The 288,358-nt window shown below is 35.4% G+C and overlaps 2 protein-coding genes, 1 long non-coding RNA gene and 2 pseudogenes across 4 annotated transcripts; 2 read left to right on the forward strand and 3 right to left on the reverse strand.

The window, feature by feature from the left end:
* Window positions 1-20,675: 20,675 nt before the first annotated feature.
* Smim30 (small integral membrane protein 30) lies at window positions 20,676-22,484 on the reverse strand. The gene is made up of 3 exons (XM_027926391.2): window positions 22,436-22,484; window positions 21,994-22,090; window positions 20,676-21,563 (listed from the first exon to the last, which is right to left on the reverse strand). The coding sequence occupies exon 3, from the start codon at window positions 21,531-21,533 to the stop codon at window positions 21,354-21,356; it is 180 nt and encodes a 59-aa protein (XP_027782192.1). The 5' UTR covers window positions 21,534-21,563; window positions 21,994-22,090; window positions 22,436-22,484; the 3' UTR covers window positions 20,676-21,353.
* A 65-nt stretch (window positions 22,485-22,549) lies between these two features.
* LOC139704667 (uncharacterized) lies at window positions 22,550-215,640 on the forward strand. Of its 2 annotated transcripts, none has more exons than XR_011706549.1 (5): window positions 22,550-22,643; window positions 57,920-58,110; window positions 122,003-122,086; window positions 161,682-161,820; window positions 215,478-215,640. It is a non-coding gene; the product is annotated as an uncharacterized lncRNA (long non-coding RNA). The 2 variants fall into 2 exon arrangements; XR_011706548.1 differs by lacking the exon at window positions 215,478-215,640 and adding an exon at window positions 180,343-180,537.
* Window positions 74,224-74,852, reverse strand: LOC114085219 (mediator of RNA polymerase II transcription subunit 28 pseudogene; annotated as a pseudogene).
* LOC139705801 (prothymosin alpha-like) lies at window positions 152,484-153,617 on the forward strand. The gene has a single exon (XM_071612703.1). It carries the CDS (start codon window positions 152,593-152,595, stop codon window positions 152,923-152,925), a length of 333 nt encoding a protein of 110 aa, XP_071468804.1. The 5' UTR covers window positions 152,484-152,592; the 3' UTR covers window positions 152,926-153,617.
* Window positions 215,641-226,804: 11,164 nt separating the features above from the next.
* On the reverse strand, window positions 226,805-230,985 carry LOC114085218 (serine/threonine-protein phosphatase PP1-beta catalytic subunit pseudogene; annotated as a pseudogene).
* Between the last annotated feature and the right edge of the window lie 57,373 nt (window positions 230,986-288,358).

Genomic DNA, 288,358 nt, shown 5'->3' on the forward strand with positions numbered 1-288,358 from the left:
TGTCCTGTGCTAGTTCTTGCAAGAAACAAAAAATCAAAAGGTGGAACAAGCAGTTTCATCAATGTAGTGAAGACTTGAGCTGGTAAAAGTGGTGGGTATAGAATGAACAGAAAAAAAGGGATGAATCTCATTGGTACAAGGAGCCATATTTTTATGAAGTGATTAAAGGGGGAAGCAAAGGAGATTGAAAAGTTAAGGATGGATTCTTGGGTTGTGCCTCAGTCTGGCTGGGCACAAAATCACGAGCCACTCAAACAGGAACAAAATTTATTTTTAAACTCCCGCCAATGCCCTGTATGCTCTCGGGAAAAATGCCGACCCACACACGAGGCCTTTCCTGGACCCACTCCAGTAGCAGGCCGAGGTGGACAGCAGGGGTTTAATATCCATATGAATGCAGATCTTAACATAATCATATCATCTCAATGGCTTGCTGGCATCACCTTTCAACCAAAAATGCCATGTATCATACTACTTGGCTATGGCTCTTAGCAGAGTTGAAAAAAAGAGAAGGCAGAAGACATCATTAACCAGAAATGGCAAAAGTTAAAAAATAGGAGTTGGTTTGGTAAGGAAAATGACGTGTTCATTTTAAATGTATTGAATGTGACATGCTGGTAGGATGTTCAAACGTTCAGTTGGAAATGAAGAGACACAATTCAGAAATGCCTGTAGGTGATAGGCAATCTGGAAATAGGCTGATGGTATTGCCAAGGGAGTGACTGTTCAGAGAAGAGGCTAAAGTTAGACAACAAACATGCCCATTCCACTCCATTAGGACAAACCACAAAACTAAGGGAATGTCTACATTTAAAAAGAAGGAGTGGTCATGAAAGAACCAGAAAGAAGGAGGAAGGGAGGAAGTTCAATATCATAGGCCCTATGGAAAAGAGAATTCAAAGGAGCAGACCATCTGTGCAAATTTTGACTAGGAAGTTTATTTTTTATCAATGCATTATATTTATACACACTGTTGGGATTCATTTTGACATAATTATAAAAGCACAGACTATAATTCGTTCCAATTCAGTCCCCAGTTCTTTCCCATTTCACTGCCTTTGTCCCTGCCCATTATTCCCTTTTGTCTACTCTACTAGTCTTCCATCTATTTATTTAGAATTTTTTAAAATTAATGCTTTATAGATAGACATAAAGGTGAACAACACTGTGATATCATACATGTGCATAGGATAGTTTGGTCAATTTCATTCTACTGTTTCTTGATTTTCCCATCCATCTTCCCTTCCCCTTAATCTTCTTCCTCTACATACTGATCTCTTCTAATTTCATGGGATTCCTTCACACCCTTTCCCCTGCTTAATTTGGTCTAGCTCCCACATACAAGAGGAAAACAACTCTTGACTTTCTGGTCTGGCTTATTTCATTTAACATGACATTCTTCAGTTCCATCCATTTACCAGCAAATGCCATAATTTCAATCTTCTTTATGGCTGTATAACTCCATTGTGTATGTATATATACCGCATTTTATTTATCCATTCTTCTGTTGATAGTCATCTGCTCTTGTTCTATAACTTGACTATTGTGAAATGCACTGCGTAAACTTTGATGTAGCTGCTATAGAATGCTGATTTTAGATCTTTTGGATAAATACTAGGGATTGGGATGCTGGGTTACATGCAGTTCTATGACTAGGAAGTTTAGAAATGTGATGAATGAGAAGATATCCTGGAGTTGGTGATCAGATTAGAAACCTTTGAAAGGGCAGTTTCAGAAAAGCAAGTCAAACTAGAAGGGATTAAAAAGTGAGGGGCACAGGCTTAAAAGCCTGTAACATCAGCCCAAGAAACACTTTGCTGTTAATGACAGTGCTGTTTCAGTGATAAAGGTCTTAATGAATTCTCTTGATGTTTTATGAACAAAATTATAGTTATTTGAGTAAATAAACCATGTCTTCTTCCAGAAATCTTTAAAATTCTTCTTATGTTACACATTATTTAAATGTGATACTGTAAATGAGGAGAAGAGCAGATTCAAGTTTCTCTACTAATGCCTTGTAAAACTTTAGTTTAGAAAAAAAAGCCCTTGGTCTGTTAAAATATTCTAAATGTGCTCATTCACCTCTGCACTGATTTTTTAGATTCATTTATGTTCAGCCAGAAGAAAAACAGAATGACTCTGTGTGTGAGTGAGTGTGTGTGTGTTGGGAGAGAAGGTAGGAAGGAGAAGAGGAGAAGCAAGTGTTGGTAAAATGATTAAGGAATGAGAAGTTAATTTAATATTTAGGTTAATGGAGAGTCACACATATCTTACATGGACTGTAAATTTTCAGGAAATAAAAATGCATTGTAATTTTTAAAACTCTAGAACTGTAAGGTTTTTTTTTTTCTTTGATTATTCAGAGGTTATTTCAATCTTGCAGTGCATTAAGGCCATTATTATCAGTACCTGTTATTCAATAATATAAGCAGATTGGGGTTATTTAAGCTTTTGTAGTGTTTAGTTTCTTGACAAATGCACATAATTAAAATATGACTTAAGAAGGTTATCTTAGACTTTAAGAGTTCCCATGTTGACTATCCAAAACTACAATGTGATTTTCATTTCTTTTATTTTTTAAGCTTTATTATTTTTTTCTTTACAAAAGCATAGCTTTATAAAACAAAAACCAAGACACAAATCAAATATCACACCCCTCATAAATATGGTTACTACTTTAATGTGGTTAACATTTGGTTAAAATGGAAATGTGTTCTTTTCTGCCTGACTATGCCTTAGAAAGAACTTTACTACATCCTTGAGATAGCATTATTTCACTCATTCAACAGATGTCTTAGTCTCCATTAGAATACCAGAAGACCTATAATTTATCATTGTTCTTTCTTGGTGATCCAAAGAAACCTGCCACATAGAAGAAGCCCCTGTATACTTTGGTTGAAAGGGTGATTATGAACCTACCACATAAAGGCTTCTGTACTAGGTGCTGTGAGGAGGATATGAAAGGAAAAAGATAGTGACACAGGCTCCAGTGAACTCTATGTTTTCCTTACTGGAATAAGGTTGGGGTGATTATTTGTATTATGGGTAGAAAAATTTTCTTGGCCAAGGATTTTCTCTGGATTTGGGGGAGCTTTATTTTTTTTTAGTCTTATTACATTAGCATTTACACAATTCTTATTGGCCTTACTACTCAATAATTTCAAACTATTTTCTAATAATGACGACTCACATGCAGATATGAGCCTAGAGCAGATATCGTAATGCTTTGAGCTCCTAACTTGGTGCTAAAATACAGTACAAAGTATCTCTAGCCTTTATCTGGCTTTGGACTTATTGTCTTTAATATTTTAATAACAAAAGAGTGGCATATACTTAAATAAACAAGCAAAAACCAATCCAATCTAATATATTAGCACAGAGGTAAAAAGCTCAATAATACAAAAAAAAAAAAAAACAACGCGTTTCAATGATGAATACTGTTGAATTATATTTGGTATAAAGCTGCCTCTGTAACAAGGTGAACTTCATTCTGACTTAATATATAAATAAACCTAATTTAAGATTATATTCTTGCAATGAATACCTGAATTTCAACCGGTGACAGTGGCTGAGCCTCAGCCAATCACAATCTGCCAATTGAACAGAGGACATCCATATTAGGTAAATGCCTGAGATATGACCAATCAAACTGTTTCTACAGGGCACTTGTTTTTCCCTGTTTATAAATATGGCCTAGATAAGTTGCTGGGTGGAGCTCTCCAAACATCTCCTGGTTCTGAGTACTGCCCAATTCATGAATCATTCCTTGTTCAAATAAACTGCTAAATTTAATTTTTGTGAGATTTTCCTTTTAATAATATTCTCTGTTCTGAATTTGCCTGTGGATTATTTGTAATTTTCTATAGGACAAATAAAAAAAGGGATTGAAACAGAAGCCGATCATTTAGCTAGAAAAAGACTTTCTAAGGATCATTTATTCTTGGTAAAAATCAGCATTTTCAAGGGGGAATGATGGCCAGCGTCTCTTTGCAGGGGTTCTCTCTGTCCAGGGGAATCCAAGCCACCATAAAACTTACAATCTCAGATAATTAATAAATAACAAAACACAGATACTCAGAAATATATTTACATAATGCGAAGCCCTGGAACTAGACAAAGGGAAAATGGCTCTGGTGGTTTATTTAAGGGGGTACATCAAAGGCAGGGATAAGGTTTCAAGGGCAGAGTCTTGCTTTTTGAAATCTTGCGCTCAGCCGGTTGATTGACATCTTGGCAGGTCACACCCATCTCAGGTGCTGTGTGGGTCACGGCAGAGCAGGAAAGAGATTCACATTGTCCCTGGGCAACTGACCAGAGGAAACATCCACTGGCCATTCCCAGAAACCTGAAGTCTCTATCCACGAAGCTTCCATGTGCTGCGACCCACTTGCAACCCACGTGATCTGTTTTTGCATTTTCTTTGCATTTCTTCTTTTAGAAGTTATGGCATTTTTCTTCTTTACCAGGCATAAACTAGAGTTGAATTAAGAAGTTATTATAAAAATTGCTGATTCATCTTATTAATGAAATACAATAACAAAAAAAGACCTCTTGGTTTGAACAAAGGCCAGAGATGATGATAGTTTGTCTGTAATAGGGAAGTATAGAGCAATACTTCCAAAAACTGAAAATACAGTAGCTGCTCACTTTGAAAGGAAAAAAATAATGACTACGTCTGGGTATATAAAATTTTTCTGAATAGAATTTGGATGGGATCGCCTTTTTCCTTTATCTGATCTAAAATCACAGCATCCTGTATTGGCAGTTGGTTTGTGATTTATAGCAGTTGTTTTCTGGCATGGCTATAGTTAATAGATCATTAATCATTTCCATGAAGTATAAAGAATACTCTTGCATACATGCATAAGAAAAAGGTCCCTTGCTTATAGAGATTGAAAATACCAAATATCTTATATCCATAATCTCTAAAATCTGTACTTCTGTTGGTTATCCTCTCTTTAAATGTCACTGTGCTACCTATAGGTGTCAGGTGAACAGGCTTAAGGGGTATAAGTGGGAATGGACCTATGCCTAGAGTCCAATACTTGAAGTTTTTTTTTTATCTATAGATTGTATATCCTTTAATAACAATCAAGAATGCAGAAGAGAGCTATGATTCTAACATTTTCAGAACTGGTTAGTACTTGTCTGAGCAAACAGCTGTCTAGGAAAGCTGAAGGACTACAAATCAATTTAGGCATCTAAGTAAATGATTTGTCCTCGTGTGAAAATTCTCAATGTGGAAATTTCTGGCATTTTCAGTTAATGGATTGTTTCTTTCAGTCCCTATGAGGTTGTGGCATGTAATTCCAAGACTGCCATTTTGTTTTACTTGTGTCTAGCCACAGGTCTTTGTAAGTTCCAGTTCTTTTCTGGCAGATTAGTTCTAAGGGCATCCTGGGTATCTTGCAATTCTTTCTTAGTAGATCTGATCAATTAAAGTAATTTCATCATAGAAAATTAAAAATTTCCTCTCAATCGGGCATTCACTAGTTCAAGTACATTCTGTATGCAGTTACAAGTATACATATAGTTTAGCTTTATATAGAACACTTTCACATATACTGACTCTTTAATACTCAAAATATTTATAAGTGCCAGAGTAAGGGATTAAAACCTTGTTGGCCTAGAGATGAGCCCAGGGAGTCTTTTCCACTATACTATGCAGCCTCTTCAATATTCAGCCTCCATTAAACCAAGTCGGTGCATTGACCAATCTGCTTCCTTCCTACAACTTAGTACTAAAATTTGATTTTAAAATACCCTTATGAAAAATATATGTAAAATCACACTATTATCTTGGGGCTTTTCAAGTCTTCACTTTCCAGTTAAGGATTTGTTTTTTCCCATTCATGTACTGTTAGTTCCTGTGAATTCTAATGGGAATTAAGCACATAAATCCTTGAAACACAATTTATATACTATGAATCCTGCAGAGATGGCAATTTGGTACGTAGTCTATTTGTAATCCACTCTATAAATGGTTTGTTTTTTGTGCTATATGGCATTAAATAGGTGAGATTCTTTCTGGGGTTCCATAATGAGTCTTAATACTGTTCTATAGAACATACACAAATTGACATTTGGTGAAGAAATGAAGTGAACTTTTTATCTTACAGCTAAATGATGTTTTAGCAAAAAAAGTCAAGAAAGTGGGATTTATATATGGCAATGTCACCCTAAAACTGCTTGATATTAGCCTGCTTTCTGTATAATTTTGTTATTTCATAGCTCTATGAAGACAAAATCTCAGTTTATGTTGATTCTTCTTGTGTCCCTGGTGCCCAGAATAATGACTGGCACATGATAGGCACTCAGAAATTCTTAGAGATAAATAAATCAACATTTCTATTTTAAAAATCAGCAAAATTAAGAATTAAATCACTTTCTTTTACATCTATTTGTCCTAATAAATCTTTGAGCACACATGGTACTTTGAAAATAAAGAATAACATCTTCCTTCTACTCTGGAGCTGTACAATATACTATGGCTGAAATATTTCTCTTACAATATGTACAAATATTTTAAAAATACAATATGTTGTAGAAAGTCCCAAGTCAACAGAAAAACTTGCAGTATCAAAATTATTGAAAGATCACGTAAAATGCATAGTATATGTGCATATACACAAATTTGAGGGTGAGGTATGTATCAATCCTGAGTAAAAGGATAAAAACTTATTCACAGTAGACAACCCACTTGATCAATACCCTATGGTGAGGAATTGTCAAAGCCAAAATCACATCTTGAATTTTTATCTTTTCCTGGCTGGTGATACATAAATACACACATACATACATACATTCTTCTTTAAAAAATATTTGTTTAGTTGTAAATGAACACAATACCTTTATTTTATTTATTTATTTTTATGTAGTGATGAGGGTTGAACCCAGTGCCTCACATATAGTAGGAGAGCACTCTACCACTGAGCTACAATCCTAGACCTGGAAGATACAGTCTTGAGACACTGGGCAGCACCAGTGAGCTGCAGCTCCCAGCCAGCAATGCCATCACCAGAATAAACTAAATAACCAGAACTCTTTAATGTGCATTTATTAACTTACTTAGTTTTCACAAAACCTTATAGGATGGGTTCCATAATTCCATTTTATTGGTGAGGAAATCCATTTTATTTGAGGCATAGAGACATGTAACAATTTGCCAAGGTTAATGGAAAATTTGGTATTTGTGCTACGTGACTTAACTAAAGAAGTGGTAAAATCTGAAATTGAATTAAAATTTTTGACACTAAATTTTACATACTTTCATATACCATAGTATTTCTAGAGTCTGAGCCAGATCTATCCATAGATACTTAGTGTGAATCAAATAATTTTAAATATTCTAACCAAAATAAAAAGTTGAAATAGATAAAGTTAATTTTAATAATATATTTTACTTAGACCAATATATCCAAAATTGAATTATGACAACATGCAATCAATACAAAAATATTAAAGAAATATTTTACTTGTTTTTTTTCCTCACTAGGTTTTCAAAATTCAGTATGTATTTTACAACATTCACAACACATCTTGATTCAGATTAGCCACATTGCAGTGTTCAAGCCAGCTCTTCACCACCAGGTTTAAAGTCTTTGGGTATAAATAAAAATAATGAGGCCTGGAGAAGTAAATTTCCATAGTCTCAGAGTTAATCAGGTGCATGAAAGTTGTTAGTGAGTAGACTTGAAGAGAGAATCAATTACCAAGACTGTGCTAAAGTTTCAGCAGGTCTACAGTGTCGACACTATTCCTCCCTGATGCCTCTCAGCAGCCTGTCACATCTAGACCTAAATAATCACAGCTTATGGTACTGGGTTGAATCTTTCACCATGAAGGTCAGACCAGCTAGTTTTATTCTCCAGTGAAATACTTGTTAAATACAATGTATTTGTTTAGTTTTGCAAAGTTGTATGAAATGTAAAGAAAGCAAAAATTTCAAATCCCCACCAAGCATTGGAACACAGAAATTTCTACCATTCATATATTTTCTCTGTTTAAATACAGATGGGCTGTGGAAAGTGTATTATCACAATGTACTTCAGTTTGAGAAGAAGTTTGAGATCCCATAACCTTAAGAAAATGTCTCTAAGGGACATTTTTTGATTTCATTACATTCTAATCTGGTCACTTACAAGTTTATTATTCTATCCTCCAGTTGATAGCTAGAAAATCCAGAGTGTTTTTTATCCTAAATTTATTCAAACCATTCAAGTTACCAAAGCCAGAACTGATCTAAGATAAATATTAAGTAGGAGCCCAAAGCAAGAGTTTCTATCTCTATTATTATTTTCATAATTGTATTGCTAGAGTCCATAGGATTTGAATTTTAGAGCTATGATAGGCCTTACAAAGTCAACAAATAGTGATATTTGAACTTTTTTTTATTAAGGTAGTTATAATGGTTTAGATGTGATGTTTTCCAAAAGTTCACTTGTGAGACAATGAAAGAAGGTTCAGAGGAGAAATGATTGGGTTATGAGAGTCTTAACCCAATCAGTGAATTAATCCCCTGATAGGGATTAACTGAGTGGTAACTGAAGTGGTAGGGTGTGGCAGGAGGATATAGGAACTGGGGGCTTGGCTTTGGGGTATATATTTGTATCTGGCAAGTAGAGACCTTTCTCTCTGCTTTTTGATTAATATGTGAGCTGCTTCCCTCTGCCACACTCTTCAGCCATGATGTTCTGTCTCACCTCAAGCCCTGAGGAATAGAGATGGGCTTCTAATACCATGAGCCCTCAAATAAACTTTTCTTCCTCTACGGTTGTGCCAGTTGGTTCTTTTAGTCACAGCCATGAAAAATCTGACTAAAACAGTAGTGGTACAATTTTTTTTCATATTGGTTTCTTGGAACCCAGTACCATGAGCTGTGATTATTTAGGTCTAGATGTGACAGGCTGCTGAGAGGCATCAGGGAGGAAGAGTGTCTCAGGACCAAACCCTACATTGTAGACCTGCTGAGACTTTACCACAGTGGAGCTGTTGTGAGTGAAGTAGGACTGGAATTGGGGACTGGAGCCATCATCTGCTACTTTTTTATTGTTTGATTTGGTGGCTCCCAAGGCATCTCTGTAGAACCTAGGCATATGATTAACACAGTTGTAAAACACTGATTTAGTACCTGCATTTTTTTTTCCTTGCTAGGTTAATGATAGCCCGAGACTTTTAGTTTTAAAATATTTAATCTTTTCAAAAGTTGTGCAGGCACGAATACTAGAGTGAGAAGAATAGTGGAAAGAATTACAAACAAAATAAACCAAGGTAGGTAAGAATTATAGCCTGAGGACAGGGGTAGAACAAGCTCATTGTTAGCTGGTTTGATCAATGTTCATACACTCACACAATGAAATCAGACAAGGCATCCAGTTTTGACGGAGATGAGTTTAATTTTAGCAAATAAACATGAGTTAGCATAACATCATCTAGAGCACTAACTAGTCTTAAATTTGAATCTGGAGAGACACAGCTGGCTATATAGAAGTTGTGTATTAATAGTGAAAGACCTAGGGCCATACACCAGAGTCAAGAGACAGACAAATTCCCCAAGATAGGCAGTATGGAGAGAAGAGAAGATCAAGGTCCAAGACTTTAACCAATGAACATTAAAGATTCTGAAAAGCAAAAGAAAACAGTTAACAAGACAGCAGAAGAGTAGTAGAGAGATAAGAGGGAAAGAGTCCAAACATTCACAGCCTCTCCTTTTGGCTCCTTTGACAAAACCACTATCTTCTCTTCCTAAATCCATTACCTCTGAATTGGTCTCTCTGTAATACCCTTGCCAACCTGTAGTTTATCCTCCAAAGCACAGAGTGATTCATTAAAAACATTAAATTAGAGCATACCTCTTTATGCCAGAAACCCTCCACGGCTTCTCATCACATTCAGAATAGAAGCCAAAGTCCTCATCATGGCCTATGCAGTTTTTGGTCCTCTGGTAACACTGTGACCTCATCTACAGTCTGTACCTTTCTCACTGGTTGCCGTTCTTTGAACACACTGAGCACATATCCACTCAGGACTTGCTGTTCTCTGTGTGTGCACACTTTCTTCAGCCAGCCATGTGACTTAGTCCATTACTTTCTTCAGATCTCTGCTCATGTATCACCTAAGAGAGATATTCTTCCTGACCATGCTCTGTAAAGCAGCACCCCTCCACAATCCTCCCTTCCTATTTTCTATGGTGCTTTATTTTTCTTGGTATCCTATAATCAATTCATATATATTTGTTCCTTTGTTTAATGTCTGTCTCACTAACACGTGTAGGAGTCTGACAATGAATAGATAATCATTGTATAAAATGTAATACTATAAAAGACAAAAGAGCAGATGGTCCCAAGAAGGAATCAATGGGGTCAAGTACATTAGAGAAGCCACAAAGGAAATTAATGAGAAAGAGGGTATTTGAGTGACTTTCAGTTACCAGTGTTCCTGATGATGGAGAAAATCAGAAAGTATTTCATCTTTATTCAAAGTTAAACATCTGCTTTCATAAGTGTGTTCATGTACATTTTATGACATGTAATTTGCCAGCTTTATAATATTGAAAAACATCTTTCTCTTCTCTTAATGCAGTGATTACCTTAAAACTGTACTGTGGCTTTTCATCTTTGCATTCTCAGCATTTGGTACATTAACACAGCTAAATAAATGAATGAATTAAACAAAGAGAGAAGGGACAAGAAGTATATGTTTAAAAAATGGGTTTAGACTGTTTAAAGGAAAACAGCATTGGAAAATGGCTTAACTGGATGGTAAGATTTCCTTCATCAAGCTTAGGCATATGGAAAGAGAAGATCACCAAGCTATGGAGATAGCCTTGCTTCAAATCTATCTCCATCCCTTACTAGCTATGTGATACTGGGGGAAATTACATCCTCTTTGCGCCCGAGTTTTCTGTGGGTACTATGGAGATGAAGTAGAACCTAACTCATAGATTTATAGTGAGGGTTAAAGGAGAAAATTATGTTTGTAAAATATTCAGTACAATATTTACACATAATAAATGCTCAATAAATGTCAGCACTGTTGTGTTTATAAAATATCCAGCACAATAAATGTTAGGCAATTTTATTATTATCACATAACCAGAAAAAATATTTAAGTGTGTGTGTGTGTGTGTGTGTGTGTGTGTATTGGGACAATGAGTGAGATCAGGGGAGCTGGGTAGAACCAAGTCTTACTGATATAACATAGAGAGTTGTCTATTTTACAGATAGTGAGCTGTAATCAGTTTGGGCTACTATAACAGAACACTACAGACTGGAAGACATAAAGAACAGAAATTTATTTCTGTAGTCTAGAAAGCCCAAGATGGAGGAGCTGGCAGATGCAGTGTCTGTTGAAAGCCTTCTTCCTGGTTTGTAGAGGTCTTATCCTTGGATCCTTACATGGCAGGGAGGAGAGAGGGAAAAGGGAATAAGGGAGGAAGGGAGAGAGAAGAGAGGAGAGAGAAAGAGCACATTCACAGAAGAGATGCCTAGTCTTTTATTTTTATAAGGGCACTAATCCCACTCACTGGGGCTGCACCCTCATGATACAATCACTTCCCATAATGGAAAGCAAAGTATAGGTCAGAGTAAGGATCAGTGATGTGGAAGGGAATAGACTGGAAACAGTGGTACCACTGGAGGATAGAGGTGCAGAGGTAGAGGGCAGCAAAGTTCAGTTAGCATTTATCTTTTTAAGTAAATAGGGGATAGGATATCCTTTTCTCTCACTGTTTCGACTCTACCTCCCTTCTCTTCCTTCCTTCCATCCGTCATTTGTGAATACTGAGGCCTAAAGGGGGAGAACCTCTTCTTTGGAGTAGAAGTGCTGACATTTACTTTAGAAACAAAACAAAACAAAACTACACCAACCGTCTTATGCCATCATTATATGCAAAAATAAAACACAAGCTGGACACAGAGATCTTAGTATAAAATCATGAGTGCTCATCCCTTACTTCTATTTTATATTTTTTGGTAATACTAATTTGAATTTTATTTTTATTTTACTTGTTTTATTTTTCTGGCTTCCAATGTATATTATATTATATTTTCTCAAATCGAATCCTTTATTTTGACATTTGAATTATTTGGACTTTTTATACAGACAGAGGTCTTAAATCAGCCAACAAATGTTTACTGAGTGCCTCTTGGTGTCAAATGCTTTACCTTGGATATTCAAGAATAATGCCAAACAAACAAACAAACAAACAAAAAAACCCAAGTATTTTGCTTCTAAGACTATTGCTATTATGTTGACATGATTAATTTAATGGACTGTAAAGCAAATCTTTAACCTTGTTTTAAGGAGGATCAACCTTCAGTCACATATTGTACATTTAATGGTGTATTTTTGCTGCACTGTCTATCCTAGACTCCTCTCTCCCTGTTTCTGGTATTTATCCTTCATCCTCTACCCTAGTCCCAATTAGTAGTTCTAAATGAATGTTCTTGTTTATGGTATAGACTCCAAAGTCACAGTAGCATTAAAAAGAGGGAGCCAGAAAACTTCTAGGTCCTCCAGATCCAGAAGAGTCATCATTGTCAATTTCAGGTATCATAAAAGTCCTAAAGAGTGAGCAATACATATCCATTCTGATTTTTGTGTTTTCTGCTGGCTTTCTTTAACTCATGTCATCTATCAAGGAACTGTTTCTGCATTTTTTTCCAAGCCTGGCCCCACTTCTGAGTGATGTGTTTGGCAAAGACTTTCCTCATATTTCACATATTCCAACAAACAGGAATTCTTGTAAGACCCTGGCAGTAGACTACATATTTTGGGTAGACAATTTCTATTCATTTATAGTTTCCTTTAAGAAATGAGGTCCAGGGTGCTTTGCAAGTGATTTTTCCAGTGCCCTAGAACCTCTTGGCAGCATTGTTAGAACAGGGATCCTTATCTTCTTAACTCCATTGGGTGCTCTTTTCATTATATCACACAGCCTTTCCTAGCCATAAACTTCTGTTGCTTAGCAACATAACTGAGGAAAGAAATTCTTCAATGTGTGGCTTAGTGCTTATTATTGTAATAATGATCAAATTAATAATATTTATAGATAGCTATCATTACTACTGACCACCCACAATAAAAAGTGTAGGGATCATCAGACAGATGGTACTTGATTGCAATTATGAAAATAATAATCATCATCTTGAAAATGACAATTCAAGAAAATGTGACATTTCTTTCACTTCATATGTTGTGTCCTTTTTTTGACCTTCTTACACACTGCCCACTATAAAAGTACATAATGACTCTGGGCCTTTTCTGTGATAGCAGATTTGTTTATATTCTCTCCCTGGACAAAGCCTTTCTTTCCACACCTAGAATTCACTGTCTTATAAACCTAGACCTCTAGCATTTCTGGTTCAGTAATATATAGTCATCTCAATTATTTTCCACTTTAGAAAGGATATTTTCTGGAAGAAGGGAGGAACAGACACTTTAGAAATATATTTATGTACATATTTGCATCTACCAAATTATAATTTAAAAATTAATATTTACAAGTCAATTTCTAGGCTAGAACCAGTTTGAAAGCATATGAAAATCTTTTGGGTACTTGGTAGGAACTGCTAATTTTGCTTATTATAGTGCTGTCAATAGTGTCAACATAGTAGAAACCACCACCATGTCCAGCATTGTCAAAGGAATGGTTCTGGAATATGTGATGGTAAATGTATGGAATGGAATATTATTTGGTGTTAAAATATCCATGAAACACTTATATGTTAAGCAGAAAAACCTATAAAACAAAGTAATATGTATGATCTAATGCAATCTTATTAAATTTATGTATGTGGGAGGTGATATACAAAAGTGAAAATAGTTTTTCTAAGGGCATATGAGTAATTTTGTTATTATATCACATTATTATATAATATTGTTGGTATAATTTTCCTAGTTATTAAAGACACACATTACATAGTGTAATAACCAGTTACTATGGTTCTGAGTTACAGAAAAACACTGTTTTCATTGCTTTGAAATTGTCATTTTATCAGACTGTAAGCTTAACATTCCAAGTAACTTAACTTCTTTATGTATTAGTATCTTCACTTGTAGGTGAGGATAATGTGAGCTCTGTGTTCTCATTCATCTGGAGAATTAGCTTACCCAGTGCTTGTTCTTCCTATTTATGCTCACCCACCTCATTCACACAGAGGGTGCAGCTCTGTATTACTTCTGGCTCTTTCCAAAACCAAATGCTCAAAGATGAAGACTTCCCTTCATGGTGGGGGTGAGGTGGGGCAGAATTATTCAAAGGAGCATGTCACAACCTAAATTTATCTTGAACAATGACAACATCAATAAAGTTCATATTTCACTGAGGGCTTATTTTACAGTGGCCAAAACATTTGGATGAACATGATTAATAAATTTTAATGTTTGTTATACCTCTAGTAATACCTGGGCCCTGAACTGACTTATTTTGTAGGAAGTCTTGGGTGAAAGATTCAACAGCAAGATGAAATCGTGGAATGGCTCCTTGATATTCCATTTGCCATGAGGGGTGGTGAGAAGCAGAATCGTATTTGAGACTCTTTTTTTTTTTTTAATTGGTTGTTCAAAACATTACAAAGCTCATGACATATCATCTTTCATACATTTGATTCAAGTGGGTTATGAACTCCCATTTTTACCCCAAATATAAATTGCAGAATCAAATTTGAGACTCTTTATGTGAAAGTGTCATCTCTGGAAACGTAGATAGACTTTGGGTCGCAGGTCTCTCTCTCCCCCCTTTTTTCCTATTGTCTGATAAGGTATTCTCACTTGAATGAAATGTGATTTTTGACATCCTCCATGATAGTAGGAGCTAAGAACTACCATGTGTTGACAACTGTATGGTGATTACTTCACAGAGGAATCACTCTTACAGTAAATAGGAATTGACAACTGTTCGTTCATATTTTATATATAAATGTTTGACTGCCCAACCTGCAGTGTTATTAAAAAGTAATAACATTATCTTTAACATCATACCTCTGTCAACATTTTGACTTGTTTATTCAATGCTACTATATAAATTTGTTCTTTACATGAGCCAGGTGTGATGGCGCATGCCTGTGATACCAGTGGCTGGGGAGGCTGAGGCAGGAGAATTGTAAGTTCAAAGCCAGCCTCAGCTACATAGCAAGGCCCTAAGTAACTCAGCAAGACCCTGCCTCTGAATAAAATATAAAAAAGGGCTGGGGATGTGGCTCAGTGGTTAAGGCCCTGGGTTCAATCCCTGGTACAAAACAAAAAGAAATTTAATACATGAATAAACAAATATGAATTGAAACTTCTCCAGACCAGACTAGGTGTACTAATATTTGTAATGATAAGAAGACGTAATCTTAAGATATTTAAGATATAGGTGATACGTACAGTCCTAGATGGGAAGAAGAAACCATAAAAACAAGGTTGAATGAAATATATTTAAATAATACAATAAAGAAATACTTCTCTCAACATGTAATATTGAATAATATTAGCAATCAAACTCAGACATAAGAGCAGAGCTACAGGTAAAAAACAAAGCACTACAGACTCTGGAAGATGGATAATATTAATTCATTTTTGGAAGGCTTCATGGAGGAGATGAAATTGGTCAAGCATACAAAAGCTGAGCCTGGAGGCCTGGCAAGGCACTTGACTCTTATATCTCTGGCAGCCTGTTTCGATGCTAGAATATAGTATGAATAGGAGAATGGGAAGGAAGAGAACAGAGGAGAAAGTCATCCTGTGCGTCATCATTCACAATGGTACTTCATTTCTCAATGAAATACTACACAGAACATTAAATAATATAATAATGCAATGCAATTTTTAATAGTATGTAATCATTCAAATCAACTGTGTCCTAATACTTATGAAAGTTCTCTCAAGAAAATAAAATCTCACAATGAATCTCAGAACTGTCCTTTATGTAAGATCTGAAACTTTAATAGTGCTATACTGAAGAGTGAGACTTAATGAGAAGTTGCCATGATGCACTGTGTCTCCTGTGCTATATTAACTTTGTATCATCTATTCACATATGTCAGTCATTATGCTAGAAGCTGGAAATATGATTAATCAGAGATTCAGTTCCAGCTCTCATGGAACTTAGAATCCTGAGATGGGGTGATCAGAGTGTTTGAAATAAAGATAAATTGACACAGATTGCAATACAGTGTGATTTGTGCCTGATAGTAGTAGTAAATAGTGCTATGTGAGCATACAGAGATATATGCAACCCAGGCTGGAAGATTGAGGACAATTGTTTTAAAGAAAGGATATTCAAGCCTAAGGAGTTGGAACTAAACCAAGTGAACTGGGGAAAATTAACCAAGGCACAGAAGCAACCCAGAGAAGAGAGGAAGTGGGGAGATTATGGAAGGAGGAGGGGGAGGGGAAGGAAAAGGGAGAAAGACACACGATGCTTCTTCCACAGTGCTTCCTAGGAAGTGAAAAAGATTTAATACAAGGTAGGTTAGAGGTTGTGGATGTACATGAGACTGGGAAATAAGAGGAGAAAATAAGGGTGGATCAAACAGTGCTTTATGCTTGACTTGTTAAGGAATTCACAACAGGAAATCCGATAATGGAGTTTTGAAAAGGGAAGAAACAGGATCAGATTTGTGTTTGAACAAGTTTTCAATGGCTGGGGTGGTGTAGTCCTAGTTATTCAGGAGGCAGAGGCAGAAGGACTGATTGTGACCAGGAGGTCAAGGCCAGCTTGAAACACTGATTCTTTTTTAAAAAATAAATTAATTAAAAAATAATAAATAAATAAATAATTTGGAGAAGCTTTCCATAGGATTTGGAGATGAACTGCATATGGAGTGTGAGGGGAAAGTGCCACACATCTCTCAAGTTATCTATCGTGGCCGCTGAGAAAATGGTGTCTGTTAACCGAGTCTCATCTGCAAGTATTATAATAAAAGAACATGAACTGCAAAGGTTACTCATTCCTGGATATTGCCAGGTTGACATCAGTGCTTCCAGTGGGAATGGCAAGGCTACGGTTTGGCTTTATTCTTTCTTCTTGAGACAATCCCTGATCATATTCATTCAGTAGAGAAATGAACTGCCCCCACGTTACTGAAATTAAAAAATGTACCAAGTAACTGTTTTTCAGTGAGAAGTTCAAAGAGAAAATCAACTATTCATTGCTTCTATCTGAAAATGGATAATTGCAATAATTTTAACAAATTAGACCTTGTTATTTTTGAAATTAGGAAAATCTTTTTAAGGAGCTACAAAACTACACTAGGAAGCCTTTTAGAGACCACCGACATAACTTTAATGATGAAAAAATTGTGAAGGTTGAATTACTGGTTCAATTATTGCTTCATAGTTCACGATTTTTTTTTTTTTAATATTGGCAATGTCTTGCAAAGTGTTGATTAAACAAGTGAAAGTTAGCACGTTATCCTAGAACTCATAAAACTGTTTCATGTTGGTATCAAAATGTCCTGGTAATTTTTGTGGCAAAAAGGGTTGTTCTGATGAATAATATGAAATAAAATGTGGAATAGTTTCTTAGTGATCTTGCTTGCTTTTAAATTCTTTTGTTAAGTGATTTATGCACATTTATCCAGATCATAATTATCTTGATTAATATTAAGAAACATAGTATTTATAATCCCAATGTTTAACAAAGTGCTTCATGATTAGCCCTTTATAAATAATTAACCCTCTTGTATACAAAATTTTATAATTTCATTTTGGATTATGAAGTGCCAGCTAATATTTTCAAAATTTTAATCATACATATATAATAGATTCATCGGAAATATAACTAGTATTATAGCTCTGACACTACAAAACAATGAGAAATCAAACTACATTTGTATGTTTTTGCAGTAATCACATATTTTTCTGGTCTTTGGCTTTTTTTTTTTTTTTTTGTACCAGGGATTGAACCCAGGTGTGCTTAACCACTGAGCCATATCCTAGCCCTTTTTATTTTTTATTTAGAGACAGGGTCTTGATAAGTTGCTCAGGGCCTTACTAAATTGTTAAGGCAATTTGAACTTGGGATCCTTCTGCTTCAGCCTCCAGAGCTGCTGGGATCACAGACATGTACCAGTATGCTTGGCTGGTCTTTTTGACTTTTTACATTTAGATGTTAGATGTATATTATTTAATCACAAAAAAACTGCTAAAATTTAGAAAAAAAATTAAATATGCTATTTTGCAAACATGTATTGATTTGTTGCTGTTTTCATTTACATGTGAAAAAAATGTCTAGAATTAGGTAATCCAAATAGGAACTTCTTTTCCATTACTACCATAGGAAACAATTAAGTTTTATGTTGCTTATATTTTTGTGACAGGGAAGTGTATTTGGACCATATCTGCTCTTCCTGGATAGGCAAAACCAAATTGCTGCAACTCCTTAAATGATCTGAGCACTTAATGCTAAGCTTTTTTATGTTATTTAAGAAAAAATGCTTAATACAAATCAAATAATACAAAGTCTCAGCAAAGAAATTGAAGATACTAAGAAAAATCAAACAATAAATTCTGAACTAAAAACATAACAGCAGAATCAGTGAATTTGAGGATAGAAGACTAGAAATTACCCAATTTAAACAAATCAAAAAGGCTGAAAAAATAAAAATAGTCTTAGGGACGCATGGGTTGATTAAGTTCTACCATTGTATCACTTTAGTCCTAGAAGGAAAGGGGAAAAGAGGCTGAGGAAAGTATTTGAAAAAACAAAGAAAATTTCCTAAATTTGGGAAAAGATCAAAACCTAAAGATTCAAGAAATGGAGTGAACCCCAACCAGGATAAACCCAAAGACACACATGCCAAGATACACAAACTGAAAACTAAGGACAAAGAAAAGAGTCTTGAAAGCAGAGAAATTTTGGGCATTAAGGAAATAGATTGGTTACCATAAAAATGACAGAAAATAGAAATACAAGGATCTTGACTTATTCACTTTTTGATATCAATTCTTGTCTTCTGCCTTTGAAGCTGAATTCAACTGAGCTAACACTTACACATCTTTTACTTGACAATAGGCATTAACAAATTGTGCTGGGTACCTTAGGGACATTTATCAATCCCATATTGCTGCAATGGCTCCACAGTAGGTTAATATCTGTCAAAGTAAATTTTAAAAACTTTAGAATTATAAAAAATCTAAAAAAAAAAAAAGAATGCAAGAATAAAAATTTGAAATTTGGGATTACTGAATGAGTTTCAGCTCTGTGAACTCCCTGAAATCAATCTAATAATTCTAGTATGCATGGGTATTTTTCTAGGGCAAAGGACAATACCTTTCACTGCATTCTCTAAGATGTTGGTGGCCTATAAAGATTAAGAGCCATCATAAGGGGTTCTGTTCTTTTCAGGCAAAATCATATGATCTAACTTAGGTTAGAAATAATGTTATTTTTAGAAGATATGTAGCCTATCTTATCCACTAGAAATTCTCGCATGCTACCTCAAGAGAATTATCTACTTTACAGGGGAAAATAGAAAAGTGAGTTTTCTAATTCATCCTAGGCACATCTAGACATACACATTCAATAAAAAATGAATTCATCCTACGCACATCTAGACATACACATTCAATAAAAAATGTTTGCCCGTAGTTTTATTTTGAACATTGTAAAAATCAAGCTGATTTAAAATGTACCTAAGCTCTGATTTATTTCATTCCACTGAAAAAGTTCAGACCTGCAAGGAAAAAGCAGCAGCCTCCCTAAACTGGTATCACTGGGCTATATGGGAGAAGGATGATGGTTCTACAACCGGTATTATTCCTTTTTTTTCTTCCTTAAAAAAAAAAAAAAAAGAAAGTAGCATGTACAATCAAGCTGCTAATTACATAACGTATAACCACCAATTTATCTGATTAAAGAATGTTAGTTTTCTGATGGGAAAAAGAAAAGTTAGGACAATCATAAATCCAGAGTCTATGTCTTTATAACACAGGCTTCCCATACTCTTAACATCTCCCATGAAAGTCATGTCCATTTATATTTGGAGAAATTTCCTGTTGATGGAATTTTAGCAATTGTTGCCCATTTTCTGATGTCATCATTTCTGGAGAACTAGAGATTTGACAATGCATTTTAGGAAGACACTTGATTACCTAATAGTGAAACTATACATTAATTTGATTTACAATTTTATGTTGGCTGCATGTTCCAAATCTAATGAATCAGTGAGAACCTTTGTTCAACATGCAATTCCAGGATCTATCCTGCTGCTATCCAATCAGGTAAGGAACCTTAGAATCTAAAAGTTTTGTCAAGTGCCTGGAATGATTCTTGGATTCTAGCAAGTTAGAGAAGTCTTGGACTTATAATGGCATATATATTATCTTTTGTTGAAGCAAATATAGATTTTAATCTAATTTTCTGGGTGAGGCAAAAGGTCTGCATTTCCTAGAGAAAAACAAACCCAGTAATGTTGGTATGAAGACCCTTTAAATAGCTAGGCCACAAAAGGATGATTCATTTGACTGGTGTGCATATCAGTATGGGCCATTACATTTTTCCTTCTGTATCTGTGAATTTTCTACGTGGAGTCTTTTCTTCCTCATTGCTGCCCATTTCTTATTGAGTGTGTGTGTCTTCAAACTAGTGTTGTAGTCAAGATAAGGAAAACTGCCCTTCTCCATTTGGTTATATAAAAGTACACACACAAATTAAAAATAAATAAATAAACAGAAATGAATAGCACACATTAACTTACAACATAATGAGCTTGTATTTAATATAGTAATTCTCACCATGGAGATCTTAATTAATACAAAGGCTGTTTTGCTTACATTGAATCTCTTCCAATGTCAATATAACAGTGGCTTTTTTTAACATTAATTTTTTTCTCCATTTCAATATTAGATGCATTGAGTACATTTTTTTTCAAAACTTTGTTTTCCCCCTAAAGATAAACATTTCAATTTTGGTTATTTGATATCTAAGTGCAATATTAACTTGGGAGATAAAACAAACATGTAATAAAAACATGGAGAAAAAGACTCCTTAAGGACTCAGGAGGCAGTGATAACTCAACAGTGGAGATTTGTTAAGAGTCTGGGCAAGAGATTCCTCCTTCCTATTTCATATACTTTGAGAATTCTTAAAACTACTACTTCTGTAAATTTACACTATCCCACATCTTTGACCTTTTTTCTAAGCAGCAAATACAATTTATAGGCTGCAGTTTTCAGTGCATTATTTGTTATAAAGAAAACATTTTTTTCTTCCATTTAACAAACATCCATTTGTTCCCATTTCATGGGAAACAACTAAGAATATGAAACCATTACTGTTCACTGGGAAATTCACAGAGTAAAGCTCAGGTTTAATCTGAAGAAAACAAGTTTTCAGGGCGAAGTTTGAATCAGGAGGCCCTTGAAAGTTACATCTGTCCATTCCGCTTTCGTGCATACACACCAAGACAAGCACAAATGCCTGTAATGCTGAGAACCACACCTAACAAGAGAGCGATTGCATCTCCGGCTTCTACTGCTTCAACAACTGGCAGAACCAAAAGCAATGAAATGAGGACTAAGAGCAATTGTGTTGAAACTGAGGTCATGATGCTGGGATCTTGAAGACTTAAAGGTTCCTAGAAATTAAACATGGAAACAAAAAGGAACCATTACAAATTTCTACCTTTTCAAATTACAATATACACACACAAGTAACAACCCACCCAATCCCTTAGAGAGTTTATGAATTATTTTGGTCCATCTCACTTTACAATGAAAAAAAACAGGGAAGTAAAAGACAGAAATCTGAGGCTTATCTCATGACAACACCTTATTCCCAGAAATTCTACAATAATGCCATCACTATGTTCACAAACCAAAGAAACGGAACAGCTGCAGACAGTTAAGAACAAACAAAAGAAATGCACAAGACACCGGGAAACTTAAAATATCCTGGTGACTAAGTATTACATTTTCTCAAGGTCTCTCTAACCTAGGAAATGAAGGCAATTCTGGCTAAATTACACAACATATAACTCGGTGAAGTTGTGAGAAATTAAGACTTACCAACAACGAAATGGCATATATAAAAATCTATCTGACTTGAAATATTCCCTTTTTGGAGCTCCGGAAGCTGAGGCTAAGAGAGTACACGTGACACCGCCTATTAGAGTCAGGAGAGGGATTTAAAAAATAATTATTATTTTTATAATTATTTTAAAGAGGAAGCTAGAGTCAGGGCAGAGCGGGGAGGCTGTATGGAAGGGAAAGAAACAGTTAATAAATAAAGAAAACAGTTTATCTAAGAAGGGATAACTAGATTTAAAGTTAGTTCTCCCACACAGAAAAAGCTAAAATAAACCGAACCAAGAAGCAAGTTCATTGTAAGACTTGATGTAAATATCCGAAAAAGAATCCCTCCTTGGACCCAGCAAGGTTCAAACTGTTCCGTTTTGCAAATACAAACTGGGGCAATCCACGTATCCCCTGGAGCTGGCTCTTACATTACCTTCCGGGAAGCAGCCATTACAGGAATGGTGAGGAGGGCGGAGTCTCCGGACTACATTTCCCAGAAGCCCTCTGCGGCTGACTCCCGTGATGCCCTGGCGCGTTACCAGGTGACGGGCTGAGGGCAGTGGGGCCAGCTCCAGCGAGACGCGGGGAAGCTGCTTCACGGGGCTTTTACGCAGTGTCCGCATTTTAGTGCTAAATGCAAGGTTAGTGTAATGGCCAAAAGCTCACCTAGAAATTAAAAAAAAAAAAAAAAAAAGAGAGAGAGAGAGAAAGAAATGATAATGTTTTCTGCCCCGTTCAGGGTTTTTAGACGCACAAGCAATTGTGTCTTTTGCTTAGGCTGCAATAAAGCAGAGTGAGGGAAGTCCAGGAGAACTGTGTGTTTGGGACGCTTTTAAGCCAGTGAATTCCAACATTTCTGAAGCAGGGACATCTCTAACCACATTACAATTGTGCCCTCACATAATTTGGAGTGAACATACTTTATATACAGTATGTGTGTGTGTGTATTATATATATTACTATCATAATTATCCATTCACAACACCATATGGTTTTGTGAATGGATAATTATGATAGTAATGCATTCCAATTGTCATGTATGTAAGAAAAAAGTTTTTAAAAAAACAATTGTGCCCTCATTTGTTGTTATTATTTTTTTAACCAATGGGGAAAATAAGCGAGTTAAACAAGACATTTGAAGAAATGTTAAAACCATTTGTGGTGTTAAACGGACCAAGTTTAGGAACTACAGTTTGAACCCAGTGAACATCTCTTATGCTTCAAGTTACAGAGTTTTGAGCTTGTGTTTTCAAGAGTGCACTACCCTCATTGCTTCCTAATCATGCTTTTGTGAGACCTCCGTCCCAAATATTCCCCAAATGTTTGTATGATGTCAAATTATTACTTTTAAACCATGCTGAACTTTTTGCATATGTAAGCCTTAACCCATTTTGTAAGTTTCTCTTGAAGTTATTTTAGTCAGCTTTTTCGCTGCTGAGGCTAAAAGTTGACTAGAACAATTGTAGAGGAGGAAATGTTTATTTAGGGGCTCAGAGTTTCAGAGGTTTCAGTCCGTTGACAGATGACTTCATTACTTGAACAGGATATCATGTGGGAAGAGTGTGGCATAGGGAAGCAGCTCACGATGATCTGAATTTCCAGTATAAATCGAGCAAAGATTTATAATCCTGTCTCCCAGTAGACACCCAGCAGATGCTTAGTAACACTGGCTAATGATTATTATTTGATTAGATAAATGTACCAAGACAATTTTAGAAGAACAAGAGGTGACAAATAAACCAAAGCAAGGTGTCTGGCAAATAGGAAGTCTGAGGATAACTGCATGAGAATGTTAGCATTGCTTCTCTAAACTTGGATTATTTTAACAAGTTCTTGCTAATTGCCTCATTTATATCTTCTTAACATTCTGATATGAACATTCAGATTTTTTCCCCCTATATGTTATTTCAGTTAGCTAAAGTCTCCAGACTAAAGTAATTCAGACTCATTTGTACACATTGAACATAATGGTTTGGTTTTAAGTCTGAAGAATCTATAGATGGTGAGATGTTTTTTCTTTAAATTATTGCAGTGAGAAATCAATTAATGATTTAGCCTATCTGCAAAAGGATTGCAGAAGTTTGTACAATAATATTTTGGGCCCAAATAGTTTCAAAGTATAACTTTTTAAATTTTCGTAATCAGCACCCACCCCAATTAGCTGCTTTAGCAAGAGTAGTGCCATATATGCTTTTTTTGGTGTCTTAGTGTAGTCCTCATTTTCTAGTTATATGCTATTTTAGTTCTGTTTTCTCCTCTCACTACCCTAACTCGTCATTGTTTTTTAAAAAAAATTACTAATTTGTTCAAATTCTTCTACTTTCCTTGCATAAGGCAGAAATCCAAGCTACTTATCAAGATCCACAAATCCCTACACATTTTGGCCTCTGCCTGATGCCTTATGATCACTCACTCACGCATTTCATTCCAACCACACTCAACTTTTGGCTTTTTATCTTAACCAGCTGATTTTGGTTTTCCCTATTGACTTTTCTCTTTCTGTTTTCTCTACCATTAGTACTTTCCTCACAGATGTTCGCATGTTGTTTTTCTCAGCCTCATTCAGGTTTCTGTTCCAACTTCACCTCCTTCTCTGAGCACCTCAATAAACAACAAAACAAAACAAAACAAAACCTCTGCCATATGTCTGTGTTCTCTTTCCTTTTGTTTCTACATAGTGCTTATCACAAACTAAAATTGTATTATACATGTATTATTTTATGTGTTTCATAGGTTAATAAATATAGTAAAGTGAAAATTCATTTATATTTTATTTACCATTAAGTTCTTAACTATTGAAACAGTGCCTAGTATAGATACTTAGTAGGTTTTTTATGAATGAGTTGGTGGATGAGGTTAGTATAAGACCAAAATTTGATGATTGTTAGTCACTGTTACATTGTTTATAGTATAAACTACCTTATATGTAGGAAGCCTGCTTTTGGACTAAAGTATGAAAATAATTAGATGAAGGTTATTTTGAATCTTAATATTTAAAAGTTAATTAATTTATTTTAATTAGGTATATATGCAAGCAGAACACATTTTGATTTATTGTACATAATTGCAGCACAACTTTTCATTTCTCTGGTTGTACATGATGTAGCGTTGCACCATATGTGCAGTCATACATGTACCTAGGGTAGTAATGTCCATCACATTCCACCATCTTTCCTGCCCCCATATCCCCTCTTTTCCCCTCCCCCCATTTTGCCCAAAGTTTCTCCATTTTCCCCTCCCCCCTCCCCATATGGATCAGCATCCATTTATCAGAGAGAACATTTGGGCTTTGTTTTTGTGGGATTGGCTTACTTCGCTTAGCATGATATTTTCCAGTTCCATCCATTTACCTGCAAATGCCATAATTTTATTCTCTTTTAATGCTGAGTAATATTCGATTGTGTGTATATACCACAGTTTTCTTTATCTATTCATCTATTGAAGGGCATAACCTCTTTAATAATACTTTACATCTATGTAAATATAAGGTGCAGTAGCATTTAAAACAGGAATGTAGTTTCTTTAAGAACCTATGTATAATACTCGCTACTTACTTCCTTTGCCCACTTAAGGGAAAACATTGATTGAGAACACATTAAACATTTAGGGTGCTCAAATCCAGAACTCAGTTTTTCAAGAGGAGAGCAAGCTAGCACCATTTCACTAAAATAGAGGTCACTGTTAGCCAAAGATACTCAGAGATGAAGAATACTACTTAGTCACATATCTGAGCAGTGGAAGGCAAAATTTCCCAATCATCTGTTCCAAGAAACAGTTTAGAGAAGAAAGGAGAAGTTGCTTCTGCTTATTTTATAACTGTTAAAAGTGAGTCATTGGTAGGCCCTGAAGGAAGGCATTTCAAGGATCCATCAGAGGAGGCAGGATAAGCTGATATCAGCATTTTGCAGGGACTGGTCAGTGTCAGGGAATTCGTAAAACCCAGACTTCCTCATTACCAATAGGGCCAAGACAAGTGAGTGGAAACATTTTATTGGAGCTTCACTATTTAAAAAGGCAAACACAGAGCTAGTTAGTTTTTCCCATCAATAATAGGATATTTATCACTGAGAACATTATGTTAGGCTAACTAATCATTAAACTCACAGGACTGGATTAGCTGCATTTTCCAGAGCTATTTAGTTTCTGGTAGAGGAAAAACAAAAAAGAAACAAAACACCCACTGAGGATAAATACATCTTGTGCTAGTATTTTTACAGAGGTGTATGGAGAAGCCACAAAATGTCAATTTTGGTATGATTCCAGGCACCATCTAGGACACATGGAGGATGTGGTTTTGAATCATGACAGTGAACCTCAGTTATGTGGAAACCATGCACACATAAACTCATATTGTCCAATGAGTTAGAGGAACTCCACTCATAAGCTTGATGGATTCAACTTTTACTTGTATTGCTGGTCTTCTGGGAGTCAGTTAAGAGTGTTTGTGTGGGACAAAGTTATAATTTCGAAAAGTTGCAAGATTAACTCTTTATATAACCCTTGGTAACAGACTAAGAACATAGACTTTGAAGATGATAAGTGTTTTGCCCTAAAATGAACTTATTAACTTATTATTTATTAACTCTGTGAACTCCTACAGATTATATAATTTCTTATTGTATTTTTTATTGAAACAATATTTGTACATTTTTTGTGGGATACATAATAATAATTGGGTACATGTATACAGTATAAATGATCAAATCAGGGAAATTAGCATTTTCATCTCCTCAAATATGTATCATTTCTATGAATTTATAATTCCTATGAACAAAACCTAGACTTCCTCATTGGCAATTGAGCCAAGGCAAGTGAGTGGAAACATGTTATTGGAGTTTCACAATTAAAAAAGACCAATGCAGAGCTAGTTAGTATTTCCCAACAATAACAAGACATCTGTCATTCAGAATATTGTTATGTTTGAATTCTTTGTTATTTTGAAATATATCGTAATAAATAAATTGGAGACTGTAGTTACCCTGTTGTGTTATAGAACATCAGAACTAATTCCTGAATCTAATTGTATTTTAGTACCCTTTATCCAACCTCTCTTTCAGCAAGCATCCATAGCTTATAGTGACCACTATTCTATTCTTTAATGAGATCAACTATTTTAGTTTCCATAAATGAGTGAGAACATATGGTATTTATCTTTCTGTGTCTGCCTTATTTCACTTAATATGATGTCTTTCAAATATATCCTTGTTGCCACAATGTCCAGATTTCCTTCTTATTTTACAGCTAGATGATATACAATTATGTACAGCTACCTTCTTTTCTTTATGCAGTCAGATGTCAATGGGCACCTTGGTTGATTCCTTAGCTTGTCTATTGTACATAGTGCTGCAGTATACATGGGAATGCAGATATATTTCTAATATAATGATTTCATTTCTTTTGGATATGTATGCCAGTAGTGGGATTGCTGGATTATACAATTGTTCTAATTTCAGTTTTTTGAGGAACCTTCATATTGTTTTCCATAATAGCTACTAACTTATATTCTCACCACAAGGTATAAGAGTACCTCTTTATCTACAGCCTCATCAGGATTTTTAATTTTTTGTCTTCTTAATAGTAGCCATTCTGACTGAAGTGAGATGAAATTATCTAACTTCTTGAAATTTGAGTATTCTTATCTGAAATGAAGAAATAACCAAACAAGGAAATTTAAGTTCAGTGTTAGCTTATTTTATGGGAGCATGAATAAATATTTATTGTGGAAAAGATTTTCTTAGTAAATATGTTTTAATGTTTCATAGGGTGTGTTAGTTATATTTTAGTCATATAATGAAATACTTGAGGCATATATCTATATAAAGAAAAAAAGTTTACTTCACTCAAAGTTTGGGACATTCAAAGATGTAGATCTGACATCATTCGTTCTTGTGAGGGTCTCTCTCTTGGCAATGTCACATCATGGTGAAAGAGTGAATATGTAGAACTTATATCACCAAATAGGAAGTCAGAGAGAAAAAAGAGACTAAGGTTCTGTAATCCTTTCCAAGAAAACATGGCCAGTGACTTAAGGACATCCCACTAGAGACCACTTCCCATCAACTCCCAGCAGTGGTAACTGGGGGATCAAACCTTTAACCATAATGGACCCTCTGGAGATACAAACCATATTCACACCATAAGGAAACAACACTGACCAATGACATTTGTATTTAACAAACTCTTAAAATGGTCACTAATAGGCAACAGGAACTGTTCCACACATTAACAAATATAACAAATATTTTACTCCTTAAAATAATCCTATGAGGTAGTTTTTGTTATTATCTTCTGTTACAGAAGAGAAAAGTGAAGCAAAGTCAAGTAATTTATCCAAGGTCACATAACTAGTGAGTGATAAAGGCATATAAAATCTAGGAAATCTGATAAAATCTATCCATACCTTAATCATTTCCCACATGTGAGAAATGTCCACAAAATCAAACACCATTTTAATTTTCTTTGTAATAAGTATTACTTAGGAAGACTATTCCCAATGACCTATTAAGGGGTCATTGGTGCCCATAGGCCCCCATTCAGTGGGTGAGTGAATGCCACTATTCATCTAATTTATTAATTGGTTTTGAATTAGGTTTAATAAGTATGTACAAAAAAGGGATTTTTTTAAATGAAAATTTATCTAATCCAGACTTAGATGCACACTTACTGAGGAGAATTGTTGTTACATATCAAAATACATAGAATTTGTTTGGCAAATCTCAATTACCATGAAATCCTTGAAGTACATATAGTATACAAAATTCAAAATTAAAGTCACAGGATCCTTTGAAAATCTTTGCTACAGGTTGAGAGTTTAAACTGGTTGCTGGAAAAATATAGGGAGGTTATTAACAATTTAGAACATGCAGTTCACAAGGATATATTAATTCCTCTGTATAGACCAGGTGCTCATTATGATTAAGAACTGGTAACCATGGAGACAGACAGCATGAAATTTATAAAATTAAAAACATAGCAGATAGAAAATGCAAATAGCATAGGAGAGTGAATCATGCCCCAACTGGTCTTAGCTTGGTTTCTGTTAAACCTAAAGACTTATGAAATTTCTGTCTGTCATTTTCTGAGTAAAGCCACTCATTTTCAAGACTATGAATTTTCACATTAGATGTCTTATGTCATTCATTTGATAATGCTTTTTATATAGAATTAGTTTAGACTTGTTGGAATGCATATAGGGCTAGAGTTTTGATAGGTAAATAATGTCTGGGAAGAGGTGACTTAAAAATGATCTTGGAAACTTGATTGAGTACTTGAACTTCTTTTGTGAACATTCTTTGTGAATTTTCAATTGGTCACTTTTATTTCTTAAATTTATTTCTTTTGCTAAATCTTATTGAAGATTCAGGTAGAGAACTGTGCGGTATAATCATCAGTCTGTCGTGGAATGATTTATTCATCTATAAAATGGAGAGCTGAAAAGCAACAATAAATTTAATCTCTAGCCTATAATATTTGATTGTTTATAAATCTGTTCCCTGTTTACATTAGGACAAATGAGTTGTCTGTAGATCATGAAAAGTAGTGCTGTTCGGGTTAAAAATGTTCATAAGTAATAAAAAAATCTTACATTATGAAAAATAGTTTTATTCTATTTAAAAAGAAAAAAACTTAAAAAAATAAAGTAATTTTCCTGTGATAGGAAAATTCCAGATTCTTTTTAAAACATTTCCCTTTATCAAATAAAACTTTCTCATTATAAGAGAAAAAAAAAAGAAAAATAGTTTTACTCAAGAAAGTCATCAGTTTTTCCATTAAAAGTAAAATTCTTTATATTAAAGGTGGAACAGGTCATGTTTAAGAAATTGATTGCAACCAGTTCAATTGAGGAAAAAATCCTGTACAATGGAATTCACAGTTTCATTGGATTATGATTTGGATCCATTTAAAACCCTCATTTCTAAGGAGGAGTCAAAGTAAGTAGTTTCCCTCAATCTGAGAGTGAGAGTGAGGCACAGCTTTTGTAAGCTGCCTATTAACACTAGTGAATGAATTGAAGTGAATGTGGTATACTATGTAAAAGCACACTGAGACCTTAATAGAATACTCTACCTACCTTTGGTTACTATGTTTTAAAAGGGATCTATAGAGATAGTAGAGGACCCAGGGAAGAGTGATGGAGTTGATTCAAGTTACTGAGAATTTGTCCAGGAAGAGCATTCTCCAAGTGTGTTCTTCAGTTCATTTGCCTCCCAAGTTACATGAAGAATTTATTTTAAAATGCAGTGCTTTAAAATAAATTCTCCAAGTTGTTCTTAGATTTGTATGAACTTAGAATCTTTCCCTCACTCTCAGATTGAGGGAAACTACTTACTTTGACTCCTTAGATTTGTATGAACTTAGAATCTGTCTCTTTGGAAAATCAATTATTGGGGTAGGTTATTTGAGAGGAGAAGGGCCAGGGGCAATTGAATGATGTTCTTTAACATAATTAACTATAAATATTTAATAAGACCCAATTAGAATTATCAATATGACTATTATGGACCCCTTTCCAGTTATTGATGAAGTGAGAAATACATATATTTCATGGTATTTGTATACATATCAAACGGATTTTTTATCATTATTTCTTATAGTTTTTTTGTCATGGAAACATAATTTTTTAAATGAGTAAGACCATTCTAATGCTTGCCATCTTTAGAAATGTGAAAATATCTGATTCTTTGGGTAAAATACCACCTTAGTGCTGAAGAGGACTTTGAATAACAGAAAGGACAATATCCTCTCTTATCTGAAACAACAATATTGTCATGAATTTTATATGTTTTTTTTTATAACAACCTTCATTAAAGATTGGGACACAGCATTCAATGCAGTTGGATAGAGGTGATCAGGAGAGTTGTTCTGTGATTTTCCAATATATACTTTTCTGGTGACAATATTAACTAAGGATTGAATTTATGAGGCCTTGGACCTATCTTCCCTAAACATTTCTTCTCTCAGTGGGTATTTGGAAGGGGTTGGATAACCTGGAGTGCTGGTATTCTAAATTGCTGGCTGAGGGCCCATCCATATGCTTCAGAACTGAGACCAGCAAGTAGCAAGATAGTTATCCTATTGTGGAAATTGAGTTGTTCTAAAAAGTGTTTTTTAATCACACTATTAGTAGCTGAATAAAGTGAGACATAGTCCTGGAGCCCAGTCTTTTTTTTTTTTTTGTCTAGTTACAATGGTATTTCATATAATACCTAGAATTTTAATACCTGCATAACAGCATTCCATAAATACTTGTTGAGTACATTAAAAGTTAAGACTTTAAGGTTTAAGTCAACATAAATCTCAATCAGAATCAACATGTGATACAGCCACCAGCTCAGTGGGCGTGATCTTGGACTGCAGGAATAGAAATATGATATCTAGAACATGGAGGGAAAGTTTTGCTTTACTCTTCCAGTTTGGGCCATGTCTAGCAGCATGGCATTCTTTGACGGGTCTCCCATTTTAAGACAAACATTCAAAAAACTAAATATTGTGATGAGACTAGAATCCTCAGTGATAGGACACAGTTGAAAGACAATGGGATTTAAATGAGACTACTCATTGAAACCATCTGCTATTTTTCAGTGGCTCATCCCATAGGATAGGCCCTAGAGGAAAGCAATTGGATGTGGTTGAGATTACTTTTATCCACTCGTGAAAGCAATAGGCATGTTTTAACCTAAAACAAGGAAAAACTTTCTAGTATTTTAAGAAGGAATTGACTGCCTTGATGAGCTATGAGCTCTTGATCAAACAGAATATTGGCCTAATGAATACTTGACTGAGATGTTGTAGAAAGAATTTAGACTTCAAAACGATGGTTACAATACATGTCCTTGAAAGTTGCTTCTGAAACTGACATTCTTTGATTCTCATACTTCTTTCTGATTCTCCTCCCGTCCATCTTCAAGTCCTAAGCTAGTTATTTGGTCTCATTACAAAGGCTTCATTCAAGGGTTTCCAAGACACCACTATTTATCTTTCTAAAGGCTTTATTCTTAGTATTTCAGAATTTCTATCTTTATTTCAGACTGTGAGGGAAAAATGACTTCTTGTTCTATTTCTGAAAGGAAAACTTATTTTGTTACATTTATAAGTACATAAATGTATATTGCTAATATTATTATTCATGTTTTACCATCAGCCTGTGTAATTAACATTATTTCATAAATTATCATGTAGACTAAAGTGAATATATGAAAAAAATTGATTCTGTGTATTTTATTTAGCTCAGCAAAGGTTTATAAACTGAAGCTCAAAATATAAACTTGATAAGATTTTCAATGTGATATGTCCTGAAAATGGATTTCTTATGAATTATCTGCAAAATGTTCTCTGCCCTGAGTCAGAACAATTTTAACAGACTTGCAAATATCATGTCATTGTACCATACATGCATTTTTTATTTTGGATGGTTAAATCTTAGATCAAGGTACATTTTCATGTGTGTGTGTGTGTGTGTGTGTGTGTGTGTGTGTGTATTCGTATTGGTGCTTTACCACTGAGCTTTGCCACTGAGCTACATTCCCAGCCCTTTTTATGTTTTTGAGACAGGGTCTCATTCCATTTCTTAGGTCCTCACTAAGTTGCTGAGGCTGACCTTGAATTTGTGATCCTGTGTCAATCTCCCAAGCTGCTGGGATTACAGGTGTGCGCTGCCACACAGACTATGAAATTAGTTCTTTAGATTTAATTTCTGAGTAAGTGTATCCTTTTAACATTGGACATTGAGATATAATTGACTTGAGTATATAGGTACCAAAATATGTATCAAGATTGGGAAGCATGTTGACATTGCTTATAATATTATCTAAGTGCTTAGCTACTGAGGGAAGCAAAACCTGAAAACAGATAAAATCAAAGATTAATTATGTGATTAATGTTGAATTTTATGAAGTGTTTTTCATTTTTTTTAAAGGAAACACTCATAGAAAAGATTGTAATGAGCACAAAATTAAGAAAGGAGTGGACAAAGTACACTTATGAAACTAAGGAAACAATGTCTGGTGACTTTTCTATGGCTGGGAGCATGTCCATTGCTAATTTAACACAGCAAGTTCAGATCCAGCTAGAGTTCAAGGTTCCACCTGCCTGGAAAGCTCAGCACTAGAGCTCAGGCTCCCAGGAAACACAAAGAAATGGGTCTCCTTCCCATTTGCATCTGTCCCTTTCCCCAACAAGAATAGGACCCTGCCTTTCAGTTTTGAAATCACAGTGATTTTCAGTTTTGAAATCACAGTGATTTATCTGTATTTGATAAAATTTTTCATTTCAATGAAACATTCATTTTGTGGGCAAATGATCTTCTTTGTTATGGCAACTTCGATGTATAAAAATTATATTTTCTTACATCCTTTTTTAAAATTGTTGTACCTTCATTTATTCAGGGGTCTATGTGTGTTTTCTTGTATATTTTAGAAAAGAAGCTTAGATTCGCATCAATGGATACAAATGTGACCTTGATTGGGTAGACCAATTCATTTAACTTCTTTTCATAATGGTGCCACACAAACAACAATCATCACAAACAACCACAGAATACAAGACAAAACACCACAAATTTAGAATCCTTTTATACTCTGTGGCTTGAAAAGTGGATTGGATATATAATTGGATGATTCTATGGCAACCTTTCATTAATTTCCAAAGAAGAATTTAACATGAAAAAAAGATTGAGAACATGAAAAATGGAAGCTATTGCATTTATTCTTTTTATTTTGATCACAAAAGTCTTCACTGGATCTTTAAAATCCAACAAAATACATTTCTAAAATCTTTGAGTCATAGTAATCTATTGTTGTCAAATAATTTTTCTTTTTCTTCTATTCTTTTTGATAGCAAAGATTGAATCCAGGAGTGCTTAACAACTGAGTTACATCCCCAGCTCTTTTGTTATTATTTATTTTGAAACAGGGTCTAAGTTGCTTAGGGCCTCACTAAGTTTCTGACACTGGCCTTGAACTTGCAATCCTTCTGCTTCACCTCCCAAGCCTCTGGGATTATTGGTGTGCACCACTGCTCAGCTTCTCCTTTTCATTTTGTGTACTTTCAGTTAGAACTTCATCTAGAAATTCTAATAACCCTTCGTATAATTAGGTGATATAAAGTTACCTAATATTTTTTTTTGCCAAGCAAAATTGTTCAGGATAAATGGTGGAAGTTAGATACATTTTAATTCCAATGTGTTGGCTCATAAATTTTTTATTTCAATAAGTGGAACTGGATCCAGGTAGTGATGGATTATAGTCTATATCTTGTCTTTGTCGAAATGAATAGTTTCACATCTCTAATAAAAGACCAGGACTTATCAGTTACTGAAGAAGTCAGCAAAACTGCTCTATGCTACTATATTTGCCTTACACAATTATTGAGTTGGGTTTTAGATTAGGTTATCTCAAAATAGAGTTTAGATTTGCAGAGTTTTATAAAAAGTTTATTTATTTTATTTATTTATTTTAAATGAGAGCTCTCCATGGATGTTCCTGTAAGGAAATGAGCAAAGGAAGAGATTGGACAGAGGGAGAAGCTGAATCACAATGCCACAAGGCAACTAAGGCCTCAGAAGACCCTATAGGGAGCACTGGAACTGGGATGCCCCTTCAAAGTTGTTACCAATAGAAGCAAGGGGAATCTTGGTTGCCCCCATGAGCTGGTCATTGATTGTATTTCTCTCCTGGGAAGGGCTTAATCTTAAGCGATGTAGTTCCATAGCCAATATATTTATCTAAGATAAAACCAAAACTTAGATATCATGTTTGAAAGTTAAACCTTAGATTCCTTATTCAAGAGATCTTTTTAGACTGAATATGTATTGGTCATCAGTTTTTTTTAAAATATTTTTTTAGTTGTAGTTGGACACAATACCTTTATTTTATTTATTTTTATGTGGTGCTAAGGATCAGGGCCTCACACATGCTAGGTGAACGCTTTACTGTTGAACCACAACCCAGCCCCTGTATTGGTCATCTTGATGCCAACTGGCTTATAACAGAACTAAGCTTGAATATTATGAACTACTAAGTCTTGAATCAACTTAAAAGTTTCTAAAAATATACTTTTTGTCATGTAACTGATTTAAAATTAACTATTGAGAAAAGGTTAATGCTTTCTTTGATTGAATTTGCTTTCACATTTGTTTTGATTCAGATAACATTAAGCATGTTAGAGATGTGTGATGCTCCACCCTCTGTTAATCATATGGTTACTAATCACTGTGAGAAGAAAGCAATCAACCAGCTTTTACACAATTACATGACACTGGGGCAAGTCTGCAACAATAGAGGTGGATTTTTATATAAATAAAACTAGAGAGGTCTCAGTAAATTTGGAATGTATAAACCAATTTTTCTATTTATAAGACTTTGATGATATCAAGACTCTTATAAACTCTTAAAAATTATTTATTTTTTTCTAATTAGTTATACATGACAGCAGAATGCTCTTTGATTCATTGTACACAAATGGACAAGAATTTTTCACTTCTCTGGTTGCACACAAAGTAGGGTCATAACATTCCTATAATCATACATGTACCTAGGGTAATGATTTCCATCTCATTCCACCATCTTCTCTATCTCCATGCTCCCTCCCTTCACTCCCCTTTGGCCAATTCAAAGTTTCCCCACTCACCCCCCACCACCACATTATGAATTAGCATCCATTATCAGAAAACATTTGGCCTTTTGGTTTTTTGGGATTTGCTTACTTTGCTTAACATGATATTCTCTAACTCCATACATTTACCTGCAAATGCCATGATTTTATTCTCTTTTATTGCTGAGTAATATTCCCTTATGTATATATACCACAGTTGCTTTATCCATTCATCTATTGAAGTGCATCTAGGTTGGTTCCACAGTTTGGTTATTGTGATTGAGCTGTTATAAATATTGATGTGGCTGCATTAGGATAGTATGCTGTTTTTAAGTCCTTTGGGTATAGACCAAGGAGTGGGATAGCTAGGTCAAATGGTGGTTTCATTCCCAGTTTTTTAAGGAATCTCCTTACTTCTTTCCAGAGTGGTTGCACCAATCTGCAGTCCCCCCCAGCAATGTAAGAGTATGCCTTTTCCCCCACATCCTCACCAACACTTATTGTTGATTGTATTCTTGATAACTGCCATTCTGACTGGAATGAGATGAAATCTTAGAGTAGTTTTGATTTGCATTTCTCTGATTACTAGAGATATTGAACATTTTTTCATATATTTGTTGATTGAATGTATATCTTCTTCTGAGAATGCTCCTTAGCCTATTTATTGATTGGGTTGTTTGTTTGTTTTGTTTTTTTTGGTGTTAAGTCTTTTGAGTTCTTTATATATCCTAGAGATTAGTGCTCTATCTGATATTTGTGTGGTAAAGATTTTCTCCCATTCTGTAGGCTCTTTCCACATTATTGATTATTTCCTTTGCTGCAAAGAAGCTTTTTAGTTTGAATCTATCCTATTTATTGATTCTTGATTTTATTTCTTCTGCTTTAGGAGTCGTGTTAAGGAAGTCAGGCCTAATCCAACATGATGAATATTTGGGCCTACTTTTTCTTCTATTAGGTGTAGAGTCTCTGGTCTAATTCCTAGATTCTTCATCCATTTTGTGTTGAGTTTTGTGCATGGTGAGAGATAGGTATTTAGTTTCATTTTGTTGTATATGGATTTCCAGTTCTCTCAGCACCATTTGTTGAAGAGGCTATCTTTTCTCCAATGTGTTTTTGATGCCTATATCTAGTATGAGATAACTGTATTTATGTGGGTTTGTCTCTGTGTCTTCTATTCTAGTATACACTTAAAATGATATGGATATATGTGTACTCAAACATTTAAATGTGGGATGAAAAGCTTAGTGGCTTGATTTATTGTTTGTCTTGGGTCTTTATACACAAGTACAATAGCCAAACCAGTTATGCAATAAAATAATTTTGATTGTCACAAATTCTTATTGATTTATGGGAAAAATAAAAGTGAACATTATGTTGATGACAACTGATTCCTGTGTGAACATTGAGGCAGGCAGGGTAGAAGTCATACTGGAGGAGTTACTATCTGAGATGAATCCTTTAAGATAAATAAGAATTAACCCGATTAAGGCAGGAATATAGCAGGGAGGGTTTTCTGGAAGAGAGGACAATAGGTACAAAGGACTTAGAGAGAAAGCCTATCTGTAGTTCATGATGATTTAAATGCAGCCTATTTTCATAAAAGTCATTAAGGAGAAGGGAGATTAAGGAGTAAGCAGGAGTCTGATTACAAAAATATTATTTGGTGTGCATATAAGACTCCATCCTCAGAATATGGGAACCATTGAAGTGTTTTCAGAAGATGAGTACTTTGACCTGATTTACTTTTGAAGAGCATTGTGGGGCATTGAACCCAGGGAGGAGACAAGGAAAAGATTGTCAGAGCTCAGATTAAGGTGGAGATGGTGAAGATGGTAGAAAGTGAGCAGATTTGAGAGGACTTTATCAAGAATGTGAGGGCAATGTTATTCTTGGTAGCTCATTTTATGTAGGATGATGACAAGCAAAGGTGACACTCCCTATGCTTTTGATGTAGGCACTAGGTAGAGAGGTGCATGTTTACTTGGTATGAGTCCATTGGTCTTTCAATGCACACTGAGGTAGAGTCGAGTTATATATTGACTGTCTAATTGCTAGCATCCATTTTTTACTATTGGAAAAAAGAGAAAATAAGGTTGAAAGACGGAGAAAGGGAAAAAGTGAAGGTGAAAAGAACAAAGGAAGGATACTGACTTGATTAGAATTTACAAGAAAAATGTAATTTTGTCAGACTTAGTTGTAGGTACTTTTAACTTTAAATGAATGCAGACAGTAGTATCTTTTTACCAGCAGCAATTAGCTTGCATCTTCTGTAGATTATGCTTTGAGAACCTACAGATGCAACCTTGACATTTATTTCTTTTGAATTATGTCTCTTACAAAAACACTTTAATAAAAATCTTATAAAAACACAGAGAACATTATGGAGAACAGTAGACTGGTAGAATGTGCTGATATATTAAAAAACTTTAGTAATGAAAATAATATTGCTTTTATGGGGGTATAATCTATGATAAGGCAATGGTTTCTTTGTGTTTGCTTCAGGAAATCTCTAAGACAATTAACAATACATTTTTAAGAGCAATAGAAATAACACCATCACCAAAATATTATCTGGTTGAATTCAATGACCCAAATTGTTCTTTCCTAGGTCAGGAAAGCACAGTATTTTTGCTCTTGTGGCATTTTGATATTCATTAATTTTCCTTCAAATTTGTTTTTCATTAATTTGTGATTTTTCCAAGGTTGAAATTAGTCAATTTTTAGTAAACATATTTTCTTTTGCATTGGCATCACTTGAAATATGTAGACCATATGCTCAATGTACAGGTTTATCGTGTATACATTGTTGTTTTAATAAGTGACTCCTTAGAACAACTTATTTTCCATTTTATCAAATTCTTTGTCTCATTTGATTCTGATTTGTGTCCAACATGTAAAATATAAGTAGTAATCCACAGGCTTTTTCAATCTTCACAATGTGCTCATAAAGTTTCAGGGCGGGTCAACTTTTTTAGTTGAAAATTTAGACAATTTATTTTCCTTCTGGAAAACTGAAGGAAAATAAATTTAAACAATTTATTCTTATCCTTCATTTTCAACAGGATCAATAAATACATTATTTATTATGTGTGAAAAAGAAGGATTCACCTTAGCCCTTAGCCTTCTGATTTCTGCTCTGTAACACCCATTTATTTCCTTTCAGGTATTGATTGTGTGAAAGCTCTATAACCATATATGTTCAGTTTGGCCTGTGATTGGAGATCTTGATGCTTTTGGATGTGGAGATTGCATTGGGGATGGCTCATAGCCAGAGTTTTTGGTTCTCAATTCAAAGTTAAGTCACCATATAGTGAGAACAAAATAATCAGCTTTATGGAGTATAAAATAACCAATTTTATTCTGATAAACTCAGTCTTTACTAAAACTTGCTACAATTGGCCCCAAATAGCACTGACCTGCATATTTTTCCAGTCTGTTATCTGTTCTAACCATTCTTTACTACAAGTTTAATTGAGATAAATGGAGAAGTCATAGTACTTATTCTGTACAATTTTAATGGTTAGGAGACATCTAATTAAAATAACTTTATTAAAAGTTTTTTTTCATGCTAGTTTTATTTTTCCTAAGAAAAATAATTTTAAGTCTCCCCATAAAGAATATTGAGATTATTAAAAATCAAATAACTTTTCCTAGGTTGAAATTTGTAGCTGGTGCTGCTCTGTTGAGGATAGTACATTTAACAATCCAACCATCTAGTGAGTTTGTGATCAATCTCATTAACTGGTTTTCCTTTTTCTTAATTGATTATTAGGAACAGCAGTAGAAATGTGAGTTAAGAAACAAGTGAATTCAGACACTTCCAGGAAGATGCCTGAGATTTAGAAATTGTTTTCATAAATGACATATATTAAACAGGTTAAACAGAGTTGTTCTTAAAAAAAGTCTGATACTTTATATTAAAAAATAATACTTTTATTTTAGCAAAGGGCATTGCATTCAGAAAAAAAGTCTGTGTAAACACATTTATCAAAAAAAGGCACTTTTGCTCACAAAGATCAATATTTGTGACTAAAGCAGTGAGAATTCCAAACATAAGTTATTATGGGGTAATTTAAAATCCTTTAGAAAAGCAGTAGGAACTGCCTAATGTACAGACCCCTAACTGTGAGTCTCAAGATGACATCTTACAATTATAAGACAAGCTAGATCTTAGGGTAGAATTAATAACCTTGCACACTTCTCCAACTCCAGGCATACTGAGCACTAATCCTGAGCTCCAAGGTGGGGCTGGATGGAATACAATGGCGGGACCACACAGTGCTATCAAAGCAAGGCTTGTCTTGTGGTTTTATTGCAGATCAGTATCTTGTCTCCCACCTTTATGCCCCTGTGACCTCAATTTCCCTCTTCTGCAAGGTATTTTAATAGAGGAACTAGCTGCAACAAATTCCTGCTCTTTTTAGATGCTTTCAGGGGTCCTAACATTCATTCTCTTACCTCCGCTGCATAAGTCATCAAAACTATTTGTTTTGCTGTGTTTTTGCCACTCTGAAGTAGAGCAATATCCAACCCAAGTAATACGTGATCCACTGGAAAGTACCTGATTATTTCTTCACATTTAATTTGTATCATTTCCTTCCTAAACTTCTCTGATCTCACCTGGTTAAGGATAAGCACTCCTGACTTGAAACTCCAGTGGTTGTATATCACATAAATATTTGGTGCACTTGTCTTTTTTCTCCACCCCCACTCTATACTGTATATCCTTCCAGGATAAGAATTGAGTCATATTCGTTCTTAATGCCTCTCTTCCTGGAACCATGCTTGGTTATTTCCAAGATGACATATACATATATTTATGCTTTCTCTTTTTCTGAGCAAATTATTTGACACAGGAAATTCTGATGAGCAGGGAGGTGGAATATCCAATTTATCACCATGTTTTGTCATCTAGACATGCCTACTTTTCAAGTTCTCCATGGTGTCCTTTTAACCAAAATCCTCCAGATAAGTGGCATACTCAGTTGTTAATATGCCAATCAAGAGGTTCCTCCATAGTTTGTGGGATAAATTCTAACATCCTGAGCATGGCACAAAGCTTTCATGATCTGTACTTTATCTGTCCCATTTTATCTCTTATTATATTTCCTGCTTCAGTCATACTGGACTTCTCATGTGGTCTCACACAATGTACTTCCTTGTCTTATGCCTTGCTCTCAATATTCATATCGGAAAAAATATATAGTCTTCAGTTCATTTTTTTCCTTTTGGTCACACTTCTGCTTAGAAGTTATGCAGCATCCTGCACAGACTAGGGAGAGTGTGATCTACAACTTGGCTCGGATAGGTTGCTCATCTCTCTCTGCCTAGTTTTTTCATCTAAAAAGCAGGGCCCATATAGTATTTGCCCAGTAAGTACACATATGTAAGACATTGTTGCTAATTTCATTCCTTAAGACTTGCTAGAGAATTTTACTCCCCCAACTAACCTTTCAGAATTTCCTAGAATAAATTAGGTTTCCTTTCCTGTGCTCCCTAATTTCTATTGCAGGTCTTGATTTTTGGATTAATCAAATTTTGTTGAAAATGTCTTTTTTTTTTTATGAAACTGTCTCCTCACCAGAATGAAAGCCACCTGGAGGAAGAGATTATGTTTTATATTTTCAGAACAATACTTGCTTATGGTCAGTGTTCAACAAATATTTGCTGAATTAATACCTTGTATAGGTGGGAAGAACCCATTCTTTGGAATCTGACAGATATGTTTAAACTGAATATTCACTTGCTCTACATTTGTGACTCATAACTTAATTTCTCTGAGACTGTTTATTTATAAATAGGGATAATTCCTTCATTTTTTAGGGTTAGTGATAATATGTTCAATCTGTTGCAATACCTCAATCATTTATTATTATTAGTTATTACAATAACCTGATCTTAAAATTATAGTGGGTAGATATATTTTTCCTCCTGAAGAATCAATTACTCTAGAACTTGTATTTTTCCAAAGCTAATCTTTTGTTAATTTCCCCTAAAGTACTCATAGCTTTCTGAACTCCTGTCTTGTCTGTAACACTCAAGAAACACTAGTATTTTTTTCTTGTAATTTTATCAACCTCTTTATATTTTTTTTTTCATTTGTGAAAATATATTGTATGCATTTTGAGGAGAAGAATCATGTTTTATATATCTTTTTATTTTTGTCCTGCTTTACCATTCGTTGCCACTCTCCTTAATAGAAATCTTTGCATCAACTAACAGATCGTAAGTGTTGATTGATGGTGATGGAAAGGGCCCAAGAGCACACAATGGCAACTGGGATGCCTTAGATTTGAAAGGATTAATCGCATGGTCTTAAAATCCCAGCCAAGAGTTAAGCAAAGAGTGTACTGAGCACAAAGGGGAACATGAAAGAAATGCAAGATATGGTCCCTTCTCTACATAAGCTGACAAGTTATTTGGCAATATAAAGCATGCCAATACAGAACTGTTACAGAACAGAAAAGAACAGAATGTGATTAAGTCCCTACAGTGTTTGGAGAAGAGAAATTAGAAAATCATGCAGGTGAGTCTGAAGTTAGGAGCTTGTTGGGAAGTTCAGATGTGAAGAGACAGAACCCCATAGGTTTTGAAGCTTATGAAGTACCAGGCATTGTGATAAGTGATGAACATATTCTCTTTGCTTGTGTGTGTGTATCTGCATTCTGGTTACTTTTTATTCCTTCATTCATGCAATAATTTTTTTTTTTAAATTGGAATAGGAAAAAAATCTTAAAATTTACTATCTTAATTATTTTTAAATGTACAGTTCCATAGTGATGAGTATATTCACATTGTTGTGTAACAGGGCCCTGCAACTTTTTCATCTTGCAAAACTGAAACTCTACACCCATTCACACATGCATTTGACAACAACTCTCCATTTCCCCCTCCCTATGAAAATGTGTTTTTTTTTTTTTTTTTTTTTTTAATGTAGTCCCTATAACCAACCTGTGGGATAGTGTTAGGAATGCTATTTTTCAAAGAATTAAGTAGGCTTAGAGGTTAAGAAAATTTCTCAAGGTCTTATAATATAGAACCAATGAGACATGGATCAAGAAGGGAACTAGTAGGAAGCCATAATTTCATTTGAGATGGCAGAAGGAGTACATTGTACTTTTTTGTGGGAGTTTATTTTTAGGGGTCATTCCTGGACATGGTAGCTGTTGTCTCTAAAATGTGCCATAGAGTACCTGATACTTCTCTACTTTCAATAATTCTTTTTCCTAGGACTAGGATCTCTGCTCTCTGGAATTATGCAGAAAGTAAATACCTACTGATCTGAGAACATCAGAAAATGGGATAGGGATTCTCCATCTCCTTTTTTGGGCATGCTACCATTTAAGGCCACAAAATATTATTGAATATTTAGGATAAGGGATGTTGGATCAAGTTTGAAATCTTACTATCTTACTAGGACTGTTCATGGAGAGGAAAGAATAAGACTGTGTCTTCATGGACCAGGGGAGTGGGTCTATTGAGTTCATTTGCAAGGGCAAATAAATCTAACTGATTTTTTTTTACCACATTTTTAGAATGACAGGGAGGAATGGAAGTTAAAATACAAGATCCAAATATGATCCCCAACCTAGAAGAGCTCCCTGTTGGCTGAGGCCTTATAAATAGCTTTTCCCTGCTGAGATATATTCTGGCAATAGATTAAATCACACATGGAGGTCTACAATGTAGCTGTTTAAAGAAGGCCCTGGGAATGGTAGATATACTTGGAAGAATGGAGGAAAGCATTAATTGTTATGAAATAATGAATTTTATTTATCAAGCATTGTGTGAGGTGCTTTATATATATTTTGTCTAATTCTCAAAACATTTCTTTGTTATAGGCCCTATTGTCCTGATTTTACAGTCTCAGAAAGGTAATGTGTATGTCATAAGGTTGATTATTAAATTAGCATCTCTCCACTTTAATCCATCCTGTCTACATATTACTTGTAGATCTGAGACTGGGCATCGGCAAATTGCATTTCTGTTTTCTTGGTTAAATCTGTTAGTCAGGAGTGCTAGGAGAGACTGTGAGCAGGATGAGGTGGATGGAATGTGCTCCTTCTTTTCCACCTTTGTTTCTGCTTTTCTTCCTGTTTACTTTCTGCTAGCTTTTTTTTCCCATGAGTATCACCCAGTGATGCTTCTTTGCCCCTGCAGCAGCATTTTGCTCCATAGCAGCAGTGGAGTCCAGTTTGTCATTTTTTCAACATTGGCAGAGTTAGCACCAGTTGCTGGCTTCCCTTGTTCAGAGGTCTAGGTCCCAGCCCCAAGGGCTGTATCCCCTGAGTTCAGGGACCAAGCACTTTCTGAGAATGGGCTTCTCCTTGGGAGTCTGATCTTCAGCTCTGTGAAAGATGTGCTCTGGGCTTCTTGTAGTAATTTCAGCTCTTCCCTTTCTCCCTCCAACCCTAGGAACCTTAGCTGTGTCTTAGTATGTTGCTACCTCTGTAATTCTTTAGCATTCTCAATTTGTCTTTTCAGTAATTAATTAGCAACTTTTACTAAATTAACAGGTTTATAGTAATGTTTTTGTTTAATCTGTGTGAGTTTTATCTCTGGCTGGATTCTGAAACAATTACATAAAAATTACTACTTGTAATCATCATGGTTATCATCATCATGGCCTCTATGTACACTATGTTCTTTTCTTGCTACCAATTGACTGCATGTGGGCTTTGTTGGAATTTTGACAGGAAGCTCAATCTTGCTAACACTGGCAGTCTCTATAAGCTGTGTCTCAATGCAGTTTTTTAACCTGTATATTCAGTACTGATCAAGTCCCAAATAAATTTCAGCAAAGCTCTTCATAAGGGTGAGAGCCATGTTTACTTTTTTCTCATTGAATCTACAGGGCCAGGAACAGCTTCCAGCAGTGCCAAGTAGATTACTGTGCAGTTGTTGAACAAAGGCTTGGATGAATAAATGCATGAATGAATGAGTAAGGCTCAGGAGTATTAGCACTTCATTTTTCTAGTAGATAGATTCTGAAAACTGAATTCTCACACTTCTGTTCTTATTTCTTATTTGTGCTTCTATTCCCAGCTGATACTAAACCTTTGATCTGAAATCCAGGGTGTTTGATTGAGGACTGACAGACATTCCAGAACATGACAATCTCCCACTTCTCATCCCTTTCACTATCTGTATTCTTTGATCTCTTGGCTGAGGATGTTCTTCCAAACTGATGAGCCTTCCTTGAGCCATGGCATTACCAATGCCTGTGCCTGATGCTGGGCTCTTTCCTCTCCAATTCAGCTCTATGAAAGCAGACTCACCTCGAATATCAGTCTAGGTCTTTCTGTCATTATGATTTGCATAACAACTAAATTCTCATGTTCCATAATTTCAGTTGGTGTTTTTACTTTGTCTCTGCTCCAAACCTAACCCCCTAGACTCTGTCTAGGATCCTGGATCATGCTGTTCCTTGCCTATCTTTGGAGTTCCTACATTTCTCATGATTAAGGCTGCACAATTTGAGATGTTTATAATTTAGGCATGTTTCATGGGTATTGATTAAATGTAGCTCAAGTCAAGCAAGGACTTTCTTCTTGTCCTCACCTCACTAAGTTATTTTTAGGTACAAACTTTCCAGGAGTATATGACAATTCAAAGAAGAATATATTAGGACACATACTTCTATCTGCAACTAAACATGAGTTAGTATTATTGCACCTCAAATTGAAGTCAAGCACAGTTTTGTACAAGATTTAAAATTAATCTTATATTTAGTTTCAACTTGATATTATTTCTTTTCTTTCCTCTTACATACTTTTTCTCCACCCTCCCTCCTCCTCCTTCTTTTTCCCTGCAGCAATAAATCATTCATGGGTCACATCACCTATATATGGTTAACAACTTTAATATTTTCTAGTTTTGCTCTCCCTACTTAAATATCAGAGAACAGTAGGATTTTTTTCATGACTTAGAATGCCAGAAATCCTTATCTTATAGTAGCATAACATAACAGCATATCTTGTGAAGATATTCCTTTTCATAATTAGAGTTCTAGTTGTCGGATTATACTAGCAAGCTTTTTAAGGTGATATGCCTTTGAAGTAACCACTTGGATGTCTTTTCTTTATGATTACTGTTCCTTCCAAATGAATAAGTAAATGATTGAATTTAGGGCCAGAACCCAACAATGAGACCCCATAGAACAGAGATAATTGAAACACAGAGAGGACACAAGGGCAAATGAGGAATGATGTCCAGGAAATGAGCCAATGAAGTCTCAAGGAAGTAAAGTATGGTCCTTTGGGAAGTAGTGTAGCAGGTAGTAGGGACCCAGCTGTGAATCTGGAAAATAGATAGTGCTAAGAAAACTCTCTAATGAGGTCAGGGAGGGTTTAGGTAAGGTAGGACTAAAAAGAGACCTGGGTTCTGGAACAACAGTTTGAGGTCAGGGACTTAAGAGCTCAAGCTCATGCAGGCTGCTTCAGTATTAGGCCATTGAGCTACACTGATTTAGGCTTAAGGCTCTGTGGATATTTTTTTTTCAGTAGCTGGGGAAAGCAATAATGAACAACAATTTAGGAGTTAAGTGGAATTCATAGTTTGCATCCCTATTGTAAAATTTAGAAATCATTACATTACCATTATTAGGAATTGCATAAGACAAAGGAATAAGAGCAATTTTCTTTCTTCAAATAATAATCCCTCCACTTTTTCCTTTCATTGTTGTTGGAGGGACTAGTTGGAAATAGTTGGAAGGCACTTGGGAAGTCATTGTAATGAAATATTTGTGGATATAGGGTTTGGTCTAGAATATGACTACCCCTGAGGCATAGGTAATGATTTATGACCAGTTAAATATCTTAAGTTTCTATAATTCACAGGTTCTCTTCTAGGTGTGATTTTCCCTCCCTTCCCCTTATCCAGGATGTAAGGAAACATTTGTTGGTCATGACAGAGGGAGGGGGATGGGGAGTTAGTGTTTTTCCATCTAGTGGATGGAGGCCAATAATATTGCTAAATGGTCTGCAATGCACAAGAGCTCCTCACATCAAAGCATTATCCAGCCCAGATGTTAATGGTGCTGAGATTGAAAAACCCTGCTAAAAACTGAATAGACTTATCATTCTGTTTATTCTCTTGAGATTCTTTGTCACCATGGACATGTTTCTTGGGCAGTTGGAAAGCTCCTATAAACATCTTAAATTGCTTTTGAATATGACCAAATCACCTTTTAGCACCATTTATCTACTAGTTATCCAAAGATTAGCATACTCTAGCAGTGACCCCTCCATGTGTTTTTATGTGTGCAGTTCATAGCAGTAGAACATAATGAAACTGCAAACCTTTACACATCTTTGCAAAGGATTAACACATGATCTTCACTTGGGGCTCTCTGCATCTGAGCTACTCAATGAAATAGGTGCTCTACACAGAGAGGCAAAATGTTTCTCCTTCCTTTCCAAGCTTGTGACTCAATATGTTGTTTTCAACACAGATTAGTTCCATCAGTGCCCTCATGATTTTATCATTCTTGTAGGCTGATGTGCATATTCTTCCCTTATTAAGAAACAATTTGGAGACTTGGCTTGTATGTATGCAAGAAGCCACTAGAAAAAGTGTGCCCAGGTGACCAGTGATCATTTTACTCTATTACCAGTTTGGTATATGTAGGTGTTATTTTGAGGGTCCTCAGAGAAATTACACTGGAATGGGGAATTTCTGTGTCCCTTTAACTATAGGTAACTGAGGAACTTGACAGGTTCATTTCCCCTTATTGTCTTCAGGTGCTTCATTTTTTCTTTTTAATTTTCTAAATTCTAATTTGTTATATATGGCAGGAGAATGCATTGCAATTCATATTATACAGATAGAGCACATTTTTCATATCTCTTGTTGTATACAAAGTATATTCACACCATTCATGTCTTCATACAAGAACTTAGGGTAATGACATCCATCTCATTCCACCATCTTTTTTGCACCCCTTGCCCCCTCCATTCCCCTTCATCACCTTTGCCCTATCTAGAGTTCATCTAATCTTCCTATGCTTTCCCTCCCAACCCCACTATGAATCTACCTCCTTAATCAGAGAAAATATTCAACATTTGGTTTTTGGAGATTGACTAACTGCACTTAGCATTATATTCTCCAACTTCATCCATTTACCTGCAAATGCCATGATTTTATTTTCTCTTATTGCCAAGTAATATTCCATTGTGTATACACCCCACAGTTTCTTTATTCATTCATCTACTGAAGGGTATCTAGGTTGGTTCCACAGTTTAGCTATTGTGAATTGTGCTGCTATAAATATTGATGTAGCTTCTTCTCTGTAGTGTGCTGTTTTTATGTCCTTTAGGTATAGACCGAGGAGTGGGATAGCTGGGCCAAATGGTGGTTCTATTCCAACCTTTCTAAGGAATCTCCGTACTGCTTTCCAGATTGGCTGCACCAACTTGCAGTCCCACCAGCAATGTATGAGTGTGCCTTTTCCCCCACATCCTTGCCAACACTTATTGTTTTTTGTATTCTTAATAGCTGCCATTCTGATGGAGTGAGATGAAATCTTAGAGTAGTTTGAATTTGCATTTCTCTAATAGCTAGAGATGTTGAACATTTTTTCATATATTTGTTGATTAGGTATTTTGTTATTTTGGTGTTTAGCTTTTTGGGTTCTTTATATACCCTAGAGATTAGTCCTCTATCTGATGTGCAAGTGATAAAAATTTGCTCCCAAGCTGTAGGCTCTCTGTTTACTTCATTGATTGATTGATTGATTTTTGCTGAGAAAAAGCTTATTAGTTTGAATCCATCCCATTTATTAATTCTTAATTTTAATTCTTGTGCTATAGGAGTCTTATTAAGGACGTTGAGGCCTAATCTGATATGATGGAGATTTGGCCTACTTTTCTTCTATTAGATGAAAGTCTCTGGTTTAATTCCTAGGCCCTTCATCCACTTTGAGTTGAGTTTTGTGCATGGTGAGAGATAGGAGTTTAATTTCATTTTGTTGGATATGGATTTCCAGTTCTCCCAACATCATTTGTTGAAGAGTCTAGCTTTTCTCCATTGTATGTTTTTGGCGCCTTTGTGTAATATAAAATAACTGCAATTATGTGGGTTAGTCTCTGTGTCCTCTATTATGTACATTGGTCTATCAATCTATTTTTGTTCCAATACCATGCTGTTTTTGTTACTTTTGCTCTATAGTATAGTTCTTAAACTATAGACTGGTATAGTGATGACACCTGCTTCCCTCTTCTTGCTAAGGATTGCTTTAGCTAATCTTGGTCTTTTAACTAATACCAATACTCTTTAATTTATTTTAGGAAATAGAAAAAGAGGGAGTACTTCCAAACTCATTCCATGAGGCCAATGTCACCCTTATTCCAAAACCAGGCAAAGACACATCAAAGAAAGAAAACATCAGACCAACATCTCTAATTTATATAGATGTAAAAATTTTCAATAAAATTCTGGCAAATCAAATACAAAAACATATCAAAAAGATAGTACACCATGATCAAGTGGGGTTCATCCTAGGGATGCAAGTTTGGTTCAACATATGGAAATCAATAGATGTAATTCATCATATCAATAGACTTAAAGATAAGAACCATATGATCATCTCAATAGATGCAGAAAAAGCATTTGACAAAATATAGCACACATTCATGTTCAAAACATGAGAAAAACTAGGGACAACAGGATCATATCTCAACATTGTAAAGGCTGTCTATGCTGAGCCCCAGGCCAACATCATTCTAAATGGAGAAAAATTGAAAATATTCCCCTAAAAACTGGAACAAGACAGGAATGCCCTCTTTCACCACTTCTATTTAACATAGTTCTTGAAACACTGGCCAAAGCAATTAGACAGATGAAAGAAATTAAATGGATAGATATGAAAAGAAGAATTCAAATTAGCACTATTTGCTGACAATATGATTCTATAGTTAGGAGACCCCCAAAATTCCACCAGAAAACTTCTAGAACTGATAAATGAATTCAGCAAAGTAGCAGGATATAAAATCAATACCCATAAATCAAAGGCATTTCTGTATATCAGTGACAAGTCCTCTGAAAGGGAAATGAGGAAAACTACCTCATTTACAATAGCCTCAAAAAATAAAATAAAATACTTGGGAATCAACTTAACAAAAGAGGTAAAAGATCTATATAATGAAAATTACAGAATCCTAAAGAAAGAAGTCAAAAAAGACCTTAGAAGATGGAAAGATCTCTGTTGTTCTTGGATAGGCAGAATTAATATTGTGAAAATGACCATATTACCAAAAGCATTATACAGATTTAATGCAATTCCAATCAAAATCCCAATGTCATTCCTCATAGAAATAAAAAAAAAGCAGTCATGAAATTCATCTGGAAAAATAAGAGACTCAGAATAGCTAAAGCAATCATTAGCAAGAAGAGTGAAGCAGGTGGTATCACTCTTACACTAGACTACAGAGCAATAGTAATAAAAACAGGTGCTTCTTAAATATCTCAAAGAATCACAGATTTGCAAAGACTTCAGAGAGGTTAGTAAGATACTGCACACAGCCAAATATGTTTTGCCACCTACCTGTATTTGTAATAATGTTTCATTGACACACAGAAATTCTCATTCATTTATATAACATCTAGAGCTGCTTTTGCATTAAAATAGAAGAATTGAATAGTCGGGACAGACAGCATATGTTAAACAAAACCTAAAACATTCATTTGTCCTTTTACAGAAGAAATGTGTTGACTCCAGCCTGATCTCATCTCCTCATTTTGTTGATGAAACAACTAGAAAGATTAAGTGACTAGACCAAGATCACACCACTAACAGAATTGGGGTTGAATCATACATATTTTGAGGAAGGAGGATGATAAATATCAGAACGTTGACAAATGTGTTTTAACAGAAGAATAAGGGTGAAAATAAATGTGCTATGATTTGATTTACCCAAAGACAAAAAACTAGCTCAACTGATTTACTTCTCTTAGTGAATAGATGAGTTGTCTTTATGTCATACAAATGGAGCAGATGCGAGACTTCAGTCAAGTGATATCACAATTTAATGCAGTTAGGTTTCTGTTTTCCAAAGAAGAACAGACTATTTATTGGTTGCCCTCCTGTGTTTCAGAATTATATTCCTCAAAAGTTGAATAATTGATGGTAAGTCAAGGAAGACATTTTTGTAATTGCTGAAATCTTGAATGTATTAACACTGACTAACTGTCCCTGGGTTGTGCTGTGGCACCAGCTGACAGTGATGAAATCTATAGAAGTAGGGCACATTTCCATAACATGAATATTCAGGGTTGGTGATGCAAGAATTATTATTAAACCACTGAGAAGGAACACGTTCTCCTTATTATTTGATTGAATACTAAATACTGCCTTTTAAAAATAATTCAGTATGAATACTTTGATAATGAGGAAAGAGTGATGCTTGGGGAAAAACGCATACATTTTCTTATGATACATAAGCAGGAAATTAAATTAAGTTAAACTATATAACACATCTAGAGGAACTGTTTTGGAATCATTAGCTGTATTTCATCTAAATCTGTCTTACATATGCTGAATTATAATGTAATAGAAGCCCAGCTAGAACTTGATTTATGATTTATATAAAAATAGAATATGTAAAGAAGCATACTTATGCATAAATAAAGACCCCTGAAAATAAATAGAATGCCTATCACAAATAACAGTGATATTTAGACACTGAATATGTTTGCCACAGGTCTGAGTAGAGATATTTGCATTTATGTAAATGATAGTATGTAACTCTCAAAGATCTCTAAGGATCCCTGGTACACAGTTGAAGGGCCATCATGTATGAAGTAATTTTATTCCTCATAGCAGTGATTTTATGTATAGATAATAGAAAAGAAAGGGAACTGATTTCACTTATTATCATTCATATATGAATTAAGCCTCTGCAACATTCCAGACAATGGATTAGACTCTGGTTCTACACAAGTAAAATAGATAACAGAATCCCTGTCCTCTGAAATACATGATCTAAAGGAAGGTACAGGCAGGGAAAGAGGAAATTCCAACAAAGAATGATGTATGGTCTATAATACAGAGAATATGTCTATAATACAGGATGCTATGGAGAGTAACTTCTCCCTTTTGTCAGCTTTTCATTGTTTGTTTGTAGCTCTTCTCCATCAATCAGTTTAGGAGACATTGTCCCTAAGGCCAAGATTCGGCTAGATATCATTCTGCTATTCTTTTCCTACCTCCTCCTGCCTTGTAGGTGTCAGATGTCTAGTCTTGACTTACCAGTAAAGTTGTCCTTCTCAGACGCTCTGCTTAGGTGTTTGTCGCTTGTTAGTTCTTTGGACTTTAGAATTTTCCTTTAGAATTTTTCTCCTCTTCCTCTTCCCTCTCAGCCAAACTAAGTGATCTAATGTCTTATCAAAGTTCACTCTGTCAGCTAGTAAATCAAATATGTTAATTTATCTATTAGGCTTTCTAGTTAGCTATCACCAACCAAAATCCAGGTATCATGTAGTAATTTTATTTTAAATGGGAAGTAGTAAGGACTACAAATCTATTCTTCTAAGGATGGAAGGTCAAAGACTTCGTCATCAGAAAGTGGGAGAGACCTTTTTGGTTCATCAGATCACACTCTATCAATGAAAGGCAAATAAACAAGAGGCTTGGTGATGCAAGGTCAGTAAGAGCCTGGGGCAGTCAAAGAGAGTCACAGGTGGCTCTTTGTGGCCCAATGGCCTCTCATTTCATCCTTTTTTCCCCTTATTTTTAAAATATCTTTTTAGTTGTAGGTGGACACGACATCTTTATTTTATTTATTTTTATGTGGTGCTGAGGATGGAACCTAGTGCCTCATGCATGTGAGGTAAGTGTTCTACCACTGAGCCACAACCCCAGACCTTCCCTTTATTTCTTAAAAGTATACCAGCTATGTGTAGTGCATGGCACCATGATGTATTGAGAAGAACCTGGATTTTGGAATCACACAGTGCTCAAATCACATACTCAATTTTAGCAAAAGTAAAAGTACACTTAATGTACTGTTTGGTTTCAGATTTGCAATCAATCCTTTTTTTTTATTTCTTTACTAAGACTGGTAATAAGCAGTAGTTTTTTGCACATGTCTAAGAAAAGAAGCTTTGCAGAGAGAGCAAAATTCACCCCCATGGAGTGAATTCAGAATCTGGCAGATCTACGTTTTTATTCAAAAAGAGTCCTGTATCATAATCATACTCTGAGATGCTAGGGGTGAATGAGTAACATCTGAAAACCTCAGTCCATCTAAAATGGCAACCTGAAGCCAGGGCCTCCCAGGGAAGGGGCAGAGATCCCCTTCAGGGTTGTGCAAAACCTGGTAGCAGGCAGCATTGCATGGGAGGCCATTGCTGCGAGAGTTGGCAGCCGAGAGAGAAGCTATTATGGGACGACTCTCCTGAGGTAGGTGACAGTGTATACATGCTTACAGATATCAGATTCTGTCCAAAGAGTCCCTCTGGAAACTGTTTTTGTCTTTACCTTTTAGGATTGAAAAAATAAAAAGCAACAACCTCAATCTATTTTGTTTGTTTTGTATTATAAAATAAGTTTAAGTCCAAGAGAGTTTATAAAGTCTTATAGAAATGGACAGTAACTGATAAAAACAAGTTTGAAAGGACTTAGGATTGATGTGGCCAAGCATTTCAGTAGAAGGGGTAGACAGCTTCTAGAAGATGTTGTAGGGTCTTGCCTGAAGCAGTGGGGGTAGACTGTGAACCAGGAATCTTGTCCTTACTAGAAAGAAGGGAAAATGTCTAAAACCTTTCACTCACTGGGCAGAGTGCCAGAAATAGAAACCAAAGAAGCAATTAGAGTGAACTGTAACAAAGCATTCTCTTTCTTCTCTCTACTACCCAGTGGAAGATTGGTTATGGGCACAGGTCATGGGGATGAATGACTGCTGCCCAAGACACCATGGTCAGGAGTTGGTAGAAATATGGCATTGGCAATGACTTTAGAGCCAAGTAGATTCTTTGTGAATGGTTAGGTGGTGCCTGAGCCAGTCGTGAGAAGATGAGTGTTGAAGAAGACACTGGACAACGTCTTGGGAACAGAAAGTTCATAAAAGTGCTAGGAAATGGGCTGGAGAATGGAACACTCAGTGATGTGGACATGTAAATAAAATGCGAAAGCAAATAAAAAGCAGAAGGAATGAGGGAGGCAGCAGCCACAGGGATTGAAGGCAAGTCTAGGATCATTTCCAAAAGGATGGAGATGTGCTGATAATAGCTTGATGATAAATTTTGTGTTTTATCAGGGAAACTTGGTGCTTCCCCTGGTAACCCACCCCCAGAGCTTCTGTTCATCAAAAACTGTAGATTCTTTGGTTTAGGAGTTTCCTGAGGCAAAAATATCTTCTGGATTGACTGGAGACTTCATCAGGGTCAGATCGGAGCTGCTCTAAAGTCTCCATGATACCTGCTATTGGTCACCTTTCTTATGTTTGAGTTTCATGTACATAGGACTTAGACTGGGACTCTTTTATATAACTGAGGAATAAAAATCATTATTGCAGATTTCATTTTTTGCTATTATGAATTATAATGAACTCATTGCCAATCTACCATAGGATATAAAAAGTTATCTGTTAGAACATTAGTGTCTTGTTGTTTTATGTAGAGTTATTCCACTTAATAACATAATTAGAATCATTTCTGCCTTATATTAAAATATTACAAAATGCAAAGTTATCATATTTTTGGTACAAGTGCAATGACAGAAGATATAGTACCTTGTGATAACTTATTGCTTTTCAAATGACAGAATTAAGTTTGGTCCTGAATTGAGTTGTAATTTAATGAGTCTTTTATAGAAAAAGTAAGTCATTAATGCAGACCTGGAAAATGTGAGTGAGGCAGGTAGGCACCTCTCCCTAGGTTACACTCCTGCAGTTAGTCTCAGTGCTGTGCTGGAGCAGCAAGGGGAAGTGTGAAGAAGGTGGACAAGGAAAGGGACGAAATGGGCTGACATTAATGGCCAAACACTACTGTTGTCTCTGTTTCTGAGGACACACAGTTTTTGAAACTCTTCTCAAGGAGAATGTCTGGTTCCTCCATGGTTAGCAATTGCTTTAAGCTCTGTTCATGCCCTACTGCCAGGTCCTGTTTCCCTTCTGCTCAATTACTCAGTCAGCCACATTCAACAGTCCACCCAGGAAAAGGCTGGTCACTCTCAGGAGGAGTGATTGTTTGGCAGGACTTGGGTCCCATCTGGACAGTGAAATCACCTACCATGGCTTTCAGCACACAGTTGCCACTGGCAGTGGGTGAAAAATGATCCTTTGATTGGTTCAAGGAACTTCCCAGTAGAGAGGTAACAACCTGGATAAATAGAATGATTGGCACCAGTAACTTAATTTTTACATGTTTTATTTGTTTGCAAGGGCTGTCATCATAAAATATTGTGACTGGGTGGCTTAAACAGCAGCAATTTACTTTCTGGTGGCTGGAAGTCCAAGATCAAAGGGCCCGTGGTTTTCATTTTCCCTGAGGCATTTCTCATTCGTTTTCATGTGGCTATCTCTAGCTGCTTCCTCACATATCTTTTTCTGTGTACGAAGTACTCCTTGTATATCACCTCTTTTTATAGGGACACTGGTCCTCTTGGATTAGGGCCTCATCCTTATGACTTCATTTAATCTTAATCACCACTTCAAAGGCTTTTCCTCTCTATATAGTCACTCTGGAATTTAGTCCTTCAACATACAAACTTTTTTATTTTTATGTACTGGGGATTGAAACCAATGGCTCGTTACCACTGAACTACATCCTCAGCTCTTTTTATTTTTTATCACAGGGTTTCACTAAACTTAAGGCCTTGGTAAATTGTTGAGACTGGCCTCAAATTTGTAATCCTCTGCCTCAGACTCCTTAGTCCCTGGGATTATAGTCATGCGCCACTATGCCTGGCAGCATATAGATTTTAGAGAGCACAATTTAGTTCATACATAACACATAACATACAGTTTCTTGTATTTTGGTGAAGAACATCACTAGAAATGTAACATAAACAAAAAATAAACGTGAATTTTTTAAGGCACTGATATTTTAGAATTGCTTATTAATTGAGCTCAACACAGGCATTTGGATTAATAATTGTGGGTTATATTTTGTCTAGGTGGAGCAACAACTTATTGTCATGCATAAAGAGACAGGATATCCTGAGTAGATCCTGCACTTCTGTGTACCTGCATATAATCAGTTATGACAGATCCCCAGAAAGAATGGTGACACTTAGGTAAAAGGTACTAGGTAGAATTCCAGCAATATTTAACAACTATTTATTGAGAACCCATTGTGCCATGCTATAGAGATACAATAGTAAATAAGATGGCATTCCCCTCTCCCACCCAAAGCTCAAAGGAATAAAGATATTAAATAAATTAATATATAGATTCGTGTTTATTTTATTAAAACTTAAGTGTTAATAAAAGATTACATTTTATTTTTTTTTCTTTTCAATTTTGGCTTTGAAGAGGACTGTTTTTCCTCCCTCTGAAGTTTGTGTATCTGGAAATTAGTTGACAGTTACTGCATGGGCCCAGGCAAGGACTGACAGGATAGTATCTGAAGTCATATCAGCTCTTTGCAGTCAGCATTGGGAATCATCAGCATATAGACAAAACTTGAAGTTACAGAATGGATTAGACTGTCCATGTTCAGTGAGACAAATATTGGTTCAGAAGAAAAGAGGGACTAGAGCAGGGGCCTGAGAATACCACCATTGAAAGATGAGGTAAAGATTTGGGTTCATGCAAAATGACTGAGACAGAACCCTTTGGAGAGGCAGGAAGAAAGTAGCGCTACAGAAGACAAGTGAAAGAGAACATTTTCTGGAATAAGAGAATGGAAAATCCCTCCAAAGTTAAGGACAGGAGAATGAAAATGTGCACATGGGATTTAGCAACAAAGAGGTCATTGATGACTAATGAAAGTGGAAAAGACAAAACAAAATCCAGTGGGTTGAAGCATGAAGCATGTGAGCAATTTGAAAAGAAACATCTTATTCTAATTAATTTGGAAATATCTTTTATAGCTACAATGATTATGGAATATGACGATGGATTTCAGTAAAGAATGGAAGTGCCAGGGTGTCCTGCTTGGGTTTAAGTGAGGCTGATGGTACTGGTCTATCCAGTTTTTATCAGGTTAATGTCCAAAGTCTTGAAAAATAGAAATAAAACAAATCACAAAAAGTAAATCAGCAAGCAATTAAAAAAACAGCTCAAATTCTCTTAAATAATACTGAAAGTTTTGGATTCCTGTATCAATAAGTCTAGAGTTATAGTGAGCTTCATTGTGGCTTTGACCCATATTCTCTTCATTTTCCTTTTTTTCCCCCATGGGTTTGATTTATTATCTGGCTACAAATAAGATGGCAGCTGCATTCCTAAAGGAATAAGAGGAAATGCATGTACACCTTTCCCATGTGATAATTTGAAACAATAATAGATGCTAGTAAAATGGAGAGCTCTATTTGGTTTAAGTCAGTTTAGAGCCTCTTAGGAAATGAGTCATATATACTGTTTGTGGAAGGATTCTCTGACATAGGAAGGAATGAAGGAAGTTTGGTAGAAGTTAGGCAATAACAATACCTATAACATTGAATTGTATGAATAACAGCCTTTATTAACTTTCTCTGTGCATTGAAATTTTTCCTGTAGAGAATTTAAGGTGTTATTTTAGCAGCTGAACCCTGATAGAGTCAAGTCAGTGATATAATTGAGGTTCCTTAGAGACACTAATGTATATAAATGTACTTAATTTTATTGCTAAGGAACACATTCTCTCATCCTTTCCTCTTTTCTGAAAAAAGATTACAAAGTGCTCAAAGTTATTTGCTGCAAAGGGAACTTTCATAAGTAGTTAATGAAGCTTCAGAGCCTGCACTGCAGGGTATTTGATTATTGGAAGATCTTCACATTAATCCCAAACTCCTTCTCAGCTCTCCAAGTCTATCATTAAAGGCATCTTCTCATTGTTCAATTTATCTCCACTGATAATGATCTTGATCCATCCATTTATGAGCCTACCAGTGTCTCACTGTGGGTTGGGAAGCCCATGGAGCATGCAGCATGACCCTCACTCCTCCATAACCATCCCCTACACAAAATGCTTTCTTCTTATGGCAATCAATAAATTAAAATATCACAAGACCAAGTGGGCTACATTTTATTTGAGACATAATTACACTATCATTTTTTCTTTCCTTCCACTACAACTACACTTTTCATACCTAACAGGACTTGAGATTTATACCTGGAGTACAATGTTCCTGGCATGTGTGAAAAGTTCACGGACACATTCTAATCATTGCTTCATATCCTCCTAGGTTACCCCTGTCCGGCCACAGTCTTGGTGAGCAGTTCTGAGTGAGCTTTCAACTTTATGCTGCCAAGTTCTTGTCTCAAGCTTAAGCTGCACATCTTTTGCCTTCTGCCCTGGGGCTTCTCTGAAGTCACAGTGTGGACACCCGGGGAGACACTTTGCATTCCCATGCCAACAGAAGAATTAATACCAAAGGTAAGCAGTTTTGAGATTCACTCTAAATAATTCCCTAAAGGTCCTGACAACATTGTGTATCGGTTTCCTATAGTGTTCACCAATTTAATAAAACATTTCTCAAATAAAAGATAATAACATTGAGGCAGAGCTTTCAGAAAATTTTATTGAACTTAAATGGAAGTCTTTATGAAATTTTATACACGTGTGCATCTATATAATCACCACCAAGATCAAAATACAGAATATTTTGAGCACCTCAGAAGGGTATTTTGTGCCCATCCAGGTTCTGAACTTCCTATAAAGAGATTCATACCATATATCCTGTTCAAGGGCTGATTTCTTGCACTATTATGCTGGAGGGTTTTCCTGTGTTGCTGAAGGTATTACTGAAAGGGTCTTTTTAAATGTTGTATAGTCTTTCATATTTAACCATTTAGAAAGTATTCCTATATTGGCTTTCCCTTATTTATTTTACTCTCCATGATTTCTCATTCCTTTTCCTTGGGATCTCATTCCAAGTAAACTACCTTCAGCCATTTCTCCTTTTCTCCCTACATCCCTTGTCCAGAATCCTAGTGCCCCAGGGTTATTACTGTGAATTAGGAGATAAGAATTTTCTTATTTAACACTGTTCCTTACTTGATATTGGACCCCAGAAAACTACTTCCTCACTGAAGTGTTCAAGTTTCCTCATCTATACAATTTAAGGATTCCTGAGATGTGTTCTTGATTCAAATTCTTCAGTTCTTCAGTATAAAAGTGATTTCTGGGGCAGATGATACCCAATAAACAGAAATAAATGGTAGAATTTTATGCAAAAGAGACCATAGGCAAGAGGTAATCTTTTATAGAGAGACTTTCTTGGTATTCTAAAATTTCACCACTTGAGTGGCGTCTGTCTACCTGGTGGCTTCTCTTGAGCTGAGATAAACTCATATGGTATAAAGGAGTCACTAGGTAGAGAAATTAGGACTCAGCATAGGGGTGGCTGGAAGGAAACAAGGATTTTGGATGAAAAAGCAATGCACAGACTATGGATTTCTGCATTTTACTTCCTCTCTTTTCTCAGGAAAGCTGAAACTATAGACCATTTTAAAGTTATTTCTGTGGCAAAATGTATCAAAAATAAGACATAAATTTTAGGAAGTTGGTTGATGATAGAACTCACCTGAAATTTGGGGAGGAAAAAAATATCTGAGAGATGATAACACCTTCCCCTTCATTCTATGATATTTATTCACATCAGATCAGTAAAACCCTTTCTAAGTAACTAGTATAAATTGCAAAACCATTATAGTAATTGATTTTATATTTCACTGGTGGATGTCACCAAAATTTGCCCTCAGTTGATGACTTTGCTTCCATAGTAACTAGTGCAATTTAAATGATAACAAACATAAAGAATAGGAAAAAATCAATTAGTAATATATAACTCCAATTAATGTATAAATGAGGTTATACATGTGAAGCAAAAATTTTTGAAAATGAATATAACAGTTCAACAGTTGTGTTTGGACAGTGGGGAATGGTGTACATACTTGTTTTAAATAAATCTGAACTCTGTTGCACATATTCAAACATACCAAACTTTAGGCTTTTATGTAAATAAGCAAATGTAAAAGAGCTAATTGTGAAATCAGTCCTTACTTAATTATGTATTGTCTAGATTCTGTCTGCCCCTTTCTCTTATTTTCAGTCACTTCATTCTTTATTGGCATTTCTATCATAAGGGACAGAACAGAAGGTAAAATTAAAATGATTTTATTTTGCATCTCAAGAGCTCTGTCTATGAGGACACATTAATTGCTTCATTCATTTATCAAGGATGTATTGAATACATTCCCAAAACTAATGCTCTTTGCTGTTCCTCAATTAGGCAAAGCATTTTCCTGCCTTGGTGTCATGTGCTCCATGTTCCTTTTGTCTGAATAGCTCTCACCTGACACCTACATGGATCAATCACCATTGCTTTATGCCTTTGCTCAAATATCATCTTCTTAGAGAGACCTTTCCTGCTAATGTTTATAGAATAGCAAACTTCACTCCTACTCTGTGCGCCCTCTGCCCTAGCTGTTTTATACACCATGTTTGTTATAATATCTGACACAGTCTATGTTCATTCATTTGTTCATTCAAAATAATTCTTCTCAATAAAATAAGATCAAGGGGCCTAAGTAAAGATATTCTCTGTTTTCTTCTTACTTCTACATCCCCAAGTTCTAAAATAATAATTAATACTTAGTATTTAATAGGAGTACAATAAATATTCTTTGAATGACTGAATAACCATAAGGTGAAAGAGATGGACTCTTCTTGTCTCTGAGGAATTATTTTGAAGAGCTTAATAGTTTTAAAAAATGAATAAATAAAATTATAATAGAAAAATTATGTTAAGCAAATGAAATTTATAAAAATAATTATAATGGGGCTGGGGTGTGGCTCAGTGGTATCATGCTCTCCTAGCATGCATGGGGCTCTGGGTTCGATCCTCAGCACCACATAAATGCAAAATAAAGATGTTGTGTCTACCTGAAACTAAAAAATAAATATTAAAAAATAATTATAATGGATAGTACATCATATCATAGACATCTAATCCAATTTACTGGGTGTCAGGGAAAATTTGTGGAGAGGTTGGTGTTAAGTTGAGGACATGGGGAGAGTAGGGACATGAAAGAGTGGTCCCAAAAGTGGAATAAACTGGCCTGACTGGACTGGCTAAGGAGCATATTTCTATGCTATTCTTTTTGGGTAGAGCATATTTTATGTGACTAGCATAGTGTTTAAATAATTGAACTTGCATGTTCATAGGTGGAATGTATCCTGTTCAGTTAACTCCAGGTTTCCTCACTACTAATTTCCTCATATTATACTCATAGGATTTATATATTAGGCAGACATCAATGGACTTTATAAGCATGAGAATCAGCAAACTCTGTTTTAGAACCTTCCAAGGTATCAAAGATTGTCTGAAATCTTGGGAAGGGGGCACAGTGAGCCTTTGTACGAATCAGAATAATCAATGTGAAACACTGCTCTTATTTTACAGTTTCAAAATACATCAGATAAAATTTCATATCTTGGAATTTTATAAAACTTTAAGTAATTTTCTTTTTCAGTGAACGCATGTATGACTACTACTATGTTTTTAGGAGGGAGAAATGTGTATATACTATCCAGAAAATGTAAGTTTTGTAGTGGGCATATTTCACATGAGTTTTATTTCCACACACTTTTTGTTTATGGGTATCTAGGCAACATGGCCTGGAAGTTAGTAGTGCATATGCTGAACCAGACTTTTGAGGGTTGAATCCTAGCTTCTGAAGATACCATCTGTATGTATAATTGTGGGAGGTTACTAAACCTTTCTGGACCTCATTTCTTTCCTCTGTTAAACAGGACTGTAACAGTGCCTGCTTAGTAGACTTGTTATGAGGATTAAATAATTTATGTAAATCCCTTAGGATGGTTTTGGCATTCAATAATCTCACAATAAATATTAAGACTATAACCATTTTCATTATAATTACTATAACACATCCAAGAAAATACTGGAAGATATTTAACTTTTCTTTACAAGAGATATATCGATTATTCATGCTGCTCTCAAGAAGAGGGTGAATGTAGAACAATAGTCTCATAATTGACAAATAATGGTTTTTAAGGATGATGTCATTTAATTTAACAAAACTTGGCCAAATATGCATGTGACTTTTTGAAAATATGCTAAAGGAAGAATTTTTGCAGTTTTCCTATCTTTGCCTTCATAAGTAACTAATTTTAGGCAAAAATATCTAACAACCTAAGGAGTACTTCATAGAAGGAATTAAGTTATAGTGTTTTAGTTTTTAATTTTTTATTAGTTGCTCAAGACAATACTGACATATCATGCATTTGATTCAAATAGGGAAAATCCCTAAGTTAAAAATGCATTTGTGTGCAAAGCTCTCAAATCTGGTAAGGATTAAAAGTAGGGATCTTTGATTTTCTACTCACTGCATTTCTGGTAGCATTGAATGGATGATGGAGCTCTTTGGCTGTGGCCTCCCTTTCTGAGAGTATAGCAATTACACCATGCTCATGAAGAATGGAACAGTCTATCTTGGTGAACATCACTGGGCTTGTTGCTGAAGGGAAACTCCCATTTATTACTAGGTTTTGGAGAAGAAAATAAGCTCTGTCCTATGATTTGGTTTACATATGACTGTTTTGTTTTGTTTCTTCATAATCTGGATCCACTGAGAATATGGTTGGGGACTTTGTGGGGAGGGAGTGAGAATATCAAAACCTGGTTCATGTAAATCAGTCAGAATGAATGGGGATATTGTATTGTTTATGAGATCTGGCTATTCATCATTTTGTCTCCTGCCAACATGTAAGCTTTTAGAGGCTAGCATCCAGGCTTATTTATTTATTTAGAAATTTGAAGCATTTAGACAATCAGCTAATTTGAAGGTTTTTTTTTTTTTCAAACAACTCTCACTTAGTGTAATAGTAATATGTTCTTATTCAAGATCAAGAGTAACTAATATACAATATGCTGTGTGAGCTAATGCACAATTACACTTTGTGGTTGAAGGAGTTGTTATAGCTCCTTATTATACATTTACTATATACCAGGTCTGCATTCTCTCAAGGACTATTCAGAGCTGGATAAAGGAGGAACTATTATTAGCTTTGTAACAGACAAGGAAACTGAGATTTTTACAGAGGTTCTAATAGGGGAGAAAGGAGTGGTTAAAACATTTTTTAAAATTAAAGTAATAAGTATTTTTAAAAATTTAAACAGTGCAGGCATATGGTATTACTCCATTCACTTCACACTCTCTTTCTACAGAGGGAGCACATATTGGTTGGTCAGAATCATCCAAAACATTTTATAAGCATAAACAAGCACTTGCACACATAGGCTTGTTGGTTTCTTTTTACAACAAAGATAGAATATACTGCACATTTGCAATTTGCTTCCCATTTACATTTGACTATAAATGGGTATCATTTCATGTCAGTACACATAATTTAACCTCATTCATTTTAACACTACATAGTATCTTATGGTATGTGCAATAATTTACTTATACATCCCCCTTTTATTATAATTCAAACTATTTCCAGTTTTTCTTTTAAAAACAAAGCCTAAATGAACATCTTTCTTCTCTGAGAGCTGGTGTAAATATTTGTGTAGGGTTGTTTTCTAAAAGTCGAATGATTGGGTAAAAGGTATGTGGGCTTATCATTTTGATAAATAATGTCAAAATGTATTCCTAAAACATTATTTTATTGGTTTCTACAATAGTGTATATGAGATCTTGTTCCTGCTGTACCATCTAGACATTAATCTTGAAAAGTGTCAGAGCAACAAGTGAGCCACGACATGATACTGTTTAAGATTATATCTGTTTTACTACTCATGAGGCTGAACATCTTTTCTTTTAAAAATATTTTTAGTCATAGATGAACACAATACCTTTATTTAATTTATTTTATTTTAATGTGGTGCTGAGGATCAAACCCAGTGCCTTACACATGCTAGGCAAGCACTCTACCACTGAGCCACAACCACAGACTTGAACATCTTTTCTTCTGTGAATTGTTGATTTACATTTTTCTTTTTATTTCTTTTAGGTTGTTACTTTTTGTTGTAGATACACAAAAGCATTTTGTACATTTATATTTATCAGTAAAATATGCAAGTCTCTTTTCTAAATCTATCAGTTGAAGAATCATTTATCTAACCTCTTCTGGTTTTCCAGTCCATTTTCTCATAAGTATGTTACTATAAAAAAGCAACAAACTTGAGAAGCAGGACTGAAATAGAGGAGAAAGAAACTATATAAATAATTCATAAGTTGTATAACAAATTTTTGAATAAGTAAATTGGTTGTGTTTATCACCAAACTAGCTGGTTATCTTGATAATTTAGTAAAATACAAGATAAAAATTGCATTGTATCATAATATTTTCTATTTAACCTGGATGAGTACTCTTCAGATTAGGAGTAGTGTCTTTCTCCTTTTTGTATTATTAGCCCTTAGCCAAATAATTGTTACTGGTTGTCTCTCAATAGTGATTGATGGATAAGGCAGAGTAAAAAGAAAATCAGACCAGTTGTCTTTTGTTTAAAAGCATGACAACTCATTCTTTTAATGACTTTTAATCATAAGTGGCTAGTGTAAAATATGAAATTTAAGACCTACAGTAATTCTTAGGTAGATGCATTTTCCTTTGCTATTTTTGTCCTGTTTAGGGAAGATATTTATCCTCATGATTTGTGACATAAATTTACAAATCACCCTAAGTACATTTGTCTACTTTTCTACAAGGAACTCACATTAATCCTTAAAATTATTATTTTTAAACCATTACACTTTAAATACAAATACCTATATGAAATTCTACTTATGTATTACTAAGTGGGTAAAACTCTGTTATTGACCTTTTTTACTCACTTTGAGAAATCCTGGGCATAGAGAAATATTGTTCAAGTACCTGAGGAATATCCCAAAGGCATTACTACCCTAAAGAAAGCCTCTGTTTCACTGGGAAGAAAGTAATTTTGTTATTCAGTGCCCACTTTTATTTAGTTCCTTTTGCCTCCTGACTCATGACCCATCCTTAGAAGATGTTAGTTACTAGTCGTGAACCTCTAAATCATAGATTGGCTACTCTTGCCTATCTTTTTAGAAAGGTCACTAGCAAAATCCTATAGTAAATCATCTTGATAGATAAAAATTTGGAAATATTGTTGTCTTAACATTAACTACTTCAAAAGTAAAGTCAGCTAATGAGAGCTATACTATGAACTCCATGGTATTCAGTTTCGTTTATAAATGCCTGAACATGTCATTCATTTATTCTGTTAAAACAACATTTCCTGAATAGCTACTATTTTCCAGGTGGTAGGCTATGCACTAGGGGTTAAAGACAATTAAGACATAACACACGGAAGATGGAAGGAGAACCTTATTGTTATACAGAATACATATATGATGTTGTGATGAGAAAAAGAAAAAAAAGTGTGTCACATTAGATTGGATAGAGAGAAAGGATGGGAGAGGAGGGGAGGAGTAGGGGGGATAGGAAGGACAGCAGAATAGAATAGACAATATGATTGATGTATGTACATTCCATGTATGTATTATATGTCAAAATACATTCTGCTGTCATGTAGGACTAAAAAAAATAAAAATAAATCGTATGGTAAAAAAAGACATAACTCAGTTTTCCATAATTTCATATTCTAAAGTCTAATTTCTTTACATTTTCATTTAAGATAAATAACATTTTCAAATCAATTTCAAGAAAAGACCTAGATTCAGCTTATAATATGGCCAACTTTTGTCCATCCAGTGTAGTAGGACACCACTATGTAGAGGAAGAAAAGAAATATGAAATTAGATTAAACAATTTAGAAATCTGAAATTATATTGGAGAGTGTGCTGGGAGGAAATCCCGCCAAGGATGGAAAATTGATATCCAGAATCTTTGTAAATTAGTAAGCAAACAGTCCTTTCTGGAGAGCCTAATAGTAATAAGTGAGAATGTGCAACAAGAGATAATTTAATGTCAATAAACTCAAATTTCTAGGGAGGTAGATAGTTGGCATCCAGTAAATCTTAAGGTGAGCAAGCCATGGCATCATAGCTCCACTATAAGGGAGAGTTTAATCTAAGATTGTTAGAAGGGGAAAAGAGTGGAAAGAGTGTGGCAGGCTTCTAGATCTAAGAATATTATTAAAGTAGATCCTTAGTTCCTGAACAAGGTAGAAACCTGGTTAAGCCAAAGGCATACAGATTATTTCTTGGGGAGAGCCCATGGCTCTTTTTCTCTTCTTGCATTCTTCCAGCTGCCCCCAATCTCCTACACTCCACACTCAAAACCCACTTTCAATTTTGTCCTTAAGGAAGAATGCTGTCAGGGATGGACTTATGTCCTAGTGTTAGAAGAAGGAACATTCTAAAGGGTTGAAAACAGAACACAGGTGGATATGGATACTCATGTGTCTTCCTTCCAGAATGACAAAACATAGGCTTTTTCAAGGTACCTGTGACATTTTTTTTCCCCTCTTCTGATGCTTTTCTTCTGTCACAGGCTTGGAACAAACTTCCTTTTGAGAATTGGATTCCCTGTTCCCCTTTATCAGTGCTGCCCCAGTCAGCCATCGGGAGGCACAAGGGAGACTCTTTCCTGTCTCTCCCCTGCTCCTTTACATCTCTATCTGGAGTGTATATTGGAATTCTTTCTCTTTGGACAAACACAGGGACCATCAATGGTCCCATGCTTTATTCACTGCCCTTCAGGTCAGTGTGGCCTAAGAGATAGAGCTTACTCACAGGGGCATCTAAATCACTGTGCTCCTCTTTTTGGTTTGAGTTCAGAACTGCATCTCATAAGATGCTTTTTGATGTCTTTCTCAGGATCCTAGCCAATGACGATATTTGGATATTTCTGAGTTTTTAATCTTATACCATCATATTTTCACTCCTACTAGCTGGGTGCTTATGGTGCATATCTGCATTTCTAGCTGCTCAGGAGGCTGAGGCAGGAGCTTTGCACATTTGAGGAGAGTCTGGACAACTTAGTGTAACCCAGTCTTAAAATAAAAATTTACAAGAGGGCTGGGGTTGTGCTCAGTGGTAAAGTGCTTGCCTCACATGTGTAAGATACTGAGTTTATTCCCTAGCACTGGAATGAACAGGCACCCTTACTAGTTAAGATGAGAATTGGGCCTTGGAAATAAGCAGAAGCTCTCTTACTAAGGCTGATGCAAAAAGGCTAAGATCAGGGTATGACATTGTGTTTATACACATCATCCTAATCATCCAACTATGTAAAAGGAATATTTTATACTCACTTTACAAATAACAAGTTAAGGAACTTGTCAAAGGTACATGAAGTTTAAAGTCTATCCTGGTTCCACATTTCAATGAAACTATCCTTCAAGGTCACCAATGACCTCCTTGTTGCCAAATTTAGTGAACCTGACTCTGTCCACATTTTTCTTTTGCTTCTCAGCTGCATTGAATATTTTGCCATGTCCTTAAAATAGTCTCTGCACTTCGCTTTTCTGACATAAAACTCTTCTGGTATTCTCTTTCTTGCTACCTGTTTCCTCTAAGTCTTCTTTGCAGCTTTCTCTTCCTTTATCTGATTTCTAAATGATAAATGTGTCAGAATTATGATTTCTTTTTCAAAATACTCTCCATATACCATCTTATCCAATCAGATGCCTCTAAATTATATCTACACTTCTCTGATCACTCAGTATTTTGATTAATATTTTGCCTTCACCCTATTATTTCCCTATCTTATTCTACTCCAGCCACCCTGACTTCCTTGCTAATATTTAAACATGTCCTACATACTTCTGCTCCAGGGTCTTTGAATATACTATTCTGTCTGTGACACTTTTGCTATCAGACACACAGCTTGCACCTTAATTTCCTTCTGCTCAAATGCCACATTCTTATAGAGACCAACCCTGGTTATTTTATGTATGTAGAATAATATTCACTGAAACTTCAGGCCCTCCTACTTTCCTCACATTCTTAGTTTTCTTCATAACATTTATTACATGCAACACACTGTGAAGTTTCTGAAGGCACAGAGTGGATGCTCCATAAAAATATTTTTATACAAGGTTTATATATTATCAAATACCTCAAAACTGTAAATTTACCACTGAGTCTGCTTTCCTGTACCCCAGGGTCCTGGAAGCCATGGAGAGTCGCAGTTAAGATGTTGGGCTCTGGAGCCTGAGCATCAGACTAGAAACTTAGCTCTCAGCTCTAAACTAGCAGTTGTGTGACGTAAATACTTACTCTCTCTATGCCTAAGTTCCCTCTTTGGTAAAATAAGGTAATACAATACTTTATAAGTTGTTTTAAGGGGTAAATTATTTAGTAGATGCAAAGCACTTAGTATAGTACCTCCTCTGTAAAACAAACGCTCAATAGTTCTTAGATGTTTTGTTGTTGTTATTATTATAATATCTACCACCTACTGGATACACAGCATTGTTATACAAGTTTATCAAGCTTATCCAAAACAGAATCCTTGGGTTTTCCCCCCAGACTTTTCTCTCCTCTAATCTTCACTGTATCAGTAAATGGCACCACCTGTTGCTTACAAAATTAGGGGCATTATCTCAAATTTCTCTCTTTCCCTTACCTACCACATCCAATCTCCTGGCAAAGGTATGAAGATTATACCATCAAACCATGTCTATATTTTTGCAATTCCATTGCTATTACCCTGATCCTGACCATTGCTATTACCCTGATCCTGACTCCACGACCTCTGTTCTTTACTTTACTAATACATGCCTTTAAACTTGTTTTATTTTCTTTGCTTGTTCCCTTACATTATCATGCAGAATCCATCATCATGTTTAACAGTTATTTTACAAGACTTCCCAGTCACATTCTTCAGCGACTTCATCATGTGTAGAATAAAATCCAAATTCTTCATGAACTACAAGGCCCTGCAAGATTGCAAACTTGTCCCTTTCTTCCACATCATCTTGTCCAACTGCCCTTTTAATTCACCATACTTGAGTCATCCTTTTTGCCTTTTTCTTCCTTGAAATTATTTCTTTATCCTTTACTGATTCAAAGCTTGTGCACTGATTTTTTCTTCTACCTGGATGCTGCTCCTTCAGGTCTTTTAATAGTTGGTTTGTTTTCTTTCTCTAGGTATCAGCTCAGAAATCATCTGTCCCCTGCACCCTTGTAAAATTTAGATATTTTACGTGCATAATTATATGATATTTGAGTAGGATAGTTTGAATTGTTCACTGAACCAAATTGCTAGTGAAATAATTATTCTTATCAGTGACTTTCAAGCTTCATTCTTTTTCTCTGGACAACATTTTCTATCAATAAACTCTTAATTTGAATTACATTGTATAAATATGATAAAATCAGGACTCTTGTGCCTGCATTGGGATAGGTGAAAAGGAAGGAACCAGACTCCAAGCTGTTATTCCTTTCCACTGTTCCCTAGAGACATACTGACTCTTAGAAGCCGGATTTTAAAACCAACTGTCTGCACAAACTACACATAAATAAAGCAGTTTTGAATTAGAAAGATGACCATGTCTACACCCACATAATATAAAGTATCTAATCAATTTAATGAAAAGAGATTTTTATTGCATTTTCTTATTTTATCTTCAAAATTTTCTTCCTATAACTACATTTTCACCTTGAGGTTAGTCTGGAAAATGTGTTCCTAGCATCCAGCCTTGCACAAAGTAAATGATTTTTGACTAAATTAAAGACAGACAAATTCTATCTTTAGTTTTATGTTCCTTTCTGAACTTTACCAAAGTTTCATGTTTTATCTGGATAACATTTAATATTTTGTGCCAATAATATATTCAAGCATGATATCTATATGGCCTGCTTACTGAGTACCAGGAAATGCTAGGTGCTGTCCTGCATTAGGAACGTTTTTTTCCCCCCTCATTGGTGCATTGTAAGTGTACATAATACTGGGATTCATTTTGCCATATTTATACATAAACATAGTATAATTTGATCAATCTTGTTCCCCAATATGAGTGTTTTACTTAATGGTCATAAAAATCTTTGAAGGTAGGTATTATCCCTAGTTTTACTTATGAAGCATGTATAGTTTAATTAATTAGTACCTTATTTAATGGATAGCATAGGATCAAAAATATGGTCATTCTGACTTGAAGTTGTATTTTCTTTTACATTACAAAAACCCCAAATTTAATTCTCTGATCAATAGAGAGGAACTGTAAAAGAATCATGTTAGTTTTGAAAGTCCAAAGTCACAATTCATTAAAAAATGAATGTTAAAGGGGAAGTCTCATCATATTGGACTGGTCTGGAGGCAGAGGCCACAGGAGCATATGTTGAGCCTTTATTGTGGTTTCCATGGAAAGGAAAGGACAAGGCAGAGTAAGTGGATTAGATTTGGCTATTTTGGGTAAATACAATAGGTTCTGGGTAGAAGGGCTGACCATTCCTCATCTTATTTATCTGGTACCTGGTCCTTGGGGATTATTACAAGTGGAGAGAAGCCTGGAGGCAGTCATGGGCATGTTATATCAAAGGCACACTTTAGGAGAAACCTTTATTATCTCCAGAATTGGCAGCCTTGGAAAGTGCAATTTTACCAGGTAAGCAAGGCCCTAAAATGTCAAAGCATCAGAAATACATAGTTATTACAATGATAGGTGTCTGAAAGCCTTTTCCTAGAGCCTCTACAAATGCTTTGGAAGAACTCTCCTGTCTTTCCCTTTTGAGCTGGGAGACCTGGAACTGCAATGCTGCAAATCTCACTACCACCCCTAGGCTGAGGTTGAGGCACAGAGTTGGGTGGGCATAGAGAATTGTAAAAGCATTAGAGTCATTAGGTTTACTCTGAATCTTGTGGATCTTTGGCTTTCAATTATGTGAACCACATGTTTTCTTATTCTTTAAGTCTGTTTATTGTTGCTCATTTGTTTTTGTTGTTCTTAGACATCCTATTGTTGTTGTTTTCAGCCATGCTGTTCTAACATTTACAAAACCACAGTGTGAAACCTACAGGGTCTATTTGGAAGGGATTAATTTTCCATAGAAATGGAGAAATATTGCAAGTTTGCATTGAATGATTGTCAGATGTGTTACAAAGGCTTACTAAATGTTTGTCCTCACAGAATAAAGGGAGAAAGCAAGACTTTTAGTTGCATTTGCATTTAATAGGTGACTCCGGTTGCTGACCTAAGTGTAATATCTTTCTTAAATATCTAATCACTGCTGGATAGGAGAAAGTCATGTAGAATTTCTATAATAGTCTCCCATTTTCAATATTTCATGCTAGGGTAATGGAAATTCATATGGAGACTTAAAAAAAAGCTTACAGGTTTTCAGAATAGGAAAGCACTATTATTTTCTTGTGAAAAGATGGTTAATGGGAAAACCTCAATCAAATTCATTTGTTCAGTTTATGCTATGTGTATGGCGGGCATAATAGTACTACCCCATCTAGGTGCACCCATTACACTGATAGCCTAATTAACGTACATATCTTGAGTGTGCATGTGTGGTTTGTAGGTGTGTAAATATATTTTTATGAATTTGTATGTGTATGAACATGAAATATTTTTAACACAAGAAACATATTTCAAATCATATCCTAGTTTAATAAATCTGAGAAGTGTGATTTCTTAAAAACTACTTAAAATATAATTTATAAGTTTTATTTAATTAAGATGCATGGTTTTAAATAAATTAAATAATACCCAAAAGTGATTATAACAAAAATCAGTGCGTTCCTTTGACTGTCCATCTAATTTTAGATTTCAATGTTGATAGCTTTTAGCTCTTTGTTTGTTCCCATGATTTCCATATTTTATAAAAATATAAAGGGTTTCTACTGCTGTATAGTTTTGTTTGTTACATGTTGATTACTTTTTGATTTATTTATTTAATTCCTTTGTACTTTTACCCCCTTTCTTATTCTTTGTCAATTTAAAAAACAAAACTATGATGTTTTGTTTTTTAAATTTACAAATAAAATTATATGTAATTTTGATGTGGACATAATGTTTTGAAATACATACACATGTAGAATGGCTAAGTCAAACTAACATATGCATTACCTCACATATTTTTCCTGGAACAAGTTAATAGATTACTGTACAACATGGTGCCTGAAACTATCACAATGTATTATATATTTGAAAATTGCTAAGAGAATAGGTACTAAGTTTTCTTATCTCATCTGCTTAATGCAGTTCTAGCACTAATTTAAGTGGGTAATCATTATGATAGTGTAAACAGTGTATGTTAAGAAGTATAATATTATTGCAGTAATAATAGTCATGCTCTTGTTTGCCTAATTTGTTTCACATTGATTTTTGTACACATCCCACAATATTGCTTATCATAACATTGATTGATCAAGTTTATATGTTCCAGCAAATTTGACCTTCCTCTTGTTTGAGTTTGGCTTCCTTGCTTTCTGCCTACTACACTGCTGTTAAATTGTAGGTCTTCTTTACCTCTCTTATGGTTCAATTATCATTTTCTGAATTGTGTGTCTCCTACTTTATAGCTTTGATGTCTTGTGCTGCTCAAGTATATTCTACAGCTGCTTCCCAAGAGAAGTGGCAAGAGAGTTCTAACATCTTGTATTCTGTTTTCAGGTTGTGTTGATATTAGTTTGAAAAAAACAATCCTCCAGAATTCTGAAGTCATTTTTTCATTTTCTTCTAGAATCCAGTGCTATAGAGAAATCTAATGCCATTATGATTCTCTGATGTTTTCTCTTCCATCAAGTGTTACTAGTCCTTAAATTACCCCTTAATTCTCATTAAGTATTTTTAGAATTTTATCCAGCTCTCCTTTTGATCTTATCTTGCTGTGTGATCCAAACCACTCTCAGTAGCTAATCTCTCTTCTTCAGTCACTGATTGTTTTCTTTCTTTCTTTTTTAAAAAATTTTTTATAACTTCTGAATTAATATAAAGAAATTACAATAACTTTGTATAAACACTAATTCAAAACATTTTTGCTAAGCACCAATAGAACAGTTTCTGATCTTTTCACTGAAAATAACTTAATCATTGAAAGACTGCCTCAAACTGAGTTTATTTAGAATTTTACTTAAGAAACATAAAGCTGCCAATCAGACCTTCTAATTAGCATTAGATGACCAGGTTAAATTCTTATGAGTAAAAAATAACTTTTAAGTTTTAACCTGTACAATCTAACGGAGGGGATCTGCTGGTCTCAAGCTGGTCATCACAGGTCATGCGTCCACAAGTCACGTAACATCCTCACAGAACATACAAAAAATGAGTAATAAGTATATATACAAAGTATCATATACATGTTCCTTTATATTTAAGTGGAGTAATGCCTAATTCCCATGGGTATACAATGCAGCAAGGAGCACAGAAACAGATACCATTACTAACCTGCAAGGACAGTGGAAGGAATAAAAAGTCCTGTGCCCTGGAATGGAGCAGAGGCTTTGTGGACCAGGTGGCATCCAGGACAGATCAGTAACACGAGTGATATCAAGGCAAGTGGGGAGGGACCTCAAGGATGGGAGAGGACAGAATAAACCAAGACATAGCCACAGACCTACTGACTATTTAGAAAACAGTGGAATGTTTGTACTGATTGAAGGGATGTAATCTAAGAGATGTATAAAACAGAGAAACTAAAACCTCCTCTGACAAGAGGGCAAAATACCTCCGCCATAAAGGATCCACATGCTCTCTGTGGAGTTAAAATAGCTGAGGATCACTCAGCAGTTCACTGTTTACCCCAAGGTCCTAGTCCCTTGAAATCAAAATCCATGCATAAGAATTTTCCTTCATGTAAACTACCTTTTCTCCAAAAAGTAAAACAGAAATACAAGCAAACAAAACAAAATTCAAAAGATAAGGAATCAGACCAAGTTTTGACCCCTTATACTTTACTTGTATCCCAGCTTTTACAATAGAGAGACAGGTTCTGCTTTGTGATTTATACTGGTTCATTACTGCAAGGCTTCTAGCACATCATGCTCCTAATACAGCTCCTCTCAAAACAGTAGCACCACACAAAACATAAATTTACCCAAATAAAAGGCAGCAGCAACTTGAGGATCTACTGTACTATTACTACACTAACCTATTATATTTTAACCCTTTTTCCAATCCATTTACAAAATATCTGCACTCTGTACTGCTCTGGAAGCATTACAAATATTTCATAGATTCCTCTTCTTGAAGTAGTTTAGAGTTGAGACGGCAAATTTACATATTTTTCTCCACTACTATGGATGGGTAGCTATCATAATAAGCCTAAAACCAAACTCCTTCTCCCTTTATTCTGAATATTGTAATTTCCCCCCTCAGATCATAACAAACTAACAACTGGAAAAAAAATATACAAAGTCATACAAAAATTTCAAAATTTTAAATACAAGCCAAAACACAAGAAAGAATCTGTGTCATCAAACTAACAGTCTAAACTTTGCTACCAAGAAAAAAACAAACAAAAACAAAACAAAACCTCACTTCATTTACCAAGCTATAGGCATTTTATAAAATACTCAAGTAATTAACACCTCATTAAAAACTGGGGGAAATTTTTAGGTGGAAGCGAAATTAATACCAACTCATTCTTCAGCAAAGAGCTCTACTAAAATGCCATGACCACACAGACAGGTTTGGCAAAACTGTCTGCTGGGGGCTCCTTGTATGCCAGACCCCTCCTGGATCTCCTTCAGAGGCATAGAGATATTGGTAGAGGCCTGCTCCTGGTAGGCCAATGAACCCTGAGGGACTCTGGCCAGCTTTTGGGGCCATTGATGTCCTCCAGCACCTGCTGCCTATACTCAGCTTTGTCAAGTACTTCTGCACCAACACATCTTTCCACTGCAATTCATTACTTAGTTCTGAGATGTCCTCTTCGATAACTTGCTCTGGTTTCTGGACAGACAACTGCAATCTTTTTTGTAGAATAAAACATTCTGTCTGTCTTGCTATATCCAGAAACTTCTGGAAACAATGATCAACACTAGTTCAAATTTCTTCCTGATCTGTTTCATTGACATAATCCTGACTCATGAGAGAAGCAAAGCAAGCCTCAAATGATAACTCCAACTCGTCTACCAGGGTGCTGCTAGAAGTTCTTGGTGCAGAAGGTGATGCTTGAAGAAGCGAGGCCTGGCCTGGAAGTCCTGGAGCAGGTGGCAGGGGCCCACAGCAGCTGCTTGGAGAACATACAGCCCAGTGGAGCCTCCATGTCTGGAGTCCCACTGATGGTTTTCAATCCAGTATCCAGCCAAGCAGATAATTGTAGAGCTCAAGTCTTATCTTTTACTTCTCTATTCAACCCTGCACTTTAGAAGACCTCATGTGAGCTGTCCTTCCTTATCTCTCGCTACTCCTTCTCCCTCTCTCCACTCTTGCCACACTAGCCTTTTCCCACTATCACATTTAACTTGACCACTATATTTAAACTTTGTTCAATTTTTGCATGTTTAAGCCTCTTGTCCTGCTTTTATATTTCCCCATAGTAATTACTACCACCTCATATATTATATAGCTTACATAATTATTTTCCATCCTCTCCTACCAGAAGGTAAAGTCCATAGTGGCAGGAATTTGGGTCTATTTTTGCTTCCCCACTCTATACTTAACAACCAAAAGAATGCTTGGCTTATAGTAGATTTTCTGTAAATATTTTTGATTAAATGAGTAAGAAGTTAACATTAGTAACTATGAAATAAAGGAAGAGCAGGATACACAAATAGCATAACTGGTGGGCAACACCAGTCTAACTTAAAAATGAATGCAGAACAGGGCCAACAGAGTAAACAGGGTTTCAGAGCTCTCATGGTGTTGTGGTAATGAGCAAAAATGTCATTGAAAGAAATAACCAATATTCCTCAAAATTCTGTGAAAAATTTATCCAGAGAAATTTTATGTGAGGGTCATGGAATCAATTTAATTATTTCCTTATGTGATTATTTTTATTTAAAAATCAGCCTATTAAGAACATTTACTTCAAGAGACCAGAGTATGATAGCTACTGTAGTTTATGGAGAATGGCTGGAGAATATTGAAGAATAAATATTTGTCTATCCTTCAGAATGTCTTGGTCAAATATTAGCTATTTCAGAAAAGTTTTGGGAGATAGTATATTAGCTATGGCAGAGGTATCCAGTGAGAACAAAATGCAGGCAATTCCTGTTGTAGTTAACAGGAGATCTGTACCCTCTGAATATGAGTGTGTAAGTAGACAAGATATTTTTTGGAGGAAAAGCCATCATAAAACTGTGTAGGAATGATTTTTTAGAAGGAGGGGCTATGGATTTTTGATAGAAGCAATATTTTATCTGAAAATGAACCTACTTTGAGACTTGTTTGAACACCCAATGTTCTACCCCATGAGGGCCAAACCAGAGGCATGAATTTGAGAGGCATTCATTTAGAGGAAGTAAGTGTTGATTCATAAAGGCACGTGAGATTATGAAAGAGGACATTTTTGAGATTTAAAAGATGGCCAAAATTAGCTGCCAAATACACATATTTAAGATGTAATAAGAGAAATGTGAAGCACTTGGTCACTTTTCACTTATTAAATTTTGAAATCACTTCTTGTGCTTGGGTAATCTACTCTTTTATGTAGCCAAGCTTGGGGCCACTGATGAGTTGGTGCTGAAAGCAACTGCTGTACCCCTGTCCAAGGGGCGTCAGGGGACTTTGTTTTGTGATGAATATCCAGACAGAGGAATTCCCAGTGGTGGCACTGGGTGTTCTGGCATCTGTACCCAGGGCAGTGACAAAGGTGTCTTCACAAGATGAGCTTTTCAGCATGATTTTAGCCATCATTTCTGCTTCATAGCCTCCAAATTGGGCTTTTGTCCCACCAGAAAATTATCTGATATATATATATAATCTTAGATTGGTTGGTTGTATTTGTAATATATACATATAGTCAAATTGTATTGGTTCTTATTGTATTTGTAATATATACATATAGTCAAATTTGACAATAATATATATATTCAAATATATATATATATATATATATATATATATATATAACAGTCATATATATATATATATATATATATAACAGTTGTAAATTTGCACTAATAGTAAGATATTAAAGGAATAGCATATAGAGAATGTAAGCGCTCATAAGAGGGAATTTTGACTTACTACTCTAGCCTAAATAATGTCATCTCTATTCTTGGTCCTTTTTTTGTTTTGGTACCAGGGATTGAATTCAGGGGGGCACTTAACCACTGAACTACATACCCAGCCCTAATTTGTAGTTAATTTAGAGACAGGGTCTCACTGAATTGCTTAGTGCCTCACTGATACTGAGGCTGGCTTTGAACCTGAAATCCTCTTGTCTCAGCCTCCAGAGCTGCTGGGATTACAGGTGTGTGCCACTGTGCCTGGCTATTGCTCCTTCTCTTCTACTACACATTCTTCTAGGAAACACAGTTTATTCATTTTCATTTCTTGAGTCTACCTGTAGGTGAATCACAGCCAGGACCCACAGGGTGAACTCCATCTCTGAGCTTAGTGTCATTTCCAAAACTCGGACACACTTTCTGCCTCCTGGCACTGCTCCTGTGTAACATCTCAGACACTAAAATTCAGTATGGTCGTCTCTTTGCAATAAAACTGTTTTCCTTTTCTTCCCATGTTCTGTTAAGGATATTACCACCAAAACTAGGTCCAAGCTATAAATCTGGCATTACCTTGAATTCCTTGCCCTTCCTCACCCCACTTTAATCAATTGGCCACATTGGTGAATATGTACCACCTAGAGTTTAAAAAAGAAAGTCATTGCATACCAGAAAGGTCAATCACAGTGTAGTTTCTGCCTGATGTTCTTATTGGTCATCTACTTTTGTTCTGGAAAATATTGTAGTTTTTTTTTAACCTTTTGCAGTTTCCCAAATGTTACCTTTTTTTTTGCCCCCAATATCCTGTGTTTCCCTCTCCCACAACAGGTTTCATCTAAAATATCATTGACAGTGCAGTAGTTAAGAAAGCACACTTCTGAGTCAGAAAACCCTTGATTCAAGTCTCAATCTGCAATTTATTAACAAGGAGCTCCTAGATCCATTAACTAGTAAGAGTATACATCAATATTTAACTTGTAAGGCTGGGATAATAACAATGTATAGCACAAAGTGTTAAGATTAAATGAAATAAGCCAGAGGGTGTAATATACTTAACCTACCATTGATGATGTTATTGCTACTACATAGAACTTGATTAAAGTGTTTTTGTCTTTATAAATGTATTTCTAATATTTTTCTTAAGAAATATTTTTTCCTCTTGTACATTTCCATGCAGATACTTATATGTATAATATTCAATTGCATTTATTTATTTACATGTATCTAACTACACTGAGATATAATCAATGTAGTTAGGGCATTTTAAAAAAGTGCACATTCTATGGGCCAAGAACATTTACTGTGCTAAGAACCTAGTAAGAATGAAATATATATTTATTCAAAGAAAAAGAATAGTAGAAGAAATACTATATTCTGAAATCAGTACATATTGGTTCCTGTACCCAGGGTTCTCTGATTTAGCTGAGAGATTGACTGAAAATTTTGATATTTTGAGTGCTCAGATTCAACATATCTTGACACTCTGAACTTCAGATTTGTAGGCAGCTCTCCAGAATTTCCGTGTGCTGTCCTTGAAGGCAGTGAAAGGTATATTTTATTTAAGGTGACATTGAAAATAACATTGACTACTTTGAATGATGTGGAATTATAAATTATATTACTACATGTAGACTGATAAGAAAGTTTTAATCAGCCAGAAGTAAAGAAATATAGCTTTTTATAGAAAATGCAGTTTTTGTAAAAAAATAGCTATCTTCTTTGATCAGTGACAGATGATTTTTGCCTTCTATCCTTAGTGACTAGCACCTATCCTTGCAACTTTATAGAACATAAATTAAAGTTTCCTTTTTTCCTTTTGGTTCAACATTATCATCAATTACTTTGATGCAGACATTTATGACATGCCCATCAAATTTGCGGATTACATAAAACTGGGACAAGCAGTGAATATGTCAAAATACAGAAAGACCAGGAGCTTGACAGGATCAAATATAATAACATTCTAATATTTGCTAGTTTAACATGAAGTTTTAACTAGATATACAAAACAAGTTGTGCAAATACATGTATAACTCCAAACACACACACACACACACACACACACACACACACACACACACACAATCTCCAAGATTTGTTGATCTATGACTGTTGGGTTCATTGAAAACTAAATTTTTGATCAGAGTAATGACCTGGAAATGAATCAGGGTACTGTAGGGGAATCTAATGTATAACATGGTAACTAAAGCTAATAATAGGATTTTATGTACCTAATTTTAATAGGAAAGCAGATTCTAAGTGTCTTCACCAACCCCACCCCAACACACAAATGTTAACTGCTAATTTTGAGTGGTAGTAGATGTGTTAATTGATTTGATTATGGTAATCAGTATACAATATATAGGTATATCAAAGAATCCCAGTGTTGACTTTGAATATGTACAACTTTATTTTCATTAGTTGTTTTTTAAAGAGACTGTGTTAATAGTTGAAAATGACTGATTTATCAAGTGGTGGTGGTAGAGGTGGGCTAGTTGTTCACCTGGCATTGTGAGAGGTAGGTGTTATACTGTGGAATGAGGTAGGATGATCTGGAAGGTCTGTTTGCTCCTAGGAACAAATATTTGAATAAGTTCTTTTGCTCCCTTCTGTGCTAAGAAGGCTTGTCTGTGCCTGTGTTGGGTAGGGAAATGGATGGATCAAAAAAAATCAGGTTGATAGATATAGTCATTTATTCATTTTCTTATCACCTAAGAGTTTAAGATGTGCTAAATGACTATAGACCAGGGTACAAAATAGAGCATTTTGGCTTCCATAGAGGAATTCATGTTTACATAACCATACAACAGATAGAAATAGGAAAGAAACAATTAGATCATGAATTTGATAGGAAAAATTGAACTAGTACAGCAACTAATCTAACCATGGATTTGATCTTAATAGATATAAAAACTGCATTAAGTCATAAGTTAAAATTGTAAGTCCTGAAATCTAACTTTGCTATTAGTAGTATAAACTGTGACTCAGTCTTTCTGTATTTCTTAAATGAGGGTTATTTTTTCATATCCCTCATTTCTAGAACATTCAATTACTCTATTAAAAATTTAAGTCTGTCAGAGACAGTTGATTGCCAAACAATCATTTGCTCAAATAGCTGGTCTAATTTAGAACTAACCAAAAATTTCAGAAATTTAATTTTCTGCTATTAAGCCTGGCTCAATTAGGCAATTTTAGGCATGAACAATAAGAGTTGAACAACCACTCCAATCCAGATGATGGTTTCAGTCACCTGAAACTCATTGTTATTGCTTATCATAATATTAAATGGCTTCTTATCAAATCTTTACACTTAAAAGTACAGAAAAATTTGAAAGAACATGGGAGAACTAAGATAATATGATGAAATAATATGCAAGAAATCATATAGTCCACTTATGTAACTGAATAAAGGAGAAGGAGCAGTTTACAAACTAAGCATGTAGGTAGAAAATCTGTATTTTGATAGATTCAAATAGACATTATGAAATGTGAAAGACTTGTTTATGAATCAAAAATATCCTTATAGAGTGCCACATATGGTTGACAAGGCATAGAACTTACAGTCTAGTGGAAATATGCACAAACAAATAATTGGCTTTGGCAGGCAAGGGGAAGCACAAGCCCAGAGACAGGTGTCCTAACCCAGTCATGGGGTCCAGGATAGGAGAGAGGACATAGTGTCCAAAATGAGAAGGTGTTGGCTATGGAGACAAATGGGAGAGACAGGAAAGGAGAATGCTGTCATTGTCTGCTACTGCACTTGATTCACTGCTGTCTTACTACATATGACAAGGCTTTTCAAAATGTGCCTTGATGAGCAAGCACATTCTGCTTAGATATAAAATGACCTAGAAATGGAAATTTACTGTGGGTGAATGGTAATGTTACTTTTATTCATTCTGTAGTCAGAAAATGTTTTGCTAGAGGAAGAAAGGTGAAGGGATAACTTGATGATTTCAACTCCCCAAACTGTTAACTAAAAACATAACTAAAAAGAGTGATATGTATTTCTTCCCCATTAGACCTTTTTTATTTCAAACCATCAGTTTCAGAGAGGTTGAGCATGACTGACAGACAAGCAAATCTTTCTAGGGCAGCAATTGAGCAGGGATTTTTTTCACTTGGGTAAGAATAGTCACAAAATTCTTCCAGTAAGCTATTTTTTGTTCCTTGTCTTCATAGTGTCATCATGTATGTGTTTAGACTTATGAAATATTTTATTTTTCTCTAAATATTTTATTTGCTTTTAAATTATACTGAAATAGGTGTTCAAAATGAAATCTTTTAAGAAAACATTTGCATTCTTGACCTTTACATATGTATATGAGTCTTTTTAAATAGCTAAACATATCTATTGTGACTCAAGTGCAATACAGTGGACATATACATGGGATTTTTAAAATTTTTTCATTATACTTATTTGTACACTCAGAACAAAGCACCCTCTATAATCTCTTAAAATGGAAACTGTACACATTATATTGTAGCATAGATCATAAGAGAGCTAAACTTAAAATCTAAGCCTTAGAGATAGTAATTTATTTTAAATGCCTAAATTTATATTAAAAATTGTTACATCTCTCCATCTAAGAAAGATTGTAACAGCAATCATATTATATGGGTTAGACATTACCAAATTTATTACCTTCTGGATATTAATTTTCAGCCTTCCTCACCATTATCCATCCTGATTTCTTTACCAGCTTTTTCCCTTTCTTGACTTTTTATTCATAATGAGAAATGTTAGCAATAATGGCTTTAATAATGGCAAAACTGTCTTGAATTTTTATAGCACATTTCCCTCTGAGAGGTTTAAAGTGATTCAGATGAATTTCCTCATTTCCACTGGCAACTTTCCAATGAGTGTCAGAAAGAATGCAACCTCAGCTTTACAACCATCTTTTTCATCCCCTTTATGCAACCGATTGTTTACTTCCATCATATGTGAACATGCTCTCTTCCTCACCCTATTCCTTGAGTCATTGGAGTTAATTATTCCCCTTTAAAGTGTGTGCAGTGTGTGTGTGTGTATGTGTGTGTTTTTCATTCCTTCCAACTCTTCTCTCCTCCTACTATGTGTACATCTGGGAGCTTAGCAATGCTTGAGACTGAAGAACATAAAATAGAAATGCAAGTAGCTTGCTGGAAGCACCACTTAACAGAAGTGCCAATTTTGTTTATCAGAAATCTGACTACTTAACTTTAGCTCATGGAAAATGGCAATTTTCGCATATAGGAAAGAATAGGTTTCACTAAAATCCATCTTATAAAATATTCAATTTTGGATGAGTTGGATAAGAACACCAAAGCAAGCAGGAAAGGCTGGGAAATATTGGATGACACACCTTGTGCGCTAAGAGTATTTGATTAAGTGGCATCTCTCTGTGGAGTTCTTGTCATTAGCTACTCACTGGTGTCAGACCTGCCTATGCAATTGTGAGGTGTTTGGATTGTATTGAAGTAATACAGACTGGAAAAACTAAAGAGCAGTTCATGGATACAGACATTATTTTTCCTTGTAATCTTTATTATACTGATAGCTTTTTATTATTGTTGTTTTTAGCACTTAAAAGCATGCTAAAAGTAAAAGAAAATATCAAGTCAATCACATTTTTACATCTCAAAAATCTTAAAAGAAAAGATGATACTCAAAAGTAAAATATAAAATCATGCAAATGGTTACATTTAAGCCAAATTCTCATGAAAAAATTTAATATGATTGAGAAATGATATTAAGGTGATTTACTTTTATGGGAGAATAAATATTTAAACATATATATTTGTATTGTTCAGCAGTTATAATTGCTGTTCTAAAGTAAAAGGTGGATATCATTTTTCCTGGGATGCTATAGCAGCTATTCATTTTTTCATTTATATAATAAGTTTTGATTCAAATTCCATACTAATAATCAAATATATATATAAAAATTTTAAAATTGTATATATACACATATCATATATGGACATATATAAACATTTTTTATATATATATAACCTTTATATATATATATATATATATATATATATATATATATATATATATATAAACATTTTAAAATTCTTAACATTTAGGTTATTCTGTAGAATTTCACAATTAAAAGCATATTTAAAATGATAATATTTAATATTATTAAGAATATATTAAAAATTGCATATTATATTATATTGGTGTATGTGTATATATTTTTGAAGGAATAAAGCCCTGGAATAAAAAAATTGGCATTCATGTCCTCAAATGGTAAAATTAATGATTAAAATACTCTAATTTTCTACATATGTATACTAATTGGGCTCTTTAGATGATCTGCTTTGTTTTGACTGGGGTTGATTTTTCCTTTGTTGCATCTCCCTAGTAATGCCTAAATTTGACTTATGTCATGGTCAGTTTATAATGTATCAACTGAGCTAGGCTGTGCTTTTCAGTTGCTTAGTCAAACACATAGGTGTTGCCATGAAGGTATTTTGTAGATGTGATTAACACCCCTAATCAACAGCTTTTAAGGAGAATATTCCAGAAGATCTGGGTGGGCGATTCCTTAAGCTGATGGGTATTCATAGTAGAACTATGATGTTTGCAGGAAAAAAGAAATTCTTCCTGTGTATGGCAGTTTATGTCTTGGAGGTGCTAGCCTGCCCTTCCTGGCAGTCTGCCCTATAGATTTCATATTTGCCTAGTCAGCTCCTATAATCCTTTAAAACAACTCCTTGTAATAAATAATCAAATAAATCCTTATAATAAATCTCTCTCTCTCTCTCTCTCTTTGTGTGTGTGTGTGTTTGTGTGTGTGTGTGTGTGTCTCCTACTTGTTCTAGTTCTCTGGTTGAACCCAACTAATACAACCTATAATGACCAAGTCTGACCTCCGACTTCCCTTCTTCCAATAGCTCACCTGAACCATCTTTCAGAAATCACTATAAAAAATCACTAGTGGTATAACTCTGAGGTAGAAAATTTCATAGCATTCTTCAAAGCCCTGTGCTTGATCTTAAAGGAATTTAAGATTTAAATTACTGAGTGGTTCTTAAAGGAATTTCTACATGACCCTGTCGGGTTTTTTTAAATTTATATATGATAACGGAATGTATTATAATTCTTATTACATACATAGAACTAAATGGATAGAGAAGATAATGCTAAGTGACCCTGCCATTTTGATGTGAAGTGTCTGTATATTATTCTTGCATTTTGCAAATATTTACTTCATGTGTTATCATAACTTAAAGATTCTTTTACCACATTCCTCTGTCTACTGACTAAGATGGACTTTTACATTCCCCTCAGCTTAACTAACTTTAGACAGCTTTCTTCCTGACCATAGGTTCTTGACTTCCCCTAGAGCATTTTCTTTAGAAAACTTTTAATTGTAAATTCTTTATCTGTAAACATTCCCCCAGCCTCTTGCCAGTTTTAGAACCTAGGAGTATCTTTCTCAGGAAGTCATCCCTCTGAAATGTCATCATCAAGGAAGATAGAACTCCTATCTCCAGGTCTCTGTAGGAGGGGAAGAATCTAATTTCCATAATCGCCAATTAGCAGACACAGATGCCCTAGTCACATTGACATCCTTTGCACCTCATGTCCTTCAGTACTTTTCCACCAGCTTATCCTGGTGTTTAAAAATTCTCCAGACCTTTGTTTTTGAGGAGTAGAGTTCAGTCTCATTCATTGCAACAGTCTTGACCCTATGTCAACAGTTTTGAACAAGGTCTTTCTTGCTGTTTAGTCCTCTCCAGTGCAAAAGATCTCTGACCCACAAAAGATTATAAGAATAGAATATGTGTTTTTCATGTATTCAGTAATCTGGGAAGTGTGAATTAATTTACATAAGATTTTGTATTATGATCACATAAGATTTGGCATAACTGTATTTTGATAGCATAACCATTTATCAAAATGTTAGTAATTTTACACAGTTTTTTTGCATATATAGGAACTATAGATATTATTATGACTATTCTGAGTTAATCAGAACCAGAAGTAGTTTACATCATGGTGTTACCACTATGATAATTTAGAGGTATCACTTTGTTAACTGTCACCATTGATTTCCTATGGGCTTTTTCACCTGTCCTCTTTTTGTTTTATTTTTTCCCTCTTCCATTTTAAATCCCATCCTGAACACTAGGAATACAAGAAAATAGTGGTCATTTGTGAGAAGAGAAGGTATTAAAATATAGGTAGAAATAAGATGTAAAAGAAGGACAAGGAAAAAATATTTTAATTCAGAAGTTTGGTATACTTTTTCAGGCCTGTCCTTCTCCAAGCTAGTCTTTTTCCTAAATCTGCTAATCCTAAATTCCTGGGAAATCTGAAAATCAGCCTGTGCATCATTAATTAATTTATTGAGGAATTAATTAATGATTAAATAATTAATGATTAATTAATTCTTCAATAAATTAATTAATGATAGAAAGACAATCTCTTTTTAAATGTTTTTATTAGTGCATTATAGATATACATAATAGTGGGGTTCATTTTTACATAATCATACATGCATGGGATATAATTTGCTCCACTTCAATCCCGAGTACTTCCTCTTTTCTTCTCTTCCTCCCTCTTCCTGTTTTCCTTCCTTTTCCATTTATTTATCTCTTTAGTTAGTGCTTTATAGGTACATAATCATGGAATTCACTGTGGTATATTCATTTATGTACATATTTCATCAATTTCATTCAGCAATTCCTGCCTTTTACCATTGCTTTTCCCTCTCCTTCAATACCATTTCCCCACTGCAATGATCTCCCTCTATTTTGATGAAATGCCCTTTTTCCTCTTACTTTGCTCTAGCTTCCACATATGAGAGAAAATATTCAACCCTTGACTTCCTGCATTTGGCTTATTTCACTCAGCATGATGGTCTCCAGTTCCATCCGTTTACCAGCAAATGTCATAAATTCATTCTTACTTATAACTCCATTGTGTATATATACTATATTTTCTTTATTCATTCATCTGTTGATAAGCACCTGGGCTGGTTCCATAACTTGGTGATTAAGAGTTGTGCTACTATAAACACTGATGTGACTGAAGATATAATGTCTTGTGGAACCTATCATTTAGGGGATTTTCCAATGCTATTTGTTGGTCAAATTATAAAGATCATGTCAGTCTGAGGAATCTAAGATTCTCCAGACCCCCAGAAACCACCTTGAGACCAGTGGACTGATGTCATTCCCACATACCTTTATACCCATCCCTTACCAAGTTTTCTTTAAAAGAAGAGCCAGGAAGTCCTAAAACATATCTTTCACTGTCAAGATGGCTTGCATTCTCTCTTGAATGCATATTCCTTGCTTTACATCTAAAAGCATCTCTTTTGAGATTGCCCCCATTCTCCCTTGAATATATACCTGCTTTATTAAATTAACCTCTGTCATTGCCTATATGTCTTTTCTACCAAGTATGCTAAAAACCCTGCTAGTCCTGAGTTGAGGGCCCCCTTCTTTCTTAGGGATCCCTTGAGCCCTTCTTTTTTAATATATATTTTTTAGTTGCCAATGGACCTTTATTTTATTTATTTATTTTTATGTGGTGCTGAGAATTGAACCTAGTGCCAAACACATGCTAGGCAAATGCTCTACCACTGAGCTACAATCCCAGCACCCTTGGACCCCTTTTAAAAGATACCTTTTCTCTGGTGGCATTTGTATTTTTGTGCCTCTCCACAGAGCTTGTGTTGCTATCTCAAACAGAAATCATTTGATTGCAATATCCTAACCAGAGTACAGATGGTTCATTTCTTGAAGAAAGTTTAGGAAGTTGTGAAAAGTCCTAGAGAGAGGTTCTGTTTGGATTTCTCATGTTTCAGAAACTGCTCAATTACCCCGCCATTTCTCTGAAATCACAAGTCTTTCTAGTTTGTAGCCATTATTGTTTTTTTTTATTTGTTTGTTTGCTTTTGTCAGTATTGGGGATTAAACACAGTGGCACTTTACCACTTTTTTATCTTAATTTTTGGAGACAGGATCTAGCTAAATTGCCCAGGCTGGCCTCGAACTTGAGATCCTGCTGGTTTGGCATCCCAACTCACTGGGTAATGGGCATGTACTGCTGTGCCATTACTTATTATTGAGTTAACAAAACTAGGGTAGCTGCTGATCAGTATAATCAGAGTTCCAGAGAATACATTGTGACAAAACAAAGAAAGTGTTACTGAGGAAATCTGGATATTTAACCATATACAACTAGGAAAATTATAGAGGAACTCTGGTAAAAACCTGCAAATTTCACAGACAAAGCTTACCAAACATAAAAGTAGCTTCTATTGGGGCTGGGGTTGTGGCTCAGTGGTAGAGTTCTCACCTCCCACGTGCAGGGCTCTGGGTTCAATCCTCAGCACCACATAAAAAATAAATAAATGAAATAGAAGTATTGTGTCCAACTACAACTAAATATTTTTTTAAAAAGTAACTTCTATTAACTGCTCACCTTTCAATCAGCTTTGCATAACTGTGACCAAAGTATTCAATAAGAAAAACTTCAAGGAGAAAAAGTTTACTGTGGCTCACATTTTCAGCTAACTCCATTCTTCTGTGCTGAAAGTGAGGCAGAACTTAATGATGAAAGGGCATAGTGGAGGAAATCTGCTCATTTCAAGACAGCTAGGAAGAAGAGAGAGAGGAAGAGAGGGGGTGAGAGAGAGAGAGAGAGAGGGATAGAGGGATAGAGGGAGAGAGGGAGAGAGCGAGAGAGCGAGAGAGCGCTCTGCTCACCAGAAATAAAATATAAATTCCAAAGACACATTCCTGGTGATCTGCTTCCTTGCCTACAGTTAATACTCACTAATCCATTCAAATTATTAATCCATAAAATGGATTAATTGATCCATCAGTTATATTATACCTCTTCTAATTATTTCACCTGTGAAAATTTCTACATTTTATTTTGGGTGAACTGACCTTTTGGGGGATACCTCATATCCAATCTATAGCAGTTCATATTAAACTTTTAAGACTATAGTCATCTTGAAGGAAAAGATTATTTTTTATTGACTTCATTTTTAATTTTAAAATCAGGTAACACTTCATTCCATAAAACAGAATCAGTTTTCCTATGAGCCAAACACTCATCAAAAATAATTTGATGAGTTAACATCAGAGTATTTATTTTGCTTACACAAAATAAGGACAAGGAAACTTCACTATTTCGCCAGTTGAGAATGGCTGTTCTCCCTCCAATTCAGATTTCTCTTGGAGGACCAAATATGTCAGCTTGGTTTGATTGACTCCATGTTGTTGTTGTTGTTGCTGTTTTTCCCCTGGAATATTGTCTCTGTTGAAAAACTGGCTTCACAAAGAAGGTGGCAGCAGGAAAATTTCTGAATCCAAAGTTTAAAAATAAGTCTTGGGCAATGTGGGATTATTTTCTGTCTCTGGGAGGGATCATTGGGTGTCTGAGGCCTGGGGACAGAGGCAAAGTCCACAGCCACTCATCCAGGAGATGTCACTCTCAGTAGTGTCTGGTGTCCTGACCTGTGCTCGCCCAGGATGACAGTGGGTAAGGAGCAGCAGGTCACAGGGGCCCCCTTACCCTCTGGGAGACAGCGTTTTCCCTGGGCAGACCCCGGGGCTGAAGGTCAGCGGCCAGGGGAGAATCATGTCAACAACTGTCCCCGCTTGTGGTTCCTGAGGTCCTGAGGCAGGGATGCAGGAGGCAGCCAGTGTCACAAGACGTCCCTGTCCCCAGCCAGGCCGGGAAGTGAGGCCACCGTCACATTCAAGTTCAGGGTGTGACAGCTCAGTCTGCCTCCCAACAGGCCCCATACTCAGCTCTGCTCCATGTTCGTTCTGAGAGTCACACCCTGCCCTTTATAGGCACAAGGACCCAGAAGTTCCAGGGATATGTCCATGTTTAGGCCACCGGATCTGGAAGTTCCTCAGACATCCAAGTTTAGGCCCCTGGATCCAGATCTGGAAATTCCAAAGGTGCACGTCCATGTTTAGGCTCTAGGATCCGGAAGTTCCTCAGGTGTCCATGTTTAGGCCCCCAGATCCGGAAGTTTCTCGGGTGCACGTCCATCTTTGGGCCCTTGGATCCAGAAGTTCCTCAGTCCTCCATGTGTAGACTGTAGCATCCAGAAGTTCCTCAGGTGCACATCCATGTTTAGGCCCCCGGATCAGGAAGTTCTTTTTTTTGCACGTCCATGTTGAGACTCTAGGATATGGAAGTTCCTCAGGCATTCATGTTTAGGCCCCCAGATCCGGAAGCTCCTCAGGTGCATGTCCATCTTTTGGCCCTCGGATCCGGAAGTGCCTCAGGCGTCCATGTTTAGGCCCCCGGATCTGGAAGTTCCTGAGACATCCATGTTTAGGCTCTAGGATCTGGAAGTTCCTCAGGCGCACAGCCCCAGGATCTGGAAGTTCGACAGGTGCACGTCCATGTTTAAGCCCCCGGGGCCAGAAGTTCCTCTGGCATCCATGTTTACGCTCTAGGATCCAGAAATGCCTCATGCGTCCATGTTTAGGCCCCAGCATCCGGAATGCCTTAGTCATCTATGTTTATGCCCTTGGATCCAGGAAAAGACTATTAATGTTATTATATTATTGATAATATTTGTTCTAGAATTTAGCAATTAATATTGAGAATGATCTATGTTTAAGATTTGGTACTCTATTTTCATATAAAAAGAAATTCTCACCAATTTCTTTTTAGGGAAAATATCTTTTGAACCATTTTTTTTTTCTTTTTTGCAAGAAGCACTACAACCTTATTCAACTATGATTCAAAGAAAGTAAATTACAGAATAGTCCATTTGTGTTCCCTCCAAAAGTTTTATTATAAGTATTATAAATATTTCCAAATAAATAAAAATAAATCCTTAAAGTAAATTAAAAATAGCATGCAATTAGCATGCTAGTTTACACTTGACATTCAGGTGTTCAGATTGAAGTTGTTCTGAAAGCAGAAATCCTACTTTTGTTTTGAGTTAAAATAGATCACAGTGTTTATTATGAGGATCTCCACTTTTCATTAGAGTTTGATCTGTAATTATATCGAAAAGAAAAGACACATCAAACTCAAAATAGCAGTAGTGTTTGTAGGAGGGATATATGCAAGTGAGTATGACACAATTTTAATTATTCACCTAAAGTTAGACTAAGAAAATATCTTTTTATCCATCTAGGTATCAATGTAAAACCTGAAAGGAAGTAGAAAATGTAACAAGAGAAAAAAAAGGGGAACCTTAATTTAGTGTAAGCAGCAAACACTTATCAAACCAAGATAATACTGTGAAAAATTCAATTATTGCCTCATTAGCTCAACTGACAGTTAATTAATTTACCCATTTAACAATGATTTTCCCACCTGTTCTTTGTGCCAAACATTGGGCTAGGCATTCATCAGTAATAAATAAAAATATGATTCCTGCCCTCATTTAGTAGAAGTTTGCTGGAAGAGGTAGAATTTAAATAAATGATGGCAGATATATGATGATTATTGAATTAAATAACATGAGAGAAAAGTAAAAAAAGCTCTTATTTCTTTTTTCTTAATAATATTCTGGTAGGATGGTTCTTCCTGTCTCTTTTGGCTAGCTCCTAGCAGTTAGACAGCAAAATGTGTGTCTGGACTACAAGTGCCCAAAGGTGAGGGAATCTGGAAACAGCTCCTTTAACTGGACAAGTGATTGATTGGGTGAGAGACATGGCAAGATCCTACTTCAGAGGCAGCCTGAGTGGCTTGCTCAGGGTCACTAGGTAGATGGGAGATGCTCTAGCTTCTCCTGACCTGGCTTCCAGAGTTGTAATTCATGCAGCCTAGAATACTGAACGCTTTTATAAAAGCAAATAAAGACTGATAAACCTATATCACAATTAAAGGTTAAGATGAACTTAAATATTAAAACTAAGAAGAAAATTAGAAACTATTTCATGTTTCAAAGAAGGCAAACTAAAAGCTCTGGTAAAAGTACAGAAGTAAAGAAAATAAACTAGATGAGGCTGACAGTGAGATATGTAAGTGCTAAAATTAGTAGAAAACTGCAAGATAAAATTTAAAAGTTGAAGAAATGTACTTTTAAAGTATTTTAATCAAACAAGGACAATATTAAAATACATGATGATATTTTAATGTAAAAAGCTTCAATTAATATAAAAATTTAAAACAATAAACCACAAAGTAAAGCTAAGATCCATAAAATTAAAAGCTAAAAGAATAATAGAGAAAATGAGAAATGGCTACATAGACATATATAAATATAGGTAAAATATGTTTGTGGTGGAGAGAGGATATTGTCAAAGAGGGAAGCTAAGCCATACATGGGACTTTTGACATGACTGTGGGCAATGGCTGTATCCCAGAGCATTTTTGTTGTTGTTGTTGTTGTTTCTCCTGGGCAAAGATAGGGGTCTCAAATAGCCCTTGGTCTCTCTGCCTCCCAGAATACTCCCATAGGATCCTGCCTCCTGTGGTCTATCTGGGGAAAAGGCTGTAATGCTGCAATCTTTTGGTGCTGAGCTGAGAGGGTCCTGCAATAGCTGGAAGACACAGCCAAATTATTTCCATCTGTATGTAAATTTAATGCATCCATAATGAGAACTAAACCCCAAATGTCTAGCATTTTACCTAATGTTATAGACTGTATGCCATATAATAAAAGGAGATTTATAAACAGCACAGAAAATAAAAGAGCACATTTACACTATAGGAAGAATCTCTAAAGTATTTAGGCAGTTGTCTTCCTATAATTCCCAAGTTTAATGAACACTATCATCAGCAAGTTTACGTACAATCTCCTGAGTTTGCTATTGCTCTGCATTTATTAGTTGCTTCAAAGACACTCTCCAAAGTTTTTCCAAAGTTGCTTAATTTCGAAATGTTAAAAATCCCTGACATGAAGACAGCAATGTCAATACTAATGAAATGTTTTTATTGGTTTTGGCCAAAAAGCTTAGGTAACTCTTAATATCTGCCTAACACTTGCCAGAAAATGTAGTTTTTCCAGTCTTGTCAGGTTACCACAAGGTAGATGGGTTGTTTCTAGAGTGACAGAATGATCTCTATTACCAATGGGAACATGTGGGTTGTTTGACGTTGAAGAGTATTTTCCCAGCTGTAGACTTAGAAATGGAGAACTATTTGCAGTCTTCTGGGATGAGCCCTGGGAATTATACCATCATGGACAGAGGGAAGCAAGATGGGCAGAGAGGGTAGGCAAGATTGTGATACAGATGGAACTGATGCAGTGGTGTCAGCTTTTCCTGAGGGATCTGAGGGGCCCTGCTGAACTCCCTAGGGGGAGCAGTTTCTCCTTACCTCAAAAAGGCAGTCTTGACCAGTATGTGGAAGCACTGCTGTCAGCTTCACCCTTTGCAGTCACAAAAGATACCCGAAGGAACAATTTTTTTAAATAATTGTTTAATTTTAAATGACCTCATTTTTTTTTTCTCTTAAAAAGACAAATGTTATGGCCAATGTGGTGCTAGGAGCTAGAAAATCTGTGTTATGGCATTTTAGTCTCCATTTTGATCTAATTCAATTCTGGTGAAACACATTTTCACCTAAAAAGCATTGATTTCTCTATCTAGTCATATCGTTGAAACTGGGTTGATATATCAACAGGAAGATTCTATTTCTTCTAACTTCCTTGGCATCTTTGTCTGTAGGCAGCTGAGAGAACAGCAAGGGTATCTTTGAATTCTCTGTGTTTCTCTATCTAGTTTTGTTTTAGATGCTTTTTATGAAAAAAATTTTCAAGGAAAAGTGTGGAAAAGAAAACTTTCTTGAAGTACTTGAAAGAAAGTCTTTTTTCTTTAAATATATTCTCCAGTAAGTACCTTTTCCTGATTTTATGTTTAAGCATATATAATACAAACAATGCAAGTATTAGATAAATAACTTGATTTCCTGTCAGTTCAAGATTCTGATTATAAACTGTGTGCAGTGGCACATGTCTGTAATTGCAGTGGCTTAGGAGGATGAGGCAGGAGGATTGCAAGCTCAAAGCCAACCTTAAGTCCCTCAACAACTTAACAAGAATCTCTCTTAATAAAAAGTAAAAATAAAATGGTCTGAGATGTGCTCAGTGGTTGAGTGCCCCTGGGTTCAATCCCCAGTGTGTGTGTGTGTGTGTGTGTGTGTGTGTGTGTATACATATATATTATATATGTTATAATATAAAATATATATTATATATATAAAAAATCCATTTCAGACTTCCAAATATTTAAATGACACTTTATAGTTTAGAAACCATTTTCCCCTATTGCACTTTAAATTCATTTGTTGAATAATTATTAAGTGAGGTATGCTACTAGGCCTAGATTAAGATTCTTTTTTCAAAGATCTCATAGATTAATGGGGACAATTTAAGAGAGATATTTAGAATATGGTAAGATAAATAAGTATCTGAGTACATGTATTTTCCAAATTTACTCATATTATGGATAACAAAAATGTGATAAGCAGCCAGGCACCGTGGTGCTTGCCAGTGGCTCAGGAAGCTGAGGCAGGAGGATCTCTAGTCCAAAGCCAGACTTTGCAAAAGCCAGGTGCTAAGCAACTCAGTGAGACCCTGTCTCTAAATAAAATACAAATAGGGCTGAGGATCTGGCTTAGTGGTTGAGTGCTCCTTACTTCAGTCCCTGGTACAAAAAAAAATGTGATAAGCAAATAAATGTGGCTTTAGGAAAAAGACTGGATATTTTTGTCTGGTTCTGATCTTGGTTCTCCTGCCAATTATTAAAATAACATTGATAAATTTGTGCATGGTTAGGGTGAAGAGAACAACAATCAAATTGTATACAACACATTTTAAACTATAAATCTTGATATGGGTAAGTTGATATTAATATCTTAGGTGAAATCTTTGAAAAATGTTAGGCAATTAAACAATTTATAGTCCACTAAAAACAAACACAATATAAATTGGATATATGTTTATACAAATCAATTACTAAAATGGTGTGGTACAACAATTTCTGAACAGTAACTTATAATTAATTGCAGTTTAAAGTACTCAACAAAATCTTGAAATCCATCAACAATCCTCAGGCCTGCTGAGTGCTTCTGAAGTCTCCAGCAGTTTTGCACAAATGAAATAGAAAATTAAACATGAAAAGTGTCTATTTCCAAGTTGGGGTTAGCTTATAAGGTAACCTTAGCTAAGCCCATTCTAGGTCACACAAATTTGCATGATTATTCTCTGTATGATTAAAAAGTCCAAGGTATTTTCTAATCTTTCAGTAATGGCAGAAGGGATGGCATGGGGTGTATGTTCACTTTCGGGCTGTGATTATATAAGCTGACTATATGCTTCTGCTTTGGCTTAACAGACTTCTTTAACATCTCATGGCTATACCCTTCTTGGCTTTTCATTTTGGCCTGTTCCGTAGTTAAGCCTGAGTTTGGGACTGAGTTTGCAACCTTGTAAAAATATCTTGGGTTTTTGGCTCCAGAGGAGAGGTTCCCAAATACCACTCACAAAGTGCTACTTTGCACACTCAAACCAGGATCTTAAAGTCACAATGTGTTGGTAGATACATACTCATACTTCACTGGAGAGGAGGGTCAGAATGGAAGAAACTAGTTCAATAAGTAGTAACTAACTAATCAGTATTAATTGTAATAATACAGATTACAGACAGCTAATAAGCCTTTTTCATACTTTATTTTATTAAACATTTAATGACATCTTTGGGAGAGAGGTGCAATTATAGATGGTACATTACTATAAAATTCCCATTTTATATATAATAAAACTAAGATATGTTCAGGTTAAAATTCACCAGTAAAATAAACTGGTGGCTTAAACTATCACTAATAATTTTAGAAGAATGGTTGTACATTTTTATGTAAAGAATTTAAGCAATGTACATTTAAAGTCTTGTCAGTATATGAGAGTAGAAGATATAATGAAATACTTGATTAAAACAAGGAATAGAACAGTGACTTATAATTTTACTAATCCTTTACAAATTTGTGTTTTATATCAAGACTGAAGAATAAGTTCAGAGTATCCCACTTTAGGTAGGAAAAAGAATAGAAAAAAGGAAACTTTGTAGTTGTAATCTATAATCAATGTGAAAACTATAAAGGGGGAAGCAGGAAATGAGCCAGCCTTCTCAGAGAAGCTTGTGGAAACTCTTAGGCATAGAACTTGGTGCTGATGAGAGCCTGGTTGCCATATGAATGTTTGTGGAAAATCAATGCCATAGTTTACAAACCCTGTTAGTAAATCCCTATGGTGCAGCAAAGACCCTGTAAAAATGCCAGCTGGGATGGATGTCATTCTTCACTTTGTTTTCTCAGACAGGGAAATGCTTGAGGATTTAAAATGGGGACATAATCATCATGCAAGCAACCACAAATTGCAGGAATCAGGGATTCTGAGAGAATACCTAGAAAAATCCTGAAAACTAAAGAAAATGAGTGTTCCAAAAGCTGATTTTGGAAAACATGTGAAATTATAGGGCATTTTTTAAACATCCTGCAAAACTATAGTCACAGATGCTCATCATCCCAGACCCAGACATGACCCTGAATAAATTCCACTAGGGAAAGGAGTATATGATAAGCCTGAGATGCTTGATTGGAATTTGGATAGATCTATCTGTGGCATCTAGTGTGACCTGGGTGTAGCCCTGTGCCTAGCAGACCTCACTGTCTCCTTTGATGGCTGCCACCTTCATTGGGGCACCTGCCTCATCTTCCATTGACTGAACCCTTCGTTTTTAGCTACAGTCTCAAAAACTTCTTGAAGCTTGCTAGGGAAATGAATCATGTTCATTTCACTTTCTGCACCTGGCCTAGGTCTTCCTCAGAAGGAACTTATGTTTCATAATTGAGATAATTACATTCACTTTATATTGAATGCTGTTTACTGGTTTGTATTTGTTTTAGTCAGCTTTTTTGCTTCTGCAATTAAATAACCAAACCAAAACAATTGTAGAGGAGGAAAAGTTTATTTGGAGGCTTGTGGTTTCAGAGGTCTCAGTCCCTGGACAGCTGGCTCCATTCCTCGGGGCTAAAGGTGAGGCAGAACGTCATGTCTGGAAGATTGTGGTGGAGGGAAGCAGCTCACATGATGATGGGAAAGCAGATTAAGACTCCATTCACTAGATACAAAATATATATATACCACAAAGCCACATCCCCAATGCCCACCTCCTTCAGCCACATCCTATCTGGCTTCAGTTTCAACTCAGTTAATCCCTATCAAGAGATTAATTCACTGATTGGGTTAAGACTCTCACAACCCCATGATTTCTCCTCTGAACCTTCTTGCATTGTTTCAGATGTGAACTTTGGGGGGATACCTCACATCCAAACCATAACAGTATCTCTAGTCTCACTTCCAGATAATGTCCTGTGAATGTTGCCAGAAGTAAGCTGGATTTTGTTGTGACTTTTTGAATACCTAGACTACTTGCTAACCAGTTATTCTCAGAACAACCAGTTAGTCCTTTCAGCTTATCAGAGTTCCCAGCAAATCTCCTCAATGTGTCCATATTATCTTGTGGTTCTCATGAGAAGGAGTTATACTAGGTCAAAAATTCTAAGAAAATAAGGAAAATAATATTAAGGACTTAGAAAAATCTAATGGTATTCTCATATTGTAGAAAGACTGACCAAAACATATCAGTAGAGATTCAAGTACAGTTGGAAAAGGTATATGTAGTAGGAGCTCTGTGTTCAGTGAAGAATACAAAGTGAAAAGTTGTGAAACACAAATACATGACTGAGAAAAGAATTTCAACCTATGGAGAGAAAAACAGGAGTTTTTGAATTTTCAGAAGCAAGAGATAGATAATAGAATCATACAACAAATGGGATCTTAATGGTCATTAAATAAAATTTATTATTTAATACAGTAATACCTTCTCTAACATTGTTCAAACTGATGATCCACCAATGACTTGAACTTTTGCAGCTCCAGGAAATGTTTTGCTTGTAAGTAGGCCACTCCATAAAGAAAAATAATAAAGGAATATATTTTCTCCTTAATAAGTGGAAAAGAGCCAATAACATGGCAATAAATATGTTTAATGCTTAAAAAGACTTCATATTTTTAGCAGAAAGAGCTCAATCTACAATCTGAACTAGATGGAACATGGCTATAAACCTGAGGGCAAGAATACTATGATGAGGAAGAATGAATATATATTTCTTTTTTTTAATACGTATATTTTAGTTATAGGTAGACACATGTCTTTATTTTACTTTATCTGGTGCTGAGGATTGAACCCAGGGCCTCATGCATGCTAGGCAAGTGCTCTACCTCTGAGCCACAACCCCAATCCTACATATTTCTTAATTACATCAACTTCTTTCAAAGTCACAGATCCAGATGCCCCACATCTACTTTAGGGACACCATTATCCATTTATTTGTTTGTTTGTTTGTTTAATTAAAAGTTCTTCCATATACTTTATTCTACTCATTTTTTTTCTCACATCACAGAGAGGGAGATCCAGGGTAATTTCCTCCATTTTACAGATGATGAGATGAAGTCCAAAAGACATTGATGACTTGAACAAACTGAAATTAAGCAGTAGATCCAGCCTACTGACTGCTAATCTAAGTACTTTCCAGCACTACCCTCCAGCTAGCCCTATTCCAGTCATGTATCGCCTCTTTGAGACTAATGCTGAAAGCCTAGAAAGTAAAAATGTCAGAATGGAACTCATATTTCTTTCATCATAATAGATTAATATTTTGTGTTACTATCTAGATAATTACCAATTGGACTCTCTAGTCTTTAGTTTTGTGGATATTTGGGTGTAGAGGAAACCCCACCCTGGGGAGAGGGCTGACAATATTGCTTATTATTGCCTTGAATTAGAGCTTGCTAATATGTAAAGACTTTATTTTCTTTTTTTTTTTTTGGCCAGAAAATAAATCTTAAAAGCTTTAACTTTGTAATTCTTATCTTCATAAGTTTCTGACCATTGGAGTCTTAAAATAACAAAGTATGATTAAGCAAATTGAAGTAAGTTCAATTTCTAAAGAAAGTTGTAAAAGAGACAGGATTTATATTTCTAATAAATTATAATAAATATTCCTTGAATGAATTCATATTCATGGGTAGTAAGGTAGAATGTAGAACTGATTTACATGTAAGAGTTCATAAGAGTTTAAATGGGTATGCATTTAATGGAAGGAATTGGGTGAAAAAGGAAGGGGTGAAATTAAATACTACAAGGTATTCTACAAAAAAGCTGAGGTATTCACAAAAATCAAACATACCTAACAATGGTTCTACAGTGACCAACTAATGATATTTGCAAGGAAAGATTCTTAAGTAATGATGTCTAATGAGTTTTATGGATTTTCTATGAAAGGCTGCATATACTTAATAAAAACATTTCTTGGGGGCATTTCACTGACCATTCTGTATTAAATTCACGTGGGAAAGAGAGGTGGGGGTTAGAGGTGTGGGTATCTGAGTGAGATAGTGATTAGTTGCATCTTTTGAAAATTTGTATTCCATATCTACTAGAGTATTTTGTTCCATAATATTTATAAAAATAAAATTATCTCTTTAATTCATTATTTCATAATAATACATTCAGAAAATACCTTTTCTCTTCCCTCTTTTTCAATATCCTCTCCCAAATTGCTGACCCTGCCTTAAGTTTAATGCTTATGATCAGTACTTGGAATTGCAAAAGCTTACTCATAATTGGTTTTCTAGCCCTTCTCCTCCCAGGCCATCTTTCACATTGCCTCTGAGTTATCTTCTGAAAAGGAGGCTTTGATTCAATTGTTCCCATTAAAAACAGACAGACAACTTGGATGCCTATGGCTGGCAGAATGAAGATGAGCCTTCCCTTTTTCAACTATAAATTATCTAGGATGTGTTCCTTGATTTCATTTAGTAATAATGTTCTATGCTCTTAAAGACTTTGGTCTTTTCCCTCTAATAAAATCTAACCAAAATATGTTAGAAATCCTAATTTTTATTTTTTATTTATTTTTTTGGTACCAGGGATTGAACCTAGGGGCACTTGACCACTGAATCACATCCCCAGCCCTTGTTATGTTTTATTATTTATTTATTTTGGGGGGTGCTGGGGATTGAACTCAGGGACACTTGGGCACTAAGCCACATTTCCAACCCTATTTTGTATTTTATTTAGAGACAGGGTCTCACTGAGTTGCTCAGTGCCTCGCTTTTGCTGAAGCTGGCATTGAACTTGCCATTCTCCTGCCTCAGCCTCTCGAGCTGCTGGGATTGCAGGCATGCACCACCGCGCCTGACTTTATGTTTTATTTTGAGACAGGGTCTTGCTAAATTGCTTAGGGCCTCACTAAGTTGCTGAGGCTGGTTTTGAACTTGTGATCCTCCTGCCTTAACCTCCTGACATGCTAGGATTACAGGCATGTGCTACCATACCCAGCTAGAAATCCTAATTTGAAGATTGACCAATTACCAAGACTTAAATTATTAGTCTTGTTTCCAATTGTATTGCTATTCCCAACAGTCACTGCTAGATCATAGATGTTCATTAAATATGAAAATTAAGGGCTTGAACAATTTGGTTTAACTCAGCTTTCCTTTCCACTTTGTGCCTTTTTGGGCATTTGTTCTGCAACATTTCCCAACACTTCTGAGTTTTCCTCCCTTGTCACCTTCCTGTCCCCTACTAAGTAAAATCTTACCTGTGCTTGAAGTCAGACCTCTAATTCCACACTTCTTTTGAAGCCTTCTCTCATCTCACTAAACTTACTTCTTTCCTTCTTTGGAATCTAATTGCCAGCTCTTTTAGACCTACCTCTACTATAGCCCTGAACTCTTTGTGCTTGGGAATACAGTTAGCTTTTTATCTCCCTTTTCCTCTACTTTGAAAGTTTCTTGAGGACACAGGTGATGCCTAACTTATTTTTATTCTATTCCAGCATGATACAGATAAAAGCACTAACTTCATGAAGAAGATGCTTACTAAGTACTTATTGAGTGGCAGTTTTGGTGGATCAATATTTCCCTATGTGTATTCTGCAGAACTCTATTTCTATAGGATGTCAGCAGGTTTTATGTGAAATAGATTTCTCTGGTCAAAGAAGTTTGGGAAATTCTAGGTTAAATAGTTAGCATTTTTTTTCATTGAAATAGTTATCAGAGTCTAAAATGCAAAAGTTCATTGTTCTCTGAGAGTGAAATGTACCTAGCATTTCAAAACATGTGGCTACAGACATGTTATTCACAGATGTTATGCTACCTGTAATCCAGTAAGATGATCTGACTGGCTTCTGTTTTAAAAGTGCAGCAGGTCCAAACTAAAAAAAAAACCTTGGAAGGAATTAGGGCAGGGCCTAAATGTTTAACAGAATTTGGTACCTGAAGATACTCTGAGTTTATGCAAATACAGCCATTGATTTTTGAGGTGCAGGAGGTGTGTCAGGAATCCCTAGCAGGACAAGCACAGAGTTTTGTTTTGTTTTTTAACATTCAGAATGTCTAAATTACAGTTACATTACAGAATATCTCAGTATTATGCAACTTGTTCTAGGATATAGGCTATCCTAAGAAATTTTCCACAATTTTTACTATGTGTTTTCTCTGTACTTACTCAATTTGATTCCATTTTGTATATTTCCTGGAACACATGAGAATCTTGAAGAACATTTTTATAAATGAACAATTCTGTTAGATGTATATATGAAGGAAGGGCAGCTCACTGTTCAGTGTCAGATGGAATAGGGTTTGAGAAATGGTTTTTTTAAAAAAGGAGTTAGTCCTGCTCTAATTCAACACTATGTCAGTAATACACATATGTCCAATCCTGACAGGTCATACATGATACTGCTTAATTCTTAACATTTAATGTATACTCAGTTTTCATATGGAATCTGTACTTGGGAATAGTGAAAGAAGTTGTCTTAGAAAAATATGATTAAGAGTCTGTCTATCATTTTCTTCATCTCTAATACAATCATACAATAGTATAAAGACTAGAGCTAAATCCTTTGTTTCTTTTGCAGTCTAGTGTAACTTGAATGCTGTGCTGTGAACACAGCAGGTACTCTAAAGACATTGTTAGGCTGACTCCCAAAGAGGGAAGCGCCTTCATTAACTTTTACTGGAAAGAACATCTTGATGATAAGGTAGGGTGGAGCGTGGGGGTGGGGGTGGGTAGAAGCACCAGCCCCCTGGAAACTGGAAGCAGAATTCAAAAGACCTTGATGAGCAAGAAACAAATATAAGGACATTCACTGGTACACTTGAAGAACAAAACTCACATTGTACAAGTGTAAAATGAGTAATGAGGAGCTAGACCCAAGTACCTTAGGAAAAAAAAATAACAGTGAAAAGCCAAAATGAATTACAAAAGCTCCCATGACTCAGCAACATGGTGCTTTTTAAAAACTGAACATTTTCCCCAGGAAGTGTTAAAAAGGCATATAGTAGGCAATATTTGTGCTTGGAGTCCATTTCATGTTAAATTATATAATTAGGTGAGATAACTTAAAATAATTTTGTGAGCTAAAGTAATACAACTCAATTGATACTTTAATTTTGTGAACTTTTTCTGCAAGATTCCTGGAAATACTGTGCCATTAAGTCTCTCTGAAAACTGGCAGCATCTATAAACTGAAATCCTAAGTTCCTAGGTATGATATTAGTTAAAATGCAGATGAAGTATCCTTTGTTTTTAACCCTAATAAAATGACAATCACCATTCTTGGAAGACATTCCCATGTGAAGAAGAGCTACTGTATTCCTGCCTTTGTAATACCTCTAGTAGTGTTAAGGGCAATAATCCCCATTTTGCCAACCTGTATACACTTCTGTTGCCGAATAGTCATTGATTTCACATGTATGGAATTTCAAAGATTTGTAACAATTTAACAACCCCACATATCTATTTTGAAAAGCTTTTGTTGAATATTAAATGGTAAATGAAATAAGAATATTCTTTCTCTTGTAATGCCATCCATTTCCCTGCAACTTCCATGATCTTATTATTTTTTATCACTGAGTAATGTTCCATTGTGTATAAATGCCACATTTTTTTTATCCATTCATCCATTGAAGGGCATCTAGGTTGTCTCCACAGTCTAGCTATTGTGAATTGTGCTGCTATAAGCATTAATGTGGCTGTGTCACTGTATTAACACTATTGAATATGCAACTGGGAAAAACTAAAGCAAACAGATTTTTATAATGCCTTTATAGTAGTATGCAGTAGTCGGTCACAAAAAGTATATAGAGGGATATACACAGCAAAAAAAAAAAATTCTAAAACTGGAAAGTATAAATAACCCTGTTTTATATAAGGCAGTCAAGAAACGTAAGGAAATAGAGATTTTGGACAATATAATCAAGATGTGAGAAAATTTCTATTTTGTACTTTATAAAAAAAGAGTAAACATTTTCAAATTATGCCTTTATAAAAACTAGCCATCTTGTCATGAGAAAGCCCAAGCATCCTGTAAAGATAGCCACATCAAGAAAAATTGGATCTGGGTGCAGTGGTGCATACCTAGAATCCCACAACACTGGAGGTTGGGGCAGAAGGATCAAAGGTTCAACGCCAGCTTGGCAAATTTAGTGAGACCCTGTCTCAAAATAACACATAAAAATGGCTGGATATATAGTGCAGGAGTCAAGTGCTCTTGGGTTTAATCTCCAGTATTGAGAGAGAGAGAGAGAGAGAGAGAGAGAGAGAGAGAGAGAGAATATCTACCACCCTGGCTCCACAGTACCAGTGGAGCCCTTGGCTGCCAGTCACTCCTTTTTGCCAACCACAGGACCAAGCCACCTTGAATAAGAAACTTCCATCTTGAATAAGAAATTTCCCTCTTGAGCTACCGGCTTCAGGATAGGTCTTCAGGAAGTGAACTCTGAGAAGGAGTTTGTGATGCCAGTGGGTAGGAGCATCCTATGAAAAAGAAAGGAAAAGGAATACTGGGACAAGAAAGGATCTACATTATAATGAAGGTCCGACAAAGCATTTGCCAACCAGGTATGAAGTTCTATGGGGAGTTTGCCCATCAAGTTTGTTCAGTAAAGTTAAAATGGCCAGTTCTTGTATTCCTGCCTTGCCCAGTCATCAGATGTGAGCTTCCCTGTAAAGGACATGACCTCAGATGAAGCAGCTCTCTGTATCTGAGGCTGATGCCAAAGGAGCTGACAGCTTGAATGTCTGCTGACCACACCCCCCACAGCCAAGCAGCCAGTCTTTCCTTGCAAGGTGCCCTTCTTGGTGCATCTCTTTTTCTGTCCTGCCATCCCGGTTGATGTTACCTGGAACAGAAATGAGTTGCCCTGGGGTATTTTGTAATACAGCAATATTTACTGTAATGTGCCAAAAAAATTTCCAGAGAGATTGCTGTAAAATGAAAAAAAAGAGCCTCTAATTTTATTCAGGTATTAATTTATTTGATCTCTGTGTGGGCAAGGTAAGAATTATTTGGGAATGTAATAGAAAGAATCCAAAAGAAAATATTAAGAGATAAACAAGTCTTTAATGTTCAAACTACCATCAAATAAAAGTTTGAATAAATGGGGAATTTTGAATAAAATGTAGGTAAAAAAATTTATCTCTTAATATATGATATCCTTACATGAATCAATAAGAGATTCTTCATACAGAAACAGACATGACAGAAAAGAGGTACACATAGATAATGAACATATGAAAAATGTCCACTCTCATGAATACATGAAGAAATAAAAATAAAAGTATAATAAATACCATTTTAACTTATCAAATAAGCAATATTTTTTTTAAAAAATGGTACTTAATGCTTATGTTGATGTGGAGATAAGTTCATCCACATAAGCCTTTTTGTGGAAAAAATTCCTAAGACCCTTTTAGAAAGCATCTTGGGGAAATGCATTACAAATCATAAAAGTGTACATTCTTTCACATCTAGTAATTAAATTCTCTAAAATTCCTTTTTTGAGTGAACATTCTGAAAACAGGAACCAATGTTTATCTATTAAAATATTTCTTCCAGCTTTTAATAGCCAAATGTAGAGATAGTTGTAATAACAGATAGAATACAACATTATATGGTCACTAAGCATGTTATTTTCATTTTAAGGATTTTAATGTTGAAGAAAAATATTTTTTATGTTCAACAAAGTACACAAAACTTATATGCAATATAAATTCAACCATGAAATATATATATGGCTTTTATGTATATATACATATATATATGTATATATACATATATGTATGTATATACACATATATATGTATATATTGCTACATTGAAAATGTAGCATGTGTCTATAGTTTCCTCTAGGCAGATTCTCAAATAGTATTAATGTCTACTCACTGAACAGGGGAAAAGTTTCTCTTCAAATTGCCACCTTAATACAAGACATTCATGTTTTCACTGTCAGTTTAGGGTATTTACAAAGTTCTAGGACTGTTGATGTGGAATGGTTGGTTCCAGGGCAATTATTCGCAAAGGGTTGGCTCTTAAGCACCTCTGTGTGCTGAACTTTTTCCATTTACACTTTGGTTCCTGTGACTGAGGTCTCAATAGGTAGCAATATTCTTCTAATGGACACCTGTCCTCTCCCCAGCTCAGATCCAGTTGCCCCTCTGCTTTCTCTTAATTATTTATTTCAATCATAATTTTCTCTCCCAAACTGGATACAACCAAGATTAGAATGATGTTTACATTTTTGCTTTTGCCCCAGTATGGTCTTCACTTGCTATGGAGTGGTAATAGAGTATGGGAAATATACATATCTCATGATTGACATATCTATATAATTATAGTAAAACTTGTGCTGATTAAAGACTAGAGAGATTAAAAATCTCTTCTACTTGAAATATTAGAGTTCTAAGAACTCCTGGAAGGGAAAGTACAATATTTTAGGTCTATGATAGCATTCATATTCAGGGAATTGACAGACATCTAGAAATATGTTGAAGCCACATTGAAGATTGGTCATCCTTGATGTAGAGAAAAGATTCAATTAGTTCATGAGACCTCTGTGCTCTGTTTTTCTCTATTCTGTTTCATGGCAGAAACAGGTAATGCCTTGGTCTCTTACACTATTGAAAAGTGGCAAGATTCTTTTACACAGAAATTTCTCTTAAGACTTTCTTTGGAGAGAAAAGAGATACTAATGTATATACGGGTTTCTGTTTTTGTCAGCTTCAATGGCTAAACTAATCTCTTGTACAACCTCCCTGTTTTGATTCTCCTTCAATAGAGGAGAGCATCAACAGATGCAAAGTTGACACATTTCTTCCTGTGACAATGTGTTTAGTGACACAAGGTATTGAAGCACTGGACCATTCATTTATCAATGGCTTCATCAATGGATTCTTTTAATATCAGGGCCATTTCTTTCTGGTATGCAACCTTATTGCTCATTCTTCCTCTCACTTTCTTGTCTATCTTCATTACTCATCAACAGGAAGCTCTAAACCTTCACTTCTATGGAAAGTGCCTCAGTCTCACAAAAGGGAAGAAATTAGGAAAAAGCTGAGAACAAAAGAATCTATCAAGCCATTATTCATATGTGAGCTCTACTGAAATACACCCTCTGACTTACACATGTTCAGAATACTTACTACATAAATATCTTTCCTGAAGGCATGATTAAAGGACATTTTTCTAGAATTCCAGAATAAAAATGACAATGAGGTGGGTAATTGGGTATGTGCAGAAGGGAAAAGAGAACTTTTGATTAGGATGACTGATGGAAAATAGACTTAAAATGCAAAAGAAAAATAAAATTTATTTTAGAGATAGTGCAATAATAAAATTGTGTGTGTGTTTGAGGGCGGGGGGGGGGGGGGGTACCACACACATGTGCATGATGGGCAGATATTTACCACATGACCATAATACACAAAGGGGATTATTTCTAATTTACTTAACTGTCCAAAGCATAATATAAGAAGTAAAATTTTAATCTGGAAATATGAAGTCTCTGTACAAAATAATAAACTTGGAGGAAGGAAATGAGATTCAAAAGGAGAAAAAGTCTCCAATTGAAATTTTAAATTTAAATAGAAGAAACAGAAAGAAATTTGTGGTTGTGAAGTAATTATAGAATGAGCAATGTCTGTTTAATTTACATTAATCTTAATGATATTAAACTATTTCAATGCATCCTAAACCAGAAAAAGAAAGAAAAAAAACTAAATTTCAATTATATTAGGAAATGAGCAACATTTTTGAAAAGAAAAACTTGAAGGAAAATAATACACCATGGGAAAATTAAAATTATTAAGATCACATAGAAATATTGAATATCAGTAATGCTGAGTAGAATATAATACATAAAATGTGTGATTAAGTAAATACATATTTGGGTAGAAGAATACATGAAAGCACTTTAGAATATTGGTATCAGTATTATTGTCATTGATATTGAATTATTTTATTATTTTAAAATCTCCAATTCTTTACCAGAAAACTCAATTTATTATAGAAATTGATCTACTTTAAATATATCTTTTAATTAAATACTGGGCTCTTCAAAAATTTTGCAAAATTTTGATTTTCGTTTTGTTAACAATATTAATAATGTTACTTTATTTGGATATCTAACGAATAAATTGTATTTTTATATAAATTGTTCAATTTATACAAAACATCACCTTTAAAATTACTTTAATGAAACTGTATTCTAGTTCATTATGAAATTAAATTATGGTTTGGATAATTATCAAAAACTTGAAGCAATTATTTTTCTGACTCTTTAAGAAGACCATCCTTAGTTAACCTTATGTATTTTCTTTATTTGAACTCATTGCAACATCTCTGAAAATTACCTGCCTCATATTTAAATTGTTTCAATATAAGTTATGTTTCCCAGGACTTAGTATGCTTAACATTTGTTTACAGAGCAGAAATGGGAAGTATCATTAAACATAGGCTTATTTTCATTGACATCTGCCTGAGGACAAGGACCACTCATCCTATTTAAAATTGTTCATGCCATCATTGATATAGCCATAATAAGCCAAGGGTTATTAAAAGAAACTTCCTGACAAAGGATGGTAAGGGGATAAAGCAGAATTAATCAGTGATATGATACACCCATCCTTTTGGGCAGAATTGGGAAGGGTGGTACCAATTTTGTGAACTATGGTTCTGATCAGCAATTATGCCACTTCTAGACTTAGTTTTGTGTGGAGTATTTTTTCCTTATAGAGGAGCTGTTTTCCCAGTGATATGATTGTTTTAAAATGATTAAGTTTTAGATTATGAAGAAATGAGGGCACTAATATTGACATTGTTAAGTAGTGTCATGTCATCAGTATTACCAAAGCTACTTTTAGGACATAATAATCACTAGGGACACTTGGGACTTTGCTGATGACTTGCAGAATTTAGAGTAATCCATATTAGACCCTCAATAAATTTTCAAATCCCAAAATGATATGTAAATGGAATATATGTAAAGTTTATAATAATACCATTAACTTGTATTACCTTTTCGATAACTTTGCAATGTAGAACAAAGCCAGAGCCAGTACACTATCTGATCACAAAAAAATTTACAGTAATCAAAACAGTATGTTAAAACAGACATACAGACCAAAGGGATAAAATGAAGAGCCTAGAAATAAATCCACGAATTTAAAGTAAATTGATCTTTGACAAAGCTGCTAAGAACACAGAGGGGAGAAAGGACTGCCTCTTCAATGGAAGGTGATGGAAAAGCTGGATATCCATGTGCAGAGAAATGTACAAAAATAAACTCAAGGTGTATTAAGGCCTTAAACATAAAATTGGAAGTTATAAAATAAGCAGAAAAAACATAGAGAAAAAGCTTTTTGACATTTTTCAGGGCAGTGATTCTTTCACTATGTATGTAAAAAAATAGCCATCAAAAGCAAAATAGACAAATGAGTTGCATCAAACAAACAAGTTTCTCTACAGGAGAACAAAATAGAACAAACAAAATATCAATTAACAGAGTTAAGAGATAACTCATGGAATAGGCAAAAATATTTGAAAGTCATACATGTGATAACAAGTTAATATCTAAGATATGTAAATAACTTAAACAACTCAATAGCAAGAATATAAATAATCTGATTAAAATGGACAAAGAAACTGAATAGACATTTTTCAAAAGAAGACATACAGATGGCCAACATATATATGAAAAAAATATTCCATGTCTCTAATCCAATGCAGGTGTATTCGTCTGTTTTTGTTACTATAATGAAATACTTGAATCTGAATACTTTATAAAGAAAAGAAGTTTATTTAGATCACTGTTCTAGGGGTTTAAAAGCATGGTGCCTTCATCACCTTGGCTTCTATGAGGACCTCATGGCAGATGGTGTCACAAAGGTGGGAATTAATGCAAGAAGTACAGAACACATCAGCAGGAAGGAAATCAGAGTGAGGGAAGGATCCAGGCTTGCCCTTTTAATAACAATCCTTTTGAAAGAATTAACTCAGGGGTCCTATGAGAAATACATGAATTCCTTCCAAGGGCTCTACTGCCAGTGATCTAAGGACTTTATATTTGGCCTCACATTTTAAAGGACCCACTATCTCAACACCACCACCCTTGGAACCAAGCTTTCAACACATGAACCCTTGGGGGGAAAAACCACATCCAAACCATGACAACAAGTGAAAAGCACAATGAGGTATAATCTCACAGCTTTTAGAATGATTATTATCAAAAGGATGAAAGATAGTAAGTATTGGTGAATATGTGGAAAAAAGGGAAGATTTATACACTGTTTGTTGGAACATAATTAATATAGCCACTATATGATTCAGCAGACCGACTTCTAGGTATATATCCAAAGAAAATGAAATCAGCATATTTAAGAAATATTCATTTCAGCATTATTCACAATGGCCAAGACATGGAATTCATCTATGTGTCCATCAATGGATGAATGGATAAATTAAATATGATATGTATACACAATAAAATACTATTTCACTTTTAAAAAGAAGAATATTGCTTCATTTGTGACAATATTTATGAGCCAGAGAGACATTATATTAAATAAAATGAATCAGGCAACAACAACAACAAAAGACAAACACTAATGATCTAATTTCTATATGGAATCTAAAAAGATCAAATTCATAGAAGCAGAGAGTAGGATGGTAGTTGCCAGGGACTGGAGGTGGGAGAGGAATGCAGAGATTTTGATCAATAGATACAAAGTTTCATTTTTACAGAATGAATAAATTCTGTTGACCTATGAATAGTGAGGATAGTGAGTAATGTATTACATACTTGAAAATTAGTAAGACAGTAGTTCTTTAATGTTATCACCACAATAAATATGAGAGCTGATGCATATGTTAACTAATTTCATTGAATCATGTTACAATGTATGAACATCATGTCATACATCATAAATATGTGCAATTTTTATTTGTCAATTATACCTTATAAAGCTAGGATAAAGGAAGTGTGGCGTGGGTTATAGAAATTAAAGATCCTTTCATCCACCTTCCAAAACAGATTCCATGAGTGCTGCCTGAGCTAAGAAATTTACGTGTAAAAAGCAGGAGAATCTATATTCAGTTTCTAAAATGGAACACAATGGAATACATTCTGAGCAAGTATCCTCTTTTATAACAAACAATAATAAATACTATAAATGACACAATTAGTTTTAGACACTCAGGCAAATTCAACAATGTAAAAAATCAGGTCAACTATTTAGTCAAATTTAAAGTAAAAGTGAATTAATAGACAAAATAGGTGGAAGCCAGACATATTACTTCTAAAATCCTTCTATGAAAAGGGCCAGCATGAAGCTTTGAGACTGCATTTGGGGTTGGATGAAAAACGATTCCCCAAGGCTGTCCACATTATCTTCTTCAAAACTTGGGAATTGTACCCTAGTATGGAAAAAGGAAGTTTTCAGAAGTTAATATCCTGAATATATATAAATAAATATATATATATATATATATATATATATATATATGACTTTTACAACTCAACAACAACAAAAATCTATGAAAAAAGAGACAAAGGACTGTAATAGACATCTCTCAATGATATCCAAAGGTGAAGAATCATATGAAAATATTCTCCACATTGCTAATCATTAGAGAAACAAATCAAAACCATAGCGAGATATCAACTCATACCCATTAGCTACTACAAGAAAAAAAATTAAACAAAATTAACAGGTGCTAGAGAATGTGTGGAGACATTAGAACATTTAAGTGCTAATACTTGGAAGGTAAAACGACGTAACTGTATGGAAAATAATATGCAGATGCTTCAAAAAATTAAAAATAGAACTATCATATATGAGCCAGAAATCCCACTTGTAAGTATATATCCAGAAAAATCAAAGGCGGAGTCTGGATAAAATACTTTCAACCGATGTTCATAGCAGTATTATTCTCAATGTATCCAAGACACAGAATCAATTTAAGCATTTATTGATGAATGGATAAATAAAGAAAATGTGATATATATATATATATTGTATGTGTGTGTACACACACACACACACACACACACACACACACTGGAATATTATTCATCCTTAAAAAGAAAGTAAATCCAGTCTCATGGTACAATATGAATGAACCTTGAGGCTTATCTAAGTACAATAAACCCATAACAAAAGATAACTAGTGTATGATTTTACTTACAAAACATATCTAAAGTAGTTAAATTCTTTGCAGGAGTAAGTAGGATGGTGGTTTTCAGGGACTGTCAGAAGGTAGGGCTAAACTCTGTTTATTGGTTACAGAGTTTTAAATTGGCAAGATGAAAAAGTTCATGAGATTCATGTCACAGCAATGTGAACATACTTGACACTACTGAACTTTACACTTAAAATGGTTAAGATGGTAAATTTTATGATATGCATTTTTAACAATAATTCTTTAAAAGGAACACTGCAGCTATGATTAAGTTAAGGATCTTGAAATAGGAGAGCATCCTGGATTTTCTGAGTGCACTCAACTTGAATCACAACAATTCTAACTACAGAGGCACAGGAGACCATAATTAGTAGTAGGAGATGTGACAACAGAAGCAAAATATTGGAATAAAATGGACATAGCTAAAGAATGCATATGGCTTCTAGAAGCCAGAAGAAGGGATTATTTCCTGAAATCTCCAGAATAAACTAACTCTGTTGATACTTTAACTTAAGCCCCTTAAGTCTCATTTAGAACATTTCACTTCCAGGAGTCAGAATTTCATAATAAAGAGGTAAATGTATCTTGCTTTCAGCAGTATGTTTGTGATAATTTGTTAGCAACAGAAAACCAATGTGGTGTTTAAAAGTTATGTGGAAAAGTAGTGATGGGCCTTTGTGGTGAATACTTGGTGGCTCTAGTTTAGAGAAGGTAGACCAAATATTCTTTGATGTATAATGGAAAAGAGCCAGTTGAAAGTAAGTTATTAATGACTTCCTCTTTGTTGCCCAGAGGAATAAAGGTTGGGTTAGAAAATGGTGGATTACTCCACTCCTTGTTACCTACAGACCTCTGCAACATATTAGGATTTCCAAATATCATAACAAACATCTAAAACCACCATGCTCTTATAGAAAGACATAAAACTCCTCCCTTTCCATAAATATAATCACCTAGACTGCTTGAAATATGATTTAATTGTGCTAAATCAAGCAGAATTATTTTATGTGACTATCATGTGACCATATTTATACTAATAGTCTGAAAGTTATGACAACTGTGCACTGCCTTCCATCAATTGATAAATAAACCCAGAGGGGAAAAATATGTTAACTCAAATAGTTTGTTATTAGTCTGTGTTAAATTTCAATAGGAACAATTCAACTGTCTATTTACATATAAATCTTCAATCTGAGAAACATTATAGGGACCTAGATATAGTTTGATTTGTAATGCTACCATTAACTCTGAATCATATATACTAATATAATTAGTAAATAGATTTTTTATACCTGTCCAGTTGTTGCCTTAACAACCATGTGTTGAGATTCTTTTAATTTTTAAATATGATGCTTTATTTTATGGTGGTAATTAATATTCATAGTTTTGGTAATGAAAATAGTAGACAAGAAAGGGCAACGGGTAAATAAATTTGTTGCATAGATCCCTATGCTTATAAAATAAAGATCCATTTCAGTTATTAATGAATATTGATTCTCACCTCAATAGATTTATTCTTTTTTATCTTACTTTCATATTATAGAGTAGCAGTTGCCTTTTTTCTACCACCAAGAAAGAATAACCCTCAAAAACAGAAGAATACCAGTGGGCCAGTGATGTAAATCATTTGCTAAGAAAGATGAAATATAATAGATAATTACAGAGAAAAGCATAGATATGCTATTTTTAAAACTGTGGGACATTTCAGCTCCTTGAATACGTGATTCAAGATTTTCCCTTTCACTATTTAATAATTCTCTTACTAACTATATTTGCACATTGATCCCTAATTTTTTTTCTCCTTTGCTATGTTTAGCTTCATTGGGAGATACACATTTATCAGTATTTTGAATAATACAGAATGTTGGATTAATATGGCTCCTGTTAAGAAACAAAAGGCAAAACATAGTGAAGGGCGATTCTTTTGAGACAGCATTCACACATGTGTGTGTGTGTGTGTGTGTGTGTTTGTGTGTGTGTATAGCTTTTAAAGCATACATTTCATAAAACACTTGCTTTTAAGTGTTAGATTTATTAAAGCTCCTTGTATAAATTTGCATAGTTTCATATTCTAATAGTAACTGCTATTTTACTCTTACTGGTCTTATCTAAAATATACCTAGCACTCTCAATAGAAAAAGTAATCTTATCTCTTAATAATATGACAAAATATTATAGGAACTTATAGGAAGGTGTGCATGATGTATGTCAGCCCCCTTCTTCCCATAATGATTCCAAAATATGATTTCTTCATCTACATATTCTTGAGATAAATTTGATAGGCAGATTATTTCTCTTTAGGTGCTGAAGGTTAGAAATTTTATTTCAGAGCATTCATTTCAATCAGATTTTCCTCTATCAAAAGTATTTATAGCTCTTGCAGATTTCAACATGTAAAGATTTTGTTTTTAGGCTTAGAAATTAATACTTCCTACCTCTGCATAGAAATCATACTTAAATGCAGTGAGGAATGTGAGTCTGACAGTTTTATTCTCAAAATAAAATGTTTCTACCATAGAGTATATTTCTGTGCAATAATTGCAAAATATCTAAACAAATGTATCATAGACACATGCAGTATTCTTTGAGAGCCTTTTACATTGTAGGCACTGGTAATAGCATGACTGGGAGAGCTGATATTCCAGTAGGAAAAAGATAGAAAATAATCTTGCAAGAAACACATGATTTCTTCTGGTACTCAGGTATGCTCTACTGAGGACCAATATCCTGGTGTAAAGGAGTAGGATGTTACTTATGGTGGGGTGCCATCAAGTCTTTCTTTGAGGAGGTGAGAGGTGTCTTTAGACCTCACATATCAGGAGATCTGGCAGGTTGGTCTAGCATTTTTATTTTTGAGGAAATGAGTTTCTCAATCAAAAGAAGAGATTCATATTTTTAAAGAATTTCATCTTAAGGAAGGAGAATAGTGGAGGGGAGGGGAGGGAAAGGAGGGATGGGGACTGAAAGGTAGTAAATCAAATTTCATGCATGAATGACTTTGTCAAAATGAAGCCAACTACTATGATTAACTATAATGCTCTAATAATAAAGAAGTATGAATTTCATCTTACTAGGTTTGTCCAGGCTCTTGCACTGAGCAAGATTTCTAGGGCAAACTGGATATCAATTATTTTTTTTTTAAAGAAAATGAAAAGCAGAATGCAGCAACACTCTGCATCCTCATAAAAGGTATGCAACTCACAAGCAACTGCCTTATTTGGAAAACTAGGATCTCAAAAACAAATCTTGGTAACAGAAGTGATGTCACTGTGCACTCCAGAAAGATTAAATAATGGTGTCCTACTATGAATGGAGAAAAACATCAGCATTCATTCAGTGTCTGTTGGAATTAGCCCAGTAGTTTAGGCTTTAACTTTTCTAGCTAACAAGTTTTATTCAAATTTGGTCCAACATTGTACAATCAGTGAGGTATTCATGGTAGTTTTTGGCTATTAATGGAAATTATCACAAACAGGGCTGCAGATGAGTGGGTGACATCACTCTGGAGCACACCATGCTGTGGGTTTATACTACAGCAATTAATCCAGCATTGCGAGGAACAGAAACTTAGGCCTTTGCGTCATCCTTCACTCAAAATCATTCCTTATTTAGCTCATTTGGGAAGCTGTGTCAACTGCCTGAAAATAAAGGACCACAGATAAAAGCTTCCACTTCCTGCAGGGGAGAGGCAATTATCCTTTATTTGGTTTTCAATTTTCCTTGTAGATATGCCAGAAGACAAAGTGTTAGTGTGAATGTAGGGCTTGTAGAACTATTTTTTCTCACTACATGAGTCAAGGATATCTTAAGGATATCATTTCCCAGGATGGCTAAGCACCTAACAAGTGTTACCTTTCCATGGCTAGGTCTCCATGACAAGGAATTGTTTTAAAAAGGAATGAAGTAGTCACGAGAGTCACAAGACTGATGGCCTATCTTTGTGTTACACAAGACTGATTGCTTGTGCTGGTTTTCCATGTTAAAGATTGAAAGGCTTACTGTTTTCCTTTGGAAAGCTGGGTTCCAAATCTGTTAAAGAGGTTCTGCTTCCTCATGTTTTGTTCTATATGGACACATTTTACTCTGTGTTGTCCCACACCAAAATGCTGAAGCATGACTACATGAATGTACAGTAGCGCAGGCAATGTATATTCATCCCCACTGATATTCTTGGGGAGTGGCCAGCAGAGGGGAATCCAGAGTAAAGCACACAGAATTTTGAATCAGATCCTAATTCATAACTCTGCAGGTTTCTAACAAGCTTTATATGTCCTTGAGACTACTTTTTAAATTGTGGTAAAAATCATAATATTACTTTTACCTCCTTAACTATTTTTAAATGTACAATTCAGTAGTGTTAAATATATTCATGTTGTGATGCTGTAGATCTCCAGAACTTTTGCATCTTGCAAAATTGAAACTTCATAACCATTAAACAACTCTTTTTTTTTTTACTTACTCAGCTGCTGAAAAACACCATTCTACTTTCTGTTTCCCAGGATTTGAGCACTGTTGGCAAATAACTGGAATCATTCAGTATTTGTCTTTTAAGAGGCTTATTTCACTTAAAACAATGTCCTTGAAGATTCACATATTGTAGAATGTTATAAGAGTTTCTTTATTTAAAGCTGATTATTAGATTTTGAAATTATGCTTTAGTAGAAATATTGACCAAAGTTTCATGAAATCTGGATTCCAATTTAGCTCTGCTTTAATTTTATGACTGCATACAAATCAACCATTTTCTCTGAGGCCATAGCATACTCCCTGTAAAATCATATCTGTCTTAAGTACTAAACAGGATTTTTGAGAGGTAAAAGAGGCAGATTCATTTCTCAGAGATAGCTCAGTATTTCTTGGAGCCCAGGTGATCAACTACCCTTAGAAGTTCTGAGTTCCCTCAGAACTGAGTTTCCCTTCTGGGAAAAGGTCTGTGGAAGCTGGAATCTCACCAAGCCTCAGTCTCTTAACCTATAATATCAATTGAGGTTAAACTAGATACCTGAAATCATTGAACTTTAAAACCACAAATTAGTAAAAATTTCTACTGAAAAACAAACATTTTATGTCTTCTTCAACATTATTTTCATATTTTAAAATCAAGATGCTGTGTAATTTTAGAACATGCTCCCCTTTCCCTGTCAGTCTGATGAAAACGTAGACACTTAACATCACATACTCTAAAATCCCTGCACAATGGAGCAGGGTAAGCACTTAGGTCCATTGGGGAATTTGATGATTTGATCTTTTGAACTGAGGTAATTTTCCATTGCATTGGTTCTCCTGGCATTTGTTGAGTCTGTGCAAAGTAAGGCTGGCCTTGCTGCTTGGGACTTTCGATGGTATAACTATCAAGATGATGGAAGACTTATCAATAGGTGGAAAGAGATCTATATTTTGAAGGACTCAGATAATAAATATACAATACAAGTAAACATTATATTCATTTTTGTTTAAATTGGAAAAAAAATATAAAGCAATTATAGCAAACTTCCAAGGTCTCAGAATTTCACTGCCTGGTTAAACATCTGATTATTAAATGACTGAGCAATGGGAGGCAAGCACTGGGAAGATAAGAGTTTGCTGAATTCTCCTCATCCTTAACCCAGAATGCCACATGGCTTAATTACCTTGTCACAGGATTAACCCCAGGCTTGTGTTGGAGATGGGGTAGATAAAGGGATGTACCATGATAAACATGGCAGAATAGATGTAGCTTTCTGATTAAAGTTAGATATTTTATTAGGTGAATGACTAACATCTCAGTTAAATTCAATTAGTAGATGCTGTAATCCCAGTGGCTTAGGAGGCTGAGGCAGGAGGATTGAGAGTTCAAAGCCAGCCTCAGCAAAATTGAGGCACTAAGGAACTCAGTGAGACCCTGGCTCAGTGGTCAAGTGCCCCTCAGTTCAATCCCCGATACCCCTCCAAAAAATTCAATTAGTAAACTTTAATTTCTCAAAGACAAAGTTTAAAATACAACCATCTTAGAATTACTTATTAATTTACAAGTATGTAGGATTTGAATTCAATAATATTATTTTTTCCATATTTTATATAGGTGCAATATAGTTGTACCTAATAGTTGATCCATTTTGAGTTGATTTTTGTGTAGGGTAAGAGATAAGGGTATAGCTTATTCTCTTACACATGAATTTCTTACTACATATTTGTACATGCACATAATATGACAATATAGTTTGGACAATATCATTCCCCAGTATTCCCCCTTTCTCTCATCCCACTTCCTTGTCTCTTCCTGTGAATCTACTGAGCTCCCTTTAATTTTCATAAGATCCCCTAACCTTTCTTTTCCTTTATCCTCTGTAGCTTCCACATGTGAGAGAAAACATACAACCCTTGACCTTCTAAGTTCGGCTTATCTCATTTAACATAGTGGTCTCAAGTTCTACCCATTTTCCTGCAAATTACATAATTTCCTCTTTCTTCATGGCTGAATAAAATTCCAATGTGTATGTATACACTATATTTTCTTTACCATTTATCGATTGATGGACACCTATGCTGGTTCTATAGCTTGGCTATTGTCAGTTGCACAACTATAAAAATGGGTATGTATGTATCACTGTAGTAATATGACTTTAATTCCTCAGGATAAATCCCAAGAAGTCATATAGCTGGATCATATGGTGGTTCCATGCCTAGTCTTTTGAGAAACCTCCATACTGATTTACATACTGGTTGTACTAATCTACAGTTCTGCTAACACTTAAAAAGTGTTCCTTTTATTTTCCATATCCTCTGAAGCATTTATTATTATTTGTATTCTTATTTGTTCTTTTTATATATACATGACAGTAGAGGTGTATTTTGACATATTATACATACATGGAGTATAACTTATTCTAATTAGGATCCCATTCTTGTGGTTGTACATGATGTAGAGTTTCACTGTTGTTTGTATTCTTGTTGGCTGCCATTCTAACTGGAGTGAGATGAAGTCTCAGTAAAGTTTTAATTTGCATTTCTATAATTGATAATGATATTGAACATTTTTTTCATATATTCATTGGCTATTTATATTTCTTCTTGAGAAGTATACATTTAATTTATTTATCTAATTATTAATTGTGTTATATTTTTATTTTGGGTGTTAAGATTTTTTAGTTCTTTATATATTCTGGGCATTAATCCTCTGTCAGAAAAGTAGCTAACAAAGATTTTCTCTATTGTATAGGTTCTCTCTTCACATTCTTGTTTCCTTTGCTGTACAGAAACTTTTTAATTTGATGCCATCTCATTTATTAAATCTCAGCATTATTTTTTGAACTCTAGGTATCCTACTGAGAAAGATGTAGCCTATGTTGAACCTACTTCCTTCTATGAGTTGCATAGTTATTGGTGTAATTCCTAGGTCTTTGATCCATTTTGAGTCGATTTTTGTGCAGGGTAACAGAGAAGGGTATAGCTTATCCTCCTACACATGAATAACCATTTTTCCTAGCATCATTTACTAAAAGACTGCCTTTTCTCCAAGTATGTTTTGGGCACATTTGTTAAGGATCAGATTATTTATCTGTCTAGGTTTGTCTCTGTCTTCTAATCTGTATCATTGGTCTATATGTGCCAGTACCATGCAGTTTTTGTTACTATACCTCTGTAGTGTAATTTGAAGTCAGGTATTGTGATGCCTCCAGCATTGATTTTTTGGTTAAGAATTGTTTTGGTTATTCTGTTTTTTCATTCTTCCAAATGAACTTTAGGACTGTTTTTTTATAGCTCTGTGATAAATGTCATTGGTATTTTGATGGGGATTGAATTGAATTGGTATATTGCTTTTAGTGGTATGGCCATTTTAATAAATTTATTCTGCCTATCCTTGAACATGAGAGGTCTTTCCATCTGCTGAGATCTTTTTAAATTTCTTTTTTCAATGTTCTATAGTTTTCATTGTGGAGGTCTTTCACCTTCTTGGTCAGATTTATTCCCAGGGTTTGTTGTTTGTTTGTTTTGAGACCATTGTGAATGGGATTGTTTTCCTAAATTTTTCTCACAGGTTCATTATTGGTATATAGGATAATTATTGATTTTTGTATGTTGATTTTGTAACACCCTACATTACTGAATTTGTTTATTAGTCTTTTAGTGGAGCTTTTGTGGATCTTTTAAGTATTAGATCATATCAAACAGTGATAATTTGACTTCTTCCTTTCCTATTTTTTATCCTTTTTTTTTCTTCACTTGCCTAATTGCCCTGGCTAGAATTTCTAGTACTACATTAAATAGTAGTGAGAATACAATCCTTCTCTTGTTCCAGATTTTAAAAGAAATGCTTTCAGTTATTCCACATTCACTATGATGCTCACTTTGTTTTTTTCATATATAGTATGTATGATATTGAAGTAGATTATTTCTCTCCCTAGTTTCTTCAGTATTTTTCTTATGAGTGAGAGGTGAATTTTGCTTAAGGCTTTCTTTGAATCTTTTGAGATGACTAAGTGATTCTTGTTCTTAATTCTGTTTATGTGATGAATTACATTTATTGATTTGTGTATGTTAAAACATCCTTGCACTCCTGGGATTAAAACTAGATTGGTCATAATCAATACTCTTCTTAACATGTTGCTGAATATTATTTCCTAGTATTTTATTAAAGATTTTTATATCTAAATTCATCAGAGATACTGATCTACATTTTTTTCTGTTCTTATCTGATTGTGGTGAGTGTGATACTGGCTTCATAGAATAAATTTGGAGGTGTTACATCCATTTCTATTTCATAAAATAATTTGAGGAGCATTGGCATTAGTTCTTCTTATAAGGTCTGGTAGAATTTAGCTGAAAATCCATCTTGTCCTGGATTTTTATTTCTTGAAAGACTTTTTATCACTGCTTTTACTTCATTGCTAGTAATTGTTCTGTTTAGTTTTTCTGTGTCCTCTTGATTCAGTTTTGGCAGGTTGTATGTGTTTAGAAATTATTTATTTCTTCTTGGTTTTCCAATTTATTGGAGTATAAATTTTCTAAATAGTCCCTGATTATTTTCTGGATTTCTGTGATGTCTGCAGTGATTTCTCCTTTTTTCATCTCTAATTTTGTTAACTTAGATCTTCTCTGTATTTCTTTTTTTTAACATTTACTTTTTTAGGTGTAGATGGACACAACACAATGCCTTTATTTTTATGTGGTGCTGAGAATCGAACCCGGGTCCCGCCAGTGCTAGGCAAGGGCTCTACCGCTGAGCCACAATCCCAGCCCCTCTTCTCTGTATTTCTTTAGTTTGGGTAAGGGCTTACAACCTTATTTATCTTTTCAAAGAAACAAATTTTTGTTTCATGGATCCTTTCTATTTTTTATTCTCAATTTCCTAGATTTCAGCTCTGATTTTAATCATTTTCTTCCTTTTAATGGTGTTGGAATTGTTTGGTCTTTTTTCCAAAGATGTACCTTTTGGTTATTCATTTGGGATCTTTCTGATTTTCTTATTTCAGCATCTATAGCTATAAACTTTCCTCTTAGATCTGCCTTAATAGTGTCCCAGAGGTTCTGACATGTTGTTACCGTTATTCTAATTTTTTTAAAGGAGAGAGAGAGAATGAATATATCTTTTTTTTTTGTAGATGGACAAAACACAATGCCTTTATTTTTTTGTATGTGGTTCTGAGAATTGAACCTGGGTCCTGCCTGTGCTAAGAGAGCGCTCTACTGCTGAGCCACAATCCCAGCCCTCACTATTCTAATTTGATTCTAAGAATTGTTAAATTTCTTTTTATCACTCATTCATTATTGAAAAGTGTATTGTTCAATCTCTGTGTGTTCATATAGTTTCTATAGAGTTTTTTGGTGTTGATTTATAATTACCTTCCATTATGATCTGATAAGATGCAAGGGATTTTATTAATATTTTATGTTTGGTAATAGTTACTTTATGGCCTAAAATATGGTCTTTTAGGAGAAGGTTCCATGAACCACAAAGAAGAGATTATATTCAACTATTATTGGGTGAAATATTCTATAGATGTCTATTAAGTCTATTTAATTTTTAATATTTTTCAGGTCCAAGGGTGTTTACTGAGTTTATGTCTGAATGACCTATGTATTGGTGAGAGATGTGTCTTGCAATCACCCAGTATTATTTTACTGGGATCTATCTGAGGCTTTGATTTGAGTAGTGTCTCTTTTATGTAATTGCATGCACTAATATTTGGGGCATAAATATTTACTATCATTATATCTTCTTGTTGAATTTTTCCCTTTAACAGTATGAAGTAACCTACTTTATCTTTTCTTTAATTTTGGCTTGAACTCTGCCTTGTCAGAGCTTCTCCTGATTGTTTTGATCATTTTTGTAATCATTATTTTGAATCCTTTATCTGATATTTCAATCTTTTCAATATCTTTGGAAGAAGCTGGTGAATTTTGAACTTTAAGAGGCATTGTGTTACCTTATTTTTTCTTATTCTTGTATTCCTCTGCTGGGTTTTATGTACCTGTAGGGATGAATTTCTCTTTGACTGTGTGAGCCTTTTTAGGGTATGGCTCACTCTTTCCAAAATGTCCTAGAGTAATCTAGATTGAGCCCTCCTGAGAGATATGGTATCCACAGCCTTTGATAATTCTCGTGTATGTGTGTGTGTTTTTCCCGGTAGGAGTGAAATCCTCAGTAGGACCTGAGGGCCAATCACTTGCTGATCCTACTCGGGGACTGGTTATTAGTTTGGTATTCTTTGTTGTAAAATATAGCTGAAGTTTAAGTGTCATTAATTTGTATATGAAGCAAGATACACTGTCTTTTGGCTGAGTTTATAGTTCAGTGGAAGAGTCTCTACCCTGTGAAATTGTAGTGTCCTCGTAGATTCCCACTGCCTCACTGAGAAACAGTGCTTCTGGTGTTTCCCAAGTTATGGAACAATTTGAAATGCATATTTCCTCTAAACTGTCAACTTGAATCTATCCTAAAATGTTTTAAATAAAAACCTAAAAGAGTAACATTATATGAAGGATGAATTAAATGTTATTGTAAATATATTCATGTGCATCCAGCAAGAATTCTGAAAACAGTGGTATTCATAAAATTTTTAAATATGTTAAAAGACCATCTACTTTACTCATAAGTAATTACTCACTTTCATTCTTTAGTGTTATTAATTGAAAATGCAACTTCTAAAAATCTGGACTTTTCAGAAAGTATGCTAACAAAGTAGAATTAAATTCAAAGCAAAGAACTTTAAAAGATATATTAGATAAGACATTTTATTATATGTATATAGATAGCCTTATAGATTTTTATTATATGTATATAGATACTCACTATATAGCCTTAGAAATCATGATGCCTAATGCTATTCAATTTTAAGTGATGAGAAGCCTAAATAAAAAATAATTCCAATCAAGTAAAGTCTATGTGTATATGATATAAAATGCTTATTTAGAACATAAAGTAAGATATAATCAATTTTATTAATGGAAAGTTAATTTTTTCTTATTCTTTTAAAATGAATATTTAAATAGTGTCAGTTTGAAGGATGCCAAATTATTGGCTGACTCTAAAGGTTAACATGTTTCAGTCTGATCACAAGAATACTTTATGGAATTCTTGTGAATTCATCCACACATGAGACTGACTAGGCAGTTACAAAAAAGCACTGATGATGGATTCAGCTTTACCTGGGAGAAAATATGGTAACAGGAAACCTCCACAAAAGACATAATGCTTGAACTTAGCTTTGATCGTGATGTAGTGTTCATCTTTTTATCCTATAGGATGTGGGGCCAGCTCAAGGAACAGCTGTGTGATATGTTTGGGGAACCTGACAAGATTTCAATGTGAACACAGAGATGACACAGGTAGGAGTTGGAGAAAGAAGATCCTCTGTGCTTGACATGATCAGAAAGGTAGGAGGAGAAAATGGGATCAACTGAAATGCTAGGTCTCAAATCATATTCATTTGCTCTTGAGAACATTTTTGATGGTGATTTTCATGGGTAATTCATATACATGGGTATTATGACTTTTTTAATAAAACTCATGCAAAAGCATCTACAAACCAGGAAATTCTTTGCTAACAAACATTAAGGAAAAATCAAGAGTACTTAAAAATGATAAAATAATATTAAATAAAATATTTTCATAAAAGAATAGCAAAAATAAAATTTTAAATACAGAGTAAACTTAATCTAACATTTGGACATTTATGCAATGTTAGAAAAAGGTTTAAAGTATGGCAGTTAACATATCCTGTGTTAATCCAGGAAATTTAAAATCAATTTTTAAGCTTTTTAATGCTTTATTCAAGTTTGCATGTCCATGTGTATGTGAACATGTATATTTCTGCATGTGAAATGGGTGAGAAAAATTTTAGCAATAGTCTTTAAAAATGGACATTGACAGATATGTATATAATCTATACAGTTATAAAATGTAATGGTTATGAAAATAGTGAATGAAAATGCAATGGTTAATTGATTAGACTATAAATAGAAGTATTTAAAGAACTGGATTTATTCAGAAAAAATTAATACAAATAAGTATCTATGAGACATCGTTGAAAAACAGAGCAATATGCATTATAATCTTATTATTTATTCAGTGATAGCAGATGTAGAAAGGGTTTATTGCTTTCTCTCATTTTCTGGTAATGGAATACAAATTTCAACACCAGCCCCCCGGACACACACACATTTAACAGGTCCTTAACTATTTCCACTTTTCTGAATTTTTCTTCTAAAATTTGTCAATTTACTAAGACATGAAGAACCTCCACATTTCTTCCTGTTTTGGTCCGTGTTTCTTTTGGAGATGTCACCAGGAAGATTCATAAATACAGTTGCCCTCTGCCTAGTTCTTGGGTTGTTTCCTATAGTTCCCTGCGAATCACCACTGTGCCAATATCTCTCTGGACTGAAACTGTTCTTTTACAGAGGGAAGATAACCCCCAATAAACGCACATCCATGTGCCATATTCTGTCAAGAAGTTCCCAAACACAAGTCAATTATATTCTCAAGATTCACCACAAGCACAAATAAACCAGAATCTCAGCACCTTTTTGAACCTCTTTTCTTTTGGGCTTCAATAGGCATCCACTAGGGGTGGCCTGGGAGTTCACACACTACTTGAGGAGGTCTTGTGATTTCAAACTTTATAACAATCCAGTTAGGTAGGTAGGATGGATATTATGACCTTTTATAGGTCAGAAACCCCAAACCTGAAAAGCTGCCTTTACTCTTTAAATAACTTAAAGATCTGAAGTTGAAATCCCAGTTGTCTGAGCCCAGATCCAGTATATTCTTTCTGTACAGTCTTCACAAAGATTAAAATATGCCATCTGTCAAATACCATCCTCTAATGCTTAACTGCCATGATTACAGAATAGCATCTAACCCTTAGCTGAGAGCAGATCCTCTTCATTACCTCATTAAAGCCATGATTACTGTCCCCAGAAAATCCACACATCTGTGGGCAACACCAGACATGCACATATTTCACATTCTTTTGTAAGTTATAAGGATTCTGAAGATGAATAGTACCCTACACCCCTTTTAAAAGGGACAGCTGTCCTGTACTTGCTTATCCTGCCGTGTAGGACCAGGAGGCCAAGAGGTTTTATTCTGTGTGTTTCAGTGCTAGAGCTAATGTATATATCTTTTGATTTCAAGGTTCTTTACCCCTTCAAGGCACATTTTCTTTTAAATTTTTTATAAAAAGTGCATAAAAATGATTGAGTCTATATGATAAAGAAAAATTTAATTGAAACAATCAAGTTATATTTTCCTAAAACCTGTCTTAATAAATTAGAGTTTCTTGTGATATTTACAGTTATGAATTGAACCTCCAAGTAATACCTATATATTTGACTTAATTATATATATATATATATATATATATATATATATATATATATATATATATATATAAAACACATGTGTGTGTATATATATATATATATATATATATATATATATATATATATATATACATGTTATTTGAGTACTTCAAATTATATAGAGCAGATTTGAGTAAAAACAGTTATTGAAAAGATTTATCAATTTACTAAGTAATAAAGTCCTTTTAGTAACTTAAAAGCATGCCAGCATGAAACAAAATAACTTATCATTTCAGTTAATTGAATGATTTACTATTGTCTCAATATCAATAATTGTGTGAGCATTGCTACACTGGGCGTGGTGGTGCGTGCCTGTAATTCCAGAGGCTCAGGAGGCTGAGACAGGAGGATGGTGAGCTCAAAATCAGCCTCAGTAACTTAGGGAGGCCCTAAGCAACTGAGTGACACATTTTCTCAAAATAAAACATAAAAAGGGCTCAGGATTTGACTCAGTGGTTAAGTGATCCTGGTTTCAATCCCTGGTACCAAACAAAACAAACAAAACCATTGCTAAGGACATTAGTGAAAACAGGCTCAAACTCTATGGTTCTCAATCTCAGAAGCACTTTTGAATTACTAGGGGAAGTTTTTTAAAAATGATTTATGCTGTAGCCCTAGTTTCAGGAATTTTGATTCCTGGTATGGAGCCTGTGGAGAGTAATCTGAGTAATGGAATGTTTAAAAATTTTTCATGATTCTAATTTGCATGTAAGTTTGACAACCACTGTTCTATTACACCAGTTTCCCCCCCAAATCAGGCAATTCTCAAAAAGCACAAGAGGGGGTATACTCATTGTAATCTATCAAACTGGGACAAGTTAAAATTCTTTTTTGAGGAAAGGAGCAGTATTTGACAAGAGGAGAACTGACTAAAGTAATAAATTCAGCCTACCCTTCCAGAAATCAATCTTTTCTCCCTTCTTATAAATCATACACAACACAAACTTTGAACTGAAAAACATACAGATCTATCCTTAGAAAATTACCTTTCTGGCATGCCTGATGAGCCACCCATGATTGTATTTAATCAGAATCATGGAACCCAGCAACAGAAACCCCACCAGAGCTATGTGATAGAGCTTCTTATTCACAAAATCTCACAAAATGTCTTACACACCAGGCTATATTTCTGAATCACAGCTTAATAAATCCAACTAAAAGTGAAAATACATCAACACAACCAAACTTTCAAGGCTAAATTTTTGCCATCATGAACTTTCCATTTTTTCACCATGCCTGGACTGATTTAGAGAGTTGAATAGAGGTGGATGGGGAGAAAGAGAGAAATCAGTTTTAGAGGAATCCAGGGAATATGGCACTAGCTTATTTTTAAAATTTGTATTTATAATTGTGTCTGTCCTGGGAAAGACTTCCTCTCATATATGCCTTTCAGAAAGTGAAAAAGTAAGGAACTGAAGACATATGCAGTTGGGTGAGGGCAATGAAGAGTAGATTTAAAAGGGCAATTTCAGATCTGACCCTTTAAACTGATCTTGTGCTTTCTCCTCTACTGCAATTAGCCTAAACAAATGACTAGCAGAAACTTGGTGTTTTATTTTAAGAATGATGGACAACAGATATTCTCCCCTTCCCCATATTGTGGTATAGACAGAGGTTTACAAAACTAACAGAAATGATTTAAAAAAGAATTTAAAAAATCAAAAACTAAAATCACCAGTATGATAATTATGTAAATGTGTCAACATGCTGCCCCAAACATTCATACCTGTCACTACAACTGCTAGGGGAGGTGTCACACTCCTGTAATCCCAGCAGCTCAGGAGGCTAAGGCAGGAAGATTGAAAGTTCAAACCCAGCCTCAGCAACTTAGAGAGGCCCTCAGCAACTTCATGAGAGCCTGTCTCTAAATAAAGTATCAAAAAGGTTTGGAGATGTGGTTCAGTGGTAAAGCAACTCTGGGTTCAATCTCCAGTACAAAAAAAAACCAGAAGATGGCCGCGAATAGAGTGCATCACACCCCGTGTACCGCACCACTGCGCGGGTGAATAACGAATTAGAACGACAAAAAACTATCTTGTTAGGAACTTACAGCAAAATGGGGGTGCACCGAAACCTAGAGGAAGGATTTCCAGCACCGAGGTCCAGTAATTGAGTCTCATACACGAGCCAACTGTGCGACCGGAGATCCGGGCTGACTGATCCGCACGGCCCGCCTCATGGCTACAGATGGCGGGGAGCCGCCGAGAAGCAACCAGCAAGCAGGGAGATTCCTGCAGATTCTGTGGAATCCTGCTGCCTGAGCACTCACGGAGCCCCGGGCTGAGTTTGGGATTTCTGACAGGGAAGGAAGCGGGACAGCTCTATTCCCCACAACGGGAAACTTCACCAAGGAAACCAGCGGCCACCATCTTGAAGAGCTGAAGTAACCACCGCCACTCTCCAACAGATTGCAACAATAAAACAGGTGCGTGTTACTCAGCTCATCTCCCATACAGCGGGGAATTTGCATAAAATCTCTCCTAGGCTCTCATGGGGAGGGATTATCAGAGCAAGCCTGCATAAAGACACGGGGAGAACTAGAGACACCTGACCTTCAACTCCCCCTCCCATCAGCGGGGAAAATGAAACCTGTATTGCCAGCGTGGGGGGAGGGGCAAGCGGGAAAAAATCAAAACAATAGAGTGCCAGGGGGATTCTCAATAGCCACCCTCCACGCCCAACAAATGGCAGGCCCAGAGTACAGTTTGAACTGCCGAGAAGCATCACTCAGGGGAAATCTGGTCTAGCAGGAGAAACCAGGGGACTAGAGGCCAGGCCCTTGCGACTGGGCGGCTGGAGAACGCACGCCCACCAGCACAACTCCACCCGCTGCCCGCGCGACTGGGTGGCTGGAGTCCACCCCCCGCCGGCGACGAACTGTGCGACTGGGCAGCTAAAGATTGCCCGCCCACCATCAATAGCCGGCCCATTGCCCCTGCGACTGAGCAGCTGGAAACCGCGCGCCCGCCAGCGACCAATCGCCCGCTGGCTGCCCGCGCTACTGGGCAGCTGGGGACTGCCCGCCCGCCTGCAACAGCCGGCCCATTGCCCCTGCGACAGAGCGGCAGGAGACCGCCTGCCCACCGGCGACCTACTAGGCGGCTAGAGATAGCCCGCCCACCAGCCACAGCCGGCCTGTTGCCGCTGCGACTGAGCAGCTGGAGACTGCACGCCTGCCAGCGACCAATCGCCCGCCGGCTGCCCGCGCGACTGGGTGGCTGGAGTGCGCCGCCCGCCGGCGACCGACCGCACTACTGGGCAGCTAGAGATTGCCGCCCACCAGCAACAGCCGGCCCATTGCCCCTGCAACTGAGCAGCTGGAGACCACACGCCCGCCGGCGACAGCCAGCCCGCTGCCCGTGCGACTAGGCGGCTGAAGACCGCATGCCCGCCAGCGACCGATCATCTGCCCACTGCCTGCGCGACTGGGCGGCTGGAAACCGCCTGCCCGCTGGCGATCGACCCCGCAACTGGTCAGCTAGAGATCACCCGCCTGCCAGCGACAGCCCACCCGCTGTCCGCGCGACTGGGCGGCTGGAGTCCGCCTGCCCGCCGGCGACCGATCGCCCACCGGCTGCCAGCGCGACTGGGCGGCTGGAGACCGCCCGGCCGCCGGCGTCCGGGAGCTGAAACCAACCAGAGACAGTCCAGTCCAACCCCTCCATTCGGACACCCCAGTAAGGAGCCTGGGGCCCGCCATAGCAGGGAGGTGACGTCACTGGAGCTCGGCGGTCGGAATTCCTTCTCAGCGGAATCCACTTTAGCAAGCACAGTCTACCAACACAAAAGAGAGATAACAGAGATATAAAAAAAACCAAAACAAATTTATAGAAGAGAGCAGAAACACAGCAATCAAATAGAACTGGAAAGTAGTGTGAACATCATGAAAAAAACAAGGGAAAAAAGGAGTACAGACAATGCAGGACAACTTAAATCTACAGGAGGACCTAGAAGCATCAGAAACAGGGATAGGGAAAGAACTCAAGGCATACCTAACTCAGATGGAAAGAAATATTAGAGAAGACATGAGACAGCAAGTCCAAGCAATAAAAGTATATTTTGAAAATTAATTAAACAAACAAATTCAAATGGCAAAGAACGAGCTTTACCAGGAGATAGAGATCTTAAAAAAAAATCAAACAGTAATCCTAGAAATGCAGGAAACTATAAACCAAATTAAAAACTCAAAAGAGAATATTACAAATAGACTAGATCAAGTAGAAGTCATTACATCAGATAATGAAGACAAAGTTTATCAACTTGAAAAGAATATAGTCAACACAGAAAAGATGCTTAAATCCCATGAGCAATCTATTCAAGAGATATGGGATGTCATAAAAAAACCAAATCTGAGAGTCATCGGGATAGAAGAAGGCACAGAGAATCAAACCAAAGGAATGGACAACCTATTAAATGAAATAATTCTAGAAAACTTCCCAGAGATGAAAGATGGAATGGATTGCCAAATCCTGGAAGCCTACAGGACCCCAAACATTCAATACCGTAATAGACCAACTCCAAGACATATAATTATGAAGATAGCCAACATACAGAACAAGGAGAGAATATTAAAAGCTACGAGAGAAAGGAGGCAGATTACATTCAGGGGTAAACCAATTAGGTTAACGACTCATTTTTCATCACAGATTTTGAAAGCGAGAAGATCCTGGAACAACGTATTTCAAATGCTGAAAAATAATGGATTCCAACCAAGAATACTGTATCCAGCAAAATTAAGCTTCAGATTTGACAATGAAATTAAAATCTTTCATGATAAACAAAAGCTAAAAGAATTTGCAGCAAGAAAACCAGCACTGCAAAGCATTTTGAGCAAAATACTACAAGAAGAGGAATTGAAAAATAGTGCCCAAAACTAACAGCAGGAGGTATCTCAGTAAATGGGGAGGAAAATAACCAAAAAGTAAAAACTAGCTAAACTAAAATAAATAAATAAACATGACTGGAAGTACAAATCATATTTCAATTGTAACCTTAAATGTTAATGGCCTAAACTCACCAATCAAGAGACATAACAAATCCAACAATATGCTGCCTTCAGGAGACTCATATGATAGGAAAAGACATACACAGGCTGAAGGTAAAAGGTTGGGAAAAATCATATCACTCACATGGCCCTCGGAAGCAAGCAGGAGTGGCCATACTCATATCGAATAAAATCAACTTCAAACCTAAGTTAATCAAAAGGGATGAAGAAGGACACTATATACTGTTAAAAGGAACCATCCACCAATAAGACATAACAATTATCAATTTGTATGCACCAAACAATGGAGCTGCAACATTCATAAAACAAACTCTCCTCAAGTTCAAGAGTCAAATAGACTACAACACAATAATTATGGGTGACTTCAACACACCGCTCTCACCATTAGACAGATCCTCTAGACAAAATCTGAATAAAGAAACTATTGAACTCAATAGCACAATCAATAACCTAGACTTAACCGACATATATAGAATATATCAACCATCATCAAGTGGATACACGTTCTTCTCAGCAGCACATGGATCCTACTCAAAGATAGACCATATACTATGCCATAGGGCAACTCTTAGTAAATATAAAGGCGTGGAGATAATACCATGCACCATATCTGATCATAATGGAATGAAACTGGAAATCAATGATAAAAGAAGGAAGGAAAAATCCTACATCACATGGAAAATGAACAATATGTTACTGAATGATCAATGGGTTACAGAAGACATAAAGGAGGAGATAAAAAAATTCATAGAGACAAATGACAATACAGACACAACATACCAGAATCTATGGGACACAATGAAAGCAGTTGTAAGAGGGAAATTCATTTCTTGGAGTTCTTTCCTCAAAAAAAGAAAAAAACAACAAATAAATGAACTCACACTACACCTCAAAAACCTAGAAAAGGAAGAGCAAAATAACAGCAAATGTAGTAGAAGACAAGAAATAATTAAAATTAGAGCAGAAATCAATGAAATTGAAACAAAAAAAAACATTGAAAAAACTAAAAGTTGGTTCTTTGAAAAAAATAAATAAGATTGACAGGCCCTTAGCCATGCTAACGAAGAGAAGAAGAGAGAGAACTCAAATTACTAACATACGGGATGAAAAAGGCAATATCACAACAGACACTACAGAAATACAGAAGATAATTAGAAATTATTTTGAAAACCTATATTCCAATAAAATAGAAGATAGTGAAGATACGATAAATTTCTTAAGTCATACGATCTGCCCAGATTGAGTCAGGAAGACACACATAATTTAAACAGACCAATAACAAAGGAAGAAATTGAAGAAGCCATCAAAAGACTACCAACCAAAAAAAGCCCTGGACCGGATGGGTATACAGTGGAGTTTTACAAAACCTTCAAAGAAGAATTAATACCAATACTTTTCAAGCTATTTCAAGAAATAGAAAAAGAAGGAGCTCTGCCAAATTCATTCTATGAGGCCAACATCACCCTGATCCCAGAACCAGACAAAGACACTTCAAAGAAAGAAAACTACAGACCAATGTCTCTAATGAACTTGGATGCAAAAATTCTCAATAAAATCCTGGTGAATCGAATACAAAAGCATATCAAAAAAATTGTGCACCATGACCAAGTATGATTCATCTCTGGAATGCAAGGCTGGTTCACTATACAGAAATCAATAAATACTATTCACCACATCAATAGACTTAAAGACAAGAACCATATGATCATCTCAATAGATGCAGAAAAAGCATTTGACAAAGTACAGCATCCCTTTATGTTCAAAACACTAGAAAAACTAGGGATAACAGGAACTTACCTCAACATTGTAAAAGCTATATATGCTAAACCTCAGGCTAGCATCATCCTAAATGGAGAAAAACTGAAGGCATTCCCTCTAAAATCTGGAACAAGACAGGGGTGCCCTCTATCACCACTTCTATTCAATTTAGTTCTTGAAATACTAGCCAGAGCAATTAGACGACAAAAGAAATTAAAGGCATAAAAATAGGAAAAGAAGAACTTAAATTATCGCTATTTGTGGGTGACATGATAATGTATTTAACAGACCCAAAAGGGTCTACAAAGAAACTTCTAGAGTTAATAAATGAATTCAGCAAAGTGGCAGGATATAAAATCAACATGCATAAATCAAAGGCATTCCTGTATATCAGCAACAAAACTTCTGAAATGGAAATGAGGAAAACCACTCCATTCACAATATCCTCAAAGAAAATAAAATACTTGGGAATCAACCTAACAAAAGAGGTGAAAGATTTATACAATGAAAACTACAGAATCCTAAAGAGAGAGATAGAAGAAGATCTTAGAAGATGGAAAAATGTACCCTGTTCATGGATAGGCAGAACTAACATCATCAAAATGACGATATTACCCAAAGTTCTTTACAGGTTCAATGCGATGCCAATTAAAATCCCAACGGCATTTCTTGTAGAAATAGATAAAGCAATCATGAAATTCATATGGAAAAACAAAAGATCCAGAATAGCAAAAGCAATTCTAAGCAGGAAGTGTGAATCTGGAGGTATAGTGATACCAGAGTTCAAATTGTACTACAAAGCAATAGTAACAAAAACAGCGTGGTACTGGTACCAAAACAGGCAGGTGGACCAATGGTACAGAATAGAGGACACAGGGAAGATGGCCGCTGCGTATGGGGGTTGCTGAAGTGCTGAGCGTGGTGCTCAAAGCAGCGGCTTTAATAGAGATTTCGCACAGTCTGTTAGAGCTCCTTTCACCGTTAATCTGTAGCGGACCACTTTGCCAAGGAGCAGGAAGAACAAAGAAATCGAAAAAGAGACGCTTGGCTGCTCAGAGCCGCGGGCGCTTTGCTCCCATCTGCTTCCTCTTTCACTTTGCTCCGGGCAGAGAAGCTGAATGTGTAATCAGCAGTGGATTGTAAGTACCCGAGGCAAAGAAAGCTCAGTGCGCCCTGCCTTTTTTTTCTTTTTTTTTTTTTTTTGAATATTTTTTATACAGGGAGAGTTTGTGGATTGGGATTGTTGGCGGGGCTGTGGTTTCTGTGTCGAAAATCCACTCCGCGGGAGCCGCCATTTGCTTTCTGCTTGCTGTCTTGATGGCTCTGTATACACTGTCCAGCAGCCGCACCTAGAGTTTGGAGCTGGGCTGCGTGCCGAGCCCTGTCCTCCGAAGGCTGGACTGCAGCCTCGAGCGTCTCGGTGGCCTGTTCGCCGCTGCACCTTCGGGCAGAGCCTGCTCTGGGGTCATTCTGCACCCCCCTGCCAGGGGACCCGTGCTCCGGAGGAGGGGGATGGAGAGCCGCGGCGGCAGCCGCTTGGGCCCCTGGGGCCAGGCACCGGGCTGAAGAGCTGCGGAGGCCAGGGCGGCTCTGCTACGGTCGCAGACAAGTGCGGCGCTCGTGAGCGCGGCCCAGAGACGGAGGCGACGGCGGCAGGGTTTCATTTCTAGAAATCTGGACTGGAAACAGAAGCAGCAGTTTGTATAATCCCAAGAACTTGCTTATACCAGGAAGCTGTAAGGGCAACATGAATAGCATTGAGGAGATGTAACATGGTGGCAGGCACAGAGAGATCAAGTCTCTGACATCTTCAACTGTGCGGGCATAGGGAGCCGTAAACTGTCTAAATGCTGTTTGCTCAGGATCACTAGGCAATGCTGAGCTGACGTGGATCTGGGGTGTACAGGCTGGGCCCCTCAGAACACACACACAGAGCCTGAATCGGAGGCAATTAAGCTCCGGTTCGCCTGCTTCGTGTGACTCAGCACTAACGATCCCGCTGAAATAATTGGCTGGCCCTTAGGAACTTACAGAGGTAAAAGCCAACCGAGCCTTCATAGGCAGTGGCCACAGGACTGAAACGGGGATTGGGAGAGACAGTCAGGACCCACCCGTTGCATTGGTCACCCGGCAAAGGGAACAAACGGTCACCATTTGCATGGGATATCACCATGGCAGAGAAATGGCGTCATGGGCGGAGGAGATAACTGCATTGAAACCAGCGTGACAGGTGTGTAATCCCCTAGTCATCTCTCTCCACACAGCAGGGAAAACTTAAGGGCCACTCCCAGCTCTCCTGTGAATGCAATAACCAGACCGAGGGAATCAGGAGTGGCGCAGGACTCGCGGCGCGGAACTCCCGGCTACCGCTCCCACCAGTGCTGACAACTGAGGTCTCTTGCACCAGCTACCGGGGGCGTGGCTACAGGAGGGCAAGCAAATTCGCTGGGGGATCTCAGCCCCAAGCTCTACAAACTTAGGGTCTGAGGGAGGCAAACAGGGAGAGTGAGCCCAGGTGTTCATGAAAACAGGGCTCCCAGGAGCAGCAGACCTGGCGTGTAGCCAGTATTGTGGTGAGTGCCACAGGTGAGCACGGCCTGGCTTGAGGAAACACAAGACAAGGCCCTAGACACTCAGGATTGGAGACCCGCCCAGTCTAGGAGAAAGAGCTGCTGCACAGTGAATGGTTCCCACCTATTGAGAGGAGAAGCTTGGCCCAGTGGCACAGCTCCACCTACTGGAAGAGAAGTTAATAGAACTCTAGGACTGCATTTATTATTATTATTATTATCATTTTTTTCTTTTTTTTCTCTTCTTTTTCTTTCATTTTCAATTTTTATTTGTTGTTGTTCTTTAACTTTTTTTCAATGTTTCTATTTTTTTAAAAATTTTTAAAATTTCATTATTATTATTTTTTTTAAATTTTAATTTTCATTTTTTATTATCACTATTATTTTTGTTAAAATTTTTTTTTCGTCTTTTCTTTCTTTCTTTATTATCTAATCTTTGTTATTCTTGTTTCTTTTGTCTTTTCATTTCTTTTCAATTTTCTTATTTCCCCTTCCTTGAATTCTACCTGCCTACTCTCATTCTCTTTAGTGACTTCTTCCCTTCCCTTCTAATATCTTTCCTCTCAAGCATCAAATAAATCTATAAGAGTAAACAGTAACTCAGCAGTCAAACACAACAAGAAGTAACATGAGCAGCATAAAAAAGCAAGGAAGAAAAGGAGTACAAACAATGAAGGACAGCCTAAATATTCAGGAGGCCTAGAGTCAGCAGAAAAATGGTCATATAAAGAACTCAAGGAATACCTTAGACAGATGGAATGGAACCTTAAAGAAGATACGAGACAGCAAATCCAAACAGTGAAAGAACACTTTGAAAATGAATTACATAGACAGATAAAAGAAGAAGTTAAGCATCTTTATCAGGAGATTGAGATTATAAAAAAAAAAAACAAACAATAATTCTAGAAATGAAGGAAATGATAAACCAAATTAAAAACTCAATTGAGAGTATCACTAACAGAGTGGAACAAGTAGAAGCCAGAATATCAGATAATGAAGACGAAATATATCATCTTGAAAAGAGCCTAGCCAACTCAGAAAGGCCAGTTAAAAACCACGAGAAAAACATCCAAGAGATATGGGATAACATAAAGAAACCAAACCTACGAGTCATCGGGATAGAAGAAGGTACAGAGATTCAAACCAAGGGAATGAGTAACCTGCTGAAAGAAATAATTACAGAAAACTTTCCAGAAATAAAAAAGGAAACTGATATACAAATTGTAGATACATACAGGACACCGAGCACACAAAATCACAGTAGACCAACGCCAAGACACATTGTTATGAAGTTATCCAATATACAGAACAAAGAGAAAATACTAAAAGCTACAAGAGAAAGGAGGCAGATTACATTCAGGGGTAAACCAATCAGGTTAACAACGGATTTTTCATCACAGACGCTGAAAGCGAGAAGATCCTGGAACAACGTATTTCAAACACTAAAAGACAATGGATGCCAACCAAGAATTCTGTATCCAGCAAAATTAAGCTTCAGGTACGATAACGAAATAAAAATCTTTCATGATAAACAAAAGCTAAAAGAATTTGCAGCCAGAAAACCAGCATTGCAAAGCATCTTGAGCAAAACACTACACGAGGAAGAAATGAAAAACAATAACCAAAACCATCAGTGGGAAGTGCCTCTATAAAGACAGAGGGCGGGGGAAAGCTAACCATGGAGAAACAAACTAAATTAAAAAAAAAAAAAGAAGAAGAAGATAAATAATCAAACATGGCTGGAAGTACAAACCATATATCAATAGTAACTCTAAACATTAATGGCGTAAACTCTCCAATAAAGCGACATAGGCTGGTAACATGGATTAGAAAAACAAATCCAACAATATGCTGCCTCCAGGAGACACATCTGATTGGAAAAGACATACACAGGCTGAAGGTGAAAGGTTGGGAAAAAATATACCACGCACACGGTCCTCGTAAGCAAGCAGGGGTGGCCATCCTCATATCGAATAAAATTGACTTCAAGACTAAATTAATCAAAAGGGATAAGGAAGGACATTATATACTGTTAAAAGGAACCATTCACCAACAAGACATAACAATTATCAATATTTATGCACCAAATAATGGTGCTGCGACGATCATAAAACAAATTCTCCTCAAGTTCAAGAATCAAATAGACCACAACACAATAATTATGGGTGACTTCAACACACCTCTCTCACAATTGGACAGATCCTCCAAACAAAAGCTGAATAAAGAAACTATAGAACTCAATATCACAATCAACAACCTAGACTTAACTGACATATATAGAATATATCAACCATCATCAAGTGGATATACTTTTTTCTCAGCAGCACATGGATCCTCCTCAAAAATAGACCATATATTATGCCATAGGGCAACCCTCAGTAAATATACAGGGGTGGAGATAATACCATGTATTTTATCTGATCATAATGGAATGAAACTGGAAATCAATGATAAAAGAAGGAAGGAAAAATCCTACATCACATGGAAAATGAACAATATGTTACTGAATGATCAATGGGTTACAGAAGACATAAAGGAAGAAATCAAAAAATTCTTAGAGATAAATGAAAATACAGACACAACATATCGGAATCTATGGGACACAATGAAAGCAGTTTTAAGAGGGAAATTCATCGCTTGGAGGTCATTCCTCAAAAAAAGGAAAAACCAACAAATAAATGAGGTCACACTTCATTTCAAAGCCCTAGAAAAGGAAGAGCAAAACAACAGCAAATGTAGCAGAAGGCAAGAAATAATTAAAATCAGAGTGGAAATCAACAAAATTGAAACAAAAGAAACTATTGAAAAAATTAACAAAACTAAAAGTTGGTTCTTTGAAAAAATAAATAAGATCGACAGACCCTTAGCCATGCTAACGAAGAGAAGAAGAGAGAGAACTCAAATCACTAACATACGGGATGAAAAAGGCAATATCACAACATACACTACAGAAATACAGAAGACAATTAGAAATTATTTTGAAAACCTATATTCCAATAAAATAGAAGATAGTGAAGACATCAATAAATTCCTTAAGTCATATGATTTGCCCAGACTGAGTCAGGAGGATACTCACAACTTAAACAGACCAATAACAATAGATGAAATAGAAGAAGCAATCAAAAGACTTCCAACCAAGAAAAGCCCAGGACCGGATGGGTATACAGCGGAGTTTTACAAAACCTTTAAGGAAGAATTAATACCAATACTTTTCAAGTTATTTCAGTAAATAGAAAAAGAAGGAGCTCTGCCAAATTCATTCTATGAGGCCAACATCACCCTGATTCCGAAACCAGACAAAGACACCTCAAAGAAAGAAAACTACAGACCAATATCTCTGATGAACCTAGATGCAAAAATTCTCAATAAAATTCTGGCGAATCGGATACAAAGGCACATCAAAAAAATTGTGCACCATGATCAAGTAGGATTCATCCCTGGGATGCAAGGATGGTTCAATATACAGAAATCAATAAATGTTATTCACCACATCAATAGACTTAAAAATAAGAACCATATGATCATCTCAATAGACGCAGAAAAAGCATTCGACAAAGTACAGCATCCCTTTATGTTCAAAACATTAGAAAATCTAGGGATAACAGGAACTTACCTCGACATTGTAAAAGCTATCTATGCTAAGCCTCAGGCTAGCATCATTCTCAATGGAGAAAAATTGAAGGCATTCCCCCTAAAATCTGGAACAAGACAGGGATGCCCTCTATCACCACTTCTATTCAATATAGTTCTCGAAACACTGGCCAGAGCAATTAGACAGACGAAAGAAATTAAAGCCATAAAAATAGGAAAGGGAGAACTTAAATTATCACTATTTGCACATGACATGATTCTATACCTAGAAGACCCAAAAGGGTCTACAAAAAAACTACTAGAACTAATAAATGAATTCAGCAAAGTGGCAGGATATAAAATCAACACGCATAAATCAAAGGCATTTCTGTATATCAGCGACAAAACTTTTGAAACGGAAATGAGGAAAAACACTCCATTCACAATATCCTCAAAAAAAATAAAATACTTGGGAATCAACCTAACAAAAGAGGTGAAAGATTTATATAATGAAAACTACAAAACCCTAAAAAGAGAAGTAGAAGAAGATCTTAGAAGATGGAAAAATATACCCTGTTCATGGATAGGCAGAACTAACATCATCAAAATGGCGATATTACCAAAAGTTCTCTATAGGTTTAATGCAATGCCAATCAAAATCCCAACGGCATTTCTTGTAGAAATGGATAAAGCAATCATGAAATTCATATGGAAAAATAAAAGACCCAGAATAGCAAAAGCAATTCTAAGTAGGAAGTGCAAATCAGGCGGTATAGCGATACCAGACTTAAAACTATATTACAGAGCAATAGTAACAAAAACAGCATGGTACTGGTACCAAAACAGGAGGGTGGACCAATGGTACAGAATAGAGGACACAGAGACTAATCCACAAAGCTACAACTATCTTATATTTGATAAAGGAGCTAAAAGCATGCAATGGAGGGAGGATAGCATCTTCAACAAATGGTGCTGGGAAAACTGGAAATCCATATGCAACAAAATGAAACTGAATCCCCTCCTCTCGCCATGCACAAAAGTTAACTCAAAATGGATCAAGGAGCTAGATATCAAATCAGAGACACTGCATCTGATAGAAGAAAAAGTTGGCTACGATCTACATACTGTGGGGTCGGGCTCCAAATTCCTTAATAGGACGCCCATAGCCCAAGAGTTAATAACAAGAATAAATAAATTGGACTTACTTAAACTAAAAAGTTTTTTCTCAGCAAGAGAAACAATAAGAGAGGTAAATAGAGAGCCTACATCCTGGGAACAAATTTTTATCCCTCACACTTCAGATAGAGCCCTAATATCCAGAGTATACAAAGAACTCAAAAAATTAGACAATAAGATAACAAACAACCCAATCAACAAATGGGCCAAGGACCTGAATAGACACTTCACAGAGGAGGACATACAATCAATCAACAAGTACATGAAAAAATGCTCACTATCTCTAGCAGTCAGAGAAATGCAAATCAAAACCACCCTAAGATACCATCTCACTCCAGTAAGATTGGCAGCCATTATGAAGTCAAACAACAATAAGTGTTGGCGAGGATGTGGGGAAAAGGGTACACTTGTACACTGCTGGCGGGACTGCAAATTGGTGCAGCCAATTTGAAAAGCAGTATGGAGATACATGGGAACGCTGGGAATGGATCCACCATTTGACCCAGCTATCGCCCTCCTCGGACTATTCTCTGAGGATCTTAAAAGAGCGTACTATAGGGATACTGCCACATCAATGATCATAGCAGCACAATTCACAATAGCTAGACTGTGGAACCATCCTAGATGCCCTTCAATAGATGAATGGATAAAAAAAATGTGGCATCTATACACAATGGAGTACTATGCAGCAATAAAAAATGACAAAATCATAGAATTTGCAGGGAAATGGATGGCATTAGAGCAGATTATGCTAAGCGAAGCTAGCCAATCCTGAAAAAACAAATGCCAAATGTCTTCTTTGATATAAAGAGAGCAACTAAGAACAGAACAGGGAGGAAGAGCATAAGGAAAAGATTAATATTAAACAAAGACGAGTGGGGGGAGAGAAAGGGAGAGAGAAGGGAAAGCATATGGAAATGGTAGGAGACCCTCAATGTTACACAAAATTACATAGAATAGGATGTGAGGGGAAGGGGGGGGGGACAAGGGAGAGAATTGAACAACAGCAGATGAGGTAGAGAGGGATGATGGGAGGGGAGGGGAGCGGGGATAGTAGGGGAAAGGAAAGGTAGCAGAATACAACAGTCACTAATATGCCATTATGTAAAAATGTGAGTGTGTAACCAATGTGATTCTGCAATTTGTATTTGGGGTAAAAATGGGAGTTCATAACCCAATTGAGTCAAATGTATGAAAGATGATATATCATGAGCTTTGTAATGTTTTGAACAGCCAATAAAAAAGTAAAAAAATAAGAAAAAACGAAGAGAGAGAGAGAGAGATATAGAGAGAATACATACCATGCATTTAATGATTTAATGTGCTAGCAAATTCTTAATTAACATGTATTAATTTATATAAACTTCACTACAGTCCAAAAAGTAGGGTCTATGGTTATCTTCATTTTACAAATTATTTCCCAGAAAGGGAAGACAAGGATATATACTCAAACACTCAGTTTCGATTGTGCACATTGTTAACCACAATATCACTCACATACAAAACAATTGGATCCAACTGGGGGGTGACATGCAGGAATCTACATTTCTGGAAGAGTGGCCCAATTATGGCAGGAAATTAAGGGGAGGAATCCCTGGAAAATCTCATTAATATTCCCCCAAAATGAGCCTACAAAAGACTGAATTTACAAGGAAAATATGAAAAATATTCCCCATATTTTAGATAAGGAGTGAAGGCACAGGTTGGAAAATGAGCCAATATTGCAATAGATAAAATAGGATGACAAAAAAATAGGGGTAATTGCCTTGACCTAGACTGGCAGCATGGATCAAATGACAGTTCTGACCAGGAAACAAATCCCTGATGTTCCCAAAGTAAGAGAGAAAGGGAATTGAGACAGTTACCCAGCCCTGGCTTCCAGAACTTCGGACTCTTTCTCACTTCCTCAGCAGTGAAGTAATCCATTAGTGCATTGCATAGGAATGGTGTCTAATGGTAACCATGTAAATAGGGACTTAATTAAAGAAAATTTGCTTGCATAATTTTAAAGAATCTTTTGGTTTTGCCTCTACTGTTTTTATTTAAAAAATTCTATTGAAGTATAGCAGATATATAAAAATTTGCATAAATCAAAAGAACAAAACTATCACAAAGTAAAAATTTCCATGTGAACATTGCATAGGTGAAGAAATAAAAACATTTGATAGACCACAGAACTCTTCCTTGGACTCCTTCTTGACTTCTAACACCATAAAATTAGTGTTGTCCATTTTGGGATTTGATATAAATGAAACATGAAATGTATGCTTTTGTGACATGCTTCTTTCACTCAGCAATATCTAGGAGGCTCATCCCTATTGTTGAATGTGACTATTTTATTTTTATTTTTATATACTGGTTATAGTAGATTGCTATAATGGCACCTTCTAGCATCAAGACTTTTTGTGTACAATCCTCTTTGCAATGTGTTATAATTGCTTTTTCTATCAAAGTATAATCTGTTTCTTCACTATTTTGAATCTGGGCTGGGCCATATGATTGCTTTCACAGACATTGTGATGAAAATTATACTATCCAAGTTCTAGGGCTTAGTGCTAAGAGCCTTGAAATTTCCTTTTGCTTTCTTGGACAATTTGGCCACCATGTTGTGTAAAAGCCCAATCTAGGTCACTAAAGATAAAAGTCATTGCAGGATAAGAAAAGAATGGGATAACCAGCCCCATGATTAAAATGCTATCTTGCACCTATAGTTCCAGAGAAGACATGCTATAACATCAGGAGTGAATTCAGACAAGAACAGTAGAAGAAATTACCAACTTAAAAAATTTAAGCAATAATTATGGTTTTAAGTCATTCAACCTACATTATTTTTATGCAATAGGCTAGGGATAGAATTTTCCACTTCTGCCATCATGTCAATGTTCAAAATGTTTTGCATTTAAGAACATTTTGGATTTTGGATTCTTAGGTTAAGGACGCTCGTCCTGTACTGACAAGTAGAACTGCTGGATTAATATTAGTAGATGTTGCCAAACTGTCTTCCAAAGTTATTATAGTTTGGATCTTAAATGTCCCCAAAAGACCATTGTGCAGGATTTGTCTCCATGACCCTAGTGGAAGGTGGTAGAAATTTTAAGAGACGGGACCTAGTGGGCAGTCTTCAGGTCACTGAGGACATACCTTTGAAAGGTACTGTGAGACTCTGGTATCTTTCTCCTCTTCCTTTCTTATCTTCATGGCCATCAGGTGAAAAACTCTGCTCCACTGTATACTTCCTACCATGATGTGCTGCCTCCCTACAGGCCCAAAAGCAATGGGAAAAAAATTGATCTTGGACAGAGCCTCCCAAACTGTGAGCCAAATAGACCTTTTCTCTTTAAAGATTGATTATCAGGATTTTGGTGGATAGCTGAATAACACACTATATCGAGGTATATTCCTATTGGCAATATTAAGTGGGTTCTAATTGCTCCACATCCTCACTAATCCTTGGTAATAGCTGTTATTTTTATTTTAGTCATTCTGGCATGTGGGTAATATTACTTTGATGTAGATTTAATTTGCCATAACCTAAACATCAACTCAGTGCAAACACCCATGTGTTTTCTCTTAGAAACTTGCAGGAACAAGGACTCTCTCTCTCTCTCTCTCTCTCTCTCTCTCTCTCTCTCTCTCTCTCTCTCTCCCTCCCCTCCTTCCTCCCCCCCCCCCCCCACACACACATGCACAGTAACTCTATTTTGGTCACTGCTCTACATATTGTATTTATTATTGCACAACATTAATATTGTTCCATTTATTCTCCTTTTATTTTTGTTTTATATTTGGTTTTCTTTTGCCTACCATTTTATAATTAAGCTGTGAATTATGTTGTTTTCAATGTCATCTTGTATATACTGTATCGCTGGGAACTGTTGGTGCTCTTCCTTCTACTCAATGTAGGAGTTAGTTTCTTTAATGAAGTAGATTTTATCTGACTTACTTTCATTTCTTTGACAGATGTTTGGACATAATTCATTTCCATTAGTATTATATATTATATGTAATACTATATAGTTATAATATTATACAATTATAATAATATATAATTAGTATTTTGTATCAATATATAATCTCTGTTTGCTTTGTGGAGCCCTCTAGCTCTTCCATCATATCTCAGCAACTTGGAAATGAAGTATAATTGTGCATGTTCTAGGTGTGCTAGTAGCCACCTCTATTAATTTAAAAATTCTCATTCTACAGCTTCAAAAAATGAAATGACATATACAGACGCTCTTATACAAAATATGAAAAATTAACAATGTCTGTTTCTCTTTTTTATTCATCATATTTGTTATCATAACCTTAACTGCTTCTTTCTTCTTCTCCCGCGACCCGCCCCATCATGGTAACTGGGAATGGAACTCAGGGTCTCACACTAATAGGCTAGTTCTCTTTCACTGAGTCACACCCTGAGCTTTTTTGTTTAAAAAAAAAATTATTTTCAGATGGGGACTCACTAACTTGCTGAGGCTGGCCTCAAGTTTGAGATTCTCCTAGCTCATCCTTGTGAGTAGTTGTGATTACAGGTGTGTGTTTCCAAGTCCGTCTTACAACTGCATCTTTTAAAAAAAATATTTATTTTTTAGTTTTAGGTGGACACAATATCTTTATTTTATTTTTACATGGTGCTGAGAATCGAACCCAGTGCCTCACGCATGCTAGGCGGGCATGCTATCACTTGAGCCACATCCCCAGCCCATTACAACTGCATTTTTATTTGTAAAGAGGTGTATTGCCTCAGTAATTTGGGCTTCACAGGGCAATAAGATAAAAAATAGACAAAATTAATTTGATCAGTTATAATAAATACAATTCATTAAGAGCCTGTATCATACTTATAGCCCTTCAAGCAGAAACTAATTGTAAATATTTTTAAAAAATACAAAATGACCACATATTAGGCCACAAAGTAAACCTTAATAAATATTTTAAATTGGAAAATATCCTACTGTATCTTCTAATTAGAATGCAATACAACTTAGAAATATTTAACAAAAGAAAGAATATCAAAGGGCCCAGATGCACAGCGGGCCAGGTCCACCCCTTTCCAGGCATGGTAGACACTTGCCAAAGCCGAGCCCCTGGTGCAAAATAGCCCCTTTAGTTCAGTGGGCTACCCCTGGAGCCGAGATCAAGCCCAGACTACCACACCAGCCCACATAGGTTCCAGGCTCTCAGTAGGCCTGGTTTACCCCTCCCAAGGTGGGGCAGAGACTGCCAGAGCCTAGCCTTTGGCATAAGATCACCCCTTCCTACCAGCAGACTACCGCAGGACTTCAAGCCCAGAGGCCCAGATCCACCAACTCAACTTACACAGGTCCCAGATCCAAGATGCAGTAGGATCCATTGAGGGACACCAGCAGGGGCTGGAAGCCCAACAATCAAGGTGAGGTACAGACAATCTGCACAGGTACTATAAGAATATAGGGAAGAAACTGTAATATCTCAGATCCACACTGCAAGAAAGGAAGTCACATAAACAATATGAAAAAACAAGGGAAGAAAGTATCCCAAACTAACCAGGATTCTATAATAACAGAACCCATGGATGTAAAGTTGATGAAATGTCAGAGAAAGCATTTTTAAGGTTTATAATATAAATGTTCTGTGAATTAAAGAATGACTTAAATGGGTAAATACAGGCAAAAATTGATCACTCCAACAATGAGATAAGACAGCAAATACAGGTAGCAAAAGATTACTTCAAGAGAGAGATAGAGACTCTCAAAAAAAAAAAAGTCAGAAATCCTTGAAATGAAGAAAACAATAAATCAAACAAAACACTCAATAGAAAGCATAACCAACAGACTAGATCACTTGGAAGAAAGAACATCAGATAATGAAGACAAAGTATACAACCTGGCAATTAAAGTTGATCACACAGTAAAGATAGTAAGAAACCATAAACAGAACATCCAAGAATTATGGGATAGCATCAATAGACCAAATCTAAGAGTTATTGGGAAAGAGGAAGGCACAGAGTTCCAAACCAAAGGAAAGCACAGTCTCTTCAATGAGATAATATCAGAAAATTTCCCAAGCATAAAGAACAAATTGGAAAACCAAATACAAGAGGCTTATAGGACACCAAATGAACAAAATTATAACAGATTTACACCAAGGCACATTATAATGAAAATGCCTAGTATACAGAATAAGGATAAAATCTTTTTTTTTAGAGAGAGAGGAATTTTTTAATATTTATTTTTTAGTTTTTGGCGGACACAACATCTTTGTTTGTATGTGGTGCTGAGGATCGAACCTGGGCCCCACGCATGCCAGGCGAGCACGCTACTGTTTGAGCCACATCCCCAGCCCCAGAATAAGGATAAAATCTTAAAAGCTGCCAGAGAGAGGAATCTGGTCACATATAGGGGGAGACCAGTTCATATATCAACAGATTTTTCAATGCAGACCCTCAAAGCCAGGAGATCATGGAACAACATATACCAAGCTGTGAAAGAAAATGGATGCCAACCAAGAATCTTATATCCAACAAAACTAATTTTTAGATTTGATGATGAAATAAAAGCCTTCCATGATAAACAAAAGTTAAAAGAATTTACAACTAGAAAGCCTGTACTAGAGAACATCCTCAGCAAAATATTCCAAGAAGAGGAAATGAAAAGCAATGATGAAAATCAGCAGAGGGAGGGATTACACTAAAGGAAAATATAATCAGAGGAGAAATCAAGTCATGTTAATTACCAAAAATAAACAAAAATGGCTTGGAATACAAATCATATCTCAATAATAATCCTGAATGTTAATGGCCTAAACTCGCCAATCAGAAGACATAGACTAGCAGATTGGATGAAAAAAAGAGAAAGACCCCAACAATATGCTGTCTCCAAGAGACTCATCTCATAGAAAAAGACATTTACAGACTGACTGTGAAGGGTTGGGAAAAATCATACCACTCACACAGACTGCAGAAGCAAGCAGGGGTTTCCATCCTCATATCATATAAAGTAGACTTCAAACTAATGTCAATCAAAAATGATAAAGAAGGACACTATGTACTGCTCAAGGGAACCGTACACCAATAAGACTTAACAATTATAAATATATATGCCCCAATGGAGCATCTGTGTTCATCAAACAAACTCTTCTCAAGTTTAAGAGTTAAATAGACCACAATACAATAACTTTAACACACCTCTTTCATCACTGGATAGATCTTCCAAACAAAAGCTGAACAAAGAAACTATAGAACTCAATAATACAATCAATAACTTAGACTTAACTGACATATATAGAATATTTCAACTTTCAATGAGAGAATATACTTTCTTCACAGAAACACATGCATCTTCTCTAAAATAGACCATATACTGTGCCACAAAGCAACTCTTAACAAATATAAAAAAGTAGAGATACTACCCTGCATCCTATCAGATCATAATGGAATGAAATTAGAAATCAATGATAAAAGTAAGAAACAAAATCCACTGCAACACCTGGAAACTAAATAATATGTTACTGAATAAACAATGGGTTGCAGAAGACATCTAGGATAGATTAAAAAGTTTTTAGAGGTGAATAGAACACAGATACAATATATCAAAATCTCTGGGACACTGTGAAAGCAGTTATAAGAGGAAAGTTCATTGCATGGAGTTCATTCCTTAAAAGACGAAAAAGTCAACAAATAAATGACTTAACACTATATCTCAAAGCCCTAGAAAAAGAACAAATCAAAACCAAAAGCAGCAGAAAACAGGAAATAATTAAAATCAGAGCTGAAATCAATGAAATTGAAACAATTGAAAAAATTGACAGAACAAAAAGTTGTGTCTCTGAAAAAATAAATAAAATTGACATACCCTTAGCCATGCTAACGAAAAGAAGGAGAGAGAACTAACTCAAATCATTAACATATGTGATGAAAAAGGAACTATCACACTACAGAAATACAGAAGTTAATTAGAAATTATTTTGAAAACCTGTATTCCAATAAAATATAAAATATAAAAGGCATTGACAAATTTCCAGAGTCATATAATTTGCCCAGATTGAATCAGGATGATATAAACAATTTAAACAGATCAATTTCATGTGATGAAATAGCAAACACCATCAAAAGTCTACCAACCAAGAAAAGCTCAGGACCAGACAGATACACAGCCAAGTTCTACAAAACCTTTAAAAAAGAACTAATACCAATACTCTCCAATTTATTTCAGGAAATAGAAAAAGAGGCAGCACTTCCAGACTCATTCTGTGAGGTCAACATTACTCCGATTCCAAAACCAGGCAAAGGCACATCAAAAAAAGAAAACTTCAGACCAACATCTCTAATGAACATAGATGCAAAAATTTTCAATAAAATTCTGGCAAATCAAGTACAAAAATGCATCAAATAGATTGTGCACCACAATCAAGTGGGATTCATCCCAGGGAAGCTAGGTTGGTTCAACATATGGAAATCAATAAATGTAACTCATCACATCAATAGACTTAAATATAAAAATTATATGAATATCTCAACAGATGCAGAAGAAGCATTTAACAAAATACAGCACCCCTGATAGTAAAAACACTAGAAAAACTAGGGATAACAGGAACATATCTCAATATTTTAAAGGCTATCTATGCAAAGGCCCAGGCCAACATCATTCTAAATGGAGAAAAATTGAAGGCATTCCCTGTAAAAACTGTAACAAGACAGGGATTTGCTCTTTCACCACTTCTATTTAACATAGTTCTTGAAACACTGGCCAAAACAATTAGAGCAGATGAAAGAAATTAAAAGGATACACACAGGAAAAGAAGAACTCAAATTGGCATTATTTGCTGATGATATGATTCTATACCTGGAAGACCCTAAAAGTTCCACCAGAAAACTCCTAGGACTAGTAAATGAATTCAGCAAAGTAGCAGTATATAAACCAACACCCATAAATCAGAGGCATTTCTGTATATCACTGACAAATCCTCAGAAAGAGAAATGAGGAAAACTACCTCATTTTCAATATCCTCAAAAAAAGTTGGGAATCAACTTAATGAAAGAGGTGAAAGATCTATATAATGAAAATTACAGAACCCTAAAGAAAGACATCAAACAAGACCTTAGAAGATGGAAAGATCTACCTTGCTCTTGGATAGGCAGAATTAATATTATCAAAATGACCATACTTCCAAAAGCACTATATAGATTTAATGCAATTCTGATCAACATTCCAATGACATTCCTCATAGAAATAGAAAAGGCAATCATGAAATTCATCTGGAAAAATAAGAGACCCAGAATGGCTAAAGCAATCCTTAGCAAGAAGAGTGAAGCATGTGGCATCACTATACCAGACTTTAAAATATACTACAGAGTAATAGTAACAAAAACAGCATGGCCTTGGCACCAAAACAGACTGGTAGACCAATGGTACAGAATAGAGGACACAGAAACTAACCCACAAAACTACAATTATCTTATATTAGACAAAGGTACCAAGAACATGCATTGGAGAAAAGATAGTCTCTTCAACAAATGGTTCTGGGAAAACTGGAAATCCATATGCAACAAAGTGAAATTAAACCCCTATCTCTCACCATGCACAAAACTCAACTCAAAATGGATCAAGGACTTAGGAATACAACCGGAGACCCTGCATCTAATAGAAGAAAAAGTAGGCCCTAACCTCCATCATATGGGATTAGGCCCCAAGTTCCTTAATAAGACTCCTGTGGCACAAGAATTAAAATCAAGAATCAATAAATAGGATGGACTCAAACTAAAAAGTTTCCTCTCAGCGAGAGAAACAATCTGTGAGGTGAATAGATAGCCTCCATCCTGGGAGCAAATCTTTACCCCTCACACATCAGGTAGGGCACTAATTACTAGGGTATATAAAGAACTAAAAAAGCTAAACACCAAAAAAACAAATAACCCAATCAATAAATGGGTCAAGGACCTGAAGAGACACTTCTCAGAAGATGATGTACAATCAATCAACAATACATGAAAAAATGTTCATCATCACTAGCAATTAGAGAAATACAAATCAAAACCACTCTAAGATTTCATCTCACTCCAGTCAGAATGGCAGCTATTATGCATACAAACAACAAAAATTGTTGGCAAGGATGCAGGGAAAAAGGTACACTCATACACTGCTGGTGGGACTGCAAATTGGTGCAGCCAATATGGAAAGCAGTATGGAGATTTCTTGGAAAATTGGGAATGGAACCACCAATTGACCTAGCTGTCTCTCTCCTTGGTCTATACCCAAAGGTCTTAAAAAGAGCACACTACAGGGACACAGCCACATCAATGTTTATAGCAGCACAATTCACAATAGCTAAACTGTGGAACCAACATAGATGCCCTTCAATAGATAAATTGATTTAAAAAAGTGTGGCATATATACACAATGGAATATTAATCAGCAATAAAAGAGAATAAAATCACGGAGTTTGTAGGTAAATGGAGGAGTTAGAGAAGATAATGCTAAGTGAAGTTAGCTGATCCCAAAAAAAACCCAATGCTAAATATTTTCTTTGATATAAGGAGGCTGATTCATAATGGGATAGGGAGAGGGAGCATTGGAGAAATAGATGAACTATAGATAGGGCAGAGGGGTTGGAGGGGAAGGGAACAGACATGGGGCAATTAATGATAGTGGAATGTGATGATCATTATTATCCAAAGTACAGGTATGAAGACATAAATTGGTGTGAATACCAGAGATATGAAAATTGTGCTCTATGAAAGGAAAGTGACCACAACACTCAGAGCAACCAAGAGATCTTTATTGCAGCAGTGCAACAGAGGAGAAAAGAGAGAGAGAGAGAGAGAGAGAGAGAGAGAGAGAGAGAGAGAGAGAGGAAAGAGAAGAGAAGAGGAGAGATGGAGAGGGAGAGAGCAAGAGCAAGAGAGATAGAGAGAGAGAAAGAGAGAGAGAGCAAGAGAGAGAGAGAGAGAGAGAGAGAGAGAGAGAGAGAGCGCAAGAGAGAAGAGGGGCCTGGCAGGAGGGAGATTTTATAGCTCAAATCTAATGGGGTCTCTGGGTCTGCAAGCTGCCTTGTTGGCACACTAGGGGGTTAAGTGCTCGGCCTTGAATGGCAGGTTGAGTGTTCAGCCTTGAGCAGGGGGCTGAAGTGTTTTAGCCTTGAGAGGGGGTTTGGGCATTTGGGCTTGAAGCAAACAGGTGATAAAGAACCAGACAGAGGGTTTGAGTGGCCAGGTCATCCTGCAGCTAACTTTGTTTGGCATGCCCTGTAGACAACTTATTCAGCCTGTTCTGCACCTAACATTCCTCCCTTTTTGTTTTTCTAAGTGACATGGGGGATGTCATAGTAAAATCCTCTAGCTACTTCCTCCTTAATGGTGGCCGGTGTGGAACTTAGAAGGGAAAGTGGAGGAATGTTGGGGGGATAGGTCTGAGAACACCAGGGCAACCAGAAATAACACTCAGTGGCTATAGATAACTACTTTGGTAGGGGTAAAGTCCATAAAAGTTCCTTGAAGCCACAAGTCATTGATGGCATCAAACTAGTCCTGGACGGAGGAGATTCTTGGTATCAGCTACTGGTCCTGTAGCAGGGACTCTAGGAAGTATTGGAGGTGGCTTGGTTGAATCCAGTAATGTTAAGGGTGACAGCCTGATTCCAGCCAGTGGAAGGACAATCGCCTTGACCCATAAACTGAGAGTGGGTGGTGTCACCCTGGTGCCATGTCGCTTGGGTGTAGAAGAGGCATCTGTGTTTTGAGATAAAAACTGAGGATTGGGGTTGGTGGGAGATGTGGAGCCTCCAAATGATGTTGAGGCCTTTGGAGACTAGAACAACCTGAGAAGTGAGGGATGGACCATTGTCTGACTGGATGGAGGCAGGAAGTCTGAACCTGGGAATGATCCCCTCAATGAGGATGGAGGCAATGGTGTCAGCAATTTCCCTGGATGTAGGGAAGGCATCTATCCAACCTGAAAAAGTATCAACCAAAGTAAGTAGATAGTGAAGCTTTTTGTGCCTAGGCATGTGGGTGGAATTTATCTACCAGTCTTTGCCTGGCTAGCGGCTCCTAATCTGATATGTGAGGAGTTTAGGTTTGATGCTTCCTTGTGGGGATACTGTAGAGCAGACAGAACAAGTAGAGTGGACCTGCTGGAGAGTAGTTCTCATTCCTAGGAAGTGAAAGAGGAATTGTAAAATCTTGAAAAATGGGTTAGAGAGGGTTTTAGGTGGGGGCAGAGTCTCTGGAGCTAGAGGAGTTTGTCATGAGTCGTAGGTCTCTGTCTTGGGCAGTCTTAAAGAAGTAGTTGATTGACTCGTTGGTGAATTTGTGTATCTGATCTTGCAGGAACTTCTGTAGGCAATTTAATATACATGGTCCTATTAGGAGAAACATAAAGAGGGCTAATAGAGGTCCTGCGAGGGAGAGGAGCCAAGGCGATACTTGACTGAACATTCCCCATGGAGCCTGTTGGCCTAGTTGCTGTCTCCTCTTTTCTAGCTGTTCTTGTCCTTCATTACTCCCAGGAATGACTGTGTGTTAGCTTAACTGTTTTTGGTAGGTGTTTAAGCTCAAGCTGGTAAAAATTGACTTTGTTTCTATCTATTGTTAAGAGTCAGCCGAGTTCCCATAGGGGTCACTCGTGGGGGAACTTGAGAGCAGCTTCTTAGTTCTGCTAGTGCCATTTGCGCTAAGATGGGTCCAGGTCTTGCTTGACCATGTGGCTTCCCTTGGAAGCATCAGGGATATCTCCTGTTTCCAATGACCCTCCTATTCACAGCAAATGCACTGATTGGCTTTTCATTCTCCAGTGGTCTCATTAATCTCCCTGATCAGGAGGTTATGTGGCCCAGAGTTGCAAAGCTCTTTAGAGAAGTTCCCTGTTCCCTGGATTTCAGACTGACTCAGAGGGCCAGAGCCAAATATTGGTTTTCTTGGCCATTTTAATTTAACTTTAAGTCTTGATCTTAAATATCCAGCAAAGTCAGTTTCCCCTTAAATTAAGAGTATTGGGCTTTAGCTGAAGTCTGGCCTACTTTGAGTCATTCTGACATGTAGTAAGATGGGAGACATAGCCTTATCTCAGGTAAGGCAGGGCTCTTTATAAATCTTCAATAAAGTGTTCCAGTATTGAAGCTGATCTTTGTTTTTAAATATCATTTTATAAGGTTTACATATATTGTTGTTCGAGGTCACAAGAATATTAGCTAACACAATATGATATTACATTTAAATTGTACCCAGTGTATAGAACTTTATATTAATCTTATTGTTAACAGGTCCAGTTATAGAACATTAAATGATATAAATAAATCTCCAATATGTTATTTTTATAAGCCTAAAATTACCATGCAACCTTTTGGAGAACACCAGCTTGACATAATTTTTTTAAAGCTTCTATCTTAATGACTTATATACCTGGAAAATATGAACACATTTAATATACAAAGAAGAGTAATAGTACCACAATTACATTGATGTTTTTGTATTAATCCAGTTTAGCTCTTAAAGAAATAACATATTATAATATTGCAAAATAACAGTTGTTGTTTAACCATAGTTGTATAATGCTTAATTCCTTCAAGATTAGTTGCTTAAAAAACTTACATATACAACCAACATACACAGACCTTCTTTATCACTTGCTTAAACCGTCTTTTTTACTTAATCACATAGATTCTCTTATCCAGAAATATATTTTCTTTCTATTAAATCCATACTTAGAACCTTCTAATTTCTCTTTCCCATCTGTTAACTCCTTCTTTATTCACACTTTGAAACAATCCTTGTAAATTTCTGAATTTAGGCAAGTTATTCCATTTTAATAAGAGATATTTTGTTATTTGCAGTACACAATTAATCACATCTGTTTACCATTTCATGAAAACATAAACAATGTTTAAGTGTATAGAATTATACTGTTGTAGGGATGGACAAGGCAAGGCACCTAAGATAGCACTGAAGATAGGGAAACAGTTTTATTTGGTTGCAGCCAGATTCAGAAGGCACAGCTTCTGCTGTAATCAATGAATCCTCTGAACCCCAAGTTCAGGTAGTTTCAGAATTTTGCACCCAGCATGTAAGGGGAGGGGCTCAGAAGTTCACAGTCTGTAGAAGTTCACAAAAAGCAGTTTTTTTCTCTGTTCTGGGCAAGTTAACCCTTCAAAGACATCTGGGAAGGTCAGAGCTTATTTTCCCATTTCTTTCCTCCCCCTGACAGCTGTTACCATGCAGCCCAGTTGGTAACTCCCTTATCTTAGAAATGTAGTCATCCCCCACTGGCTGCTCTGAAAAGCCATCTTTGCATTGTTCCTGGGTCCAGCTCCCCTCTCGCCGCAACCACCTCCGCCGCGGACTCCGGCAGCTTTATCGCCAGAGTCCCTGAACTCTAGTTTCCTTTTTAACCCACTGCATCGGATCACCGGCGTGCCCCACCATGTCAGACGAGGCCGTGGACACTAGCTCTGAAATCACCACCAAGGACTTAAAGGAGAAGAAGGAAGTTGTGGAGGAGGCAGAGAATGGAAGAGACGCCCCTGCTAATGGGAATGCTAATGAGGAAAATGGGGAGCAGGAGGCTGACAATGAGGTAGATGAAGAAGAGGAAGAGGGTGGTGAGGAAGAGGAGGAGGAGGAGGAAGGTGATGGTGAGGAAGAGGATGGAGATGAAGATGAGGAGGCTGAGGCAGCTACGGGCAAACAGGCAGCTGAAGATGACGAGGATGATGATGTTGATACCAAGAAGCAGAAGACCGATGAGGATGACTAGACAGCAAAAAAGGAAAAGTTAAACTAAAAATAAAAGGCCACCGTGACCTATTCACCCTCCACTTCCCGTCTCAGAATCTAAACGTGGTCACCTTCGAGTAGAGAGGCCCGCCCGCCCGCCCACCACGGGCAGTGCCACCCGCAGATGACGTGCGCTCTTCACCACCCAACCAAAACCACAACGTGAATTTGCAACAGGGGAGGAAAAAAGAACCAAAACTTCCAAGGCCCTGCTTTTTTTCTTAAAAGTACTTTAAAAAAGGAAAATTTGTTTGTATTTTTTATTTACATTTTATATTTTTGTACATATTGTTAGGGGTCAGCCATTTTTAATGATCTCGGATGACCAAACCAGCCTTTGGAGCGTTCTCTGTCCTACTTCTGACTTTACTTGTGGTGTGACCATGTTCATTATAATCTCAAAGGAGAAAAAAAACCTTGTAAAAAAAGCAAAAACAACAACAAAAAAACAATCTTATTCCGAGCATTCCAGTAACTTTTTTTGTGTATGTACTTTAGCTGTACTATAAGTAGTTGGTTTGTATGAGATGGTTAAAAAGGCCAAAGATAAAAAGGTTTCTTTTTTTTTTTTTCCTTTTTTTGTCTATGAAGTTGCTGTTTATTTTTTTGGCCTGTTTGATGTATGTGTGAAACAATGTTGTCCAACAATAAACCGGAATTTTATTTTGCTGAGTTGTTCTAACAAAAAAAAAAAAAAAAGAAATGTAGTCATCACTATGAAGCCCCAGCTCAAGGCCAGAAGCCTTGTTTACATATTTTTGTGAAAAACTAGTAAGGGGGTTTCCAGCACCTGGAGTGCTGATTTTCCCCAGCCAGTGGCCAAGTAAAACAGGGCAACACAAAAATAGGAAGTTTATCTACATTGAACTCTTTTGTAGAGATTCTTTTGCCAAAAGTCCTAAAATCAGCCATGGTGAATATTGCAGGAGAAGGTCAGTTAAGACTTTTCTGTGGGCCTGGGCAGGGAGGGGGAAGACAGGGAGGTGGGGCTGAGAGCAGCTCCTGTGGTTCTGAGAATGAGGAAGGAGAGATGTAAAAGAAAAATGGGAAAGGGGTTTGGGATTTTCCCTAGCAACAAAAACTTGAGCAGTAGAACAGGTAGTGCAGAGGGGAGAACGGGAGTGAATATCCTAAAAAGCTTATAAGGGACAATTCTTAGTAACCTTGTTTTCAGTGATGAGAAAGCAACTTTAAAGGCCATTTTCACCAGATCTCCGATAGGCGGTCCGAGGGCTCTCCTCAGCTAGTTTGAGCTTTGGGTTAGCTGGTAAGAGGACCTGGTGGGACCCGGGTGTGGGAACTGACAGGAGAAGAGTGAGTGGGTGGAGGGGTACCTCAGTACCTGCTACCTCAGCAAGGTGGCAATGGTTTGAGGAAGGGTGGTGGTGTAAGTTTTTAATCTAGTGAGTGAGGGGAGAAAGCAGGTTATTGAGGTGGGGGAGAAGGTAGAGGGGCTGGGGCAGAAAGTTGAGAGTGAGGACCTATTTGAGCCAGGCGATAGGATGGAGGTTCATCAGCAGGGCCAAGAGTAATGGATGAGTCGGGAGGAGGAGAAAGTTGAGGATCGGTGTTGGGGGGGGGGGGTTGGTTTGCAAGCTAGAAGAATTTGTAGAGGTTTGCAAGAGGTGCAGAGAGAAGGATTGGAATGGAACAAGAAGAAAGCTTGGACATAAATAATCTCTACCCATTTTTTCAAATGCTCACAGTAATTGTAGAGATCCCTTAGAATGGAGGGATCTAGGGACCCAAAAGGGGGCCATCTGCTTTGGTTGTCTAAGGGATAAGTGGGCCAGGCCTGGATGCTATATTTGATCAATTTTGGGGGTTTGATGTCTGGTGTCAAGGAGAGGGTTTTGAGGTTATCCAAGAGGCATTGTAGGGGAGAGTCGACCAGCAAAGAGGACATATTACCCATGTCGCAAACGTAGTATAAGGAGGAGGGAAGAGGATGCAAATGTAGAATAGGGGAGAAGGAAGGAGACACAAACTTAATATAAGGGAGGGGGAAGGAGACACAAAGATAGTATAAGAGAGAAGGAGGAAACTGATTTATTGGCAAAAGGGGCATCCCCGCTAGAGCCAAAAATCAGGAGTGCCTTAGTGACAGGTTCGAGCTGCAGAGATTGGTTGTCACCGAATCCTGACAGTTGAAGCTCTCGTCCTGGACGGGAGCTGGAGCCGTGGGAGACCTTGGCCAAAGCTTTTTGGGACCCCTCCTGGAGAGGCCAGATATTCCCAGGGCTGGAAAGAGGGGAAAGAGAGAGACAGGGGAAGAGAGAGGAAGGGGAGGGTAAGCATCTCTCTAGCGGCCGAGTCTTGAAGGTGCGAGGACTAGGACTTTATGAGAGCCACGGAGACCGTGAAGGTCTGGGTGGGGTGAGATGTTCAGTTCTCTGTTGTGTGTCGCTGGAGGTTACACAGTCCTTCCAGGGAGACCTACAAAGCCTATGCTGGGAAACTACCAGCTGGGAAAGGGAAGGAGAATAATTTTGAACCCAAGAGTTGAATCTGCCCAAGGAAGGAGTCTCTGAGGGCCACCGTGGCCTTAAAGGCTGTGGTGGGGTGTTTTCCTTCCTACAGGTGGCCAAAGAGGTTTGCTGGACAATCAACGGTCAAATCCTCCTGACACCACCATTGGGTTTAGGACTCCAGGAAGGGGAAACTCACCAATCGAAGGCCCGTGGTGGATGAAATTCTGGTGGTCGAGAAAATGGGTTCAGGCCATCCAGTGAGTGGCACTTCCAAAGGAAGAGGGACCCAAAAGTGGGTTTTAATCCTCTTCCCAGGTTTCGGCACCAATGAAAGGAAAGTGACCACAACACTCAGAGCAACCAAGAGATCTTTATTGCAGCAGTGAAAAAGAGGAGAAAGAGAGAGAGAGGAAGAGAGAGAGCAAGAGAGAGAGAGGGAGAGAGAGAGAGAGCGCACACAAGAGAGAGACAGAGAAAGTAAGAAAGAGGGGCCCTGCAGGAGGGAGTTTTTATAGCCCAAATCTAATGGGGTCTCTGGGTCTGCAAGCTGCCTTGTTGGCACAAGGGGGCTTCAGTGCTCCGCCTTTAGCAGCAGAGTGTTCAGCCTTGAGCAGGGGCTTGGGCGTTTGGCTTGAAGCAAATAGGTGATAAAGAACCAGACAGAGGGTTTGAGTGGTTAGGTCATCCTGCAGCTAACTTTGTTTGGCATGCCCTGCAGACAACTTATTCAGCCTGTCCTGCACCTAACACTCTATATATGTAATAAGAATTGTAATGCATTCTGCTGTCATATTTAAATTAAAAAAGAAAGAATAACAAAAATTATTTTCAAATATTTGAAAGTAAAATAAACAATCATTTAAAAAATTATTTGAAACAACACTAAAAGTACAAAGCAAAAAGATGTTATGGATATCTAGAAATTAATAAACATAAAATCACTCCTTATCAAAACATGGAGTTAGAGAAAAGTTGCATCTTGAGGACATATTTAAATCTGAATATTTTCAATACATTAAAAATGAATGAAAATAATGAATTAAGTATCCTACCTGAGAATATGAAAAAGGAGAGCAAAATAAATCCAAGAAAGAGTCAAAAATAAATGCAAAAATTGCTGAATTAAAACTAAGGAATGAAGGAGAAAATATTAAGTTAAAAAAACAGCAGCAGATTTTTCAGGGGAAATGCAAATGAACCCTAAAATGAGCTATCACCTTATACCTATTAAAATAACTACTACCAGGAAGAAAAAGATATCAATTGTTGGCAAAGGTGTGAAGAAAAGGAAACACAAAGTTGGTACAATCTTCTGGAAAAAGTGTGGAGGTTCCTCAAAAAGTTAAAAATAAAACTGTCATATGATTTAGCAGTCTCACTTTTATGTACATATCCAGAAGAAAGGAAGTCAGGATGTGGAAGAGACAGCTGCACTCCCCTCTTCACAGCAGTACTGTTCGTGATAGGCAAGATGCAGACTCAATCTTTAGCACTTGACAAGTGCTAAAGAAAATCTGGCAAATAGATACAATAAAACACTATTCACCCTTAAAAAGACTGAAATTCATGGCCTGGCACTATGGTGCTATCCTGTAATTCCAGCAATTCAGTAGGCTGAGGCAGGAGGATCAAAGTCAGCCTCTGCAACTTACCCAGGCCCTAAGTAACTCAGTGAGACCCTGTCTCTAAGTAAAATACAAAAACAGCACTCAGCGGTTAAGTGTCCCTGAGTTTAATCCTCAAAAATAAAAAAAAAGAAGCAATTCTGTCATTTGTAACAACATGAACAAACCTGGAGGTCATTATGCAAAAGGAAATAAACCAGGTATAGAAATACAAATGACAGGTACATGAGACAAGAATTCATCTACTTGTGAAATCTAAAAAAGTTAATCTCAGAAGCAGTGAGTAGAATGGTATTTCCCAGAGACTGGGGTTGTGGAGAAGAGGGAAATGTGGGTCTAACGATACAGCATTTATGTTAGATTAGAAGAACTCAAGTTTAGGAGATCTATTATAATTCACGGTGGCTATAAGGTAATAAATATCTCAATTTAGCCACTTTACAATGTATGTATATTTTCAAACATTATGTTGTATGTGAAAAATATATACAATTTTATTTGTCAATTTAAAATAACATGTTAAAAATAACAAAGCTGATTTTTTTTTAAATTTTTTATTTTTTTTAGTTGTTGATATACCTTTATTTTATTTATATATGGTGCTAGGAATCGACCTCAGTGCCTCACACATGCTAGGCAAGCACTCTACCACTGAGCCACAACCACAGTCCCAACAAAGTTGATTTTTAAAAGCAAAGTGAAAATTGATAAAGAGTAAAAATACTAAACTAGTTAGAGATCTGGCCTAAAAACCCAATATAATAAATAATCAGCTACATTAATTAACTTTAAAGGGACAAAGACCCACAAATAGACCAATATAGAAATTAGTTTAAAAAATACCCATAAATAAAGAGGAAATGATTAAATATATAAGACAAATTTTTCAATAAAAAATTTTAAAGTTATTAATGAAATATACAAAGATATGGCAAAATAAAAATGCTGAGATTAATTTAAAAAAGACAGAAATGACAAATATATTAATAAAAAGAGACAATTGGGAAACTTGTACAAAGTATACCTAATAAAAACTAGTCATATTATTTTATGATTGATTCATTTAAATCAATAATGAAAACGTATCTCTAACATTATTTAAACATTTTGTAGCCTTTGAAGAGTAAGGAAAGCCTGACTTAATTTTTCTTTTTTTCAACAGCTTTTTTGGGATACAATTCACTTAATCATGTAGTGCACTCATGTTTTTATTGATTTTTTTAAATGACAATGGAATGCATTCAAATTCTTATTACATGTATACAGCACAATTTTTCATATCTCTAATTGTATATAAAGTATGTTGACACCAATTTGTGTCTTCATACATGTACTTTGGATGATGATGTATATCACATTCCACCATCCTTGCTAATCCCCTTTTCGCTCCCACCCCTCTGCCCTATCTAGAATTCATCAATTCCTCCCATGTTCCCACTCCCTACCCCATTATGAGTGAGTCTCCTTATATCAGAGAAAACATTTGGCAATTGTTTTTTTTTTTTGGGGGGGGGGGGGATTGGCTAACTTCACTTAGCATTATCTTCTCCAATGCCACCCATTTACCTGAAAATGCCATTATTTTATTCTTTTTTATTGCTCAGTAAAATTCCATTGTGTATATGCTACATTTTTAAAGACATGAACAGACACTTTTCAGAAGAGGATATACAATTAATCAACAAATATATGAAAAAAATGTTCATCAACTCTAGCAATTAGAGAAATGCAAATCAAAACTACTCAAAGATATCATCTCACTCCAATAAGAATGGCAGCTCTTATGAAGACAAACAACAATAAGTGTTGGGAAAAAGGTATACTCATACACTGCTGGTGGAACTGCAAATTGGTGCAGCCAATATGGAAAGCAGTATGGATATTCCTTGGAAAACTGGGTATGGAACCACCATTTGACCCAGCTATTCCTCTTCTGGGACTATACCCCAAAGACTTAAAGACAGCATACTACAGGGACATAGCCACATCAATGTTTATAGCAGCACAATTCACAGTAGCTAAACTGTGGCGCCAACCTAGATGCCCTTCAGTGGATGAATGGATAAAAAAATCTGACTTATTTTTAGAAACCATCATGAAGCTGGATGTGATGGAGCATGTCTATACTCATGGCATCTTGCAGACTGAGGCAGGAGGATCTAAAGTTTAAGACAAGCTTGTGCAATCCAGCAAGACCCTGTCTCAAAATAAAAGGGACTGGAGATGTAGCTTAGTGGCAAAGCATCCCTTGGTTAAATCCCAGTACTGCAAAAAATTTTAAAAAAAATAAAAAATTAAATTTAAAAAATAAAAACTATCATGATACTCTTACTTTAATTAATTATGAAAATACCAAAAAGAAAATTACTGCCCAATTTCAGTTTCACTTGAGAATACTAATGTAAAGATAATTTAAGATATTATCAAATAGAATGTGGCAATATGTTAGAAAATACACCATTACCAAGATACCTCTTTGCCATAAACACAAGTGTGGCTCAATATCTACTGCTCAACATCTACTACTACAGTTCACTCCAATTAGAGGTGAAAATATGGTTAATTTGATAACTGCCCCCAAAAGGCACTTAATATTCAGTGTCTATTACTAATAAGAACTCTTAGTGGCCTAAGAATAAAAGAAAGTGTCCTTAATAAAAACCAGGAGCAAACATACCTAACAATTAGACCTGTGGAGTTACTTCCTGTAAAATAAGAAGAAAGTCAAGATGGAATTCAGTTTAGTAAATGAGAAACATCTTAATCCTTATGGAGTAAAGATCTAGAAAGAGCATAGTATCCAGGTGTATGCAAAGAGAAGCAAGGATTTGGAAGATAGTGTCAGCTGAACATTTCTAGAGTCAGATTTTGAGACTCAATAGAAGAAAAGTTCCCTGAGACCCATTTAAACACTAGCACACCTCTACAATCCATAATGATGAAGATCACTGTGTCCCTCATTACCAGCCAGTAACTTTCCCAATTCCTCCTCTCACAATAGTCCCTGCCTAGCATTTCATTACCTGGGACTCCATGAAAGTTAAACATTTATGCATATATCTGGATGGGGCAGGAGTAGCTCCTAATCAACAACACCACAGTTATTAGCTTTTCAAAAGGTTATCATGTTACACATTCAGGAGCATGATAGTTATGGTTAGAATTACTGAATGTTTGAATATGTGCCAGACACTGTTCTAGAGATTATATATATATATATATATATATATATATATATATATATATATATATATATATATATCTTTTAGTCCTCACCCTAACCATATTCCACATGGAGAAACATGCACACCAATGAAGCATCTTTCAAAACTAAAAAACAAAACATGGCACAAGAGCTGATGCTCTAAACTACTATACCACACTGATCTTCATAGGGCAGAAGTTCTGTGTATGGTTTTCCAAATCTCCAACTATAAATTTATCTAGACAACATTTACTGAGAGGACCTATGTTCCGGGTAACATGATGCCCCTCTAGCTGATAAATACATGAATAAGGCACTTTTCTTGCCTTCATGAAAGTTATTCTCCAGAAAAGGAAATGTATGTGAGAAAAAAAAAAAAAACAATTATATGTCAAGGGCAGGTGTATCATGCTTGGCTTTGGTTGTGGGTGGGTCAGGACTCCTTAGACACTGTGGATGTGGAGGCAGAGGCCCTTCTTTGGCATGTAAGTGATCCTGGAATTCCTTATTTTATTTATAAGGACATAAATCTATGGTGGTATTCTATGAAGTGTAGTTGTCCCTCAGTCTCTGGGGGGCGGGGATCAATCTAGGAACCCTGTAGTTATCAAAATTAAAGGATCCTGAAGTTCCTTACATAAAACGGTTTAGTATTTGCATAACCTCCACCCACACACCCATGTATTTTAGATAATCTTTGGATTACTAATAATACCAAATACAATGTAAATGCTATGTTAAGAATCATTAAACTGTCTTGTTTAAGGAGTAATGACAGAAATAAAGTCAGTAACATGTTTAGTACAGACACATTTATGTTTGCATATTTTCTATCCATGCTTAGTTGAATTCATGGATACAGACTTTCAAATATGGAAGCTGTTTATGTTGAGTTCTGTGCTTTTAATTCATTTTAAGAACATATCATAAAAAGGCAAAGGGATTTTTTTCCAAGTATTTTATTATTGATGCTGTCAAGGGAAAGATTTCTAGAGAATCTTAGTATATAACAAATAAATATGACTAAGTAATATGTGACTTGTAACCCTCTCCCCTTTTAGAAAATAAAATGAGTGATACCATCATAAAAAGAAGACATGTTAATTTATACTCTAATTTGGATAACCCACTGAGAAAAACCTTGATATTCATAGATAGGAGAGTGATAGAAATCAGTCCTGCTAGAACTCCTCTTTCAGTTGTCAGCACATTTTAATGAAATGCCAGTCTTTTAATGCCAAATTCTGAAGGAAACCTCTGGGTACTGATTGATGAAATGATTTTACTCCCAAATGGCACCTAAACTAAAATAAAATCTCTCCCATTTTGCAGAGCACAGCACTCTACAAGTTCAAAAGGTAAGTCATACTTTCAGTATGTATAAACTGTGGAGTACATTTGAAAATAAAATTTTTAATTATGTTTGACATCTCAGGCCCAGTGCTGTCATCTCGTGTGAAAGTAACATCTGTTTTGACATCTCCAGTGGTAAAGGCTTTAAATCAGATTCCACATCCCTTATCTGCTGGCTAATCAGAATGGATGCCACATTCTTCTTACCAACACATTTGCAGGTAAGAAAGAAATATTAAAAAAATTAGGCTAGGCTAAAACTGGCATCATGAATTTAAATAAAAAACAAATCTAAACTCCTCTGAGTGTATTACAAGTTTTAATTCAATGAAAAATTTGAAAATATTTAATTTTTAAATATGCAGAATATTCTTTTCTTGTTTCTGATACATGCCTTTTGCTTCCATTTAAAACTAATAGAACACTAAAGTATAATTTTACTTCTCAAACTATTTTATTTGATCTAAGTTTTTAGTTAGAGGAAGTTGATTTGCTATTTTCAATAAGATGTGCTATAAAAATGGCTGAAATAGACTTTTTATGTTTTGAGTTTTAAATTGCAGGTATCAGAAAGACATCATATTATATTTTTCTTTGAAGGTTATATAATCTTAACATCTCTTTACTTATCATGAACATTAGGTTTAAAAGCATAGTCTATGAAAACAGCTCCCTGTAGGAACTGTAACTTCTATGTCTTCCATGTTTTTAGAACTTTCTTAAGGACACAGGAACATGATTTTAGGTATCTACTAAGAATAAAAAGATTTCTACATTCATAATTCAGGACTTCCCTCAAAATTTTGCCTACACTATTTATGTAATTATATTGCTTATTTTTTTTTCTTTATCTGTGCCTAGGCATATACTTCTTACTTCTATAAGCACCAACATATTAATTGTCAACTGGTTGAGTTACAAAAATTTAAACATAAAGGATTCACTCCAACTGACCAAATATTTTAACTCAGTTTGTTAGTATAGATTCAGCTTTAGTTAAGAGAGAACTAGGGGAAGGTTACAGAGAATTTTATTAATAAATATGTGGGAAAACAATTTTTTTAATATTCATTTTTTAATTGTAGTTGGACACAGTACCTTTATTTTATTTATATTTTTATGTGGTGCTGAGGATCAAACCCAAGGCCTTGCATGTGCTAGGCAAGCGCTCTACTGCTGAGCTATAACCCCAGCCCTGGGAGAACAATTCTTTAAGCAGGCTAATACTATAAGAAAAATAAAAAATATAAAAGGCAGAATTTAAACAGAATCTAAATAACTGAAATAATATTTTTTATATTAAATGTATATTTACTGGAAAATATGGTTGAATGTGTAAAGAGGGTAATACTTTATGGACTAATTTATGTGACAAATGATAATTAAAGAAATCACCAATCATCATTAATAGTGAAATAAAGTTTTATTTTTTTCTTTGTTTATAGTATACAATGCAGCATAAGCATTAATAATACTTAGATGATCCTATATTTAATACTAAAGTGAAGGCCAGTAAGAATATATTTTGGCAAATCAGTTAATAATTTCTAATGGGTTAAAATAACTAAATGATCTAGTTTTTTTCATTTTCATTTTTAATGATGATGCTGTCTTTGATAAATTGTAAACATAATAGCTCCCTTCTCCCTTGCCACCCCATCACAGAATTGTATATTATTTATTCAAAATACAGAAAAGTATTATATATTCATTTTCATTACATAAATTGCTATCAGTGTTCAATTTTTAATAGACTTATGTTATATGCATATACTTATAAAAATGTGTTTCTTATCCAAAAAACCACTTGGAATTAAGATCTACATTGAAAGAATATGTATTTTTAAGCTATTGAGGGATTTTTTGTTTAAATATGGCACATTAATTTAAAGAAGACAAGAGTTAGCATCCTCTTATGTTATAACATTTTTGTTTTATTTTTCTCAAAAAGTAAAAGCAGCTTTAATTCTATTATTGGAAGAAAATGCACAGATATGCATTGACCAAAGAATCATTGTCTATTTATTTTTATTTTAAATGTCTTTATTTTAATTAGGTATTTATGACAGCAGAATGCATTCTGATTCATTGTACACAATTGCAGCACAACTTTTCATTTCTATGATTGTATACAATGTAGCATCACACCATATGTGTAGTCATACATGTACCTAGGGTAATAATGTCCATCACATTCTACCATCTTTCCTGCCCCCCTACACTCTCTCCTTTCCTCCCTCCCCCTTGCCCAATCAGAGTTCATCCATTTATTCCATGCCCACCCCACCCATTATGGATCAGTATCCACTTATCAGAGAAAACATTTGGTCTTTGGTTTTGGGGGACTGGCTTACTTCACTTAGCATGATATTCTCCAACGCAATCCATTTACCTGCGAATGTCATGATTTTATTCTCTTTTAATGCTGAGTAATATTCCATTGTGTATATATACCACATTTTCTTTATCCATTCATTTACTGAAGAGCATCTAGGTTGGTTCCACAGTTTAGCTATTGTGAATTGAGCTGCTATAAACATTGATGTGGCTATGTCCCTGTAGTATGCTATTTTTAAGTCCTTTGGGTATAGACAATGGAGTGTGATAGTTGGGTCAAGTGGTGGTTCCATTCTAAGTTTTCAAAGGAATCTCCATTCTGCTTTTCATATTGGTTGCACAAATTTGCAGGCCACCAGAAATGTATGGGTGTGTCTATTCCTCCACATCCTTGCCAACACTATTGTGTTTGTATTCTCAATAGCTGACTGGGGTGAGATAAAAATCTTAGAGTAGTTTTGATTTGAATTTCTTTGATTACTAGAGATATTGAACATTTCCATGTATTTTTTGACTGATTATATATCTTCTTCTGAGAAGTGCCTGTTCAGCTCCTTAGCCCATTTATTGGGTTGGTTTTTTTTTTTTTTGTTTGTTTGTTTGTTTGGTTTTTTTGTGTTTTTATATATCCTGGAGATTAGTGCTCTATCTGATGTGCATGTGTCAAAAATTTGCTCTCTCTTCACCTCATTGATTGTTTCTTTTGCTGAGAAGAAATTTTTAGTTTGAGTCCATCCCATTTATTAATTCTTGATTTTATTTCTTGTGCTTTAGGACTCTTGTAAAGGAAGTTGGGGCCTATTCCAACATGATGAAGATCTGGGCCTTTTTTACCTCATTAGGTGCAGAGTCTCTGGTCTAGTTCCTGGGTCCTTGATCCACTTTGAGTTAAGTTTGGTGTATGGTGAGAGATAGGAGATTAGTTTCATTTTGCTGCATATGGATTTATAGTTTTCCCATCACCATTTGTTAAAGAGGCTATCTTTTCTCCAATGTATGTTTTTGGTGCTGTTGTCTGGTATGAGATAACTGTATTTATGTCGGTTTGTTTCTGTCTATTTTGTACCATGCTGTTTTTGTTACTGTTGCTCATTAGTATAGATTAAGGTCTGGTATTGTGATACCTCCTGCTTCACTCTTCTTGCCAAGGATTGCTTTGGCTATTCTGGTTCTCTTATTTTTCAAAATGAATTTCATGATTGAATCTGTATAGTACTTTTATTAGTATGGCCATTTTGACAATATTAATTTTGCCTATCCAATAGCATGGGAGAGCTTTCTATCTTCTAAGGTCTTCAGTTTCTTCCTTTAGTGTTCTGTACTTTTCACTGTACATGTCTTTCACCTCTTTTGTTGATTCCCAAGGTTTTTTTGTTGTTGTTGTTTGTTTGTTTGTTTATTTCTTCGTTTTTTTTTTTTTTAGGCAATTGTGAATGGGCTAGTTTTTCTAAATTCTCTTTAAGAGGATTCATCACTGATGTATAAAAATCCATTTGATTTATGAGTATTAATTTTATATCCAGCTACTTTGCTGAAGTTATTTATTGATTCTAGAAGTTTTCTGGTGGAGTTTTTTGGATCCTCTAAGTACAGAATCATGTTACCAGAAAATAATGATACTTTGAGTTCTTCTTTTCCTATTTGTATCCCTTTAATTTGTTTTGTCTAGTTGGTCTGGCTAGGGTTTCAAGGACTATGTTGAATAAAACTTGTGAAAGAGGGCATCCAAGTCTTGTTAAAGTTTGTAAAGGGAATGCTTATAAATTTTCTTCATTTAGAATGATGTTGGCCTTGGGTTTAGCATAGATAGCTTTTACAATGTTACTATTTCTAGTTTTTCTTGTGTTTTGAACATGAAAGGGTGCTATATTTTGTCAAATGCATTCTCTGCATCAATTGGTATATGATGCTTATCTTTAAGCCTATTGATATAATGAATTATATTTTATTTCCATATGTTAAACAACCTTCCATCCCTGGAGTGAACCCCCAATTGTTCATATTGCACTATTTTAAAAATATATTTTTGTATGCAATTTGCCAGAATTTTATTGAGAATTTTTGCATCAATATTCATCAGGGATATTGTCTAAAGTTCTATTTTCTTGTACGTGTCTCTGCCTGGTTTTAGTATCAGATTATAATTCTGGTAGTGTAGTTAAAGAAAATAGAGATTTCTCCTACTTCAGAAAATTCTCTTCATCTTGAGACCAAATGAGCAAGTGTGAAGGCAAAGAGGAAGGAAGCATTAAATGTGAGAGCTAGGTCATTTTAGACACCAGAAAATTCTTTTCTACATCTCCTTTCTACCATGCCATATGAGTGATATGTTTTGAAGAGTCAAAACTAAGGTGGTATCCAATAAAAGAGCACAGAAAAAGTTGTTTAAATTACTTTTAGGTCTTGACCTTATGAGAAATGAGCCAAGAGGTGATGTATTTAAGGTAATGAGTGAGGAAAAAACATCCTAGTTTTTCAGGTAAGATAATTTGTAGTCATCTGGATACATAATCCTAGTATGATATTTCAGCAGCTGCAGATGCTGTATAGTTCACTGTGGACTTAATGAATAAATGCCTTAAGGTTGAAAAGTAATTGTTGCAGCAATGTATATCATCTAATATTCAAAAAGCCTTAGTATGTTAGTCAGCTTTTCTGTTACTGCAACAAAATTGCTGAAATCATCAACTTAGAAAGAAGAAAGTTTATTTTGGTTCATAATTTCAAAGATTTCTGTTCCTTGTTGCTTGGTTCCTTTACCTTTGGGTAGTAAATTATACAAAATTACATGGTGAAATGGTGGAATGGTAGCCCAGAGTTTAAGAGGGAACCAGAAAGGAGCAGGGCTCCTAATCTCCCCTTCAAGAACACACCCCCAATTACCTAACTTCCTTCTGCTAGGCCCTACCTCCTAAAAGTTCCACCACTTCCCCAAAAGTGCCACAGACTAGGGACCAAATCTTAAACATGCGCTTTTGGGGAAATAGTTTAGATGTAAACTATAGTACTCAGAATAGCTTCTCAGGGTTACCTATCTTCTTTTACCTTAAGTGATTATAGTTGTTGACAGTATCCTATTAATACTTGATTTAAATTATAGTTAAAGTAAAAAGTAAGCAACACATAGCTCTCAAGAATAGTATAGTAAAGTGGAAGTTATAGGCACATTTTATCCATTTTTATGTCCCTTCATTTAAATAAATATTTCATTTCTAATTGGAATTCAAGATGTAATATTATTTAGTAGAAATTTAGAAAGTTTATCTCTCTTCTTAGATTTTTGAGAATATAGTCACAAAGGAGATCCAGACTAACATTAATAGCTCTAAAAAGGTTGAAAGTATAATCATTCATTCAAAATAATTTCAAATTCCATATCAAATAATCATTTTTTTTGTTTTATTAGACATTTCTCCTTAGTATATATGGTTATGCAATTTAAATTTGCATTTATATGTATACAATTTTATATTACACTATACACTTGTACTTAATATATAGAGGCTATATTTGAAATAAATAATGTTTTCTGTGATTTTTTTAGTGTATATATGCCATCTGATATACTTTATCTTTACTGAATAAAATTTTGTTATGATTCAATATAATAATATAGAATTTTGTGTTATACTATATTCATATAAATGCTGTAATTAACAGTTATTAAATTAACCTAATCAATAAATAGGCAAAGCTTGGAAAGCAGTCTCAAAATCTGTTCTATTCTTTGAATCATGTGTTTTTCTTACATACTGATTGAATTTACCAGATAATTTCTAAATCATCGCTTTAGAATATGTGTCTTGTAAGTCAACTTTCTTATTGTATCTTATAAATATTAAATGTAACAAAAACAGTTTCTTTGTGAGTTAATTGAAATTAGTTTTACCTTAAAATTCTCAACATTTTCTTCTGATTCTTAGAAACTTAAATTTATCAATGATATTGTTTGTTTTTCTCAAGGATAACTTATTTTTAAGGACTTCAATATTATTTTTGATAAAAGAAGTCATCTGCAACTGTGAGTCAGCAATGATAAAAATAAATGACCAAATGAATATACAACAAAGAGAGAAATTCTGTGTCTGAGAATTCCAGATGACTGTGTAGGTACTCCTCCTTCAAGGAAGTGCAATGTGGTTTTCTACTCCTTGGGCATGGGCTTTCTTCCAAAAAAATGAAGGTGGGACAAAGAATAACTTAACAGGAGAGAAACTCAAAAAATGCTCTCTCAGGGGATCAAGGTTAAACTCAGGGGTGATGTTGATAGCACATATTCTTGACATGATATGATCAGGATGGCACCTGACCTCTGCAGTCTTCTTCCCTAAAATGTGTAGACATAATAAGAAAAAAAATCCTCTGAGGAAAATTCTATAAAATTCCTGACCAGTAATCCTCAAAACTGTCAGTCATTAAAAAGAAGAAGTCTGAGAAACTGTCACAACCAAGAGGAGACTAGATTACCTAGAATACCTAGATTACAGAATACCTAGATTAGAAGGGGCCAAATATTTATTAAAGATATAATCAAACTGCTATATACAGGTGATCTAATTTCTGTTAGAAATAGAAATTTTTCTAGAACAGGGAAAGAACATTAGATCAACACTAAGGAAATCTGATGTGGTATGATCTTTCATTCATTGAAAAGATCAATTCGTTAGTCAATTTCTTCTTTTGGGACATAAAATTTGTTCCTAGACTATTTATAATGGTTTTTAAGGCATTCAGTTTAGTTCATCCTTGTGCTAGAACAGAGGAATTGACAACTCTTCTCAGTTAAAAGAAAATCTGTAACAAATATTAGTGCATTTTTCTATTTATTAATTTCATATGTCAAGCAAAATCAATCAAAATTCCATTTATAACACTGAATAAGAAGCATCAACTATCTTAATATTTTCTTAATGGCAGAAAAATAGAGTACAATAATATCTAAATTGAAAAAAGTACACTTATAATCATATTCTGCATGAAACTTAGAATATCTTACTTGGGATTCTGTACATGACATCTGCCTCAGAATGTCTATATTTGAAGATATGTCAAAATTATGTTTTTATGGAATCAAATGCAGTTTTAGAAACTGTAACTGCCATGATTGGAGACTACTAGGTTATATTTCCCTATGGGCAAACTTAGTAAATATGTAAGTTAGGGTTCTAACTTTGCTGTTATTTTCAAGCTTTAATGAGAAATTTGATTAAACTTGTTCAAGATGATGAGATAAATGAAAATGTACACAGCTTCAACGTTGCATCACTGGTGGTATCTTCCTAAGTAGAATACCATCTTCTGGGAGAAGCTCATGGCTGAAGCATAATTATTTTTATTCTCTGTAGACTGTAGTGCATACATTAGCAGACATATTCTCTGGTGAATGGCAGCATAATAGAGGAAGAGGACTCTGGAGAACCATATGGAGGGTCTGTGTTCCCATAGCAACCTGAGCATACATTGAAAGGATCTGTTTCCATGACTATCTTCCTCTACAGTGTAATGGACTCAGTGAAAAGAGTATATCTTGGTTTTTAATTTTCATTCTCTCCACAGTTATTAAAGGTAAACATTCTAATCTTAACTGATGTTGCATTTAGATGGGTGGATTCCTATATAATATATAAATCAAATCTGCTACTTAATGTCACTATGGCAGTAGAATTTTTGCATTTTCTAATTCATATAAATGAGATAATCTGTTTTAACAGTTTGAACTTGATTAGACACTAAGTAAATATCTGATTTCCTCTAATCTAGATGAGATCATGGAGTTATTTCAATATGATTTTGAGCATTGTCTTTTATTTCCACTACTTTTTAAAAATTAATTATTTTGCTCTTATTATCACCATTAGAATTAAATCTTAATTTAAAAGAAATGCCCCTATTCAGGACAACTGACAGACTAGATGGCTGAGAAGTATTTTAAATGACTGATGACTCAGTCTTGGGCGTAGAAGAAATACAGGTTATAATTCTTTACATGGTTTCAGGAAATGTAAATGAGTTAAGAAAATGCTTTTATTTTCTAAGGTTTTACAAGTTTTAGGACCTTTCTTGATTTTTTTTCATTTATTACTATTTGTAATAAATATAAGTGAGGGAGTAAAAATATGAGTACAGTATTGAAGTTATGTAGATAACTGTCATGGTTTAAATTAATATGAGCAAAATATGAAAGTTTTGTTATTGTTGTTGATGTTTTGGCATTAGGGATTGAACTCAGAGGGGCTTTTACCACTCCACAATATTCCCAGCCCTTTTTATTTTATTTTTAAAATTTTGACACTGGGTCTTGCTAACTTGCTTAAAGTCTTGTTAAATTGCTGAGGCTGTCTTTGAATTTATGATTCTCCTGCTTCAGCCTCTGGAATTTCTGGGATTACAGGTGTGCATAACTGTACCTGGCAAAAGACAGAATTTTTAATGTTCAGAAAATAAACTTTGAAATTTTCCAATGTTTTATGAAGTATTGCTGTGCTGCTTAACTTAAAACATTTATAATTTATTTCTGAAGAAGGGGAGATAGAAAAGATCAGTTGTCATTCCAGTCAACAAGTTTTTGAACTACTGTTCAGCCTTCTTCCCTTAACATTACTCTTTAAGTATTTACTGACTTCTGTTAGACTTTCTCTGATATTATTGCTGGGCTCTAATATTTCCAGGGCACACCATTCTAAGGAGTAGAAATATCACATTCAAATGTTCCCACAGAGAGACATTAAAATGTATTTTCTTTTTAACATTCTGTTGCATTATAATGTCCAAAGAAGACAATGTCTGGATTAAATTATTCTATTGACTGACATTTTGATAGCACTGCTTTAGAGCACTTATTTCTCACTTGGGATACAGAAATAGAATTATCTTTATTAGGATAATTTTAAAAAATCTTTATTTTTTTCACTCTAACTGAATTTAGTATGTAATCATGAGTGAAAGTAACTTAACACAGTATTGTTAGCAGGAATTATGATTTTTGTCACTATTGTAAATCAGATTTTCCATATTATATTGCAGTTGATACAAATATCTCAAAATATTGTATGTGTTTTATATTTTACCAATACTTTAAAAGAGTATTCTTTAGATTATTATCCAGACTTATTACTCAATGCCTTACTAAGGAATATATATATATATATATATATATATATATATATATATATAGAGAGAGAGAGAGAGAGAGAGAGAGAGAGAGAGAGACAAATGGGTTTTAAAACATTTTATAATTATATTTTAATCTTTTTTTGTAATCTTATTTATCTTGCTGTATGCACTTAAAAACCTCATTCTGAAGAAACAGCTTTATCAGATTGTGCTTTGAATAGTGACCAGAAGACACATAGGGAGATCATGATTCTAATATTTCAATTCAAGGATTCAAGCTACACAATATCAATATTGTATGAAAATATTAGGGACAAAATCTTTAAAATGTACTCATTCACAGCCATTTTCATGTGTGAAGAAGAGAGAGACCCAGGAGGTATGTGTATCTTTTTAAAATTTATGAAAAATAACTGGGGGAAAGTAACATTAGAGAAATATCTCATATCACAAATTTGTATAATCATCAAAGCTGATAAGAAATATAAAGTAAAAAAAAATGGAACAATACAGATGCATCCATAAAGGTGAATTCATATATTAATAAAGTATAGGTAATTACTTTGTAACTGTGATGCAAAATACAAATGCAAAAAATATAGTAAATCTTACTTTGCTTCTGGCATCTGAGTGTTGGTCAAGCAAAGTCAAAAGACAAAGACAAATTGAAAGAATTTATTTTCCTGGTAGATCAAAGTAAAAGGTATTATATTAATAATATAAATTTGAAAATTTGATGGAAATGGTAAAAATTGCAGCAGAAATATAAGCAAAAACTGTGACATATAAAAATTGCCATCTCATTTCTCTATTCTTCCAAAGCCCTCAAATTTTCTCTCTCCTGAATCTAAAGCTCAGAGCATCATCCAGGGTTGTACCAGATGTTACTTGTCAATCAGAAAAAAACAAGAGGCCACACCTTGATCTTGACTAATATAAACTACTTTCACACACACCCATACATATTTTTCTGAATCATTTGAGAGAATGGTGTAATGTGATATTCCATTCCAGTCCTAAATAGTTTACTACATATTTTTCAGATCAGAAAATTGTCATATCAAGAATATAACATTTAAACAATATATTGATATTAATTACAATTTAGCAATTGTTCCAATTACATCTTTATTAGCAAAATCAGAAATGTATTCCATGATCACATGCTATATATTAAAATTTAAATAACAAACATTATAGTGTTAAAGGTATAGCCTGTGGTTTCCAACTCAGTATAAAAAAATCAGCTTAAATTAAGAGAGAAAACAAAAAAAAGTGGGATTAGCAGAAAGAAGAAAATGAGGTGACAGAAATATATTCAAAATATTATTAACCAGACTCTAAGTGAAAATTATAACAAACCTAACTTAGAGTATAGAGATTATGTGATTGGGTTTTTGGAGACTATCCAGTTTTTCATGAGACACACAAATGAAACATCAAGAAGTAGTTAGATAAAGGATGGAAAAGGAAATAATAGTCTCATGGTGACAAAAATGAGCTAATATAACTATATCAGCACTAGGCAAAATAAACTTTAAGACAAAAAGAGTTGATAGTGAGGATCCAAGATGGTGGGCCATAGGAGGCAGCATTCTGTGTCGCTCTGTGACCCGGGTCTCAACTAGTGGGGATATTGCTTCTCTGCAAGTGGTAGAGGACCCCTCACAGCTGCTCCCATGCAGGAATGTTGGCCACTATGCCCACAAAGGACTGTGGGCCTCAGCAGCAGAGCAGGACTCCCAATTCCCCCACTACTCGCCTTTGCAGGACTGGCTGGTACTTGAGCAGGACCACCACCTGATCACCCACCTGCACAAAATTTCATGACACCACTCCCATGCAAGATATCTGGCTGCTACCCATAGGCAAGAACTCCAGCTACCGCTCCTGTGTGGGACCCTATCTACCAACATGGGACTCCCTCAGTAGCCTTCATCTTGGGACTCTACAGCTATTGCCATAGTCCCCTACATGCACTAGCCTGACTGTACCTGGGGACATTGCACAGGCTCTGAAGACAGCTGACAGCACAACACTGAATGCAACAGCGCTCATCTCTGAACATATAGTCCAATGCTATCGCCTGGCTCCCCCCACCAGACTGGACACCCCATTGCTGAAAGCAGCGGCCTTCATCTTGGGGCACCTTCATCACCATCTTTAATTGGGGTAACTCCCAGTTTGGAACACTGGGTCACCAGGTGACCATAGTTTCTAATTCCCCCAACTCCCCAGTTACCACTAACCTGGCACAGTGACTGCATAATACAAAACAGCTCTCCTCTACAGGTGTGCAACCCTCAGAGTCCAACACACAAGACCTCCAGAGAGAAAGGTTCCTGATTAGGAAATAGAAAGGGAGAGGGTGATACAGTTTAGAGACTAATTTAGAGACCAGGAACCTGAGGTCTTTAAGTGAGATTAGGAATTAAGACCAGGCACCCACATCACAGGAGTGGGCCCCAGAGGAGATCTGTGAGGTGCAGTCTCCTATCAGGGACTGGTGGGTGCCTTACTTCATTTCCAGGTGGCCTGCAACCAAGACCAATCCTCCCACCCTGGTAATGTTCACCATCCTGAGGGCAGAGATACCAACTAACAACAGACAACCCCACCTATTGGATGAGAAGGGAAGCAGAAAAGATACTGATCTGCCAAACAAAGCAATCCTTTTTCTTCCTTTGAGTTTTTTTTTTCTTTCTTCTCACTCTTTATTCTCCCGCTCTCACATCCCCAACATATGTGAAACCAAATACTTTTCATGAATTAGGATATTGAGATGTGGGATGTCTGAATACCAAGCTCTGAAAGCTCTGAAAGAAAATGAATGCCAGCCATGTACCTTATATCCAGCAAAATTAAGCTTTAGGCTTGAGGACAAAATAAAATTCTTCCATGATAAACAAAAGTTAAAAGAATTTATAACTAGAAAGCCGGAACTATAGAATATCCTCAGCAAAATATTCCATGAGGAGGAAATGAAAAACAACAATGAAAATCAGCAAAGGGAGGCATTACACTAAAGAAAAAACTAATAAAAGGAGAAACCAAGTCAATTAAATACCCAAAATAAACAAATATGACCAGGAATGCAAATCATGTCTCAATAAATAAACCTGAATGTTAATGGCCTAAACTCACCAATTAAAAGACATAGACTGGCAGATTGGATTGAAAAAAAAAAAGATCCAACAATATGCTGCCTTCAAGAGATTCATCTCATAGGAAAAGACATCCACAGACTGAAGGTGAAAGGTTGGGAAAAAACAAACCACTCACATGAACTGCAAAAACAAGCAGGGGTTTCCATCTTCATATCAAATAAAGTAGACTTTGAGGCAAAGTTAATTCAAAGTAATAAAGAAGGACATTTCATACTGCTTAAGGGAATCAACCATTCATCAACAAGACATAGCAATAATAAATACATATGCTCCAAACAATGGAGCATCTATGTTCATCAAACAAACTCTTCACAAGTTCAAGTGTCAAATAGACTACAACACAATAACTCTGGGTGACTTTAACACATCTCTTTTACCTCTGGATAGATCTTCCAAATATAAGCTGAACAAATAAACTATAGAGATAAATAATACAATCAATAGTTTAGACTTAACAGACATATATAGAATATTTCATCCATCAATGAGTGAATACACTTTCTTCTCAGCAGCACATGGATCCTTCTCTAAAATAGACCATATGTTATGCCACAAAGCCACTCTTAGCAAATACAAAAAAAGAGAGATACTACTCTGTGTTCTATCATATCATAATTGTATGAAATTAGAAATCAATTATAAAATAAAAATAGAAGCTATTCCAACACTTGGAGACAAAATAATATGCTTGTGAATGAACAATGGGTTGCAAAAGGCATCAAAGAGGATATTAAAATATTTTTAGAGGTAAATGAGAACACTGATAAAACATATCAAAATATCTGGGACCCTATGAAGGCAATACTAAGAGGAAAGTTCATTGCATGGAGTTCATTTCTTAAAAGAACACAAAATCAACAAATAAATGACTTAATATGACATCTTAAAGTCCTAGAAAAAGAACAAATCAACACCCAAAGCAGAAGAAGACAGGGAATAATTAAAATGAGAACTGAAATCAACGAAATTGAAACAAAACAATTGAAAAAATTGACAATACAAAAAATTGGTTCTTTGACAAAAAGAAATGAAATTGATAAACACTTAGCCATGCTAACAAAGAGGAGAGAAAAATTCAAATTACTGACATCCATGATAAAAAAGGGAATAGCATGATGGGCATTACAAAATACAGAAGATAATCAGAAATTATTTTGAAAATTTGTACTCCAATAAAATAGAAAATATTGAAGGCTTCAACAAATTTCTAGAATCTTATGACAATCAATCAACACACATGAAAAAATGTTCAACATCTCTAGTAATTAGAGAAATGGAAATCAAAACTACTTTTAAGATTTCATCTTTCTCCAGTCAGCGATTAAGAATATAAACAACAATAAATGTTGGCGAGGATGTGGGCAAAAAGGCACACTCATACATTGCTGGTGGGACTGCAAATTAGTGCAACTAAAATGGAATGCAGTATGGCGATTCCTTGGAAAACTTGGAATGGAACCTCAATTTGACCTAGCTATCTCACTCCTCGATTTATACCCAAAGGGCTTAAAAATTGCATACTACAGGAACACAGCCACATCAATGTTTATAGCAGCACAATTCACAAGAGCTAAATTGTGGAACCAAACTAGATGCCCTTCAGTAGATGAATGAATAAAAAAATGTGGTATATATACACAATGGAATATTACTCAGCATTAAAATAGAATAAAATCATGACATTTGCAGGTAAATGGAGATAGAGTTGGAGAATATAATTCTAAGTAAGCCAATCCCCCCAAAAACAAATGTCCAGTGTTTTCTCTGATATGAGAATACTGATCCATAATGGGGATTGAGAGGAGCATGAGAAGAATGGAGGAACTTTAGGGTGAAGGGGAAGAGTGGGGAAGGGAGGGGGAAGGGCTGAAGGAAAGACAGTGGAATGAGGTGGATGGACATCATTACTCCAAATACATGTATGAAGACACAAATGGTGTGACTCTACTTTGTGTAGAGCCAGAGACATGAAAAATTGTGCTCAACATGTGTACTATGCATTGAAATGCATTCTGCTGTCATATATAACAAATTAGGATAAATAATTTTTAAAAAAATGTTTATATCACAAGGAACAAATATTTGGAAATAACATAAACTCCATTTGCATATAACTTAATGCTCAGTACAGTTCAAATTACACAGGAAACTTTAGCTATACGTGCTTTAATATGATTTTCTCTGTCAGGGAAAATGTTGATCTTTAATGTAGTAATTTGGTGTTGTATCTGTGATCCTGATCTTCATTTTGAATGGTGCAGTTTTGATATATAATCTATGAATTTCATAAGGCTCAATATAATAAAAAGTAGCTCAAAGTAGACAGACCAGATAAAGTGGCCAGACAATTCCAATCTTCTGAAAAAAATGTATTGAAAAATTGACATACGCTAAAAGCACCATAGTGAGACATCTTGTCTGTCAGATTATGGGGAAGATTATAGTATTACACGTAAAGGATAAAGACATTCTGAAAAATGACAAAGGAATGTTTGGCATGAACTGCTGTCATCTTTAATGATTTAATGAATCATAATGCTTGACCATGTGTTAAAGACTTGGTTGCCAACCTTTGATATTACTGGGAGGTGATGGAACCTTTAGGACTTGGGGCCTAGGCAATAGAAGTGACATTGCTGGGGAAATTCCCTTGAAGTAGATATTGAGACTCCCGTGTCTCCTTTCTGATTTTGTCCTTGGCTGAGCAACTTTGCTCTACCACTTACTAGCCACTATGACATACAGGTCCCCAAACAAAGGGGTCAACAGACCATGTATTGAAACCTGCAAAAGTGTGAAGTAAAATAAATCTTTCCTCCATAAAAGCTGTTTATCTCAGTTATTTTGTCATAGTTATTTCAAGCTAATACCAACCATTGTTTCATATACTTAAGGAGAAAAGTACCAAGTCTACTTGACCAGGTGATTTTTAGATGTCACCATGGAAAGGATTCTACCATATAATTGTGTGAGTTTAGAGCAATAAAACCTATTATAGAATGTTAAATGATACCTTCTTTCAGAGTTCCAATTAGTAAGGAGTTCCTCTGCTGATCTCACTTGGTCTGCTTTATTTTATATGCACAAGAAACTATTTTTAATATCTTAATTTTACACTAATGTCTTTCATATAACTGATTTGGAGGTTATTTTTGATAGTAGAAACACTTAAATGACTGCAGGTCACCATGTAAATAGAAATCTCTTTTACTTTTCAGCACTACAGTGATTTTTGGTATAATGTTGCTAATCTAGGTTATGTTCAGTCTACTAAGGCAGCAGCAGTTTAAGTTATGTACGTAGTAGACTCAGTAAACCTACTTACCTGAGCTCTTTCACACATTTTATTTAAATGTGTGACTGCCAGTTAATCTAAAATGTTAGTCTGTGTTTACTTATAAAAAAAATTATGGATGCATTTCTCAAGAAGAATGTTATGAGATATACAGGATGTGCTCTTGCTATAATGAGTAAAATTTTGATCTTTGGGGAGAGTGTCATATTCAAAAAGAAGCTAATACTAAATATGAATTTTAATTAACATACTTCTGTATGGCTACCATTTTTTAAGATAGGTCTGATAAACTAGTGTGACTGTATGGAATATTTAACTTTATTATACTTTCTCTTTATCTGTCTGACCAAATATAATCTGTACAAAATAGTAGTTAATATATCAAAAGGAAGAAAATTTTAATTAGCCTATTTTCAAACTTGAGAGTAGTTGTAGTCAAGAATGAGTGGAGGATTTAGCTACTGATAATAAACTTATACTAAATTTATAGATTATATATATGAAATGAATTAATGGTCTTGATTATATCATAAATTAGAATTTATAAACTTCATAACTAAATTCAAATAATATCTGAAGTAAATTATTGTAGTGTTTTTTGTCATTTTTTGGGAGTGAAGAAATCTTGAAATATGGAAGTATGAAATAAAAATTATAATTAATTATCTGGGGTTAAACTACCTTTTCATAGAGGTGATCAAATGGTCTAGGGTTGATTCACATATAACTCCATCTTTTGTTCTCCTGAAAAATGATAGAATAATTACAGATGATGCCAACCACTACAAAATTTCCTCACTGCTTTTAAGGCAGTCACAATTGTCCTCAGAAACTCATTCAAAAGAACAAAATTCCCTAATTTTTAATCAATCGTAAATAGATTATACATGAAATGGTTCTTATTTTACTGATTATTAAGGTAAGTAATAGCATTCATATAGTAAAGTTTAGCTATTTTATGATAGACCTTCAAAAGAAAACAAAAACAAAGGTATTGGTATAACCTCTTTACCTAAAATAAGATTGTCAGATACAAATGTATAAGAGGTTAATATGTCCCTTTCTTCCCTCTCACTCTTCCTATTTATAAATTTAAGGGGGGAAAATGGATGACTTGTAAAAGAAGAAAGTGTCAAAAGGTTATAAAACACTGCAGAGAAAATGTTTTTAATGAGTCTTCAAATACCTTGAAATGAGTAAAATCAGAAATAATGTCACCTTAATAAAACCAGATAATGAAACCAGTGTTCAAGACAGATTTTCTAGTATTATTTCTACTTATCTGTACAGCATAATTAGCAGTAGGCAAGTTAGGTTGTAAACTGTGAGAAAAACAACATATTTTCCAACTCTGGCTCCTAGCTCTGCTTCAGGCAGCTGGGAATGTTTTCCAGAAATAGAAGATGGCTGTAACAAACAATAAAATATAGGTGGCGAGAGCCACGATGATCTCTTTATCACATCTGTCATCACTCTACATACTGACAGATTTATCAGAATGCCAGTGGGTCTGAAGGCAATGTGTCACAATCTGTGGATTTGCCTCGTCCTGAAGAACTCATGGCTTCATTAGAAAACAAGGGAGGAACTTAAATAAAGAAAATTTGAAAATGAATTTATGTTCCCCAATAGCAGGGATTAAAATTTTGAATGTTGTGATAGATGTGTGGTTCAATAACACTAACTTATTTCTTCCTTTACCTATCTATTGCCCTTAAAAACATGATTCCTTAGTTTCTTATAAACCAGGAACACAGATGCTTGGCTCTTTGTATTTAATTGTTTTGATGATGTTGAAGATCTCAAAATCCAATGATTAAACTCACTGAAGGTTTTATTTTTTATTTGTCTTTTCTTATTAAGTCAGTCAGGAAAGTAAAACACTTGTCTACATTGCTGAAGCCTAAGGTCTTAATCTGTCACATTGATTACATGACTGTAAGTCTAAATAAAAATGTGTCAAAAAGGGCACTGGTAGAATTCAAAAAAACTGGGTTCCAATTCAGCTATTAGAAACTATGCCACTATAAAGAGAATCATTATATCTCACCTCAGGATTTTGTTGTAAGATCAAGCAAAATAAATCCTTTTGTGGAATAGAAAATTATATTCATTTATTTGTGAAATACTAGCGAATGAAATGTGTATTATTAAGGTAACAAAATATTCCCAATGAAATGTATTGTTCAGAGTCAGGGCATTGGGGCTCTGGGCCTGGTAATATGTGTTTAATAAATTATAGTTGGGGGCTGGGGTTGTGGCTCAGGGTAGAACACTCGCCTAGCATGTGCAAGACGCTGGGTTCAATCCTCAGCACCACATAAAAAAATAAATAAAATTATAATTGTATGCTGTGGTGGTTCATATGGGGTTGATTTCAATAAGGCTGCTTTTCTGAAGATATGCTAGTATCTTATTTCTTGTTTCTGGAAGTTCTACTGGTCTAACCTTGTATTAGTCATTTATCTTCTCTAGAATACTAATTTACTGCATAGGAACATAAAGGATAAGAGATGATGATTATTGATTGCCATTCCAGTCTTACAATGGTCCAGCTTGTTCACCCTGCTCATTCTTCATGTTGAGATCTGGTAGGATGGGCACAGAAAGCATCTTCAGACTCTTCCTGTTGAATGTGACTAAGTGGAGCTGAGGTGGCTTCCTTGTCCTGTTATATCTTCACATTTGTAACAAAGTGCTCTCTATCTTGGTCATCAGAATTCTAACTGATCGTTGTTATTTGCCTGAATCTTACAGAGATTGGAGAGTAAAATTAATAAACTGACATATAAAAAACTTTCTTTTTCTTGTTTTCCCTGTTTTCATGAAAGATCTGCTGCAGAAACACATTCTGATGTTGTCACAGACACAGACATCAGTGATTCAAAATTCAGAACCACAGAAATCTTCCTGAAGGTAAAATCAAGAAAGATTCTAAGAAACAGCTATTCTGCATCTGAAACGACCATGATTTCTGAACTACCACAACTCTACTTCCTGTAAATAGTATTGTTCATGCTTTCTGTACTGCCTTGTAATTATGACACATTAAAGGAATTCATCTTACATTTTTTCCTAAACTCTTTTATTTTCAAACTTTTATTTTATGTTCACACACACATACACACACACTCAAACACACATACACATATACATAATTTTCACACACAATTTGGAAGATTAGCAGGCTGGAGACAAGGTGCTGGAAAGTGTTGGAGCTCAAGCGTGAAGCAGTCTGTTGTCATAATTCTCTCTTCTTCAGGATTCTTTTAAAGGCCTTCAATTGATTAAATGAGTCCCAGTCACATTATGGAGGACAATCTGCTTTGCTCAAAGTCCACTGATTAAAATGTTACTCTCATCTAAAAAATACTGTTCCAGAAACAGAATAATTGAATAAATATCTGGGTACTGTGGCCTAGCCAACTGATACATAAAATTAACTGCTATCCAACTCTTCCTTCATTCCTCTTTATTGCTCTTAACCTCCCTTGGCTAAGTTGGACTTGCCACATAATGAATAAGAGCTTTTAAATGTTTATATTCAGTTTTCATTTCTTATAATAGTTCCAACAGATATTCTCCTGAATATTCTCTCCCTCCAGGTGCCTTTCAGGACTTTTAGTTCTAACATGTTTTAAATTAAAAAAAAACTTAAGGAATTATCTTTCCTTCCTTATCTATTCTTTTCTTTTATTAATGACAATATTATTCAATCTATAAACCTTAAAGTCATGTACAAATTCTCTCCCTTCATCCTTTTTCTCTATTGAAGTTCAAATTCACTCAATATTTATTAAATACCTTGCATATATCAGATAATGTCTTAGGCAATGTAAACAAAATAGTGAAGAGGCAGACAGTAAGCAAATAATCCCCTGAATAATTTCAATTGTGGTAAACACTATTAAGGAAAAGTACAGATGCTAGAAGATTTTTAAGGGCATCCTGTATTATGAGGCAGAGGGAGCATGTGCAAAGACCCTAGGACGGAACGCAAAGTGGGAAAAATTCCTGAGTACTAACTCTGAGTCAGAAGATTTTATCCTCACAATGATCTCTGATATAGATGTTATGATGTAGTTAGCATTTTAGGGGTTCAACAAATGTCTGTTACATAAAGAAATCAATCCTCATTCTAACTGAGGAAACTGAGATTCAGCAAGAAAGCCTGAGGAACTTAAATTTACCAAAGGTAAAGTGGTAGAGTAAGGATTATGTCCTCCCCAGGGGATTCAAAAGAGAGCCACTGCCTCTACTTATTCCAGTACTGGCCCATCAGTATGTGAGAAAAAACTTCCAAATCTTGGTAAATCCTGGTAAAGCAGCATAAAATTTGTCCTGATTTTGCTACACCAGTAATGTGGTTTTTGTCAGTATTTAGTTTGCATGATCTTGATCACTTTGGAATATATTCACACTAAATAACCCTAGAGATTGATTAAAAGATTCAGTTTCTCTTCTGCTCTTAATTAGTCTCAGCATTCATTTCTTACTTTCTTTACTAAAAGCAATAATGCCTTTTTTAACCTTCCAAAATATTTGCTTTAATATCACACAAATGAAGTGATTATGAATTTCAGATTTGGCCCGATTTCAAAATTAACTTACTATATCTTCCCCCTCACCTCACCCTGCTTGCAGGAAGAAGCAATTCTTCCAATTTAGAATACAGTATCTCATAAAGATAGCATAACATTTATGTGAACTCCATGAAAATTTCTTTTAATTTGCAATGAATAAGCTTCACCCTAGGAAGAATTGGAATTGTTACAAGAAGAGTCATCTTGAAATTTAGAAATCTGTCATAGATTTTCAGTTTAAATATTCACTATGCTCAAATTGGTACAAAGTTAGTAATTTTAAAACAGATTACATAGCATTCTCTAGACATAAACATTCACTGGCAGGAGACCAGAAGGGTCTCCTTCTCTGAAGTGTGGCTGCTCCCCTATTCTGCACTGCAGCTTCACATCCCATAAAGCTGTCTTTGCCCAGTGCCTCAGTGATGTATTCAGCAGGCACCTCTCAGTGCAGGGGAGCTATGCAGGGGAGCTCTCTTCACCTTTTTCTTAGTTGTTGGGACATCAGTCACTTATAATTTTCCTTTTGTTTTACACTGGGGCTCTTTTATCACATTCTTTGATGAGCCTTTTCCTTACTAGTCCTCCAGGTTCTGGAATGTCTTAGATAGAAGCCATACTGATCCCTCTTCTGGAGCATCATGCTTTACCTAGGTGATCACATCATTACCACTACTTTAAATATCATCCATGCACCAAAAGCTTTCTGTCATTCTAGTTAAGATTTTTCTTCAGAGCTTCAAGATTGTTCACTTTAAATATGTTTATTATATTTAAAATATAATTTCTTAGCAAAAAGGCTAAGAAATGATTCAATAGCCTCATTGATATTTATTTCCACTTCAATTTCTCTTAAGACCCTAACCATGTCTAATACTGAACTGCTAATTATCTTACCTCCAAACTTCCTCCTTTGATTGTCTTCCCAGTTCAATATAAAGTGCCAACGTCTATCTAGAAGACTAAATGTCATCCTTGATTTAGTTCTTTCCCTTCTAGCAAGTCCTATTAATCTTATTTTCAAAATATAATACATATTTTTATTTTGTTTCAGAGATGCCACTCTTTTAAAAACTATCATCCCCTATTGCCTGGACTCTTTTAGGAGCCTTTCAGCAGGTCTTGTTTTAATTTTGCCTTTATTGTTTCTCAGTGTAGGATCATTTAGAAATGCAGGTCACACTTAATGCCTTCCTTAATCCTCTTCATTTCACATAGAATAGAATCAGATGTTTCTATGGCTTCCAAGGTCCTATGCCACCCTGTCCTGGCTACCTCTCATGTCATCTCATTATTCTATCTTCTTTGCTCACTATATTTCAATCCTACTGTCTATGCTTTTTGTTTTGTTTTGTTTTTTGTTTGTTTGTTTTGGTCTCCTCTAACATGCTGAAGTCATTTCTGTCTCATTTCTACTCCTAAATTGTATGATCTTTCCAGAACTTTGGAATATTGTTATCATGGCTTCTGCCTAAAAAGCTCTTTCTTCATCTTCTTTCTTATAGTAGCTTATTTGTTGTTATTATTTTTCCTTTAGAAGATTCACTGAAATTTTCTTCTCAGGGAGATATATCCATATTCCCCTACTTAACTGTTTTTTTCCACTCCCAGCCATATTCACATATTAGTCTGTTTCATTCCTTCTCATTACTTGTTCCAATTTGAAATTGTTTTGCTCTTCATTGCTTTTCCCTTATAGTTTGTCTGTAAACTCACTGATGTTAAAGTTCTTAAGTTTTTTATTTCCTTTGTACCAAAATTTGCTAAAATGAATTTAGGTACATAATAAATAAATAAAAGATACTTAGATATGTTTGCATTGAATAAATGAATTAATATTAACTCTAAAATAAATATAGAAAAATCAGATTGTAATGTTCACTATCAATGAAGAAAATAACTAAGTTTTTTCTAAAGGCAATAAGATTTTAAGCATGGAAACAGAATTCAAAATCTGTATTTTTTTTCTTGGTACTAGGGATTGAACCCAGGGGGTTTTTAACCACTGAGCCACATCTCAGCCCTTTTAAAATTTTATTTAGAGCCAGGGTCTTGCTGAGTTCCTTAGGGCCTTGCTCAATTGCTAAGGCTGGCTTTGAACTCAGGATCCTCCTGCCTCAGCTTCCTGAGCTGCTGGGATTACAGGCATGAGCCACCACACCTGGCACAAAATTTGTATTTTTTAATTAGACATTTTATCCTTAGGGGAAATACATCATACTAATGATCAGGTTCTCTTCTTTTGGTCAGAGTAAAATTCAGAGGGACCCTCAATAGCATTTTAATAAAAATGTATGGACAAAACAGAACCCATGATTAAATATAACTATCATTAACTTATTATTTACTATGGACTAGACCATTTAAAGAAATAATGGCCAAGAATTTGCCAAAATTAATGACAGGTAGCAAGTCACAAATCTAGAAAGCTCAGAAAGCATCAAGAAGAATAAATACCAAAAAAAAAAAATTGACAGGAATTCTTATCATATTCAAACTGCAGAAACAAAGATTTAGAGAAATTGTGAAAGAAGCCAAAAGTTGGGAGTTCCCAACCACAAAGAAACAAGCATAAGAATTAGAGGAGACTAGTAAGGATATTGCTCAGTGGTAGCACATATGCCTGGTAGGCATGAAACCCTGGGTTCAATCCCCAGCACTACCAAAAATATAATAATAATAAAAAGATTTACAGGAGACTTCTTTGAGAAACCCATCTATATCAGTTTCTTGTGGTTACTGTGACAAAGTACCACACACATGGACAGCTGAAAATAACAAATATTTATTCTGTCACAGTTCTGGAGGCTAGTAGTTTGAAGTCAAAACATGAAAAGGACCATGATTCCTCAGAAAGCAATCCTTGGGGTTTTTTGGTTGTAGCTGCATCGCTTCAATATCTTCCTCCAGTAACACATGACTTTCTTCCTCTGCATCTACATGTCTTCATATTACTCTCTTTATAAGGACATGGCTCATTGGATTTAGGGATGACTCTAATCCAGTATAAACTTATCTTTTCTTGATATGTCTGCAAAGACCCTATTTCCAAATAAAATCATATTCTCAGGTACAGGGAATTAGGGCTTGAGGGAGAAGAATCATCTTTTGGGGAGATGCAATTTAACTTAGAGCCAATTCACCTTGCAAGCCAAAAGAGAGTAAAGTGTAATAATTTAATTGTTGAAAAAAAGTCACCAACCTAGAATAATCAACTTATATATTCAAGAAATTACCCTTTAAAAGTGAAAAGAGAAATAGACCTTCTCAAACAAAAAACTGGAAAGAAAAATTTTCCTACATAAATTGCTTAAAGAAGTTCTTCAGGGAGAAGGAAGATAAAAAATGTCGGGAAACCAAATCTACATAAAGGAGGGAAAAGTTCTGGGTAAGGAACAAGTGAACGAAATTGAGATATTTTCTTTTGTTTTTAAAATCTTAATTCATCTAACAGATATGTCACAGCCAAGAGGAGCCTAAGGAAACACGATAAGTGAATGTTATCCAGCAAGATTTTAAGAAGAAAAAGGATATTGGATTAAACTTGGAGAAGTGAATTAAAATATGGACTTAGTTAATAATAATGTTTCTATTGGTTCATTAATTATAACATATATACCATAACAATATATAATGTTAAAATTAGGGGAATTTGGGTATGGTATATGTAGCAACTCCTTGTATTAACTTCACAATTTTTCTGTAAGTCTAGGACTAATTTAAATAGTGTATCTTCAAAAGTGTATTTCATTTTTTATTTTAACATCATGAAATATTTGTAATATAAAAATCACTATGAATGTCAATTTCCAATTCTTCTCTCTGAAACTTTTTAACTATATATTCAGCTTCACATTGTGTTCTTCAGCTTTTAAATTTTTTCTTTTATTTTCTCCATCTCTTTGATTTCATGTCCCATTATACCATTTATTAATTCTATTTTCAGTTATTTTTTATTATGCTTTTTAAATTGAATGTTAATATCAATATTCACATTTTTTCCTAGAAATTAAATTTATCCTATTTCAAAATCTGCCAGACCTGTTAAAAAACCTCTTATGTTTTGAATCTCATCTTTAAGTGATTTAAATGATTTTCTCATTTCTTCAAGTACTTTTATGCCCATTTTACTTTGTTTCTGATAATTCTTAATACCTGAATTCTTTGAGATGTCATTGTGTCTTTGTTGTATTTTCCTCATGGTTCATCATCTCCTTCGTGTTTTGAAATAAGAGGACCTAATTCATTGACCTAGCTCAAGATTATTTCTCAAGAAAGTATTTAATTGTGCTTAAGTCAACTGCTCTGGAGCACTCCCACTTTGAGATCCTTTGAATTAATTGCCACTAAAAATGAACCTATTGTTAAAATTCTAACAGAGTCTCCCCCATTTCCAGCCCCCACCTCAAAACCAAAGCCCAGGAGGAAACTGAAGTTTTTTTGCTGCTTAATTTTCCCTGTGGATGGACATATTTCAAATTTCATCAGTTGTTGAGATTATAGCTCATAGGGTTTCCTACATTACTCTGGCTCAAATCACTGTTTCTTGTTTACTTACAAAGTTATGGTACTATTATCTCCTTCCTTCTATTGAACATATAAAACATTCTTCTTATTCCTAATTTTACAGTTCTAGCTTAGAAATTCCAAATTCCATTCCTATTCCTTTGTTATTATTTGCTTAAATTTTAATATGCACGCTTAAAGATATCTAACATTGATTAATGTTTATCCACATTAAAATAGCATAAGCATATTAGAACAGTATATTTTTTAATCTTTTCATCCAGTCTTCCATATATTTTATATAACATTTTAATTGCTATCATTTCTCTTAAACTTTTAATTGAAATATAGTAGAGAAAAAAATAACTTTTCAAATTGCAGAAATTTTATGAATTTTTTCCAAGTGAACGCAGCTATGTTGTCAATACGCAGATTGAAAATACAATATTGCCAGTACACTAGAAACCCTCTGTATAGTTTCTTAGATATTTCTTCTCAAAAGCAATCACTATTTTTGCCATTGATTAATTTGACTAAATTTTTATTTTGAATTTTATATAAGCAAAACAAATCAAATAATATATCCTTCTTTGTGTTTGCCCTCTTTGATTACATTGGGAGGTTTATTATATCATTGTATGTGGCGGTGGAGTTTTTCTTTTAAAATAAATTATTCCAATGCTTGGATACCCACATTTGTTTTTCCAACTTAATATTAAGAGTTATTCAGGTGGTTTCCAGCTTTTAGCTGATACTAATAATGCTACAGTGAAAAAATATTATATGTCTTTGTTTGCATATGTGTTAGAGGAGAATTAATAGAATATGGGGAAGCATATGTTCAATTTAGAAGACATTGCCAAACAGTTTTCCAAAAGTGATTATTCCAATTTGCACTCTTACATAAAGTGTTTGTGAATATCAATTGCTCCACATCTTTGCCAATGTTTGGTATTGTCAGTCTTTTCATTTTAGCAGTAGTTAGGGTTTGGATGTGGTGTCTCCCAAAAGCTCACGGGTGAGACAATGCAAGAAGGTTCATAGAAATGATTGGGTTATCAGAACCTTAACAAGGTGGCACATGCCAGTAATCCCAGCAGCTTGGGAGGCTGAGACAGGAGAATCAGGAGTTCAAGGCCAGCCTCAGCAATGGTGAGGTATTAAGCAACTCAGTGAGATCCCTTCTCTAAATAAAATGCAAAATAGGGCTGGGGATGTGGCTTAGTGGTTGAGTACCCTGAGTTCAGTACCCAGTACTCCACTCAAAATAATAATAATTATTATTATTATTGATTTGTGGAAGTTGCATTATATCACTTGATGGGATTAATTAGTGATAACTGAAGGCAGGCAGCATGTGGCTGGAAGAGGTGGGGCATTGGGGGCACAGCTTTGGGGTGTATATTTGTATCTGGCAAGTGGAGACCTCTCTCTGCTCTCTAATCGTCATGTGATCTGTTTCTCTCCGCCACACTCTTCCACCATGATATACTGCCTCACTTTGAGCCCCAAGGAATGGAGCCAATGGAGCTGGCCTTTTATGAACTAGGACCTCTGAAATTGTAAGCACCTAAATAAACCTTTCCTCATCTACAATTGCTCTAGTCAAGTCCTTTAGTCATAGCAGTGAAAAAGCTGACTAAAACACCAATTATGGTGCTTGTATTTCATTGTGTCTTAACTTGCACATCCCTGATGATGAATAACAAGGAGTAACTTTTCAAATGCTTATTGGTCATTTCTTTATTCCATTTTTAAAGTTCCTTTTCAAGCATTTTGCCTCTTTTAAGCACTGATTTGCTTTTAATTGTTGATTTATGGGCCAGACAAGGAATCCCAGCAGCTTGGGAGTTGAGACAGGAGAATCATGAATTCAAAGCCAGCCTCAGCAATGGTGAGGCATTAAGCAACTCAGTTAGATCCTCTCTAAATAAAATACAAAATATGGCTGGGGATGTGGCTCAGTAGTTGAGTGCCCCTGAGTTCAGCACCCAGTATCCCCCCAAATAATAATAATGATAATTATTATTATTGATTTGTGAAAGTTGGATTAAATACTCTAGATTCAAGACCTTTTTTCAGATAAATAAAATACAAATGTATTCTCCAAGTCAGGGGCTAGCCATTTTAGTCTCTTAACAGTATTTTTTCATAATTAACATATTGATTTCATAACATCTAATATAATTTTGTCCTGTTTAAAAAATCTCTGCCTTTGCCAAAATTTTGAAGATAGTCTTATGTTGTTATCTTGTGATGATGGAATTATTTCACCTTTCATATTTAAGTACAGAATCCACCTGGGTGTGATTTTTGTGAAGGATCAACACAACTAGCAAATTTATTTATTTTCCTGTAAGCATCCAATTAACCTGGCACTACTCTTATTTTTTGAAAAAAATCATCCTATTGCTCACTGACCTGCACTGCTAGTTTTCATAAACTTTCTATATGAATGTAAGTATGTTTCTGGACTTTCTCTTCTGTTCTATCGGTCTTTTGCCTATTCTCGAACTATTACCATAGTGCCTTAATTATTATAGCTTTAAAACACATTTTGATATCTTGTTTATCCTCTAACTTTGTTCTATGTGTTATGTAAGATGGTTTTGACTATATCCACCCATCTGCATTTTTACTTAAATTTTAAAGTTTTTTTCCAGTTAAAAAATTCATGCTAGGATTTTGATTGGAATCTTATTAAATTTACTGATCAGTGTGAGAAAACTTTACATCTTTTCAGAATTGACTTTTATAGTTCATAAATATGACCTATCCATCAATTTAACTAGGCCTTTAGAAGCATGAGATTGGGGTAGTCGTCGTCACATTCCATAAAACATCAACAGAATAAAAAAAATTGGATTAACTCCAAGTAACTTAAATAATTTAAAAATAATCTAAAAATTGATTAACAATGGTAGTTATTTCCAAGTTTTGTTCTGTGGAGATGTGAAGTAGATGGCAGTTATAGCATATGAAGAAACCAGTGTGGTTATGCTATATGTAATTTTTCTTTATCATTCTGGACCTTTCCACTTTAACACGTGAGAGGTGTTAAAGTCTTAAGCCATGGAAACAGTATAAAGTTTTTTATTTTGAAATCCAGACAAATTAAAAAGAAAAATACAGAGAAACTAAAATGAGAGAAAAATTTAGTACTTAACATTTTGGACTGCTTGGTAGGAAAGACTACCCTCTATTAATAAAAGCCTCAGAGCTTGGCTACTTGTGAAGACAAATAGTCTTGTTTTTCTTAAGTACATAGTTATTTAAACAAGTTGTTCTCAAACCATTCCAAGAAGAGCTCTTATGGACCTTCATTTAAAGAATTAATGAGACTCTCTTGCAATGAAGAACATTCATTTATATAAACATTTGTTAAAAATCTATAAAGTATGATTCTTAGGTTATTTAGAAATTCAATAGCTTCTCCTATAGTTTTGTCTACACTATTAATTTGATTAACAATCACGTTTCATAGTACATATCCCAGGTTTAATTAGCATAATTTTTTAAATTACCGTAGTTCAAAATAATGAGTTTTACTGTATTAAAAAAGGAATACTTTTTAAGTAAAAATAATCTCCATCTACAAAAATTGATGATACATAGATCTCTAAAAATGTGTTTTGGCAGAATGTTTATTAATGTTATAAGCTGTCCTGCTTGGGATGAACTTGAGATTTATAAATGCCAGCTATGCATACTCAGGCAAATCTTTCCTTCCAAGTGTATAATTATATTAATTCATTCATTTCATTCAATAAATATTGATACATTTTGGGGTGTCAGGCACTATTCTAGGTATAGGTGATACAGGAAAGACATAACAAATTGCAATCTAATGGGAACAGACAACAATGAGCAAGATAAATAAGGAAAGATAGTATGTTGAATGTCAAAAGGGGCCAAGGAGACAAGGTGAGAAAGGGCAATAGCAAGTATGTTTAGGGGTTAAAATTTAGAAAAGTCACTAGGAAAGTACTCACTAACAGGGCAACATTTGCATAAAAATGTAAAGGAAGTGAGAATGAGATGTGTTAATTCTTAGGGAAGAACATTCTAGCAGAGGAAACAAGTGCCAGGATCTTGAGAGAGGAGCTTGCTGGGAATTTAGACACATAAGCAGAGGAGGTTGAATGAAGGAAGAAACAATGAGTAACAAGATGAGAGAGAAACTGAAACACATCACATAGGGCTCAGTAGACCTTGTAAAGACATGGATTTTGTTCTCACAAATAGTTTTGAGGAACTATTGACATAGTTTGGCTGTCATTTTTTTAGTTTTAGAGGAATAACTATTATTGCTATGCTTAGAATAGACCAAAGGGGAACAACGGGAGAATGAGCAAGAGGAAGGCAAGAAAGTTCTGGTTATATTTTGATGGTAGTAGGACTTTGCTGATTGATTGGATGTGGGATGCAAGAGCAAAAGAGCATATAAGAATGATTGTAGTATTTTTAAATGAACTTTTAATTTTAGGAACATTTTATAAATATAGAAAAAATTATAAATATGACAGACTTTCCATATTCTTCATACTCAGTTTCCTCTATTGCTTAACATGGTACTATTAACATGGTGCATGTTATAATTAATGAACCAATATAGATATATTACTATTCATTAACACTCATATTTCATTCAGATTTTCTTAGTTTTTGACTAGTGTGTATTTTATGTGCCAGGATCTTTTCCAGGATGCCACATTATATTTAGTTGTCATTTTGCCTTAAATTCCTCTTGGATGTGACTGTTTCTCAGACTTTCCTTATTTTTCATTGTCTTGGAAGTGTCAGAGTATTAATCCCTTAGAGAATGTCCATCAGTTGGGATTGATTTGATGTTTTTCTTCTGGTTAGACAGGTTATGTGTTTTAGAGGAAAAATCAGAGGCACAGTGTAATTGTCATTACATAGAATCAAAAGTATACAATGAACATTAATATCACAGTTGACATTAATCTTGAACACCTGGCTAAGGTAGTGTTTGCGAAGTTTCACCACTCTCAGGTTACTTTTCCTCCTTTCCCTATTGCACTTTTTGGAAGGAAAGCCACAATGTGCAGCCTATACTTAAAAAGTGAGGCGTCATATTCTGTGTTCTTAAGAGCAAATTATCTACATAAATTTTCAGTTTTATGAGATATTTGTCTCACACTTATTTATTTAATAATTTTTATATCAGAATTAACTTATTATATTCATTGTATATTTTGCATTTATACTTACTACTATCGTATTTGTTGCTCAAATTGGTCAGGTTTTAGTCATCGGGGATTGCTTTGTTTGGACTCTGTGAAATTCTTTCTTTTCCTCTTTCTTCCTTTTCCTCCTCCTCCTCCTTCTTCTGGCACTACAAAAGGTGCTTTAGGCTTATCTTCCAGATAAGAATATATAGAATCATTCATTTCACTAATGAGCTCTAGTTCCCTTTACTAGAGAATATATTAGAAGCCAAGATTTATATGTTAGTTGTGCTCATTGCTATTGGGGTGGCACTGGTTCTGGCCCCTGTCAGACCAAGGAAATGTGTGTGCATGTCTGAGGGTATGTGTGTATTTGCATATATGTATAACTATTTCTCTATATTACTATCTGTATCTATATTAAGTCAAATATAAGTTCATACTAATGTCTCTACCTTGAAATTACCACATATAACATGGATCATTCTAATTGTATATTTTTGCTTGTCAGTTATTTCCTGCTCTAATAATTGGAACCCTGTCACACACCATCCACTGTCCATTTACTTAATTGTTAAAATACATTAAACTTTATGAGTAGTTTGAGCATTAATCCATACTGCTGTGATATGAAACTTCATTAACAAAGTACAATGATGACTTATATAGATTACTTTTTGCCTGTAATCTTACAAATTCTCCTCATTTTTTAAGTTACTTAGGTCCATACCTTCTGTCCCCATCTTTTCTGTGAGAGTCTTTCAAACATTTTTAATATAGCTAAATTTTTTTTTTCCAAATTCCGCATTCTATCCTGGGATGCTATGACCTCTTAAATGTTTTGGTTTTTAACTTTGTTTAAACTAGCTTACGTTATAGTGCTGAAAAGTTGTACAATTCTGACAAATACCTAGTGTTAAATATCCACTGCAGCAGTAGCCTACAAAATAGCTAAAAGTCTCCTGTTTTTTATCTGTTCAACTCAATGTTTCCTTCCATATGCTGGTAACTAACCACTTGATATAAATTCATGATGTTGAACTGCAGAATACAAATCTCTAAAATAATTCTCTTATTTACTGAAATTTATATTTAGAAATAAATAAATAAATAAATATAGAGAGAGGAAGAGTATGATTATTGTCCTGGTATGTATTTTTGCTTAAAAATTACCCAAAATCCAGTAACTTAAAACAGCAATAAATTTTTATCATTTTATTTCTTTCCAACAAATCTTCAATTTGAGCAAGGTTTAATGAGGAAGGCTTTTATCCATTCTTCTATTATATGATTTCATTTCCTCCTTTTGGTGACTAGTTCACGTGCATAGAGATGTTATTCAGTGAAGTTGTTAGAACATGTGTCCAATGTTATAGACATTAATTGAGTACTTATTATGTGCAAAGTATGCTGCTACGCAATGTGACGAATATATTCAAAAAAGAAGACGGAGACAAAGATGTATATCTTGCCCCCAGGGAATTTATAAATATAGGACATGTTAATTTTGATGGAGATTTAGATGCTACAAGAAAGATAAAAATAGCAGTACTTCCCTTTCAGGTTACAATTTAGTATATGTGAGTCAGAATTGATATGGTGGATCCATTGTCAGAAACTCATGCATCTTCTATGAGTTGTATTCTTATGCCTAGAAACAAAATGTTTCACAAAGCCCACCACATTCTGGGCCACTGATTGCTACAAAGAAGAAGGGAATGCATTACTGTCTCTCTGGTTATGACATGGAATTGCTCACATCCCTTATGCTTACATTCTCTTGTGAAGATCTTTGAGGATACTGTGAATGGGGTAGTTTTCCTCATTTCCTTCTCAGAGGATTTGTCACTGATATACAGAAATGCCTTTGATTTATGGGTATTGATTTTATATCCTGCTACTTTGCTGAATTCATTTACTAGTTCTAGAAGTTTCTTGGGTCTTCTAGGTATAGAATCATATCATCAGCAAATAGTGCTAGTTTAAGTTCTTCTTTTCCTATACTTATTCCTTTAATTTCTTTCATCTGTCTAATTGCTCTGGCCAGTGTTTCAAGAACTATGTTGAAGATAGAGTACTAATCTCTAGGGTATATAAAGAACTCAAGAAGCTAAGCACTGAAAAAATCAAATAACCCATTCAATAAATGGGCCAAGGACCTGAATAGACACTTCTCAGAAGAGGATATACAAATCAATCAACAAATATATATAAAAAATGCTCATCATCTCTAGCAATCAGAGAAATGCAAAACAAAACTACTCTAAGATTTCATCTTACTCTAGTCAGAATGGCAGCTATTATGCATACAAACAACAAAAAGTGTTGGTGGGGAAAAAGGTACACTCAAACATTGCTGGTGGGACTGAAAATTGGTGCAGCCTATTTGGAAAACAGTATGGAGATTCCTTGGAAATCTGGGCATGGAACCACCATTTGACCCAGCTATCCATCTCCTCAGCTTATACACAAAGGACTTAAAAACAGCATACTACAGGGACACAGCCACATCAAGTTTATAGCAGCACAATTCACAATAGCTAAACTGTGGAGCCAACCTAGATGTCCTTCAGTGGATGAATGGATAAAAAAATATGTGGCATTTATACACAATGAAATATTACTCCGCATTAAAAAAGAACAAAATCAGGGCATTTGCAGGTAAATGGATGGCTTTGGAGAAGATAATGCTAAGTGAAGTCAGCCAATCCCCCCAAAACAAATGTCAAATCTTTTCTCTGTTATACAGGGGGTGACTCATAGTGGGGTAGGGAGGGAGAGCATGAGAGGATTAGACTAATTCTAGATAGGGAAGAGGGGTGGGAGGGAAAGGGAGGGGGAAGGGGATTAGCAAGGATGGTGGAATGTGATGGTTTATCATTATACAAAGTAAATGTATGAAGACTTGAATTGGGTGTCAACATACCTTGTATACAAACAGAGATATGAAAAATTGTGGTAAATGTGTGTATTAAGAATTGTAATGCAAAAAAAAAGTACATGTAAGTTTTTATAATTTTCTTTCTTTACAACAAATCTTCAATTTGAGAAAGGTTTAATGAGGAAGGCTTTTATCCATAATGGCATAAATTGGTGTGAACATACTTTATATACAGAGATACAAAACACTGTGCTCTATGTGTAATAAGGATTGTAATGCATTTGTTGTCGTGTATTTAAAAAATAATAAAATAAAATAAATAAAATGAGATTTGTTGATGAGCATTGCTAAATGCATAACATATAATACATTAGTAATAAACATTAAATTGATTGTTTTCATAAGGCTTTAGATTTAATTCTAAATTTACTAAGTGTGTTGATTTTCTTTTAAAGAGAGTGACTTATATGACCTTATTTGAAGAAGTTACTCCTTGTTCAGGAGGGTGGCAAAGAGAAACAGATTGACTGTTATGAGTTGAGTTAGTTGTAGTGTTCTCAAAGAAGTTCTTTGGTTGTAAATCAAAAGAAAGACAAGTAAAAAGATTAAAAGAAAAGGAAAAGATGAAAGGAATTATAAACCAAGGTAAAGCAGATGATCAGAAGATAGATAAACCCAAAGTTGCCTATAAATAAAAATTTCTGGATACTACATTTATTTTTCTATTTTCCACTATAATTTTGGGAAAAAACAGAAACTTATGAATGGTAAGTTATCTAGATATTTCTATTTTCTTTAAAATAGTAATTTTGAAAATATCAGTAGATAATACTACAAAATAAGTCTTGGTGAAATATCATATTCTATTATACAGGAACACTGAAAAAGAAAAAGAATTATATAATTTTATCCTCTTGTTTCCAATAGTAAAGCACAAGCTTGATTTAAATACTATAGCTTTAACAACAAATTACTTTTGTCGCATTATTTGTGCATTAGTCAGCTTTCGTTGTTGTGACCAAAATTCCTGACAAAAACTTAGAGGAGAAAAGTTTTATTTTGGCTCCTGGTATCAGAGGTTCAGTCCCTGGGCAGCTGACCCTAGGTCTGAGGTAAGCAGAACATTATAATGGTGTGGCAAAGGAAAGATTTTCACTTCATGGCACCCTGGAAGCAGACAGAATGAGAGAGTGGAAGAACTGTAGGGGAGGTTAACCCTTCAAGGGCGCACCCCCAGTACCCTACCTGCTTCAGCCATGCAGTGAAAGGTTCTCTCCAATCTTCCTCACAACAGTCTTTCTCATGACTTCTTGGGGGCACATGGAACAAAGCTTTTCAGTGAATTCAAATTATTCTTGTTTCTGGGGTAGTATAACTCACAAACTCCCCACATTTGTTCTTTAAACATTTATTCAAATTTTAGTTTATATACTTTCATTTGCTTGTTGATAGCCCCTCTTTTTCCTATGCCCTGACATAGATTTATGTGTATTCTGTTTAAATTTCCAGGCTTGTCAGTCTGTGGAATTCAGTTTCCTTGGTTGCCTAGAGACCTCAGCTCTCTGACAGGCTTTAGACAAGTTATGATTTGCTAAATTATCTCTTTCTCTAATTATTAATATAAAACAGCATTCTCTTGTGGTTTTCTGTTTCCTAATTCTCAGTGGAACTTGATCAATTTGATATATTCTTATTTACATATTATCTTAGTGAAGTTCAAGTACATTTTTTATTAATTTTATCTAGAATTTTTGTTAATTTTAAGGAAAGATCTTCAGGGATTTTGATAGAAGAGTTTTATGTTTAAATATGATCACTAAGCCTGTGCTACTCTCAGATTTGGGGCCCTCCTGCCCCAGCCTCCCAAATAGCCAGAATTACACTATTGCACCTGGCAGGACACATTTTTTTAAAATCAAATTAATAAAATTAATTTTTAAAAACTTGCATGTGTTCCTTCAGAGAATATTCTTGGAAAAGAATTATCATTCTGTACCTATTATTTATTTATTTAATAGATTAAGATTTTCTTCTAGAAAATAATATTTTTTTCTCTGAAAAAACTCTTAAAATAAATCTCATTTTGTTTAATGACCATTGCTAGAGAAATTCACTTGCATTTTGATTAGGCTATTCAGTATTAGAATTGTCATTCATAAGTAGCACTTTAAGAGCATTTAGGTAAGAAAAAAATTTAACAATAGAAGCAGATTATTCTATTGAATGGTGGATTTTTCAGCCTGTTTTTTTTCCCCAGGAAAAATATCATTTAGGATCTTTGCATTCAAATGCTGTGAAAATCTATTACACTTTCATCTTTGTGCTAGTAACTCAAAAATGCCGTGTGTGTAATTCCCTTTTTGGGGATAATTTTCTCTGGAAACAATGGAGAGATATGCTTCTATAATGGCACAAAATCATTTTTATATAGATGACCTGTTAATTGTGATAAAGACTTTGAAATTTAAATATACACTGCTTACTTTCATGACATTTACATTCACTACTCCTGCACAAGATAAAGGGTTTTTTTTTTTCCATACATTTACTGGAAACTTGCTATTCTCTCATTCTCTCAGAGGGCCCCTCCAGCTGTAAAATTCAATGAATCTCTATTATCAGTTCTTACAGGGGTTAGTAAATGGTGAATCTCTCTCTGACCCTATTCCAGGATATTTTTCGAACTGAAGTAACAGTGTGTGGCAGTTTCCCAGCATGGATTCAAGTATAGTGAAATATGATAAAGCTTCAGTGTCTTCTGTAGCATGCTTCCTGGGAGCGGGGGAACCATCTCTATTGTGGAATGTGAGGAACAATTTAAAATCATGCTGTTTGCAAGCTCTCTGATTTAGAATTCTAAGCTGAATTCATGTCTATAAATTGCCTTTAATATGTAAATTTCTTGAGGAAGCATTTGTAGAACATTCAATTTAGAGAGTGCATTTATATCCATTTCTTAGAATAAGATTGAGTTAGGTTGAGTTTCCTTCCATCCTACAGAGAAAAATTGGTATATAGAGATTTTTCTTCTATTTTATTATGGACATTAAGTAATAATGAGGCATGCATTCATTATTAATTTACTGAGTTTTTCATAGAGGGCTTTTTTGATGTAGGCTCACTCTTTTAAAAAATTATTTGTTATTTTTAATTAAACATGACAGTAGAATGTATTTGGACATATTATACATATATGGAGAACAACTTTCTAGGCTCACTGTTAAATACTGGTAAGTATAGATGAAACTTACACCTGATCATAAGGTGATTATAGTCTAATAGGAAACCAAAAGCTAAATAAACTATGATTATGATGTAATAATTGCTATAATGAGAGTATAGGCAAACAGCAGTGAGAGGATAGCAAAGGAGAATCTAAATGTGTTTGAGAGTATCAGGAAAAAGACATTACTGGAAAATATCACAGAATCACTGAATAATCTATTAGAGAAGGGGTAGATATTTGCTAGTTTGTGTTAACGGATGAAGACTGAATGGAGAATGAGATATCAAGGTATGTGTTTAAAGTCTGAGGAAATAAGGAGATTTGAAACACAAAGGGGAAGTGCTAGTACTTCTGAAATCTGGGAGCAGAAGTTGAGTGCAGTGATAGGAGAAAAGACATTTGGAGACAAGGAGAGGCCCAATAATGGGGCCAACGAGTTTTAATTTTCAATTTTGTAAAGTAAGAAGTCATTGGAAAGTTTTAAGATAAATCAAAGGACTGGATTTACATTTCAGAAATATAACTTTAATTTCACTGTAGAAGACAGAACTAGAAAGGGAAAGATTAGTCTTTCTTTATTTCATAAATGCTGTTGAAGAATGAGTACTGGGAATGCAATAATAGAATAGCCACGATCCTACCTAGCAGAGCACAGTCTAGTGGTCAAGATGCATAGAAATCAAGCAAATTACACATTCTGTAGAAACTGCACACTGAATAAAAGATGTTAGCTGGAATGGTCAGAGAAGAGCTCTCTAAGAACTTAATAAAAAATTCTTTGCCTGTGACAAAACTTAGAAGTGATTATAGCAATCAGGTTGTCATAGCACTTGAGAGATCTCAGTTAGTGCTTAATCAGGAATATTAACATTCCCAGCCCAAGAAGATTTATGAGATCTGACTTATTGTAATTGTACAAAGAAGTATTATTCAAGACTTGAGTTTGAAAAGACCATACCTCTAGAAGTGATCCAATTTGTATGGATCTTCAAATAGGAACAGAAATTGTTGAAGTCTATTTAAAGACTTTTAAGTCTGTTTAAGTTTGAATGATTACAAAGCTGCAGAAAGAGGTCTCACTGTAGAGGATATGTGAGGTTTCAAGTAACAGAATCACCATCTCTATGTGATCTGGCAATGCTTACTATAAGCCATGGACTAATGTAATGTACAGAAGTGGGTCAGGGCATAGTGTTCTAAAAGAGCTCCCACAGAACAAATCTCTAGGGATCAGGGAAATCATTTAACACACATCTCTGGTAATTGATGGGGGATTTATACCTATGTGTATTTACATATTATAAAACTGTAAAATAGAGATTTTTATATGGTGGGTCCTATTCTTCTCAACTAAATTTTTCTTTTCTGAAATGATTGCAAAGGATCTTATCCTAATTTCCCTGGGTAAGTTAGATTCTTTAGCAAATAGGTATACAAACTAAACAATATCTCTTACACAATGAAATATGACCACAGCCAACTACTGCATGATATTTTGGCAAATAGTCAATTCTTAAATTCAAGAGGTGTTCATATCTTTGGGAATATCTTGTGATAATGGTTAAGAGTGTTTTCTCAGTTCTGAGGTGGCCAAATCTCCATTCCTGCCTGGGTCCAGGATTTGTTACCTTGAATTTAAGGCAGATTACATAGCCTTGCTAAGTCTCCATTTCTTCATATTTCAAAAAGAAAGAGAAATTCTATCTTTTTATAGGCTAATTATAAGAGTTCAATGAAATGATACACATGGAGTTCTTGGCACAATGTTTCAACTTCCAATTATTCAGCATTAAATATTGTACATGATCTGAAGAAACGTAATTTATTGGTTAAAATTAAAAGTGCAGTTGAAAAACGTGGGCTTATTTTGCTCTGAATAAAGCAAACAAATCCATTTACAATTATGTCAACTCGTGAGGAAAAGAAGAAAAATAACCCCAAATATTTACCTAAATGAAGAAGTTTTAGTGATCTGGGATCTGGGTTTCACTGTGTGGCAAATGCATATCCAAAAAATAGTATTCACATGGCATTTATTCCTATTTATTCTTTTTTTTTTTTTGTACTGGGGATTAAACTCAGGGGTGCTTATATCCCCAGCTCTTTTTATTGTTTAGCTTTTATTTTGAGACAGGGACTCACTAAATTGATTAGGGCCTGGCTAAGTTGCTGAGGCTGGCTTTGAACTTGTGATCCTCCTGCCTTAGTCTCACAAGCCACTGAGATTACAGGCAGGGGCCACCACACCCAGCTTCATTCTTAACTAGTTTATCAGTCTATATGGTTGACATGTTGTAGTTTCTATTAACATTATAATTTGGGTGATCACAAGTATCTTAGTTGAAGTCCAAAATCTCTTAGCCTGTTTACACTTAAAGTGATTTTAAGAAATATTTCAAAACTCAGAGCTTACATTTATAAATTGAAATGCTAATAAAAGAGGATAAGCCATTTATCTTCCTTTGAGATGCTGTTTAGTAGGTGAGTTACTGTTTAGTGAGGTGTCCTCATTAAAATTAATGTCTCAATTCTGGAAAAGGAGTGTTGAAGAGAAAAAATAAAGTTGAATAAAAATTCTCCTGGGTTTTTCCAATAATTTCAAAGTGTTGTCAAAATGAAAAATGACAACTACTTTTTTCCACTGCGAGGGATGGTGAAAATACATCTGAATATTCATAGTAACCCAAAGAAATATTGCCATATCTAAAAGTCCAGACTCTATAGGTGAAAATATTCTGTCATGAAATTAGCATTGTTGTTTTTAAGTTACTTATATGTCTTTTATGAATATTTTGGATACCCTGAGAGCAGTGACCACATCTTACTCATTTTGAAGTTTCCCTATGGCAAGGCAAGACTCAACAATGTTTGTTCAACCATCATCATGTTGATGACAAATTCCACTTGTACTAAATTTTACTCAAAATAGAATGTGTTCTAATTGGATTCCAATGTAAACTGTTCACCAAAATATCTCTGTTTAGAATTTTACTAAGAAAGAGATGCTTCTGTCACTAGAAGAACTTAGTGGGAGGATGAAAGAATATTTTTAGTTTGTACCAACAGAGTTTCTAAATTGATATTTATTGACTTTGTACAGATATATTATCAGAAAGATTGAAAAAGAAAAATATATTTCAGAAATGTATAGTACAAAATGGTAAAGAAACAACCCAACTTAATTTTTGAGAGTTATAAAATTATGAAAGTCAAATTTCTTTCACTGGAATCTAATTTTATTTTTTTGTTATACAGCTAATAAAATGGAATGGATATATATTTCCCTCCAGTACTGGGGATTGAACCTGGGGTGCTCAACCACTGAGCCACTATTTCAGTCAGTTTTTTCATTGCTGTGATTAAAAGACCCAACAAGAACAATTTTGAAGAGGAAAAGTTTATTTGAGGGCTGACAGTGTCAGAGGTGTCAGTCTATAGACAGCTGGCTCCATTCCTTGGGGCTCCAGGTGAGGCTGGTCATCAGAGCAGAAGAGTGTGACAGAGAGAAGCAGTTCACATGATAATAAGGAGAGAGAGAGAGAGAAAGAAAGATAGAGAGAGAGAGAGAGAGAGAGAGAGAGAGAGAGAGAGAGAGAATATGAATCACTTTCCAGATACAAAATATTTATTACAAAGGCACATCTCAAATGACCCACCTTCTCTAGCCACACCCTACCAGCCTTCAATTACCACTCAGTTAACCTGGTCAGGGGATTAATTCACTGATTAGTTAAAGGTTCACATAACTAAATAATTTCTCCTTTAAACCTTACTGCATTGTATCTCTCGTAAGCTTTTGGGGGAAACCTCACATTTAAACCATATCAGCACCATTCCCAGCCCTGTTTTTTAATAGGTCTCACTAAATTTCTGAGGCTGGCCTCAGAATTATAATCAATCTTCTTGCCTCAGCTTTTTGAGTTACTGGTATTGCAAGCTGCACCACTATGCCTTGTTGAAGTGGGTATATTTTTAAAGCTTGATCTCTGTGTGTGTGTGTGTGTGTGTGTGTGTGTGTGTGTACATAGTCTATAGCTTGGTGGGAAGTGGTGTTGAGGTTTTTTGGTTAAAAAGTTGAGTGAGGTATACAGGAATAAAATTAACATTTATTGATTTATTATAATTTTGAATTGGTTATAATTTTGAGGCCAGCCTGGGCAATTTAGTGAGACCCTATTAAAAAACATTTTCACTGCATTTAGTTGTGTAAAATATACAACAGTGCACATAATATGATTATTTTGGCTCCTATTTCAAGCAGAAAAGTTAAACCCTTTTAATGTTTTATTCTTATACATTGTCAATAGCATCCACTTATTTTGCACTTCAAAAACATTTTAGGGACTGACATCTGTAAAGAAAAGATAAATACCATTTTTTTTTCTATTTGCTGCCTTTAGTTTCAGTTTTCTATTCCCTAGGAGGCAACAGTTCATTAAGACATCATGCTCATGCACTCTTCAAAGTTTACTTTCCCATCATTTTCATCTTGGTGATGGGGTATAGAATTTTAACTGACTTTTGATTAAGTGGGTGTAGGTAAAACTCCAATGCTTTGCCATTTTGTTTTATTTGGAAGCTTCTAAGAGTTCAAAGTTTAATTATACATTCTCAGTGGTTTTATATCTATACAGTATAAGTCTTTAAAAGTGTTTCTATTCTTCTATTTTCCCTTTTTAAGGAAATATATAACTCCATATGCAACTTTCAGAGAAAATGATTGTGTGTCAAATGTGGAATTTAAGGAAATATTTGACAAATATTTCAATATTGTTTGATGTGTGAAAAATGTTAGTGTTGTGTACAAAGACAGTTACATTTTTCACCATTATCAGACTTGGTAGGGGTCATTTTTGTCTCATTCAACTCTAATAGAAGTGGATTTAGCAACTAGGACCACTGTATAATTGTACATATTCCTGCCTTAAGAAGTTTTCCCTTTTAAGAAGACATCACTTTCCAGTTGTGTGAAGAAATAGATGTTCTGAATGCCATAATGATCCTATATTCAGATATCTACCTGGATATCTGGTTCATATTATCTTTGATGAGGCCTGTACTGAGTCTCAAATGAGAACAGGTGAGTACACTTGGCTGACATCACAACTCAGCACTTATGCTCATTATTTACTATAACTTTATACAGCCTGGTGTCCACATGAATTGTCCTCTCACAAATGTGAGCTCACATACACAGCACAGTTCTTCAAGCACAGACACAGAAAAGCACTGTTTCAAAATAATTACTTTAACCAAATAAAGCTAGAATTCTACAGTTTTTAAATGTGTCATTTTCTTCCAAAGGAACTTCTGGGAACATTGCCCAAATCAGATATTTATCTCCTGAAACAAAACTTAAAATTAGCAAAGATCAATTTCTTGACACTCACACAATATTATGTACAAATGTTAAACACACCACATTATTGCTAAGGTACCTGAATTAGTTAACTTATTATGTAATCTTAAATGAAACACCTACATATAATTATATAAAAATGAAGGACATCATATCAACCCTACAGTGTCAGTATTGGTTGCCCTCTATGCAATCTTATGTGAAAAGAAGGACATTTTTTTTCAAATTAAGAGTTCCTTTCCAATGTCCTATGTATAAAATTTTCCAAAGCTAAGAGAGAAATCTTATTAGATAATGAATAGAATTTCTTTCAGGAAAGGAGATATTTATGATAATTATTTCTTAACTTTATCAAAAGATGTCTTAATTTTTATCTGGGTTTAGATAAACAAAGAAATAAAATTAATAACCAGATAGTTTAATTCTTTCAATTATTAGGAATGTTCTGTATACATCTATATTTATACTTGTTTATCTATCAATCATTATCTTTATTAATCTTTGTGCCAGGCAATATTTCCTTATGCACTTAATAATAATTCCATAAAATCAATGTGAATAATTTCAGTAATTTTTAAGTATAAGTGTCATATATGATATGTAATCTTGTACTTCATAGATGACGGTATTCCAGAAATTAATCCTTTGGAAATTTAAATTTTGTGGATGAGTTCCAAGAAAAGATCAATTTCCACTAATTCTCCTTTATTAATATTATTAAAAAGTATTATACTTAAATGCCAGAATATATTCTTTTTTAGGTTACTACTGACTTCTTAGGGACAAAAAAAAAAAAAAAAAATCTGACATGTTTAAAGGTCCTAATTAAACTAGGATGTATTTCTTTGAATTTTGTAATTTAAACATATTTCTCAAAATTTATTCTGTATATGAAGATTAATTAAGATGATTAAAGTAATAATTTTGTTATACTATCCTTCTGTTCAGAAAAGCTGCTTAATCTATAGAAAAACAAATATTCCTGATATTGAAAGAAATTTTTTACCACATGCCCCATTCTGTCTTTACTATTTTATGTTTGACCACTTTTCTACATAAATTTTTTTGATTAATAATATTTATTTGTAAACTTGGGAATGTTGTATCTTTTCATTCTTAGTTCATCAATCCTGATATAACAAGTGTAAAGACTGCATACAATTTCAGAACCACGGATAGTTCCACGCTAGCCCTGCTAATCCCAAGGGAAGCTCAGAGACACTACCTGGGCCTTTGAAGTGTTGAAGTCCCTGAAAAGCATGTGGGTTCATTCTATGATTTCCTTGAGTTCCCAATTGCTGAATTCTCTCTCTGAACTTTTGAATCCATTAAACCCTGAGAAAAATGTGGGTGTACATTTGGATTCAAGTCCCTTATCTTTTTATAAATGATATGGGCTCTCATTATTCTTTCATCAAAATTAGATGCTCAAAGTGAGGTGAGGGTAGAGGTCAGCGAAACTACTACTTGACACTGTAACCATTTGTCACTTTCCTTTGCTCTATCTGTTTAACAACAATCAGTTGTAAATATCACCCTAACAGAGGAATCATGAGTTAATAAACCAAAAATGGAGAAGAGGAACTAGAAAGTTTCATGATTATTTCTTTCAGCTTTGGACAGCTTCTTAAGTAAGTTTTAGATCTTTCACAGTCCTCGGAAACTCTGTTCAGTCTCTTAAAGGTAGATATCTCAATCTAGAATGTATGTAGATCCTGAACAGACCCATTTGTTTTCTTTACCACTGTTCTAACCAATGATCATTTAAGAAAGGCTGTTCTCCTTGGTGTTTGCATGCTGACAGTCCCATATAGCATTTTCCTTCCTACACAGACAATGTCATAACCTTTGTCATTACTTTTACAGACCTTCATTAATGTGTGTGTTAGTCGCAACTGGCTCTGTTTTTCCTGTTCAAGATGATAAATTTAATTTTGCTCAACAGTATTCCCTGGCTTTCTAACCTGTGTTTCATCTAGTCTGAATGAACACATTCTTATCAATTCTGGTTGAGTAATTGTTTCCTTCTTACTGATTTATGTTTTCCCCCTTTCTCCCCTATTGTTTATTTTATCCACTTAATGGAACATAGATTCAACCTGGTATTTACTCATTTTTTGGTTTTCCTAAGTCATGCTCTTAATAAACATAAGTCAGCCAGTAGAAACAGGTTTTGACATTAAAATTTATCATACTCAACCTATTGCTAAACTTAATTAGATGAAATAAAACTTTTAAAAGTTCATACATTTTAAACTAGTTTTATATTAGTAATATCAAAGAGGTTAAAGAACTAGAAATTATATGATTTATCATTAAATCCCTGATATATTCACCAAATATAATGAAGCAAGTCTATTAATTACAAATTAACAACATAAAGCAAAATGAAAACTAGATATCACTAAGAAAAGCCCCATAGCTAGGTCCTTGTTGAAAATAAACTTTTTAGCCATTTTTGCTTTCTGAGAATTTTCATATCTGTTCTTACCTTCCTGGAATTGTTTAAATCAAGTTGATTTAATATTTTGGTCTTACAAAACAAAGTCTACCAACCCTGGAAGCTGACTCATCTGTAGAAGATTGATCTTTCTCACTCCCTCGGAGCACAAATAGACACTCTCCAGTTACTTTTTTTAAAAAAATATTCTAATTAGTTATACAAGGCAGTAGAATGCATTTTAAAACATCATACATAAATAGAGTATAACTTCTCATTCTTCTAATTATACTCTAGGGTTGGCAAAGGGTTGACTAAGACAAATGACAGCTCAGAGTCAAATTTTTGTACCTTAAGAAATCTTTATATATATATATATTTTTTGGTCACAGGGAATTGCACTGTTAACATGTTTAAGTGGACCTACTGGCTTTTAGAGAGAAGTACAAGGAACTAGTTAATTTTTAGTGTAGGAGAAACAGCTGTATCTTCTTCCAGGCTCAACATAATCAGCTTCTTTTCCTAATAAAAAAAAAAATAGAAGAAAATAAAAAAGTGAATTCCCCCCAGACCTTTTTCTTCTTGTACAAGGGATTCCTAGACCAAAAATAAAAATTTGCTTAAAAAAAGGTCTACATATAGGGTTTCAGTAGTAAAATGGAAAGGCAGCAGCTCTGTTCTCATCTTTCTCTATCCTCTATGACCTCTATTCTTTCATCTGGGGTCAATAGGAATCCTCAAAGTAGGACTTTTGATCATGTGAATCTAGCAGACAGAGAAACAATATGTAGAAAGTTTAGCTGTTCTCAGACTGATGTGAGATATCTGCCTTATGACATTGTGAAGTGATTAATGTGTGAAAAGGTCTCCATGGGAGGGTCAGAGGCTTCTGTTATTCCTCTAGATAATGGCTTTGTTTGTGCATAAATTGATGTTAGGAGGACTACACAGCATAGACATATTTTCAAATTCTACATGTTTTTATTTTCTCCAAGTTTTCTATGAAATACATTTGTTATACATTTACCCATTATCAGACAACTGAATTATGTTGTATCTTGACAGAGCATGACCTCCAAATATACTGCTCAAAGAAAACATTACAAGATAATGTCACTCACTTTTATTACCATTAACCAGTTTATGATTGCCACTAAAACAGCTATTGGATTTAAGTTTTTAGGATAGCCTTATATAGGGAAAATACTTACTGAAAAAACAATAGTAAGATATATCTTTGAAGATGAACTATTGGAAAATATTTTAGTACTTACTAGATAAGGTGACACATAGTATTAAACTTAGAGTCAGCAAATATAATCTTAGTTCGCTACACAGTAGCTTATTTTCTTCTGAATGTCACATAAGTGACAAAATACTTAAGTTATGTTAAATCATACGATGCTACAAAATGTAGGATACTGAAATTGTTGTTGATTATTAGTAGTAATATATTTTTATTAAGATAAGGCTATTTAGAGTAAAACATAGGTAAGATTTAGGATAGTTTCATTATGGAAATCCATGGGATGCGGAAACAAATTAAAGGTCCAGGAAACAGAATGATCACAGTCTCACAGGCTAAGCTGAACAGATTGTCTTTGGGGACAGTGAGATGAACAGACAGCTGGTATGAAAATTGTGTTGGAAGAAGTGGGAAAGCATATACAATATCTCTGATTAAAGAAATATTTTCTCTAAAGAGATGGTAAATATATGGCTAATATAAAAGATATACATTAAATTGTTCATCATCACAAATATTCAAAAATTTTAAAGTACTTTCTTCAAGCAAGACACATCCATTTTCATTTATTGCCTCATGTAGTACTTTTAACAACCCTAGAATATAAGACATAGTATTTTTCCAATTTTACCTATAGTTTTAAAATTTTAGTTAAATTGCTCAAGTTCACAAAAAATGATAAAAGGTAAAACTAAAGTTTGAACTCAGGCATGTTTAGCTTGGTGTATAGATTTTTAATTATATAAAACTGCACTTCCTCTCTCAAAGACTAAATAATAGTATATAGAAATAATGAACAATTAGCCCCTCAATACTAATACTAATATTATAAGGATAATGTGCTTCTAGTACATGAACAAAAATATAGAATAATTTAATGAACACTCCCACACCTAAGCTTCTGAAAACTTGTTCTTATATTATATTTGTGTTAGTTCATTAAGACTAAGGGAAATATTATAACTATAATTAATGTCTTCTGAGAATCCTTATATGAATCATTATTTATAATAGTTATTGACACTTTTTAAATGTTATATGAATAACATACTAAGCTTAAATATTTTTATATAGTTTACATGATTATATATATATATATGTATGTGTGTGTGTCTATGTATATATGTAATTTATTCATTTGAGCTTTGTTGCATCTTCTATTTTATGAATAGTCCAGAATTTCCCCAATCACTCACTTCTCATGTATATGTAGGGTTGATTTCAGTTTTCCTATTTTACTTATAATTCTGCCACACATACAAGGAAAACTGATAGCAGCCATTTTTTTAATACTGCCAGCATGTGCAAGAGATTCATAGACATATATTCCAAGAGGAATCACTGAGACTTAGAATATGAGCATCTTCAGACTCGCTAGATGTTGCCAGATTCTTTCCCAAGTGAGTGGATATATTTATATGCTTTACAATTTCTATTTATCTTTATCATAACCAATACTTCCTAAGTTTAAACTTTTATTTTTTATCCAAATAATGGGCACCATCTTTCACTGCATAATTCTTACCATGAACTAATGTGCTTTCACAAGTATTTTGTGCATCCTAATTTACACCCATGATAATTTAATAATAATTTTTAAGTAATATCTACACATTTTTAAAAAGCTTCACATAATGGTTGTGCCCCAATTTTTGTCAAAATAAATTGGCATAAAGTCATTCTGATTGTGCAGGGAAATATGGTATATCATCCTATTTGAATTTTCCCAATGATTGATGTGAGCAAGAATCTCTTTATATACTTTTCTGGGAGACAATCCTCATCATTTTTATTATCTTGCAAGTGAGACAATGACTGTTCTGTATTTGGGACTATCTTTTAAAGAATGCTTGTGAGGGTCAGTCTTAGAAAATAAAAATGCCATGTACTTTTGAAGCAAAAAGCAGCCCTGCTTACTACCAATTATAAATAATTTTTCCCCTAAACCCAGGGTTCCTCTCCTGTATGGCAATCCATTGTATGTTCAGTATCATCTGACACTCTGCACTGCTTTGTGGAAATTTGAGCTCAGGTGACAAGCACAGAACTGCAAAACACTCTGGCACTTGAATAATTTTCCAAACTGTCTTCCTGTTCCTTTCATTCGGTTCAATAGAAAGAATATGTAATACTAGGATCATAAATGGAAACCTTCATATAATTAACAATTTTTTGTTAACTCAGAATGCATAAGCTCTTGAAAGGCAAGTAGAGCAATATCTCAATATAGCAGCCTTATATGGCTACTTCAGGAGGCTACCAGGAACTGGTATCTCATAGTGGCTTATTGCCAGCTGTATTCCATTGTTGCTCCTGATGTCCCAGGTGTCCTGGACATTTTGTAACTGTGTCAACTGTACAGACTAATGATAGTTCTTATGGTGTTTCACACGTTACTAAAAACTTTTTTCTATCCCATTAGCACCTGCAGATCAAGACACATTCATATGGCAAAGCTTTTAAAATATGTTTTCAATACTCCCTGGAGGCATCTGAATTCCGCTGCTGTTTGCAACTATTGAATAGTTGAGTGTTTGGCACAAGTGCCTATACTTTCTGATATCACAAACATTGACTACACAGATCGCATTCCGTTGGTTGACAAGTCAGAAGTCTCAGCCTCTCAGTCCCTAAGCTATATATATATATATATATATATATATATATATATATATATATATGTATATATTATAAGTGCATATATGCATATATACTATTACATATGTACTATAAGTATACATGTACTACTATAATATATATATATATATATATATATATATATATACACACTATGACATGTATATATTTGTATATATACACATATATACATATATGAGAAAATTCCAGAGTCTTCTTGCCAAATAGTTTCTGGGACTATATGAGCACAATCAAAATGTTGAATCCTCTAACAGTGAAGAAAAACTACCACCAAAAAGATGTTCCTACATTTTTTGGACAATTTGGATTTTGAAGACTCATTGGATAGTGTACTTAGTACTTCATATTTGCTATTACACAAAACAGCATTGTTTTTAAGTGGGGGCATAAACCACAGATTGACCTGAGAATTATTCACATTTTCTATAATTAGAACTCCCACAATCCCAATGACTCCATTGAATTCCAAGTTTCTGTGATCAATGATATTACTGATTAAAATCTTAGGTAAAAGGAGGCAGACTTTCAACTAGAGGAACCTCTTGGGGTTTGAAACCGTTTCTCTCTAACATGGAGATCAGGTTCACCCTTTGTGTAAAGAAACTATTAGCTTTCTACAAGGCTCTTATTGAAACTGAATGCTTGCCCCCATGGAAGCCTTGTAATTCTCTTGCCTCTTGTTACCAATTTTGAGTAAATCAATTCAAACCCAACAACTAACAATGTGGAAAGGGCCTAAGAAACATAGCTTGTCAATTGGAAATGGTGTAAGCATGAATATAGCTACCCTGCCAGGGGTGGTAGCCCATGCCTATATTCCTAGCTACTCCAGAGGATAAGGCAGTTCCAGGCCAGCACAAACAACTTAGCAGGTACCTATGTTGTCCAAATAAACAATAAAATTCATAAAAGGGCTGGGAAGTAGCTCAGTAGCTCACTTTACTGGTATGTGTGAAGTCATGGATTTGATCCCCAGTACTTCAAGAAAAAAAAAAAAATGAACACAGCTGGAATGACAATGGGACCATCTTGGTTTTATGTGACTTACAAATAATCCTTTGGTAGAAATATTTTTCCCACTCAGCCACCTGAGGCAAATCCATCAACTCAAGGGGGTCCTTTATTGACAGAGGTTTTCCAAAAGTTCCTGAATCTGATTCATTTATACATCAGCCAAGCTGAAATTCAGTGTTGTTCCCTGGGCTGCTGAGGTTGATCCTCATCAGTCTTGGTGGATTTTAAAAGTAGATATAGTTGTTTCACCAAGTAGGCAGAACTCCGGTTAGTTCTCATAGCTCTGGCCAATCTTTCCCTTGATAAGCCTTGTTATGTATTTACTGACTCAATAGTGTCTTCCAGTGGACTAGTTGTGGGGTCTGCCTTACTGTTTAGGCCTAGGACACCAAAACATTTACTATCCTTTTGCTTTAGATTATCTTTTCATGGATATCTACATAGTTAATGTACTTGAAAGATAGAGATAACATCTTTCTCTGGAGCAAAAAAATTCTCAAGTATAATAACAATAAGTGTCCCTCCACAGTCATGTGTAAGCAGGAATATAGCTGCCCTGACAGTCTATAATCCTAGCTACTTAGCATGTGTCAGCATGTTTTGCACCCCCTATACAAGATTCAGGTCCCCTAACTCAGATTTTTTCTTGAAACATAAGACATTACATGTATAGATATTATTTGACTATGTTCAGATGCTCTGTGGGAATTGGAGCTGGTGCAAGAAAATACTGGTGCTCTGGCTACTGCTATTTATGTGAGCAATAAACTGTCCTTTTCCTTATGCAGGAGTTTCTGGCAGACAAACTAATTAGCTTAAGGATACAGCAATATTTCAGGTCCTTGACAATTCTTAACAATTATGTTTACTCATTTTAAAAAAATAGGGTCAATTTTGGTAATTAATTTTTTAGAAAATAATAAAATTTACTTAGTTTCAATTTTTGCATAAAATTATCCACAGTACTAATTAATCTCATACATTTACTCCCTAATATATGTATAATTATACCTTTTATGTTCTTAATATTTTATTTATTACTTTTCTGTTTTATTCATTAATTTTATCAGAGGTAAGTTGATTTTATTGGTTGTCTGTTTTTTTTTTTTTCCACAAAACTGTTATTTGTTCTTGTGAATTTTTTTCTATTGTTTCTTTTCTATTGTATTACCACACTCATTAATTTTCTTACTGTACTTTATTTAAATGTGTTTTAGTAATATTTTAAGACCATTTTGTATTCTTATCTTCAGTGTTTCTTATTTTGTATAAATTGCATTTATACAAAATATATAATTTCATTACTGAAATTTTAGAAACATTCTATAAATGTCAATAGATAGTACTTTCAATTTCTTTCAGTTCTAAATACTTTGTATTCTTTTGTGATTGCCTCTTAACTTGATAATTATTTAGGAATTTACTTTTAAGCTTCCAAACAACAATTAAACTCTTTCCTATTATTGACTTTTAGTTTAATTGTATTATATTTAAAAACCAAAGTATATACTAATAGTGTTTTGAGATTTACTGAATTTTTTTAATATGTTAATTCAAGGTCATCTTATGCAAACATTCCAAGGTTCTTAGAAAGCATATGGGTCTTGTATTTGTTGGGTGTTTTATTTTACATTTATTTATTTGATCACGCATTAATTTGTTGTGGAAACTTACTATAAGCTTATTAACTTTACATGCTTAAGTTATATTTTGAAAGAATCAGGTTAAAAAAATGCATCATAATTTTGGACTTGTAAATCTCACCTTGTAATGCTAACATTTTTGTCACCTTTTAAAGATGCATTGTTTAATATGTATAAGTTTATTTTCTTTCCTGATGGATTGTTCCTATTATTATCATTATCATTATTATTATATATTACTATATCATCTGCCCTTATTTGTATTAATTCTACCTGCCTTAAATTCAATTTCTGGGATGTTGTCTTCTACAGTGGCTTTCTTTTGTTAGTATAGATTTATCTAGTCATTTATATTTAACCCTCTTACTTTGTGTTTCTACTTACTATGCTTATTTTGTCACTTGCCTCCTCTTTCTTGCTCAAAATTGAATTGATAACATCATTCCTTCTTTTACTCCTATAATTTAAATATATATATATATATATATATATATATATATATATATATATATATATACCCAGTGATTATTTTTAAGTTTTAAGATACATACTTATGTGATTTTAAAAAAAATTAGTACTATATAGTATTTTTAGACTCCTCAGATCTTAGAAAGGATCCTGAAATACTTTACAAAATAAATAACTTATCCCTTTTTTGCTACTTAAAATCTTTGTTTTGTTGATTCTTGTAAAATCACAAAACATTATTTTTAACAACAAATAATTTGTTTATTATATCATGTTTTTCATCTGAGTTTATTTTTCTTTTGTTGAAATTCACTCTTTGAAAGTTCTTTTAGTTGAAGCCTGTGAATGGTATATTGTTTAAGGTTTTATATCTAAATATATTGTTAATTTTTCCTACATTTGGATGATAGTTTTCATGTATAAAATTTTAGGTTGATTTATTTTTATTTCCCCTTAGTATTTTGAATGATCATCCCATTGCAGTATTGGTCTGGGTGAAAGTTAAGCCACTAATAGTACAACCCATCAAATACATGGTTTGCAGACCACCAGAGCTCATCAGGAGCCAGAGCCCAAACCAGCATTCAGAAGCAGGGTTTTGGCTTCTAGTTCATTCATTTTTTCTTTTCTTTCTCGTTCTTTCTCTCTCTTTTTCTTTCTTTCCCTCCCTCCCTCCCTTTCTCTCTCCCTTCTTTCTTTCTCTCTTTCTCCCTTGTCTCTCTCTCTCCCTCTCTCTCACTCGCTCCTTTCTTTCTGTATTTAGCTTTTAATCAACATGTGGTAACTGTACCTATTTTATGGGGGGGGGGCACCTCGCTTCTTTACTTGTATTAAAGGAATTCCATTAAAGGTTGTGGCTTTATCGGTGTTGGTTCATACCAGTTAGAGGAGTGGAGCTGCAGGAAAGCCTTGCTTGTTTTTAATTCAGAAACACCCCAGCATAGAGGTCTTGTCTCATTTTCTGTTTTATGACTTGACCACAGAGATGTTTATCTTTTAATTGATCTCAGGTATGTCTTTTAATTTACTTCTATTCTAGTTTACCCATCATTGCTATGAAATTATTGTAGAAGGGAATATCCAAGCAAAAACTTATAATATCTTTATCAGAAGCTACTACATCTATGTCTTAAATGTGGTTAAAATAATTGTAATCAATTTTGAAGATACAGAAAAATAAATTACAAAAGAGGAATCTGTTAAGTGTCATGATTATTAACTAGAATTAAAGTCCATAAACATGCTGGGCACCTAAAATATAGAAAATATTTGGTAATTTCTATATTCTCTTATAGCTCCTTCCCCACCCACCATTTCTTCTTTTCTTTCCTCCAATAGCTAGTCAAGGCACAGGGTGAAGGAAAGAAGACAGGGCTAATTAGTGATATATTAACCACAAGATTCTGAGCATCAGGGTTCTTGGTCCAGGGCACTGTCTTTCTGAGTCCCCTGCCTGTATTTGTATGTCCCCTGTCACTGTACAACAATCTTGATGGGAGGAATAACTTTGGAAATAATTTTGTAAGAAGTCTCCAAAGCTACAAGGAATATGGCTCACTGAGAGATAAATTGGTATAATGGGGGTAACGACTTGGATGAATGGATACGTGCACAGATCTAAGGATAAATTGATAGTTTATAAGATTGAGGTGCCAAAACAATGACCTGATAAGTTCGTATTGAAGAACTTACATAAGCCCTTTCTTTGACTTGTGGACTCAGTTCTCATGTTCAGGATCCAGTGGACTTGCCGTCCTTCCTTGCCTTCCTTGCTGTATTCCCTGAGGAATTAGAAACTATTTTTGTCCTCTCAGTGTTCACTGTAGTCCACTTTTCACCCTGGGATACCCTCTTTCTATAAGCTATGCAGTAGTTCCTATGATTTAAAGCAAACATCTCAAATACAAAACAAAGGACATGAATTTTGGTTTCTAAGGGCCCTTGTTTCTAATTACTCTAGGGAAACAGATGGGATAAGAAAAATAATAAACATGAGGAAGTTACTCAAAAGTCTTTCAGTATAACCCTTGCTGTTTAGTTCTTTATTCACTTCTGTTTCTAAATCCTGGCAAAATAGTTTTAAATAGTGGAAAGAGGCTAGGTATTTGACTCAAATAGACCTGAGCTCAAATCCTGACTCCTCTACTTATCATTTCTGTGAACTTTCTCAAAGTCCTCAGTTTTCTCATCAGTTAAACGGGGATAAACATCTATTTCATCAGGTGTTTGTGACAATTAAATAAAATAATCTAGGTATATAATAACCATTGTTTTTATTAATTACCTGTGATATTAATCCCCCTCATTCTTTGTCAATCCCATGTGATTTCATCTCTGCAAATGTTAGAGGAATATTTCTTCCTAAAAGTCCATTCATAACTGAATAGTGAATCAGAGTCAAACTGTAGGTTTTACATTTTTCTCTAAAGAACTCTAAACTAGGCTATTCCTATTTTTATATGATATTTATAAGGACCTACTATAAAGACCAAGACATTTCTTTGTTGACAAAAATGTTCCAGAAGACTGAGAATGTGGATACCAATGTCTCACAGTTTCTGCTCCTCAAACACTTGTTATATATTACAGTGACCTTTTCTTCCAGTGTCAGGACTGCACTTCTTAAATGCAACATTCTCTTGAATGTCCTTCTTTACTGTCCTATATATGAAAAGAAGCCTTTGAAAGCATAGGTAGCAGGATCCTAAACTTTTATTCACTGTACTTTAGCTGTACTTTATCTCCAACAGAATTTCGAAAGCTAATAATTGAAGAATTGATGAAGGACTATTGAATGTGACCTTGATGGCTAGATCTCAACCCTTTATTATAAGTTTGTAAGGAATGACTGGAAGCAAAGCAGTGAAGACTTGAGCATCTCTCATCACACAGTTTTTGAACTTCTGTCTAAACCAGGTCCAGGTGAGCTGGGCTTACTAGCTGTGGGTTATTATGTATAATGTATGCTTCAGCTGGAATAGTCTTGCCTGCTTGACTGATCTTGAAATTTAGTGGAAAGGTTTTATAAACTCATTTTGTCATTTCAAAAACTTTGTTGCATAAGTTACTTAACTGCTTCACTGAGATGATTTGATCCTCACCCCCCCACACACAACTTTTAAAATTTATGCTTAGCATATGTGTATTCATACACAACTTTAGAATTTTGAGGCGATTGGTTTCTTTTATACTTCTCCAGGAATGTAACAAGTAATGTGCTGGCAAATATTTAATTTCTGGTGCTTGGAGTGAGAGAAATTCAGATTTGTAGGATTTACCAATTTCCGTGGAATAAATACCTCCAGATTGGCTGAAAGCAACCAATTTGCAAATGTTCTTAAAATTTAACAATTGGTTAAATTTTCATACCACTGAAAGTAATTTTGTATACTTCCATGAATAATATACATCTATGAAGATTGCTTATTTGGTAATGATATTTTAATAACAATATGCTTATATATAAAAATAAATTTGAAGTATTGTAATATCTTTTTTTAACACTTTGAATAGAGTATTGTATTACCAAGAGGGAAAATATTAGCTAATACTGAGAATCAGTCACAGAAAGAATGTTCTTCTAAATAAAACGTTTAAACACTGAAGGAGGGCACATCACCCCAGGTGGGTCCCTAGGCCCAATCTCTGAAGGAAGCCATATTTGCTTATGCACCACACTGTCAAAAGTCGGATGCTGAATTTGCGTACTGAAAGTGTCTTGCTCCCAAGTAAATTTGATTATGAGTTTTAACAATAATGAATGTCAATTTTGTTTTTCTCCCCACTAGATTGCTTCTACTAAACTTTCCTTTATTTATTTATTTTTTATTATTAGTTGTTCAAAACATTACATAATTCTTGACATATCATATTTCATACATTTGATTCAAGTGGGTTTTGAACTCCTATTTTTACCCCGTATACAGATTGCAGAATCACATAGGTTATACATCCACGTTTTTACATATTGCCATACTAGTATCTGTTGTGTTCTGTTGCCTTTCCTATCCTCTACTATACCCCTCCTCTCCCCTCCCATCTTCTCTCTCTACCCCATCTACTGTAATTAATTTCTCTCCCTTGTTTTTTTTTCCCTTTCCCCCTCACTTCCTCTTATATGTAATTTTGTATAACAATGAGGGTCTCCTTCCATTTACATGCAATTTACCTTCTCTCTCCCTTTCCCTCCCACCTCTCATCCCTGTTTAATGTTAATCTTCTTCTCATGCTCTTCCTCCCTGCTGTGTTCTTAGTTGCTCTCCTTATATCAAAGAAGATGTTTGGCATTTGTTTTTAGGAATTGGCTAGCTTCACTTAGCATAATCTGCTCTAATGCCATCCATTTCCCTGAAAATGCCAAGATTTTGTCATTTTTTAGTGCAGAGTAATACTCCATTGTGTATATATGCCACATTTTTTTTATCCATTCATCTATTGAAGGGCATCTAGGTTGGTTCCACAGTCTAGCTATTGTGAATTGTGCTGCTATGAACATCGATGTAGCAGTATCCCTATAGTTCGCTCTTTTAAGGTCTTTAGGGAATAGTCTGAGAAGGAGAATAGCTGGGTGGTTCCATTCCCAGCTTTCCAAGGAATCTCCATACTGCTTTCCAAATTGACCGCACCAATTTGCAGCTCCACCAGCAATGTACAAGTCTACCCTTTTCCCCACATCCTCGCCAGCACTTGTTGTTGTTTGACTTCATAATGGCTGCCAATCTTACTGGAGTGAGATGGTATCTTAGGGTGGTTTTGATTTGCATTTCTCTGACTGCTAGAGATGATGAGCATTTTTTCATGTACTTGTTGATTGATTTTATGTCCTCCTCTGAGAAGTGGCTGTTCAGGTCCTTGGCCCATTTGTTGATTGGGGGGTTATTTGTTTTCTTATTGTTTAATTTTTTGAGTTCTTTGTATACTCTGGATATTAGGGCTCTATCTGAAGTGCTGATCACAACCAGTTACAGATTTCTTTGTAATATTTTTTAATGTTACTGAAACATAAATCACATATTATATCTCAAGCTATAATTATCTCAGTTTTTCATTCAATAATGACAAAGGGAATATGTTTGCTTTCTATGCCCCTTACAAGGGGCTTTTATTTTGAAAATTTTGGTATAAAGATAACTTTTTTAAACACTTAAAGATATTTCATCTTTAAAAGTAATTTGTTTCCTAGTATAGTTTGGATCGAGAATGTCCCTCAAAGCTCTATATCTTAAAAGCTTGGTCTCCAGCTTGGTGCTAATTGAGAGGTGGTGGAAACTTTTAACAGATGGGGCTAATGGGAGGTCATTAGATCATTGGGTTTTGCCCTTAGAGGGGATGGAGAGACCCTTTCCTCCTCCTCTGTCACTTCTGGGCATGAGGTGAATGAGTCTGCTCCAACATGCACTATTGTCATATTGTGCTGCCACAAGCCCAAAGCAATGGGACCAACCAATCATGAACTGAAAACTCTAAAATCGTGAGTTAAAATAAACTTTTGTCTACAACTTGATAATATCAGATGCTTGCTAGAGTAGTGCAAATCTAACATTCGCTTCCTTCTAACTCTGTGGTTCAAGAGAAGAAAAGAGGCTTCATTCTTTCAGTTGGAGAGCTAACAAGATTTGGAATGCCAATACTTCTTAGACTAATATAGCAGTTGATAGCCTGGCTCAATGATTACCTAAGAATGTCAGTTCTCATTTGTTTTCCTGGTGCTGGGGATTAAACTCAGGATCTAATGCTTGCTAGGTAAGTGCTTTCCAACTGAGCCATAACCTTTACCCTGGATTTTTGGATCTTGAAGAAATGAATCAGTCCATAGTTTTCAGGCATATTTGTGGTTGGTTTGTATCTCTAAAACTGTGAATCCGGATTCAAAGAACAATAGTAGGATTTGATTCCTTTGGTTAGTGAGTTAGTGCAGATGCAGCTCTGTTGTCATCCTTCAGTGCTTGCCTAAGCCTTGGTCCAATCCCAAACAAGCAGAGGCTATTTTCTTTTATTTCTTAAGTCAAAGAAGAAAGGCTTTAGTGGTAAGAGCCCGATCTGTACTTGAATATTGAAGAAAAAATTGATTGTCCTTCATGTCCCTGTTACAATGGCTGCCTGATCATTGCTGCTATTGTACTTCTTCATTGTAGCTATCATCAACATCGCCATCATCACCATCATCATCTACCAGCCCACGAACACTTGAACATTGCAAAATAATTGTTGATTCTCTTCGTGAGCTCTTCTAATTTCAGAAATTTCCTAATTATTCTATGCTAGTATGGTTTAGATATTGAGTGTCTCCCAAAAGCTCATGTGTGAGACAATGCAAGAACATTCAGAAGTGAAAAGATTGGGTTATGAGAGTCTTAATTCAACCAGTGAATTAATCTCCTGTGGGTTGAACTGAGCATTAACTGAAGGAAGATAGGGTGTGGCTAGAGGAGGTGAGTCATTGGCATGACTTTGGGGTATATATTATGTATCTGGCAAGTGAAGTCTCTCTCTCTGCTTCATAATCATCATGTGAGCCACTTCTCTCTGCCACCTCTTCCACCATGATGTTCTTTTGTCTCACCTCAAGACCCAAGGTATGGAGCTATTCTTCTATGTACCGAGACCTCTGAAACTGTGAGCCCCTAAATAAACTTTTCCTCCTCTACAATTGTTCTGGTCAGTTATTTTAATTACATCAGCCAAAAAGCTGACTAAATCACTAGCTTTCGAGCCTCTAAGCTCTTGTACATTTCATCTCTTCTTTCTGATAACTATGATTCCTTTTCCCTTTTCCACCAAATTTTATTATCTTTTATTTCGTAGATTAGGCATCTTAAAATAATTCCAAGGATAGCCTAACTCTGTATTTACAAGTAGTAGCCCTACTGTGCATTCCCATTTGTTCATACAGCAGCCAATGTTGTCATTGACTGTCTCCTGACTAGCCTTACTTATGTTTCAGCTGTGTCAGTCTTAGTTTTATTGTTCATCCGATATCTTACATGATGCGTAGCACATAGTAAGATATTAAAAACCTCATTGTGTGAATTAATAGAAGACTAGATAAATTATCTTGGACATTCCCTGAAAGGTGTTATAGTTTTGATCCCCCAATGAAAGTTTATTTCCTTATAATTCCCATTTTCCCTTAAGGTATTATGCCAAATGGGATCTTATGGTTAAAGATTCTGAATAATTGGACTGTAGTTAATTGAGAGCTTAAGGATCTTTGCTAATTTTTCAGAAAAGCTTATTCCAAGTCATTTAACTCAATAATTTTCCAGTTGAAACTTGGTGGTGACTTTTCAACACTGATTTGTGTAGGAAGGAATAATTTTATATTGTGAGGTCAGAGGGAAACCGCTATAGGTCTTACCAATTCTCTTTGACATGTCAATATGTAGTTTAAAGAAGCTCAGACACTACTTGATAGCATTTTCTGAGGTAATGTTACCTAAAAAGTATTTCTTTACAATTTAAAATGCTTGGTAATATAGTCTTGCATTTTCAGTGGCCAAATTGCTTTTGAAAATGGCCAAAATAAATCATAAGATGATCCAACAAATATAGAATTCACTGGTTTAAACAGTCATGAGTTTTCCAAAGTGGAAGATTTTAAAATATAATTCAATGTCTTCACTGTGTTGTCTGGTTTAAATTTCTACATAGGATGGTATTTTTTGGCTATGTTGCCAAATCTCCTTTGAAACTATTATAGAAATAGATACACACAAGAGCAAGTATATAACAGTTGATCTTGGTAGGAAATTGCAACTCCAGCAAAAGCAGCATGAGTCTGAATGGTTTAATGAGTCTTACAAGAATAAGTATCTGCGTATATAGGTGTTTTTTTTTTTTTAAAAAAAAGACATGATTAAACTTCTGTTTAGTATCTAAGGCAACTAGCATTATTTGCACATTTTCTACTGTTATTTCTACTAAGTATACTTTTATGTTTTCTTGTCATGAAAGAAAAGACATAACTTTAGGTTATATTCTAGATATAATCATTCATGTAAATGAACTGGGGTACTGACAAATTCTTTCCTCCTTCAGACTATAGATTTTAATTGAGATCTGTTTGGATATACAGAGATCTTTAACTGAAGCAATTTAATGGGGCTGTGGAAATTTTTAAAAAAGGATGACTGGAAAATAAAACACAGAACAATGACTTCTATGGGTTGCAACAAAGGAAGATGGCAGGGAAAACTTTAAATTCCCAATGAACTGATTTATTTTTAAATAAAGCATGATTTTCCATTTTTTCAAATTTCAACTGAAGCAAGCATGTAAAATTATTTTTATCACCTGTATTTTATTACAGAAATAATTCTGCACTGGGAAAATTATCCTTAGGTGGCTAATATATTCTTCCATACCAGATTGTGTTTTATAAGGTTTAGTTATAATGCTGATGACTTTTATCCCCATGAATTTAATGTCTTTACTTAGAATAGAATTATAGTACTTTATTTATGTGTGTTCTTCATGATGATCTGAACTTTAAAAGCACACAAAAAATAGTATTAAAATTGAATAATGCTAATATTGTTAATGAAATAATAACCTTTAGGGTTAAATTTGGTTGCTTTTTCAATGTGATAAAAATTAACTATTTTTCTTTCTTTGTATTGGTAAAAGAAAATTAAGACTTTATCTCCCTAGGATTTTTTGCAATGTTAAGTCAATATCTCAAATGTTCTATCCTTAGTTTTCAGTGAGCCCTCTTGTCTTGCTGGTTAGTTGGTTATTTTGTGAAGTTACTATTCTATTACAGTGACTAAAGCAATATAAAAATAAGGTAAGTGTAACAATTTTGGTTCTCAGCGGGAATGGTTGAAAAAAAAGTGCTTTGCCCTTATTCTCCCTTCCCAAGCTCCTGGCAGACAATGATAATCAATTATGGAGTATTTTCCAACTGGGCTTGAATATAGAGACATTTCAGTTGGCACTTGAGTCAAAACATGTTTGTTGGTTTGATGTGAACCACAAATTGCATTTCCAATCCTAGTTGACTTTCTTGCTTGGGAGGAAAGTAGAATGGGCTTAATATAAATGTATTATCTCTACGAAAAAATCAGTTCTGAGTGTATGCTCTACTGATACACAATCAGAATTGCAGCTGTGTATACAAAGGACACAGTGTTATTTATGACCCAGGCTGAGGAGCTTCATGCCAGCCTACACAGATGTACCAGCCTAACTTACAGAGGATTCTGGGCCAACATCACCCTTAACTCTGGAAAAACAGTAGCAGAGTGCCAAGGAGCAGGAATTCCTCCGTTTATCACATGATTGATGTTTTTGGCAAGTTATTGCAACAGAGGAATATAGAACCTTTATGGTGACTAAAGCCAGGGCCTGTCATTTTCTGCTACCTTCAGAAAAATTCAGCTTTATACTTGTGCCAAAGCCCTTTATTAATTAGCAATATCCTACACTAATGGTTATTACTGTAGTTTGCATGCTTAATGCTCATATGTTAAAGGCTTGGTTCCCCAGGGTGGTGCTATTAGGAAGTCATGGAATGTTTAGAAGGTGCAGCCTAGTCGCAGGTCCTTACCTCATTTGAAATGTGCCCTTAAAGGCGATTATGAGACCATGATTCCTTCCTTTCCCTCTTACTTCCTTCCTGGATATAAGGTGAGTAGTTTTGCTCTGCTACATGCTCGCATCATTTGCTTGTTTGAAACCCCAACCATAGGCCTCAAAGCAATGTGTCAACCTGACACGGATAAGAACCTCTAAAACCATGTGCCAAAATAAAACTTTTTCTCTTTTTAATTAATTAACCAGGTTGTTTTGTTACAGCCATAGAAAGCTGAGTAACTCAATAACTGTGTCTTTAGGCTAATGTTAATTAGCATGATACCACACTCAACAGACATTTTTTTTTAAACTACTTTTAGTTTCAGAGATGAAAGCTAAGAACCAATAGCTCTCTGTGACATAGGTACTTTGTGGTCCTGATTTAATTCCTTACTGGTGAAGACTGCTATTTTACAGGTTCTGACCAGATGTTGGTACACTCTGGATACTTAATGATAAAACATAGGCTTGAAAGAACAAATGTTATTGCTGTACTCATATTCTGTTGCCTATTACTCTTTTGCTTCCTTTTTCATAAAGCTTTTGCACATTCTCTTAGAGCAACTATCCAGGACAATCGAATTATCTATAATCGTTAGTTTTTCCCTGATTCACTGCTTGTAATTGACATCACTACATTTACTCAAATTAAATTTGAGGAAAAAAAATGTAGTGATTGAAAATAGCCTGTTAAGTGAACCAGCTAGAATGAACAGTGATTAGTAATGAAGAAAGATAATGATATGCATTGTGATAATTATTGCAATGCTTTCCTATCAAATGATCCTTTTAATTTCTTTTTAAAATATTTGGCAGATTCCTTCTGTAAGTATTTTTAGAATTGAATGCTTATTTTAAAATGGGTTGAGTCAGACTGGTTGTGACATTCATTTTTATTGATCCAGACAATGAAAAGAGGCAAAATGGATTAAGAAAGTGTATTTCTAAGGGAAATAGCCCCCTAAACCACCCCAATTGGAGTTTCTACTTCCTTTGTGAAGCTCTCTGATCACTATCTAAATGTCACCTCTTAGGTTTGGCATTGGTCCACAGCAAACTTTTCCTCAATTGATCCATGTCACCTTTGAATGAAATTTTAATAACAGCATAAAGCCAATACAATACATTTCCTCCCATAAAATAAACTTCTTATTTTCATTGTCATTTAATGCAGATGAGATTTAAACCTTTGCTAAGAGCTATCTGTGATGACAACATACAGTATTCTTCTCAAATCACTTATGAAAAAGTAACCTCTGTTTGTATATCAATCCATTTCTCTACTTCCAAGCTTGACTTGATCTGACAGTTGTGCTACTAATGTAGACAACATGGTCAAAGTATTTTCACTGCTTGAATCTAGTTTTTCTCACAATATTTTGGTAAGAATTATCAACTATGGGATCATATGGTTATTTTGGGCTCTGTGTTTGGCAGCACAATCTATGTCTCAAAGACCAGGACAACCTACTAGTAAAATCAAAAATAATTGAAATTTAAAAACTGGTCCTTATGTCCCGAAGCTTGGTTTTCTCTCTGTTATTCTTCTATTTACTAAATGCTCAACTTTGGATTAGGTTCTTTGGTCCTCGGTTTAGTTTAGTAATACTCCTTTAAGAAGGCAGTTACGGGAATTGTTGACATAATATAAGTAAAGATGCTTTATAAATAACCAAGAATTATTTTTAGCAGCATTGTTGACTCTCTTGTATTTTACATACATATGCATTTCGGAGCTAAATTAAGAAAATTCAAGTAACCCATTTACAGTTCTGCTCAGGGTTGTAATCAGTGGTTTCAATGGTGAGATACTGATCAAAGGTTTTGATTATTTCTTCTTTTTCAAGAAATCGATTCCAACATCAGTTCTCTGTGTATTCTAAATGTCCTAATTTTCTCTACATTTGCTTTTAGAGGGACAAAAAGTACGGTCTTCTATAGGGGAAATATTTGCAAAAGAGTACAATGGCTAAGCCTATCCTGAACTTATACCCCTAAGTTCTATTGCTTCATCAGGATAATATAGTTCAATTGAGATGCTCTTTATTGAACTTGTATCTTAGAAGAAAAGAATCATAGAATTTCAATCAAGGAAAGGTCTTTAAAGATTCACTATTCCTTTTGTTATGTGGAACATGAGTTCTAGTTAGGATTACCAGCTTGATTATGAAATTCCAGTATTACTCATTTTGAGAAACATATTTTCTTCTCTTCAAATAGTATTTTTTATTGCTTTTACTAATAGCAACAAATATTTTTCTCTTTGTTTACTTGCATCAATATCCTAACATTTCTCAATGCTGCCCTATATCCCTGCATATTCAAGATTTTTAATCACTTCTCTTTTTTATTGACTAAACTTATAACATTTCAGGTATAAATTCTATCTTGTGGTTATGCTCTTTTCAAGCTGTCCAGGTTCAAAGGGCATTAATATACATATTAAAACACTATTGTCTAAGCATTTCAGAGCCTATGCATTATTTTATCATATTTAAAATGAACATGAGCATCTTTGAAGGGCTAGCGATCTTTAAAATTGGAAGAGAAAAATGGTGTAGGTTGGACTTTTGTTTGTATAACTGATACAGATGGTCAGAGTATTCATTTAATTAAGCCAGGTAAAATTAATTTTTCTATCACTACATCTTTAGTTATTGTATAATGAATATTGACTCTAAATTAGTTTCCTAGAAACCTTATGGAAAGAATTAGTTGGTTTATGTTATTTTATTTTATTAAAATTTTGGGGGGGTACTAGCATTGGAACTTAGGGGAGCTTTACCACTGAGCCACATCCCCAACCCTCTTAATTTTTATTTTATTTTTTTCAATTAGAAAATTTTTACTAAATGAGAAAACTATGATGTGCTTTAAAACACAATGGAATTAGGAGAAAAAGACATATGCATTGTAAAGAACTTTTGCACTGTGCTGAAAATCAAATATTTCTTGCAGTAATAAAATGTGCCAATCCATAAAATGTAAGTTAACAGAATTCTCAATTTAACATTTTCAAAGACAATATTAAGGTAAAGAATTTTATGATAGCACATATAGAAAGGTGTTATAAATATGATGTCCATTCCTGTGAATCTTACAAATTTGACAATGCTCAAAAAAAGATTTTGGAACACATTAATGAATCACAAACCTGTGTCCTGTAAGTTCTCCTTCTAAAATTTTTATGTTGACTTTTCTATTCCTTGCTATTTGTTAATTCTAAATCTAGAAGAAGAAGAAGAAGAAGGAGAAGGAGAAGGAGAAGGAGAAGGAGAAGAAGAAAAGAAGAAGAAGAAAATAAATACTGTAATAAATTCTTGATCATGTACAGAGTGAACTACCATAGTTTACTATATGTCTATACAATATCATATGATCTTTGATTATGAAAAACTAGAATTAAAATCTTACTGACACAGCCTTAAAATAGTATACATAGTATATATATTAGATAGTGAATCATCCAATACCTGTAGTTGAAAATACGTCCCAAGTTCTCTGCATATTTGATTTTATAAGCATCCATTTAAATACATCCTTTGTACAGAGGGAGGAAAAGAGCATCAGCTTTCCAAGGCTTGTCAAAAAATGATTCTCATGTTCTGTGGATTTAAAAACAAAACAAACAACAAAACCCACAAAAACAAAACTGATGCGGGTGAGGATGTTATTAGGAAGTAGACATGTTAAAAAGTGTTTTGTGCAAATTAAAATCTAAAGCCAAGGTTTTAATCACATTACCAACTACTTATCTTAAAATTAAATGAAATGCTACTACACAATAGAGCATCAAAAAGCCCAAATCCAAATCAATGGCAATTTCTGTAAAAAGCAAAAATATTTACTATCAGCTGTATGTTTTCCCAAACTATTTGATTAAAAATTAGTGGATTGGATAGTTTGCATATTTTTAAAAACTTTCAATCTCTAAAGTTCCTTTTACTATAATGAGGCATAGTTTTCTTAGTAAGGGCAAATAGGTAGTCAAGTACAGGAAAATAATAGTTGATGAATGTCTTTAAAGGTCTTTCCATGTATCACTTTCAAAAATATTTCAGAAAAAAAATTAAAATAGTTGCCATCATTTTAGGAAAAACAAACAAACAAAACAAGCCCCCAATAATAAACGACCAAGCAACAATAAAACCACATTGATGGATCATCATGCTTTCATCTGATTTAACTATCACATCTAGTTTAACTGGAATGCTTTTCAACTTTAAAAATTGTGATACATGAAGATGTAAATTTAATGGATAATTTTGAATTTGGTTTTAACTTCTTTTTCTGAATATTATAAGAGAGTAAGAATACTTATTAAAATACAGCATAGCACATCTTTGTATTAGGAAAAAAATTAAGATCCTTTACCCATCTCCTTAAGTTAAAGGTGTGACATCGTAAAGTGTGTCAAATGGCTGGATGGTTTTACAGTGCACACTTATATATTAGGAAGTATCTCCTTAACAAATCTGATGGTTTCTTTATAGAATTTCTTTCTTCACTTTTTTTTCAGTGGATTAGCTATTTGAGGTGGAGTGACAGGACATCCAGAATTCAGTCCACCATACTGATACTTAGCTTTCATTTCAGATGGTTTCAATATCTGAAATGAACACATCAAAGCTTCATCCACATTCATCATTCTACCAGTATTATCAAACTTGCCACAGTAATGCGGGGCTGAAAATAGGGTAACCAACTGTCGTTTTGCAAAAAAATTCATATCCATCTTTCACCAACTGATGGGCTCGACAAATCAAGTCCAAATCATGATGATTCAGAAATTTACTGAATTTGTCAGCTCCAAAAGCAAAGGACACACTATGATCGGTTTTCTCCCCAGCCTTGCACATCCTTATCTGGGTCAGATCACAGAAAATCACAGAGCAAACCTATATCAGGGACATCTGTGGGTCTCATTATTCTCCAAATCTGCTCCATAGATTGCAAGTCTGGTGATAGTCCTCCATACAACAGAAGATCTTCTCATCCACAATGGCAGCTATAGGCAGAGAGTTAAAGCAATTAGTGAAGGTCTTCCACAACTTAATATTAAACTTTCATTTGCATTCATCATAGAATCCATAAATGCATTTGATGATAGCACTTCCATGATTTTCTCTTGATAGAGAAGTTCTCTGGATATTTGATTTTATAAGCCAATAGCAAACAAATGGTTTCCAAAGACTGCTTTCCTCTGTCCACATAATTTCCCAATAAAACAGATTGGCTTCTGGTGGGAAACTTCCATATTCAAATAATCTCAGTAAATCTGTATACTGTCCATGAATATCTCCACAAATTTTCAGTGGTACTTCTAATTCCAAAAGAATAGGCTGGCTGAGCAAGATTTCATGAGATTGATACATAAGCCCTGAACTTCTGCTTCAGTCATCTGCACAATCTTTCCTGGACAACATTCTTATGCTAAGGAAAAGATCTTTATAAAATCCACTCCCAGAACAGCAATCGGAGGTAACCAAGGGCCATGCACAAATAGAAGAGCAAAGAAATACACATTCCAGGGACACACTATGCCCAGCAGCAGGCACCCTTGCCCCTTCTTTGGAAGGGTCACTGGAGGCCAGCATGACAGCCAGGAGAGTACCAAGGCCCTTTCTGAAGGCTCTATTTTTTTTTTTTTTTTTCTGAAACAGGATCACTACATTGCTGAGGCAAGACTCGAATTTGGGATCCACCTGCCTCAGCCTCCCAAGTTGCTGGAATTACACAGGCCTGGCTATTATTTTATTTTTAAAATGTTTTAAATGTGATTGTGGCTGCTCTAACAAATTGTTATCTGTTTAGAGCTTAAAGGAACAACTGTGTTGTTATAAAGGATTGGAGTTTGGAAATCTAAAATAGGTTGACAGGGCTTCATTCTTTCTGGGGCTTGACAGGTAATCTGCATCTTCGCCTTTTCCAGCTTCTGGATCCTTCTCATTCCTAGGCTCATAGACTTGCATCATTCCTGCCACAGTCTGGCTGGGCACAAATGCCGCAGTCTGGCTGGGCACACAATCACGAGCCACCACACAGCTTGTAGATTCAAACAGCAACTCTTTATTCCCGAACTCACACCAGCCGTCTACAATCACGTTCTGGGGAAATCCACATTCTCTGCCCAAATCCACGTTCTCTGCCCAAATCCAAATCCACTGGGCTTCTATCTCCAAAATATACTGTCTGAATCCCGTGAGAACTCAAGGGGAACTCAGGCAGCAGGATACGCCCTATTCCCAGCAGGAATAATCTTAAACCTTAAACCTGGAACCTAAACCGGGAACGCCCTAATCCGCCTTGGTCCTTGAGCAAGGTCACCTACATTCAATGTCACTGCAACATGGGGTACGCTGGCAAGGAAATTGTCATACCTACTTGGCTAATGGCTCCCAGCAATTCCCACCACTGATTCTGTCATTTCATCTTCTTCTCTGACTGATGCTCCTCTTACTGGTGATTAATTTGGAATAATCTAGGATTATCTCCTCAGCTCAAGGTCCTTTACTTAATTACATCTGCAAAGTCCTCTTGCCAGGCAAGGAAAGCTGTTTACCTATTCTTGAAATTATGATGTGAGCATCTTTGGAAACCATTATTCTGTCTAGTGCATGGTAATACAAATCATTTATAAAAGATAAAAATGCTAAATTTAAGAGCAAAATACTTTTTTCAAAACATTTATCCTTGATACAGGATGTTCAAGCTTTTTTCAAATTATCATCCTTGATAGAAGATGTCCAAAACAGTAGTGAAGATGTGAACCTGTTTTTACTTGTGGGAACCAGTTTAGGCAAAGACAATTTTATTTAAACTTATCTTGATGAGATAGACTAGTGAAGAAAAACAGGACCCTGGCTTATTTCAGGTCTTGCTTATCCTAAGGGAATGATTTGTCACTTTGAATAATCACTAGAAACAAAGGACATCTAGTTTCCAGAAGAAAAAAATGTATGTGAATGGAGTTTTGTAAAATATAGTTAATTTCTCTTTCTGAAGGCCTGTGAATATGAACCATCCTACTCATGTGAGTAGGATTCTTGCTGAATCCTGACTGACCACTAAAGGAAACACTTAGCTCAGATAATTATGTGAACAAGAAAAAAATATTATTTCCCTGAAAATATTCCATGTAACATTTTTAAAATGATTCAACTATATCTTGTGATTGGTATTTTTGAAAACTTTGGCTGTTTCTCTACCACTGTGGCAACTCATTGCAGCATTTATGACATTCTGCAGAACATGATTGATGAATTTTACTTTTTTTCTTTGTCTAGAGGAAAATAGTCCAAAGTTTTAAATGACTTTTTCATATAAACAATAGAGTGATTATACTATTGTTATTTTTCAGTTCTGAAATAATATCTGAAAGGATGAGCGAAAATAATTCAATTATTGGGGAACCAAATCTGGGCATTAGATCACATCTCTATGATATGAATGCCGTAAGAAAGTCTTGCATTCTAAAAGTTAAGTGTGAATCTGTCATATATTCACTATAATTTTTAAGAAGAGTAAGGGGAAAAGGAGATAAGACAAATGAATTAATCTTTTGGGGATAGATTTTTGTAGAATGATAGGATAAATAGGTTCAGTGTAGTGAAAACAACCTATGATTGATATTAGGGCATAGGGTCCACCTTGCTGAGCTCAGGGTGGAGATTGTCAGAGGGGGTATGTTCTGCCCTGGTTCCATGCAATGACACCTCACTCTGGATCTATATGCAGTGGTGTATAATCTTCCCAACACATGCCATGTAGTCAATAAACATTTCTACAATAAAAGAAGAAGGATATATAAAATTAAGGGATGAAAAGCCTTATATCTTTCTCAGCCTTACTTTGTAATTAATTTTTCTTATATATAAGTGAATTAAGCTGAGGCTTGAGAATGACATGTTTAAAGTATCTAAAGAGAAACCAATAAAATTAAATAACTTAAGACCAATTGTTTCTTATTTTTTAGATATTTGTGTGAAAGAAAAGCAATGCTGAAAACCACAGGAGAAAGGATGGAATAAATTTAGTATAATTTTACTTTTATTTATTTATTTACTTATTTATTTTTGTCTTTTGGTACTGGGGATTGAACCCAGAGATACTTTGTTACTGAGTTACATATCCAGCCCCTTTTTATTTATTTATTTTTTATTTTGAGAAAGGATCTCACTAAGTTGCTTAGGGCCTTGCTAAGTGGCCCTGTCTGACCTCAAACTTGCAATCCTCCTGTGTCCTTGGTTGCTGGGATTACAGGCATGTGCCACCACACCCGTCTTACTTTTTTTTAAAAAAATAATATGATTAGTATTTAAACTATTATCCTAGTTAAGGTCAATCAGAATTGATATATACAAATTAAATATGTCTGGTTGTTATCCCAATATTGGGTACACAGGTGTTAGTTCAAATTTGAAGCAGATGAGACAGCAGTGCTACACTAGCAGTTATCCACATGATCACCAAGAGACCCTGGCCCCTTAAATCCAAATTAAATGTGCCTGAATCCCAAGGTAACTGTTTACCTTTATTCTAGACATCTCTAGCTGTAGAATCTCTTTCCTTCTGAAGTCACCTATTTCTGGATTACTTCAAAATCTTACATATATACTTTCCTATTTCTGCTCTATGATATGCTCCCCCACATTTCTGTTCTTCCTTTGAATTACCTGTGTACATTCTCAGATTCTCATTAGATCAAGTTTTCACATGTAGAGAACTAATCCTTGATGTTTTTGAAAAATGGAAAAGGTTTCAAACCACAAGGTAAAAACTTGTACTTGAGTACTGGACATTTGCATTATTAAAAAAAAAAAAAAAGTCATTTATTGCCACTTAGTCTCTAGCCTGGTTAACTCTTATCAGAGCAACTCAGAGCCCTCTAACTCCAGTTTCCAAGCTCAGTTTTAATTTCTGTTTTATATCCAGAGATTTGGTGAAATAATGTGTTCAACAACAGCCTTGAATTTCACATGCTCTCTTCCCCACTCATTTCTGTAAAGAGAAAGGAGCACAGAGAGGTTCCCCACCCCCGTTGATATGCATTTGTTTTCCTTCTACAAAAGATAGCTATCACTATAGGTAGTTTATTCGATTAAGTAACATCTTTTCCTTAAAATGGTATTAGTTGAAGTTATGGTAGTGCTTTCAATGTTAGATTATAACTGTGAAGTTAAGAGAAAAAACCTGGGAAATTCAATCAATTGGTACAGATCTGGTGACACATGGCAGTCCTTTCTGTGTTTCTTAAATAGTTGGAGTAGAGATGAAATCCTGCTCAGAACCTTTGAAAAATTAAATGATAGAACATATGTGCAAAACTAATGGATGTGCAAGTTAAGCGTGGTTTAGCTGTGAACAGTCAAGAAAACTTGAATGTTCATGTTCTTTAGATCATATGTAAGAGGAATCCCCTTGCACAGAGAGTTCAGCTGCTTTCTGATTAATAAGGAAATACCACAAAATGATCATCATTCTCCTCAGGAGCAGATTGCTTTGGGTTCTACAATTACCAACGCAGCAATGATCTGGGAATTTTCTTTGGGTATAAGAAAAAATTTACCATTTAAAGTTGAGTATTTTGGAATTTCACAAGTACCTTTCTAGAAAGAGGTAAATATGGTATGAATACATAATGAACCAAGTTTTTAATTTTCTTTTCACAAATTCCTGAAGAAAGTGAGGTAAATTACTTCTCCAGTGTACTCATATATTATGTGATACACTAGGTCTCAAAGGAGTTAATGCAACTTTCACTGTAACATAAATTCAAATTCAAGTAGTTGTTTATGAAATGGAAAGTTCTTCTTGAGCTGATCTCTGTGTGGTCCAGAGACTACTCTTATCTATTTCAAAAAGTGTTGTAATTTGACTCAATTTAAGTAGCCTGTTTGAAATTAGGCAGAAAAGATTGTTTATTTGAATATTTATATTTAATGCATTATTTTGGTGTCATTTGAGAATAACTCAAGCCAGAAAATTAACCCATAGTCAAAACCAGTGAAGACAGAATAATATGGTGGTCCCAGGTAGTAGTCTCAAATCCTTCTTCTGTTTCGCACTAGTTGCGTAATTTCCATGACATTAAGCCATCTTCTCACTTTTTCATCTGTGGAATGGAGAGAGGTGGTGGCTGTGAAGAATAAATTAATTAACGAATAAAATTCTTGGCAAATACAAGTTTTGAAAAGATTTTTTATAAATGTTTATGTAGTATTCCATCTAAGAACTTCTATATGAAACAAACATATATGTAAAATAGGCATGGAAAATATTCTAATTTTAACCCATTTAGATTTCAAAATGCTCATTTTCTCTTAAAAATGAAGAACAGAGTATTAGTATTGAATTTTAGACAAAGTGTAAATAAAGCAAATTTTGACATTTTGGTTATATTTCTAGTTGGAATACCAGGTAAAATACTTATGCATTTTAGCAAGCATAATACTGTAACACTGAATATAGAAAATACTTGTGTTAATTAGCCAGTGCTGAATAAATTTACAGTGTAGAGTTGAGGTTAGGTTTTTTTTCCCTGATATTTGTACTGTGTAATAAAATATTGCTCATCATCTCTATTTTTACTGAGAAAATATTAATTTAAGAACTAGAGGAATGAAAGTTTTTCCTATTTTATTGGTGCATTATAATTATACATAATAATAAGATTTGTTGTTGTTATATATTCATACCTACATACAACACAATAATATAATTTGGTTCATATTGTTCCCCAGATTTCCCCTTTCCTTCCTCTCCTTCATATCCCTGGTCTCTTTCCTCTCTTCTATTGGTGTCTCTTCCAACTTCATGAGATCCACCCCACCTCTCTTTTCCTTTTTCCTCTTTAGCTTCCTTATTTGAAAGAAAAACACATGACCCTCACTTTCTGATTTGAACAAGGAAAGGCAATAAGTAATGAGGAAATTGGTTTTGCAATGTTAAGAAAAGTGAGGGTTTTTTTCTCTTTATTTTAGAACTTGATTCATTAACAGAAAAATAAAAACCCTATTTTAAGAGACAGTGGTAAAACTTTATAAGAATCCTGAACTGTTTAAAGAAAAATGACTTGAAGGTTTTCAGGATGATTATTTATCTTAGAAAATTGACTTCATGGTAACCATTGTAAAATGCTAAGCATATTAATATTTTCACTGTTTAAGCTGGAATAAAATATAGAATGCAATAAAAAGAATTTTGTTAACAAAGGTAAAAATGAAAGAGTTAAATCCGTTAAACACTGTAGGTATTCTTAAATTACTGATGAATAAGTCTAGAGAATGAGAAACTGACCCTGTAAGCTTATTTATATTTTTATATCTTCTTTGTCTGATGGCTTTAGCTTCTCTCACTTATATTCTCTCTTGACGTCATCTCCTAAATTCTTGTTGCCAACACCTGCTCTTCTTAAATCCTGTTTCTACTGATCTGATGGAATGGTCTGAGATCTCGAGGACTGTGGTGGAGCTACAGATGTTAAGGAGTTAATGTCCTCTGAGCTCTTGGCAGGCCAGAGCAAGCAAGACTATTCTCAGGACATGTTCAGTTGACATGGTCAGACTTGCCATGAGTTCCTTTTGAGACTGTGGACCTGCCTCATGTCTTTCCCTTGTGGTGGAGTTATTTTGGGGAATGTTCCTGTTATGCTTAGCTGCTAGTACAGATCCAGAATAAAGATTAAGGGGAAAAAAACGTAAAAGTAGCATTGTTTTAAAAAAAGATATTTTAGTATTTTGTCTGCCTAACCTCAAGGTTGCATTCCATGGTTGGGAACCCACTGTAAACTTTAAAATGCTGTGCTTGCCCATAATAAATGTCCTTAGCTGCACCAAGCTTTTGATCCCCTGTGTCCCCTCTTTCATCTTGCTCAACTCTTCAGTCCCTGTCAACACTGATCCTCATTTTTTTCCCCAAATTTAAAACTGTTTGAGAGTCTTTGCCAATCCTCAGAAATGTATTTTTGATTTTGTCAATATCTGCAGCATAAAGTAACTACTTTGTCAAGCTTCGTGGTGGACAATCTATACCTTTGCTCCTCATCAGAGTATGATTTACTGCCACTTATCACTGTCCTGTCACTACCTTTACCAGTCACCAGAGATTGATCTCTGTCAAATTACACAATTTCTTATAATCTGAAATCTACCAATCCTCTTTGTAGCATAGGACAAGTTTTCGCATAGTTTTCCTGCTGAGACTCTAGAAATCCTACCTTACCTTTCTCAACAATTTCAATGTATGTTATTGCCCTTATTATCCCTAAAATATTGTTGACCCCAGGGATATCCCTGCATGCCTTAGAGAAAACATAGACTTAATTTAACCTAAACTAAATTTGTATCATTTCCATTGCCCCATTTGTATCTCTTTCACTTTTCCTTATCCCATTGTGACTGCATCATCTACACCCATCTTAAGCTGGAAACCTCTGAGTCATCATTGCATGCCTGCCTCTTGGTCATGAAACTTTGGGACCATTCTCTCCTTACTCTTACAAAGAGACTTCAGTGGCTCAGTGGCATGTGTGAGGCACTGGGTTTGATGGATCCTCAGCACACATAAAAATAAATAAATAAAGATATTGTGTCCATCTACAACTAAAAAAAATAAAAATATATTAAAAAGAGAGAAAGAGAGAGAGACAGAGAGAGACTGAGACTTCCACAATCTGCTCCCTGGCTCAGCATGGACAAAATTTAGAAATTTTCTTATGATTCTTCTACAGAATTTTTCAACCCTGTGGTTGCTTCTCTGATTTCATCCACTTTTAATTCTTTCCTTATTTGCTTTCTAAATATCCTTTGGAGTCCATTTTCAAATTATCTTGCTTCTTTTGGCATCAATACCGAGGAGAAGTAAATGTTAGGATTCGTTTGTCTTTTGCTGGGGACTTCTAGGTCCATCATCTACCAGGATCAAACTAAAGATTTTTATCTTCGAATCCCTTGAGAATGTAGTGGGACAATGATGATGTAAAGTTGCATCTGACTTCCTCAGAGACACTGCCTTTTTAAAGGCAAAATTCACTTCTTCACATTGAACAAAAATGGGAATAATGAAATACTTTCCATCTTTGTAAATGATAATTTATATTTTAATCCATGAAGTTACTAAATGCATGCTGTTTTGATTCTTTAGAATGGAGATGATCAAGTCACTTGTTTAGACACAAGATATTCTGTGCTGGAGGAGAAGTCAGTCAGTGTGTTAACATTGCATGCTAATAGTAGTGTGACCTGTCATGCTTTTCTTGAGAATGAGAAGAAATTTTAGGCCTGAAAATTTTATTTTCCTTAGCACTCCACTTTGGGTAATTATTTATTCATGCTATATGGTTAGAAAATAGCATGATTAAGTCGTTTGCAAAGACTGGGGGAAAAAAAGCCAAAGTGTTGTGAATAGAAAAGAATTGCAAATGCTCTTTTAAAACCATATATTATAGATTAGAATAGTTGCTGCTAAACATACACAAAACCCCTTCTTTTAGGTTAATTTAGACCATGTTTATCTCTTTCCTCCAAATCTCATCCTCATTATCTAATATGCAAGAGAGAAAGAAGGGTAGCCAAGTTAAGATTCACTGTGATGCAGTCAAGAATAAGAATGAATACTACAGGAATAGTAGTGGGATGCAATGGAAAGGAAAAATATTTGGAAGGACAATCAATAGGACAGTAAAAGAAGACAAGAATAAATGGGAATAGGCAGTAATGAGTCACACAGCTGGGGAGACTGCCCTTCACTAACTATGATGACAAAGTCAGCCCTCAAAGATGGTACTCAGGTTTCTGATTTGAGTAAGTAGGTAGATGGTCATTCTATTCACTGACTTAGGAAGAATAGAAAGATATGTGGTTTCTGGTGTGTGGGGAGGAATAAAGACTTCAGTTTGGGACATGTTAACTTTGAAATATCTGTGAAATAGTGGAGGTTCATAACCAATTGGTGGTAAGATATATGAGTCAGGACTTCATGGAACATTATTTTTTTGCATGGGGGCTACTGGGGATTACAGTCAGGGGCACTCAACTACATCCCCAGCACTATTTTGTATTTTATTTAGAGACAGGGTCTCACTGAATTGCTTAGTACTTCACCCTTGCTGAGGCTGACTTTGAACTTGTGATCCTCCAATCTCAGCTTCCCAAGCCACTGGAATTATAGGCATGCACCACTGCACCTGGCTGGAATTTTTCTTGACAGTAGCTTTGAATTTGTCAATATCAGCATGAGATAATAATTAAAGATTCAGAAATAGATGAGCATTTATCAGGAGAATACGCAGAGTAAGAAAAGTGAAGGGCCAGCTCAGTTCATTTAAGGGAAAGAAAGGAAGAAAAAAAGAAGACATTGTTACTGAGGTAGGAAGAAACTCCATGCAGAATGATGCCACAAAATAAAGAGGAAAGGAGCAGAGATTTTTAGCATATATATAAGGGAATACGTAGTGAACTGGGTCAACTGCTGCCAAGACACATAAAGGAAAAAAGTAAAACCTAATCATAGCATTAGGCAAGAAGAAAATTTTTTAGGTTTTTCAAAGAGAATTTAATGTATGGAATTTGTAAAATGGGTGTAGTGTAACTAAAAAGAAAAAAGATTGGAAAGGTAACTCTATGGCAACAGAGGTAGTAAATATAGGTAGTGGCTACCATACCTGGCTTGGGGAACATAGAGACCAGAACTTGGAAGCCTGGAAGAGAGGCCCTGCAGAGCTGGGACTTGGATCTTGTTGAGTGTGGGGCTGCAGAGTGCACCTGTGATTGCTGCTGATACCTATGAGGGAGTCCAGTAAGAATGACTCTGGAAGATAAAGTATTTACCTTTTAAAGCACTTTTATTTTGGGTTCTAGTGGTTGGTATTTTTCAGGCAATCAAATTTTGTCTCCCAAGTAAATGACTATATTCTCAAATTCTCACCTATGCAGACCATCTTGAATAGATGACAGTCAAAGCCTGGTTGTTCGTATTTGGTATCCCTTTTTCTGCCCCACATATTAGAAGACAAAGCAGTTTGGAGAATGGATGCAATCTAAACTTGCAAGATGTTCAACAGTTGCAACCCAATTATCCAGGTCTTAGTATGCTCAAGAATGGGAGGAGCCTGCCAGTTAGGAGACATTAAATATATTCACTTTCTTATCCCTTCTGTTGGCTTTCACTGGCTCCTCATTTATCAACTTACTTATTTGAGCTGATCTCCAAAGCCCTCTAGTAATTGATACATCCTTGGGTTTTCCCGTCTTTTCCACTATGAATCACCAAAGAAGTCAGGCTGTACCAAGTAGGTCACAGTCAAGCCCACCTCCTTGAAGGTAGTTTTTCCTACGTATGCTAGAAATTTTGAGTATGTAGCCCTGTGTATTTTTTCCTTTGAACAATCAAGGAATGGCATATGCAGTGAAAATGGGGACCCAGGTTGAGATCAATTGTGGAAATGCTTAAGTATATTCTCTTCTGCCTTTGTTGTTTCTTCCCCCTATCAACTTTACTGAGTGTAAAGAAGAATCTCCTCTGTGCATATTTAGTTCTTCACAAGGAGTAAAGCTGAGGCCACAATGCTTGATCTCCACCATAAATTAGACAAGCTACTACAACCTTCACAAGGAAATCACATGGAAAAGAATATAGACTGTGTATACATCCATTTGCATTTTTATCCGTGGCAAATTTCTAAAAGCATAAAATCTGTGATTTTTTCTGAACAAGTACATTTTAAATTGGGTTATTGGTATTTCTTATGCTTCTCTTTCCTTTCCCACATTTCTCTTTGTAGTCAGATCTTCCTAAACTACCTGTTTTCTCCTTAGTACAGAGTTATTTATTAATGGACTTGGTGATGGCTTAGTTTCTTATGGAAACTGCTGATGGTAGGAGATAGAGTTTGATGGGTCAGGAAGAGAATGGAAGGTGAGGAAGTGGAGATGAAGTGTGGAGATACACTTTGGAACATTTGGTGTATGAAGTGGAAAGCAGGGAGTGACAATAAGTGAAGGAAATACAAAATCAGGAAATACTGTTTTAAAAAGCATGGGACTTGAGCATAATCAATTATTGATGGGAAAGAATATGCTGACATGGAAGGATCAAAGACAATTCAGTTCCTGGGGAGGAAAGGAATGAAAACTTTTCCAGAGAACTGGTAGAAAGATTAACCTTCAATAAGAGAAGGAGAAACTTCTTCCACTGTAATAGGAAGAACAAAGAAAACCAGAAATAGATACAAGTTACTTTTCCAGGTTAGTGGCAGAATAATGGAAGAATCTCAAACTGGTGCTTCTCTGTAAAGATGGAAGCAGAGTCATCTATTGAGAGAAAGGTGAGGATAGAGTCAGGCATTAGCACACTGAGAGAATAACAGCAAAAAATTATTACATTACATGTTTTAGGATATTTTCTGTGCAACCCTGTATGAACTAGTTCAGTTAATCCTCCAAACAATCCTATTGCTTAATTGCTATTGGTATCCCCATTTTAGAAATGAGGATGGAGGGTAGATCTGAACCAGCTTTTGAGAAGAAAGGGAAAAGAAGTTGACATTGATCTTGTTGAGGTTAGAGACCATGAAATTACAATGGCACTAAGTTAATAAATCTCACATCTTAATGACAGCATGCAAATAAACTTCTAAAGCAAGCATCATGAATATGACTTGAAAACAGCTCTTAATATATTGTGTTAAAATTAAAAATATATTGTGTTTATGTGTCTATTTCCTCACAAGAAGGAAGACTGTGGGCCTTGACCATCATGGTATTCTCACACCCAAAGGCTCATAGTAAACAATTTCAAAGATTATAATGAATCAGTTCAAACTAGTTTTCATCCTCTCTTGCTTTACAGATTCAACTAATGCTTTCTTTTATTTGTTAAATTTTCCAAATTTCTCCAACGACTCCACATATGATCTTTTAAAAATATTTTTATTAGCATATAGTTATACATAATAGCTGAGTTCCACATATGATCTTGTTCTGATTTTGTTCTGAGCCTTTTCATGTTTTTTCTAGTGCTGTGATGCATGAGTTTGATTGTGTTTATAACTTTATCATGTAGTATCCATAAATGAATGTATACTTCAATTATAACTGAGAAGAAAGGGTCTAATGTGAAAGTTGCAGATTTGATAGCACTTTTGTTGCAAATTAAGAAAAAATGACTACAGTCATTGGAGATAATCATTACAGTTCAATATTACTTTCAGACATAAAGATTTTTGGTAATTTCTTCCACTGGAATGATAGGGTTGTGAGCTCCTGAAGGGATTAATTTGGCACTCACTGCAAATGTTTAGCCTCCATCTGGCTCCTTCTAAAGTTCAGAATAAGTTCTCTACTTATTCTCCATCCACTGTTAGTTGATATTTGCTTATAGAAAGAAAACAACTCTGACATTAGCATAACCTAAACAGAAAGAATCAGACCTACCGACAAGCTGACTTTAGCCCAGGGAAACCCATGTCAGACTTGTCTTCTAAACTTCAAGATGATAAATTTTTTTTTTTTTGTTTTGGCTACCTGGTTTGTAGCAATTTGCTATAATAACAGTAGATAGTAGTAAACTACATGTTGAAGTTATCAACAAAGAAAGAATTAAGTAAAAGATACTAAAATTTCTGGTTGAGATGATAATTCTACACTGCCCAGAATGTCTACTAGGAAAATGTCAACAGCTACTTTACCTTAAATCTACATAGATACATTATTCCCTGATTGAGTTATTGACTTAACTTCTTATAGCAAATTATTAGCACATAAATCACCAATGTGTTTGTGTACTCTTAGTAGTAAAAATGCAGGGTCAGAGAAAGTGTCAGTTGACCTGATTACATAGAATATTGAAACATGTTTAGTTCTTCCTTTATGATAGTATGATATAATATTTATCACTAATTTGTAATTTATGTCTTACCACAAATTGTAATAAGAATTTTACATAACCCATCTTGTATATCAATATATTAGATGTAATCTCCATTTTACATGCAAGCTTTAAGTAAACTGGCTCCTGTTCAGTGTTAGGAATATCTGACCCTGAAGTCCATTTCTGCCCCTATGAAAGCTTTAGGAAGCTAGTGTGGAAGCACTGCCTCATCCCTTAGTCTTTAAAGTAAGTGGGTCGGCTACAGTACTGTTTTTGCATATCTATGCTTCTGCATAAAAATCACTCAAACTTGATTTTTGCTGTTTTGCTTTGCAGAACATGACCTATTCTAGGATAAAGTGCCCTTCTTAAAGTTTATGCCTTGGACATTGAATTAAAAGGGAAGATGTGGAACTAAATGGTACCCTGTGTCCCAGATTCTATCAAAGGAGACTACATTCAAGAGTTTAAAATCTGGCAGCAGCAAAATTTGCTTTAGGCCTTACTATGGCATATGAGAATTTATCAACAGGGAAAATATTTTAAAATTAACTTATGAAGCAACTTTTTGACTTGATTATATTCAAGTCAAAGTGTGGCAACATAGTTCATAATTTTATACATCTGATATCATGGTGCAGATGTTAACTAATAGATCATTGACAAAGCACTCAATCTTTGACCAATTTGAAATTGCATACAAAGAATGGGCTTTCTGGTAGGTCAAACTGTGCTGAATATTTTAGTTTTCACTAAAAAATTTAAAATTGTGGGACTGAAGTGACTAAAGATTTAAACTCTTGGTTTGCATTTGATATTAGTTTTATAGTAAAAAGGACAAGTTCACACAAGACAGACAAAAATATCTATATCATGACCAATAATTTAAAGTATTAAACTTTTTTAAGTGCTAGTCAAAATATTTATACTTGAGAAAATCAGAATTTGGAAGTTTCCCTAATATTATTAATTTTGATGAAACCTAGTACCTAAAACACTCAGAAAGTGAGAGGAATACCAAATTATTCTCCACAGAAAAAGTCAATTGTCCCTCTAATTTCTAGATAGTTCTTACTGACTATCACACTTTTAATTTCCTCAGCTTATCTCACATTTTTATTGTGGCTGATAGTGTCTCTTTCCAATGCTTATTTGTGGTGGACAGTGATCCATATGGATTTTGGTCAATTAATTTTGATTGTTAATTGAACCAGGGCATAAGGGAATATGAGAAAGAAAAGAGACATCAGTTCTTGGTAAATTGATAAGGTAAATGAGAAAAAATGTGAAAAAAAGTTATTAAGCTTGGAAGAACACTAAAAATAAAAAAAGGGGGGGCTGGGGATGTAGCTTGGTGATCAAGTGCCCCTGGGTTCCACTCTCAGTACCAAAAAAAAACAAAACCAAAAACATAAAATGATTCCTGCTGTGGATCAGATTTATGCTTTATCCACTGTTGGGGCTTGAACTTACCACAGAGCTACATCCCAGACCTTTTCATTTTTTTTTAATTTTAAGACAAGTTCTTGTTAAGTTGCCCAGGCTGGTCTTGAACTTTCAATCTTCCTGCCTCAGCCTCCCTGGTCACTGGGATTATAAGCATTTGCCAGCACACTTGGCTCTGCTTCTGTTTTAATATAGATACAAATGACTATGCTATGATTAAAAAAAGGAGCTTCCTTATTTTGTATTAATCTCAAAGATTAGAAATATTTATAGAAGTCCAATTTTATGAGACTGACTCATGCATTAGATTTTGTGGTAGACAGAATTCTAAGATAATCCAGAAGATTGTAATATATATTATCTATCTATCTATCTATCTATCTATATCTTTTCCCAGTTATTTAGTTATACATGAATCTAGGTGTTGCTGTGTAAACATTTTGCAGATGTAATTACTGCCCTAAATATTAAGATGCCCTTAAGATAGAGAGATCTTGATTGGTGGATATAATCACATGAGCCTTAAGAGGATGGACCTCTTTTTGGAATTAAATTGAATATATGAGAGAGAATTGGTACATGTGAGATTCTTTATTGCTGCTTTTGAGGATGGAGGCAGCTATGTAGCAAGAAATAGTAGATGGTTTCTAGGAGCTTGAAGTAACTGCTAGGCTACAGCCTACAAGAATATGGGGCATGGCACAGTGGCACACACCTGTAATCCCAGTGGCTCAAGAAGCTGAGACAGGAGGATCATGAGTTCAAAAGTCAGCCTCAGCAAGGGAAAGACTCTAAACAACTCAGTGAGACCCTGTCTCTAAATAAAATACAAAATAGGGCTAGGGATGTGGCTCAGTGGTCAAGTGCCCCTGAGTTCAATCCCCAGTCCCCCCCTCAAAAAAAAAAAAGAATATGGGGACTTCAGTCCCATATCTGTAAGAAACTGGATTTTTCCAATAACATGAATGAGCTTAAATATGTACTCTTCTTCAGAGCTTCTAGAGAAATCATTCTTGTTGACACCTTGATTACGAGTCCCTGAACTGCAAACCTAGACAAGCTGCTCCTGGATTTCTGATCCATAGAACAGGGAATAATAAATGGTATTGTTTTATGCTGACAGGTTTGTAAGAATTTGTTATACAGCAATAGAAAACTAATATGGATTTAAAGGACATAGAAATATCTCAATCTTTGCTGCTTATTGTTATGATTTTTGAAAGGTTATATTATAGGAAATCGTGCTGACTTTTTTCTATTCAGAATGCATCTCTTATTTTCAATTCATGTGATCACTACTGACTACTTAGGAATTTGTTAAATGAATTATTCATAGCATTTAATATATTTGTTAAATCTCTGTATTTCTAGGCCCTAGAATCCTAATCACTTTAGTCCTTTGGCATATGGCAGTGCATTCATCTCCTTGATTATTTTCACTGGTCTTTTAAAAATATTTTTCCTGAAGAGCAGTGATTAGACCTGAATAGGAATGAATGTTGCAGACAAATCAGGATTTTGTACAGAAGACTTTCAGGGCAGTTTTTGGAAGTAGAGAAAGCAGAAAAGAAGGTTTAGGGGGTTACTCATAGTGTCAGTGGCATTTATTTTACATTTATTATTGTACTTCTGATAGGAAATGGTCTATATAAGCAGGCTTTCTTCTGTAGAAATTGAGTGAGTATTCCAAATCCAAAGCCTAATATAAATGGCAGATTTGTAAAGACATTGTGGAAACCTTGAGAAGACACTTCCTTATGCCATCTCTCAAGAAAAAATAAATAAATAAGTCTTGTCAGCATTAGGAGCCTCCCATTTGTTCAGTTTGCAAGGTTGGCACTGGAGCCTGGATTCTTCTCCTCCACAGGTTTTCTTTCTTTACAGTTCTATCTTGGGCCTATGTATAGAAGTGCTTCCTGTTAAGGGGATGCCTCTGAGGATGGAGCTATGGAGCTGAATGCAGCCTACTTTAGTTTGAAAACAAAACAAACAATAACTAAATAAATCCTGAAAAATCATTTATGGTGTAGTTCATCTCACCAGGGTTGAAGAGCAATGTCTGGCATATGGTAGACATTCAATGAGAGTTTTATGAGTGCCCAGATAAGGTTCCCCCATGATTTCTCACCCAAGTTCGATAATTTTCTGCAATAGTCACAGGGCTAAGGATATAGCCATGCTCTTGGGTACTATTTATTTCAGTAAAAGGATACAAAGCAGTGACTGCAAAGGGAAAAGGTGCATGTGATGAAATATGGAAGAGACCAAACACAGAGTTTTAGTCTTTTTCCACTAGAGTCATTTAGGATGTGCTTAATTACCCCAGCATTGAATTGCAACAACACATGAAAATATCATCTACCAAGGAAGCTTATTAGAAACTCAGATCCAGGGTTTGCTGCTCATGTAGGAAGGCTTTGCCTAGCATCCCAACTGCCAGAAGGAAAGCAGGTGTTTAGCATAAACCACACTGTTTGCACAATCAGATTAGCAAGTCACTCTTACCAGTTAGGGTGGTAAGAACCCTACCAAATATAAGTTCCCAGATGCCCAATGGGAAGTAAATCTACAAACAGACTTCTGAGAATGATGGTCTCAGCCTGTTACAATAACTCTTCTCTGCATGGTACCAAAGTAGAAAGTTAGAATGAAAGACCTATCCAATGTCTACTTGGCCAATACTCTTAGGAACAGAGCATGTTGATTGGCAACTAGAACAGAATTTGAATTTTTTTTTGTTTGTTTTAGCCACCTGCAGCCAATTAAAGGATCATTAAATCTGTTTCAAAGCAAAATATGATGTGTGGAAGATTAAAAAGAAAGATATTCCTTAAAGATTTAAATGGGCTTATGGCTTCCAAAGACCCTTTCTTTCTTCCATTCATTTAACAACTTTATATAGAGAAGCTATTATGCATCAGACATGTTCTGGGTACAAAATAATAGCTTAAGCAAGAGAAAAAATTTCTCTCCCCTTTAAGGCTTACATTATAGTGAGAGAAGACAGAAAAATGCAAAAAAAATTACTAAGAATAAACAATACAACCAGGAAAAAGTATTAGGAATATAGAGATAATGGTGACCTTGAAAGAAGTGGCTTTGGTAGGTATTTGTAAGTTTTTTTAGTTATTAGGATCAGAGACACATTCTAGCCACTTAAGTAAAACCACAAAAAACAGGACCAGCTCCAGTGACTGACTTTTACAATGGGCTCAGAAAATTCCATCTTCCTTGGAATAGCTTTGTATGGTACAGCTCACTTATTTCAGAATTTAATGGAAGTTGTCTTTTAGTTTCTTAGTGCCTCATGTATTCTAGTTTTTCAGTTTCAGATTCTAAGAGGAAAGCCTGATTTTTCACATAACTTTTTATTCCAGGACACAGAGCATATCCTGGTAAGTCGCCACCATGGCTTCCTTTGGATTAGGTTTCCAGGGCTGTGAGTATCTCAGTGGCAAAGTGTTTGCCTACTAGTTTCTATCCCCATTTGGTCACCGGTGGTTTCTAGGAGGGATGCAGGTTGGCATCACATGATAGAAATTATGAATAAGAGACAGAAAATGTGTATAACAACTATTGAGAGGCTTACAGACAATCTAAAGGCATTTTTTAACTTCATAATTCTGTTAATATTTCATTTGCTTGAGCCAAGCAGTTGAATAAATTAACTTTTTAGATTTTACCCTGCCATCAAAATGACTTTGGAATTGTAGGGTTCAAATAATTTGTTGACAAACTCCATTTGACCCTGTCCATCTAACACTAAATTGAATCTGGATACCACACTTTTGTATCATATGTATTTCCCCAGATGTAGTTGTAGCAGCTATGAAAGATGATATTGAAGGTGATGTCTTTTGTAGAGTGATCAAGAGTAGGACTGTTAACTGCCATTCAGCCCACCTTAAGGCAGGATAGCATGAATTCCTCTCTATAATTATGTACACAATTATGTATGTACTTTTAGAGTGTTTCTTTAGTCTTGTTTGTGTTATAACAAATTGAACGTATTACTTTTGGGTAAAGTTTTTACAGTACTAATCTTCTAAATTCAAGAACTACATTAAAAGAAAAAAATACAGCTTTTACTGGGAATGAAATCAGATGGATATTTCCTTATTTCTGTATGAAACACAAAGATAAGCATGGACAGTTGGCTGAGATCACTTTTAAACAAATGTGTAATTCAATGATTGGAACCAACTTAAAGACTTTATATCTACTATTAAATCATAATAAAGTCTTCAATGTTTTAAGAAGCTGTTTAGAATGAGTTATTTTATTAGTTACATTTATAAATGTTAGCTTTGTTTATCTAGACCACTTCTCATGCCTTCATTATTGGATTCTAACTTATTATATTGTAAGTTTTTCTCTAAATTGTAACCTTTAATTATCACTGAAGCATTGATTTCTTGAAGCCTTTAGGCTACAATTGACCTTTACATTTAAAAGACACTTCTTTACCTACTAAGCAGAAAGTGATAGAGAAGAATATTAAACCACAAGAGAGAAACTTTACTTTGAAGTTTCTATATTAAATTCACATCTAGAAAGTATAAAACTAGTTATGACTCTGCATCTTATATATTATTCTTGTTTTATACAATTGACTATTATTTATGTAGCCTATTTAGTTTCAAACAAAGGGGAGATTTTAAATATGGATATTGTCCAATACTGATGATTTTTTTCCTGAAGCCAAAAAATTCATTATTTTTAAGGAGAAGATTCAATTATCTAAGGCAACAACACTGGATACTTAGTTAATATAGGTCTGTCAGATAGATGATTAGCCAGGAACCTCTTCTGGGCAGGACAGTGAAAGGCAGTGACACACAGGAAGGACACTAGACATAGACATCAAAGAGAGTCCTTATGTCACAGGACTGGAAATCATAGGTAGCCTTATCAAAACAAGTAAGAATCTGGGAAATGTGAAGTGGGTGCCAAACCTCTCCCAGTCACAGTTAATTCTAATCCCTCAGGGGAACTATTGTTTCAAGATCATGTCACATCTACCCTGTGACAGGGTCATCACCATTCTCACAAAGAGAATTTGCTGAAGATTAACAAAAGGATCCCAACTCCATAAAAGATGCCAACTGACTGTCTAAGAGCCCTACTGTTCTCAAAAAGGGACCATTCAGTGCCTGTTTTCTCACAAATTCCCATCTATCATCTGTGTGACTGGCCTGAATTTTTTTCTGCAGAGAGGGCAACAAGTGGTGGCTGTGGATTCTCATGGTTGCTTGTAAAATTACTATGCTGTCTAAACAAAGGAATAACAGTAAATTATTATCTAGTAAATTAGAAAATATGCCATCTTGGTGAATCACCCAAATGGTCAAATGAGTGACCACTTCCAATTTTGCATTATTCAACAGACTAATTGCTAGACTTGAGGAATGCATTACCCTTAGAACAATTATGAGAGGCACAGGGAAGAAACTTTTTTTTTTTTTGGCATTGAGAATTAAACCCAGGGGTGCTCAACCACTGAGCCACACCCCTAGCCCTTTTTAACATTTTATTTAGAGACACGGTCTCACTGAATTGCTAAGTGCCTCACTAAATTGTTGAGCTAGCTTTGAATTCACAATCCTCCTGCTTCAGCCTCCCAAGCAATTACAGGTTGCGCCACTGCACCCAGCAGAAGGAACCTTTAAAGATTGTAGAAACCAAGGATTTGGGCTGGTAAAGGACTTTGAGGAATATCTGCTCAATCTCCTCTTTTCACAAGGTAATGGAATAAGTCCCAGAGAAGCTCTGTGGCTTCCCTATCTCATATGTAAAACTGCAAAGAAAGACCCAAGACCTGATCACTCTCTAGATCCATTATTTTCTACAGAAGGAGGCTATTGAAGAAGCTTAATGAAGAACTTTAGGATGAATTTGTAAAAACCCTGTTTTCTACCATAGAGAGTAATCATTTGCTCCCCTACCAATATTTGCAGACATGGTATAATGAAAATAATGATTGCATTCATGTAAATAAAATAAAGTCTAAATTTAAAACATGTAGGATAAAGTGAAAACAGAACATTATATAAATAGAGATCATGGAATTAATTTATTTTAAGTATAATGATGGTATTGTGTCATTGAAAAGCATCCTTATAGAGATACATTGGGATATTCACAGATAAAATAAACAAATAAATATAAATTGATTCATAAAACATTTAAGAGAAAATTTTGCAGGAGAGAAGCATCATGCTTGACAGAGAATTTGGCAGTTGAGAGCTGCACACCTGTTGTGTCGCCAAAGCCTCAAGGGACGCCACTACCTTGGTGGTATCAGCATGGGGCTGGGATCCACTTCTCAGTTTTCCATGTTCAGAAGGTTATTTTTATATATAAGGCTCTGGGGAACTAATTGAAACTATCCGAGCTTTCCACTTTATTAATTCATAGTGGGAAACTTCATTTCCAATGGTAAAAATAATTATATCTTCTACTCAAGGCTACCCCATTTCAATATAAAATTACCTGGGAAACAGAATTGGAAATCAGAAAGTTCTCTAATGAGCATGATGCTAAAGCTAAAGGAGTTGACTAGATTATGTTATAAGATGTTTCATTCTTAAGCAGAACTGCCTGGAGAATTGCTTTTACTCCAGTCTATACCATTCCTTCCTAAAACAGTGAATTAACATATTTAGTGCTCTTAAATGAATCTGAAATAGTTTTTCATTGCTTTATGTTTGTAAAAGAAACTTGATTTTAACATCTATTCTCTTTGCTTTATCTAGAAAACCATATACATGTAAAGTATGCTTTTCTACAAAAAAATTCTAATCCTGCATTTTTTTCCCTAATTCTTCGAACTCCAAGTCAACGCAACTATGTTTAGACTTAGAGTCTTTGAAATCACTTATGTGTTCCAAACTGAGTGTTGAAAGGACAGTTTCATATCTGTGGATCACTCCTTAATCCCAGTCAATTCAGAAAACCAGCTGGCAGTTTGGTGGTGTTATTATTTTACCCCGACCAGGTCATATCTTTCTTTATCTTAAACCATTTCCGTGATTTCCAATTACATTTGCAATAAAATCAAAACTCCTTACCTTGGCCTACAAGGGATGGCAGTGTTTCCTGTCTGCCCAGTAGTCTCATTTGCTCTCCTCCCTCCTATATCACTATCAGCCTGATCACCTTTAAACATGGAAAGCATTTTCCAGCCCTAGGGCTTTCATGCTCACTTCTCCCTCTGTTTGAAGTACTCCAACAGACCCTTTTCATTATTTAGACCAGAGCTTAAATGCCAGTTTCTCATGTGTGCCCTTCCTTCATCCTACCTAAAGGGAGATGGCAGGTTTTCTCTTTCCCCATTGTTAAAGAACAATTCTGCTGGTTGAATAGGCAAGAAAGCCTTATTCAAGACTAGTCCAACAGGGGAGAATATTGTACTTAAGGCCACAGAAACAAAAAGCTGGGGAGTTTCAGCACAGAAATGAGCTTCTAGAAAAGTACTGGGGGTCATTGGAGGGGAGGTTGTCATCTGTGCTTGCGAGTTGGCAAAATCAGGTTCCTATCTTCCCACTGAGACCCATGATAGAGGCCTTATTATTCTTGATGGCTACCTTTCAAAGGAATGGCCCAAGTCCTTGAGAAAGACCCTCCTAGATAGTAAAACAGGCAGGAGACTGGAGGAAAATTTACATGTTAAAGGGATAGGAAAGATACTTATAACAACAAGTTTTCTAAAGTAAATAAGAAAATGAGGATGGTAGAGTTAAAGTCAGGAAGAAACGAGTCTAAAGTTTAGTCAGACTGAGGCAAAAGCTGTGGCTAAATTGATCTCCCTTATGCTGTATTATAGCACTCCTGTCATTTCCTTCATAATACTTATTTAAAATAATTATTCTGTAATTCGTTCGTTGCATTTATTTTTTCTGTCTGCTGCATTAGAAGATACGAGGCATGGGAACAGGCACCTAATTTGCTATTATTCTTCCTCCCTGTGACAGTGCCTAGAACATAATATGTGCTCAAAAAATGTTAACTGAATGAATTAGTGAATCAACATAGGTGCAGAGGTAAGTGGAGTTTTGGGGAGGCATTCTGAGCATGCTGATAATGTTAACAACTGGGCCAATGACTCGGTTTCTTAGCCTATAAGTTTCTGCGGACACACATGGTATAAAACATTAAAGTTGTGAACTGTAGACTACTAATTGGAAGCTTTCTTAAATGAAAGGCAATGAATAAGAATTAAACCATATTTAGTAGGAAGAATAAAACATCATATTTAATTAGTTCATATCGTTCCTTTGTGTACTGCTCCATATTCTTCCATGGCAGATTTGCTGTTGAAGCAAGAACTTGTATTTTTTTTTCTTTTTTACTTTTTTTTTGTATTTGTGGTAAACATGTGCCCATTCCAAGACTCAGATAATATTAACATAATCAAATAAAGTGAAGAAAGTTTCACTCCAAAGAGATATAATGTCAGAGGTAAGACCCCTGAAAAACTTGGGCACATTCCAGATTCATGAAATCGCCAAGGAACCAATGTGACTTTCATAATTAAACTAACTAAATTACAACATCCAAGTTGTAATATATTCATTTTATGCAAATGTATCAGTCAGGAGCAAAATGCTACAGTACTGGAAAAATCATGTTTTTCATGAAAAACAAGGATGACTCATTAGGCATGCATCCCACAAAGAAGTCTGTTTTATATCCATAGAGCCAAGAAAATATAGATCAAACCCCATTTCTTAAAAATTTATTTTATTAGAAACACTGGTTCTGAATGACTGGCTCTTGAAATCTGAGTTAATCAATCAGAAAATGGTGCCATTCTTTGCTTAAGGTTAATTGTACTCTCAATTACCTTTAAAAGACCATGATTTTATGGCAATGAGGTAAAGTTAATGTTCAAAAATTTAGATCACTTACAGTGGAGCCTTTAACTAGAAATATAATGCCAGTAAAGAATAAGATGTTCTTTTAAATTAAATAACTCTTATGCAGCACACTTTGCTTCCTTAAACAAATAGCACAAACTTTAAGATCTCAAAATAATTATTATTTTTTAAAAAATGGACAGCTTAGAGTCATGTAATTATTTCAGGATATAAAAAGTGGTTTATTTCAAATGGAAAATGTACAGAATTTTCTGAGGTATATTCAATCATGTTTTTGACCTATAAAGATTTTTTTCCCTAAATATTCAAACACTTACCAATTTTCTGGCTATTCTGGATTTTTATTTATTTTTATTGCTGATGGATCTCTCACCATCTTTCTTGGGGAACCATTTGGATGTAAATTTTTTGTTTATGTTCTTATGAGAATAAAAAAATCCACTATCATCAAAACATATAAAAATATGAAGGATGGGGATACTGACACGGGATATAGAGCTTTGAAGGACATCCTTAAGACATGGTCTGAAGGAGTTGAGCTGAATGGCTGGAATATTGGGAAGTCGGGCAGCAGCATTGTAGAAATCAAAGTAGGCAACTGGCATAGATAAAGTAGGGAAATGGTGGTTGCACAAACAGGGTACCCAGGTAGACACCTGTTCAGAGGCACTGACAATGAAGTCAAAATTCTTTTCTTCCTTCAACAAATGGACACTAAGCACTCTGAAAGGCACCAAGTTCTTTTCATATATTCTGTCCCTGGATAATTTCCATAGATTAAATTAGGTCTTATGCTAGTGACCCCAAATGTCTTACTCAGCCTGGATCTTCTTTGTTCCAGCTTAATATGGATAACTCTTTACTGTTGGACATCTCACACACTTTTCAAAGGATTCTGATGAAACTCTTGACTTCTTTCAACTCTGCTCCTCTCCAAGCTGCATCCACCCTTCCTCCCACCACCACATCTTTCCATCTCTGAATTCTGAAAAGTTTATCAAGCCTGAGAGTTTCCCTAGATTTCTTATTCTCTTTGTCAATGTTTACATTCATGCCTCAGAGCATTCAGCAAAGTTAATGGCTAAAAATATCTTGGATCTGCCTTCTTCTTTCCATCCCTGCTGTCTTCATTTTGATCCAAGTGTTCAACATCTCTTACTGGGATATTTAAACAACTTCCTAAATATGTCCCATACAGAAATTTATTTCCTACATCAAAGTGTCCTCAAAATATAAATTAGATAATGTTACTTTCTTGCTTACAACAGTGTAATAGTACTTTGAGAAATATCTAAACTCCTCACTAGGGTTTCCTGGACTGTCTACCTTTGTCTCAACACGTGCATGCTTTGGTCTCCTCACTCACTGCATTCACACTCACTGGCCTTTAATTACACCAATACACCAAATTGTCCCTGATTCAGAGCCTCTGCACATAATCTTTCTTCTCCCAAGATACCCCTGCATCAACACTTTTTACATAGTTCTTTCTCTTTCTTCAAATTTCAGCTTAATTATCCTCAGAGAGACTTATCTTCATTTTCCTACCCTAAAGAATGTCCCCCTTTGCTCTTCTCAATTTCTGTCTCTTTTTCTTAAATGATAGAAATCATTATAATTCAAAACAATTCAATGTTTTTCTTTCTTTCCTTCTTTTATTCTTCTTTTTTAATTGTTGTTGTTGAATGCTTTGTAGAATGCAATCTACACAAGATCAGAGATCTTGTTGGTCTTGTTTATCATTCTATCTTCAGTACCTAGCATAGGGTCTGGCAGATAGCAGATGATCCATACATATTCTATGAGTAAATGACTAAATCACTCTTAGAGACATAGAGTCAGCTGTGGGACATGTCCCTGTCCTTAAACTCTTATTGCTGGGTTAGATAGAATCTCCCACCTGCAGGGAAGGCCTACCCATTCTTCACTGATGTATGGAGGTTTACACAAAGGTCTGAGGATACTAAAGTCACCCAAACTCTGCAGATTGTGGGAGTATATGAAAAAGTGCTCAGAAACTAGGAATGTTTCACCAACTCACTGATGTTTTAACAGGGAAGAAAATGCTGTGTGACTAAGATTCAGAGCCTGAATGATTCCCTGCCTTGCCCATCTACATACCTTCCCTTGCCCTGGAAATGTGTACATTTAGGGAGTGGGACCTGTAGTGTTGGACACCCAGGTAAGCTGCTAGAGATCTGATCTCTCTTCCATAATTCTTTTCTAATCCTCTGTGTCCTTAGAAAACTTTCTAATGAGTAGTTAACAGTTATTTCTAATTTAATTTATTTCCTTCTGAAAACTTCAAATTTGGTTATCCTTCCTGTCTCAGAAAGAACATTTTTTTCAAATGTTTTTTAGGTCAAGGAATTATGAACTTATATATTTTCTTCTAGATTGAAGTCATACATAAAACTCAATCTCTTTTCTTAACACTTTCTCTTTCCCTCTCCCTCTGGTAATATATTTTATAAACATTAGCATTTGGTGTGAGGACTTGTGTAGAATCTTTCTCACTAGTCCAATTGCCTGCACACTTTCCCCAAACAGTGTGAAAATACCCCAGAGATCTTCCTCCCACTTTAAATATATTGGCATGTCTTTCTAAACCTTTCAATTTCATTTGGCATTAAGTTCAAGTACCTGCTTTTTCAAAAATTATCCTTGAGATTTATTCACAGTTTTTGGTTCTTGCTACTCTGCTTCTCATTTTCTCCATTTTGATCAGGACAAATTAACAAGTCTTCTGTATCAGCTTGAGAAGAAAACATGATGACAAGCTGACTATATTGTGGCTGAGTACCCTGGAGGGATCAATTCAGGTCTAGAACTTTCAGGTCAGAAATTGCAGTCAGGGACCCAGGGGACCTATTTTTTTCCCCACAATTTTTATTGATGTATTATAGTCGTACATAATGGTGGGACTCATTGTTACATATTTGCATGTGCACACAATGCCCAAGGGGCCTTTTAAGACAAAAGGATCATGACAAAATTCTTAGACTTTGAGAAATTATTTCAAAATCCAGAAAACAGTCAAATGGGTTTTAATTCCTTAAGTTTTCAAGACCTAGGATGGTATGATATTTTTGTAGTGGAAGTTAGATCTCATAAACTCACATATGCAAGAAGTTCCCCATTATTTAATTTAAAAGCATAGTTATAAGTCTCCATTCAACTAAAGGGGGAAAAAGACATCATCAACCACTTTGTCTCCATGTTCCTATGTTTTTCAATGTTTCTGTGATTTAAAGGTGAGGAGTCACTGAGTAGACCTTCTTGATCACTGCTTAGCCTGGGCCTAAAGACTTCACAGCATTTCTTAGTCTGAGGACTCACTTTTCCTACCATGTGGCCACTCAAGTTTGGGCTTCCTCTGACCTTCATCTCCAGGACAATTTTCCTCTCTTTGGTGGCTTAATGTGTTTTCAAAAGAAAAGACAAGCCATTGAAGGCTTCAGGCTTTTATTTTCTTCTCATGAACCAATTTATGGAAAGAAATAATTACAAAGTTTTCTTTTGTGTTTGAGGTGTGAGAGAACCCAGAGAGATAAAAATAAGTATCTTAACACTTTAGTGTTGGTGTGACTAGAATAGACCTAGCTCATGGAAATATAATTGGCCCATTCTTGAAATTGTGATGAAGTGAATGGTTCTTGCTTTGATGTTTATCTACTCATCATTTGAGAAAATATTTGTGGAGTGGCTACAATGAACTGGAAAATGTTGAACTTTCTTTTAAGATAAAGGATATATCAGTGAACTGAACAGAGTAAGATGTTCTCCTTTAGCTTTTCACCAAGGAACCTACAATAAATACCTGGTATGGTATGATAGAATGTGATAAATGCTGTGGAACAAAGAGTAGGATAAGGAGTAGGGGTGATGGTCTTATTTTCACTATTTAAAGCATTGCTTTCAAGTTTGCTGATTATAATGTTATGGTTTAGATCTGAGGTGTCTGCCAGAAGTTCATGTGTGAGACAATGCAAGAAAAGTCCAAAGTGATGATGAGAGTTGCAATCCATTCAGTGAATTAATTCCCTCATGGGGATTAACTGGGTGATAATTAATGGGCAGTTAGAGTGTGACTAGAGGAGGTGGATCACTGGAGGTGTGCCTTTGGGGTCTATATTTTGTCTGTAGTAAGAAGAACTCTTTTTCTGATCCTGCTGCCATGCCCTGATCTGCTTTCTTCCACCAAGCCCTTCCATCATGATGTTCTGCTTCACCTGTGCACAGAGCAAGGGAGTTGGACTTTCTATGGACTGAGACCACTGTAGCCCTAAGCCCCAAATAAACTTCCTCCTCTAATTGTTCTTGTCACGTCTTTTGGTCACAGCAATGAAAAAGCTGAATAAAACACAATAGAAATTGCCTCTTTCTCCTTCTCCAGATCAGCTTTATCATGCTTTGGGCCCTCAAAAGTCCCATGGGAAGAATTTAGGGCTTGTATGAAAAGACAGAGCTTCTGTGGAATTATAAATTAATTGATTCAGGGAGACCTGAGCTGAATTGTTTTTCAGAATGTTTACAAGAGAAAAAAAAATATCCAAATAGAAACCTGAGGAACCAAAGGGAGATTTTGCAAGGGAGACACTGTTATATTTGGTGCTTAGTCTTCAGAGTTTAAAAAGAAGTCATATTCTTTTATGCATCATGTCACTTTTTTCTGCCCAACTGTTTTTATTAGATTATTTAATTAGAAGTTTTACTCTAGATATAGCAAAAATTTTCTCTGAAAAAATTTTCAGAAGAGGAGAAGGGTGATGTTCTGAGATTGAACAAAGGAACAAGTGTTGTTTCTTTCAGTATAGATTAAATGACCAAAATAAGCTTCTAGGGGAAGCTTGTGATCAAGGGGTCAACTTAATAATATTTGGTGGGATGGAGGACTAAGCATAGTGGCCAGGGCAGTCCAATATTCAGAATAATTGGGAGGGCTAATTTATGTAATGAGAGTTCACCTCCTTTCATCATGGGTCCTGAAGAGAGCATTGAATATCTGGTACATGCTCACATTAGGAAACTGGACATCAAATCCAGGACAGTCCTTCTTATTACATAAAGTGTGATGAAAATACCTACTTTCAAAAAACAAAGTTTTTATGAAACAATATTTGAATGCCATATGTCATTAGCACATTCCCTACGTGATATAATATATATTTAACCGTATTTTCCAGCTCTTGCTTCAATCTTTAATTCCATGTTTCTTAAAGTAAGAGAGTTTGTTTTCTATTTGTTTTTCCTACTTTACCCTGATCTTTCATAAAACATTATATTTGATGGTTGGCTTTTTTCTATTTATCTTCATATATCAATGGATCAATATCTGACTATTTAAAATAAGTGATGCTAGTTGCTTTAACAAATCAACTCTAAATTTGAAATTTTTACATAATAAATGTTTATTTTCCACAAGCTTAACAGTTACATTGGTATTTATGGAAGGCAGGAAATTTCCTCCATGTGGTATTCAGGGACCTAATCTCCTTCCAACATGTGGCTTTGACATTCCCTGGGGGCTCTTAGGTCAAAAGAAGATGTTGGAGATTAACATTTGGTGAGAACTAACCACATGCTTTGTGAATGGGAAGTCTAGGAAATGTAGTTTCTGAGTGAGTCAATAACTTATAGCACTGAATCTTCCATATGGAAGGGAAATATAAAATTTTGTGGGGCACTAGTCATCTATACTGTGTTGTCTAATTCCCTTACTCCATTCTAACTTTATCATAGCAAGTTTTCCATTAAGTTTCTTTCATATCAGCAATCCATTATTTATCATCAGTCACCTAACAACTTGATATTATGTTTTTTTTAATCTTTCATATCATTTATTTACAGAAATTATGAGTACTTTACTTGTATTTACATTTAAAGGTATGGCAAGGAATTGCAGGCAGTTTGGTAGGTTTTACTTTGGTAGAGGTAGAGATGAAATGTTCACTTCTAATGAATTATGTATTGTGTACATCAGGCCAATTTTAGCTCATTTTCTCTGGGTAAAATAGGCCAAGTGGGTAAGACCACACATTGCTGGGATGTTCTCTTCTCCAAAAATATCCCTGCTGTTTCTTTGTGCTGTCTACCAGTTATATGGGCACTTACTCTAAAATATGAATCTGTGCCCATGGGAATATTATCTTTTTATATGGTTTACCAGAAAGTGACTGAATTACTTGAAGTATATCACATGTTCATTTGGGTAAAATGTGTATTATCATTTATTTATTTTTATGAGTTATATCTTTATTAGATTGAAATTCTATATAAATTTAAATATGAAATGTAAGAACATATATAAAATGAATGACATTTGCAGTCATTATCTTCAGATGTGATTAGACAAAAGGAAAGACAAATATTTCACAAATGATAACATCATATTTTTATCTGGTTTCAGACTTCTCATCTTGTTAAATGAAAAAAAAAAGGAGTAATTCACAGTCTGTTTTCCATTCTTAGAGAATACGTTTGCCCCATATTTTTTTCCTTTAAATATCATCAGTACAGCTGAATATCCATACATCAATGTGTTCTTTCAAAGTTGCTAGTCATTTGCTAAATTCCTAAAATATTTTATTTCTAAATTCTATGGATGCCTACATAGTACCAAATCATTTAGAAAGCTGTAAAGTACAATGCAAAAAGTGAACAGTCCCTTCCATTCTCTGTCAAAATTAAATAAGAAAGACATCAGGCTCATCTTGATTTGACATTCATCAAGACGTTTGTGTGTCCTCCTAAAAAGCATTGTTACTTCATAGTCCCCAAGCATGGCTAAATACATGGCATTTATGGTTAAGATCACCTTTCTAATGGCATTTTAGATTTCCCAGAGTTAATATAGAAGATCATGCAGCACTTCCACTTTTTCTGAATTGGTGATCCAGTCCTGGATGACAAACAGATGTGTGCTCTGAGGGTGTGTTTTTATATTTCTTGATGTCAGCACTTAAGCAGTCCTGGCTGTATCTCCTCCAATGCTAGTGCAGTGAGTTTGATGAGCTTGGATCTAGTGGGATGACTACTGTCAGGGGAGCAGTTCGGCTGTGTGAAATTACATAAAATAAAACCTGTTTTGGCAATAGCAAGGAATGCAATTGCTCAACAGTGAGCTTGTCTAAGCCTGAACAGACGGAAGGAAAATAGAGCAGACTGCTTCACAGATGATGATGAGCAACAGTTAGACCCAAAGACGGGTAGCTTGATCCGAAGAGAATTAAAGAAGCCATTTGCATCAGATGCTGGAACGGATAAGCCACACTTGCAATCAGTGAATGTCATTGGAAGCTGCTTTAAATAATGTGATGCAACACATATATTTTATGTGTTTGCAAAGCCAGATGGGATAAGGAATAAGAATTTTAGAGGGAGAAAATTGGGAAGAAGCACATTTATAGATGTCACTTTGAACTGATGCATTATGGAGAAGTAAGCTAATAGGCTTAGGGAAGAAAGAAATCATAATGATTTCCTTAGGACTTCATAGTTTATGTGCATCTTATTGCCTGTAGCAAAGCAGAACACACTTCCCAACCTTGCCATCTCATGCTTACTGAGAGACTTGAAGTGTGTGTGTGTGTGTGTGTGTATGTGTGTGTTTGTGTGTCTATCTCTGGATATAGATATTGTTACAGATATACGACAGAACTGAACTCACACATGCTAGGTAAGCACTCTAACCCTGAGCTATATCCCCTGACCTTTTTAAGTTTTATTTTGAGACAGGATTTCAGTAAAGTGCACAGACTGTATTGGAATTTGTGATCTGACTGTCTCAGCCTCCCAAGTATCTAGTATTACAGGTGTGCGTCACCACACCCTTGCATCACTCTTTATATTTTATTTACTTTTATATTTAACTTACAGAATTCCAAGTTGTTTTAAAAAATAAACATCCTATTAGAAATAATTTTGGCCTTATACAAGAATTGTAAACATAGGACAGTGTTTCTATATATCCTTCACCTAGTTTCTCATAATGTGAACTTTTTACATAACCTTGATATATTTATCAAAACAATGATGGTCACTATTAACCAAACTTTTGCTTTCATTAAGATTTACATATTCCTTCCACTAATATTATTTATCTGGACATCCAGACCACATTGCATTTTGTCACCATTCTGTGATCTGTGATCATTCACTGCTTCTTCCTTATCTTCCATGACCTTGATAGTTTTGAAGAGCAGTGGTTAAGTATTTCGTGGACTGTACATCAGTTTGCATTTCCATAGCATTTTCTCATGGATGGACTGACGTTAAGAAGTTGGTAAAGAATACCAAGAGGTGATCTGTCCTGAACACCACATCATACAGAGGGCATATGCTGTCAGAATGCTTTATTACTTGGTTAAGGCGATGCCTGCCAGGTCTCTCTACCATACAGTAATATTACCTATTTTAAAATCTGTGTATCTTTTATCTAGGACTTGCATATATGAAGAATAGTTACTATTATTAAGCTACCTTGAATTTTAGTAATGTTATATGAATAAGAAGAGATCAATTTTAATGATGTTGACAAAAGCACATTATATGGAGAAAATATCCTTTGACCTCTGAACAAAGAAATAATATAACATGAAGATAATCCCTAGATTAGCATTTTAAAAAACATTTCATAGAAAATATATTTTTGGCATATCAAACGTTGCCTGTGTATACCAATATTAGGAAATGGAAAATGAATCCTTTCTCTATTACTCTCTTCACTTAACTTTGGCTCTTTTAAAGCAAATTGGCCATTTAATCAGCTCATTTGGGCACAGGTAAATGAGCTGTTTAAACAGCTGATACCATTTGTCTTTTAATCTATTACTTACATTGGTGTGGACACATACTCATTTATACTCTCTTGGGACTTTAAAGAAAAAGGCAAGGATATTGTACATGTGCAGAGATCACGTTCCTCAGATTGAAAAGATGAAAACAGAAGAGAAATGTAAAATTGTAACCATCTCTGGGATTCTAATGTCATAGAATGTTACCCTGTGCAGTGTTGTAAACATTTAAATGATTCTATCATCATAAATGTTGGATTCTAAAATAATCTATAATCCTAACATAAATGAGATATTGGCAAAGAATAGGTGCATTACAACAATGCATAGGTTCATGTCATTCATAGAGTCAAAGGTTTAAGCGGTTCTGTAATGATGGTGAGGTTGGGTGAAGGCATTTGAAAATTGGTTTGGGACACCTTCCAGCTTCCACTTCCTTTCATTTATCTGAGCCTATGATGGTAAAGGTAATCAAGACTTTGGCTGTGGGCTCATTTCAAGGGGATTTGTTGACATATGATCAAAAGACTTCAGAATGAAACAAAAAAATCTTCAGATAATATACCAGAAGAAACATATATTTGTGAGAAAAGTGAAAATGAATTAAGTTAAAGAGTTAAAAATCATCTGATTACTTTTTCATTTATCCAAAAATATCAATCAGGTAGTGTCAAGCTCCGCCAACCAGTACCTGACAGTTAAGGGTCCATTTTAACAAGGCAGCACCCTAGATGCTCCTTGTTCTCCAAGGAAGTTGTTCCCTCCATCAGAAGTACAGAAGCAAAGAGAAAGACAAGGAAGGCCTATCATTCAAGGCCTAGACAGAGTGTGAGTAAAATGCCATCTTGTATTTCAGCAGTTATTTTAAAGCATTAAAAATATTCTGTACAAAACAATATTTCATTATTTATGCTTTTATCTTCTATTACATTTGGATCAGAGAGGATTCTAATATGGAAATTACAAAAATAATTATTAATTATATATCACCATTTATATATAATATATATTACAAAATAATGATCATATGTGTATATGTATATATATATATATATATATATATATATATATATATATATATATATAGAGTGATGGAAGGAAGGAAGGAAGGTTGATTAAATTTCCTTTCAATTTTCCTTCTCTCCTTCCAAGAACTAGAAATGTGAGGACTTAGATGAAAAACTTGTCTCCAGCTTCCATTCTACCCTCTCTGTGCCCTCCTTTAAAGTCCCCTGGAGAGGATCTCTGGGGACAAAGGGCTCAGGACTTTGCTAATTGCAGAAGATGATAAGCAGTGACCCAACTGCTGGTGAGAACAGCATCTACCCTGCATTCCAGTCTAACACATTGTGCATTTAAGAGAGAAAAGAGTACATTTGAGAATAATAATTTTAAAAAGAGGTATTTTACCAAAATAATAGCAATATAGAGAAAACACTGGCAATAAACCTCACTTTGTAGATTGTGCCTCAAAGGTTTGCTGAAGATGGGAGAAGGAGTAGCATTTAAGGAGAGATGACAGATGTCTGAATAGGAGGCCATGCTTATCTGCATGGGAATTGAGAGATGATGAAGCAGACCAAGGAGCCCAGGCAAGAATCCTGGTTCCTTTAGTTCTGGCATCAGGTTTCTTAGCAGCAGATATTGCTCCAGGGATCAAGGCCTGGGAAGGAGAGGATGAAAATAGCCCCTGTCTGTCAGCTGCTGAGAACAAAGGTGAGACATGACCTCCAAGATTATGTAGGAAGGATTTGAGAGGCTTGGAAATTTTATCAAGCAAATAAGAGGAGAACTAAAGAAATAGTATTTTTTACCAATGTTATTGTGACCCTATTTTATTGCCCATAACCTGAACAAATGTAGGATGTACGAAGTTATGTGTAGTCTTGAATAATGTATTATATTGTGAACAATACAGATTCTATTTTATCTATTTGGAGTCAAAAACTGGACTTCAATTCACAAAGATGCATGAAACAATAACTAAATCTGGGATTTAAGCCTTGAGAGAAAAGCACAACATAATAATACAGGGACCTGGGAGTTTTAAAATTATAGATATAAATTTATATGACCCAGATTTTCTTGTTGCCTCCAAATTGGAATTATATTTTTGTTTGGTATATTGGTTCTAATAATTATGTATGGAAGGCAGGAAGTCAGACCAAATCAACTGTTTGACTCAATTAGTTTTGGAACATCTCAAATATGTTTTATCAGATTTGACAGTTAAGTCAAATTATGCAAACCACATTTTAGTCCAAAAGGCCCCAGAATGTATGATTTTATCATCCTAGAAGTAAATGCCCCTGTGGTGAGCCGTTCCTATAGACCGTGGCCGCCATTAGAAGATGGCGTCGGCTTCCACTGTGGCCTGTGGTAAACAACTCCTTTTATGGAGAGTTGGCACGCAATCCCTGACCACCCTATGAGAAAGATCCACGTGGCAGCTTAAGATTGGTATGTGGGAGGCTTTATTAGGCTGTGCTTGGGCGCTCGGCGGGGGGTCGCTAGAAGATGATACTTGAATCAAGGCCTGAATAAACTGCTGAGAGAAGATTCCTGAGTTGCGTCTTCCTTGCGGGCAAGGGGTCGCGACAAGTGGTGCCGAAACCCGGGAACCAGAACTTTCAGTAGTCAGGGGTGGTGCACTGGTTAGTCCCAGGTAAGTGGGATCCGCGACCAAAGCGGGGTTAGTCCCAGGTGAGTGGGATCCGCGACCAAAGCGGGGTTAGTCCCTAGTAAGTGGGACCCGCGACCAAAGCGGGGCAGCTCCTCTGTAAAGAAAGAGAGAGCATTACATTTTATTGCAGCTGCACTGTGTACTTTCGCTTTTGTTTTTGTGCTTCTTTTGTTGTTGTGTCATGGGTGCCGCATCTTCAAGTCCGCTTCTCCTGGCCCTAGATGGCCTGTTGCGTTCCAAGGGCCTGGAAGTGAAACATAGTACTTTACAGAGATTTTTACAGAAGATAGATATCGCTGCACCATGGTTTGCATTTTCGGGCAGCCTTACTGTACCTAGTTGGGATAAATTAGGCAAAGATCTTGACTTTGCTTCTGAGCAGGGCATATTAGAGGGTGGGGTGATACCCCTTTGGAAAATGGTCCGTAGTTGCCTTACAGATGGTAAATGCCAAGAAGCTGTGAGTGAGGGTCAAGCTGTTCTTGAACAACTACATGAGGAAAAATCTGAAGGATCACATAGTGAAGTGGCAGAGAGTATCAAAAGTAACAGTAGTGAGAAGGCAAAAGAGCCTGAAGATAAAAATAGGAGAAGGCTCTATCCAGACTTGACCGAATTCAAAACATCTGAGGACACAAGCGGCTCAGAGTGTTCTGAGGACCTTGATATATTGTTGCAACAACTACATAAGATAAAAATGAAAAAGAAGAAAAAGGAGACACAAGGCGCGCATGCCTACTGTAAGAAGGGGGAGGGATCTAATATTGGTCAACAGAATTCTGAGGAGGAGGAGGTTGAAAATTTAGAAGAAGATATGATGCCTGTTGCCCCACCCCCGTATGTGGGGGGGAGCCAAGGTTCCGGGAGTTCTTTTCATGCGCAAGTTTGGAGGACAGTTAATACAGATATGGGACTTGCATACCCTGTATTTCAGGACAATAACAGGGGAAGATATCATGAGCCTTTAGACTTTAAGATAGTTAAAACCTTGGCAGAATCTGTCCGCACTTATGGCATAGATGCCGCTTTCACTCTCACTCAGGTGGAGGGACTTACTAGATTTTGCATGACTCCCTCAGATTGGGCTAGTCTAGTCCGCGCTTGTGTTTCCCCAGGGAAATATTAGGAGTCCAAAGTTGGCTGTTTAATGTTTCTGGCATTACCCAAGACTCGGAGCGAGGTAGGAGGCTTAAAATTTTTGCAAATAATTCACAATTATCTAATGCTACATTACCCTCCGCAGCAGTCTGTCTCCAATCTCCGTTCCTGTTTCTTTTGGCTAATGTTACATTACAGGGGATGCTTAATTGTTCTAATGTTACTTGCTACTTGTCTGAGTGTTGGAATGGCTTCTGGACTATGGCAGTGATTATGAAAATTCCAACCTTTGTCCCGATCCCGGTTACTGCAGATCCAGAATCCTTTCCTATTGTTGAATTGATTAGAACCCGTAGAGATTTTGGAATTACGGCAGCTATAGTGACAGCTGTGGCGGTATCTGCTGCTGCAGCAGTTACAGCTGGAGTAGCCATGGCCAGCCAGGTACAAACTGCTGCCACTATTAATCAGGTTATTCAACAAACATCCACCGTACTTGAATCCCAAAGTAAAATTAATCAACACATTTTATCTGGGATTTTGGCTGCTAATCAAAGGATAGATCTGCTTCAAGCTCAAGTTGAGGAATTGTCTGACCTAGTACATTTGGGTTGTGTTGACCAACGTGCACATTTATGCATAACCTCTGTCAGATTTAATGATTCCAGGAATGCCTCCCGCATCATTGGCGAATATTTGGCCGGAAATTGGTCCATGGCAGCGGAAGACATGATCCAGTCTCAACTAACCCAGATAGCTGTCTTGAACAGTACCCGTATCGATCCCGTGACTTTGGGTCAATTCACCGATTGGATATCTTCTGCTTTTTCCTTCTTCAAAGAGTGGGTGGGGGTAGGCATTTTTGGTGCAATGTGTTGCTTCGGTGTTGTGCTTTGTGGCTTCTCTGTCGCCTTAAAACTCGCCATGCGCAAGAAAAGGCTATGATTGTACAGGCTCTTGCGGCCTTAGAAAATGGCATTTCTCCACAAATCTGGCTTGCACATCTTAAACAGTGATTTCTGGGCATGGCCATTGCACCCCAAGTTAGTTTCACATTGCACTGGGATTGGCATGTCCTCTTCCTTATTCTCTCCCAGTGCTGAATAGCCCTTGCACTCTGCAGGTCTTGTTACCATTGCACGCAGATGGGTTTCAGGACTGGTCTTTCTTCTCGGCTACAGACTCTTTACTTTCCTCTGGGGCTTAGGGATTGTGTTGCCAACTTAAATTTTGTCATCATTACCAGGCTACCTGTGTTATCCTACTTCTCGCTGTCGCCACGATGCAGGATGCGAGGCAAGGCACTGCACTTGAGTGATCCCTCAACGGACCTCAAGGAAAGCATGTCCTATTGCATGCGGGTTTGACGTCCACACCCCGCCCTACGAAAAAAGGCGTCGGCTGATATGGGACCAGGTCTAGGGAAGGGCCCTCCTTAGGACTGAACCATACATTGCAGCCACTTCTGCACAGTGGGATAGGACCTCTACTTTTGCCTGCATTGTTTTATAAAACAGAAGGGGGAACTGTGGTGAGCCGTTCCTATAGACCATGGCCGCCATTAGAAGATGGCGTCGGCTTCCACTGTGGCCTGTGGTAAACAACTCCTTTTATGGAGAGTTGGCACGCAATCCCTGACCACCCTATGAGAAAGATCCACGTGGCAGCTTAAGATTGGTATGTGGGAGGCTTTATTAGGCTGTGCTTGGGTGCTCGGTGGGGGGTCGCTAGAAGATGATACTTGAATCAAGGCCTGAATAAACTGCTGAAAGAAGAATCCTGTGTCGTGTTTTCCCTTGCCGGCGAGGGGTCGCGACATGCCCCAGTTTGAATATATTCAATACTGGAAGAGTAGTCAGGGAAACATGTACAGAGACTAGTGTGGGAGAAAAAAAATTCTAAAACTTTAAAATGTCCACTGGTTCTTTGGTATACCTGGAAGACTGAAACCTGGAGCAGTAGGCTGTCATTTTAGCAGAATTTGCATAATCTAGCGTGAGGTTTTGGGTTAAATAGAGAAGGGTGAGTTAAGCGCTGTTATAATAAATGAAGGAGATCTAAGAGGTGAAAGAGTCTTCCAGAAGGTAGGAAATTGATCAATATCTATTTGAATATAGTACAATGAAAAAAGAAAATGCTAAATTAAATAAAACAAAAGATCCTACTGTTCCAAACCTGTAATGCTGGACATGATCACCTTCATTCAGTATATGGGTTGGAAACAGAGAAAGCCCCTAAATTCTATACTTGGACCTTCACAGAGTAGAAAGATGAGAACAGCTATAAGATTAAAGTCTTTCAATCCATAGAAAATTGAAGAAATTCAGAGCCAGAAGTAACTATGAAGATTTAGTCCCCAGAAAATTTTTCAGAAACACTGGGAAGACATCAAATTTTACTTTTTATTTAAACCTGGAAGGACAGGACGGATACTGCTGCCACTTTGGTCTTTCAAGAGCTCATTATTGGCAGTCCTGGAGCCAGCAAGTGAGAGAGTAGCTGTTTGGTCCTATAGCTAATCATTTAACTGCATGTAGGTGATAACAAGAATTTAGTCCAGGATCACAGCTTAAATTATTTCCTGAGTACCCATCACTCAGAATATTCTCGTAAAAATATTTAAGTCCCAGAAAAGCAAAGGAGCAATAACAGCAAACCTGCAATGACTGAATTCACATGACATTTAATTGTCCTTTCAAAGAGCAATGAGTTACCTTGATCATGAAGACAAATGAGATCAACCACACTACCATGTATCATTTATATTTCAAGCTTTTTTCCTTTTTTAGAGCAAGCCATGTGGACCTATTAAAACTGGAATTTAAACAAAACTGCAGGAAAATAATTATCTTAAGGTAAATTGCTTAAGAAGGAAATTTCAGTTCGATATGGAGGTGAGGTGGGTTATGAGTAGAGCCATAGCAAGATTTTTGCACCATACCAATGAATCGTGCAGCTGCCACCTCTATTATATATCGATATTACAAATTCTAGCAAAGTTAAGAATAAAATTAAGTGTTCATATGCACCAATCTGAAGAAAGAGGTCTTTAAAATATCTTTCAGACTGTGAGTTGAATTAAACTCCCATTTATTTTAGTCTAATGATAGCAGGTTTGCTTGGTGATATCACCATTCTTTGAAATCCATTTATTCTTAACAGAACAGGAACTGCATTCTTCATCTTTAGGAAGCATTCCCAACAATAAGTAATGCTCACCTGTGAGTTGGAATGCATCAGAGTTCCAGGTGAAGGCCAGGCTCACTGACATGCTGGGAGAATGGAGAAGGATGTATGGTTTACACTCATGCAGTGTTTTGAAGAAACAAAGTATACGGTCAAGTTGTTATTATAGTTATCTTCATTTATTTGTTAAGTGCCAAGGATTACAGTTGAGAAAGCAAGGAGAGGTAAATCAAAACAATGTCTGTCTCATAAATTCAGGAAAATAAAAAAGCTCTTATACATCTTTGAGGCAGATTATACACTTCTTGTTCACCAGCTGAGTATTACATTGAGTTCTATTTTTATATAAATAAATATATCTGTAATTCTATTTGCATATAGAGCTCCCCCCCCATTGAAATCACTGATTGCCTCTATCAGTTCAATATAAAATACAGTGGATTTTTTTCTCTTCAGTGACGATGCATCCTATAAAAACTCCCAGAATCACAAAAATATTATTTATATACTCCTGGCTTGTCTGGAAATCATATTTTCATCAAGGTACACACACTTTCTATGAAAAGTGTTTCTTAGAATGTTGTTAAGACTTTCTTTCTCACTTATATTTGCCCTGGCTAGAACATTCACTGAAACAGGGACACAAATTCTATCTGAATTTATTTAAACAGACATTGTGCCTAGCACTATTGTAGATATTAACTCATCTAAACCTTCATAGAGATATGCTAGTATTACCTTTATTTCACAGATGAGAAAACTGAGACTCAAACTCCTGTAAATATACCAAGGAGGCTGGCTCCAAAGTTCATATGCTCCAACCATAGACAAGGTTCTTCTGTATGGACCATAAACAGAGTTTCATATCAAATATATTCCATTTTTTTATTTCAAAATTTTGCTTTCTCATAAAAAAGCTACCTATTTCTTGACTTTCTTTTTTACTTCTATTAATAAAGCTAACTTTTAGGTGTTCAAGGAGTTGTTGCAGTTTGTCATTAGCATTGTTGTGCATGTGTAGCAAACAGCCATACTGCTACTTCCCGGCCCCTGCTCAGGTGCCCAACAAAGACTGTCTGGTAACCCAGTCTTTCAACTTGCGGAGTTCAAAGTGTGCCTTTTTAAAATGACAGGTCATGTGTGTGATGGACTTTGGAACTCTACAGTAGTAACAACCATGAAGGCTAAAGCAATAAGTACCAAATATTTTATCATAGGAGGTGGTTGGGGCTAGCAAAGTGCTACCTTTTCTTATACGTACCACTGACCACCATTTGTGCACAGGGACTGTATTCCTCTGTGTAATTCCATTGTGGAAATTATTTCAAATAGGTTGTTTTATCCTTGAAAAATGTTGCTCTGAAGCCCTCTTCCAGTTAAGATGTATATGTAGATGTAAGGTACATGTTTCCAGTAGGACATATTTATCTGCTTCCTCTACACTTCTCTCATCTTTTTTTCCTCCCTTTTTGCCTCACGGTGCTTTGTTTAATTGTGAGAACAGAATTTATATTTACATGTTAATTAAGGCTAAGTATTGACATTATTTTAATCTGTTAAATTTTCCCAATTGAACATTAAGTTGTTTTTGCAGCTAGAATTTCCCATTAATAATTTAGGAAGCAAAATTTTAAAAACTATACAATGATTAGATTAGCACTGTAGATTCATGAGATACACAAAGCAAAACTTACAAAACTTTGTAGGGGAAGCAAACTCTGGTATGTGGGTGATCAATGATGGGTGGCATTTTTATTCTTCACTTACTTTTATTTTCAGTTTTTCCCCTCCTCATCAAGGTATTTACAGCAGAATGCATACTTTGCTGACACTGTTTTCTAGAAAGGGTTGTATTAGTGCCATTGTAACATGTTTAGCTCTCCCACCCTGAACGCTGCTTATCTAATGCTTTTGCCAATAGCTGGAATGGTTTCCTTTACATGAATATTACTGTTTTATTTTTTCTAAGGTACTGAACTAAAGGAATATTATAAATTGTCCTCCAGCAAATTAGTAATAGTCTAGTTTATGAATAACAGGATTCTATTAAACATACAGCCTTGGAAACTTATTCAGGTGACTTTAGCTTGACCCAGATTTGCACCTTACTGGACCCAGAAATCTGGCTGAATCTGATGCTGTCGCTTCTCTGAACACACTTTACAAAACACCTTTTGACAGTGTTCAGTGCTGTTACCCTTACAATATAATTTCCTAAAGAAGTTTTAAAACATGATATGTGAATTGACATGTAAATCAAGTGCCATGGGAGTGAGAGGAATAGGTCACCTTACTACAACATTATCTTTTGCCAACCACCAAGAAATGACTGCAAAATAGAATGTTCACCTTCTCCTGACTTTTTTTTTTTTTCTGGTATCAGGTATTGAACTCAGGGGAACTCAACCACTAAGCTACATCCACAGCCCTATTTTGCATTTTAGTTAGAGATGGGGTCTCACTGAGTTGCTTTGTACCTGCTTTTGCTGAGGCTGGATTTGAACTCATGATCCTCCTGCCCCAGCCTCCTGAACCACTGGTATTATAAGAGTTCCCCACCACATCTGGATCTCCTGAATTCTTAACAAAAAGGGGCAGGTTAGAGTACACACAAGTTAATTATTGCTGTTAATATTCTCTCCTTCAAATATTTTATGTTGGTTCTTATATTTTGAGAATTCATCAAAATATAGTTGAAAATTTTGGTTACAATGTGTTTCTCAAAAACATAGAAAATCTTGCCTACAGTTCACTGCCCCAAATCAAAATATCTTTGGCCTCCCCAAATTACAGAGGAGTACATCCAACAGTAACTCCTGGGAATCTAAGATAAATGAAGGCTTAATAAGAATTTTGAATTAAATTGAATCACCTGTGGATAGCACTCATAATTTATGGTGGTTAGTGTGACAGCAATGTACCACATTAAAAAATGGAAAATGTAGAGGAAGGACTAGAAAAAGATTGTCTCTGGCTTGTTCAGCAACTTGATCAGGAGTCCTTTCACACTGATTTAAATTTTTCTTATTCTTCCCCTATTAGATTCTATTTTCCTAGAGTCTCTCAGGGGCTAGAGGTCAGAAACAATGAAAAATATTTGTTTTAAAAATGTGCAATTACATAAATGCAATTTTGACTTGATCAGACTCAGTATTATAATATATTTACAAAACAATTTCATTATTTAGTAATTTCTTTAAGAAAACCCTTGCCTAACATCTAGAAACATTTGTGTCAAAAAAATAAATTAAACCATTTCAAAATTTAAGGAAAAACAAAAAAAATTATTAAAACCAAAGGAAAAACCAGTACCTGTCAGGATTATAGGTACATGTCTTTCTAAACTAATAGGGATTCTTGGAAGAAATTAACTAGTGCTCTGTTGATGGCTGCCCTGCATGCCAGGTCTTTGTAGAGTCAAAATGCTTAGCTATGTATCTGTCTTATGTAGTTGCTTGACCTTACATAATGAATTGGATATTTTAAAAAATAATATATTCTGCAGGTCATGAATGTAACTAGGAATTTGTGGGTGGATCAAAGCAAATCTATCATTGCTTTGGAAAAACAACTCAAATGTAAGTTCTGCTGATGGTCAGTCACAACATCATCCTTGCATATGAGGATGATACAGTGCCACAAGCCCTCCCTTGCAGTCCTTGGGGATAAGTCATCCATCTTTTGTTACTAACCAGCTCTATGACCTTGGGCAAATAACTCAACTCCCCTGTGTGTGAACCAAGAGAACCTGGAGGTTGTCATATGAAAGGAATTTCATAAATTCTGTAAAAATGCTTTCATTGCTTTATGAAAAAAAAGCCCTTTTATAATGGTCTCCATATATAGACAATTGCTAGAAATTCTGAACTAGGAAAATATATGAAAATCATGAGGAAAGTAGCAAGGAAACTGTTCAGCTCAGTAAAATAGTAATTATAGAAATTTTGTAGAAAATTTCTTTTAAAGTTTATGATATTTCTACTGGGCCACAAAAATCTTTAATCTAAGTTAAAGAAATAATACATACTGGGGGATGGTATTGGCCAAATTATATTGTTATATATTTACCTATAGAAGTATGTAACAACAAATCCCATCACTATACATAGTTATAATGTACCAATAGAAAATATGAGAAAAGTTTATAAAAGGTAAGAGAAAAACAAGAAATAATATATGACTACATAGTGCCCACTGTGTACTTGACACTCTTCTAGGTACTTCACAAAAACTAGGTCTCCACTCTGGAGAAGGTTAATTAGTTTTCTGTTTTGCTTAGCACCTAGCACTTGGGAACATGAACTGCTAGAATGTGATTTCAGGGTTAACAAGGCTAGCACATAAAATGTTAGTTCCTGCTCATTCCTGCTGGTGTTTCATAATCCACAGCAGAATTTCAGTTTTCTATTTTAAGACTTTAATCTCTGGAAAAATTTAAATCCTGTCAGGATTTATTATGCACAATAACTATGTTTCTGAGAGAAGTCTCTACAGTAAAAAGAAAGTGAGAAGTCTTCCTTGATGTCCAATATAGAAGAAGGGGCCAATGATCAGCATGGGGTTCTCAAAGAATTGACCTCTTGAAATGAAAAAAGAGACCAATTGCCTACTTTACCACATTTCCTAAGGCCCCCAGCCCACATGCTATAGTCAGAATAACCTCCTAACTTACATTTTCCAGTTTTGTCCTATTTCAAGTTTTTCCTGATAATTAAAGAAGAGGAAAATAATAGGGATGGCAGAAAGTAAACCAAAGCTATTAATTAACCATAAAGAGAGTATTGTCCTATAATGGGAATAATGTTAAAAATAATTCATTTAATACCTATATATATAGAATATATACAAGTGGGAAAGATGAGCAATAAACAAATGCAAAAATTTGTCACATATCAATAATATGGAGATGAGTGCAAGGGAGAAAAATAAAGGATAAGGGAGGAGGTTGAGGAGAATTGGGGTATGGTATAGTTTTTGGTGGTATTATTTTATATGGAGTGACCAGAGAAAGTTCTATAATAAATTGATATTGGATCAAAGGCCCAAAATAAATGAGAGATGTTGACATGCAAATGTGTGAGAGAAAAGTTTATCAGGCAGAGAGAATTGTATGTTCTGAAGCAAGTGCATGTTTGGTGAGTCCAAGGAAAGAAAAAGAGCCAGTGAGAACAGAATTAAGATGGTGGCTACGTAATACTCCATTGTGTATAAATGTCACATTTTTTTTTATCCATTCATCTATTGAAGGGCATCATGGATTTGCAGGGAAATGGATGGCATTAGAGCAGATTATGCTAAGTGAAGCTAGCCAATCCTTAGAAAACAAATGCCAAATGTCTTCTTTGATTTAAGGAGAGCAACTAAGAACTGAGCTGGGAGGAAGAGCATGAGGAAAAGATTAACATTAAACAGAGGCGAGTGGTGGGAGGGAAAGGGAGAGAGAAGGGAAATTGCATGGAAACGGAAGGAAACCCTCAACGTTATACGAAATCACATATAAGAGGTTGTGAGGGGAAAGGGGGGGCAAGGGAGAGAACTGAACAACAACAGATTAGGTAGAGAGGGAAGATGGGAGGGGAGGGGAGGGGGGATAGTAGGGGATAGGAAAGTCAGCAGAATACAACAGTCACTAATATGGCATTACGTAAAAATGTGAATGTGTAACTGATGTGATTCTGCAACTTGTATTTGGGGTAAAAATGGGAGTTCATAACTCACTTGAATCAAATGTATGAAAGATGATATGTCATGAGCTTTGTAATGTTTGGAAAAACCAATAAAAATTAAAAAAGAAAACAAAAGATGGTGGCTAGAAGAAATGAGATTCATAAGGCAACAAGGTCCTGAGTGACAACATTATAACAATTTTGGATTTTACTTTGAAAGTGAGGAGAAGCTTGGAGTGTATTGAAAATCAGTCTGACTGCATTATTGGGACTAGACTGGCAGATGGGTGCAGGGTAAATAGGCAGGACCCAATGATGGTTTAGACCAAAGCAGGCAATGGAGGTGATGAGAAGTGGTAACAGTCTTAATGAATTCCTTATCAATTCACTAGTCATTAAAACAAATATCTATAAGCAGGTACATGAAGCAAAACGAGTGTTCTATGCTGAAGAAATAACAAACAGGACAATGCCTGCACTTGCTATCAATAAACACTTTGTTAATGGAAGCAAATGTGAAAATACACACTTTTCATTTCTTACATGAAGACTGAGTTGATTATAAAGGGAGAGACTTTTGCTTAGGGAATGGGAAACATTGGCAAAGATTACTTAGAAGGAAAGATGTTGAACTGGGTCATGAAGGAGGAGTGCAAGTTAGGCAGGAGGTAAGGGAAAGCACAGAGGGCATCCCAATCAAAGGGAGTGGCTTAGGGGAAGGTAGAGTGACAGGGACGCATGGTATAGTCAGGGGCTGGGAATAGTCCATTCTTTACATCAAGTCAAGCCAGGAGTACTGAAAGATAAAGCTGGAAAAATGTGGAGTGAGAAGATGATTTGAATACTTGTATATTATGACAAGAGGTTTGGGCAAAATTACAGGAATTCACTGAAGGATTTAGAATGCAAGGAAGTAGAATTAGTTTTATATTCTAGAAATATCAAGAATTCACTCATAGCAACTTTTCCATTCATCTTTATTACATATTAATATTTTGTTAACAGCAATATATAGTAAAAATATTATCCTGCTTCCTTTTCAAACATGATAACAAGTAACCATTTGTTGATCACTTACTGTATCAAGCACTGGGAAGAGTATTAATCACATTAATTCATCCATACACACTAATGCTGGTGATGTAATAACTATTGTTATGGCTGGCTTTTAAAAAGAGGGAATCTTAGTGAATTTCAGCAGTTCACCTGAACTCACACAGAGATAGAGAGAGGTGGAGTGGACTGGTTTGGGCTGGGCTGGGCTGGGCTGGGCTGGGCTGGACATCCACCTCACCATTACACACTGGACTCTTATCCACTCCTGATAGTGCTTTGATTTTTTTGAAAGGGCAACACAGGTGACTAGAAATAGGCCTCTTCTAAAAACTGATTACATTAAATCAAATCTCTTTACAACAGACTGACCTAAATTATAATTTAATTTAATTATGTATATTGCAAAGAATAAAAGGAAATAAATAATGTTCCAGATGTTAGGAATGAATTCATTTAGTGTTTAGAATTAATTTACATATAAATTTGTGGATTGGCACAGTTTTCATTAGAGCTTTCTGGCATAAATTTTGATTTGCAAAGACAGGAATCCAAATCCTCATTGGTTATATCCAAGAAAACTTGCAAAGTTTTCTCAAATTATATTTTTCTACTCATTTACAAACTGATATATTGCTTTTCTCTAGAATTGTTTGTAGTCAGAGATATTCATTCATGGTGCTCAATACAAAAGAACTATCCTGTGTAAAGAAATTCAGGGAGCAAAGTCCTAGGGTTGGAGGGAAAGAACTAAAGGGATTGTCAGAAGTTTAAGTCCTGTTGTTATGAATTTATTAGAGGCTGATATATAATTATGATACATTAAATTTGTTAATAGTAATCCTTCAAATATATTCTTTATTGGAAAAAAGAAAAAAAATCCATACTCAAAATTCCTCATAGAATTATTAAGTCCTTTAGAAAATGTCTAGAAATGTAAAATTAAAAATGAAGTACAAATATCTCAATGTAATAGTTTCTAAAACACAAATTAGTTGAATGCAATGAATGATTTCGTGCTGAAAGATAAAATTTCCAATCTACTAGCAAAAAATTTCTATAAACAGATCTCTCAAATAAATTCCCTGTGTGTTAAAAAATGTAAGAAAACTATTTAGATTGCTTTGAAAAGTTTGTTGAAGAGAACTATTGAAAATACTTTGTGAAAGTAGTCATGACTGGATAAAATGGTGTAAAATTTTTAATTTGGTTATTTCATACTAGGCAAAAGTGCCAAAAATATTCATTGGAGAAAAGATAGCCTGTTAAACAAATGGTGCTGGGAAAACTGGAAATTCATATGTAACAAAAAGAAATTAAACCCTTTTCTCTTACTTTGCACAAAACTCAACTCAAAGTAGATCAAATACTTAGGCACTAGAACAGAGACCCTATGCATAATAGAAGAAAAACTAGTCCAAAAATTCCACCATGTTGGCTTAGGAACTGACTTCTTTCACAAGAGTCCTAAAGCGCAAGAAGTAAAATCAAGAATCAATAAATGGGATGGATTCAAACTAAAAAGTTTCTTCTCAGCAAAAAAAACAATCAATAACATGAAGAGAGAGCCTATAGAATGGGAGAAAATCTTTACCACATGCTTCTCAGATACAGCATTAATCTCCAGGATATATGAAGAATTCAAAAACTTAACACCAAAAAAATCCCCCAATAGCCCAATCAATAAATGGATAAGAGAACTGAACAGATACTTCACAGAAGAAGAAATACAATCAATCAACAAATGTATGAAAAGATCTCTAGCAATTAGAGAGATGCAAATCAAAACTTCTCTAAGATTTTTATCTCACTCACTGGTTAGAATAGCAGTTATCAAGAACACAAACAACAATGTTGGCGAGGATATGGGGGAAAAGGTACACTCATACACTGCTTGTAAGTCTACAAATTGGTGCAACCATTATGGAAAGCAGTGTAGAGATTCCTCAGAAAACTTGGAATGGGATCACCATTTGACTGACTCAGCTATCCCACTCCTCAGTTTATACCCAAAGGACTTAAAATCAGCACACTACAGAGATGCAGCCACATCAATATTTATAGCAGCTCAATACACAATAGCCAAATTATGGAACCAACCTAGTTGCCCTTCAACAGATGAATGGATAAAGAAAATGTGATATGTATACACAATGTAATATTACTCGAACTTCAAAAAGAATGAAATTATGACATTTGTAGGTGAATGCATGGAGCTGGAGGATATTATGCTAAGTGAAATAAGCCAATCCCCCCAAAACCAAAGGCCAAATGTTTTCTCTGATATGCAGATGCTAATACACAATAAGGGGGGAGGGTAGAGAAAAATAGAGGTACTTTTTATTAGGCAGAGGGGAGTGAAGGGAGGGGAGGGATTTGGGGGTAAGAAGGATAGTGAAATGAATGGGAAATTATTACCCTATGTACATATATGATTACATGACGGGTGTGATTCTACATCATGTACAACCAGAAGAATGAGAAGTTATACTCCATTTATGTATGATGTGTCAAAATACATTCTACTGCCATGTATAATTAATTAGAGCAAATAAAAAAGTTTAATTTGGTTTAATTTTTTTATACTTTACTAAGATAGAGAAAAGGAACATAGCCAATTTTGAAATGGTATTTAGACCTCAATATCAAGTTATCATTTACAATACTATGTCTAAGTTAAGATGCACTCTTGGTAAAATTGGTAAGTCTTAACAATACACCAATACACCAATCTCTTAATGTTTACTAGCGTTTTGCTGTGACCAAAATACCTGAAAAGACAAACTGAGAGGAGGGAAAGTTTTGGGCTCATGGTTCCAGAGATTTAGTCCCTGATCAGCCAAGTCTATTGCTCTGGGCTAAAGATGACACAGCACTTTGTGGTAGAAGGACCTGGAAGAGGAGCACCACTCCATTCTTGGAAGCCAGGAAGTTGAGAGAAGCAGAGGGAGGGGCCACAGGGAAGATGATTCCTCCCATAGCAGGACTTACCTGCCTACACTTACCACCCAGTTAGTTCATTCAAACCAGGTTGGAGTGATGAGGTTACAGCTCTCATAATCTAATCATTTCTCCTCTGAATATTTTTTGCATTAATGCAAGAGCTTTTGGCAAAACACTTTATACACAAACCCTAACAACTAATATATGTTGTCTTATCACTGAGATTAGGATCCTGAGAAAGGCCCCTAAAAGGGAGGTGCTTCTCAACTTAGGCCAGGATGTTCCTTGATGTGGTTGCAAAAAGGAATTTTAGAATGGGTCAACATGAGGCACAGGTTAAATTTATTGAGAGGAAGAAGCACACACTCTGAGAGCCAGGCTAGAGTGCAGGTGTTGAATAGGAACGTACTAGCTCCCTCTTAGTAAAGCCTGTGAATACACATAAAATCAACAACAGAGACATGATCTCAGAGGGCATTTGAAGTTCCCATTTTTATTGGCAACTGGGGATGTTGACTATTACCAGGAGGAGGAGTAGGGGCCTGATAATTTACTGACAGGTTGGCATTATTGGGACAGGGGTCATTTTCTTCCCCTTTGTGAAAACAGTACCACACTGGCATGTGTGTGTGTGTGTGTGTGTGTGTGTGTGTGTGTGTGTAAGGTCTAGCAATTAATACTGCTGCTTGTGATCAAGGTATGTAAAAGTGACTTTTAAAGCTGAACTTTGAATCCATGTTTAAGTGGTCATTAAATCATGGCCACTCTCGTTTTGCCCTGTGTCTTCTTTCTACCTATCCATATGACTTCTATCCTACCTCAGTCCCATCTTGAATATAACATGTTTTGAAATCAGATCACTTTTAAAACTCTCATTCCATTGTCTTTCATTTTTCTTACACTAGTTGGTTTGGTCCTTTCAAAGCTTCTGCTGGTTCAGCAAATCTGTCCATGGATCAAAGTCTTGAGTCCTCTGGAAAGGGAAAGTTTTCACCTGGCTCCATGCCCTGTGTTGTTCAGACATCAGCGGGTGGTTTGCTATGTCACTCCTCATTGCTCTGAGGTTAAAACTGCTTTTGTGGAGGTGGTGGGGCCAGGGTCTCCTGTAATTGTTCTCTTCTCTGTTGTTATGGAGATGGAGCTCAAACTGTTTCTTCCCTGCTTACTTTATCATGCTTCACATTCAGCAGCAGAGTAAACAACCAATTAGGTGACCTACTTAGGTTGCCAGCATGAATTCACAGACTTCTATTATTTAAGGCATGTGATTACTTGAATCTCCCCCTGTGGCCTAGCTCTCTTTTCCATTATCTTTACATTTTCAGTGTATTGTTTTTAAGTGGATTTGTTTTGTCTAAATGCTTTGTCCAATATCTTCTCTTAAGGCAGAAGTAGTAGATGGGGGACCAAGGCTGAGAAAGTGAATTTTAGATTTATCACTATTGACAATCCCAAAATCCATACTAATTCAAGGACACAAAATAGTGCAGCATTCCAAAGCACTTTCCCTGGTGCTTTCAGGGACACTGAGCAACACTTCTCACAAATATGAGCAGTTGGAGAAACGACTTTGACAGGGGGCAGGAAGAATGTTTGGTGTCCCATTCAACTTGTTTTACCTCGTTTCCTATTAGGATGAGAAGGAAGAAAGCATAAGAGGTTGAGTTCAGGTGTGATTTGTGTGTGTGTGTGTGTGTGTGTGTGTGCATGTGCGTGCGCGGGCACAGGGGTGGTGGGTGAGAGGGAGGAGGAGGTATTCTGTGGACCATATGACACATTATACAGAAGGCATGTAGGAGTCTGGAGACCTGAGTTCAAATATGGAGTCCTTGGAAGATACTAGGGGTCCTCTGTCCAGAATCCCATTATTGGGTTAGTGTACCATCCTTCAATGTGAGTCAGCTATAAGTTGTTTTAGCTGCCTCTAGAGCTGCCTCACATAGGAAGTTATGCCTCTCCCCCATTAACAAGCGGGGGACATCCAATATTCTATGTGTACAAAGTGCCAACCCTTTTTCTTAAGCTGTGGTCACCTCTGCAGTGTTCCAAGATGACCATGGATTTGATCATGATTACACTTGTCCCAGAGCATCCTCCTGGGCTTTTTCATTCTCCCTGCATCCCTCGTTGAGATAGAAGTGTTTACTGAGGGCACTCCCTCAGGAAATTCCATGCATCAGAATCCCTGTCTCAGCCTCTGCTTCTGGGAAAGCTGATCTACGATCGCTTTAATACCACTTACCTTGGCAGCACATAAACCAGGTGCTCATTCTTTACTGGCACCAGTGTCCTCCTTAGTGAAATGGTGACAGAGTGATTAGTAACATACTCTGTTTCCTTGCCACTCCTCAATTCTGTTTGGGGGGCAGTCAAGACCATTAGCTTACCAAGTCCTTTCTGATTTACATGTTCTATGGATTCTTTAATGCTGGACATCTTTGGTATTTGAAGTAGTGTTGTGGTGAGATTGCAATAAATTACCAAGTCAATCTTAAAGCAGGAGCAGGCGATAGAATCATCTTTATTCACCAGGAGGCTGGGCACCCGCTGGCCCAACAAGGAGGCAGGCTGCAAGTCTATATTCCTCAACCCCCTCCAAGGGATAGAGTACACCTTTATAGTAATAAAACACATTAATTTCTAAGTGGCTGTTGCTATGATTCAAAACCATAAACAAACATCATGAGATATAAAATCATAAGCAGAAGGGGAAGTAGGTCAAAATGACCCTAGTTGAGTACAAGTTAAAGTATGGTTACTAACGTCTAGACAATCATTTTTCTGACAGAGTCTCAGGGTAAAATGGAGTTTGTTTGGTCATTACCCTTTTAGCCCATTATCAACCCATAAGAGTAGGTTGATAATGGTTGTCATTTAACTCCAATTTTCTTCTTTAGCCATGTTTTCCCTCTGCCTTTGAACCTACAGACCCTGGAATGGGGAGGCCTATTACCTAAGGTCATGCAGCTACAAGGGCACTGATGATTCCTCACTTTGAATGTGTGCCAGTGATACTGGTCCTGGTCTGGGGAAGGGGTTTGTTAGATAAATGTTCTTATCTAAGCTGTTCTTTAACTCTGGAAAGGAAAATCCATTCTACCTTCTTTTCTTATCCCATGAAATCATTAAATAATGGACACAGAAAACCTCCTTTGTTGGGGAACATTTTGGTACATCATTGAAATGAGCACAGAGACTTGTAAGATATTAGAATACTGGAAGAATATTCTTAGAATTCAAAGAGATAACCTTTGGGAAACTTCCTTGCCAAGGCAGTTTTGTGCTGTCTGGTTAAAATCATAGCTTACTGTATAATAATACAATTCACTTCAAATTCTTATCAACCAAAACCCTCTCTAGCAAATATTGTGACAGGTATAAATTGATGTCATCTCTGATTTTCAATAGCCTCCAAATAAGAAATTTGATAGTGAAATTGTGACTCTAAGCTCCATGAAGAATCTAAGGAAACACAGCGATCTTGAAGGCTAGTGGGAAATGTGCAGAAATCTCTGTCTTGCATAAAGTCATCATATACACGCTTTTTGTTAGACAACAAGAGTGAGACTAAGTTGTATGCATCCAGCCCTCTACAAAGGGCTAGAGACCTAAAACAGAAATCAACAAGTAATGTCTAAGACTATGCACTTGGACAGAATTTCTTCAGACCCTCAAGACAATATATTAGACATAGATAAATGCATAATTAAAATAAATAAATGGTCTATTCATGCACACAAACTTCTCTTTGGGGGAGTAGATTAAAAACATCTAAATTGCTTTGGAGCTTCATAGCCATCTGAATTTTTAATGATTAGAAGAATATGTTCTTGATTCCTTACAACATGTAACATATTTGCATACTTATTTGACTCTTGTTAGCTATTGCTGCTATAATTGCTTCTGAACTAAAAACCCAATAAAATATAGATGAAATGCAGCATTACAGAGTATGCAAGTTTCTGCTTGCCTTTCACTCCCACCCCTGATCCAACTGATTTTTGTGTGTATGGTTCCAGGGACTAAACCCAGAGGTGCACTACCACTGAGCTACATACCACCCATGGCTTTTCAAGGCTTTTTTTTTTTTTCCTTAGCTAGGTTCTCACTAAGTTGCTAAGACCAGCCTGGAACTTGCAATTCTCCTTCCTTGGCCCCTTGAATCTTGGGTATTGTAGGAATGTGCCATCATGCATGGGCCTGATCTACTTTTTATTTTTCTCTCTGCTTAAGGATGTTGAACCCTGAAGAGTAAGTTACCAGGGCTCCTTGTGACATCCAGGCAAATTGGACCGATGGGGTCACTGAGAGGAGACAGGAATGGGACAGGAGAGGGAGGTTGGTCATTGCAACCCCTGTACTTTCCCTCTGAGTCTCCATCTAACAGGGGCTGTCTGATCTGCCACTACTGCTCCTGCTAAGTGGACATCTTTTGAATGGCTACAGTTCCTACTAGAGTCCAGTAAAACCATCTCCTCTCCTTATCTTTCAGGTGGTAGTTTCCTGATGTGATCACTTCTCTGTAAATACTCCCTTACTTAAACCCTTTGAACAATCCTTGTTGAGTCTGCCTCGTTTCTTGTTTCAGGCCCCTGACTAATACAGAACATTCCTTCTATTAAGACTGCCAAACTAAAATTAGGAACTCCACGTCTTTCTCAAATGCCTACTTATAGAGCAAGATCAGCAGTGTACAGAGTACAGAAGAAAGCAGGAGGGCTGACTGTTTCACATGGAAGTATGTTTGAGAAGAGTATCATCCGCCCCTTCCACTGCACACGCTTCTTTGCTTGCAACAATCCAGCACTTCCACCTCTCTGATATGCCAAGTATTCCCTTGGCTCAGGTCTTTAGGCAGGTCTGTTTCCTCTAGAAATTCTCTACTACATATTTTGCAGAAATATTTCAGAGAAATGTCTAGAGGAAGAGTGTCTGCTTTACCTCCTTTTCTCTCCAGGGCTAGCTATGTCTGAAGTCACATTTTCATAGAAACCTTTTTTGTTCATCTCAAATAAAATGGCAACTCTTGACTCTCTCTTCTTGCATCCTGCTTAATTTTATAAATGAACTTATTTCCCACCAATATTATATTATTACAATCTGTTTTCACTGGAATGTTTTTAAAATTTTTTCGTTGTAGTATTTTCAACATCTAGCACAATTTCTTACTCTGAATAGTAGCTCAATATATATTTTGAATTTGTGACTAATCAGGAGAAAGTGAAAAATAAGATCCAATGGAACATCTCTACCCTATTTTCTAAGGGGACATCATAAGGACTAATTAATCTACAGGGTCCTTTGAACCTTAGAGTAGAGACAAAAAAAATTCCTTAATTACAATTAAAGTTCTGCCACTATACCTCATGAAAACTATTTTAATCAGTAAGTGAAGTCAACTATTGGTTAATTTCTGCAAGTGAATTTTAAATTATTATTTAATTACTTTTCTCTGTATTCTTCTAGAATAAGATGTAATATGCAGGACTGCAATAGCAAACCCACAAGTTCCAGTTCAAGGCTAAAATGCATTGAAGTAATGACATGAAGGGCAAAGGGAAAGATGTAATACAGAATCCTTATTCTGACTTAATTAGCAGAATTTCCTCTTTTCTTAATTATGAGGAAGCAGCAATAGATAATTAGAGGATTTGGGGAAACTGGAGAAACCCTGGAGTAGAAGCCACATCAAATTACAGAATGGTAAAGATGCAACAGCAGCAGGCTGTGTCTCTGCCAGACAGATGTGACTCTACTTTGTTTTTAAGCATTCCAGTGTAGTCACAGACTTCAGTGGTCTTTAAAAAGCTGAAGATATTTTTTCCATATTTTGTAGGTGCATTATAGTTGTACATAGTGGCAGGATTTTTTGTTACATATTCTTACATGCACACAATATAACAATATTATTTGGCTAATTTTATTCCCCAATATTTCTCCTTTTCCTTCCCTCTGACCTTCCCTTGGTCTCTTACCAAGGTCTCTAAGATCCCCCTTCAATTTTCATGAGATTTGTGTTCTCAAAATATTTTCTTTAATACTTGTCTGTATTCCCAATATATCCACTGTGCTTGTATTATCTTATGTTCAAAAAGCATATATAAATGTTGACCACTATTCTTGATAAATTAATATGAGACTTCTTATTTACCTGATTTACCTCTTTTATTGCTCAACCAAAATAGAACCTTGTTGGAATTAATAAGTGCTCAAAAAATCATTTGTTGAACTGAGTTCAATTTCCTGACTTCAGAGTTGTTTTTTTCTCAGTTCCATTCTTTTTTTTATTTTTGGATTGATGTCTCACTTTTTAACACATATATGCTTTTTCTCCCCTACTTTTATTGAGGAATAATTGACAAATAAAATCATTTAAGATATGCAGCACAATGTTTGATACATATGTACATTGTGAAAATATTACCATAGTTAAAGGAATCTACATATTCATTGCTTCATATTGTTACCTTTTTATTTACAGTGGTGAGAACTTTAATCTATTTCTTAGCACATTTCAGTTATACAGTAGAGTATGATTAATTATAATCACCAATGCTGCACATTAGACCTCGAGAACTTATTAATGGGATATAACTGAAACCTTGTACCCTTTGAGCAATACCTTTGCATTTCCTCCTCTCCCAGCAACTAGCAGCCACTATTCTTCAGTCTGCTTCTATGAATTCCACTTATTTAAATTCCATACAGAAGTTGGATAATGTGTGTTTGTCTTTTTAAGATTAGTCTATTTCATGCAGCATATCCTCTAAGTTCATCTGTGTTAACAAAAATGGCAGAATTTCCTTCTTTTTTCAGACCGAATAATATTCCATTTACAGAGATTTGATGATGGACAGATAGGCATATGGATAGATAGATAGATAGATAATATAAAGATGGATAGGTAACATTTTCTTTATTTATGCATCAACGGACAATTAGATGGATTTCATGTCCTGTCTCTTGTGGATAATGGTGCAGGGAAATTGGGAGTACACATATATGTTTAAGGTACTGATTTCATTTCCTTTGAATATATGCTTAAAAGTGAGATTGTTTCATCAGAATTTCATCCAATTTTAAAAAAAAAAAAAAAATTGGTACCAGGGATTGAAACCAGGAGTGCTTAACCACTTAGCCACATCCCCAACCATTATTATTATTATTATTATTATTATTATTATTATTATTATTATTATTTTGAGACAGGCTCTCCTTAAGTTGCTGAGGGCCTTGTTAAGTTAGCGAGGCTGACTTTGAATTTGAGATCCTCCTGCGTCAGTTTCCTGAGCCACTGCAATTACAGGCATGTGCCACCATGCCTGCCTAATTTTTTTTTTAATAAACATGCTTACTGTTTTCAACAATGGCTGTGTCAATTTGCATTCACACTGACAGTGTGCAAGTGTTCCCTCCTTTTCTCCATATCTCCTCAGCAATACTTGTTTGTTTGATTTATCATTTTTACATGATCCATCCTAGCAAGAGTGAACTGATAGATTGTGGCTCTAATTTGTGCTTTCCTGGCGATGACTGGTGCTGAGAATTTTGTATATACCTGTTGATAACTTGTATGCACCTACAGATGATGGGGCAGGGAGTAGACTGGCAACCAGAAGGAGGATCTGTGGGCCTGGGACACAGTCTTTTAGGGGTGGCAGTGGAGGAAAATGGCACCTCTCCACTCCTGAACCTTCTCTAGTGCCCAGGAGCTTGCCTATCCCATGTCACCCAAGGAAGACAGAAGGTAGGCCCAAAGTGGCTGAGTTTGGAAACTGCCTCCAGCAACCCAAACTCAAATTTCCAATTTTTTGGAAGAGTTTGAGAAAAACCAGCATAATTCTTCTTTAAATGTTTGGGAGAATTTATCAATGAAGTCATTATCCTGGAACTTGTTTGGAGGTTTTTGATTACTGATTCAATATCCTTTCTCATTACTGGTATGTTCTTACACATATTTTTGACTCATTCTCTGATTACACAAAATGCTCTGAAAAATTAGGAAATCTAGTGTTTGGGTGAAATGTGACAAGATTTGAACACACTATTTTCAAAACTTTTAAGACAATGGTTCTTAAATCTGTTTGCACTTTTAAAAGAATCGCTTTGGAAGTTTGAAAAAGCACAGATTCCCAGATGCTATACCCCGAGAGAATGATTTAATTTGTCTTCAATAGTGGATGAATATCAGCATTAAAAAAAAAAAGCTTTTCCAAGTTTTTGGTTGTTGTTATTTGTTTTGGGTACAACAAGGATTGATACCACTGCCTTAGAAAATCTAGGTTTGTGGCTTCATTTTTGCATTAGCTTGCAACAAACTCATTCTATCTTAAAAGACCCCTGATAAGATGACCCAATGGGCAGACAGTATTGCAGAAGGCCAGGTGCTTGTCCAGATATCTCAAATCTTTGTATGTCATATGGATGCAGCCTTATGTTATCATCCAACAAGAAGGATTAGCTAGGAAAAATATGAGCATATTTATCTCCATCAGAGTGGGAGGAATTACACAATTGCTGGAGTTTATCTTTGACTCTCTGAAGAATAGGTCACACAGTTTTAAGCCAGCCTTCCAGCAGAGATGGAAACATTAGACAAACTGCTTATCTGACATATCCATAATAATTTAACATACTGTGCCTTTCCCACTCTGCTGTTCATTTGCACTGTCAAGCATGATAAGCGAACAAAGATAGATAGACTGTAGCATTTAAATATTACAATGCCTCCCTGTCTTTATCATCTGTTTCATTTCTATCTATTTTTTCCTTTCTTTTCTCCAACCAGTCTCCTTTTATAACTTTCCCTTCCCCATCCTACAGAGCATTTCTGATAATAGGGGTTATCTTTTATTTTAAGCAAGTGACACTGTGATGAATTCTTCCATGTGATATATGTAGTGCACATTGCCTTGCTCAAATGATTAATTTAAATTGATCATGAAAGAATGATGATTTACTGAGACCTCTCCAATACTTCTGAATCCTCTGTTGTAAGGGAAAAGAGTAAAGCCATGTAGTTCCAATAGCATTATCTGACAAAGGGATCCTTTGAGGTACGGACAATTACCAATTTCTCTGAAGTTTGCTGTTTTTAAACAAGTCATCACACTGTCCTTTGGGGATCTCCTAGAAGCTTTCATAGGATTTGTTCCTGTTTCTATTGGAAAATATGGCAAATGTAACCAATGGAATTAGACAGATATAAAAATGTATCATTCCAATTCTATCTATAGAGATGAAAGAGATATTTTAGCTCTTTGAAGATTCAGTGTGTATTTCTGGTATGATTTAACAATTACAAGAAAATTTATGAAATGGTAGTGTTTTATAGTGGATCTCACGAGACAAGAGAAAACCCGCTGACAGCAGAATTAAAAGCCCTGTAGACATCCTCTTTACCTGCCATTGAATGCCCTGTTCTGACCCCATTGTCCAGAATCCAGCCATTAAGATCATTCAGGAATAAAATCCACAAAGTGATTGCTATAAAAATCCCCAAAAAATGAAAGGAAGAGAGAAATAAAATATAAAGAAATGTAAACTGAAGAACAAGTATTAAATCTCACTGAATTTCTTCCGTTCTCATACCAGTATTTTCAACATAAATAGAGAAGGAGCTTGATGCTGATATTATCGTTACTTACCGAAGAGGAAAGTTTAGCATCTTCATAATATTTAGGCTGTATCTCCACAGTCAAACAAAAGTTGAGTGAATTTTGGACAGTGGGGAATCAGTTTTCCTGACTATTAGGTAATTCAATCAAAATGAATCATCTAGTGTTTTCATTTAGATATACCCTGGAAATCTGACTGAGAGAACAATCAAGGGCTCCTCTGTTTTGTCTACATCAACATCATAATCATCATCAAACACTAATTGATGTTGGGGCCAGATGGTAATCACTGGTGTTATAAAAAGTAATGAAGAGGTAGAAGATATATTAGTGTGACAGTATGATTAGGAGGTTGAAATTTTATTCTCCAACAAGCAAGAAACAAATATTCAAAACAGAAGAAAGAAAGATACGGCAAGGTTACAAGAATTCTATGCAGTGTCACTGAATTTACAGATAAAACCAGTATGCACGGGGGTCAGAACTAATTATTGATTTGTCCCCCAATAGGAGGACCTTCACCTGCCTTGCTCAAAGCCCCTCTTGGATTACCTTCTACAAAGAGGAAGGCGTCCTACATATTTTTAAGTAGTGAACTCATGGGAAATTTTTGTGATTTTCACATACTTGTTATTTGGTGAAAGGTCTCCCACTTTTTCTTATGCACCAGAGGAAACTGAGGATAAGCATTTGAATTACTGTCTGACATGAACACCTTGGAAAATAAATGACTAAATATAAATGAGTAGCCCTGGAAACAGAAGCACAATCCCAGCAACAACAAATAATATTTATTGAGTGTTAACTCTGAGCAAAATGCTGTCCTAAGCATTTTGTATGAGTTAATCGTCATCACAGTCTCATGTGGCCAGAGCCACTTCACCATTTTACAGAAGAAATTAAGTCGTGGAGGTTAAATAAGTAGATCAAGGTCAAAGCAGGTAAACAGCAGAGTTGGTATTTGAACCTAAGAATTCTGGGTCCAGAGTGTATGCACAAAGCTATTACACTAGAGTATCTCCATACATTAGGAGACTATTTATTTTATTTTTCTTGCTTCTGGCCAGGATCCTACTGCAACTTTATGTATTTAGCTGTTTTTTACTATGAGTATTTCAGAGAGAAAGTTCAATGAATATACTGGAAAGCTGAGCTGATGAAGAAAATAATAAGAGATGATCATCAACCACCAGAGGGCACATTTGTACATGGTCCTGGAGGTCTCTGGAAGGAGACCACAGAGTATAGGCAGAGGGAAATTAAGAATATATAGTCTATCTGAATTTTCCTGTGCTTTAGTACAAGCTTTGTCCATAGCAGGAATGCTAAGCAGACTAAAACTTCAAACATTAGTGATGCGAATTTTCTGGGGAAAAGAAGTTTAATGGATTTCAATACTTAAATAGACATGAACACAGAAAAAAATAAAATGAATGCTTTATTTTTGGTTTGTTTGAGTCAGTGGGGCCATCATAGGGAACAGATACAATTCGGGGGGAAATAGGGGATTGAATGAAGAGGTCAAGTTTTGCTCATGATATGTTTACTTACTCTATCAGAATGACAATCTCTTCCTGTCTATGATTATAATGTAAGGGATCTGGGTAGGGGCTCTCAGTAAGAACCATCATTAAAGAGATCTTTGCATCATACTTGTCAGTCATGCTAAAGGTTGCGTTGCTGGTCTGTGTCTCTCCAATACAAATAGTCAGTGCCTTCAAAATGGTTGATGGGGAAATTATTGTAATTTGTACAGATTGACATCATCTAAACCCTCCAGACTGATTTTATAATTTCTCTTCTTTCATGTTACCAAAATCAGAAGTTAATTGTTCTTTCTAGTATTCATCCAATAACCTTTATATAAATTTATTTGCTCTCTTGTATTTGTATTGGGTCTTTTTTTCATTCTAAGATGAAATTTTAGCTACTATATCTCAATTATAGTGATTATCTTATTTGTGGTGATTAATTATATCATGGGTGTTTGCATATGGCCTAAATACATAAACTTGTACCCTTTAAATATGTGCTTTCATTTGGTATCAATTATACCCAAATAAAGTTATTAAGATCAACATAATATCTGATTTTTATTATAAAAATAAAAATCAAATAAATTTAGGTGAATTAATAGGCATTTCAATATGTAAATAGTAATGACTACAAAAGAAAATAAAATCAAGTAGAAAGATGCTTGCATCTATATATAGAATTCTAGAAATCTGACTGCTCTAAATTTTAATTAATGCAGGAATATTGAATTATTTGTATGGAGTGACTCAGACCTTTCCCTACTCTATTGTTGTCATTGACACATGATTGCTAGGGACATCATTTTATGAAATGTAAGCAAGTCTTTGATAAAGTCCTGATAAAGTGAAGATTTCCACAATTTGCTCAATTCTGACATTTCTGCAAAAAATTCCCTTAGGGAAAACTATTCAAAACCATGCTTATTGTAAAATGTGTTTAGAATCCAGGCTTAGAATACATTTTTTCCATCTATATAAGAGACCAGCAGGACATTAAAAATCTTGTAGGACGTGGGACAATTTCTGGTCCCTAGGAATGCTCTGCCCACTGCAAAACATGCAGGATGAGCTGTCCCTTGTAAAAAGATGGCCACCCTTACTGTGACGACACCCCATGTTTTTCCAGAATGCTCCTATGCAGGGGCCATCACCACACTGGGAACCATTTGTCTGGTTTAAACTTGCTTCAACATAATCTAAGTTTGGTTTTTGTTTTGTTTTTCCTCTAATGGAAATAAACTAGCCATTCATTGGCACTTAAATACCAGTGACTGCAGTCTGTACTAACT

Source organism: Marmota flaviventris, chromosome 1 (genome assembly GCF_047511675.1).
Source record: "Marmota flaviventris isolate mMarFla1 chromosome 1, mMarFla1.hap1, whole genome shotgun sequence".
NCBI lineage: Eukaryota > Metazoa > Chordata > Mammalia > Rodentia > Sciuridae > Marmota > Marmota flaviventris.

Excerpts from the sequence above, each read along its gene's own strand:
- Smim30 (XM_027926391.2), bottom strand. The coding sequence starts at position 21,533 with ATGACCTCAGTTTCAACACAATTGCTCTTAGTCCTCATTTCATTGCTT.
- LOC139705801 (XM_071612703.1), top strand. The coding sequence starts at position 152,593 with ATGTCAGACGAGGCCGTGGACACTAGCTCTGAAATCACCACCAAGGAC.